This window comes from Diorhabda sublineata, chromosome 5, assembly GCF_026230105.1.
Source record: "Diorhabda sublineata isolate icDioSubl1.1 chromosome 5, icDioSubl1.1, whole genome shotgun sequence".
Classification (NCBI taxonomy): Eukaryota; Metazoa; Arthropoda; class Insecta; order Coleoptera; family Chrysomelidae; genus Diorhabda; species Diorhabda sublineata.
Window position 1 is genome coordinate 18,556,814 of NC_079478.1, and position 288,358 is coordinate 18,845,171.

The window sequence follows — 288,358 nt, forward strand, 5'->3', positions numbered from 1 at the left end:
AGCGCTCTTTTTATAAGTATCCTTTCTTCAGATCACACTTTGATCTCATTTCTATTTAAAGTCAGTTGAACCATTTTTTTAAGGTTTCTAGAGATATATAAAAACACTAAAGCCTCATACAACTTTGTCCACCCTATTGTCACATTAGCTTGTTCATAATCCATAAACAGTAGATGTAATTCTACATTTTGGTCTTGTTCATTGCTCTGAAGTAAAAATCTGGTCCACAGTGCTTCGCACCTTCCTCAAGCCGCCTTGATATTCACAGACTTCTTGGTTATAAATTGGTCCCAGTTTGTTTCTTATTATCCTGGCTAAAAGTATTGTGTGTATTTGTGCTATGCCCCTGTAGTTTTCACAGCAGGTCTTTTCAACTTTAGGGCATATTACAGCGTTGCTGCAATCACTTGATAAACGTTCTTCTTCCCCAATTTTACTTATCAATTTGCGGATCCTTTTATACATTTCTCGTCCACCTATTTTTAAAATCTCCGTTATAATACCAGTTTCTCCTGTACTTTTATTTTTCACATTTCCATTTTATCTCTGTATATGAAGATTCTTGTACTTTCCTTCCACCAACCAGCTCTGCTGCCTGATGGTCCACGATATTGGAGAATTTTCTGTTGTCGCTCAGTAGATTATCAAAATATTCGGCCTACTTGTTCAATCTCAAGTGCTGGTCTTCTATGATTGATAGATACATAAATCCTTCTATTGCCTCAAGTTTCTCCTCCATGTGTTTTCTTTCCTTTTTCGGCATTTTTCTGTTTTCTGGCTTCATCATATCTTCCTTTGGTGCTACCAGTATTTTGATTTTTTAGTCTAGAGCTTTGTTTGGTTTCTCTTTTTTAGCATCTACATTGTTAGTTTCCATTCCAATGTGAAATATTTTGGCTTCCAATTCGATCGAATTGACTTGGAGGAGGCACAATTTTACGAAAAAAAAGTAGGTCAGCTTACTTTTTTACAATAACTACAGGCTAATTTGTCCCAACTCAATGTCAGTGTCCTTAACGCATAAAAGACTGATCCACAGTAAATCGAGATATAATTTTGATCAATCGTACAATGTCCAGTTTATTTTTATAATTTCTGATTAATAATAATACGATATTTCCTATACCAAAGGAAGTTTTTTTCATTCTACTGCTTTGGTAATATAATAATCACCGGGTAAAGGATAAACAATATTCAAGCCCTTTGTACCAACAAATTTGTGGTATTGTACTCGAAGCAAACTTGACGTGAGAGAACAAAAACTAGACATTTAAACGTACTAAATGTATATATGAACATAGAGTTCATTTTAAAAGCATACAACGAGCCGGCTGTACTCTCTAAACTCTTATCAGTATATCGCTGTTTAGTTATCTCGCAGATAAATCTCTTTATGTTCCGGATAGAATGGAGATGTCAAACTCAGGGCATCTCATCTCCGTATTTAAAAACGAACCATGTGAGGTGAACGATTTAGATTTTTTAAAGATCTTCGAAGATGTTTCAACGGCAACAGTTGCCGATTATGAGATTTTTATCACTTTTTATCTTATCTTGAGGTTTTGTGTAGTGGCAAGGTGTACAAATCTTTTTTTTATATCATATGTAGAAGTGTGCCAGGTGTTACAAGGACAAAATTCGAAAATACAATGTTAAGGAAAGAAAATTCAAGGATAGAAAAGAACGAGGGTATTTGATAATGTTATTACTTACTTTATATATACACCGGTTTTTAATATAATGAAAATTTATTCATGGAGAAGTTGACCCATCCATCTATCTATCAACTTAGAGGTTACACAGTGTGTTCCAGAAATATAAGATTTCTTTTGAGAGTGTTAAATTTATTGAAACGGGACTAAAAGAATATTCGGAAGTTTCAATATTAAGTTAGTAAACAACCAGGCAAATATATATGAAGGAAACTCAAAGGGACAAAGATGAATGGGATAAGAACGAGTATTTTTGCTTCTATTCTCGTTTTGTCTTTTTTGAAGATACTTCATAAGTTTACTATATACCAGGATGGTCCTAGAAGTACCTGGCGCAACAATAAAAACACTAACATTTTGAAACAAATATATATTCATTTTGCAACGCAATCTCCTTTTAGCTTCCCAACGATGTTCAATAAGCTCGATAACTTTTATTATAATGAGAATCGTCAAGCTCCTCAAAATAGTCATCAAAAACCGACATCATCTCTTAGTTCATGGCAAATCTTCGATTTCCGAGCCATTTTTTCAAAACTAGGAACAGAAAATGATCCGAGGGGTCTAAATCTGGCGAATATGGTATGAACTATTTAATTTATTAATTTTGGCCTTAGTAGCCAAATGCGATCATTTTTGCCTAATTTCTTCGATCAAATGTTTCAATAAGTTCGCAAAATACTCGCGCGTTTATATTTTTTCCTTTTTCAATGAAAAAGTCAAGTAATGGACCCTTATTCCATCCATGGTTATTAAACGGCGAAAAAAGTCTGTTTTATTTCTATGAAAGGTTGCCGAACACTCGATGGAAACATCTTCACGACGCTGTTTTTGTTCCATTGTGAGCAAACGCGACACTCATCTTTCGCACAGCTCTCTCATGTTCAAAATTTCAGTTAATATGCGATGTAGCGACTTCTTAAAATGCCTCTTATGTCTCGCGTACTTTCAGTCAACGATCATCCAATACCGCTTTGTGGATTTTCTTCAATATTTCTGGAGTCATCACTTCATTTTGTCAACCAATGCGATGCTGTATTTCACGTATCTTATGGCCTCGTTTAAACTCTGCTACCCAATATTTTATAGTTGATAACGAAGGAGCAGTCTCACTCAGAGTAGAATCTAGTTCAGTTGAAAATGTTCATTATTGATGGCTGCCAAATAAATATTAAACAACGTGGCGTCTTCAAACTTGAAACAAATGCTGTATAGATTGTGTACTCTTAGATGCAGTGGTATTTTCCAATCAACTACTGCCATATCTACGTCAGACCACGTACTTCTCGGACCATACTCATATATATGATACAAACATTAAGTTTCTACAAAACTTTTAATAAAACTTATATTTTCTGTATCTGTTTGTTGTTTGTATCAACATTCTTCAATTTCAATGGAGAATTTTTCTTTTAAGAATTTATAGTGTGTGGAAACTGAGTAGTTTCGGGGCATAAGATAATTAAAAATAGAAAACACGAATACAAGGTGTTATTCTATTTACTCAATGCTTTTTCCCTTAGAATTTGATTCAAGGAATCACTATGGAAAAGCTACTATAACAAGTTATAAACTATAGACTCAGGGAGAAGGAGAATAGGATGAAATTTAAAAAGAACATTAGAGAAGATAATGAGACAGAAGAAAAAGTGAAGGACCGCAGGACATAGCTACTATGACATTATGAAATTTTTCTCTCTAAAATCGTCCAAATTATCCAACACAAATTCTGTATTATAATCTAAGTGAATATTTATATACAAATGAACTTGTTGCTATAAAGTGATAAAATTTGGTAGTTATTTATTTGTGTTTTTTTCTCGCTTACATCTCGGAGTAGTACAAATGCGTTTCGATTAGAAAATGATTCAAATATGATGATAAGTAGTGAAGAGAATATTTTTTTCGCGTAATGGATATTTTAGGGTTAAATATGAATTTAATTATATGTTAATCCACCACTTATGGAGCTTAGCGCTTAGGATGGCCAAGAGCTGCGACAACCAGCGATATCATCATAAAAGCTCATCAAATGGTACTAGACCACTGTCGGATTAAGGTTAGAGAGATAAAAGGGGTTATCGACATATCAAAAGAACGCTTTAGACATATACTGAGTGAAGAATTATGTTTGTGTTAGCCATCCACTCATTAGTTGCCGCGTTTGTAGTCTTTAGACCAGAATCAGATTGGAATGAATATTTCCCAGTCCTTATTAACGCGGTTTGAGTAAAATCAGTTTGATTTTTCGGTTGATTCATAACTACTCGTATATGTATATGAAACCTGAAAACACTACTACACTCCTGAAATGAATAAACAGTCAAGACAATGGATTGCAAACGGCGAACCTGCACCAAAAACGGCAAAAACGATTTTATTGGACGGAAAAGTGATGAATATTTTTGGGATAGTCATGGATTGTGTTCATGACCACCTTTAAATAGATGAAACAGTAATAGGAGGGTATTACGCATCATTTTGATAACGTGAACGGAAAATTCTGAAAAAGCATTTGAAAGAAGTAGAAAGTACTTTTCCATTAAGACAAAACCCCTTCCCACACTTAGATGATCGTCATAACTAAAATTCATGAATTGCACTTTGAATTGGTTGACCATCGACCCCCAGCGGCTTTTTTCTGTTTCCTAACGCCAAAGTGTCACTTGCAGAAGAGAGATATTTGGTAGTCGAAGACATTATAGCATATATGTTTCAAGGAAAAAAGATATTAGCTCTTATTTGAAAGGGTTGAGAAGGGTAAATCATCGATGGACTAACTTTATAGACTAGAAAGAAGACTATGCTGTAGAATAAAAATGAAAAGAATGTGTAGTTTACTCTTCTTTAGCTCATAAACTTCTCTAATAGCCCTCGTAGAAATCCATATATTAAATCTGCCCATTCTTCTATTAAAATGTTGTTTGTTTTCAATATATTTTTGAAATTAGTGATATTACATTACATATTAGTATCAGATCTTATTTTATTTTGAATTTCGCCCTAAGAAAACTTGATATAAATATTCCATTCTTTTTCCGATATGTGGATGATTGCATTACTGCTGTACCAAGGAATCAAATTGGAAACATAAATAAAAAATTCAATTCTTATTCAATTCAATAAAAAGCTTCAATTCACAATCGAGGTTAAGCAAAATAATAGGATCAATTTTTTTGAAGTCACATTATATAAAATTTAAACTTTAATTCGTGTCATCCTATGTCACAAAAAAGATCAGTGATAATTAGTTTGGCTGATAGATCTATCCAACTATTAGATCCTGAATTTAGATGCTTAGCTATTTAAAAAGCAAAAGCTGCATCGAAAGAAAATAATTATCCGGAAAAATGATAAATAACATATTCAAGAAAAGGATAAACAGATACTACAATGAATTTAAAAACAAAACTGTAACGAAACATCAAAAAAAACATTTTTCCTTACCATATGTACAAGGACTTTCCCAACAATTATCGAATTATTTCAATAAATATGATTTTAGTATAAGTAATAAAGGACATAATACGTTATCCAAATATTTCACTATATTAAAATCTAAAACACCAAAAAACAAAAAAAGTAATATTATATATCATGTGCCTTGTACTAATTGTGACGCTGTCTACATAGGGCAAACATCTCAGTATTTAGAAAATAGACTAAGAGGTCATCAATACGTTAAAAAAATAGAACTGCATTAACAAACCATGAAATGTCAAAATAGCATAAATTCAATTATAGAGATTCAAAAATTCTTGAAACGGAAAATACACGAAAAAGGGAATTTCTAGAAATGGTTCACATTCATAAGAAGGCTTAAAGAAAAGTAGAAAAGTCAAAATTTATCTTTCTTTTAAAAATTATCAAAAAAATCAAGAACATTTAGATGCATTACTATATCAAAAGGTCTAAGAAATAAGAAATATGTATATTAGTTTCTTATTACACCGTTTCGGCTCATTATACGTACGTTGTTGTATGGAAATATTTACTTAATTGAAATATATAGAAAGAGATAATACACGACAGCTAACCTCATCGTAAGCGGCAAAAAAATCTTTCTATTTACGTATATATCGAAAGGTTATAGAGGGCGCTGCGATCCGCAGCTGGCGCGCCTGTAGCAAACGGCATGGCAATGATAACATCTCGGCCGCCCTTACAGCCCTTATGTATATGCATTCACCGAGATTTGAAAGAGATCTACGATAACATTCTGGGCCCGTGTTTTGGCATGACAGTCCGCATGATAACGAACTGGGGCCCTACAATGACACACAGGGCATACACCCGAAGCACCCCGAAAGGGCTCTTCAGCCCTTCAACTTTCGAATCGACGTCTCTGTGTATCTGACAAAGCGATGGTTCAATCTATTTACTTATGTAGGTCGTATAAGTAAGATGTTTAAGAAAATTAATTCGGTCTACGGGTGAAAGGTTTTTTAATTACCAGCTTTTCGTTCATAGAAATAAACAAAAACATAAAGAGAAAAGAATTAAATCATTACTATATTTTTGGAATTAAATATAACTACCACTCATTATTGATCATAGCTTCTCTCATTTAGAAACTGCTATTTTCTGAATTTTCATCGAAACTAGTTATTGCTGATGGATAATAACATAAAAAGAAAGAAAAAGTATTCATTTTATCATTCAAAGTTTAGTAAAGATTTGGTAAAGTTTGGTAAAGATAGAGTATGTTTATATAATATACATTGTTATTGTTTTTGGACAATGCTTCATTTGGTCCATAAAAGGGACAAATGAAAACGTATGCAATAACAATTTAGTAATCTTATGAAACTGTAAGGAAACTATCACCATAAATGTATTGAAATATTGTTTACTATTACCTCTTTTAGAGAAATCAATAGGAAAGAATTTGAAAATTGAATTATGCTGTTTAAATACAATCGATTTGTAGTGGGGAATCGATAAACAATGCTTTCATATATAAGAAGTGATCATACAGCATAGGGGACATCTGAATCGCATTAATTGGTAATCGAAATAGGATAGGTTTCTATGAAAAAAAAATTTTTTTTCATCATTCAACAACACTAATTCACCAGTAAATTTGGATCAAGACAGTGACTGATTCAGATATCAAGATTTAATAAGAGTTTCTACTCATAATTCTAAATTAGTAATCCCAAAGTGGTCCAGGTGTACGTTTGATTTTTTGGCGAGTTAGTAATATGGTGTAAATGTTTCGACTAAAACTAGTGATAAGTATTTTGAAAGGGGTTTAAGAGGGAAAAAATTTTGAGAATTTCTGATGATAAGGATTACCCTAAAATGAGTCGAAACACACTATAAAAATTTTGAAATACGTTCTCGCTAGAAAAAGCATTCCAGAGAGTCTATTTCAATAGGAAAAAGCAAAATTGTAGAATGGAGAACAATTATTTTATGAGTATAAATGAAAAGAAAATCCAAAGAGGAAATATGTTTTATTTATATGGAACGTGGATGAACGAGGGACGTACACCAAACAAATTCTGGCACGGTGAAGCCGTTACGAGTGAAAAACAAGCTTTCTTAATAGTACACATCGTAGTTCAAACGATTTTGTTAAAGTGGTTTGTACTTGTACCAGTTGACATGTATGTTGTTGATGTCTTTCAAGAATAGTTCCAATCAATATTAGATCTTCTTTCTCGGAACTGTAAAATAGTAATGGATAATGCAATCTACCGCTCGAGACTTTTAGAAAAAGTACCCTCAATTAAATAGTTAAAAAAAAATTTCATCCCGGTTCAGTGCGAAAATAATTGCATTCTTTGTGTTTCCTCCATGAAGAGAAATAAAAAAAAATAAGAAATTGTTGAAATGGCTAAAAATCGTGGAATTAAGTTGGTGAAATCAACACCATTGCCAACCAAACCCGATTGAATCTGTATGGGTATAGATAAAAAAAATTTCAAGACTAAATAATTTTTTTCAAATATTTGATGTTAAACATTCATTTTTAGAGGCTACAAATAATGTGAATCCTGAAAACTGTGAAAAGGATGTAAATCATACGTATAAGTAGAGAAAATGAGGAAGTTGGACAATATTACTGATAAAATGATCGTAAGATTTGTAAGAGCTCCTTTAGCTCTACTTATATTGTTTTTATATTTAAATTATTATTTATGAACGTAACGTTGTTTGAAAATTAAAGTTTAAGCCCTTATAACCACTATGACATAATGTTCGTAACATACCAGGTTAATTAGGTGAAAATATGAGTGTTCATCCTATATATTTAATATATTTATAAATAACTATTTCAACTGTACCTAGTATTCTCTTAGATTTCTAATACACTTATTTTCCTTCCAAAAGTGATTTAGCCCAACTGACTCCAGCTTTATGAACGATATTCTAAATATCTGAATCAAGATTCAAAATATTTTCAAAAGATAAATTTTCGTTTGAAACTAAATGTTTAAATCCTCCCAAATAGCGTTTGCAGTTCTTAGTTTTTCTTGTAAAATATATTTAGCAATGTAGAGTGCATTTTAAATAAGAAGCTTCACTTTACTTTATTATTGAATAATTAATTCAACTTGCTATTAACTCTATTTTACTGAAAACTGAATCCAGATTGGTTTCGGCCGTATTGTATTGAACACGTCACAAAAATTCAACTTTGCAGACAGAGGCACGCTTCTTGTCAGAGAAACCGATGAGAGTATTGATAATTCCTACATAATACACGTAAAAGGTTCTGGTCGCCCGAAAACTGCCAAAATATCGAGAACGAACACAATACAAAGCCAACTATTGTTGTCTAACAATTGTCTTACTTATCGTCAACATCATCGCTTTGGTTTTCTTTTATTGTTGAATATGGGCGATTTTCGGATTTTATGTTTCATTTTCAAGAAATTGTAGGATATATACCCGAAATATTCCATATAAAGTTGACAATTCTTCTGAATAAGGCGGAACTTTATGAATTGGCAATTAAGTTGCCATAATCATACAAAATTAGTTACGAGCTTGTATCACTCACTTCGATTCTACTAGTCCAATTATTAGGTGAACTTAGAGAGTACCCTACTTATTAGAATCGAAATCGATCAATATAAAACAACAGCGTTATGATGTTCGTTGAAATTTAATCAAAGTGAACAGGAAGCCGTAGAACTCTAGGAATAATTTGATTTGTTATATGTACTTCAAAGCAATTGTAGCCATTTATTTTGCTCAAAAATTTATTTTGGTTGCACAAGGATAATTAGTTCCAGTAGCAGCACCAACAAAATCGAGTATCAATCATAGATTTCCACTACATTTTGGTAGAGGTGAAATTTGGTAGACCAATTGATTTCTTTATTTATAACAACGTTCTATTGATATTTGTAGATTTGAAGTTGAGTGTTTAGATTCAATGAAAAACCTATGTACCCAAAAACTTTTTTATTGAGTTGCCTAATTATGACTTAATTTTGAAGGAACGATGATATTAATCAACATTAATTAAGATTTATTTGATCTCTCAAAAGCCATCATTCAATAAAATCTTCAACTATTAAGGAGTTTCTGAAGCCTTGAATAATTTGCTTTCGAGTATTTTTCAGAAAAAGTTTATTTTTTTGAATATATATGAATTTATGTAAAAAGCAATATTGAATTTTTTCAGCATAAACTTTCGTTAATCACATTTCAATTCATTATGTTTAAGAAATAAATATTGTGCTGCGAAGCCAGTGGTAATTCAGAAATTGGCTGAGTACCTAAGTTGTTGATAGTGCACGTTTGTAAAAAGTAAGTTTGTGCAAAAATGGAAATCACTTATTAAGGCTCACGCTGGATAATTTTTTTGAGATTTTATAAAAAGTTTACTCAACAACAAAGCATAGATTAGCTTCGTGCAACTTTTGGTAATGGAAAACCATCAGAGAAGACTATTTACAATTGGTTAGTAGAATTTCGTTATGATGATGCGTCCGACTGTCAAACAAAATATGCGCGGACAGCGATTTTCATCACTTCAAAAAGCAGTTGAAGACTTCCAAAACCATGTTTCTAGGAGTGACACAAATGTTTCCAGAATTGATTTCAGTGAATGTAAAGACCTCAAGCGCTAAAACCAACGAAACACTTTGTTTTGAACCCCTAATGTAGGAGCCCCCAGACTTGAACGACAGGACTTAGCTTGGGTCAAGGCTAGGAAACCCGGCCATGGCAAACCAATAATGGTCCAAGCCTGGTTGAAGTCTGAGTAACTTAATTCTTTTATGCTTAAAAGACAATAAAAAATAATGTCACTTCTTTATATGTTTAATTATTCAACTAATATTTTTACGTACATTTATTAGTAGAGCATTAATATAAATTTGCAATAAAACTATAATTTCAATAACAATATATTAAAAATCTATTTTTGCAAGGGTTTATCTAAGCAACCAGGCCTGGTACAGGCTGGTAAACCAAGCGAGGGAAATTGTTATCATCCCAGAGTCCCACTAAATTTGGGTCAATAACGGCTTCCAAGCTAGGACCAGATTTGTACATACTTATACATACATACCAAGTCTGGGCCTATACTGGGCCCAACGTAAAATCCTATATGGGTCGCAACGCAATTATATTGCTAACCTTCTTGATAGTTTGTTGCTGTCTGGTTACTGGTTACCATTTTATCAGTTCAAAGAAGAGCCTCACAAAATGCTTGGCAGATTGGTGAAAGCAAGTTTTTCTAGACTAAGGCTATATTATTAATTAGTAACAATAATATGTAATTGCTAGATAAATATATTCATGATATATATATATATATATATATATATATATCCAAATAGTGAAAATATTTACGCACAAATTAACAGTGACCATTTTATTTTAACTTCCTAATATTTTTATCATCCTGTGTATGTCTGTTAATCTTTTTATCGATAGTATGGACAAAAGCTCTTCTCTCATTTCTTCATCTTAATTACTTGTGTACTGAAATTTGATAAACAAGAGTTGAATATCAATTAACAAGTCAATAACCGTCGAACTAAAAGAATGAATTTTTACAAACACTTCTTTTTGGTGGAATAGATTTAGAATTTCAATACCAGATTTGCCGATTAGATTGCTTTCAGTTGTGGTTGACCATTTCAACCATTCTTATTTCACATTGACACCACTCTCCTTTATAAGATATTTTCATATGCCAATGACATTTGTCATTTCGAAAAATTGAGTTTGTGGACCTATTAGTTATTTAATCTTACGACAAAGCAAAAAATATTTAAATTGTTACGCAAAAATCTGAAGTTGTTGATGATAGCGAATACTAATTATGCGAGCTAAAGGCGGGTTTACACGTTACGATAAATCGTAACAACTTGTCTGAACGATAAGTCGTTGCATGCAAGTCGGTGTGTGTAAACCGCAAGTCGTTACGACTTGTCTGAGTTGGAGCCAGGTTGGAAGGTTGGTGCAAATTTCCACAAACTTCTCGGGTTTGCAACGACAAGTCGGAGGGCTTCATCGACAAGTCGGAACGTGTAAACGGTGACTCCGTCAAATCGGTCACCTCAGTTCTATTTTTGGAGCGAAGTACCTCAGTTCTGCCGTTGTGAAGCCATCTAGACAGTGTAGTAAATTTTGTATTTTCTGGTTTTGAGTGAAAGTTTTTGTTGTTAATTAGTTTTTATTATAAGTTTGCTTCGGTGAAATGTCGGACCTACGTCAAGCCTCTCGGGAGTTCCTGTTAGAGTTCATTGAATTGTACCTAAACTCTACATGCTTGTGGCAAACCAAAAGCAAGGATTATTCTGACAGAAACAAGAAGGACTTAGTCTACGCCGAGTTAGTGAAAAAATATCAAGAGATCGACCCAAAAGCAGACAGATCTACAGTTGTCAAAAAAATCAACTCATTTAGAACAGTATATAAAAGGGAACAAAACAAAATAATCAACTCCCTGAAATCCGGAGCAGGTAATGATGAAGTTTATAAACCAAATCTGTGGTATTTCGAACATCTCCATTTCTTGAGCCCGCAAGGATTTCCAAAAACACATTCGATGAAACCGAAGAAGGAAACATAAATGAGGTTAGTAAACCCATTATTTAATATTATTAACCAAACACAATAATTCTTGGTAAGTATCCTCTGTCATCCTCAAGTAGTTCCTGTAATCAGCAGGTTCATTGCTCAATTCTTTTACCAATTCCATATGAGATAACCTCTTCTTTAGTAGCCAATGACGACTCCACTTACTTCTTGGTTTTCTTTTCCTCTTCACACTTGTTGCAAGGCAAGTTATGTACATATACCATAACAGTAATTCCTCCATTGCTGGAAAGCACTTCACAATTCACCTCACACAGGAGAAAATACTGACTGACTTGAACGAAAAGTCGGTACGTGTAAACGGACATGCGATATTCGACAAATCGTTACAACTTGTCAACGACGATTTGTCGTTCAATTTGTCGTAGAGTGTAAACCCGCCATAAAACTTGCGATCCATCCGCTTTGAATAGGGTCCGATTTGATATCGATTCTTAATCGATTCAATTTGTTGAGCAAAAAAGTTTTTACTTACAAAAAATTATTGAATCTAAAAGTGGAATCACATGTATATAACTAACTAATAACAGGTTCATTGGATAACTGACAGAAGGTTTATTTCATCATAGTAACATAATTCACCGCCTTGGCGAACATCCTAACATCTCTTCTTCACTTTCTTTTATGCATAGCAAACGAGAAAGTAGCAGACTACTGTGTGAATAATTGACAATCCTGAGAAGGGGACTGACGTGCACACTGAGAAGACAAGGAGGCTTCAAGCTGACAAAAGGGGATTAGTAATGACTGAGAACATGATGTATTTTCTTGTATATAGTCTTGAACTTCATTAGCAGGATGAACTGGGCTTTCAGTAGCTTGTCATGCTCTTCAAATTCACTTTTAGCGACCAATTCTTTCAAAATCTCAAATAATTCGTTTGTTCAAAAAAGCTAGTGAGATTTCGAAGACTAACAGTAGATTTATAACGGTGTGATGGTTTATTTATCTTCATCAACCATCAGTAATTATTTGTTACAATCGTAGTGCTTCAAAGTCCACTTTTCTAAGGTGCTACCACATATATTATTGCCTTTTACAATTAAACCCATTGTTGGCTATATTGCCGGATACAACGTACCGGACTAACAACGTGTATATGGAATGACAGCAAAATCTATCAGACCTAGATTTCATCTCACTTGAGTGATTAGAGGCATTGCAATAGTAGACTCAACAACATCTTATTTAGTATCCAAAAATAAATTGAATTCCTTTGAAACCAATCATTTTCGTGAGACTGTTACATATACTAAGAAATTAACATCCCATTTTGTATTCCTAATTTCTTTGAAACTTTTCACCCTCTTCTCAAGAAATCATTCGAGAGGATAAGGAAAGATTCATTTGAAAAATTAATTTAAGTTTGAATGATTTGAAAAGTTTTTCTCTCGCGGATATTAGCTGTCGCTTTAAAAGAATTTTAGAATTGAAAAGTTTTTTATCCAGTTTTATTTCTAGAATAATATTTTGCCTTGAGCTGTCGTTACTAAAGATATATTTTTCAATCAATTTTATGATTCCATTAACTAATTTTTTCGAATCTCAATAATGCTTTCATAACTTTCTGATATCGGTTTATTTGAATTTATTTCATTAGCAATGTACAGATTGTTTCAGTAAAATCCTTGGTATTCACTAATTCTCAAAAATAACAACACAATACGAATATCAGTTTGACGGGGCTATTTTTCCAGCCAGGTTTTGATAATAATATACTGTAGGTATTAATATATACGGAAAATAGTTAATCTTTTTGATCCTTGTAGAATATGATGGACTATCCAAGTAATATTAAAATAACCAATTATTTTTTGGATCTATGTATCGGTCAAGAAGTTTCACCCCTTATTAGGACAAGTTTGTGGTTTATTCTATTGTCAAGAAATTGTCTTAAATAATGTTGGTTTCCAATGTTTGTTTATCAAATAATCATACAAAAAGAAACCTTAATATTCGATGTATCCTTTGATTTTAACCCAATCCACCAAATTCTTTGAGCTCATCATTATTTGAGCTTAGATGCAATAAATTGTCACACTCCTAATATCTACTTTGGATTGAACATTTTTCCCACGAAAGAATTTTTCCATAGATTTGACCAAATTGAAATATGAGAGTAAAGAGTCTAGACTAAATGCTGGATGTGGTAGGAGTTCAATAACACCAAGTTCTTCGATCTTATTCCGCGAAACTTTTGATCTATGTGGTTGGAATCCGCTTATAGTTTACTAAACCAGCATATTTCTGTTGTCCAATATATACCTCAGCATTGATAGTTCGACCATCTCAAATAATTTTAAAGTACACTAAGCCGTCATAATTCCACTAGACATACAACAAAACTTTCCTATTAGAATCAACTTCTATTTGCCACGGTTTCCTTCATCTACCACTGATTTTACACGTTGTTTATATAAATCCATTTTAAATTGCAAATGAAAATGCGTATTATAAAACCATTTTGGTAGTAGTAGGTCAGTTTTCTACTGCTTTCCTTGTACCCTCAGTATCCCTTGCAGGTGGACGATTTATGCGTAAACTTCCTATTAAAACGATTATATCAATGCTGTACCGTTCGCTCATAACTGTGTCTTCTCCTTCAATTTCATATATTTTCTTTGCTGCCAAGACTTTTGTTTTCAATAATGTTTTCAACAATACATTTCATATACAGTGCTTTTCAGATAAAAGTATCCACCTTTAATAACTTTTGTAATACTGGTATTTAGAAAAAATCCAAAAACACGTCAATTTATGTTGGAAGGGGCAAGCATTATGGCTTATTTAAACTTACTGGAAAAGCTACCCCCTCGCCCCTAGCAGCATCCCCTTTATTTTTTTAAATTACTTTTCATATTTTTTATGTAAAATCTGGATACTCGTATAATACTTGTAGGTTAAAGTGGTTAGTTTATGAGATAAACAATTTTTCTTTTAAGAGCACAAATTTTACTTATTATTTACTTTCACCTTATTTGCCTGTACTAAAATGGTTTGTACAACAGTTTTTCGAGTTCTACATAAATTCAAGTACCACCCATATAAAGTTAAATTGGTGCACGAGTTGAATGAAGATGATTTTGATCGTCGTCTAGAGTTTTGCGAATCAATGACGCAAATTATCAATAACAATCCACAATTGTTAAACAATATTTGCTTTTCTGATGAATGCTCATGGTCATGAAATGGCTTAGTAAGTAGGCATAATTGTAGATATTGGGCTGAAAGTGATCCACATATTATGCGTGAATTCCATACACAACATCCCCAAAAGTGAAACGTTTGGTGTGGTATCCTAGGTGACCACATTGTCGGACCTTTCTTCATCAACGGAAATTTAAATGGTGAATCATATCTTGAGTTACTCAGGGAAGGGGTTGACCCACGTATTACAACAATAATAGAAAATGATGATAACCTTTCCGAAGATTTACTGGTATTTCAACAAGACGGAGCTCCCCCACACTATGCTATGCCTGTCCGACAATTTTTAAACGAAACATTCCCCGCTCGTTGGATAGGTAGAAGGGGGCAGATGATGGAGTGGCCACCTAGGTCACCGGATTTAACACCCCTAGACTTCTTTTTATGGGGGTATTTAAAAACAAAAGTTTATGCTACCCAACCAGAATCTCTGGATGATTTACGAGAGAGGATAGAAAATGAATGTCGACAATTAAATCCAGCCGTATTAAGCAATGTCAGAGAGGCATTTCAAAATAGATTATAGCATTGTATGGAAGTGAATGGTACTCATTTTGAACACTTATTGTAACTTCATAATAAATAGCCCAGTTAAAAAGATTAAAGAGTTTGAACTGTTGTACAACCCATTTTAGTACAGGCAAATAAGGTGAAAGTAAATAATAAGTAAAATTTGTGCTCTTAAAAGAAAAATTGTTTATCTCATAAACTAACCACTTTAACCTACAAGTATTATACATTTTTGAAATCAGCTCAAAGAGGAGTATCCAAATTTTACATAAAAAATATGAAAAGTAATTTAAAAAAATAAAGGGGATGCTGCTAGGGGTGAGGGGGTGGCTTTTCCAGTAAGTTTAAATAAGCCATAATGCTTGCCCCTTCCAACATAAATTGACGTGTTTTTGGATTTTTTCTAAATACCAGTATTACAAAAGTTATTAAAGGTGGATACTTTTATCTGAAAAGCACTGTATATCGCACTATCGCGTTTATTATAAAAACGTACTGCGTCGCCAATAAACAAAAAGAACGTAAAGCAATTGTACTCTTCATACAATTAGAGACTAGTCTTTTCACACATGAAAACCAAAATTACTCATGAGGCACCCTATGTAGTATTGAATATAAAAATTTAAATTTATATCGAGGTACACAAAAACTGTATTTGAAGCACCGATTTTGAAATTGTAATCAATCATATTCCAAAACAGAATAAATTGTATAAATGACGCATTGCGTATTGCAGTATACTAGTTCGTATCTTCTTTTGAGTTTGGAAATTATTAGATAAAGAGCCATAACTGAACCTACTTAATATTTTAATTGCATATAAAATTCCTCAGGACAAATTTAAACATTCAACATATAATCATGTTACATTATTTACGACCACTAGAGGACTAAATATGTATAAAAAAACAGAGAACACGCTCTGTTTATTGCTCCATGCGGAAGGTTGTAATTATATAACAATGGATCCATCCCGGAGCATAAAGAAAGAAGAAGCCACAGGGCAACACTACAACGTTTTAAGAAGTAAATTATATGTTATTAAAATTAAAAATCGAACAGTGCATTTTAGTTTATAAGTCTTGCAGGCCATTAGGCTTTTTAGCGAACGCGTTTTAGTCTCAGAGGTTTAGCTTAGTGATTAAAAAATTGCTTCGTCATCGTTTCCCTGCTTTCCTAAGTAGTCGTATTGTATTGAAAAGAGTCGTTAGAAAATATAGTTACTGTCCTATATCAACCCTCCAATTGGAATATTTCTTAGTCCTTTAGGACCTTAATCAAGATTATTTGACATTGAAACAATATACAATGTATATATGGAACTCTTTATGTTTTTAATGATGAAAATTGTTGATTATTGTTTTGATAGGTATACGAAATGTAAGCAAAAGAAACTTAAAATTTTATAAAATTCAAGCAATTGCCAAAGCTTTCTAGTTTTTTCAAAATCCCTTTCACATTACAAAGAGGAGAAGTTAGCAAACTTCACTTTGTTTACTATCTTATTTTCGAGATTTCATTTTAAAAAATGAAATGAATGAATGAATGAAATATCAGCTGAAATGCCTCTTCAATTCAATAGTTATTTGTATGCCAAAGACTGAAAGTGCTACTTTGTTGGACGAGTCTGAAAATTGCGAGACGAGTGAAGCGAGGCGAGCAACAGACGAATCTTACAAAGTAGTATTTCAGCCTCGGTGTACACAACATTTTCAATTACACTGAGGAAAGAAAATAAATAATAGAGAATGATAAACATTGTATTTATTGAACAATATAATGTACATAATGATATTTACAATGTCAATATTAATTTATTAATTATTTGCAAAAAGTAATGTTGACTAGACCTCCAGGACAATTATTAATATTTATTGGGTTGGATGCAGATGGAATATGTATATCTCTACTAGATGTTGATGAAATCTCTGTATATGTGTTTGTGATTTCGATACAATTTGTAAATGTGTTTATGTCTTCGATAGAATTTGTTGATAGATTCGAACTTGTGGTGGAAGTGTTATGCAAAATCATCGAAGTGAAACTTGCAACTGTCAACATTGAAATGGCTAGAGTCACATTTAAGGAAGTTAAACTTGTCTACTCCAAAGCGTCCCGAAAGTTTTTGCAGTACGGAACTGTCACTGTCACTACATGGAACACTTAAAACGCAATTTTAGGTAGAATTTAGGTTAGATTACGTACAGCAACCTAACAGGCCGCCAGGTTGACGATTGACAAGGGTGAGAAAAGACATGGTCATTGAGGCAGCGAAATGAAACAAGTGAAGAAAACCTAGCCCTAATCCCAACGTAACCTAAATTTACCTTATTCTAGCCTAATTCAGCTTAACCTAACCTCTCCGGTAATAACTGCTGTAACTAATAATTCTTAGTCAGATACCCTACTTAATATAGTTATAGTCTATTTGAGAAAGGTATAGAGTAATAAAATGGGGAATTTCGTCCAGTTCGGCTCAATTTCGGTGTCGGCCATAGGTGCAGGTCTTGAAATAATATTGTTTGTAATATTAAAATTTCAAGTAATTGAGTAAGAGAATTAGAAAAAGTATTTTTTCTGGCCTGAGATATCAATATCTAAGCATTGTATAGGGATTAATTAGGTAGTAGATTATACAGTTACGTTTCGCGTTTAACAGGTACCGTCTAATTTTCCATTAGTGCCTCTGCCTAATTCTAGCCCTATTCCAGATTAGGCTTTCCTTTTTACTATTATCCTATCGGCACACCTTGGGATATATGGAGAACAATAGGCTTAACCCATATATTGAACTCACCTCGGGTAGTACTACCTGCACTTGATAAAAAGAAAGAATTTTACAATGAAATCAATGCCAAAGTATGGAAGTGGCTTAAATATTCGTTGAGTCACTCTATGGTCTCTTTGCATACCTAATGAGGTTTTATTACTCTATACCTTTCTGAAATAAACTATAATAAGATTTTTTTCTTGAGTAAAATATTTCTAGTCAATAGCTAGGCGTATTTTTTGGTGATGCCTCAATGGTCATGTCTCACACTCGCCAAACATCCACCTATTAACGCAATCTTCGCTAAATTCCAGTTATGCACAATAACATCCTGCTTACCATTTTTTATAAAGTAATAACCTACATATTGATAAGGGGGACAGCAAAGATGGAAAATATGAGTGAGTAAAATATGATTCATCATAAATGTTGGAATTGACCGTTTGCAGCAAAAATACATGTTTTACATGCTTCTTATCATGCAACACAAAATTCAAAAATCATGTGAACAGGTATCTTGTTGATAGGGAAGTGTTATATACCTAAAACACCCTATATATATATATATATATATATATATATATATATATATATATATATATAGGATGGAATGGGTTGAAATCTAGATTACGAAGGTGTTCAAAAAAAACAACTTTTCAATGGAAGTCACTTTTATTTTTCAATATAACCTTATTTTAACTCTACACACTTAGTCTGGCGAGTTTTTCAAATTTGGTTCAAAAATTATTTTTCTAAAATTATGTAAAATAAGCGCTTATCTCCGCTTTTATCTCTTCATGCGTTTTCTGAAATTTGGGAATAGAAAATTATTATAGGGAGCCATATCATATGAATATGAATAATATATTTCTCTACAATATTGGTGAAGAAATTGTTTAGAGTTAAACGTATTAAATCATCACTACGACTTACGATAAAGATCCCAAACACTATAAGCCCTTTTGGCAGTAGATATTGTTCATCTAATTAACGTTAGTGCCTTGGATTTTTTTGGTATAAGACCCACAGTTTGGCGCTTCAATTATTCAATATTCATTTTTGAATATTTTGTTTTGTCAGCAATTTTTTTATAGCTAAACAACTTTTTGGCATTGACAATCGACTCCATAACGTGGAAGATTTCATATTCTTGGCTTTTTCTACAAAATAAACTAGAAGAATATCATCACCTGCACTTTTAATTTGGATTTTGGAGTTTCAAACATTTAATATTTTAAAATGTCACGATTCGTTTGTAATACTGACGAGAATATTGATATTGATAGAATTATAGAATCAAACATATCAAACATAATCAAATTATTAATAGCATACGTATTGGAACTACATCTTCATCAGTTATAGAAACTAATACATCTGGATCTTCACTTAACTTTTCTGATTGTTAATTGCATATTTCAATAATTTTTTTTCGCCCTGTATTTTTCCTACAATTTGAAAAATTTTTCTATCCGAATGATAAATGCTAAAAAATTGTTGAACAGCTTTGTCAAGTTTTTCTGAAATTTTTCTAAAACTGGCTAGAAATTAGTACTTCCCAGTTTATTTTTAGGTCAGAAAATCTCATTTTGTTTGGCCAAGACAAAAAATTATTGTGATAGTTCGGTGATACTAGTTTACGTTACAAGTCCCGAAAGGGGTCTTATTGAATGAGTGGGCAAATTGCAGGGCGAGCCATAGGATTTTTTCTTCATAAACACTATTAATTTAAAATATTTGCTTATGTCGATATTTCTTCTGGTACGTAGCATGGCCTTTAGCATCGAATATAAACTCCCCAACGAAGAAGATTTCAGCGTTTCTGAGTTTTTTTGACAAAGACGCCAATAACGCATCCTCACAAATGCTTATTACCTTCTTTTCCAGGTACCACTTTTCAAAAATTTAGTATGTTTGTTCATATCGTGTCCAGGACTTCGACGGTAATAAATCAAACGTTACTTGGGTGTCCGCCTGAACAATTTCATCTGGTATAATTTCATCTTCCATTAATTCACAGTCAAATGCATCATTTTGAATATCCATTTCATAATAAATGTCACGTTTGCAACTAAAGTCTAAGACTAACTATTTTATTATTTTCTTCGGAAAGTAAATAAAAAAGAGTACGGTAAAAGCTTTTACAGTACTTACTAATTTGAGGCCGGAAAATGGCACTTTACGTATCCTTACGTATGCCTTTATTCACAATGTTACCTTAGTGACTTATTGAGTTCAATTTTATTTTTTTAAATAAGAGATAAGAGAATAATCAAAGGAGCTATTTTTCAATAAAATTGTCAAATATGACATTTCATATTTTAATATAATTTAGCTTTTTATTTAAAATCGAAAACAACATGACAAAAAGCATATTACGATATTCGTCCGTTCTTGACTCGGCTGTTTCGTCGCCTGGTCCATAAACATCTATCTCGTACCGTACTAAATTACTTACCTGGACTTATAACGTAAATAACTATTTTTGAATAATTATCAATGTCCTCCTGTTATTAATACTGAAAATAAAATGATCTAAACTCGATTCTTATCCTTTTATGCTATGTTTTCAGATCTCAAGTATAACAAAAAATATCGTTCATTACTCATCCAGAAATTTGTCTATCAAACCTATCTCATAATCGTCTATATCGGAAACTACTCTTAATGTTTTTGTTAAAATATGTACACGAGAATTTTCAGAAGTGCTCATTTCGGTTAAAATATTTTTCTCTATCAATTTTGAATTAGCATTTTTAGAATCTACTGCTATTGACAATTCAAGATGTTAATATAAAAAACCTTATTTATATTAAAATTTCTTCAATATAACTTTTAATTATAGTAACTGCTGCCTATCATTGAATAGCTGCTAATACACTTATTTCTAATATTTTATTAGGCAGAAACATGAATTTAAGTTCGAATATCTCAGGATTAACTTGGTTTTGTTTGTTTTACCTCATTGTAGTTTTTATGTAGCCAAAAGTCAAGAAAATAAATGTACCACTAGTTCATTTCCGTTCACTCAAGGTCTCCCGTTTATAATTGTTCTATAACAAAATAAAAATGTCAAATATTATTACTTGACAAATACTTATTACTTGAAGTGATTGGTGAAATTTTAAATTATCTAACTTATTTCAAATTTATATAAACACCAACTCCAATCCAAACTCCATTTTGCTCTGAAAACGAAATAGTAACATATGCATAGACACAACTATATATTTTCATTTAAATGGTAAATCAGAGGTTCAAGATTGTATCTCACACCTTCAAATGTATTCAATGGTAACCAGCGTCATCGTTCAAAAAAACTATTACAAGCGAAGTGAAAATTGTATTGTGTCCGATTCTTTTGAATCTGTTCGTGATAAAACACGATTTTTCTAGAGGGAAGTGACTGAATTGCTGACCTAAGTACTTGAAATTTTCAATGACTAATTCAAAAACTCAAATCTACAGAAAATGTGCGAATTATTCATATGAGAATGAAGATAGCACAAAAGAGTTTGCTAAAGACACTCTTTTATATATTCCTTGAAAGCTTTCTAAACATAGATGATTTAATTATGAACACTTGGTACAAAATCTACTTAGGTCAGATTTCTGTAGTCAATGTTTTTGAACCCAATTATACCAATCCAAATATGATGGATTAACTATTCATATTAATAAATTAGGGTGTCTCATGAATGATGTTGGTTTTTATATGTGACAATTCCTAAGCCTTAATTTAAACATCTTATAAATCTTTTTATTTTTCTCTTTTTTTTAATGAAGACGCAGTACGTTTTTGTAATAAATATGGACTGCGATATATATATAGCAGATTTGTTTATTATTAAGACATTATTAGAAACAAAAATTTTAGTAGCCGTAGCAGCAAAGAAGCTATGTAAAATTGGAGAGAAAGATCGAGTTAATGAGTGGCGAAGATTTGAAGCTTGAAAATCGTTTGTGCTCAGGTCATCCACCTGCTTGGAACATCGAGGTTACATGAGGAGCAGTAGAAAACTAACTAAGTACCAACACTCGCCGATGATCAGACTCCCTTGGACCATCTGAGGGTACCATAACATACCCATTGAAAATCATTAGGCTAGATTTAATCTAAAAATTGTTGAATAGTACCACACGAATTAATTCAAGCGAATCGTCGAGTAGAGGTGGGTAAATAGCTCCTAGCCCTGCCGAAAGTTGATCGTTTTATTGAACACAATCTTACTTTCGATGAAAAATATCTAAGCAATCCGAAGATGGAAATCAATGGTTAGACCAAGGACAATTACCAGAACCGATCATAAAGAGAGATCGATTCGAACGGAAAGTATTGTTGTGTGAAGATTGAGGGTAATTCGAAATAATAAAGTCAAGCTAATAATACATAGGTATACAGTGCACTGCTGCTGCAAATTTATGAGATCGAGGCTTAGTTAAATAAAACGGGTTTCTCTTACAACGAGACAATGCAAAAGTTACGCGGATGATGATTCTTGGTTTTATTGAGCTCCTACCAGATCAAGCATTTAGTCCGGACCTTGCACCGTCAGATTGCTATTTATTCAGATCCATGGCAAAATTCTTGCGAGTGGAAAAGAAATTTTAATCTGAACGGAATGTTGAAAATGCACTGGGATTGTTTGTAAGTGAACCCATAGAATAGTTCGAATACTGAGGCTTTCTTTTTATATGATTATGTAATAATCAAAGTGAACATTGAAAATAAACATAATTTATTGGACACTCTAGTCTTTAAACTAAATTAAATAATGCTGACAACATATTTAACAATTAGCATAAAAATTGTATATAATTATAAACAGAAGTATGATATGAAAATTTGTGGAAGTTATAACTTCCATTTGTGCCGATAGCTGAGAGTTTCTCATTTCGATTATGTTGGTGGAATTAGGACATCTAAAATATTGATATACGAAGCGACGAGATCGCAATACTTATTACGAAGCGGCAGCTTCAAGATTACACCACATGGTTACCATAACTATACCAACGGAGAGTGTATTTTTAAATTTTTTCGTTTTTAGTTATTAAGAAAGTTTCCACTACGTAATTGCTTGTAGGAAATAAATGATTCGGCCTCCGAAAAGTTGTGAGATAACTATTTGGCTGTTAGAATGGGAACATTGAATAAAAATGTGAGACCGCATTTTTTTTATTTTTTTATGCTCATCGGAAAAAATAAAAGAATCGATTCACAGTACTTTCACATGATACTAATTTTCTAAACATTTTATAATCGTCTTGCAATTACAAGTGTCCCGAACTGTCTAGCAACTTTCAATACTTACCCGCACAATAGTTATATGATAAATAATGTCTATTTATACGTTGTTACTTGGAGTAACATAATTTCCTCAGGATATATAATGGTTTCAAATCTATTTTAGTTCACTTTCCATATTATGGATATCAAATTTTAGAAAAACAATATTTATCGTCCGATTTGTTCTAGTTGTTTCATTAAACATATAGTAGAAATATGTCTATATGGTTATATTTCTTGTAAAAATTTTGCCAATGATAAATAAATATAAAGTTTTGAACTCAAATATTGATATTTCAGGAATTATTGTGTTTGTTCCAACACTTATAACTTATAAGAATATTGATAGTTTTTGATCAGTTGTATTGTCTACGTTTTGATTAATAGAGTAACTATTGAGAACATTGAGGAAATTCATGGGTTTCGTGACTGTCACACTTCCAATGCTCGTTCCGTTGATATTGCGGGAAATGACATTTCTCACGACATGGATTTCGGTCACTGTAAGTGCAAATCCGAAATTGCGGTAGCATTTGCTTCTTCTGGAATAGCACCTACGTTATTACAACGATACCATACGGCTCATTCAGCGTTAAAACTACCTTTAAATCCTTAAGCAACTGAACACCCAACAAGTAATAATAATAATAATGCAATAACTCGGGATTTTTTGGCAGCACAATTATTTTACTAGTTGGCGATTTCCATCAAACACTCCTTCATTCAAAGATTGACTGTTGTCGATGAAATAATAATGCTGTATGAAGAAACTTCAACTGGCAGTAAATACGAGAATCTCATTCTTAAACAAGCCATCTGCTGAAGATTTCTGCGTCTAATTGCTGACTATTGGTAGCTGCCGTGTTCCTATCGACGAATAAAGCGAATTGATCTCATTTACTCCAAATTCTGTCTCATTGAAGGACGAGCTCATCAGCGAATTTTTCCCTATTAACAATGCTAATCACAGAAATAACAAATAGTAAAGTAAGCTAGCAATTTAGCGGCTAAGAATCAAAATATGAATGACTAATATTGTGTAATTTAGAATCAAATTGTTTGTACTTTGTATTCATTGGAATCTATCGACAGTGTAAAAAACGAAAATAAGCCACTAAAAAACTTTTTTAAATTCATTTAAATTTACAATTGAAAGTGTTAAAACATGTGTAATGTGATATACGAGACGATAATCAAAGGAAAATTCAGTGATAAGTTTGATCTCATTCTAAGGATTCCAATGGATATTGTCTTTGAGTTTACGTTAAGTCAGTTCTCTAGTCGTGTTGCCTTCGACATAACAACTGACAAATCACAAGGCCAATTATTGACTGTTTGTGACTTCAACTTAAAAACTTGTTTTTTTATGGTCAGTTTTATGTGGTATATTCACATGTCGGTAAATCTGTTTTATTTGTTCTTGTGTCTGATAAAAAATAAATAAATGTTGTGAATAACAGTAAAGTAAGCCGGATGTATTAAATCTACATTCAAGTATTTCAGAACATGAAAGAACATAGGGATATTCGAAGCAATAGCCTTGATCTGGATAATGACACTGTTGAACAAATTATAGTCAAATTTGTCACGATTCATGAGCTAAGACTCACCACCATACCAATATTAAGTTAATCCAACTCCTTGACTCTGAAGGAATAGTGAGATGATTCAACAGTAATGTGTGTATTGAGATGTAGGTACGTTAATTGATGTATAAAATGTATCAGAAATCCAACGAAGCTGTTGCGTAAAACCTTAGCTAGTTACACAGTAGTAATATAATTTAGCTGTAAGATATTAACGCCAGATTGTAATTCAATGCAGTCATGCTGAGACGCGATTGGTGTACTTCATTTTCCCACTTTTTTCAATTATTATTGAGTTATTATTTCAAAATTGCTGTACTTATTATTTATTATTTATTATTTTTTATATTTATTATTTAGTCACTGTATTACTTCTATAAAAAAAATAATTAAGTACAGCTAAACTGTAAATACGACATCCATTGACTCTTAGACGATACGAAGTTCGACGGATCAGCAGATGCTCTATTTATATCTACATTTATAAATTCTGATTCTTCGAGGTAGCGCTGAACTGCATATAAGACTTTTTGCAATAAATTTCTTTGCTGTATCCTCACTGGTTATTTTCTTATTTTAAAATAGAACTATCTTCAAAAGTATTCCTCGTATATAAGAATAAAATTCGTGCTCTTTTAAACCATTAGAGAATTCATTTATAAGCTGCTAGATTCCAACAGAATCTCTATTTCAGTCAATTCCTCCAGGACCCACATTCGTATGTCGAAAAATTTGATGAATTTAGTAGACTTCCTTTGCTGTACTAGTTATTTTTTTATTTCAAAGAAGAACTTAGTTTATATGTTTTCCTCGTATATAAGAAGAAAATTCGTTCCTTTTTAGACCTTTGGTGGCGTTTTCTGGAATTTAAAATTGCACCGCAGACAATTCATTTATAAGTTTTTATTATCCAACAGATGCTCTAATTTATAATTCAGCTTGATTAAGACTAAAACATCATCAAAGCAAATATTTTAGCGTCTTTGAAACAGATATTATGTAACGCGGACCTCAGGGACGCAGCAAAAGACATTTAAGTTTCGATGTCAACAAGGAATAGCAGGCAGAGAGAAAGGCGAGGGGGGAGAAACTCGCAGAGAAACTTAAGAAAGAGGCAGTGGGACTGATAAGGCGAGATCCGGGATCGCTTGGGGACAATTTATGGCGGCAACTTTTAAAACACCACTCTTGGGGCGGGTGTATATAACGTTCGGTACACTCGGGGAAAACAACAGTCCAGAAAAGTTTAAATGTTTTTAAGTAGTTCTTAAATTTTTCTGACGATAAGATGACGGGTTTACGGGGAAAGTTGTCTTGAAAATTATGTGAAAAGAAAATTGATAGCCGGAGGTATTAAGTCGAGTATATACGTTTGTTTCAGTTAGTGTATAGAAATTGTTAAATTACCGTAATAATTGAATTTTTCTACCAATTTCTATACAAATTAATAGGTTGATTTACTTTGAGAATATTTTGTACTTGCTGTTATCATTATGGTAACTACCCCATAAAGTGAAAAAAGGCAAAGGCAGTATTGCCTTTGTTTAAATAGTATTATGTATAAAGCTTATTTTAAAAGGCAAACCATGGGATCAGAAAGCATGTTGTTCAAAATATTATAAATATTTGACGGGTTGGCACAAAGGTAACATTAGAAAAATACTATTTGTCATACCAATGCAGTGGCGTGTACTCGAAAATCACGTAGACATTTATTACTTCTGTGAAAGGATTTTCAAAAATATGAAAACATGCGAAAGACGAAGCTTGTGTTTCTAATAGTGAAGAGGTAGAAAAAATACAGAAAAGCATTTGAATAGTAAATGAAAACTAAATTACTTCGTTAGAGATTTAGATTTGATTTTAAAGAAAATCTGAAATATTAAGATGAAAATTGAAACAACATGTTATTAATTATTGTTATTGTCTCAACTAAAAAATGTCATATATCTTTTATTATTCAAAACAAGATTAATTAGTGTTCTGCAATAATACCTACTGATAGATTAATGCCAGCTTTAGGTTATACATACCTAAAAAAAAAAGTTCGATGTTTGCCTGTAGTATATAGCGCTCAATTGGAAAAACTTGTGAATATTCTACAATAAATTCTGCAAAAAATTAATTATGGACATTACAAGTGGCATCTATGTGCACATTTAAGGGCAGTGGCTTTAACATTAGGGTTGGAAAGTGTATATAAGACATATCGTTATTATCTTCATTATTGAGACAGCAGGACCCGTTTAAACAACTTCTTAAAGCAAAAATTGATTTTTAATACCTGGTATTGTGATTAGTCATAAAAGTGTGGAAAAGAACCATCAGTACCCTCTGAAAAAAATATTTTATCGCCGTTACATACAAAACCTGGGTTAATAGATTTTCCATAGAGGATTATTGATATTGCAAAAATGTATCGTTCGCTTCTTTTGACGACACAAAATAGAACTTTACGCAAGTTGTTTGTGATTGTTGACAAAATGCTGGGTGGAAAATAATTTTAGAACTTCCTTTTTCTTCCAATACGTCAGTTAAATTAATTAAATTCGATTCTCACATTGTTGAGAATTTATTATGATTCGGTATCATTAAACAGAAAATCTGATCATATTACCAGCATAATCCAAATTAAAGTATCAAGCAATAATATTTAAATATATTTTCAAATAAACCAAGGAAAATTAGTAGATGTGATAACAAGTTTAAAATGGAAACTGACAAAATACAGATTTTTCTAGCAAACAGAGTGAAAAGAACAATATGTAAATAATTACCACAGTAATTCCAGCGTTTTCATATTGGAAATGTGGTAATGAAACATCAAAGTAGACTAACTTTAATATATATTCAGAGCTTTCGATACTCATGTATTCATCGTCTGTGATGAATTAATTAAGATTTGCGGCGGTTTTTAATTTATCTTGACAATTGAAATTGACAGAAATAACACATTTTTATTACACTAGCGACACGATGGATAAGTGGCAAAACTAAATTTGTGTTGCTGAAATTTCCGCGTACTAAGCTTAAAAGGTCAAAATGTAGAATTTGTGGAAAGTATTAAATTTCTGGGCATTATCTTCGATAAAACACTTGGAAACAACATATTATTCATTTTAAATAAGTCAGTCAAAACGACCTTAATTTATTAAAAACAATTACCAGCCATAAATGTGACGCTGATACCACGTGTCTGATAAATTTATATAAGACTCTTTTAATATCAAGAATCGACTGCGAACATCAGTTCTGTCAAACAAAAATAGCCCTGATAATCACAACACAGATTGCTTTAAATACTTTTTTGAAAAAATACAAATAACTATTCCGTTCCATGAAGTCGCCAATATACAAACACCCTAGTAATTGAATGACCAGATTTCTTTCCAATTAACATAAATATGCCCCTTCTTGGACAATCCCTATTCCCACCATCAGCATGAACTCTTTTAAAGAAGAAGAAACAAACCATTCTCTAATAATACAATCGTTCCATTCTCTTACAGAAGTAAGCTTCAAAACACCTTATGTCCTAGGAGCTGCAGTAGTTCTAGAGAACGAAACTCACACATTTAAACTCCATATAATGGCGTCCACTCTGGAGGCACTGATAAACACTAGAAGAAATCAATACAATACAGTAGGCATAATTACAGACTCCATGAGCTCATTTCATACCATTCAACTGTTTCCCAAACACCCAATGGGCCTGCTCACCAAAACCCAGTTACACCTTATCTACCAATCTAAGGCAAACATATCAATTATTTGGGTCCCACCTCACACCGGCATCCCAAGAAGCAGCAGACTCACGTGCCAAAGAAGCAGCAGATAAAAAGGAAACAGCAATTGTGCGCGAATTGATAGCAAATTACTATATAGGGATAATCAAAACAAAAGTTCAGGACAAGTGGCAGATGGTATTCGATATTAAAATCTATATAACCATCTGTTCAACCATGGAAAAACTGTTTTAAAGGCCGCTTGACATGATGCAAGACAACGTGCAATGCAATGCAAGACCCAATATTTCCGGATCAAAGGCATGCGTAGATAAAGTTCAGCTGATATCGCACTTATAATTTTTTCGATTTAATACCATTTCTATTTGGTATAAGTTGCAATTTTAGAGAAATGAGTTTCTAATCTGCTGCTATTACATTTTATTTTCCTGGGGAGTTTTTCAATTCAACTAATTTTTATATGTTTTATCGTCTAATTCTATAGCTAAAGTCATGTTTTCCCTTGTTCTATCTAGCCAGGACCTGACCTACCATCGACAGGGAGCTAATTTCTTTCCATCAGACTCTAAAAGCAAGGCAGATATAATTATTGATACACTGACCACTTTCTTCTTGTTTGCTTTACTTAGTTTAGTTATTTTAATTTTTAAAATGTCCACAAAATATTAAATAAAGTTTGAGGTTAGGGCATTGTTTACTTTTACAATTTTGATTAATGACAGCCAAGATGCAATGGTGAGATAATATATGTAATAATGAATTACATGCAAGGAATTACATGCAATCTCTTGCATATTGTCTTTCATCATGTCAAGCGGCCTTAAAAATTACACGGACCAAATAAAAATCGATCGTTTAGGACTAGGGCACACTAAAGTGAGACACTCATATCTATTCAACGGAAAAAAAACACCGATACGTGAATCTTGTAATGAGAATCATGAAAAACTTATTGTTGAACTGTCACCTGTACAAAAACGAAATACTAACTAACAAATTCCTGAGCAACATAATATCTCTACTTACATTCCGCAAACTTTATCCAATATCCAAAAGACACTCAATTGTATCACAAATTATGAACTGACATGTCGCTAACAACCTTTGAGGTTGATGCGACAATAAATTCATAAAAAAAATATTTAGAAGCGGTTTCAGTATCATAAGCCATACAAAATTCTTGTTGTCTTGAAAAAGTCAGATTATATTTTTTATCAGGGATGTTTCAAACAATGTAGATACAAAAAAACTTTGCAGAAGCTTCTGAGTAGATTATAGAAACAGCAACTTCTAGCTTTTTAACCGATCCTCTTAACGTAGATTTATTCATAACAGACACTTTTGTACTTAGAGTGTAAGTGAAGATGTTAATTCTATCTTTTATTTATTAAATTTATAGTATAATGAAATATTGAACGGCATATTTTGAGTATCCGTTAAACATCTTTATACTATTTGACGGAAATAACTGTAGAGTAATGGCAGATTTGTTATCCAAGGCTACTATATATACGGTAAGACATATAAACATGTTATCGTTGATCCCTCTCTTATAAAAATGTTATTTAGCATTCAGATTGGCGGAAAATGTTACAGTTGCGCCGGAAGCTGCTATTTCACACACCAAAAATTTTTCCACGTCGCATAAATTTCTACGTACATGAATTATACTTTCGGATTCGATTCCCTGGAGTGTACCGATGCCACCACAGCAGAGTTTTATCAGTGCGATATTATTTTCGCTGCTGTTTAGATAAGAGTTCTGCCGGCCGAGCTCTGGAAAAATAAATTGCCCTCAGCGGAAAATAGCTGAACTTTTCCTAAAGAATTCTCCTCGTTCCTATTGTGCGACACAACTTTTGCGCTCGCTACCATTCTCTGTCATAAATTCTCCGCACTTTTGATTTATTTTTCTAAGCGAGTGTATTTTGTTTTTCGTTTTCGGATGCTGTAGGGTCGGGGTAGAGAAAGAAAATGATAATAGGGTGGACTATAATGAGATCTGATGTTGTAAATGTATATAGACGATAAAGATCATCGGTTGGGATGAATTTGTGGAACTTTTCAGTTATAAAAGAGCATCGTATAATTGAAATTTTTCTTGTGATCACGTCGCGAGTTTTTCATATAAATTTAGTAGCGGAATAAAGCAGAGAAAAATTTATCTTCACTTATATTTAAATACGATGTAGAGATTTTTATGTAATTTACGTTATTTTCAACGAATCGTTCAATTCGTCACGACTTGAACGACGAAGGATAAATAAACTGTAGTTTGACTAGGTCTTCACATGATTGTTCTCAAGATACTTTTGCATTAAAGCTAAGATGTACGATTGAAAATACAAATCTCATGGAGGCTCAGATTTTTTCCACAACAACATCTATTAAGTAGATATTTCTTATAATGATTGCGAAATTTCTCGATTTTTTTCTAAAAGATCCAGTTACAAAATATAAGTTCCCTGACCGCCCAATAATCCGACTTTGTACTGCCTCAATCGATAAATAAGAGACCTCAACTTTTGTATAAAATAAACATAAAACAAAATAAAAGGAATCCTTTGTTTATTAAAACAAATTAAAAAAATGGTCGGTATGAATGAAGTTTTATTATTACTCTCGATTAATGTTACAAAATAGAGTTTTCCTGAAATACTGGTTATTTATAAGGCTTCAATTTGATATTGACAGACACACGCTGTTATGATACAGTCCGTTAATCAATTTAAAACTTTCTGAAAACTATATTTTTCGTTTTGTTTTGTGTAGCGTGAATAAGATGAAGATTTTTCGACGTACGAACACGCGACGTTTAATTGGCTATGCGTGAAACAGGGAAACTTCAAGTTGATTCCGCAAACTTCCATCGATTGGCTCTGAGATTTATTTATGGTCATCGCAAAGGCCAGACGTACCGGAAATTGTAAACGTTCAAAATCGAATGGTATTCATCACCTTTTTCGTAGCCAGTCTTGTTCAATTACATGAGGTTGATTAATGTTACGCATCACGATGACAACTGATCCTACTTTTAACTACAAATTGTAAGGTGGTAATCCAGGCAATTTCAGTGAATTTAAAAACTCCATGAGATAGTTAACTACGTCATCCTGGTGCATAACGGTGTCGACTGATTTGAAGGAAACCAACTGTCCCGGAAGAAAAGTCTAAATGGTGGCATTGAGATTCCCGACATCTTTATTTTTCGCCGCCAATTATTGAACTGTTGCCCGATACAGGAAAAAGAAATTTGCAGTTTCATGTTGTTGCAAAAATACTCGCATGTTAGTAGTAAAGTGTTTCTATCACAAAAGCTCAACACTAAAAAGAGCACATAAATTGAAATGTCACTATTGCAAAGGATCACGAAGTAAAGAAAGTTTTCGCGCATGTAGCGGTAATCGTCACAAAGATAGAATGATTCACTCTTTGTCTAAGGTATCGATCGACATCGAAGATGGATCGAAATATTAGATAGTTGTCAAATATTACGGTTCAAAAATTTAATTTGTAACAAAACATCAAGGAAAAACAAATTCTTTAAATTCCTTTAATTCCAATAAATTTCATATTTAGTCACCTTTTAAACCTTCTCTGGACTTCCACAAATAATTAAAGACGAAAATTAGCCAAATCGGTCCAGCCGTTCTCGAATTAGGGATACGGTTAAGGTACCTCCAAAACATCTGATTTAAACGCATTAACCGCTTCTTCAGGTATAGAAAAACTTTCACTTCGCAATTTATTTTTGATCTGAGTGAATAAGAAGAAATCATTGGGTACCAAACAAAGACTATACGGTGGATCAAACTTTTGGCAAACAAATGCTGGTATTTCAGAATTGACCGTTCTAAGTTGTTATAATGGAACTGTAGTGACATGTCCGGTTATTCCGAAAAAATAGGAGACTATTTGCTTCGTGTGAGAATTACTTTTGTTGGATTTGGCTCGTCTTTAAAGACCCATCATTATTGTTTAGTTTCGGGATCATATTCATCATTAAAAATGTCAAACTCTATGCTACATTTGACATATTCACATCAATGTTGCTACATTTCAAAACTTAAGTAGGAGCCCTTCTAAAAGATGTTATAAAATATTATTCATGTAAGACGTGCAACATTTTAATGAGGAAAATTTGATACGAAAGTTATAGAGCATGTAAAACGGAAGGGAACGAGAGAATTAGTTAAGATCATGAACGATATGGAACCCGCGATAATTAATATATAATATCCAGCGATATTCAATTTATAAATAAATGTTCTTAAAAATATGTCTTAACTTGTTTTAATTTGGTTGAATACCTACATATGAATTTATATCACGGACATAGTGCTTTATTTTTGAATGAAATCACCACAGGGAATCTTAAATGGGAGCTTAATAAAGAAACCTTTTCACCTGCTCAACCAATGAGGTACCATAAAGGATATCAATTAATTATCAAGCAAAATTATTTTTATCTACTTATCCAAATATCCATGGTTATGGACTTTCAAATTTTTCAGGGTTTTAAAACAGAGGTTGATAAATGAATGAAGTATATTACAATCAGTTGTAATATATGCAATGTTGCATTTTTAAAACTCGATCTTCGATTTTAATTATTATATAAATAACTTTGCTTATAGGCATTTTGTCTCTCCGATAGTTAACTTAATAAGTTTTGTTTCAAGTTCTAGACAAGGGAAAAAAATTTGTCAATCTCGAGACTGCTGAATGAGAGATTGAGAAGAGGATCATGGTGAAAAATTTAAGGTAGGTCCACATAATAGACAAAAATCACAAGTAAAGCCTTTAGAAGAAGTTCCTACAGTGCAGTTCTCATGAGCCCACTTTGAACACATAATCCAGTCTTCGGCGGGTGGATCATTGTACTTTTCCTGACGATAAACGCAAAAGTAATAAACATTTCCTTCATTTTCAAAATTATTCAAATTTCTTACACCCTTTGACTCTTTTCCTGTAGAAGGTTTTGACTTTTTCAGTTTATTAGATGCAGTTTTATTTTCTTTTTATTGAGCTTTTCTTTTCTTGTCTAATTTCTTTTGTTCCTTATCTTCTAGATTCTTTTTTTCCGGTGTGCTGGTAAAAATAATGGAATGCTTTTTGTTTACTGCCCGTTTGCTACGACGAATTTGTAGAATTGGGACCTTTATTAAATCACTAAGCGGTACTGATGAAGATTGACTTTGGTTTAAATCAGCTTCACTTATAGCATTATTCTCATTTATTTCGTCTTGATCAGGTATATTGGGAACGGATTCATCATTAATGTTTATGTTACTAGAGGGCTGAGACTCTTGTAGAGATCTTACTTCACTAGGAATGCTGTTATTAGCTGCATCATTAATTTGAGATTCGCTAAGAAACTCTCTTTGGCTGTTATGATCAGGACCCACATGGCTGGTATCACATAGATTTTCTGGTGTAATTATATTACCGAAACTTTCGAAAGTGCCCTTGAATTTATCTTAGTCAATTGGGAAAATTCCAGCACACTTGAAGCTATTTATAGATTTATCAATAGACAAGCATCGGTTAAAAGCTTTTTTATAAAGACCAACAATATCGAAAGATGTAATTTTTGCTCCAGGATGGTTAACCATATAGGTTTCACATTCTCTGTTGTATGTTGTTTTTAGTGGTCCATGAAAGGTTAAGTCTAATGGTTGCATTCTATGCGATGTACGTGGAGGCAATGTCAAAACATGGATAAAATTTTTACGACAAAACTCGTAAGCTTTTAGACTAATATGGCTCTCGTGGTTGTCTAGAAGTAACAAAACGGAATTGTCAGTCGATGGTTTAGCGAATTCTTTGAAATGCTGGAGCCAATCAACAAATATCGATTCATTGATCCAACCAGAGTCTGAAACACAAGCTACCATGTTGCTATTACTGTCTTTCATAAGCTGAGCATTCATCCTTTTTCTTTTAAAGATAAAAAATGGTGGAATATAAGAGCCTCCAGCATTAAAGCAATTCACAACTGTAGTTAAAGAACCACGTTCTGCACTGGTACATTTTCCAATCTGTTTTAGTCCCTTTGGTGCAAGAATCCTGAAATTGCGTTGTTCCGTACTAATCCCAGTTTCATCTATATTGTAAATTGATTCAGATTTAAATTTGTATTTAATCATGAGAGCTTTCAGATTCACAAAAAATTAAAATGCAGTTATTCTATTTATGGAAGTAGCTTCAGGCCTTCGAAGTGATATATTTGGATGTCTAGCCAAAAAATTGTAATCCCAATCTATTCCTGTCATGCCAGTTTCTTTATTGAAATTATGTTTTATGTTGTTTGCGGTGGCAAATTGAAAGCTATCTCTCCCAGAGTAGATATTGTTATCCCAAAGAAAGCCTTACATGACTTGAAAATAAAATCAACCAGTTCGTTTTCTTGTATTTCGTTAAAAACGGATTTTTTAACTCTGTTTGGTATTGTAGAATCACTTGGTCAAAAAAGTAGCTCTAGGAATACCATATTTTTCTTCCACCTGACGAAAAGTTATCTTCTGGTCTTTTATTTCTTGCACAGCTTTTTGTAATGATACGATGGTGTATGATTGTTCTTTCTTTCTTATATATTTCCGAGGCATCTAAAAATAAGCAGTTATTGATTAATTTCATAATAGTTTATTGAATTAAGGGTAATTGCGGACGTCCGTATATACCCCGCAAGGCTTGTCCTCAATTAACCCAACTGGGTATTTTTAAATCAAAGAGAGAAATTTGTAGGTTATGAAAACGTTCCATAAAAATTAACATTGGCGATTCAAACTCCATTGACAAAGCTATCCATAGAAAATATCACTTTTTACCATCACTTAGTATACAGACCTGTCCCTCGATTTAAAAAACACTAATAATTAGATCAATATACACTTTTTTTTTAATTTTATCTTTTAATTGTGCGCAGCCGGTTGTCATAAGTTTTTGCGTGGCACTAAAATGGAGGGAATGAGTAGATACTTGCAAGTCCCCGCGTCCGCTACCTACCTACTACGATTACTAGTAGTATCATTGTATGTACCTACTTTTTTGTACTTTTTCATCATGCTTTTGTATATCCAACCAATAAGCAGGATCTAATCGAGCCATAATATTGGTTTATTCCAATAACATATATTTCATTCAATTCCAAATATGGCTTTTAGATTTTTCATGTTTTTACCTTCAGAATTAAGTAGGTACTTTGAATCACTGGCCCCTATTCGCCCTACCAAAAAGTAAATGAAAAAAATAATATGAAGCATTATTTTTTTGATTACAATCACAAATAAAATCAATCGTGGCATATCTTGAGTAAATTTTCTTGTATACCTTGTTCTCCCACTAACATTTTTAATAGAAATATTTGCTAGTGCTTTTGATTCTATTTCTTTTTTCTCTATATGAATATTCACGGAATTTCTTGTTATTTATTGAGTTGAAATAAACAAACAGATATGGGCGCTAGTCTAAGGGTCTGAGGAAGAGGTAACGGAATAATAAAAGTTCGTTAACTACTTAAACTTACTACATACATAAATAGCAAACAAAACAATAAACACAAAATTATATACAAAACGAAAAACTAAGTCCCGCGTGCAGAATCTCTAAAAGCTGCGTAGCTCCGCTGAGATTTAGGAATTCGAGATCTAATCGTTTCGGTGCCCCGAGACGGAATAAGCTTCTCTTAGATTCACTACGTACGAATATACTACAAGGCACAAATCGATATTATCTTCTCAAAAGCACATAATAACTGAGAGCCGATACTCTATGTAGACCCCCAGCAGAGCTCATGACTGAGGGCTTTGAAACGACAGACATATTTTGAATTTTATACTTGGAACACCCATACATTTTCCTTGAACCGTTTGACAACCAGCTTTGAGATCAGTTCTTCAAGAACTGCTATAAAAGTATTCGCTTCAGAATAACAGAGTTATAAAATTGTCTTGAAACACCTGCCGAAGCTCTAAAACTTTCTAAATTCGTTCAAATATGCACAATTTGCACAATATGATAGGCATATATGCAAATATTTAGAATATTCATATAAGATACAAAATTTGTAAAATATGCCCTCTTCATATCTGAGTTTCTTCAGTAATTATAATTTTTTTAGTTCTAAATATCTTTGAGAGGTCTGTATCAATGCAGCGCTTATGTACTAACTGCCTCTGGAGAGATTTATAAAAGTACTTACAAAATAATACTGTTCGTTAAAACAGGCTCAAATGTTTCCGAAACAATATGCGAAAAACGACACTTTAAAGATAAATCAACATTTTTATTTTTCATCATAACATTGCATCGTGTTTAAAGTCACAATTGATTTTCGAGTTTTTGGGCGTTAACAGACTTACTTTTTTCGAACAATACCCAACTATATCACCGTATTTACTACCATTGAATTTCTAGATCTTCGATTAAATAAAAAATATGCTAAAAGAAAAAATGTTTTTGCGTTATTGCGAAAAAAGCGCATATCGAATCAAATTTTATGTTAAATTTTTACTTTTTCTTCTAACCATTTTCAATTATATCGCATAAATTAGGCGTGAAATTTCATCTATAAAGAAAAACTTTTAAAATTTTGTTTTTGATCTCAGACCATTACTCACAAACAAATAGGTTTTTATAGAAACATCATTAGTGCACTACAATCTAATGATAGACATTTTACCTATACTGATAGGTAGACCATACCGTCTCATTTAATGAATATTCAAAAGCAGAAATTTCAAATACCAAAACAAGGAAATGTATAAATCTAGTCGGCTTGTATGAATTCCAGACGTTACACATTCATAAAGCACGTATCGACAAAATTAGCAACAACTTTCAATATTTGAAATGGACTAAAGTGATATCAGAACAAAAGAAGTACAAGACAAGATGAGTTTAAATCCCAAACAAAAAAAGAAGAGAGAACCAATGCCAGACGTGAGCACGAAAAGGGGCAGACAATCTTTAAAGAGGCGTGGCCCGTTGATTTGTGGTCGCCATTTTGTCAAATAGTAGTGTTTTGTTAGAAGCTTTATCTCATTGGACGATCTCCCACTGCCCAGATCATTGAATATTTTTCTCAAGAACAAACAACCGCTAAGAAAAATTTCAGTTTACCGAAATGTTTGCATTACTAATAGATAATATTTTCCAACAGACATTTTCAATTCCATACATTCGATTATTTTTATCATACTCGTCTAACAACAGTTCAAATTCTACTAGGGTTATAATAGACTTGTTACGAGATCTTACAGTTTCGAAAACAAACAAATTTAACATAATACAATATTTTAATATGATACTAAACAATACAAAATTAAAACATCTTTTACTATATCGACCCGCCTTGCATACACAACTCCTCCTGTTCTTCGTATCCCGACCAACCAATCTTCACCATTTACCGATATTTGACGAGCTTATTCGAAGCTCGTTGTTAGGGGTGACCGATGTAAGCTATGCTTCCAACATTTAGTACGTCCGTGTTTTTAAACGTGAAGGTATCGAACATACACTGTATAGGGGTTATTTGTTTTTGATCAAAATGACCGATTTATGAGAGTTTTAGTGATGTGTATGTTGAATTTGACTGTGATAGTGACAGAATTTTGGATATATCTACTAATATAGGTAATTCGTGAGTCATCGATTATTTTTTTCGAAATTACCTACACGAAACATTTTTCAAATATATTTTTATCTTTAATAAAATCGTGTGAAAAAATGATGTATATTTCAGATAAGGTTGGTTCTAAAAAACGTGTACTCCTTAATGAATTATTATTTGATTCTAGCATTTACATAAAAAAATTATATATAATAATGATTAAATTAAAATTCATTCCGAAAAAATTAAATATACTTATTGATTTATCCAATCAATAAAGAACGGAATCAGATGAATCTGAATGATTATTATATCTGGTTAGCATATTATATTAATTGGTAGTTGTTTTAATAAAAATTATAAACAAGACCAATTATTAGCATCTAATTTGAATATACTTAAGCTGAAAATGAAATATCTAGATAATTTTTTATCATAATAATCTAATAATAACAAAAAGGAAACAAGTTTGAGGTTGAATGAATATTTATTCTTTAGCGATGATGTAATTTCACGTTTCAATGAACCTTGATGAATATATTAAATTCCATTTTTTTATAATATTTAATATATATTTTATAGTGTATAGAGATATAAATATAATACATTTTTGCTTTTATTGATCAAGTTTTCTGTTGTGGGCGAGAATTGATCTCTCCGTAAAGATTCCCTATAATACAGGACCGCAAATCTTGTACTAGCAATTGATAGAAAAAATTTATTTTATAACAACACTCACACTTTGAATATATAAGAACTGCATTATAAGTTTTCAATTTTAGGTAATGTATAGAACGATCTGAAGTTTTCTATATCATTTTTGGAAGCAGTACAAAAGAGGATATTTAACATGTTCTTTCCATTAAGATAGAATATCCACTGAAAACCTTTTTTCTTTTGATTTTATCATTTTCCGATTTTCAATTCTGTTGCCATAATTTCGTTGGAAATTGAAAATTATTTTTTTATTTGTATCATCTTTTTTACTGCCCTTTTATCGGGTATGTTTTGGACATTTTTGGACATATTTATGCCTCTGCTCATGATTTAATTGTTTCATTGAACAAAAATTTTAATAATCTGTAATTTTATACTGTACTTAGATTGAATTTGTACATTTTTCGAAACGTTTGATAATTTGAGGACATCCAGCTGCTATTGAAGGATTCATACTATTCATACTACTATAAGTTCGTAATTTTGGAGACGTTTCATTATCTTACACGTAATTGTGGAATAAATAATTAGGATTATTGTATATAAGTTCTCAAGGATATATAAATCCAACGGCCAATTTCCGTGATTTTTCGAAATCATGATAACCAAGATTTAAACCAACAGTTATTCATTTCAATTTGAAATATTCGCTGCTTGCACTTTGTTGATTGTCAAAGTATAAGAGTAATACAGAAAAATTTAAATCCAATCAACAGTCTGAAAAAAAAATTTTAATCATTTGCTTATTAGAAAACACCCTAAGAACTAAAGGTACATAATTACCAACTGCAGTACTGGGTAGAAACAACTGTGTGAAGTATCCTACAATATAGTCCAAAGTTTCATCAGCTTAGCCGTATGTCATTTTCGACTTATAATAATAACTATCACTTCTAGCTGTACCTACATTAGATTTTTTCAAAGTAGCTACTTCTTTTGATCATGGGTAACAAACAAGCTGCATGTTTTTAATAAATAGATCTCTTCATATTTTCCATATCTTTAGCAGTTAAACTTAAACCAGATATTTCAGTAAGTCCTATTAATAATTCACATAGATCCTGTAATGTCTGCTTTCCGTATTTATCCATTATAAAATTTCTGTAATAAAGAAAATGATAATATGTACAAAATTTATGTAAAATGTAAAATGATTGTGACTACTAACAAATTTAAGAACCACAGACACGGATCTCTACACACAAATTACTGCTCTTGTTCATCTGTACCTAATGCCACTAATTGCTTATTCACATTCGCAAAAACATGTAACTTTCATGAATTATTTTTTTTCCACACGCTCTAAACTCAAATTCCATACTGCACATACCAAGAACACGTAATTTGCAAAAAGGAGAAAGTTTTTGTTGATGCTCTATCTATCAACTATTTTGTACCCTTTAAGAGCTTGTTAATTGTTTGATAAGGGTGGTAGTTGCACCGAAATGACCAATATTCAATATTATTAGAGCTAGTATTCATATTATGAACAAAACAACACGAGAATAATATAAACCGACAATAATATTTGAAATACACGTTGATAGATCCTCAATATTATAGACAAAAAAAGTATTACATCTATTTGGATGAGGACAATATTAAATTAGTGAATAAGAATATATACTTAAAAATAATTCTTAAAAAATACGGAAAGGACAACTTGCAGACTAACCCGATCAACGACTGAAGATATAGAAGATATTCACTTGATTTGATACCAGTATGAAACGTCGAAAATATCTACCTATCCAAGAATTTAAGAGACGATTATTTGAAATAGAACGTATGTTAGAAATGAGTAAGAAGTAGAGAAAGCAAAGAATATAACTAAAAGATACCTATAACAAGATAATTATTTCACTATATTAATATTGGACAATACTGACACGTTATTATCTAATATTTTATATAAATTTTTATTATGATCAATGTTACAGTCTCGATGCTTACATTAATTTATTTTTAATGGTTTTTGATATGATAACGCTATCACAAAGATTAAATGCCACTCATTTATCCCAACTTGCAATCTAATTATCAATTAGATTAATTTCAAGTATTTCCAATGGTATTTTTTACAATTTCAAATAAATAAAAATGTCACGATTTTCAATACAGAATCATCTGGATAAACAAAGATATGAGGGCCGAAAATTTTTTGGAGTACGTCTAAAGAGATGTGAGAATTCTTGGACTAGAGAACTGGTTTTTCATTTTTAAAATCATTAGATTTTCGGATACTTCATATACGCTTTTAGTTTTTTAGTACGGCTGATTTCAGTCTAAAAATATTCAAATGAAATTGTGATAGTTAAGTTACTAAATTCAAATAGATTCGTGTTTTCCCAAACATCGCCCTCCATCAAATTTGAACGTTAACATCATTTGCCTTTCCAAGAATTGTCTTAAAATCATTGTTCACCTTAATACTCTTTTACCACCTGCTGTTCATAATAGAGCATTGAAATATTATCAGTTCACTTTCAACTCATATTTCTGTCAGTTTTCAATGGATAGGTTACTTACTACCTGAGGCGTTACTAAAATTAAATAGAATCCGAATTTTTAATAAATATAATATTATTTAATGTAAATAGTCATCGTATTTAATGATATTACTAAAAACAGGTATATTGCTCGCTTCAAGAAATGTATTTATACAACATCCAAATCGACAATATTACGAGGATTACTACATAAGTTTTGAGACGTGGCAACACTGATATGAATATGTCAAATCTGAAATTTCCAAGTTTGACATTTTCAATGGTGAATGTACTCAGAACGTGTTTGTCATAAGAGTGCTATTTGAGTTGTTTACAGATACTTGAAACATTCATCTTTGTAAAAAAATGGAATTGATTCGCGAACTTTTGACGTGGGTTGAAACAACAGCAAAGTTTTCTAGAGCCACTGTGTTCCGTTAGTCTTCCGAATTCAGTCGTGATCGTGGTGGTAGTCGTCCAAAATCGGCAGTTGTGCCAGAAAACCTTGATGCCGTGTTGAGAGATTGAAGCAAACTTGGGCATTAGTTCCACTCGCATATATTCAATATTGCATGAACATTTGGCTGTCGAAAAGATTTGCTCGCTTTGGATACGGCATAATATGACAATCGCGCTTATTCTGCTATCGTATCGATTGGCGCAAAAAGATGCTGAAAAAATTCAATCACCGTACTTCAAAAGACGTCTATAAGATCGAGCATACGAAGAATCATGGATCTATGCATATGGTCAGTCACTTGAATAAAAACTAGTTTTACTCATTGAAATTTGAAGAGGATTCAAACATTCAAATTACCTTTAATTCATTGGTAGCTAGATGTAAATCATGTAGTAGAATTATAAATATTTTGCTTAAACTGCTCAAACTCAATTTCTAGTTCTAAAAGTACATTTCCGTTATTTTATGTTTAGTTGATGTATGTGTGATTTTTTAATCTATTTTCTATATATTGTGATGTTTATCCCGATTGATACAACAGCGTACATAATGTTACTTTCCCTTTTGTGCTCATTTTTGATTTTAGTGCTGGTTTTCCAAGATTCCTCTCAGAAACTTCTTTTCGAATCCAAAATTTCATACCTATTTAGTTGTTTCACCAATATCAGCATATGTCATACATATTTTTTTTTTCAGCTTTTTTGGGTAGATTTACCTCAATTACAACGAACTAATTTCTGCAATCTGGAATTTGCCATACATTTTTAATTCTTCATAATCACATTTCCGTTATTTCATGTTTAGTTGATGTATGTATGACTTTTTAATCTATTTTCTATATATCGTGATGTTTATCCCAAGTAATACAACAGCAAAAGTTTATTTAGTCAATTTCCATTTAAAACACAATATTCGTTGGTCTTCTTCCACATTCTCAAGTTTAATATTCTTCAAATATTCTCGTATCTAGCTTACTCTTTTCCTTAAAACTTATGTTGCCATGTTTTTAGCAAAAAATTCCGTATAATGTTCCAAAAAAGTAGGTACTATATGTGATACCTCTATTTAATACTATTTTCAAAAGCTGCATCTTTAAAATATTGTTTGTATTCGTTGCTTGGCACTCTAAAAGAATGGAGTATAGATATTTCCTTTCCCTTTTTGATGGGCATTTCGTTCCAGCTATGGTTAATTGCTAAAAAATGTTTGTCGCAAGTTTTACTAGACTTTAGTCCGAATATACCTTTATTGTGAAGGCTTAATCAAAAATCAACTAGTAGGAAACAAGCTGTGACAATAAGAAGACTCCTCATTAACCACATAAAACTTACTGACGGTTATTTAATGTGATCAGAAAGTCATCCTGTCTGCAAAAGTTGGCACGTTCCTGTGACTGTTACACACATCCACACTGACTGTATACAATACTGTACCGCATACCATCAGTTTAATTTGAAACTTAACCTCAAGGAGACAGTCAACTACCCGACAGAAATCAAGAAAGCTCCTTTAGGATTGTAATAGATTTTGTAATTTTCCTTCATCTAACTTATGTATCTTTTGTTTGATGTTAAAATGAATTAAAATAAAAAAAAATGAACTATACCAACAGAAAATTGACAATATCGGCCTTAAATCTGAGTGAATAAATATTTATTTAAAGTCTGACTATAGTTATCAGTAGGTACACTATATCACGCTGTAAGAAATGCTTCTAAAATTCTTAAAAAATACCAAAAATATAAACTTATCAGTTCAAATAAACATCCTTTCAATGAATTTCGAGATTTCAATCTATCAGTGATCATGTCTGTTTACACAGCACTTCATACAACAAAAATAAAATCAGTGCAAAAATCGACAATGATAATATATCTATCGATAAATGAAAATTGTAATAATGATAAGAAATTTTATTTTTCAGATCCAGTCCTCAACGACGTTACGAAACAATTGCTTGCTTCTACACAGCCTAATATGACCAAAGAAACTGTTCGCGTCTTAAAGTGATTTTTTTTGAGTTTTCCTATTTCGTATAATCGATTTTTGAATTTTTCGCGTGTGTAGTGTTATAAAAAACTCAGTAACTGATGATTATGGAGATGACTAATGAATTACCTCGGTGGTACGAGAGTCCTAGAACGGGGACTTCGGCTAGTCCGGGACAAGGCATTGACGCGGGAAATTCAGACATTGCTTCCGGTGTCGCTGAACATATGGGGACATTCTTTTTAGATCCCTCGGGTTCGCAGAGAGCCGCTAGGTATTACCATCAGACGATGCACTCATCTTACGGCAGTCACGGTAAGTAATATTAAATTTTATCTGATTATAAATTCGTTAATTATATGATAGTTATTCGGTTCATATTGCTGTTTTCTTTTTAAAATTTTTCTTCTTACTTAAAGCAACGTTTCGTCCATTTCCTTTTTTATTTATCCATCATTCCAGAGCGGTATCCGTGCTTTATTGTATATATTGTACAGGCATGTGAACGCGAAACATCTCAGCTTCTCACTTAGCGACTGAAGTGAAAGAAAGTCTTTCTAGGGACCCATACGACCGTGGCAGATTATTGGGAGCATACTAAATAGTTGACAAAAATGTAGTGACCATTTCCAATGTTTCAACAAAATATCGCGCAGTTATTTTAAATCTATCAAAGACGAAATCTAAAAGAGATACAGTTTTCCGAAAAGTAGTATCTCCCGACAAAAGGTTGACTAAAATTTTGAGCTAGCATTAAGATACAGATGAACTTAAAATGAAATTTAAATCAAATTCGTAGTAGGATATAAATGAATATATATTTTCTTATTTAAATATTTAATATCTATAATAACTGCATTAATTGTAGTTCTATTCCAACTTTCATCAACACATCCAATATGAGCACAGATTTTTTTGATATACTCTGTGAGAGCAGCTTTGGGCTCCTCATTCGCATTCTTGCTGTATGCAGCTTGATACATTCCAATATATTTATGGTCTATTTATATGTTATGGTCTATTTTTATGTACGAGAGAGTGATAGAACCTAATTTAATGCAAAATTCAGTAAGTTCATTTTAGATATTACTACAAAATAATGTATAGGCTTATATGCAGACCATTTAAGTCCATATCCTTGTAATTTTCTCTGCAGCTGGATGTTTTTTCTCTATTCTTCCACTCTTTTTCTCCACTGTTTACCTCTTTTCCTTTTGCCGTCTAGTGTAACTCATTTCCAGAGTCTCTTTCCGTCCATTCGTTCTAAGCAATTGTCTTTTTTTTTACAAACGCCCTGATTGAAAAGTGTGTAAATTTCATGTTTTGATCTTCTGTCCAATCCTAACACTGACTGCTTTCCTCCAAAAAATCTTCTTAGTATTTTTCTTTCCCACATTTCCAATTTCTGTTTAGCTTTATTCGTCATTGTCATTGTTTTATAAATTCGAACATTATATCTCTTTCGATATTGATATTCTTCTAAGGCTGTTTGTACAGCTGTTATTTTTGGCAATTCTTAGTTCGATTTCCTCTTCTTGGCATTTATTATCTAGAAGTACACCAAATACTCGTATATATCAAATTTTATTAACGTCCTGTCATGTTTATGAAATTTCAAATTATTTTTTGTCATTTATTCTTTTTTAATATAAACTTTTGTCATTATTTAAGTAATATGCTAACCTCTTCTGCTGCTGTTATTAGTTGTTTTGTGGTTCCTTCAAGCTTTCTTCTGTTTCTTACTATCAACACTACATCATCGTCATAAGCTAAACATTGATGACTTAAATATCATGCCCTTTCTGTTGATACTGGTTCTTATTATTATGTATTCCAAAGCTAGGTTAAATAATACTTTTCACTTTTCTTGTTATTCATTTAGAACAATCTAAATATTTCCTAAAATTTTCATAGATGTAAATAAGCTAATACGAGCTTTTGATATTTTATTAGTCTTTTATAACTAGAATCTGTAGAGAAAAATAGACAGGTGGATGGTTCGGACAGGCGAAAAGCACCGTGTCCTAATAATTACATAGCCATATCATAAGATTTTTCTCAATAAGTACCTATAGAGATTAGATATATTTTTTCTATTTTAAATAAAACAATCTTTTCCCAACAAATTTCATCGAAAATACGATTTTTATAGGTTTTTTATTCAGTAAGGTCTAAAATCCATTGTGACCCAACTAGTTTTGAACACCAGATAAATTTCGGCAAGTCGATAACGTTACAAGTAGAAGAAGACAGGCTTTTTTAAATTAATTTATCTACGGTTCTGAGACCACCATCAGGAAAGGGGCGCATAGTACACATCGGCAGTTCAAACGTGAGGACGTGATTGCTGATGTCTGTGAAAAATAATTCTTTTTCAGTACTTTATAATTGTAATGGATAATGCATGGTATTATTAGACTATTAGAAAACTTGCCCGCAAATAAATGTTTGAGAAAAGATTTACAGAATTGGGTAAATCAAAGAATATTAAGTTCCATCCCGGTTCCGTAGGAAAGAAAATGTATTCCTCTTGTTCCCTTCATAATGATAAATTCAGAACATATAAAATTGCACGAAATCGTGGAATAACGCCAGCTAGATGTCTGCCATATCATTGCGAACTCGATTAAACTGGTGTGGGTGGAGTAAACGGAGAAGTTTCAAGAAAAAATAATTCTTCCAATGAGTGATGCTGAACAGTTATTTATATAGCCTGAAAACTGGAAAAGGCAGTAAATCATACGAAGAAGAGAATATGTGGAATTTTGACAATATTACTGATGAAATCGAGTCCCTCATTGTAAATATTGGTTACTAGTGTTCATCTTCTGATTCCGGATTCTGATTTGGATTTGTTAGAAGTAGCTCTAATTATTATTTATGAACATAACGTTGTTTAAAATTCAATATTTAAACCCTTATAAAAATAAATATAATATATAAATAAAATAAAAGTGTACCCGATATATTCATTATATATTATATTTATACAAATATTATTTAATACGAGTACAGTTACAAAAAATATTTCAACTGTAACAGTAAAAGAAGCGATACGCCTATGGTTTACGAATGTTCTATTATTTTAATACTCCGTCATTCATAAAAATAGACTATATCCTTCCTGTATAATTTTACTAGGTACTGATGCTCTATATTTTCTCTATTCATTAACCCTCACGATTCATTGTTATTGGTAAGTTTCTCGTTTCATACTCTTCTTGGTTTTCCGTAGCATAAATAACATTAGTACCTACTTGATCACTAAATAATTTCTCTATCGAGGTTTGTTACAGTTCTTCTCTTAAGATACATATTCAATTTAATATATCCGACGGTAACGGAGCTCAAATTTCATTCTTGTTGGAAGAAGAGTGTCTAGTCATTTCGCAAGACGCAACTAATTCCTAAATATTAAATTGCTTTATTAATATTTGTAATTAACGTTCATATAACAAAAAACGCGTGTGATAAGAATAAGCACATTCTATTTTGGAAATATAACGTATATTGTGAAACAAAAAATTGGAAGGGTTTATTGTGTTTATAACTATTAACTTTTATGTCCAAAATAACATGAATATTATACTTAATATTATGTAGGTATTCAAAAAAAATCTTTTGTTTCCAGCCAGAAAGTTTCCTGTCATTAACAAAACTCATTTATATTAATTTTAAATTTACATTATTCACATAGTTTTTTTAGTCGAAATTGTCGTGAATTCTTTCGTCAGAATTTCCAAGAATATAGCTACGGCGAGGTTATAAATTGGTATTCGTACACATGAATTGTTTGTTTATGCCAAGCCGGATTTAAATATGCACCAAAGGAATATTTTAAGCAATTGTGTACATAATTAATTAAAAAGACGTACCTCCTTTGTCATACTCTTAGAATTAAGTTCAATGCAACGTTGCATTTTGATATAATCATGAATAATTTTTACCTCAAGGGAAAATAGACTTTTTTTAATAAAAAAATGAAAGTAAAGGTCAATATTATTCATTTATTTTTAAAAAATAGTATACTGGTTATGATGTTTTATCAAAATTTAATAAAAAATATACACACAAGTTAAGCTGCACAGGTCTTCTAGACCCTTGGATTCAACATTCTTCAATATTCTACTCCCCTACCGACGGTTTTTTGATACTTCTGTCCACTCGATCCTTTCTACCTCAATTATTTCCCGCTTGACGTCCTTTTTTTGAGCCCCTTCTTTTTCTCTTCCTTTCTACTCCCACAGTAACATTTTTAAAATTCTCTGCTGTGGCAATTATTTGTGTTATTTTCTTGTTTTTTGTATATGATCATTAGTTTTCCGTTTGGAGGTCTTCTCCAAATACCATTTTTACACCGCCATATATTTCCCTGAGGATTTTTCCTATTTTTAGTTTAGTTCCAACCCTTTTTGTCATGTCTGATGCATGCAATGCTGGTTTTGCAATTTCATATATTCTGATTTTGACTCCTCCTGAAATATTTTTTGTTCTCAGTATTTCTGATAGCGATACTTCTGCATTTTTAACTTTTTTAACCAGAATGTTCTTATTTATCTCATTGTCTTCCAGATTTGTAGATATCGACTTTCAAAGTTATATCATTTTTCAAGTGTGCTTCATTTTGTATATGTTAATTTTTTGTAAATAAAATGAATGCATTTTCATCAAATCAATTATTTTGTTGTACCTTCTGCGTGTATTTGTTTTCATATGCATGGTTAAGCTATACGTGTATGCAATTCTTAGTGCACAAACCCTTCTTCTTGTTCTTCTTTCTCTTTTTATTCTATTATTCAGCCTCTTGAGAAGTAGATGTTTAGCTTTCGTTTTATCTCTTCGAAGGTCAGCCGGGAGGTCTCCTTGAAGTTGGTTTTTCGTCCATTTAGCACAAATTCAATTTATCAATATGGATTCTACCTTTTATTATTACAGAGCCAAAAATTCCGCCGTATACAATCACAAGGCTGTACAATCAATAGTATAATCTACCTAAAAAACAAAAATAATTTGATTATAAGAAATTTGACGAATGTTGAGTATTTTATCTTAGAACAAACAATGCTAAAAATGTCATTTAAGATATTATCCGACACAGATTCAAGTACTTAGTTCAATTAGAGTTTACCCCTTTGGTCATAAAACCGCCATTAATTTCCAAATAAATTCAATCATTTTTTTTCCGTAATGTAACGTAACATTAAAACTTTTCGTTACACAGATTGATGTTGATATTGGCCAAGTTCAAAATATCAAGAGAAGCAGAGAAAAGTTTATTGAATTTGTGTGGTTAAATATAATTAACTTGTTCACAAAACAATGATAATGCCACTTATCTAAATATTATTCATTTATTCCAAGAACCACTGGATTTAGATGGATATATATCAATCATTTTTTTCATATTGAGAAATAGTACTGTAAGTTCTCTTTACTTCACTATAACATTTTGATATAATCATGAATAATTTTTACCTCAAGGGAAAATAGACTTTTTTTAATAAAAAAATGAAAGTAAAGGTCAATATTATTCATTTATTTTTAAAAAATAGTATACTGGTTATGATGTTTTATCAAAATTTAATAAAAAATATACACACAAGTTAAGCTGCACAGGTCTTCTAGACCCTTGGATTCAACATTCTTCAATATTCTACTCCCCTACCGACGGTTTTTTGATACTTCTGTCCACTCGATCCTTTCTACCTCAATTATTTCCCGCTTGACGTCCTTTTTTTGAGCCCCTTCTTTTTCTCTTCCTTTCTACTCCCACAGTAACATTTTTAAAATTCTCTGCTGTGGCAATTATTTGTGTTATTTTCTTGTTTTTTGTATATGATCATTAGTTTTCCGTTTGGAGGTCTTCTCCAAATACCATTTTTACACCGCCATATATTTCCCTGAGGATTTTTCCTATTTTTAGTTTAGTTCCAACCCTTTTTGTCATGTCTGATGCATGCAATGCTGGTTTTGCAATTTCATATATTCTGATTTTGACTCCTCCTGAAATATTTTTTGTTCTCAGTATTTCTGATAGCGATACTTCTGCATTTTTAACTTTTTTAACCAGAATGTTCTTATTTATCTCATTGTCTTCCAGATTTGTAGATATCGACTTTCAAAGTTATATCATTTTTCAAGTGTGCTTCATTTTGTATATGTTAATTTTTTGTAAATAAAATGAATGCATTTTCATCAAATCAATTATTTTGTTGTACCTTCTGCGTGTATTTGTTTTCATATGCATGGTTAAGCTATACGTGTATGCAATTCTTAGTGCACAAACCCTTCTTCTTGTTCTTCTTTCTCTTTTTATTCTATTATTCAGCCTCTTGAGAAGTAGATGTTTAGCTTTCGTTTTATCTCTTCGAAGGTCAGCCGGGAGGTCTCCTTGAAGTTGGTTTTTCGTCCATTTAGCACAAATTCAATTTATCAATATGGATTCTACCTTTTATTATTACAGAGCCAAAAATTCCGCCGTATACAATCACAAGGCTGTACAATCAATAGTATAATCTACCTAAAAAACAAAAATAATTTGATTATAAGAAATTTGACGAATGTTGAGTATTTTATCTTAGAACAAACAATGCTAAAAATGTCATTTAAGATATTATCCGACACAGATTCAAGTACTTAGTTCAATTAGAGTTTACCCCTTTGGTCATAAAACCGCCATTAATTTCCAAATAAATTCAATCATTTTTTTTCCGTAATGTAACGTAACATTAAAACTTTTCGTTACACAGATTGATGTTGATATTGGCCAAGTTCAAAATATCAAGAGAAGCAGAGAAAAGTTTATTGAATTTGTGTGGTTAAATATAATTAACTTGTTCACAAAACAATGATAATGCCACTTATCTAAATATTATTCATTTATTCCAAGAACCACTGGATTTAGATGGATATATATCAATCATTTTTTTCATATTGAGAAATAGTACTGTAAGTTCTCTTTACTTCACTATAACATTCGCTTATCCTATTAAAAAGTTTTTCTCCTAAATTATTAAAATATTTCAATCATTGTCGTAGATATTTCCAAATATCGTCGTTCTGTGAAAAGCTACACGTTTGGCTTTATATGAGTATTTTTCCATTTCATATTGCTATTAATAACGTATTAGAGTTGCTAGGTATGTTCTACTTCTCTCCATGTTGCTCCACATATACCATTATCCTTCTTAACATTCTATTTTTACAGTTTGGCATAACATTTTCAGTTTTATTGGTAAATTTCTTATAATCATTTGTTTCTTATCTTCCAAAAGAATGAACCTTTCTTTGTTCCTTATTAAAATATCATTTTTTCTGGATCTCTTTGTCAAAGCTGTTCTTTAGCCTCCTATTTTCTATAAAGGTTGTCATTCATAACGTTTTTCCTTTTAAATATAAATTCTGTGTAACTTCTTTCTGAATTCTAATTCGTTTTTCTTGTTTAGCAAAGCAAAATCAATTTCTAAATGAAATGTTATATTATATTCTGTTTGAGTAGATAATTTCACGTTTTTAATGCTACTTTGTACAAAAAATACATATTTTCCATAGGTAAATACCCATAAATTATGCTTTTAAACAAAAAATAAATGAATATTGCATTTCTATTTAGATGTATCATTGAATTTAAATAGAAGCATTATCATTTTCTCGAATTTAAAGCGATACTTTATTCGGTCAACTTTTATTATATCGTTATTTTAACGAAAGTATATCGTCGTCCTTTAAGACTTCGTAATCTTTGGCTATTATCTAGTATTTTATTTAAACAAGATAGTATCAGTGGAGAATACATTATTAGTTCCGTCAAATGTGTTAAATTTTGTGTTTCTATGTTAATTAAGTGACAAAGATTCACTGAATATTACATTTTCTCAGAAATTTCACTAAAATAACAACACTGTAGGTAATTAACATTGATAAATAGTTAATGATTTTTTTTTAATTTTATATCTTGCTCCTGATAGAAGTTTTAACTATCCTTATACTCCTACCTCTTATTAAAAATGGTTGACGAATAATCTTATAAAAGATCCACCTATCACTCTTTTTCGATTTTTTTATTTATATGATCATCATTATTAGCTTTCATGTGGTGATGATCTCACATTGCTTTTTTTTTTTAAATTTCTCGATATTGATATACAAATAACAATCATTCTATTAACGACTTTTTCATCTTATCTGTAAGAAGCAAATTTCTTATACTACCCCCTAGTTCAGTTTTTATTCTACATGCTTCACGAGCTTGTTTTAATTCGCAATTATATTCTTCGCTGTTCTCCGATTCTAAAACGTCATTTCTCTTAGTTTATCAAGAGTACTTCTTCCTAACCTTTCTCTTTAATATCCTTTCACCTCATTCCATGATATCCCTTTCGTCTGATTCAGCTGTGTTCTCTCCAAATTCTCTTATTTCTTCGTAATCTCTCTTGTTTGTCACATCCCAAGATTCTTCCTGCACATATCCAACAGTCCATCTCTATGGTTTCGATCGTTTCAATTGTTTTTCCATTCGGAAGTAAGTCACTACAGTTCTTTGCTGCACTCGTTAACCATGCTGTTCTGTTCTAAGTACTTTTTTCTGGGATATTTTGAATGTTTTTTTTATGTATTAGCTTCCAATAATCGTGATAGATATATTCCGTTTCACTTACCACTTTATACTGAACTGAATGGTCGATTGCCAATTCTCAAAGGAATCATTCAAAAATTAGTTTGATTGGAATTTCGTTTCAGCATGGTTATAAACTGTGCAATTTTTCTTTTTCTCAATATATAAACTTCCACTTATCTTTTAAGATTTTGATATGGCACTTCTCTCTTCTTCATTTAAAATCAAAGCTAAACATGAAGAAACAATTTGCTAAAGATATGGAATTAACTTCGGCTAAAAACCAATAAGAAGTAAACTGAGGATGTGTCTTATGCTCCTATTATAATTTAATAGCTAAGTTATAATCTTGTGAGAATCATAGTACAGATATTTGATAATTAATTCCATCCAATATAAAATGTAAATATATTGTTCAATTATACCTTCAATTTAAGAAAATTAGCAAATGTAGTACCAATTACAAGAAGTCAAATTCTTGCTTGTTTGCTAGAATCCATATGGATTCATATGTATCATTGTCATTATCTGGTGAAAACGTTCATGTATAGTGGATATCATTTTCTTTGGTACAAACACTCAATTTTCTCTGGTCATTTGGATTTTCTCTTCAAATTGACAATCTTGGACTTGATTCTCATTCACTGTATCATAGCATGAAACGATCAAGAGCTACCACCTATGCAGTACCAGATATTCTTGCATTGTTATCTTCTGTCAAAGTATAATATAGATAGATTTTATAAATAAATGCAACTGCAAATGATTCCTGTATTAATGTAAAGGATAATACAATAGGCCTCGGACTTTCGAGTGAACTACGACCAATCTAGGTCGAAGTTGCTCGTACCAACCTAAACTAACCTAATGCTAAGATAACGTCTATTCGTTATTCATATTTACAGTTAGGTTTGAATTTTGATTAGTCAAGTGTTTAATGTTGTGGTTTTTACACTTTAATATAAGAAATTTGATATTCCCATGACTTTTTGTTTTATCAACAGAAACCACAGGTAGTTATGTTACACCACTGGTAAAATTCTCAGAACCCGGTCACCCCGCCCGCACTCAACCTGAATTTAAATTCAAACGGACGACCACGGATGGGGCCCAAAACCCATTGCCCGTCAAATTTTTGTATTTCTTCTTTTTATTTTCCTTCACTTGTTTTTATATCCGTGTGAAAGTCTAAAAATTCCAAAAATGTCATTCCTATAATTTGTTTGACGGATAAAAACGAAGAATGTAATCCGGCCGAATCGGTTGAAGTTTAACAGTGTATTTAATTAATGACGGTCGATCTGACGGTTTTTACAATTTTTTTCTATAAAATCCGTTGATGTTAGCAATAACTTTTCTTATAAAGTTACCTTCGAAATTTCACGATTTCGATGAAAATACTTTGTAACCCAAAATAAATATGGATGTTCTAATTATATACCCATAAATATAGTTATTTAGTAGCTCTAACTAAAGCCCCACTGAAGGAATAAAGTTAAGGTTAAAATGAGTTTTTATACAGGACGTTCAACACATGAGGTGAATGGTAGATCGTTATAGTAATATAATCAGTGGTATTCGTTTAATTATAAAAAAGTTTAAGACATATATTTTTTTAATTTTTAATCGTTTCTTAACAAATTAAATATTTATTAGTTAATGATGAATCATAACAAACAAAAGAAACGTTATATATATTCTTGGAAAACCATAATCAGTAATTAAATTTCTATGTTATTTTCAACACAAATTTTTGTTTTTTAAACATTGATTTTTTTTCATTTCATTTAATTTGTTCATCCTCCGAAAAAGCTCAGTTAACTTTTCCATTTTTCAATTGAAGTAAACTACAACGAAAGATGACGTTACTAATTTTTAAGTGATATTTCCTGAGAAAATTGAAGCTGTGCTTCAATATATACAAAATAGAGCTACAGTTAAACATCAAAATTAACATTATGTCAAAATTTTCGTGTAACTGGGCCACTGCTTTAATTGTATGGAACACATAACGATATGGAATACAGATGACGTGTAAAATTATTTATAGTAATAAATGAAGCAACGTAATCTTTTTAAAAATATTTGCAATCAAATACAGTTTGTAAATTAATGTTCAATCTTTTATCATCAAAATTTGTGTTATTGTCATAATAAAAAAATTTAATGGGAAACGCATCAGTGAAAAGGAATGACAAAATGAAAGATATTCTGCTCAAAAGTATTTTGGATTAAAACGAAAAGAGCACAATAGTAAATTTATCTTCTTTTTAAACTTTGTCATTTATTATTCAACTGATTACAATTGTACCAATATCTCTGCTAAGATTTTATTTTAGGATATTGAATAAATTAATTTTTTTTAAATTATTTTCACTGAATATCCCCATTGTGAGATACTTGTTTATGACAGAAAGAATGATGAATCTATAAATTTTAAACAAATTTGAATTTTTTATAGATTTTAGTATCTTCAACACTTCAAAATACAACAGTTATAGTTACCTCAAGTTCGATTAGGAAATTCAAATTTTATTGTTTTTGCTGTGATTGTTTGAGCTCTCATTGCTGCAGATTCCTCACTTTTCATTGCCATGGCATAATTTTTCACGTTTGCAGTTGTTTTTCAAAAAAAAAATAGAAGCAAAATTCCAAAGTTTTCTTTATTCTTTTATTCATTGAATTGCAATGGAATCCTACAAGTATCGTAAATTAAAAGAAGATTAAGTCATTAATCAAATTATTACTAAACCTTTTTTGTTTATAGTAAGTTAATAAATTAACAATGTTAATTTATTATCAATCATAATTATCGAAATAAAGCCATACAACTGTAATACTTTTTTTTATTATTTCGTTCTAGATAAAAAAAGATAATTGACTACCAGCAGTTTCTCTTTTCTCTACGATTTAAAACAAAATTAAATTGTCTGAAGATGTTATTTAAAAAAGGTGGCATTTGGAAACTTTTTGTGGTAGCTTCGGCTTCAAGTTTGCATTCGCCTCTAGGTAGTTCTCCTTACCAAGTGTCTAAAAATCTAAAACAGATATCTTTGGTCGACTACCAATGAGCCGCTTGATAACGCCGTATACGACTCACAAGTTTGCAGTAGTCTCAACTGATTCTCGACATCATGATAAAGAGCATTGACATTGACAGATACTAAAAATTTTCTTCATTTAAATATGAACTCTCCATGACTCCAAGTGTGCCACAATGAAAATTAGTCACTGTTTGCTCCCCATCTATAAAATAGGCAATTTTGAATGTATTAAACAATTCTATGAATCAAATTCAGCGATAATGAAGTATTTGGAAAATATTTGAAGCTTGAAGAAGTGTTTAATTGCGATAAAAAGTAGAAAATGGAATATTTTAACTCACACGTTTTATCACGACTAAAATAATTAGAATAATCCAATTATGCTCTCATTATTTGAAAAAATAGTGTTGAGAGATGAGGACGTAAGTTTTCTTCCACGAAATTCCGAGTTACTGATTTATTAAAAATATAAAAAGCTTTTGTTTTTGATTTGTTTTAAAAATAAATTTATTCTGCAACGTTTATCACCCTGTGTCTCATTATCTGTAAAGAATAATAAAAAATAGCCTTTAGGTATTTTTTTATTTCTGAATATTTATTATTTAAAAGCAATGTATTACCATAATTTGTATAGAGATAACGTATAGTTTTCTATTTAAAAACCAAAATTATTAGGTTGTATAAAAAAACTTTCTAATTAACACGTAATAATATAATAAGCGTTCTATTTACCTTTGTCTTAAGGTTAACACATTTTTCGAGTAAAAGTTCATTCATTTTGCCTGCGAAGCTATTTTACCTGACTGAAAGCAATACAAATAATGCGCAGAGAGTAAATTTCATATCTGAATTTCCAATTTCTGTGAGAAAAGCAACATACAACTTCTTTTAAGAATGGATCCTTTTGTGGACCTCTTGCTCTCCAGATTTGTTGCCACCTGCTTTGAAACAAGGATTTTTTACTACGGACTACGTAAAATCAAAAAAGTTTCCTTCGTGTTCATTAAGAGGTTGACAGTTGCAGATGGTATGTTTCCTTTATCACAGCGTTTGCACCTGTGTTTTATCTGTGGTAACCGATTTTCACATGTCATGCGATAACAGTCTTTACCTCCCTTCTACTTAGCTGCAGTCATTCTTCTGCCCATCCCAACTGACAGAAGTTTTGGACTTTCTATAGCCAGACGAATTAAGCTCTTCGTTCTTGTCGCCTTCCCTTTTTCCCACGGTTACGATTTTCATTCATCGGCAACTAAGGAATTCCTAATACAGATTCTGGAACTGTCAGTGATTGAGTGGCTACAAACTTGTCTAAAGGTTAGCAATTTCATTGCTATTGTATCTATATCCAAGGATATAGTAAACATGTAAAAGGCTTTCGAGTACGAGCATCTATCCATCTATGAATAAGATTTCAATTGGATAACATGCCATTCGCAAGCTATTGAAATTTGGAAACTAGAAGTAATAACTCTTTCGCTCACTGCGGTAATGTATCAAACCAACCACGATGAATATCAATATTTTAGCAGTTATTCAAACTAACCAATATTCCGGACCTGTACATACTGAAGTTGGGATTCATCTATTTTTTTCACAAATTTACGGAAAGACAATGTGGTAAAATTAAAATAACATGAAAGTATATGAACGTAAATAAATTTATATTAGAAGAAAGTCTCTCAGTTGCATCTTTTTGTTTTTCAGTCATATAATTTACTTCATCTGGTAAACAGATACACTATATATATATATATATATATATATATATATATATATATATATATATGATTGATTTTAATCTAATTGATGTGTTTATAGTCAAAGCAGGTCAATGTCAACCAACCCGCTCCTTTTTCGTATTTGATTAATGTACTCGTAATTTAAAACATTTACAAATTACACTAATACGAGAAACTAGTGTAATTAATAATTTGGCATACACCAATCTAAATACCGCAGATTTTAAAGACATAAAAGACTAATTAAATTAGAAACGTTGTTTAACAAATCGCCAATACAGTAGATATTATATTCAGTTTGGTAATTCAGATCTTTTTGGGGTTTGTCGAGTTATTACTCATCTTTTGTAGCTATTAGTAGTTACTGCATTGGCAGACGGGAGCAGATAAAGGAGGCAAATAACCCCCTTCCGCGGTTAAAAACTGCTCCAATTTCCTTTGTGATAAATGTAATGAAATGAACGGAACAAAATATAGAATGGATTAGATAAAAAATGAAAAATATAAAGGGAAAAGTAACATTAACTTTAATAAATATTCTTTGCTGAGGGGAGTGGGCTTGCACGTTGTTACAATTTTTAAATTATTGTCAAAATGACAATAGCTATCAAACAATTTATACATTTGATTATTTGTATCGTTATTATGTTTATTCGTCTATTAAAATATGATTCAAAAGTTATTAAAATTATTTTAACTTTTTCACAATAGAGAATTGAAACAAAAAGTCGATTGTAACAACTTACCCGCTATTTGGGGCTGGTTTCTACACCTTTGGGATGTTAAATTGATAGACAAAATTGTCAATGATTTATTTTTATTATTTGATAACGTTTTACTCTGAAAGAATTACTCGAAACAGTCTTTTTACAATTATGAATGATTATAATAACTAATTCGTACTTATATTTATTTGAATAAGTCTTTAGCAAACTAGAATATTTTGGATTCCAAATAGCATTATCACGTACTAATATTAAATAAGTCTTCATCAGAATTGCAATTAGTGCAAATGACCATTTCCAGTTTTACATTTGACATGGACCCACATTTTGCATTCTAAACATCTACCCAATCTTCTATTTTAGAGGTGCTGTAGTTTTCGCTACACACTAAATAAATTTCATCAATATCAGAATCTGAATTGGATACAAAAATCTTCACTTTATCTTTTCCTTCTTCGCTAATTGTAGAGTACTTTCCTTTATCTTTTTCTTTAATTTTGTCACACTTTTCTTGGTCTTGGCTGGTTTTTCTTCATATGCTTTTTTAATGAATATTTTTAACGCAACGTATTTGTGTTTACTATGGATGGATTGCTAGATATTCTGCCTTTGTAAAGGGTCTTATTTTTGAAAATGGATAATTTTCAATTTTACTTCATATACCAGATGGATCGGGCATCGATAGTTCTATTTCAATTTTTTTTTTATTTTGCGAACAAATGGAAGGCGGAGAAGGTGAAACAGTGATATTTTTAGCAGGATTTATTGGATTTGTTGGTGTGTTTATTGCCTGTATGATGTGATGCTAATGTTCAGTTGAGGTACAGAATCTAACAATTCCGGATTTTCCAGGTCTAGTATCAAATTCCCATCCTAGTTTAAAGAAAAATGCAATTTTCAATAAGTGAAAATAAAATATAAGATGATGGAAAGAATTCAATTAGGTACTTTGAAATACCTAGAAATAGTTTCACACAATTTTAGCTAGCGTTATAATGAAATATCTTTGCTGTTATCTGTTATCTTGTATTTTAAAAACTTCTGTCTAAATCATTGAAAGATTACGACAACATCTCAATCTATTTAAATATACATAAATCCGTGGGGATTAGCATACATCACATCGAAAATAAAAACAATAAGGACGCATTATCGAGAGCCAAATGGGTGGGTTATCGAGTCATGTGTGGACGAGATAGAAGGAAATTATAGTCATCGATGCGATCGAGGCTACTTATTAAGACCCCACTTACACAGCATGTCGTTTTTTTGTTAATTCGATAATCTACGTTATTAGTTTTTAATATTATATTATGGCCATCGAAGTATTAATTTTGACGAGGTCGTCTACGGTCAACTCCAGTCTGGGCCTATTGGTTTATACCTGCTTTTCTTTTCAATATTGTACGAACCTTTCACATCAATGAGTTCACTTGACTTTTGTATCTGATATATTTCTACAGATAGTTTCAAGAAAATTTTAATGTTTTTATGAAAAATACTGCACGATATTATGCTATTCGCTATAGTTTTTTCATATCAGCGAGCACACTTTTTAAAATTGCCATTTTAAAAAATAAATCAATTAACAGTGTATTAATACAAATAAGATAAGGATAAGGGAGAAATCATTCAACAAAATACGTTTACTTGTTGTACAACACTATAGAATCGATAGAATCGATTTCAGAGATTCGAATTATATTAGATTTATAGTGTAAGAAAAATAGTTGGAACATTCAAAACTACTTGTTCAAACTGCCTACAGCCTCTTCATGTGCTGCCATACAATTAAATGACGATGCCCGATTTGAATATTATGTAAGAGCTAACAGAAGTCGACTTGGGGCAACATGTTTTTAAAAGAGACCATGATCTATTAAAGAAATAGACATTTTAGAGGAATCGACTATAGAATTCAATTTTATATGAAGAAAACATTTCGTCTATCTACAGAATAAAGTTGAGTGTCACACAATGTCAATGAAATGTGGCATTAGTTAACAAAGGTACTTGTCGTGAACAATTTTCACTGTAATATAAAAATTAAGTTTACGTTACTTAACAGTAAAATTTAAAATTAGTTATTGATCAATTCCAATTAATTTTTTTTTTAATTCAAGTTCCAATCTAATCCAAAATGTTGATGAGGATTTTGATATTTTCGATGTTTTTGAATATATTAACATTAAATAAGACTAAAAATTGGAAAGCAGTATTTTATCGAAAATTGTATAGGTACCTGTCATTTTTGGACAATTAATTTTGATAGGTTTCTATACGTAATAACAACCCGAATTTATTGAAAATTTTTCAGGTCACGTGGTTTAACTGCAAAATTAAGAATTTCTCTGGCTTGACAGGGAATTCCAACTGTTTTGAAAATTCGATATCTACTTCTTTTTTCATCAATGGCGAATAAAGTGAGGATTTATTTTTAGTATAAAATTATTTTTTGATTGCGAATTTTTTACGAAAATTTCTCACCTCGAAAAAATAATTGAATCTTTAGGAAGATTATAAGTCATAATTTCCTAAATCATCAATAGATGATTTGGGAATGAGTTTCGTATGTACCAAATGTAAGAAAGAGTCGATAACAACGAAAACCGTTGTTGTTGTTGGTCCTGGTATTTATTAAAAGGAACAAACCACAACTAACAAATCCTTCTCTCCGCATTCCTAAAGGTCAAATGTCAAAAAGATTAAGCCAAACACTTAGAGCAAGGTCAAATCCAAAGAGAACATTTTCAATATTGAGACCAAAGTCAAAGATTTTCTGGAATCTCCATATCAACTAATCGCCCCTAGAAAACTTTACGATTGAATCCCAAAACTTCTCGCGGATATGACCTAATTATTGCGAAAATCTTGAAGGAACTATCAAGTAAGGAGTTGAAGTTTCTAGCACAATTGTAGAATGCAGTATTAAGAACAAATTATTTCCCAATTCTGTGGAAGGTAGCCCAAATTATAGTAACTCCTATGTCAGGGAAACCTCTTAAGACACTACATCGTACAAACCATTAGCCTATGGCCCGTTATGTCAAAACTTTTAAAAAAATTATTGATTGAGAAAATAGAACCAACATATTCTAAAAGCAAGCAGACTAATATGTAACCACCAATTTGAATTTAGAGAGCAACGTGCTCCCAAGTTCATAGAGACACAAAACAAAGAATACTGTTCGGTTGCCTTTTTAGATATCGCCTAGGCAAGGTCTAGCATGATGGACTACTATGCAAAATCAGGAGAAAACTTCCCGTACAACCTTTCTCCAAATCTAAAATCCTACCTGGAAAACAGACACTTTCAAGTCAAAATCTAAGACTACATCACAAATTTTTATCCAATGATGTCAGAAGTTCCACAGGGAAATGCACTTGGCCCGATCCTCTACATTATGTACGCAACATATATTCCCACTCACAACAACGTAACTACCACAGCATATGCAGAGACCTCATTAGGACCCAGCTAAAAACTGGAATAAAATTAAATGAAAATAAATCTCTTCATGTTACCTACACCTAACGGAGAGGAACCTGTCCAACTGTTATATTGAACGGGCATCTCCTGCAGCACAAAAAGAGAGTGAAAAATTCCTTGAAATTTATCTGAACTGACGACTAGCCTGGAGCATACATAAACTAACCAAGAGAAAGCAATTGAATCAGTAAACTGTCCTGGTTAATAGGTCGTAGATCCCGAATAACAATCAACAACAAGCTGCTAATTTACAAAGTCACACTGCAACTCTTAGGTGGAGTTATGATATTCAACTATAGGGCATTGCATCCAACTCAAATATAGCAATTCTAGAAAGATTTCAGTCAAAATCACTCAAAATTATTGTAAATACTCCATGGTATGTAACCAACAGCGTTTTTACGTGTGACCTTCAAATTAAATCGGTTAAAGAATAAATACCCCACTTCCAAAAATATTCTAGCCGCATTGAAACCCATCCAAATTCATTGTCTCAATCTCTAATGAGACCTTCCTCACAACGAAGGCTTAGAAGACATCTCGCTTGTGACCTGCTTAACAGATTATAGTGTCATACTTATGTGTTGTGTAGTTATATATCAATCAAATTATAATTTTTTAATGAAAGGGAATTTCCACTGGTTAATTTTCCTACAGGATAGCTTTTATATGACTGAGAACCCTTCGCTCAATATAAATTTAACAGATTGCAAATAAAAAGGAGTTAAAAAAATTCTCTAAATATATTTTTATATTAAAGCACTCATATGCACATGGATATGTTTAAAATGTTAAACACGCCAATGGTGAAGTGCAACTCATTTCGAAACTCCACTACATTATGAATTATGAGATCTCAACTTTCACAAATCATTATATAGTTAAAAATGAAAATAATTGAAAAAAAAATCTGTAACACCCACGTATATATCTGTAAGTTTTTTCATGTCTCAATTAGCTCAGCCATTCAAAATCATAGTTTCAACAATATAACCTCCAAAACGAGTTGTAAAAACGACAGCCAACCAATAAACAAAGACACTCACGGTTACCATTATGAAGAGACTAACGACATTTTATGTTTATTCCAATTATTTTAAGGTTTATATATATATGTATATAGCGGTCGTTTACCAAGTACCATCAGAACCATGAGTTTATTTATGGGATGTGTCCAATACAGTGGCGGATCCTCTGAGTAAATATGTTCTCTAAACGCGTCGCAAGAAAAGCCTCCGTTATTCATATGAAAGTTATTAAAGCGTCATGTTCAAGTAAAGTTTACTTTTCGCATTAAGTCTAGTTTTATATCAACTAGCGTGATATGCGTTGTATCATAATTTAGAATATTAATTCAGAAATAATAATTAAAAAACAGAATCATAATTTTTATATTTCAAGGTGACTCAATTTCACAGCACTTGGCCTTATGCAAAAATACGAAACGCAACTTAAAAGCAAACATTTACATTACAAGGACAATATAAAAATACACATTATGACACGGGCACCAGATAGAGTTGAGTACATATAAGAACGAGTTTATAGCTAACAAGCAGTCGAAATCAAAACATACGAGGTGTATTCAAATCATATTGTGAGCTATACTATCAAAATTTGAATCAATCTGCGTCTGTCGTGAGGTAGTGATACATTTATCTCAACGTTGAATCTGTGACTATTCAATGAAATAGCTAGTGGTAGCTTGGTGCTAAATCTGATTAGTAAAGCAGATGTGGTCAGACAGGAATATTTATTGGCTATAAACTCTCGAATTAGAAGCCGTATGGCAACTTCAAGTATCTTTCTTAGCACATCGTTACGCAAACGTTCCAGTACCCAAATAGTTTGCTTGGATATTTTTATTTGTTTCAATGATCGTCTCGCCCATTCCGTTCACTGATTTCCTTCCCACTTTTAAATCGGCCAAATTGTTTCTTAAAACTTACTTTGTTGTTGCCATAAAGAAACTTTAATGCTAAATTAATTTTTTTGATACCTTTTTTCACTTTGAAACAAAACATAAGTAATGTTAATGTGTTGTCCAATATCCATGACAGGCACTGCAAATAAAGCGGCTGTAGTAACAGACTGCCAAATCGGACCGATTTCTAACTTATCACTGCTTGTCTCAACAAATAAGAGTAGAACACGGTCTAGTTGAAATAGTGTTACGTAAATTCATCGCCAACAATTTATCGCACGATGTAAAATCTCTCTTAAAGACAATTTATCGCAACATAAATTAACTTCCAATATTATTGATATTATTTTCAATCTACTGTCTCCTTATTATACCGGTATTTACCTGATGATGGATTTTAAGAAGGCAGCAATGAATTCCTTGCGAGCAGACCATCCTGCTACGCAAATAAGAGGTGTTTTTTTTTTCATTTCAGCCAATCTAGAGGCAGAATCAGAGTTGTTAACTACAAAAGCACCATGTTGTCGAAACTGAATTTCACATGAACTTGAGACTTTTCGGACCATTGGTTTATTCTCCTGACAATGTTAGGTTAGGTTTGCATGCGATGAATTGTTATTGCGGTGAAGTGTCGATACGATGAATCTTTATATATTATATTTAGCATCCAAAATTCTGAAAAAAGTGATTATTCAGTAAATTTGAATTAAAAATTTTATATCGTTTCATGAGACTATAAGGGCAGACATATTAGAATAATGACAGAAGTCCGTCAAATTATGTCCATTTGTTTTGTGACTCCTTCAAGTCACATTTACATATCCTCTTCATCCATTAAGCGATCCATAGTTTCCAAACATATATCAGCTGTTTTTAAATATCTTTTCGCGCAAAAGACATTGTACATACCAATGCGTCATACAAAATTTATGACGAAAAAGTTTTTTTTTAGAAAAAGATGTCATTAAGATATACAGTTGAATCAAAATCATTTTTGCCTCGTTGTTACTGGCTTCCGTAACTCAACATCGTTACCTAACATCTGCGGAGTGAGGAAGAATTAAGTGAAGTAAAAACACCACAAACCTAAGAGAAATAATCGTCGGTGATATGAATAAATTTGTATTTGGGAACAAAACAATCCTAATGAAAATAACCTTGATCGGTTTCGGTTGACGTTTTTCTTTATTCAAAAATAAAATTATTGTTTGATACCGTTTATTTTCAATCATCTAGATGACATAAAAGAGAATTCGCGTCGAATACTGAAGTTGTAGATAACGATATATCTTCCTACGCATTCTCATTGTGATACTCTTCCTATAACTTGAAATCTATGAACAATACTAAGACAAAAATCAAAGAGAATAGCTTTGATTTATTTTCAATACAACAACAGCTTTCATTACTTAATTTCTAAATTTTTGATTTACTATTACTCTTCAACTTATAAATTTTTTTCAATGGGGACAAATACTTTGTTATGCCGCCCCTGTTCGCCTATATTTTTAACTTAATCATCATAATCATGATGATGATCAGACGCCTACTGATGAACAAAGGCTTTCCGGAAAAGCTGCTACAACAACCAGTATAGTTTCTGTTCTTTATAACTTGACCTATTTTTTCACAAATATACATACATAGACGTGTAGGATATATATTTCAATTTTGATAGCACAGGATAGGATCTGAATTGATTGAATGTGAGATTTAAATAAAAAAAGTTAATAATAATATCATAGCAATATAAAATATTGATATTAGGAATGACATCTTATAAATTGTGCAGATAAATCTGTTGTGAAGGATAAAGTTATTTGGTTAAATATCACAAAAGGTGGCAGAATTCAACAGTGCATCATCATGCCATGTAGTTCATCTGTCGACATATACAAAATTTTAAAATAATTGAGAAAAGCGAAGCTCAATATTACTGCACAATCTAGCCAGGTTGTGATATGCATTTTGAAAAAGTTTTTTCTATTTTTAACAATTTATTATGAGTGTACATATCATCACTTAAGATTGTCTTATAAAAATCATACTGAATGCGATTGAAGTTTCTCTAATTTTTTAGCAAACCATCGATATCTATTAATTTCACTTAGTAATTCTTAAATTCGTAATGAATTTGAATACAGCAACTTATTTTTGGTAAAAAATTTTTTCGTAAAAAGCTACTGGAAATAAATTTTTCCATATAAAATACTAACAAATGGCCAACAAGTTGAATTCTTAGTAAGTCAGTCATCATCCATTCAAAAGTCATGTTCACAGTAGTGACAAAATCTTATCCAATTAATGTAATGATAGTTGTCAGTAAGGACGTTGCGCGCCAATGGTTTTAGTACCAGGATAGTACCAACATTCGTATTTATGCGACCGTCCATAGCACAAGGGTGAATATCGCATCGCCCATGGACGGGACATTTTTATGATCACGTCGGCTGAGATATAGCACTATCAACTTACCAACTTTTATTCGTTGAAAACAAAACGTATCGTATTTCAGAAAGGACTTATATACAAGTGTCGTTCCTGAAGAAATTGTTGCTTTTTGTGCATATTCACAAGAGTTTTATTGTATAATTCAATATATTTTTTTCTTTTTAGTAAGATGTTTAGAAAATGCTACCATTGTTCATCTTCAAACATTGCTTTTCAGCCAACAAACATGTGTTTTTAAATACTTTCGCTTTTATTTAGAAAAATGTCAATGCTTGTCATTTATGTTACCGCTTTTACATTATAATTTGCCCCCTTTGATAATTTTGTCACTACTAGACATACAAAGAAACGTTTCAATTTCAATTCACAACTTGTATGATATCAAATAATTTTTCTCAACATTATTTCCTGATGGAATATATACATAATGAACAACATATTAAATGCACTTTTTTCAAATATTAAGAAAATGGGAATATTTCTCTGCAACGACTACTTTAATTCAGAATTAGGACAGAGAATGCTTAAGGGCTGAATTTGGATTGCTTGAGTATAGAGTGAAAGTATGAACGTTAAAATTGAATCGCTTTGAAAACAGTCAAAAAAGTAGGGAATTACTCAAACTACATAATTGATAATACGTACTTGCACGGCCATGTGATGAGAGGAACTCGTTGTTGAATTGGTATCTGCCGCTGATTATATATACGAAAATAGTCACAGATGTACCTGACCCAACAGAGAAAACACAAAAATTTTGGAAAAAATATTTTTATTTTTCAACTTAACCTCCTTTTAGCTCCATACACTCTTCCCAGCGATATTCAATAGGTTCGATACCCTTTTTATAATAAGAATCTCCAACCTCCTTAAAATAGCCATTAACGGCAGACATAACCATTTCATTGTTGGAAAATCTTGTTGTTCTGTCTGGGAGCAGTAAATAATCCAAGAGGGCTGAATCTAACGAATAGTATGCATGAGGTAGCAATTCAAACTTCAATTTATCAATTTTGGCCATTGCAACAGCCGATGTGTGAACTGGTGCATTATCTTGATGAAACAACACTCTCTTGTGGCCAAATATTGTTTGATTTCTTCGCTTAAACTTTAATGATAAATTCGCATAATATTCGCCGTTGATAGTTTTTACTATTCCAATATAGTAAATGAAAATAATCCCACGCGCATCTCATAAAACCCACGCCAAGACATTGTCTGCAGATTGATGGTCTTTGCCTTCTTTGGAGCCGATTCTCCCTTTTCAGTCCATTATTTTGAATGTACTCTTATTTTGGTTGTAAATTGATGGACCTACATTTCATCTATGGTTATGAAACGGCTCAAAAATTTTCAGTTAATATGCGATGTACCGCATTTGTTTAAATACCTACTATGTTTGATAGCTAGCGCACTTTCAGTAGACGATCATCCAGTACCGCTTTGTGTATGTTTTTCAACATTTCTGGAGTCTCCACCTATTTGGTCGACCTCTGCAATTCCTGTCTTCGCAGGATCGTACTGTCTCGTTTAAACTCTGTCACCCAATATTTTACTGTTGACATCGAAGAAATAGTCTCACCCAGTGTAAAATCTGACACAGTTTTTATATTAGTTGAACTAACTCCTTTCAATTAAAAGTGTTCTATCACATAAAGATAACCATTTTTTTCCATGTTTACTAAGTTGTTGACCGACTCATTAAGTATATAGTATATACAAATTACTACCAGCATATCTTTTCCACAAACGCTTCAAGTTCTGTTAACATAAGTTGCCAAGACTAGAGGATAATTGTTTCAATTTTAGAATATGGAAGGATGGAGATTATAGCTTGCCACAACAATATAACATAAACATGACACATTTAGACAAAAATAATTTCAGTCAATCAACAGTTATGTAATTTTTTATATATATCAGCCTTAGTTGAAGTATATAAATAACTGGTACTCTGATGGGGTGAACAATCATTATTAAATTGGACGCCACCAGCTTTTTAACTAACGACGTTACGATTCGTAAAAAAGGCGAAAAAGCTGGAAACACCTTATGAATTAAATTAAAAATAGAAATTAAGCAATATAAAACTACCCCCTTATTCCAATTAATATTTATTGCTAAGAACAATAAAAAAAGTTTCAGCAACAAACAAATTTATTAAAATATAATAATATATTAAAAAAAATAATAAATTCCCATTAATTAACTGCGTATCCAAAAAAGCACAACTAATAAAAGCAGATATAAATTAGAAAACTATTTATATATTAACGATATGGCTAGGACTTATCTATGGAAATTCGGGATGGTTGAAGATCTCAACTGGGTTCCCAGATGCTGGAGTTGAGGTAGAGTTTGTAGTCTGGTGATTGGATCCTTGGTGGTTAAAACTTCCAGCCTGGTAGCTGCAGAACAACGAATATAATGAATAAAGTCACCACAAATTTACTGAGATTTCCTTTTATTTGAAGTATAGATAGGTAGAGAAAGAATTCGATTCAATTTCGAGATTTTACTGAATTTATCGAATGATGTGGGAGGTGATAACAAATTAATTTCTTCAAAAACTTCAAAATATATGAAGAAAAACATAACAAGCCGAATGGTATGTTACAATGTGATTTGGGAAATATATTAAAAACAAATTGGTTTCGTGCATCTCTCATATAAAATATTTCATAACTAAAAACCTGCTAGCTATCAATTATAAATAGATAAAGAAATGAGGATTACGGTAGAGAAATTTATAATTAAAATGAATATATTCAATAGGCCTTTGACACAGTACCTTAGATGTTGCCTATTTGTAATGTGAATTATTCTTGAGGATTTTTTGATGCTAGATAATATATAAAACGTAATTTGTATTATTATTTTAACTAGGAATGTTGGAATTTCTAGAGCCGTTTGTGATATTCATATTGAACACACTGTTCACACCTCCTCCATATTAATCCTCACAATTACATTGCCTGATGCGTGTTTCGATAACCAAGTTATCACCTCCAGTAGACGAGGAAAGTTATGACAGTTTTATTTTATAAAAAAGAGAAAAAAGGCTTTTTTACGGTGTCCTTCATAGAAACCTACACAAGCCAAGCCATTTATCCTCCGTGTACCAGATGGCCCCATTATTCAGCATTGTGGGGTAAAAGTCCCCTATCTATTGTTCTTTGTCAGTTATGTAAGCCTTCAAGCCCGTCACGGGCGCCATTTGATTATTGATCTTCAAACTGAACACACAATTTACGCTATCACTACACCAACACTCACAATTACACTGTATGACGAGGGCCTCGATAAGTAAGTTTTAGAAGTTATCAGTTTACCATCAGTCTCTGAAGACGATATCTTGGTTATCATCAGACAGCGTAATAGTCAGTGTTGGTGTAGTGTAAGTGAATAATATTTAAATGGGAAGTAATTAATTCAATAGGTAACGATCAATCTAATTCAGTCCATGTACGGTCTTGAAAGTAAAAATTGCTACTAACTTCTTCATTTGATTTTTAGTAATATACCTGCTCCATTTCAGCCAATTTAAACCTGTGTTACTTGTGCTTAGAAGCTCTATATCCTATCTTGTGATACCGTCACGTAAGTAATCGTCGTTTCCTTAGAAGAATTGTCTCGAATTTCGGTATGCCCAGAAATATGTTTAACCGCTAACTAATTTCATTACAAATTACATTTGACCCCCTTCTCCATTGATTTCTTACTCTTACTGGTTACACCATGCTAAAAGTTTTCATATTTCTATAAAAAAGGAGAAAAGAATTTTGTGTGTGTAGTCAACTCATACTTGAAGTTCTAAACATTTTTCTATTTATTGGAACTACTTTCTGAATTCGTATTATTCGCTCAGATTATACATTATAAATTATACATTTTTTTTTTCATATATTAATCACAAATTCCTGTCATCTTAACCTTGACTTGATACAATGTTGATTTTAAACTAATTAAAATCTTCTGTGAAAGTATTCGGAGCATTTAGTTGAATCACCAAGTAGCCAGCATCCGATATAATATATTTAACATATATGTGGCACTAAAATCATGTAGACGTTATAAATATTCATTTCTAAATTATTTATAATAGAAAACAGGTTTTTTTTATTACATTTTTACTATGTAAAATTGATACGGCTACATGGTTATATATATAAATGAGTTGCTACAAATTTTCTAAACATTCATTTCATTCCTTGTATTTTCAATTAGTTGATGCTACCAAATCCAGTGAAGAGTATACATTCAAAAACTAACAATATTATTTCTATCAATTCTATTAAGCCTTAATTGTTTAGTTAATTAGATCGCTTTTTTTGTAACCAATTACTAACAAATCCAATTTCTGTGGTGTCTTTACACCCAACACTATTAGTTTCGCAAAAGTTTCATTATTAATCATAATGGTAAAAGATTACTGTGATTTATATTGTTCCTACAAAGCCTGGAAATACCTGAAGATTACTAAATAAAACATGTTTAGATAGTTAACTAACCAAACAATGAATGTGTAACATTTCACTATGAATAATATTGGCAATCATTATAATTATATCATGTTTCGTTTGATAAAACTGCTTCTGATCTCTCAATCGCCTCATGTATCCGTCCATGAACCATCACACCATGAAAGAGAAGACATTGTTTATTGTCTTCTAATTTGATAGATACAACTATCAGTAGGGTTCACGGCAGCATGGCGACATAGCGACAATTGTCGCCAAATCATCAAGAAATGTCGCCAAAATCATACACATTGACGACAAATTTGTCGCCCAAAATATTTTTAAAAAAACCTATGTTTTATATTTACTTTGCTGTTTTTGCATAAAAGAATTCATATATGCCGTAGAAATATGTATAAAAGTATGTGTAGCATGCACACGTTAATTTTTTTACTTTTGTCTACCACGTTATATTTTTGAACCACTAAATCATAACTTAGGTGGTCCTTTTGGACCACTAAATTTTCATTGCTGGTGTGAACCCTAACTATCAGAATAGTTGGGCCAGAAATAATAATACACGAAAAGAAATTTTCAATGGAAAGTTAGTAACAAATTATGTAATTTCACAAATTACAACACAACATTGGGGTCAAAAATTCTAGGACTCCTTAGTCGTAGTTGTTATCATATCCTAATAGGTCTGAAATCATAAGATGTATAAATCTACTTTCGATTAAAATGAATTATTGATTATTCTATGACGAACTCTCCACTATCATAAGTGAAAAAGGTGAAAAATTCTTGATCATCAAATGATATTACAGATGAATGACTATCATTCGGTTAATTTTTGACTCATTATTACGAATCGGATCGTAATTGATGACGATACTTGAATTGAGTTTCCCACAAAGACAAGAAAATAGTAGAAAATATTATCAATAAAGAATTTATGGCTATCCTTTGAGATTGGCAAGGATGCTTCTGATTGATTGGCTTGAACGTGATGCCACAAGAAGCAATTTGTCAATCTTTGCCCAACTTTAGAAAAGTAGTTTAACAATATGAAATTCCGAGAAAAGTTGATTTTTTCAATACCAAAGATCACGCCAAATCGCTCTCTTGAGATCATTCAAATTAGAAATTTCTCCTTATTCTTTATAGTTCCAAAGTGGCGCTGCAAGTGCACTTCATCGAAGGAGCTTTGATAAGTATTAAAATTTTTTTTGTGGCTAAGTACATAAAACGTATTTCAATTAATAATTTAGATTTAAATAAGTTTTCTTCACGTTTTTTTTGTATAATTCATAATATCCATTGTATTTGATCTGATACAAATTACGAACTTCATTCAACCTCATTTCGATAAAGTTTTTTCTGTAGATTTCTTGTGATTCTACATACATCCTGTATCTTTATAAATAGATGACCTCTGAGGGGTGCGGAATAGTGCTCCATCTAATAATCAAGACAAACTACCACCTCAGGTGTACATAACATTTAAAAATAGAAATTTAGCATTTACTGGAAGGCAATGATAACCACAGCTAATATTCTGCCTAGTATAGTCACTTATTATAATGTCAACTAAAGAGCATTACACAGGTAAAATTGAGAGATCACCATTCAGGGATAAAAGTCTAAAAAGACTACATACATTATTTAGTGCTTTCTATACAAAAATTACGGTTATTAGTTTTTCCAAATATAGGAGGAGATGAGGAAAACCCTCAATGACCTGGAAGAAAGGAATTGAACAAAATATGAAAGACAGAGCTATCCAGGAAAATAAGTGGGTAGATAGAAAAGTGTGACGTATGAAATGCGGGGTGCGACAAAAAAAGCTGTAAGACCCCCCCCCCCACAAAAAATTACAATAATACTAATATATTATTACTATATTTTATCTTCGACTATAACAATAAATATTAAATCTAAGTCTAGAAAAAGTACTTAATCACAATTTTTTATGGAATTATTGGGAGATCTACTAATTTTGTCAGCAGATATTTTTCATTAGGTGCTTCGTTTATGAGTTATTGCGTTGTTCTGGCGTGAAAGTTTTTGCTATTTTAGAAACAAATTTCTCTGGTAGATGTTTAAGGAATATAATTTGTAATAATTCTCTATATTGATACCAATATTTATGTTTACTTGGAGTAGATTTTTCATAGACACACAGACATGTGTAATGTCAAGTTCGCTAAAATATGCTAAAAAACATTTTCTATAAACGATATCTTAATGTTCTTACTTGTATAATAATTTTTTTAAACATTCACAGCAATAAATTCTGTAATAATTAGGTATTAACTTTGAAAACGTGAAATATATTCAATTGATACACTACCCTCAATAACAGAATGAAGAGTTCCCTTTTAGGGCTTGCACAAAAGTACCTAGCCACTTTTGATATTTGTTTCATAAATAACTCCAAAAATCATTTCCGATTCATTAAACTTGTGTATTTGATTATTTATAGATAGTATTAATTGCTCAAAAGTAGTTCAATAATCAATACTAAGAAGAGTAGATAAGAATAATGGGGATTATATTTTCAAAACTCGTAATGCCTTGAACATTTTTCCAAATTACCGTACCTATAATTGTTGTTTAACAATGGAATAATATTTAAAAATATTCCATGATTCAACATCTATAAGTGTTTTAATTACAATCAATGTTTTTGGATCGAGTAATTTTGTATGTGTGTTGAAATCCTATTTACTTAATTAAAGATAAAACTGTCTGGAAAAAAATTTCCACATCACTTTACATACAGTAATTTTATTAGCAATGAAAATAGGTAAAATTTCCAAATAATTTTAATAATTTAATACCATTAAATAGCTACACCACAATATACGATTAATTAAGATGACGCTTTGCCTGTTACGGAAAAAAGTACTGGGTTCTATATTTTCTGCGAAATCATTAACCACTTTGAAAATATGGAATGCAAACCTGCTTTTTCTCGTGAAAAATATTGTATAGTTGACTTTTTTAAATTTTTCAAATGACAATATTTTGCCAGTAATGTTCTTTTGCACATTGAGAACAAGTTTTACAGAAAGAAATTATGTGGCAGAGCATATCTATTAATATAAGTATACTTTGGTATAATAGATGAATAACCTCTTATGGTTTGCTATTACTCTATTTGTTGTAAAGGAATGGAAAATATTTATTCCAAATATCCATGGAAATTAGTCTTAATTAGTTGGTTAATTAATTGGGTATACGTGTTACATTAATATCTGGTGTTAATTTATTTCAGTAAATTAATTATTTATATAAAGTATATTATTAAAAATTATTAAATATAAAAATTACAACAAACATTTGATATTCAACATTTTTTATGAGAGAAAAAATGTACCTTATCTCATTATTAATCGACATTCAGAAGGCTTGAGCATGCGGACTCTGATTATTTAAAAATTTAAAAGCTCCAACATTTCATAGTACATATAGTTATGGAGTCTTTCTTTGTGACATCCAGTAATCTTGTTTATCTCTCCTTTGACTGTTTTCGGTTATTATTCGATTTTAGACTTGTTCAAGGCTATCGTACTTATTTCCACTAGTACCGCCTCCCATAGTTGTATACCATACTGATTTGAGTATTTGTTTGTTGATTCTTAATAAAGAATATAGTTCTTTATATTTGAGTTCAAGTTCCTTATCTTTCTTTTTGATATGTTCCTGTATATAATTTTGTTTAATATCTTATTTCTTGGACCTGTGGTTTATAAACAGTCTTGATTTTAGATCGCTTATGATTTGAAATTAGTTTTTATTTTTAGTTTTTTAAGACACAAAACAGAAACTAAAAATCAAAATATAAAACATTTTTCCTCGCCATATGTACAAGGACTTTCCCAACGAGTATCAAATTGTTTCAATTTCATAGATTATTATAGGTCATAAAGGATATAACACATTATCCAAATATATCACAAAACCAAAATTTAAAACACCCAAAAACAAAAAAAGTAATATCATATATCAAATACTTTGTAATGATATAATGATATAAGGCAGACATCTCTGTATTTAGAAAATGGACTAAAATGTCATCAATAAGATAAAAAACTGCATTAATGGACCACGAAATATCAAAAAAATCAACTACACGAAAAAGAGAATTTTTAGAAATGGTACACATTCATAAGAACAGGAAATCTATCAATGATAGAAAAGACCTAAATAATTTAAGTAAAATTTTCAGCTCTATATTGTAAATTTCAATACAACAATACGAATAATTTGCCTGATAGCTGCTACATATTTTTGAGATGTAAAATCTAAGGAAAAATTCATTTTTTTGTTGAAGATATCTGTTTTGATTTTATTTTAATATTCATGATGTAATCAGTGTCAGTGTGAAGTCATATTTTGATAGAGACCGCAACAGATCGAAACGTTTAATTTTTATCTGTCTACAAAAAATTAAAAAAAACTAATTTTAAACATAAAGAGACCTAAAATCAAGATAAATTGGAAAAGAATTATTTTTTAACTCCAAATATAAAACATGATAAAAATCCATAAATATTTAAATAGCTGAGTATAATGTGTGCTCAACTCGTAGAAATTCACCCTCATTTATTTCAAAACCATTATTATTAACTGTAAACTGTCAGGTGTTGATTAAAGATTATTTTTGATTTTATAACTATATTCGGCGTTAGTGTTTTGTGGATAAATCAAATTTAATTGACCTGAGATTTCTTATTCTCATATGGTCTGGTATTTCTTCAAAATTAACTGCTTACAAGTTGATGAGGCAAATAAAGACAGTCAAGTGTTCAATCTAGTCCTGAAATTGAACTGAAACATTGCAAAGTTTGAATATGATAAATTCAGCTAAAACAATTAGTTTCACAAAGAATCCCATTGGTTACCACTATAACATACAATCGAAAAAGGTTCATTGTTAATCAATTTTATTTATTTTTCTCGGAAATTGTTTCCGTAACATTCCTTTTTCTTCCCAAAACTCAAATTATAACAAGTTTTGAGAAAGAGGTGAATTTTTCAATATTGAGCCAAAAATTTCTGATGCTATCCACTTTTTTTCAAGCAACATAATGATTGTGTTTCTAGGTATAATTCAGTGTGCTACGCTTGTCTATCACATTCACTTAATATGTCTGTTGTGGTCATACTTCTTCCTCTATTCGTGATGTGATTTGTGAACAGTATATAATGCAATATCGTTCATATCATATAATTATTGTGCATCAAACTAGTATTTATAAAAATAACTCTCATTATTAGAATCCTCACTGCTGGCCATCTAAATGGTTTCGGAATAAGCAAGGTTCATGTGAAATGCTTTTTCATATTCCTATAATGCCACTTTTTATCTTATATTCTCTTCTCCTCATTAAAGCGATGTAGTAGCTGACATTATTCAATAAGCTCGAAGGCATGTTTGCTGATTTCACTCGTGATTAATCACGAGACAATTTATAAAATGCTGCGTCAATATATATTCAATTTCTAAGCGTTCCAAAATATGTCCTTCGTTTGAACTTTTCAGACGTCTTCGTGGTATTGACATAGACTTTGGCCGCTTTCTTTATTCCTGTGCTTTTCTAAAGTTTGGTCCATACACTGCTGCTTTTTTCTTAACATAATTATCAATTGATCAAATTTTTATCACAATTTTTTAACGAATTTTGGTACAGGTATGACTTGATGAGCAGGAGTTCTATCCTAGACGTAACCTAGAAGCAGCCTGTAGTTGGGTATACCTAAACAAACACCAGGTTATTTAAATAGAATTTAGTGAAGAAAAAAAATTGACGTGAACATTTTTCGAATGAGTTAAAAAACGATAACTGGATGAAAAACTGCTTCAAAAAGTTGCAGCAATTTATAAGAATCAGTCAAATATGGTTGGTTATGACTTTCGAAACTATACTATAACTTTTTTGATACATTTTTTTCAATTGTTCGGAAATATTCCTTTTTTTGGACATGTGTTTGTTTAAGCAGGCCGGTATATACTCAAAAAATTGAAGAATAAATATTGAAAACTCAATAAAAGCAGTCAAAATTGCAGACTACTTATGAATATTGAAAATAAGAATCATTTTACAAATAATAGAACAAATACAAGTTTGAATATGGTAAATTTGGTTAAAAGAGTCAACTAAATGAAACATCCCATCATTTTGAGCAATTTTATGATATTTTTATTATCAAAGCTAGAATTATTACAAGACAAATAAAATTCCAGGAAAAGTGTTCAAAAAAACTGAATTTGGTAATAGGTTAAGCAAATTTTGTGATTAACTTACCGATTATAGGTGATATATTGACATGGTTGTATACTGTTCATAAAAACCAAAAGAAAAGAATATGAAAACTTTGAGCGTTCAAGTTATTACAGCAAAGATGAAAAGTAATTAAATGTTAAAAAACTCATTGAATATGTACATAGAGAATAATAATTAGATTAGCAAACAGCTCAAAAAAGTGGAATACGTGGATTGTTAATTATATTAAATTGTTTGTATTTTAACCACTCATTTCCACTGTCAATGTCCGAATAAAACAAATATGTCTGTATTATATATGTATTTATTTTACATGAAAGCAACCTTTAGAAGCTGCGATTACATAACAAATAATTTATTGTAACGGCGCTATTAGGCAAATAATGCAAATTACGACCCAGTTTATGATAAGTTTCTTTATTGGCAATAATGCTCTTATAATAACAGATTTTTTTTCAGTTAATACGCGGGCACAAAGGTTTTCAAAACAGGAAGGAAATCTACGATAAAATCTCTTTCGAGTCGTGCAACCTCGCATTTATGTTGAAACAAATGAAAACAAAATACGCAGTTGCCAAATGAATTGGTCGAGCGTAATAAATTAATGTGAACAGTGGCGCACAAACACATAGCCAACGTTAGAAATCTATTGTCTATTACCTTTTTATTGAATCTAACAGATAACTGCAATAGTGATAAATGGTTCATCATAAACTACTGTTCGAGTATGCATACTAAAAATATTTTACCTCAACTCTCAATGTTAATCAATTGTTTAGTTTGGAGCTTATGAACTGACAAATGAAAGATTCCTAATCAACCATATAAAACGGATTTCACTTTATTCAGCTCGTTTTCTGACTAGCGTGATCCAGTTCATCTAAGATAGTTTTTCACTTGGGCCTTCTTACTCACACGAGACCAGGTCGTAGGTTAAAACAAAAAACATCTATGTACCAAACTTTCGAGTGTTCTATCGGCACAAACCTCTCTCATTTTGATAAATTCGTTGTGCTTTAGAAAACCGGAGCTTTGTTTTCGTATTTCGAGCTCCTGCTGCAGATTTCTTCGCTTTGCATTTTTAGCATCATGAGATGATATGAAATGACTATAATGGAATGTGTTTAAAAGCACAATCATAGTCTCTGTAATACTTATTCACGAACAATTCAACATTCTACATAGTTTTGAGAGTCTTATAGTCATCGCCGTTTTGTTTCTTTTTTATTTTGAAAAGTTAGCTTTTCAAGATATTTGCTAGTAGCCAATCATAATCCTGATTTGCTGCAGTATTCTTTGGAGTGGCTTTTGTTATTCACCGCTCTTAATCAATGACAAATTCTTTAACAGTATGAAGCATTTTTGTAGTAAAATTGCATCTATTGTTATTTCAATGTTAAGAGATATTGATTAACAATTTTTGACAGTTGATGTTACACATGACTTGAATACTTTGAAAATATTAATTTTTCGCCAGCTGTCACTCAAGAGCATAACGTTAATTGTGAGATTATGGCGTGTTTTAACGCTGAGTGATGATAAAAATCCGCTTTAGCATTTAGTCAACAATATACATTTGCGATTTTTGCAGTGTCATTGCCGCTGTAACTTTACGTAAATTGCCCAAATAATTGCAGTTAGAAGAAGTGGACAGATTATAAAACACATCATACTCGCCCATATTAATATTTTTAACACAAGATAAGAATTAACATAAGTATCATGACGGTTGAAAAAATTTCTTGTGATATGTGAAGTTTTAACTTTCTGAATGCCCTGAAAGAAATATTATCTCTTACAACAGATATAATTTTTACAGGTGTTTTAATAAGTAAGTATATGAAAACTTAGGATTTATAATCCAATGAAAGTCAGTCAACGCTTCACCTCATCCTAGTTTTCGCGTTTTTTGTCCCTCTTTTGTATTTTTAAAATTGAAAATCAATCTACTTATGCCGGACATATAACAATTAATTGCATTAATTTATTGAAATGAGAAATAACCTTATAGTAATAATTATTCTACAGTGTTCAATATTTTTCAATTTTTTAGAGCTTAGATTCACAAAAGGTAACTAAAGAAGATACATATTAATTTCTTGATAAAGTAACGAATTAGTTACTAATTACTTATGTATTGATCCACAAATAACTGCAATAAATTTATTAAGATCTTATATGCATTCTAGGGAAAAAGCAAATGTTATAATTATTTATAGCATGATTAACAATATTACCGATAATAAAAAATCTATGTGAATAAACATGTCGTACATTCGATAATTTGGACAGTTTTATTCATTTCCGAGTACTATTAGAAAGATTTCTATGCGACCTTCACTATGTATGAACAGTGTAGGTATTTCAAGTTTTGCATAAAAGAACAAGTTTAATTTCTTCGAATTAGCTCTTAACAACTACTGTCAGAAAAATATTTACTGAAAAGTTATTTCCGTCCAGTAATTCCAATATTAAATTAGAATTCTGAAAAATTTGTAGGTACACATTTTACAAGGGGCAATTTAGAATATTTTCAACTGATCCTCAACATTACATTTATAATTGTATAAATAAAAAAGAAATAGTTCTTACTTATGGTGAAAAAAGATGCAATAAATCCCTATATAAATAACAAAAGATAATGTTGAAAAGCAGGTAGACAACTTTCAAATTTATTCGCTATTATTATATAAATATTTTAGAAGCAACAATTCCAGGGTAATAAAGAGACTTTCTAGTATACAAGTCTAAAGAACCTGTTTTAATCGAAGAACTTTTGTATTCATGTAGATTAATATATTCTAAAAATGCTTCTCAAAATGATATTTGTTAATATTATTTAGAATTGTTACTATATGAAATAAGTATGCTTTATATCGAGGGTGTCGCATAAATAATGTCAATTTCAAATATTCTCATTGCTAATAATCACACAAAAAAGTATTTATATTCGAGGTATAGCTCATCGTATTCTATCTATGGTTCTCAACTCAACGTTCAACAATTTGTTTGAGACCTTGGTAAAACCATTCTCTCGGTTTAGATGCAAAAAAAATGTTGCACTGCATTTTCAATATCTCCTTTGAATTGAAAATTTTTCCTTCGCAAAAATTTCGCCATGGATATGTGTAACTATTAATCTGACGATGCAAGATCCGAACTAAATGCTGGATATGGTAAGAGTTGACTACCACTAAATTCTTCGATCTAATTCCATATAACTTTCGCAGACTATCTGGTATGATTTCGAAGTGCATTAAATCTGCATAATTCCACTAGACGCTGAGGTAAATTTTCCATTGAAGATGATGACCGATCGGGAAGGCCAGTTTCTGTGTCAGTTCCCGAAAATATCGATGCAGCTCATGACATAATTTTATCCGTCGAATTGGGCTAAAACGGATATCTGAAGCACTAAATATTTCATACGAACGCGTTCAAAATATAGTTCACGTCAATTTGGACATGAGTAAAATTGCTGCAAAATGGATTCCCAAATGTTTGAATTTTGACCAAAAGCGTGGTAAAGCATCGCGTTCGATCTGTGCTCGACTTGAAAACGATGTAGACTTCTTAAAACTAATTGTTACTATAGATGAAACTTGGCTACAAAAGTTTTTGCTTCAGTTTTTTGGGATTGCCATGGAGTAGTCATGATTGATTTTCTGGATAAGCGTAGAACAATAACTGGAGATTACTATTCGACATTACTGACCACTCTACGGGAAAAAATTAAAGAGGAAAGACGCGAGAAGCTATCCAAAGGTGTTTTGTTTTTACAGGACAACGCCCCTGCACACAAATCTCATGTTACCATGCAAAAAATTCGTGACTTAGAGTTTGAATTACTAGAATATCCTTATTCACCAGATTTGGCTCCGTCCGACTATCATCTCTTTTTTTTCAACTGAAAAAAGTTTAAAAGGTCGTAAATTTTCTTCCAACGAGGAGGTAATAAAAGCTGTGGAGGTTTGGTTTGCAGAGCGAGAAGAAACATCTTTTTTTTGAAAGTAGGCTAAGAACTTTTCAATATATCCTCGTACCATCAACTAATTGGAAGTGTAGGTACATTGCTGCTTATAGTCTTTTCTCAAATTCTAAGTTCTGGATCATAAACAAATTGAATCTTGTTTATTTTAAATTTGTGTAGATTCATCCGACCACCTCATCCATAATGCTATAAACCATATGATTTACGAAGAATTGCTTAATGTGTTTGTAAAAAATTTGAAATCTATTTTACTGATAGTTTTTTTAAAACATAATATCGCCTCAAAATTGAAATTAATTTTCTAATTTATTTTAAATAAATATTTGTTAATCATATCACCTCGTATACGATTTATTTTCAATTTTTATTGCTACAATTCTAAAAAGAATCGATTCTCGACCAACATTATGTTGTAAAATATCTTTTTTTATGTAATATAAGCTTTTCTGATTGCCGTGTATGAATTTAAATAAGGTAAGTGCGAATTCGTTTTCAAAGCTTTACTTTCATTTGCGTATTTACATTATACAAGGCGTGTCATTACGGCTGATTACGAATTTACATTTGTACTCGACCTGTTTCGCGCTTTGTTACTACTAGAGTGAAAAGTTCAGGATCAATAGAATCAGATCGATATTGCATAATAAAACCATTATATTAACATGCCTGTAAAGGTGGTTTTTGCTTTTCGACTTTTCGAAAGGCAATTGTATTTAAAGGCCTTTCTGTTCATTTTATTCTTTCAATGCGTTGATTTATCGTATTATGATATATCTGGATCAATGAGAATTGTGAGATGGCTAATGTTGTTTCGAACTAGTGAATAATCTGTATATGAAAAAGTTAATTTTTTAGACAATTGTATTTTTTATTTAAAAGTGATGTTTCAATAAGAGCGGCTTTCGATGCTTCGATGGTTGCAGTTTATTGGCATAAACCATTGTTTTCAGATAACCCCACAGCTAGAAGTTTAAAGGAGTTGAATTGCAAGAGCGTGAAGGCCAATTCTGGTCACTAAATCGGGAAATGAAACGACAAGGAGCGAACTCGCGCAAGATCGTCGATGTTTCACGGGCGGTATGACATATGAAATCGTTCTGCTGAAAGCATATTTCATCAAGATCAATAGTTTCCAGTGAGGCATATGAAATTGTGTTATCATATCTCGTTAACGTTTGCCGTTCACCGTTACTTTTTTATCATCTTCGATTTCGAATAAAACAGTCCTCTAGATCATAATGCACATCAACAGTTACCTGTTGTGAATACGTTGCTTTCTGAAGAATCATTCGTGAATTTTTTAAGCTTTAAATCCTACATTTTTGTCTATTAACTAAGCCATCAAGCTAAAAATGGGTATCATCACTCAAAATTATTAAGCTTGCAAAATGGGCAGGTTGCTCAAGGATACAATTGGTGAATTCTTTCCACTGTTCATGGTCTACTGGCACAAATTGTTGAGTCAGTTGGATTATGTAGAGGAGTAGCTATACATCTTAAGTGAGAATTCGGTGAAGAGTGCCTGTTGAAATGTCCAATTCTTGAGTCCGATGGAGAATTAATCTGAACGATCTCTACAAGCTATCATCACTAACCAAACCAGTACTTTCCAATTTCTTGATTATTCTTTTCACAGTAGATGAATTAGGCACATTATTTCGACCTAACATTGGAGTTCATTAGCTCCTAGCTGTAAATTTCCGATCTGTCACGTCATAATCTTGTGACATTATGACTGTCAAAAATGGCGCGAAATTCAAATTTTGCGTTCTTATTGAAACACCGTAAAATCATGAAAAATTTGTGAAATTTTGGAAAACTCAATTAGAATATATGAAAACTCATCTTTCTTAGGAAGAAGTTTTGCAACAGAGTTGGTGGATATAAAATTTGTGTCTATGAGTTATTACGTTGAAAATCTAGTCCAAGACAGAAAAGAATAAGTATTTTTAAATAGTGAAAGACATAGAAATAAGAGCCATAGAGATTTAAGATAAACCAAAGAAAAACTATGACAAAATGACATTTTTAGACAATATCACATAGTTTTTTAGAGCAACTATAAAACTAAGTATATTTAAAGTAAATTATAATAGATATAATATATTGTATTCTTTTATTGGTATTGACTATATCATGTAGTTGAAAATTGTGAACATACAAATAACTATAGATTGAAAAACGCTTGTCTTAAAAAAGAAGATACAGATTGAATCATATGTCTACAGTAGGCTTATTTCAAAATGAAGCTTATGCTATAATTACACCAGAATCAAGAAATAAACCTGTACAAGGGACCTCCCATTGGTTATGCACTAATTAGTTAAACTTCTCCCCTCATACAGTGCCGTTATGTGGCCTGTGGGACAAAGTAAAAACCAGAGTGTAACTGGATAATCTTCAGTACCTCCCATATTAGTATCATAGTGTCAATACATAGGACACTTTAAGTCCTACTAGGAGTTCAGCTTTTGAATCTTGTGATATAATTCGAAGTCATAAAGACGATACGAGATATAAATTATAAATCCATGGAAAATTAATGCCAAAAGGAGATAAACAAAATCGCCAGTGAGTACAGAGTCTATTTTTGGTGCAGTTCGTAAGAAAGCTTGCTCGTAAAAAAGTTTCTATAGGGTGGGAAAAAGCCAAGGCACACATTGATAAGTCTGTTATAACTATTAACTGCTACTCTAGATGTGAAATATGATGGGCGACTAGCTTTTTAATTATCAAGGATAACTTCGTCAAAACATCTTGAGACTTAGACCTGCATGAATGGAAAGAACTGAGAGATTCAGAAATAAAATGAACGCGGGTGTCCACGACAAAAGCAAAGAACTAATTGCATCCACTCCATTATTGCACACACTTTTAATAAATCTACTAATTTGAGTTTTTGAGTATATTGTTGAATAACTAATGTAGTTTTGTGATATTAGTTACAGACTGATTATTATTAAAAAATATATCTGATGAATCCCATCAACTTATTCAATATGGACATACCAGTTTGCAAATGTTATTTGTATATCAACACTTTTCAAAATTAATAGTTTGATGTACATTACTGTTGATATTGTTCAACTTATTAGAAGAAATGATTCCTTTCATGAAAAATTCCCTTCTAAGGGGTGAAAAATCTGAATAGGATATAATTCCACTTGTGAATTTTTGAAAAGCTATTTCAGATTTATCAAATTGTTATTTCGTACAAACGGCTACTTACTGAGTTCTGTACAGTTCATAAAAAGTTTGCTAAGTAGCTTCTTATTTCATATTAATTAGCTTTTCTAGTCGACATATATCAAAGGTAAGAAAAAGTGACCTTTGGGATGGAGAGTAGGAGGATTTAGTTGATGTGTTTGAGAAAAGAAAGGCAGCGAAAGCTGTAGAAGTAGAAATATATGGAGTTAGATAATTTACAAAAAATCGAAATTCTAGTGAACTATAGATGGTTTTTCATTTTTTCCCCTCGCAGTTTTACAGACGTGATCTTTGTTCTCATTAAGTTTTTCTGAGTACTGGTAGTACCGTTGTTTACTTAACTTTTTTTCAGTTAAGTCAAACCGTATACTATTTCCAAAGAAAACGTAATCAACGAACCGTTAGAGAATATAAACTACCACGCTTTAAAACCACCGTATTTAAGTCTATCTATAGGATTTTACCAACAACCTACTAAGTGCATACCATACTTTCCTAGAGATAGTATCGGTGTTCCGCATCTGCAACTCCTAATTAATTCAAATGATGAGGTACAAGATTCAAATCACCGAAATCACCAAAATTAATGGTTATCAGATTGCCAACTGTGCTCGAAATGTATAATCATTTTCATTTCTCAAACAAACAGAAATTGTGGGTAAAAATATACAAAATAATTACTTTTGAACGTTTCATCGACCTTATTAATTAACTCGGGTTTATTTATCGGATAATTAGATCACTAGCGAAACTAGACAACTAATTTTTATAAACTATCGAGTGGAAACATACAAAACATAATATTTTTTAAGGAGTTGTTCCTTTTTTCATTAAAATGGTATATTAGATTTTGATGTCATGAAAAAATAACGATAATTAAATTCAATTACGACAAATTTCAGGAATGATACAATAGTATTAACAAGAACATCATTTTTTGAATTGAAATGGTAGTGAGTAGTCAAAAATTTGACTAGGGTGTAGTACTATGTAAAAGCTATAAAAGTTATGTTTATAAATTTATGGAATATTGATGTCAAAAATAGAATATCGAGACATTTTGATAATCCTAACTGAAGTTGGAAAATGTAACCGTGGCCTTTATTTTCCGCAATGTACGTTCATGTCGTTAACATATATTATACAAAGATTTTGATTTTAAATATATCGAAAATAAATACTGAACACACTATTACTACTCCTATTCTGTTATATTGTCTGACATGCGTTTCGATAACTATCGTTATCTTTAGAGACTGAAAATCGCACATTGTAATTGTGTGATTGTGAGAGTTGGTGTAGAAGTGAATACGAGTAGTGTGTTTATTATTAATATCACAAACGTTTCCAAACATTCGAACTTAAACAAAAAATATATTGGTTATTCTTATTATATATTTCTCTTCAGTTTAATTCGAAACATAAAGGTATTAACCGTTTTATCAACATTTTTATTAACTTTCTTATTATATATCACAGCTTATATGTGTCGTTGTTCATTGTCACGTCTTCCAGTATTTTTTTTGCTTTCCTCTCCCATACTTCTATTTTTTAGCACACTTCTTGGCTAGGACTCCCATCCACACAGTGAAGTTTGTCTAATTATCATTTTGTACGATCAAACCTTTGCTGCCTTGGATATTCCTTTGTCCGACTTTTTCAGAATGATACTGTGTGTAAGTCGACAATGGTTCCCCATGCTTCAGCCATATCATATCGAAAGCTTGCTTACAATAAAATGAACAGAGGATGTAATAATGAACTTTAATATTGTTGTTGTATTAAAGTGCCTAAATATGTCACTACGACTTATTTAAAGATTATCATTTGGATTTTACCCCTTGTGTTACAACAAAAACGGTCATCATGCGTTCGTTAGGATTATTTGACGCTGATTGATCTGTTTTAACTGTTGTTTGATCTCTGGTGTCTTATTGAGGATCTATGTTTTGTCTACAGTTAAGAAACGAAGCAAAAACTCACTCATATTGCGATTGAAACTTTATCAATATTCGTTTTCATACGATTGCATGTGTGGTCTATTTACAAACAGTGCGGAAGGCTTTTTCATATCTAAGGGATCATTTAAAATAGAAACCACTGGGCCCTGTGAGATGTCTAAGTCTTTCACAAGCTTTTGCATTACTTATCGTTAATCGTCAAATACTATATCGTCAATTTTGTGTCTCGGGTGAGACCTAAACTGAAAGTGCAAAATGTTCGGTATTAAAATTGATGCTACAAAGTTTTTATTATTTAACCATGACTTGAGTAATCGTTTATATTGAACAGTATTGTATAAAAGCTAGTATACCAGGTAAAATCTATTCCAAATGTTTGGCCAATTCTTACGTGATATCCACAAGTTTTAGTAATGTAATGAAATTATTTATAATGAATAACCCATTATTACATTCCTTCCATACCACCACGAAATTCCTAATTAATTTTGTAGTACCCACATTAAATATCTATAAAGTTAAACTTGTACAATTCAAATATACTTATCACATTGTCAATATTTCAACTAAGTTGTAATCGCAAATAATCTAATCTTGTCACCATCTAACCAGTGAAACTAAATGCCGATTTCGTGAAGTCGAAATATCAGAAAACACGAAAACGGGTATATCATCGTCGTTTTTTAAACATAAACATGCATACAACTTTATTTGCAAAATGGTCGTAATACTATCAAGCAATGTTGCCGAATGTAAACATTTTGTTCCCTAAATCCACGCCATGTTTCGGAGCTGTACAGCCCTACAACTCTAGTCAATCTGGAAAATAATAGACGCAGGGACTACAATTACTAACATGTCACAGATTTAAAAATTTTAGAAGGAAACGTTGATTCCGAACACACTGTTTATACTATCAATACATCAACATTGTCACTGTCATGAAGTCTAATTACGTGTGTTAGTGTAGTGGTAGTTTTCCCCTATTTAGTGGACTTAATTACCCTAATATATGTTTGAATGGGTATATTTTATTGAATGACATTGTGAATTTCGATTCTCAGTTAATTTGATGTGAAATTTCAGAAGCACAACTATTTTTTTAGACAGGAGAAGTCTGTTACACAAGTATGTATCGCGAAAGTAAGTTTTTTTTGTTCTTTTCTCACTCAAAAAAATCTAACTTTGTCTTACCATTTCAAAATTTCAATCTCCTATTCTCATAGTTGCGAAAATGAGAAAAATTGTGAAGATTTGCACGAACACTGGTCATTTGAAGTTTTAATACTATTTTTATTTTATAATTATATAACTAGTGGCTGTTCTTGGTAAAAAATTTGAAGTGATCTGCAATGTGTCCAAAAAAGTACATTTTTCAGAAGATTTGTCGTCTTGGTCAAATTCTATTCATTTTATGGTCAATTTTCAAAAATATCCTGAACAACTTAAACAAACACTTCCAGTAACATAACCATGTTGAGAGATTGTTCACCAAATTAAGATATGTTTCAGGACTCAATTAGAGTCGCGTTAAATTTAGCAGAAAAATTTATAAATCTATAAGAAATATGCTACGATTAACGGGATTATCGCTTTTATCATGCCCAAGGAGAGCGGAGCTCAAAAGCGTAACAAAATTAAACACAATTATTGACAATATTTTTCACGATTTATACTTGATCTTTGATACATTCACATTTTCCCTTTAACCAAAAAGCAGAATCTCATTGAGCCCTTATATTGGTAAAACGCATAGATCATGCAATTAAACAGGTGGTCTTTTTGTCTTTCCAATATGTTCGATATATGCCTCAATTCTTTGATTTCAGTTGCTTTTATACTTTATTATCCTTTTACAATTTGATTGCTAAGATGATTATTATATTTTTATAAGAGAATGTCCATTTTTTAATAAATTATCTGCGATAACGTATTTATACCTTTAAAAGTAGAATTGCAATCAATATTCCAACTCAATAATGTTCATGTGGCATTGTTTCAATACTAATTGAAATCGTTATATCTTTAATGTATAATTTACTGTATAATACGACAAAGTCTATACATATAGATTTAGTAATCAATCCAGTATCAACAGTACAATGTTTCTAATACAGAACCTCCAATATGAACAGCAACAGTTTGTGAAAAGTTCTAATTTTACCTAAATTATCATCAATTTTTAGTTATCATTTCACAAAATAAGATCATCGTGAATAATGTTTTATATCTGACAACGCTGTAGTAACAGTTTCATATTTATTTTCCGAAGTACACAGATCACGCCATATTATGTTGCATGCCAATCTGAAAATGCGCTTTATGATGGTATAGTTGGCATAAACAAGAGAGAGCTTTGGTGTTTTCTAGACGTGGTATATGATTTGAAGCACATGTTGCATACAGGGTCCGTCGAAATAACACACTGCCTTGTATTCAAATTAAATCGCAGACCGTTTTATGGGCGCCGGGGGCCAATTTTTTGTCGACTATTATGTAAATTGAGGGTCATTAGACGGGTCGTAAATCACCAACTTTTAGAATCAATGTCTACAAGGGAATTCAATTTGAAGTCTCTTATATTTTAACATGAGATCTGCGGTTAGATTAATGAATTTACGGAGTCATTAGTAGGCACAAGCTCTGAAGATAATTCAAAAATAATATATTTTTTTCAATACTGCAATCGCTCAGATTAGTAAAACAGAACATTGAAACAGATTAGTAGACATGAAATTAGACTTTTTTTGTGAAACTGGAGAATGTTATAACGAAAAAAAATCTGACAATTGAAGGTTCTAATTAGATGATTAAGTTATTAAACTCAAATTATTGAGAGATCGCGATCAACTAATTTGTGAAAGTGGTACTGTAATTAGTTTATGTTTAAAAGAATAGAATATTATGCAAGGAAATAATTTAGAATTTCATAAAGTGGGTTAAATAAAACATACTAATGTTAAACACGGATAACTCTTATGGTAATCAATAATTTTGATTATTTTTTTGTATATTAAACATATTTTATATATATTATATATCACATATCCAGAAACGTTTTTCGATACAGAGGTTGGTGATTTCAAACCTATCTTTTGAACCATGTAGTATCTGTTCGTTTTTTTCTTCCTCATATTCTGCTTAGCCACACAAAAAAATTCAAGCGCAGTCTAGCGAACACGGCAGCCAAGGGAAATATGACTTAAGATGTTTACCACAATTTTCATTCAGCAAGTCCATAGTCCACCGATAGGTGCTCCTTTATTCAAAGCACAAATTGGGATACTGTTTCGTCATTGGGTGCAAAAAGTTTTCAGAACTTGTTCTATGAGAATCTCAAGAATCTCCTTTAGATGGGTGTATATTGCCCTTAAATTATTAAATTTTCAGAGCCCAAAATCTACAATCTCATTTTTATATTGCCAATTAAATAGATGTGCGCCCCATCCATCATAGAAACGATATTTGAACAATCAACTTAAGCTTGCAGACATTATAAGTAATTTTGCGATATCAATGTTTGCACAATTTGAATTTTGTATTGGTACATCTCCAGTTAGGAAAGGAATCTTGGAGGAGTTAATGAAAGCAGGCAAAAAATGGGATCATAAATTATTAATAAAAAGATGGAAGATATAAAAAGTAGCGTGAAGATAAAAAAAAAGTGACGGAGTAAAAACTAGTAAATGTAAGTTTAAAGTGTTGAAGAAATCCTACTATTTAGGTGTGATGATAATGAACAATGGTGATTGTACAGAAAGAAGTAAGAAAGAAGATACAAACAGCTAATAGACAACTTGGTGCCAGGAGACAAATGATTAAGAGCAAAAAAATGAAAACAAAAGTTAAAACATATAAAATAACGTTAAGGCCCATCATGACTTATGCTATAAAGAAAATGATAATGATGAAAGGGACCGAAAGAATGCTGTTGATAGTAAAAAAAAAGACAGTGACAGTGACAGAAGAAAATAAGTTGACTGGAACATATATAGATAGCTGGTTCCGAATGCTAAGAATGTCAGGACAGGAAGAGTAAGACCACTGTTGAGATAGTTGGCTGGGGTGCAGATGGATTTGGGAATAATTGAGTTGAGAAACCGGAAACAAATAGCTATGAAGATATAGAAATTGAGAGGATTGATGAACAAGCTGGAGGTAAGAAGATTACTACATAATGTCTTTCTTGAAATGCCCAATTTACTAGAAAGACGGCAATTCTAGATAGATGGATTGTCTTTAATACTCTAACAAACAGTTTTCACGTTATCTTCAGTGGAAATATTTACCAAGATGATCTGTACTGAGTCCAGTTCCTCAATGCTACCGTCCATTTTAACATAAAGGCTGTGGTAGCTGATCTGATTTCAATTATCACTTTTAAAAAGCAAACAATAATTATATTAAAAAATAAGAACGTTATCTGTGTTTAACATAATTTTAACACAAAAAGTGAATGCAAAAAGAAATTGACAATCATCTAAATACATCTGTTTATTTATAATCAGTTCTTTAGTAGAAAAAATAATAAAAAAGCCCAAATTTATAAAAATATAATGTTTTAAATGGTGACTAAAATATGGAGAAGTGATAGAATTAGAAGTGACTCGAAATCGGTAAATCAATAATTTTTTATTTGTCAATAGTTTATTCAGGAATATTTTGTATATACGTATGACGGGAATAATTTGAATGTGAGAACACACCCCCAATTCTGTGTAAAGAAAAAGTGCAGACACAAACCCATTACTAAATTAACATATCAAAACACCATTGTATAAAAAAATGTGTCACTACCGAACAATCTGCATTATTACATCTTATAATAGCTTTAATATAATCAATAGGCTTTTTATATATTTATAAAATATATCCAACACAGGATAGGATTTACTCTTTACTTATTACTTTACTCTTAACGTAATGCCACGAAAATTTGACAAGTTTTAGAAATTAAAGTGGACCTGAAAGATTTTCTATCATCAAAAGTAGTACAACTATCTATGTTATTGTGAGAAAAGTTTGAAAATCCTATGGTTTCTAACCTTTAATTCTGATTATCCCTCGTAATGAGTATTTCTATATCGATTTTAGATCGTACTACGTTATTTAATACACTCCAGAGCGTACTATAAATCTCGTTTGTCTTTTTTTACCACTTTACCATTGCGCAATGTTGTAAATGAAAAATATCCATTTGTGGATTACTTTATTGGATATTTCGAAATTTTTTTTTCTACTGCTACTATTTCTCTGTGATAACATTTTAACTAGTTTCGACTATAGTTATCCGTTACTGTAATTGGTAATTGAGGATTTGAAAATTCATAACAGAAACAAGAATTTTCCAATTTTACTTATTGTATTTACTAATATTTGCAAGTACGATACTGAAATGTGAGTATAATTTTCACACGCAGAGTCCCTATTTCAAAACCCTTTTCTGATGACCATCTGCGGAAGTTCGTTAGAATCCCCGCTAATCTCTGCGACTATCTTTGATGGGATCGGCAGATAATCCGGGCGGATCAGCCGCCATTGTGGTGTGGATTCAATATGGCGACCGGCAGGTGAGGGGTTAAATATCCCTGTGTATTAGAAGGGCGCGCAATAGCAAAACGTGTGTATGGAGAGTGAAAAGTTAGCAAATAGGAAGAGGGTTGGGGCATATTTTGGCAGATGTGCATAGTTGGGAGTAGGGAATTGAGAGTACTGTATTAGTAGATTATGCGGGTAGGTGTAGTAGCTTTTTGCCAAATTACCACTTATTGTATTATATTTGATTGTCGTTAGTTATACAGGATGTTTCACGACAATTGAACAAACCGGCGGAAAACTCAGACTTTTATACCAATTATTGAATTATTTCGATAAATATAATATCAGAATTAGTTGCTAAGGATGTAATATATTATTAAAATATTTCAATAAAGTATAATCTAAAACAACAAAAAAATAAAAGAAGTGATATTAGATACTCGTAATGCTGTTTACATAAGACAGACATCTGAATATTTGGAAAATCGATTATGAAGTCATTGATACCATCAATGAAATAGCGAAAATGATACAAGATAAGAAAACTTTCCTGAGACAGAAACAATAACAAGGAAATAAGAAAATATACCATTTATTAAAAAATAAAATACTGAATACACTCTTTTCACCAACACTCACAATTACACTGTCTGACGCGCGTTTCGATAATCGTCTTCAGAGACTGAAGGTAAACGCGTATAGTGGTAATGTAAACAGTGTGCTTCAGTTTGAATAGCACTAACGGTTTCACAAATTCAAACTTATTTATTATAACAAACCTAAACAATTTGAATAAAATTCATAATTTTATTTCATAATATAATTCATAAAGTAACTATGAACAATTCTTTTCAATATTATTTGGAAAGTGCCCGAAGATAATTAGGTCCGGAAAATTCATACGAATTTCCTAGAACAATCCAGAATTTGACAAAAAAAAGTTTGCAGTGTTAGATTGTTCTAAAGTTGTCGTGAATTCCCCAGAGAGACTCAGGAAATCTGTAGTTAGTAGATATAACATTTTACATGAGAATTTGAGCATGCAAAAGCTCTTCACAAATAGATACCATAAAGAAAAAACTTATGCTGTTGTAATTTAGTGGACTGAAAGTAATGACCGAAGGGAACAAAAACGCAAGAATTGACTGATAAGGTTGTGACATCTATATTTTGAAATAAACAACGTAAGTTATGTTAAAAAAAATCTCTTTTACCATGACAAAATACCGTGTCAGAAGTGGTTTATCAGCACCCAACCAATAGTGAAAGATGGTAAGATGTCAGTCTTACAATTAGCGTCATATCTTTTCCATTATTATGGCTCGTTTAGCTGAAAAAAGATGGATAGAAATTCTAATGATGGTGGGTTACGCCGGAAAACTTTTGTTGTGAAAAGCATGTATATTATTTAACGAAACACATTTCAAAAGACTGCAAGAAGGAAAGGAAACAGCATTGTTGAAACATTTCATGGAACAGGAAGTTAAGTATGTTGCTCATATTAGAAGACAACCCTCACGCAACACTAATAGAAATATCCTTGTCACAAAATGTTAGGCAGTGGTTTGTAGTAATGTTTTTGACCCATACTAAGTCCAACGTTTGGAATTTTATTAAATTCTCAAAAGGGATTGCGATAAAAATCAAGATTTTTTCACAGTGTAGTATTTTCAGAAAAGACAAGAGGTATTAATTGGATTAAAAATTGAAACCACAACTGAAGTTATATTCTGTCATTTAGAGAAAATATTTCTTATCATCAAATAAGCCTACTTTCTTAAATTTTAGGTGACACTTCTCTAGCTGCATAAGAAATATCGTCAGATTAATATTTCAAATTATAGCCACTAACTATCATTATTTCATAATGTAATTTGTGATTGAGATCTGCTGTTACGAATATATGAACAATGCACTAAAATTCAAACTAATACAAATATTATTAAACTTTTTTTTTTGTTTCAGCGTCCCGAATGACGACAGGACAAGTGTGTAGGCCTCACTTCCACGCTCCTCTCCATCCTTGGTTGTCGGACAGTACCAAACCCCTCGGTCACTCAAGTCCATGGGTACCGTTTGGTGGTGGCGATCCCGATAAATCTCAGTCTCCCAGTTCGGTACCTACACAAGCTCATAACATTTTCTCCTTTCCTCCTACTCCGCCCAAAGATTCTACACCGGATTCTGTCGCGCCCTCTGCTGGAGGTCCCGAATATCAAAGTGCCGTCTCAGTTGCCATGGGAGCTTTCATGCACGAGAACCCCCAATCTTGTGCATTGGATGTGAAACCTACAGGCATGGGGGGATCCAATAATAAGCAGCGAGAAGGTAGTGATTACGAAGGGGGCACTATGTTTAATGGTAACTTTGAAGGCACGTATGGGACTGCGTATGCCCACGGTATTCATGGGGGTGCTTATTCGCCCCCTAACAAGCAGCATTTGGGTAATACTGGGGCGCACGGTGTTCAATCGCCGAATAAACCCCGGAATAAGTCGAGAACGAGCGCCGGTAAGCGAAAAGGGGTACTCGGTGACGGTGAAATTTAATGTTTCGAGGCTATTCGTAGACAATAATGACTTTACTTTAAATTGTTCACAGTATGATATCATTTGAAGGGATATTATAGTAACAATAATTCATTATTAATATTTACTTGTGGAAAATCGCAAATCTTGCGGAAATTCATCATTTTTGTTTTCTCTTTTCACTCACTACATTTTTACAATTTATTTTTGAATTTACTCCAAAACAATTAAATTTGTAACTTGGTACAAAACTGTTTATTTTTTCATCAAATTTGTCCAAATAACTTTTATACTAGAGAAGGTAGAGACACAGAAAATGTTGAAGGCATTAGAAGGTATCACCTTGGACGCTGAAAATAATGGAATGTGAGCCAATTCAAAAAGATTGAATCAATTCTGTTAAGGAAGTACAGAATACCTGAGTTCACGACACGAAAATTGAATGGACAAGAATTTCACCTTTCAAAGGAATCTTAATACTAGAATCCATATTTTCATGGAGAATGAAATTGAAGAATTAATGAAAAGAGGAGTCAAGGTTTTCTATACCTGCAGGAGGATATTTGGTAAAAACTGGGGGACTACAACCAAAGTATTACCATAATGTATTGTTCAGTAGTATGGTGTGAATCTATAAACTCACCTGAGTCATGAGAAGTACTGCACAAGCAACACTAGAAGCAATTCCTAGGCTACAGCCTATAGAATTGTACGTAGAAAGTGCAACCTTAAAAATGTGCTCTTTAGTGGAAACAGGCAAAAGAGTTATAGACATACAACTATCCTGCAGGAAATGGGTAAAATAGGTAAATAGAATGAAATATCTATTAATTTATAACAAGGACTTATATCACTAAAACGGATTTAAAAAAAAAGATGAAAATAAACAGTTCTTTGAGAGATAAATGAGATGAAAAATTTATCATGAAGTGTAAAAGAATTGCAAATAGCTCTTTAAAAAAATGAAATTGGAGCCTGTGTATATTTAGATAAATTGAATATCAAAAAATCATACAGAGCCACAATTTGCGCAGCTAGCAAAGCAGCTTTTAAAATAATAACATTAAAAACAACAAAATCAAAGTGGTAAAGATTTGTCGCGAGGTATTCTTTTAAATTCGCAACACTAAAATAAGCCTCTGTTCAATACCTGGACATTATATTATTAAATGGGAGGGAAATCTAAAGATAAACTGGCAAAAAGGGGGACGATGGAAGAGAATGCCGAAAAAACAGATACAGTACTACCGATTGAATTGTTAAAAAATGCTATTGACACAGGAATCAGAGCCAAATATCAGGATAAACAGTCAAACAGAGTTGATTGTACTATATCCTGGGCGATTTCATCAAGGATAAATATAGAGAGAAAAAATAATGAGTATTCACGGAATACTAAATCCAGAAGACCATTGGACTTTGCACTGTTGGCAAAATATTGCAGAAATAGAGGGTGACAACTATTAAAAATAAACTGGAAAAACATTTTGGTTTTGAAAAACTTGAAAATATGGTATTGAACGAAGAAAGATGGAAAGGTAGTTAACGAAGTTTCCAAATTATGGAAAGGGTAATACAATGGTCCTCCAAGTGAACCACGATCAATCTAACTTAATATTCTGCCAAATTCTCTAGTTAGTTCATTCATATAAAGGAAAATTTAACTTTTAAGCGTCAAAAATAATGTTCACTTGTAAAGAACCCTTTTCAACTAATGAAAACAAAACAACCTTATTTGTTGTGTTCAATGAAACTCTCTTCATCTAAAATCTCCTATATAATCATCATTTATAATAATTATTGTTACTAATAACAAATTAATGACCATAAACCGTTTCTAAAATGATTCATTGCACTGTCTTGTTCAGAGTGAGTGATTATTGTCTAAATTAACAAATTTTTTGAACGACAAAAACGTCTGTGTCATTTATTTTTTCAAATGTTAACATAACGTTGTAAGCATTCGTATTTGAAACTATTTTGATCGAAATAATAATAATTTTATTTGTATCTCATTAAACGTCATTGTTGATTATCGTATCAAAAAATATCGAATAGCTACTAAATAACTAACTCATTCTCAAAAAAAGTGTCTATTCATATGAAAAATCATTTCATTTCTATTTTTATGTTAACATTTTCCCTTTACGTAACCTAGTATGGATAAATTACTGTTGCAGATTCACAATCGATTTTTTTTTATTTTGTTTGTTTCTAACTTTGGTTTGGGTGCTTATACTTACTTATTTTAACATTTTTTAGTTCATTTTCTAAATTTATATTCTTTAGTTTAATAGTGATAATCAGTGTACCGCGGCTCAAAGCACAAACACTTTACTTAGAAAGGTAAAAGATATTTAGAATGAGCAATTTAAAAACTAATATTGATAAATGTCAAAACACTCAATGATTTTCACATTTATCCATTTAGTTTTTGTGATATAAGATTGCAAATTTATCACTCGGCTTTAAGGAGCTTGTGGAAGTAAAAGAAAAGAATCGAATATGGCACACAATCAATTTCAAATTATTGCTTGTTGAGTTGACTAAATTTACAAGACACAACAAGCATTATTCTGGGAGCCAATTGTTCGGATTTGGTATCAGTATAGTTCTAATTTTCTGGCAAAAGAAGTACTTTATTTACTGCCTTTAACCTAACTAAGAATCAAACCACTTTGTTTCTTTTTTTACACGTAGAAATCAGTGAATTGATTTGAATTTATATCAGGTATGCTATCCAATAGTAAAACTTGATATATAACTTGATAGTAGACTAGAGATGGACGAGTAGTTTAAAGAAGAAGACAAATGTATATTTGAGTCAAGCAATGGGAGCTGCCACTACGGCTCAATAATACAAGAATAAGGCATAACAGGAAATTAGTAAAAAACTGATAGAATTAATCATTCCTCCAAATATTAGAAATATAAATAGCAATTTATTTAATAACTGACCATATATTTCTTATTGGAACGTGATTTATAGCTATTTCCCATGAAGTTGGGTTAATTCCATCTATTGCAGTACGTAACAAATGCTCCCTCCACATCTGCAATTTGGAATGTTACATCGTGATGCGTCACATAATTTTGTCTTTCCCAAACAAGTTCTATAAAGAATAAGCCCGCTATGATACCATGGTAGTCGTAAAAGTGTGACGCCGCGTATTGAATGTAATCGGCTCGATGTAGTTTGATGTTAGATATTAACTCAGCCTTCGTTGCAGTACCATCGTATCCAGTTTCACGTAGTCATTGCTGCATTCCACCTTTACAACTGTTTGAAGATGGAACCTGCTAAATCAGGTTTCTATGATACGAAATACCGTACGAGGGTTGCCTTTCAAGTTTTTACAACAAGTAAAACAAACACGTTTGAAAATGTTTTATAGATTTTTGAAATATTCGCCATTAAGGTCTTGAAATAATTTCATACGTCGATATCGTAGAAACATAATTTTGAAAAGATTCTTGTAGTGATCTAGAAGGACAAGAAAATTAATTCGGTGTTTTCTCTTTCAAATATCCAGTTGTTTCACGTGATTTGTAGAAGCTGGCATTGTCGTGATGTAGGATGCTGCGATGTTCATGTAAAATCGATTGTATTGCAGTCTGCGATGTGCTGAGAGATGCCGATCTTCTTTAATCATGTTAAGCACAGCATCGTTTTTTCTTGGAATGGCAATCGACTTTGGTAGACCTTCTCGACATTCATCACTGAAGAATGCACAACCATGATGAAATTCTTCAAACCAACCATGTAAACAGTCTTCTCTGATGTGCATTTTTGTAAAAACCTTTTTTCAATGTTCACTATCAACAACTTTATCTCATTAGATTTCTAAATACAATTATTATGCTACTTTAGTAACTTCCTATATGGGAGTTGTTATCCGAAAACCTGTCGAAGAACCTTATGAATTTTAAAATTTTAGGTATTTATATAGTCCCTGTTTGAGCTGGTCTAAAGTTTCATCTTCTCTATTCACTTATAAAATTACGATCTTAATTCTTTAAATTACTCAAGTATAAATTAAAAATAAATTCTTAGTCGGTATTTTTCCAATGATCAAACAAAACCAAGTATAAAATAATAATTGAAATTTCACTGTTTCTTGAATTCCAATAAAGCTGATTAATTTCATTTTTAGTTTGTTAGTTTTTATTAACTTGTCGGATATATTTAGCCAGTGTCAACTGTAGTTGCCTGCAGATCTCAAATAAATCCACATAAATAACTGTGTCTTTAAGACCAGTTTTATGGTTTTTTTATATTTATGAAATATATAAAAATTTTATTGCTCAAATAATGACTAGGCTTTATCTGACATCAATTAGAATAATATTCAACATAATATATATCGGATTCTTCGAAAATCAATCTAATAAGTAACAACTACCCAATTAAAATAGAAATATATTCCTTGTAGCAATAATATTTACTGATTTGCATTAATAACTATTCAGAGAGATGAACTGTAACAACTTAATTATGCATAATTAATAATCACAATGATGATTATTCACCACTGAATTATGCGTGTGGCAAGGCTTTTTTCATAAAGAAAAATATCCGCTATCAGTCTTCTCAGGTAAATAAATTGATTATCTATCAAGATAAGTTGTTATAAACATTAATTATTTTGTCTATCACAATTATTTAATCGATGTTTCATAAAGTGTTTCGAAATAAGGTTGCGTTATGAATATTTACACTGAATATCACGCTTTTCAGTTTATTTGAATCAGTTTTTTTATTATTATGGCTAGAATTATTAATTCATAAAAAATATTGCTACGAACCTATCATTATAAATCGTATAATTTTTTTTATTTAACAATGAAGATGTTAATCTTCCTCGTGTAAAATTTTAAGAGAACTAAGATTTACTGAATATTTGTACTTCTTGTTTATATTATATTGTTTTGTACAGCTTGAGTACAATTGCAAACCATCTAAACAATTATATTCAAATATTTCATTCAAAATTTACAATTATCTATATAAATTTTTTCCAAGAACAATTTTCCTTTTAAAAAATGACATGTAACAAATAGTATATTCTATCGAAATTAAATGAACATTTTCTAGTCATAATATTGGTTTATTTTTTTGGTTTCCATTTATGTTATTTGAGTTTTGTCGGGTTGCAATGAAATATTTTTGCCAGCTTTTTTTTAAGTAACAGAACAACATTTTAATTTTTTGGTGTGCAACTTCACACAGTCACGTGTTTATTTTTGTGAAACCACGAGATCTTCAGCTGTTTTCACTTTTTTACGTTGCGCGTGAAGCACTCTCGTAAGTATTTTTCAAAATATATTTGAAACGTTTAAATATTTGCAATTCGATACTATCATATAACTCTGTGTTTTATTTCAAGATGAAGACATGATGCCAAAGGCATGAGTTGCTATAAAAGCTTGTCACTTCACAAACATCAAAAACATTTGATACTTCGTATGACAGATATCACAGTAGTCAAGGTCATTTTTATAATTTTGTCTATTTGTATTTCATGAGGTTGATAAAAAAATAATAAATAAAAATGTATTCAATAACGATATATTTTTGTCGATTTTTGAGGCAGTTGAGGAACAAAGAATTGAACAAACTAGGCAAAGTGTACTGCGTCACATTACTCAATACGAGAAGACAACGTAATAAAAAGGGTTGGGTACAGAAATCCTATAGTCTACAGCTGCTGACAGTCTCCATAATAACCCTTCTGAGTACTGGTTTTCAACAGGCAGTTACAAGCTGGGTACCGATGTTCAAAATTCCAGATTCCTTCTATAATAGGAATAAGCAATTGGTACCAAAAATCCTTTTTGTTCGGTAAAATATGTTGCTGGGGCTACCTAAACACTATTTCAATAATTTTCAAATATTTATCTTCATCTTATATACAACTGCTTTAGATACTATCATAATTCCTATCTACCAGGAGACAAAATTGCATTTTCATCTGGAAAAATAGTGTTGAGGCTTCATAATTTAAAGATACTTTACCAGAATTCAACGTCCATGTAGGTACGGCGGACTTAATGTTACTCACTGTTAATTGAACGCACAATATTAACTCAAAGACAACTTAGGCTAGTGGACCCCTTTAGGCCACAGCCAAAAGAATGTTTTAAAATGGTTCAATCCAACAACAAAGGAGATAAGTGGCAGCTGATAGTTGTCATTGATCAATTCAATTTTAATTATTAAAGATATAGCTATAGTTCCTTATATTCATAAACCGGGTTACTCATAAAAAATAAAGACTTTTAATGATAATTTCTTAGGATATGAATATAGATATAAATTACTTCGTACGTTTTATAAAATGGCTATCCGCCATTTCAAATACTATCTCGACGCATGAGTATGCGTGCAGAAATACAATTAGAAAAAATCGCAACGAAGACACCAGAAGTGACTACGTAATGAAGTTGTTTTGTTTAGCACGGCCTTCTTTCGCGTGGGAACTGACACCCTCTAATGTCTAATTAGTGATGTGCTGGACGATCGACTATTGTTTTTCGCGAATACCCGCATACTTTGACGTTATTTGGATTTTTGCATGCTTATGTTGCTAAATGAAGTGCTTCACTGATGCCTCTATAAAAAGAAACCTTGAAGCGTATTAATTACCGATAAACTTTTGTGTACTGACTCTCTGTTTAGAATAAATAATCGATATGTATGTATATAAATATGAATGCAATATAGCAGATTATAATTAAATTGCTTATTCATATGGCCGAATAATTCTTATTTCAACTAAATATCCAACAGGAAGCCTACTGTCAGCTAATCTTACGGTCAATTTAAATAAAATTTATAATACACGTTTACGTCTCGACATCAAGTTTACTTTTCTAATCTAATCTTTAATAACAAACGACGAGAGTATCACAAGGTTTTTCTCAAACTACGCGTACAAGTTTTCATAATTTAAATCTCTAATTTTTGTGTAAATTTGAAACAAGTTACCTTTCAACCCTTACAAATAATAGTTGCTTTCTTTCTTGTTTGATAGAAATCTCTCTCCCATAACAAAGTAAAACTAGTAGGAAACAGGGAAAACTAGCTGGAGATCACACCGAAGTATGAGAAAGTGCATCGTCCTGAAAACATTGTTTTTCTGTAGTAACAATGCGAAAAATCGAAAGCAATTCACTTTGGGAGAGCAGTACTTCTAACGAATTTAATATAGGGAAAGGTCTGAGAAAAGAATAACCATTATCCACAGCTTTTCTCTAACTTAGTTCAAGTGGTCATACTAAAGTCGTATGAAACATCAATGTTTAGTATATGTGGACGACATAGTGCTCCAGGAAAAAACTTCAAAGAGTCAAGTTACTAGAAGACAAGGCAACAGAATATTGACTAGTGCTCTAGTGCGAAACGGGGAAAAAACAAAATAGATGGTAATGAGAGACAACCAAAAAGCTGTTATTTTCTAAAATTGTAATGGAAATAAGAATTATACAGTAGAAAAAGTGGAATAAATCGAATATTTCAGAGCCACTATCACAAATAAAGGTGACAAAGAAGGGTAACTAAATAGCGAAAAACAGTAATGCATTAGTAATGGTATCGAAAATGTTCAATCCAAAATCTAGTTTCGGTAAACTGGTAGTAGTGAACAGTGTGCAATTTATTTTGATGCACAGATATCCTAATTTTTTCTTCTCTCTCAAAATGGTTATTATACATCAAGTGTTATAGATTTTTTCTCTTACAAATGTATTTGTTTTCAATGGTGTAAATATTCTATGAAAACCATCCGAAGATCACAAGCGTAGTAGAAATAAGCAGAAGATGGCTACGGACTTGCCTTATTCAATTTACCAAATCAAAGGCATATGCCATAAAGTCAACCAATCATTGTTATCATATTACGGTTGAGTACTATTTATCTTTTTCTTTATACCATCTCTTACAACGTTTTATTTTATGAAAGAAGTAGCCTAATCAAAATTCTGATATGAACAAATATATCATATTAGTGCTTTGAGGATCTTCACATAGTCTTTCTTAGTGATTTTTATTTTTTATAAGATGATCATTGTCTATAATTTACATCTCTTTATGTTCTTCTTCTAGCTTCGGTCCATCTTCGGTATCTTAAATTTTGAATTCTAATATTATTGCTCCTCATTCTGTCTTTTATTGTTTTAGATGTGATTGATCTAAATATTTTCATGGTGTTATTTCGATTTAAATGATCAATCTTCAAATTTATTATTAGTTACCTATACATATATACATTCTTAATGCGTCACTAATCTGTACGTGGGATTTCAAGTTTAATATCTTTCACAGAAACTTCTCAACAATGTAGTTGTATAACAGTAAATTTAACAAATATCACAAAACATTTTTTGAATAGTGTTTATCATTCAAATAAAGAGTAATAAAAACTAACATACAGTAACTAATTCAAATTCAAATCAGTTCATATGGAATCTTTCGAGCAGGTCATCATCAATCATCCCACAATATAAGATTTGAAATTCGTGTTTGGAAATTTGATACAGATTGAAATATTAACATATACCTATTTTAACAGACAGGGCGAGATTATATTTCTTTTGTGAAAAAATATAGTGAAATACATAGCATTTTTACACAAAAAGCTGAATTGGAAAAAGTAAATCATTCAATTCATTTTATTGGAGTATTTTTAAAACAAAATACATCTCAAAAGTGTCAATTAATCTTTATATTCCCTATTTCTTGTTCCTATTGATACTTGTTGCATATCTATACCATTCCAAACTATGTGATGAAAGTGAAATGTTTCACAAAAGACGATAAGGTATATCGTAACAAAGTAACTGAACACAAACTTCCGCATTCGTAAAGAAATGAGCCCTTAAAACGCAAAATCGATTTGATCGTTTTTGTTACGTTACCACCCCAACCATAACTAAATACCAAAACCGATCAATTTCACAGAACATTGGGCTACTTTATAAACATATTTCAACCGCAAACTTTAACAATGTATCTCGATTTCGTTAATTCCTGCCCATTTTCCGGCCCACGTCCCTTTCAGTTTAACAAATGACACAAAAATATGTCAAGTAAACCACTTCAATTGACAAAAGATTTACGTATTTGAGTATACAGTAGGATATTCTTAAATCCGACATGGGCGGAGATATTTTGAAAATATCTTTTAAATAAAATTTGTGCTGAAATCAGAATAATCACAAGAAAACATTTTATTTTCTTTCAAAATATGTTTAAACGGTATTAATAAGAAAATAATTTCTTTTACATTGGTTATCTTTGTATATCTCACAAGGTATTTTTAGATCCACTCTAAACTATTCTAGCTTCTTTTTACTTTATTCTAATTTTTGCGATTTGATTTCGCTCATTATGTATCAATTTTTTTTCCTGAAGTTACGTACATCTTTTGTTTAATTTTAATTGTGAGTAACATAATTAAAATCAATCTACATTGAATTAACTACAAAATTAAGGCATCTCCTAGACGATTCCAATATTTCCTATTCTTTACACTTAGTCTCTATTCAGTTCTCACAACTCATTTCTCTATGAAATTATGGTATATTCAGACTAAAGCTTTGGTGGTCATTCTGCACATTTTTTCAAGTGCATATTCCATTTCCTTTTTGCGTCGTTATTCTACAAATTATCTTCGGTGTTCGCTATAATTTCAATGTTTCGATACAATGGTTTGCCTGATGTTTTTGTGATTTTCATCGGATTTCTTCCGATTTCCTCCGTGGGCGATTCGTTATTTAGTTTCAGTACGCATTGTGTAATACGTTTTGTAGTTAAACAGTCACAGAACTTAAACTGTGAGTGAATTGTTTTAAAATGGAGCAATCATATTGTTTTAGGCAAAAACAAGAAATTCTTCAACTAAAATACAAGCGACCGCTCACCTAATAGATTGCCCAATACGTTCAAAACGGCTTGAAATGTTACTAATTACACTACAGTCTCGAATTTTGAAGATCGTTCAAAAATAAGTTACGTAAATTAGTCATTTTGAATATCCTCACATAAAAAGTTTATAAACCTATGTCCAGATGATCACGAGGGACACGGGAGTTCGAGGTGATGGTCCGATCTAACAGTGTGCTTTAAAACCAACCGCACGATCACTGTAAAATATGGAAAAGCAGAAAAATACATAGAATACGTTGCTACTCTTCTTATCTACTGATAATTTTCACATTATGTTTCCGATTATTTATGCCTAAGTTCTTGATTTTTTTTCTATATCTGGTCTAGATCATATCGGGGGTAATTTTTCTGATGGTTTCTGCTCATCTTCTTCTCATTATGTCTTCGTGTCTTTTATAAATCTTATATTAATATTCGATTTTCCAGTCCATCATATATTTCTTATTACTTTTGCGTCTTACAGTCCCATTTCCTCTACTGTATGGTCCTAGAATTATTCTCATAATTTGAAATCATTTTCCTGTTAATTTCATATCATGGTTATTTTCATTAGGTGTTATTATGTCTGACGAATATTAATTTTTTTTGTTATTGTTTCACTTTTCAACATTTTCCGATTCCATTAATAGAATTGAGTACTTCTTAGTACTCTGTCCCCTTTTCTTGCTTTCCCATCTTTCCTGAAGTGTGTAACATACCGAAATATGTGTTTCTTTTGATCAATGCATTATGTCTTCTATTCATATATACATATATTTTGTTTGTTTTGCCTCCATTGTTTCTCCATTCTTTGTTCTTTCGTTGCTGCTATTATCATAATCTTCAGCGCCCTGTAACTTCATGAGAATCTCAACGACGCTACTGATATATCCTAGAATGCAATTGGACCTTATTTTCCTGTGATTTTTTTATTGCAAAGAATTTAAACCGATTATAGGACACAATGTTACGGATATTTGTGGTTTGTCCCTAAGGGCACCTGGTTCACCTAATTTTGAAAATTAGTGAAGCAGAAAAGAACCAATTTTTTCGATATTATTTTCATGGTAGGTTAATCCATATAATCCTTGAATAAATGTGGGTCGTTTATAAAACTCCCCGATCTTTCGACATTATAAATATTGAAAAAATACAAATTCCTACAGTGAAGTGACAAGTGAAATTTTATAACAGCTGGTGTATTGTTCAAATTATGGCATCTATGTTCAAATTCTAATATCATGAAAGTTATTGAAGTATTTTGAAATAAATAGTGGAATAATTGCACAAAGGAATTCTGGTGAATATGAAAATGCAGCATTACTTAATAATTTGATTCTTATCAAATCATAAGTAATGCCTTAGTGATACAATATTGACAAAAGCCTCGAATAACTCTTGGTGGTGTTTTCCACCATAATTTTAGCAGGGTATTAACAGCTTTTATTATGGAAAACTATACAAAAAACAATAATCTAAAAATTAGAATAGTATCTGATATACAGGGTGTACATACTTTGAAGCTACAACTTCAGACCTTCCGAAATTAATGCACTTACCTACTAATTATATCACTAAGCCTGAATAAAAATGGATGAATCTGAAACTGAACTGTGGAAAGGAAATTTCTTCATCTTTAGCTAATAATAAAAAAGAATGGTCCTTAATACAATTTAGTTCATTAGAAATTTTATTTTCAGGTGTTAAAAAATCCTATGCCTTCATTGTGAACATTGAGTCACGAACTATCTGTAACACGACAATTTCAATCTTCAGTAATTATAACAACAACATAATGTTTTCACCAAAATCTAATAGTTGATAAACTACAATTAGATAGAAAAGAGGCAAAAACTTGGAGAAGCTTAATTATAGGGCAGAAGGAAGCTAGTTATCACAGATTCAACAAAAATAAAATAGCTGATCCCTGAACCTCGTTTCAAAAGCAGCTTCGTCCGGAGGATTCACAAATTCTGCTTACATGAGCTAGGGCTAGGACGACCAAGGGGACTGCAAAGGAATTACCCATGTAATTACGACCGACAAGACCATTCCTAGTAATTATTTTACCATTGAAACTAACAACTAAGCTGCGAATGGATAAAGCAATGGCAGATATAAATATACATTGAAAAATTATGTAATGTTACTAAGAATGTTTGAACAGAATATATTATTGTTTAATAATCCAGTACAAATGTTTGGTTAAAATTAAAATGCTTCGACAAATGGATTGGAAGAGATAGGTTTCTCTCCTGTAGCCTCCAAGATCACCGGATCTAAATTCATTATATTCTATATTACGGTCATAATTATTCGATTACTTCAAAGTTTTCATTTAAGGTGTTTGTTTTCCAGCTATAATCAATGGCGGATGTTTATTTTGATTTAGGATTCGTCAACGAATTTATGTTTAAATGTTTAAAGTTCACATGAATAAAAAGAATCTATTTAAAAAACTGATTAAATCTTTCATACTTTTTGTTCATTTGTTATATGGTGTCGGGAGTGATAATAATACGAAATAATTTATTTTCTTACAACCAACCCTGTATATTTGGTATCAGGATACGGAATTTCATTAGACGGTTATAAGAAATTATCATTCTTCAAATATTATTATTTTTCTGACTAGTACCAAACGAAAGCTTTAAATATTAATTTTTGGAAAATATGCTTAAAACTAGAACATAACCTTAAAAAATTATTCAACGGCGTTTTTTAACGAAGTACTCAACAATGTCTATTAGTGTCATTCTTTTGGCATTGTTTTATTTTTATCGAGAATACCGCGGACACACGTGGCACCCTTCGGTGAATGTAGTAAGCATGTCACTGTGTAGATAGATTTTATTGATTCTATTATATAGTACGGTCAATTTAGACTTTCTAAGCTACATGGATTTAGAACGAGCTGAAAATTGGTAAAATCATTCAAAATATAATTACAAAAAAATTACTTTTAGTTTTTTTAACGAAACGCACACGCAAAGCAGGTAGTTTTTTTAGGAGCTCCGTGCATAGAAAGAAAAAACCTCAGCACCTTGAATTAAATATTGTTTCACAAACATTTTGGAAACTGTTATTTTACCCCTCTGTAAAATTGTTATTGCGTGTAAAAATAGAATATGATTTCGACACTTTACAGAAATAGATAAGCTTTGTAATGGGGTATTTTTATGATAAAACTTACTGCTTCTCTGGGAATTGCGAAAAACTCATTTTTTTTTAACTTTGACCTGGTCGACGATAATGAATAATGTAGCCGTAACTGAACCCGCCAGTGCCCGTTTAAATTAAAAATAAACAAAAAACAAAAAAATTTCAAAAAGCGGAAAAAATACAATAACAAAAAACTCACAAATATATCTCCAAACTCAAACTAGAGCTCTCTTTTCATCTTCTTCTGGCCATTGGACTTTCGCTTTTGATCGATTTTACCAATTTTCAACTTGTTGTAAACTTATGTAACTCCTCTCTTATTTTTTGGTCAAATTTGACCGAACTATACAATTCCATTTTCCCGAATGTTTCACCAGACTCACGACAATCGTTAACAATGCTTGATTATAACACGATCTAATTCTATGTGTTTAATTAATATGAAAAATATAAATGTTAAACTTTATGCAACAAATTCTTTGTTAATAGACTAGAAAACCGATTATGCCATCAATACAGAAGTAAACCATATTTTATTTGTTGGTTAGCTACAATTTATGAAAGTTCTAATATTGATGAATGACAATAATGAATTGAAAATAAAAAATCATGACTTAGTCTTAATTACATCAAATGATAACTTGTCAGCTATTGGATACAAAATAAACTGAATTTAATACATTTTTTACTCTTCTGATAATAATCATAAAAAATATCGTATCCACTACAAAAGCAAATTGTCAACTTAACATTAGTCGTAAACTCCTGACTTGCACACTTGATTGTCGCAATATTTATAGCAAGCGATTGATTAACGAGGTCTATCTTGTCAGCGACATTCTCCACTTTATCTCAATTGTTTCCATTTTATATGAAAGTATTATTTTCAAGATGAATAAGAGAAGTTGTAACAGAAATTTCATGAAAGTTTCAACCTGAATAATAAACAATTGTGATTTTCTCTCCCTACTCTCAATTCCTTCGGCAGGTAATTGAAATCTGGTACCCGAAAGAAAACAGAGAATTATATGTCGTTTTTCTATATTAGTAGGCAGTAGTGTCAAAATTTTTGTGGTATGAAGGTTGCTATTTAAGGTTTTATAAATTTTTAAAATGATCTCCATTAAGATCAATACACTTTTACATATATTTGAGCCAATTGTCGAAATGTTTCCATTCCGATTGAGGTAGTTCCCAAACCTATGATTTGAACGCTTCTTCAGGTGTAAAAAAATGTTGATGCAATTTATTTCTGATTTTTGGAAATAAGAAGTAATCATTAGGTGCCAAATAAGGACGGTATGCGGATGACCCATAAATTTGATGTTTGATGATTAAAAACGTTTTTTTTTGAACTGATATGTGAGAACTCGGATTGTCGTGGTGGAAAATGATTCGTCTTCTGAGATTGGTTTCCTTGATTTTTTAAAACACTTCTGGCCAACAAATACTGGTGTACCATTCAGAATTGACCATTCTACAGTGCTCTAATGGAACGATGGTGACCATTTACTTCGATTTTGGAGGAGCTTTAGGAAATTCATCCTATAGAGAAGTGCGAGTACGAATGAATTCGAAAAACAGCAAAACACAGTAGCTCGAGATGGTGCTTCATCACCAAGAGCCGAAGCGGTACACTGCTGTTGGTTTAATCCACATCGAAAGTCATAGAACATCATTGCACGAAAATTTTCAAGATTTGACATGCTGGGACTTTGAACTCAAATCCTCTGAAGATTTAACAAATTCTCACTTTCCTTCATTCTCTAATATAATTTATCTTGAATCTGCAACTTATTTCAATAGAAATGTTGGTGATGGATAGTTTCATTCAGGAGATTTATATATGAAGAGATGGCTCAACCAAGTTAATTAATTATGCGAGACAACAGAACGAAAATAACGTTAAAACCCGAGAGAAAAGTATATATAATTATATCTGCATCAAAATAATCTCTAGAGTTGCTTAGACATGAAGAAGAAACAAGGAAATATGTTATTTATATAACATAAATGACGTATAAATAAATTATGAAATATTAATTTAGAAATTAACATAAAGATCTTTTGAATGTAGCAGAAGAAGAATAAATTGAAAGCTGTTTCTAATTGGATTGAAGAAAAGATATTGATAAGAGAGATCTCTTCTTGTTGGAGGAATATGCTGTAAATCAAAAACTTGAAGATACAAAAGAGGAAGAACTAAAAAATGAATTCTCGATAAAAAAGTAGGTAGTACAAAATTGAATAAGGGTCTTGAGAAAAAAATATATCAGACATTATGAAATTAGTTGGATAAAAAAAACATCAGAATTGTGAAAGCCAATATAAAATGGAATAAAATAGGAAAAAACTGTTGAATCTTTTTTCATAGCTTGGCTTGTGATGTTTTTATATCATAATCCTATTAAAACAACATCATCATGTCTATAGGTATTTCTCTAGTACCTAAGTCCTAATGCATCTGAAACCATCAAATTATCTTCTGGATACATCCTCCAATATCCAAATAATAACGTAATAAAATTACATCGTTCCATTTCATGATAATAATAAAAGGAGTGAAAACATAACATAGAATTATATCGTGGTTTAATTCGAGAAAATCCAAAAATGGTTGATTTATTTATCAATCAAAGTAAATTGGTGGTAAATTGAATTGAATGTTGATGTAGATAAAATAATACCTCTTTTAGCTTTATTTCGCAACAATTCAACATAATTAAAGCCATTAATACAATTAGAACGTATTAACGAGCTCTTAGACGAAAGACCACACACACGATTGCCAGTGTTTCTAGTAGTTAGAGTTATTGTGACAAAGTGATTTAGAGTATAAAGGCAGGAAGCAAGTTTTACTTCTTGTTTCTTGTGTTGTTGGTAAGGACAAGAATAAAAGCATAGGAAATTAGCATTTACATCCATTGAAGACAAACGTTAATACTTTTAACTATAATTTGCTCGATTCTCTTTTCAAGATCGATTTTAATCCGATATTTTTTCATCAGAATAAAGATTTCAACCGATTCAATTCTCATTACAATTCGAGTTGAATCAAACTACTCGAAACTACTTGTGACATGTATGCGGAATTGTGTAGAAAATACAAATTTCGTTTTGTTTTGTGCCATATTTTACTTCTTCTCTTCAGTTTTTTTAATATTTTATCATCCCATTTTCTGTTTGGTCTCCCTTTCCTTTATCTTGATACTGATTCTATTTGCCATTTGCCTGTCTGTTGTTGAGTGGTAAAGTCACCAAACCAACTCAATTGTTTTTGTTGTTATTATGGATTCTTTTTCCACTTCTTCACATATTTTGTCTAATTTTTCCTTATTGCATGGAAGATAAAATAAATTCTTACGTTTATTATTTGGATCATTTATAACCAATCAATGTGATTCATAATTGAAATGAGACTGTCCTGAACGTAATGCATATTTAAACAAATTTCCTAGATTTTATTCCTGTCGATTTACGAGCTAAATCACCAATTGCTTTTCAGTGTGCGAGCTTACTAATATAATTGCTTTACTAGCATGCGTAATGTAATGTGATATTGGCCAGGGGATGTCCACAAAATTATTAAATCGATTTAGACCAGTCTATATATACATATATAGTTGACAATCGTAAGTATAGTTTGTTGTCAAGAATATACGATTCACTAATTTATAGTGAATCACTATTTCTGTATTCTTTTATAGCATTGATTTCAGTAGCTATTATATATCTCAATATTTATTTTGTTATTTCAACTTTTCCATCAATGTAATGTAAACTTTAAAGTATATTTTAATGGAAAATGTTCAAGATGATTCAAATATAGTATGTTAGTTTTTTTTATTTGAATCTCAATATGCAAATTTGGTAGTAAAATAAATATAATTTGTACAAAGTACTGCATCATTTTTGTGTATGGATTATTAATATCTGTTACTGAATTTTTTCACTACAAAGTATCATTACTATTATTAATATCCTTATATATATATTATATAAAACCATTGAACCAGATTAGGTTCTTTGTATGATGACATTTCTACTACTGCCCTCATCTTTAGGAGATTTTTATCTCAGGTTTATTTTTAATTCTTTGGCGTCTACCTTGTTGCACTTATAATCTATTACCTTGCAATAGTTTGATCGATTTTTAGTAGAGCTTACTTAGGAGTCATTGCTTCACTTGAATCTCTCACTCTTTTCTTCAGAAACAGCAGATATTTAATAAAATCATACAACTAAAGGAACGGAGATGAAAAGATTTATATTGTTTGTAAAATATCTATAAAATGATTGTAGAAAAATATTATTTTTCCTACTATAACCATTGAAAACGTGGGGAAAAGGATACATTTGCATATGGCTGTCACAAATATTTTTAAATAATATATTAATAAACGAATAATGTACAGAATCAAGTATGAGAAAAAAATATGAAATAAATTATGAAAATTCAATATTTGTCGAATTTTTTTCGTAATCTGTGGACGGAATAAAAAATTTCAATATTCCTCTACAATATACGCATCTTTTCACCAAAAAAAATTCAGTGGTGGCCTCTATATTTTGCATTTCCTTGCATGTAAATTAAACAGAGCCATTTCTAAATAACAAGTGTATATCCATAATTTAATAAGAAGCTTGTATATATACTTACTTCTAAATTGATTTACTGTATTTGGTTTTCCGATATTGCTGAAGCCTGACTGCATATCATCAAGAGAAAATCCATCGAACTTTGAGAAATTTTGAGAAGCACTAAAAAAGTTACTTATCTACTCATATGAAATTTCGAATATAAAATGAATTAGTTTATGATTAAAGTACACTAGACTTGATAAATGGAATGTGTCCATTTCAATTTGTATTTTTAAGAGCTCCTAAATAATTGAGTCACAGAATATTAATAAGAATAATACAATTCAAATTTCTGGCTGAGCAGTCAAGTTGGAAAAAGATGAGAAAGAAATCAAAAGAAATTAATAATTTTGAATAAATACATCCGATATCATACTAACACTATTAAAAACAAGCACAAAAGTTATATAGGAATGCAAAATAAAGAGTTTCTATATAAAGCCAATCCAAACAGCTCAGAGGTCTCACCAACCTCAGAATCAAGACTATGTAGGAAAACGAAACACTTTTCTTCTATACACTTATCTCATATATGTAACAAATACTGCTGCTTGATTATATACAAATTTACATGGCATATTGATGTTACGGTTTTCTAATATAATAACATTGAAATATTTTTAGCTTCACAGTATCAGTATGAAACTTACTGATAAGAAGGAACGGAAATCAAAAACCAAATTTTCCACGAAAAGATTTACGTGAAGGGTAATTTCTATATTTAAAAGTAGACCTTAAACTTTTTATAGTTTTTTTGGTCTACTTCTTTTCCTCTTAGATCTGGAAATCTCTTTCGATGTTGATATTCTTCTAAGACTGCCTGCACAGCTGTTACTTTTGACAATTCTTAGTTCAATTTCCTTTTCTTCCTGGTATTTATTACCTAATAGTACACCCAAATACATGTAATTTTCTACTTCCTCGAATTCTATTAATGTCTCCTTGTGGTCATGTACTTTGAAATTCTTTTTTGACTTGCTTCCACATTAATTCTTCATTGTTATCAGTTGTTTTGTGGTTTCTTCAAGCTTTCTTCTGTTTCTTGCTATCAACGTCACATCATTAGCATAAGCTAAGCATTTATGATTTTATTAAATATCATGCCCTTTCTATTGTTTTGGTTCTTCTTATTATGCCTTCCAAAGCTAGATTAAATAGTACCGTTGCTAAGGGGTTCCCTTGTCTTAGTCCTAGTTGTGTTTTGGAGGGTTCACTTTTCTTGTTATTAATTTTTATTATGTTGGTTGCTCCTCTTATTTCATTTTTACTAGTCGAATTAGTTTTGTTTGCAATTTCTAATTCTCGTAATATTTGGATTAACTTTTTTCTGTTCACACTATTTTTTAGTTATAGTTATAATTGTTGGGCAGTGTAGTTAGCGAATACGGGAGTAATATCACACTGAAACCTATTTATTTTATTCTATCTTTAATATCTCTTTCAGCGAATGCTTACCAAAATTACGTTTGGTTTCTAATTTTCGTCTTTTAATGCTGATTCAATGGTTTTTATGATTATCTCCAATATTGTAGACAAAAAATAATGCTTGATGGATTAAACTAGTGATTGATAATATGACTGGTCTATTTTCGATTTATTTATTGATATAGTATTTAACATATTCCTTTTTTTGTTAATCTAGAGGGTAGAGAATGTGTGAATTGTGGAGCGACAAGTACGCCGTTATGGAGACGTGATGGTACAGGCCATTATCTCTGCAATGCATGTGGTCTTTATTACAAGATGAATGGACAAAATAGACCACTCATCAAACCTAAAAGAAGACTGGTAAGTCATTTTATTTTATTAATAAACGTTATTAATGATACAAAATTGAATACTTTCGTATTTGTCGTTAATGGTAATCCAAATAAATTCAGTGTACTGTTGTTCCATCAATTATATTGAAAAATCACATACGTCAACGAAACAGACAACTACTCGCCCAAATATAATTAAAAGCAGGGTGTTTCCAGCCCCTAGCCTACCATAATTCACGACAGGTGTCGTATGTTATGCAAATACCCTATCTACTACCACATTATCAGGTTAAATATTAAAATCTTAAGTAGCACCTTTCAATTCCTAGTTATTGATGATCGGGACCGGTGAATGTTACCCGAGGCGAATTCATATTCGCGTAAATCTGTCGGCAGTTTATCTGCTAAAGATAATTTAACTTTAAATACAATTTGACGACGGCAATCAACACCTATCGATGACGGTTATTGAACACTTGCAATTTTAACTAAAATCATATTTTATATATTCATGTTCATATTTAATTCGTTATTAACAATTATTGAACATCGTGGTTGAAACTACATAAGTAGGTCATTAAATTTAGGTGGGGTTCACTGGACAGTTGAATTTGATTATTATGCCTGATTGAGCTTGTTAAACTTATGCAATATCATTTTCCGAATGTTAGGAAGCAGTAATCTGCACCGGTGGTCGTTTATGGTTGAATGATTTCAACAAAAGTACAATTTCGCTCTAGTTTGTTATCTACGTAAAAAAATTTAAATGAATTATTATAACTACATCCTTTATAATGTTATTTTGCAACAGCTACTTGTTGTTATATAATACAAATGATTAATTACAATTTCTCTATTAAATTGCATCAGAAATACATTTAAATATGCAACTCCTTAATTATGTCAGAAATGTCTTTTTATACATTTTGGTTTGTGAAGATATTATAATAATGTCGATATTATAGTGGTATAATTCGTCTTTCCACACTATTTTTTCAAATGTTTCTAACAATTTACAGCTGTCGCCGACTTTCCGTTTGCTTCTTCTAAAAAGTATCTTTCTTAATGAGTAACCTTTTTTTACAGATTTCCTCAACCTTCATCGTCATCCATATTTTATTTGGCCATATATTTTATTCCAATTTCATGAGGTGATCTTTCTTCAATGCTATTTGCTACAAAATCCATTTGAACTCTAATATCTTCTTTTCTTCCTGGTTATGTTCTTGATACCCTCGCACTCCATCTTAGCCACTAACCTTCGTTTAATATACATATCGATAACATAACGTAATCTGTTTAATTTTGAAAGTATGACTGACCTACACATCTAGGTCTACTTCATCATTTATTAATATTTTGGAATTGGTTTTCAAGAAAAAGTTCGGTTTTGGTAAAGCGTACCTGGCCCAACAAAGAAAACACAAAATTTTGAAAATAGCCTTTAACAACCGACATCCCCTCTTCATTGTTGGAAAAAATTTGATTACGAAGTCATTTTTTCAAGTTTGGGAACAAGAAATAATTCGAGGGGCCAAATCCGGCGAATAGAGTGCATGAGGTAGCAATTCAAACTTTAACTCATTAATTTTGGTCATTGGAATAGGTGATGTGTGTTTTCATTTTTCAAGATAGTCAATGAAAATTATCACACGTGCGTTCCAAAAACCGACGCCATGATTTCGCAGATGGAACGATTTTTGGTTTCTTTGGAGCCCGTTATCCCTTTTCATTCCATTTTTTCGATTGTCTCTTTGTTTCGTGTGCGAGGTTATGGAACCACGTTACGTCCATGGTTATGGAATGGCTTTATTTTTGTGAAATATTCCCAAACAATCGATGGAAACATCTTCCCTACGCTGTTTTTGTTCCATTGTGAGCAAAAGCGGCACCCATCTTACGCACAGCTTTCTCATGTTCAAATTTTCGGTTAATGTGCGATGTACCGCACTTTTTGAAATGCGTACTATGTCTACTAGCTCCCGCACTTTCTTCCTCCCAGGTCATTCATACGGCCTCGTTTAAACTCTGATAACGAAGGGGGAGTCTCTGGGCTAAGGCTTTTCAAATAAAATTATTATGTATATCACATAACGATAACCAATTTTTTCTATTTTTAAAAATTCACGGAAAATGTTCACTATTAATGGCTACCAAACAAATACTAAACAACGTGGTGTCTTCAAACTTGGAACATATGCTGGATATATTGTGTCAAGCCAGGTACTTCTTGGACCATCCTCGTATTTCATATATTGCCTGAAGCCTTTGGTTGTTACAAGTAGTGTCGAAAGTTATACTCATATAGCTCCTTGGTGATTTTAACGAGTTCCCATTTATGTATATCAATTATTCTCAGCTCATTTTTTACAATTGTAAATTATATCATTAGCTTCTTTAAGGTCTACGACCGACAAATGAGCTTTTCAAGGGTTTGCAGTAGCTGATTTGTCCTTATACTTAGTTGTGGTCATTTGGTATTTAAACATTTGCAAGTTTAAATAATACATTAACATAGCCTTGATTGATTAATGATTTATATCATGATAGACATCTTATTACAAGGGCTACAGTGACAAACTTCACGGAAACTGGTGGAGTAAAATATTTTTTCAAATCATGCCGCATAAAATCTGCAACATCTGTGATGTTGAAAATTGATAAACATTAGAATAGTAAGCAAATTGGGAACTTTAGAAAATATGAAGTGAATACTGTACATGACCAATATTTTTGAGATTAATACAGAAAATAGCCCAATATAAAACATAATACTTATTGTTTGATTATATTACATATTTTTTTTAAAGGTTCAGCAAATTGAGACCATCTAACAACTCTTCATCAAACATTAGACTGTACGAATGGAGTTTATCGTTATCTAAACATGTGGATCTTTTTCTAACATTCTAACACACAATTTTTCTAATCATAATTTGAGTAAATCTTTTACTGCACCAGTTTGGTTAAAATAAATTACGAACTTACTAGATCTCGTTATGGGATTTCGGTTAGGATATAAATTATCGAAGATAGAACACATTATTGTTGACTTCGAACCTTAATATCGTTTAAAGCTTAGATGAACCATCCATTGTCACATGTTACGCACCAATTCGCGCTGCTTCTATTCTTCATTAAGTTTATAGTGTTATGAAATTGATAGTGTTTTGTTATTTATATTGATATTAATGTATTTTGAGACATAACCAATTTTGAAGAATCTACACATAATACAGACCGTTAACTAACAAACATTTCAGCATCTCTTTTATTTTTAATACCTTTATCTCAAGGAACACTTTTGGAAATATCAATATCAAAAATCAAAATAATGTGAAAATTTGTCCTTGAGATTTTATAAACGCTACATAAAGCTTATTACACTCCATTAAAATTAAAAGTAGATCAGGAAACGATTAACAATGAAGTGATAGATAATAAACGTCGTTCTCTACATTAAGAATTGAGCAATCAGTAGCCACACACAATAAAAAAATGAGTAATAAGAGTGACATATCTTATCAGTGTTATTGTCAATTATTTGCTTTTACAATAGATTATTAATTGTCTTTTTTTTCAAGATAAACATTTGGAAAGTCGGGTGTGGTTGCTATGCAATAAATAAGGTCGAAATTAGACACTTGTAAATTTGATACCTACGTAATGAGATGTATTATTGACAAGTGATACATCAAGTTTTAAAATTTCGTATCTCGTATTTCTACATTGGTTCTGATTGAATAAATTATTATTATTATTCGAGCCCCAATTCTTGATTTAGTAGATATAACCTGTGGGCTAAACCACAATAGAAATTTCTCTTTTCAGTTATGACATCCTGATAGTGTTATTGACAAATATAAGTTTCACCAATGATAAAATGGTTCTAGTTATTTCTAACTCTTAGACTATTTTACGAACACGTCATGGTTTCGTATCATGTCTTAAAATTTTTAAATTTATCCTTAACATAACGCACAAACTATTTTATAGGTACCCATTGTCCTATAGCACAATTATAATTATTCTGAAAATAAAGTTAAAAAGATAACACTATATTTTTCTGGAGTTACAAATCACATCATAGCTATATAAAAATGTAAAGAAGAAGGTGAATCAATTTGAGCTCTATATACGTTTAATAGTTTCGTAATTTTTTCATTAATTCCAAAAACTAAAATTTATAGTTATCCATAAAATTGATATTCGTGAATTTCTTCAGGATTGAAACCCTAAATAGTCACTCGAGGCTAAATCTTGCGAAAAAGACGAATGAGGAAGCATTTTGTTGTCTACTTCAAGGAACTCTGTGAAAAACCTTGCAATATACTGGTGTAACTAGACTTTCTCCAGGTAATACGAAGAAAAAAAAAGTAATAATCGTAGCACCAAACCAACTTCATATATACGATCAAAAGTTTTAAGTCTAAAGTGTAAAAGTAAATAAAAAAATACATATGTGTTTATATCGTCTACTTCAACGTTAGATGTTTCTATTAAAACAAATACCAATGAGAAGAAGAAGAATAAAATAATTTATGCTTACAGCTGTGTTAGTAAATCAGTAACGATCTTAAAGCGAAACACCTTCATTGGAGAACATAAACCCTGTAAAAATCTTCGTTGAAAGGAATTACTTCTAATACAGCTAATATGCCGTTCCATCTTGGGAAAAATACTTTTTTACAACTGTTTGCTCTCTGGTGTGTTATGGTGGAACCACATATTGTCGCCGGTTACAAAACTATGCGAAAACTGGCGAAAATTTTTTGGAAAACCACACATTTATTAGGTGAATCTCATACATTTTGTTTTCAATTCAAATGTGAGAATTATTTCTCAGTCTCTCCAAAAATCATGATATTTTTTTTAATAATTAGAAATCAATTTTCAGCATTGTTGAACGTGTATTTAAAAAAAAGTTTTTTCTATGATGTGCCCAAACAATGTGATTAGAAAGCTTGGAATATAATTGAAAATATAGAAATATGTATCGTACATACTTATCTGGGAAACATTATTATTAACGTTATCTTCAGAAAAATGTCGGAAATAGTTTCAAAACCTAGATCGTACTGTAAGATACAGTGAGATTTTCAGTTGGATTTGTTGCTACATATTCTTATAAATTTCAATATTCTCAAATGTCAGGATCTCTCTTCGACACCATCATTGTTGAACAAATACTGACATTGGTGATAAATAATAAATAAAGTGCTTGTTTGCAGCGAAACGTGAATTTTAAAAAAAATGTTCGTACTGGAGAAATCATCACCTTCAACTTGTTTTATCATTTTTTCTCAGTGTACAGTTTAGAACAGAATGAAACGCATTATTCACTTGTTATTTCGAAAGATTCCGTCCAATGAACATTTAGGACCTTTAAAACAAAAAAAAATAAAATTTCGTAAAGTAGTTTGTTAAAGAGATTATGTTATAAACTTAACAATTGTCGTCAAAACAACAGCGATGACAATAATAAGAGAGCTTGTAAAACAATTTTCCAAATGCAATTTGACGTAATGATAGTTTTAAGATCGTTTTACAAGGCAACTTCAAATATGGTAGGCGTCCCATTGAAATAATCAAGTAGTGGTACTTAGTATATAGTTACGGTGTGTGTTAGTGCATCAAGAATAGAAAACACGTTTTATAGCTGGTGCTTGTGATACAATTCCAACCGAAAGACATCCGAAGAACATCCGAAGAATGCGCTTTTTGCAATTATCTTGTTTCCACATAAGTCTAACGATTTCATTCTTTCACTTAACTAATTCATTTGTTACTGCGGTAGTTTGCTTCAATGATATCTGTATAATCTTATGTGTTCCTATGAATTTTGAAAACTGAGTGTAGGAAAAGTTGATTAAAACAATTTTGCTTTGAAATATATGTAGTAAAAATATATGTAGTAGATGAACTATTTATTCATGTATTCAAGTTGATCAAGTCTGAGACAGAACACGTGCAATGTATCAATTCTATGAACATATTGAACATGAGAGGTTTCAGTAGAATGCAAAAAAGAGTGATGCAGATAAATTTGTAGGAAACAGGCATACAAATAAAAAAGGATGCAGAAATTGTAGATCTTTTTCATAATAAACTTTATAGCAAAAAACCATTTTAGAGGATGGTTCCAGAAATACCTGGCCCAACAAAGAAAACACAAAAATTTTGAAAAAAATATATTTATATTCCAACGTAATTTCCTTTTAGCTCCATATACTTTTCCCAGCGATGTTCAATAAGTTTTATACCTTTTTTATATTAAAAATCGTAAAGCTCCTCAAAATAGCTATCAACTGCTACCATCCCTTCTTCATTCTTGAAAAATACAAAAAATAATCCGGGGAGGAGGCTAAATCTGGCGAATAGGGTGCAAATGCAGGTAGCAATTCAAACTTCAATTCATTAATTTTGGCCATTGCAATAAAGGATGTGTGAGCTGGTGGATTGTCTTAATCAAATTCGGCCGTTTCCACGCTAAAATGTTGAAATAAGTTCGCATAATACTCGCGTTTGATAGTTTTTCCTTTTTCAAGTTAGTTAATTAAAATTATCATAAAAAACCGATGCCATGACCTTGCCTGCAGATGGAACGTCTTTGCCTTCTTTCCAGCCGCCTGTTTTGTTTCGGGTGTGAAGTGCTCACGTTTCATCCATGGTCATGAAACGGCGTAAAAATTCGGCTTTATTTCTGTAAAACACTGCCAAACACTCGATGGAAACATCTTCACGACGATGTTTTTGTTCCATTGTGAGTGAACGTGGCAGCCATTTTGCACACAGCTTTCCCATGTCCAAATATATCTCAACCGTTGAAAATTAGAACGACTTTGCTATTGTAGCAGCTGATATCGTGTTTGCAATGGATTTTAAATAGCACATCAATATCAAGTTGAAAAATAACCAAAGAAGCTCAAGAATATTATAAATTTTGGAAATTTTAAAACTGAAAACAAAAAACTGAGCCAACAGTTTTTGCCGTGTGTCTAAATTCGAATCACACGAAAATAGAAAGAAATGCTGAAACAAACACGTTTTGAGAGCCTTCCAGATATTTAGAAAGTAAAGGTAGTGCATATAAATCCTAAATCCTAGAATCCTAGTTCGAAGTAATACTTCCCAGATGTGTATTAAATATTCAATCATTTCCAGTTGAGGACAATGCCTAAAAAATAATGTTTTGTGGAGTTTTATCTTGTTTTTTTTATCACACATTATCATAAACCTTCTTTCAATAGAGAGATAAATAGATTATTTGATGATAGAGTAATTTTTGGAAGTAACCAAAATTTTTTCAATTTGGCTGCTTTTCAAATACATTTTTCCCATGCCCTGATGAGAGAATAATTCCATTGAAAATAATAAATTAAATTGAATAATTATCCTTTCAAATTTTTTTAAATGTAGTTATCACATAAATCAAAAGACGCCGGAACTCAGTCAAACATTTTTAATTTAGATATCAATCTAGAACGCAATATACCATTTCAAAAATAGTAACGCCATTAACATTTTTTTAATTTCTCCTAATTGCCAGCACCACTTTTCATCATCGTTGGCTGGTAAGTCAAAAAATGAAAAACTGTTGACACTACAAAACGCGATTTATCCGCTAAAATCCCATCTATCTTCTACTCTTGCAGTAGAGCATTTATTCTTTGTCACTAACAAAAATAACAAATGGGATGATTTAACGACGGTAATAGTCCAGAACTCATTAGCCTATGAAGGAAGGCATTGACTAGATGCAGTCCTGCCTACTCAAGTAATTTAAAAAACGATAGATGGCGCGATAAGGTCGGCAGCTGCCAGGGACGGCCTAGATTTACAATTAAACGAGGAACATCAGATATCTACTGGAACAAAAATTAAATTATCATTTATTATTCAACAATACCAGGCATTCATTTTATTATTACTTAACAATGTTATAATCCGCTGTAATACTCTATTAAACGACTGACAATAAATCCATGAATGAATTTTTTATTATTTCAATAAACTCATATTGATTTGATCCATGTTTTAGAATCCGCTAACCACGTAAATATTTTTTATTGCGATCGTGTGTCAGTGTCGGAGACCTTTTACATATCTCCTCCGTCCTGTGGTGTTGACTTCATCCTCGAAGTCTCAGAGAACAAATCTTGGAGTGGACAGCAACTTTGGATCATATAAGAATCTAATTGCGTTAATAAAATATCTTCGCAGCGTCGATATCCGTATTTAGCTAGTAATGCTGGACGTGCATCAGTGTGTTAAATTTGAATAATTCAAGAAATCTCAATTATTTATGAGAAATAATATTGGCGTTTTATATGAATTTTTAGATATATACTTATATTTATATTTATATATACTTCTTATATTGTTTTTCGGCGTAAAAAAGAATGTTTAATTAATTGTCGAAATCTTTTTTTCCTTATTTACTGAAAAACGAAAACATTAAATATTGTGTCAAATAATATGTTCACCAATTTTGTTATTATAATAAAATATTGAGGTCCAGAAACTTTATTATCAAACTATGTCTAAATGCTAATTCAAGTTTCCGTTGAGTTAATTTCGAAAATCGTAGATGCGGTGATAAGTTTTCTATCCACACAACTGAGTGAACCTTGCCACCTCCATTGTGGCATAAAAAAATAAATGTATACACTTACGTGCTTTGTGACTAAAATATGTTGATTACCATCTTCGATGCTGATAAGTTGGTCCACCATAATGCTTAAACGAAATATAACAATGCGTTGTGTATGAAAGCATTTCAATTTACTTTAATGAAAAAGTCGTCTTCGTTCTGACATTATTGAATAAATTATACTGTTGTTTGACGAAGTGTTCTGTCGTCTTGGTTCTATGATTCAATTATTTTTTTCCATTGTAACTTGTCAAAATGTCGTTATACACTTCTATACTCAGTTTAAATATGTATAAGTTATCATCAATGTCGAAATATAGCGATTTATTATTTAATATTTTATATAATTGAACTATTCATTTTGGTTCCGTTATTATCATAGTTGAATATTTAGCGCAATTGATAATTTTCTTCTTCTTGGGATTTCCCAGTCTTCTATCGACTCTTCATTTTGTTTATCAAAATAAATAATAAGCAAAACATCAAATTAACAATATTTCACAATGAGGAATCTGTTTAAAATTAAGTTATGAATCTTCAACTAAAATAATTGAATAGAAACATCAATGATATCAACACCATTTTTACTAAGAATTAAACATGTAAAATAATTCATTTTCTATTTTTTCAATGGTCATATGTGTGAGATTGGTACGTACTACCCAGTAGGCGTCCGGACCACCATTTGCGACCATATATTATGATTATAAAGAAGCTGCAACTGTATGAGCGCCTTGTATAAACATGCACGTCGGTTGGTGATGTTATAAAAGGGTACTGAAAAAATTATGAGTATATTAGGGTACTCATTGTTTTCTCGCAAAAAAAATTGTTTAAAAGTTTTTATCGCCTAAATATTATTTCCCTTTGTGACCACAATCTTAAGCCCATTAAACTTGGTCTCAAGCAATTCGTTCCATATAAAAACACCACGTTTAGATTTTCGTTAAAATTTGTTCGAAGGAGTTTACCATTAGAATAGTAAAATTTCTCTCTCTCTCTCTCTCTCTGTATAGATAAAATTATAACGAAATTGAATTGAGGATTTTTTTATATCTAACTGTTTTCGGTAAAGCAAAAAAATCCAGTTTCTATACTTTTTGAATCCGGTACGTGCAGAGAAATGTATTGTTGCTAGACTACTGAAGCTTTTTTATTATAGCAGCTTTTTCATTCCTCCGAAATATATCTATCGGCTTCACTTCTATTTCTAGTGAGTCTATATCAACCTCATATAATTTCAATTCATGTGTCTTCTAATCAACATTGTTTAGTTATTAAGTATCAAGATTGATATAATGTTAAAGCCTCTTGTAGATTTCTCTTACCGTAGTCGTGGAATATTGTCTCATGTATAATTTCTACAAATTTTTCAAATTAGACACAAAATTAGTTTTGAGAAAGACTTTGATCTGATTCAGATCTGATAGAAAAAGATTTGATGTGATGGTCTCATCTTTTATCCTTATCCGCAAGTATAGATCCTTTAAACTTTCTTTACCACTCTCTCAAAATGGCTCAACAGGCCTTATAGGCGAAGGCTTGGAGATGTTTTGCTGCTTTCCTCCATATATTTTTGTTCATGGCTGCTTCAGTTCAGTTTTATATTCCTATTCTTTCTAAACCTCTCTTCATGCATCTATCAATTTTTTTTCCATTGAAGCCCCCTTTCCTTTTTCGCTCCCTATCCCTTAATAGATCTTTTCACCCAAATCAATATGTTCTTTTCTGGACTGAATGAAGTGCACTAAAATTGGTTCTATTTTCATATATTTATATCATTTTCTAGCTAGCATAGATGGTACTTATGTAAAAATATCTACTTCTTCAAAATAAGTTGAACACCAATAGAACCAAAATAAATTTTTTTAAAATATCAGTCTTAAACAATATAGAAATAGTTTTTATTCGTAAAAACAGAAACAATGGAATGAACAATATTTATTTACGTTTAATATTTTTTATTCCTGCAAGAAAAGTTGTATTCCGCGCTCTTGTCCTCTCATGTATTAATAAATGTTCGATGTTATTATTTTTCATTTTTTGGTCCTCTTTGTCGAATGACTACTCTCAGTGATTATTATTTTATTTTTACAGAGTACATAGTGTCTACCTATTTATTATATATGCAAATCAAACAAAGATGTAAATGTATGAGAGCGGATGCTGTTAAGTAAAAAAAATCATCTGTTAGGTTAATAAAGTTCGGTTGTGACAACATTGGACCCCATAGGAACCAATAAATTTTTATTTTGCAGAAACTTATCATTTAAAATATAGTTTCAACTTTTTAATTAAGTCTATCTAGATTTTTAAATATTTTAGAAGTGATTTCTGCTATACACGATTCATTTTTATTTCTGAGCTCACTGTTTTTTCATGTAATTAGTTACGTCCAATAAAAATCTTATAGTTTTGATGAAAGAAGAAACTGCAAGACACAGACAGTGATATTTATTTGATTCCTATACAGATATTTTATAAAAGTTTTTCAACATTTTAAGTAAGGATTGGGATTAAAGGTTCTTTTGCTCATTGGTGGTTATGTATTTAAGTAACGCTATGGTACCTACTTAATAATTACTTCGGATTTATGAATAGATACGTGTTTCCTAGGCAATACTATCAGGTACAGATATCTGCTTTTCAACAATAGCTAATATCAAATTATTAGAGCCATGCAGTGGTTGTTTTCAAAAACAAAATAGGCGGACCTGGTACAAAATGTTTATTTGACATTCTCCGAATAACTATCCCAAGTATCATTACTATTAAAAATCAGACATCGTGTTAGACAAGACCATCAATGACAAGCAAAAAAGAAAAACAATGTCGATAACATCGGTTACATCCCAGATTGAATTACAACCGACATTGTATGATGTTGTAACATCGTAGATTATAATTGTTGACTCATTACAAGTCCTGAAGTGGGTACCAATAATAAGAGAAAACAATGGTTTTATGGAAAAATATCATTCTACAAAGATTCAGGATCATAGAATGCTTGCTACAATGACGCAAATTAAAACTTTGACTAGTACTTTCATTATAGATCGGTATATAAAACTCGCGTTCTATCAAAGATGACTTTCTTAAGGCCCCTTGACATGATGTAGGACAATGTGCAATAATGCATGCCATTTGTTGTAAAGGTCGCTTAACATGATGCAATAGAATATGCAATACAAGACCCAATATTTCTTAATCAAAAACACATGCAGATGAAGTTCAGTTGATTTTTTCATACAAGATCTTGCACTTGCAACATTGTCGATTTTGTGCCATTTTTATTGCGAGCAATAGTGAAGTCTACTTACTTTTGACTAAACAATCAACCAAATGTCAGTGTTAGATCAGCTGACTTTTGTAAAATTAATCATTTCGACCTCGTGGTAAATTTAACCTTATTTCGATTTTGTTTTTGCTCATATTTGTTGACAAGGTCGAAATAATTAGTTTTACGAAAGTCAGCTGATTTAAAATTGACATTTGGTTGGTTGTTAAGCCAAAGGTAACTAGATTTCTCCCTAGAATTGTAACTTGCACGCTATAAAAATGGCACAAAACCAATAATGCTGCAAGTGCGAGATCTTGCATGAAACAACTGAAAGAAATATCGTGTCTTGTATGCATTTTACGTTGTATTGCTTCATGTCAAGCGGCCTTAATGTCAAGCAACGTGCAATATTCGTCTGTGCAATATTTTGGTTTTGCACGAAATTCCATGCAACTTCTTGCACGTTGCATTGCATCATGTCAAGCGGCCTTTACAAATAAGTTATATTAAAACCATAAACGTTTGAAAAAGTACAATATGAGAAAGATTGCTAGGCATTATTGGCATCCATTTTTGTAAAGTTCACTTCGATGTAAGATTCTTGATCAACTACAAATACAAATCAAGTTTTAGATAGTTCAATTTTTGGTTTTTTAATTAAACTTGTTCATTGGTACTAAGGAAACTATGACTTTAACCAATTTTTTTTAACTGAACGTATCTTTCTCAAGGGTCCAACGCTATAAAATTCTCTTAAACATCTGTAACAAATAAAATTCAAATATAAATATAGTATAATGCAAAGATGTATCACAGATCTTCTTTGTAAAACCAGCAGTTTTTGATAAAAGTTATTCATAGGGCTACAAAATCTTTGGCAGAAAAAGTTGTTAAGACTATTTTTTGTGTTTTTATATCGTTGTTATCATTTTCGGCTCATTGTCACACTTTGCTTTGCAATATTGTAGAATGTAGTCTGAGATGTATTTGCCAAAAACATTATTTCCTCGATAGCATCGCTTTTGGACATTCCTGGACCACAAAGTCGGTAAAACAGTTAAAATAACTTTTTGAACATAAGTTTACATGCTCTACTGCAGAAAACCCTTGTTTAAAACAAAAAATGTTGTCACTAAGAAAAAGTCAATGCCTGGTAAGTTTTTTTTTGAATTCAGTCTCCATTGTGATATAGTTTTATACTATAGTTGCTATAACAAATAATCGAAAACAAATAGTTCACCAATGATATTTTTTAGCTTGTTTCTCGATTAGTAAAATCATCATGCTCTGATTGGTGTACACATTCAAGTGATAATTTAAGAACATCATTTCAAATAAGTTATATATCTAAAATGATTAATAAGGTTTTGTAAATGTTTTCTCAGGGTTTTAAAATATACTTTTAATGTGTAAAACATAATTATCCATGAATTTATAACATGTGCCAACATCCCTATTGTTTACAATCCATGAAATGCTAAAGAAACTAGTAACATTATTGAAACACTCGATGCAAATTTCAATTGTTCAATTATGAAAAAATGAAGCAATTTAGGATGGTTTCGTTATACAAAAGGTGATTTCTCAGTAAATTGCAGCCGTAGAAGCGTTGCTGTAACCTTGGACTAATTTTTTAATAACAGTGTTTTGTTATTGACTGAACTGTCATCATTCTTTTCTCTTGCTGAAATTTTAAATAAATTATACTTGAGACTCTGTATCAACTATAATTTGCTTAAGTGTAACGAGAAGCTTGTTAAATGTAAATCGATTACTCAATGTTACCTCAAGGTATTTAGCAAACTTTTTTTCGATAAAAGAGAAGGGATTCAATACATGTGAATTGAAGATGTACATATCCTTTTATGTAAACAAGTCATATTTTTAACACTAAAAAGATGAAGCAATAATATTTCCACAGAAAGACTCTTGATGAAATTATAGTCCTCACACAATAACTTCAACTTATAAAGAAAAATGATTTAAATGACTTTTAATCACATAGATGATTATGTGAATTTTCAGCTTAGATTGATAGAAAGACATCATTAAAACACACATCATCAATATATGTATATTTTGTGATTAAAAATAGATTGTTGGAACGAGCTCAACAGGAATAACATTTTATATAGAAATGCCGGCAAATACAACTTAAAGGGCCGGTTTATCAATAAATATAACAAACTTGATTGGCTGTGTATTTTTTATTTAAATCAATAAACATTTTGTACGATATGAAATTAAATTCAAACTCTGGTTCGTTAATAATAAATGAATATCATCATTTAATTTTGATTTTGATATGATGGATTTTCTGGATCACTTATTGGATAGTGATGAGGATATTGATCTTATGGAATTCCTTTAGCACGAAAGAAGGAATCATATAGTACGGATAATTTTGAGAAATAGGATGATAATAATTTCCATTCTAGATTCGATCAGTTCTCTTACTTTCTATTATATTCTTTTGCTTATTAGCAAATCCCAAGAGTAAATTTCTCTCTTCGAGAGTAAAATTGATGCTTGTTAGTGCTAGTATTTTGCATTTCTTTAAAATTAATTTCGCTCACAAGAAACCAATAAATATTATTAACACTTACACAGATCAGAAACCAAATAAAGTTCACAAAACAATATTTGTGGGATTATTCGCATTTGCATAACTTCTATTGATCTTGAAAATTAACAGCGCTGTTACCGCTAATACACATACAGAATAAGCCCATTAGATTCAGATGCCAATCCTCATATTGCTGTTCTGTGCTATCCTCCAGTTAACTGGCTTATCTGACAGTTGAAAGTAAGAGATAACTATCTCACAATTTAAGTAACAGTTAACAGTTATCCTGTTATCGAAAAACCCAATTTTCAATAATAACTGATAGTTATATGATAGTTTAAAACTTACCTCACAAATACAATTGATAAACCGGGCCTAAGAATACAATAAAAGTTCATGGAGCATCGATAACATGTCATTGATCGTAGTTTAATGAAGTCAGTACTTTTTATGTCTTCCAAAGACAAATCAACGATATCCCAACTATTTTATTCAAAGGACATTTTCCATTACGTCTATTAATTCTTTGCTCGAGAAGGAGAATCAGATACATTCTTTTGCCGAAATCATGTGAAATTATTAATTTAAAAATTTTAATTAACCTCTGTACTTGCTTAATCACTGTTTACGATCCCGATGATGGTCTGATATGTTTCCAATTTAGTAACTCTCAATTAAATTTTATAACTGTTCCATAAAAAATTATAATTACAGTCTCTTCAATGATTTTAGCAATGAAATTGTGTTGTAGAGCTTCCGGTTGTCATTAAAAACTGCATAATACTAAATCTTAAAACAAAACCAACATTAAAAAAGCGCTATGAACGAGTATGGAATAAAAGTTCGCTTATTAAGATAAATAATGAAAGGTAGAGTCAACGGCATAATTACAATATTGGTAATGTAAGGGTTCGACATCGAGATACCCGTTGGGTTTACGATACTGTAATCGATATTGAATCCTCTCAAGCAACATTTGATTTTAAAGTGTGTGAATAAATCTTATGTACGCTCCAGACTCTCACAAGGCGCCTCCAAGACAGTCTCGACATGAGTTTTGGCGAGTGGAGATGACAGGACGGCTAGCCATCCACACTCTCGATTTAGCCAATGGCTCGCCTTATCAAATGAAAAAGGAAAATGATGTCTACATTTGAAATGGATTCAATTTAAGGTTTTTTCTTTCCCAGATGCCTTCTTAAATGTTATTGATGGTCTTAATAAAATTTCAACTCCCGTGTAACTACAATACAATAAAATACAAATATTATTTATTGCACTCCACAAGGAGAAAATATTGTACTACTATATTTGTGGTTGTACCTACTTATATTTATATCTTCACTTATCACTATAGAGTTATATTATACTTATACATAGAGTTAAAGGTACGTAGGTGGAAAGAGTGTTGAAAGAGAGTCAAAGAGCATCGATTTATAACTCTCTAGATCTCTTTGTTCTTCTTTATTCTTCTTTGTTTGGTTCTTTATGCATAGGGTTAATATTCAAAATCCAGACAAAATAGAGAAATGAGAAAGTGGTGTCTTTCTCTGTATCAGCAGTTCAAAACCACTTGAACAAGCTCGGTTAATCGATCAGACAAAAGGTGTTAATACTATTAGCCAACTTGATCAAGGACTAGAATGTAGGGCTAAAGGTTCATTACATTCGTATTTTAAAAACTATGTTTTATCTACAAAAAGTATTTTAACTAGGCGTAAGCGATGTGAACCCTTGTTCAAGGCCTAGCACTTAAAGAAGCTGCGCAACACACTGTTAACGCAAATTTTATCCCAGATGGCTAATTAATTTTGGTTATTCTGAAGTTTGACTATTGAGGCCATTGTAATTACCTTCAAAGGTAGTAATTTTGGCAATGAAAGCCCTGCTGACGAAATTTGTACAACGCCTCTGAAGAAGTTCTCCAAGTTTAGTAGGAGATTCCTTTTCCTTAGCTAGAAGACAAAAATATTTCCATTTTAATTTTATTTAAAAGATTTAGAATAATAAACTTTGTATTTACTTTAGATCATATCAAATCCAACACGCACTTGCCATATTTATCCATCGCCGGTTGTATGAGGTATGACATTTTTCTATTTATTTATAAAATAAAATAAAATTATTGTTAAAAATCCACAAGAACGTGCGATGTATTTTATGTTATGTCTGACAACTTCTTTATTATACTATAGAGTTCGCATTATTGGTTGAGTCCGTAAATTGAACAATAATACATTCCACTTCACAGAAAATTTTTATATCTTGTTTGAAAGGACAATTCATTAAAGAGATACCAATAAGTTGATGATGCTATTTGTGACCATATAGTCGAAAAGTATGTAACGTTACCTTTTGAAAATGTTTCTATTATAACCAAAAAACGGTCTATTCTAGCATAACGCTTAACACAGAAAAGAATGTATCGTTATGAACCCGATCGAATTGTAGCTTGTATCACATTCAACTCCTAATTGAAAATACCATTAATTCAATTTATCTGAAGCATTGAAGTGCTATGAACGCAATAATTACAGAGTGGAAACAAAAAATAATAATTGAGAGAACAGAAATTTAATTTTGTTCATAAATATATAAAAAATGCAAAAATGATCTTGGTTTCAGGTTTGTTTTAATGAGTAATACATCTTTTGAAATTTCCACCTAATTTGGGCCACTACTTTACTAATTATATGAATTAATAAGATCACCTATCACATGAATATCAAAATTATAATACGCGATAATTGTCTTATATAGGTTATGTCAGGTTAACTTAGAGACAGCCTCGACTTAGATTGATCGTGGTTCACTCGGAGGTTTGATGCCTATTGTGTTACTCTTTATTTTCTATTTCTATTTGGAAACTTCTTAACTACTTAATCACCCTATGATCTTCTCCTTTGATAGCTTGTTTTTACAAATTTCCAACCTAGATTTTTACTTTTTTTGTCTAATTCTGCAATACCTTCGAGAAAATCTATTGTGTCGTCCTCCAGCTTTTGACGTCGTTTTTACTTCGTCTTCTCCGATATACTATTTGCAATAGTTGCCCGTTGTCACTCCCTACTTTGTACCAACGGTACAATGATTTCCTGAAACCTATTATCTTTTTTGTTTTCTCTTTATTGGTCATGTTTTATATTTTAGACTTAACGCTCCAATTCCATAATCAATGAAAAAATTGAGAGCCGTTAAGGAATGCCTTGTTTCTCTCTCATAAGATTTGTTCATTTTCCTTCTGAATACGTTATAATTCATCAAAAAAAGAAGTTATATTATTTATGAGATTTCCCCATCTCAATGTTTAAAAAAATAGATCAAGAAGTCATCAGATATCAGAGTTGCTTCCAGACGTATATTTGGAACAGAAAAACTAGGCTTCAAAATCATAGGGTTTTAGCAATGATCTCAGCTTAAAATGGTTAAATAAAGTATATATTATTTTGTCATTGTTGTTGTGCGTAAAAAATAATTCTATAATGATATTATCTTATTACAACCTCGCCAATTGGTTTCTTGATCTTGAAACACCTTGTAAAAATTCATAGAGAAGTTGGTATTTAAAAAATTCCGGGCACAATATATGTAATTGCAATGAATGATTGAAATTTTCGGAGGTCCTCATATGCCCAGTTACGATTCCTTACTAACAGCTTGACTTTGATTATTAATATTATTGACTTTGATCGATGAACCCGTACGACCGGCGGTACCATTTCAAAATGCCAACGTTAGACATTTGGTATTTTCAGTTGGGAAGCAATAGAGTCGAAATAATTCCTTATATAACGTATACATTCCCCGGCAAAATTAACGCATATTTTCTTATTCGAAATGAACTTTCAATTAATTAAATTTAAAGGATCAATATTTTTCCGCTCGAGGTTTCCATCTGATATGAAGTTATTTTTATGAAATTTATAAGGCTTATCGATCTGATTGCTACTGTGCAAAATCTGTGAATTTACTAAATCTTTTGTTTCTATGGCGTTAAAGCCCGCGCAGTGGTTTCACTTTCCTTCCCTAGGTGTTCTTGTCCAGAACTACCCTATTCCAATTGTGTATCTTTAGAAGACTAATTGCGTTTTCTGCAACTTCTTCCTTCCATACTTTCCTAGGACGTCTAATTCACGTACGGCTTTCAAAATTGAGTTCAGGTACTTTTATCCGCATTCTCTATTCAATCTATTTGCACTGTATAGCCCGCCCATCGCAGTATATGTACTCTACAAACTCCGTAATCTATAGTTCCTTGTATTTTTAATAGATCTCATGTCTATTTTTGAATCTTTATACTTTATACTCATGTTTCGGATCGCATAAAACCCAGATTTGAGAACCTACGTTATTATAGATCTTATGATGCTGTTGTAAATTATTATTTCAATGGTTAATTTGCTTTTAAATCGTTTTTTCTAGGTTTGCGGCCTTGTACTGTTTCTTAATTAGAAGTTATAACTTTTAACCGAACTCTTAGCCAAAATTATAAGATTACTTTCCAAGAATAAACTGTAGCTCTCGCGTTTATTCCAGGTACAAGAATAAGTTGCTCAAAGATCTCAAAGATCTGTGGCAAAACCTTCGATTTATAGCATTAATAGATAGTAAAAAATCATATTAGGCAATGGCAGAGTTATCTTGCGCATATTGTGATGAATCATTTATGGTAAGGGGTCACACAGACATGGCAATAATTTAAAGATGTCTTATAACTTTAATTGTAGGGGAATAATTTCTCCAAACGCTTAACAATCCTTGACCAATTATCGCAGAGCTCGTCCAATTCTACATTGAGTGATCGAAATCCAGGCAGTGGTATGACCAGCTAATAGTATTAACCATTAGAGCCTCTTTGGGATGTAATGGTTAATACTTATCAAAATATGGAATGTTACTGATCAAAGAAGTTATAAGTACGCGAAGACGCTGTCAAGCTGTAGTTGATTTCAACTGAGAAAATACACGCTATTACAATAAACTCCTTTTTGAAATTTATCTGAATCTTTTTTGATATATATATATATATATATATATATATATATATATATACATATATATATATATATATATATATAGTTTAAAAAACCCCAAAACACGCTTTCATAGTTTTTTAAACTATATTTATTTTTTACTTTTTAGTTTCATAAGCTATGAAAGCGTGTTTTTTGAGTTTTTCAAACTCAAAATATAATATTAGGCTTCAAAAATGAATCCATTGAAAGTAAATTTTTCAAGTTTGAGAAGGATTTGAGGTATTTAAGTACGTCAAATTTAAAATTCACTTATAAAACGAAAACTAAGTAAAATGAAGTAGCGATTGTATCAAGTCATAAAATCAAAAAGCTACTTCATCCAGGCAAATCGTTTGTTATAATATTTCTAATGTGTGAAAAAACAGTTAAATCTTTAAGATTATAAATCACATTGTGACAGTATATAATAATTTTGAGAGTCAATTTAAACAATACTATTGAATTCATTATAAACTCACCCCCAATAAAAATTGAACAGTCCGTAATCATCATTTTTTTCCCTAAATCCTTTACCCTAAATGTAATATGTCGACAACCCAGGTGAAAGGCATGAAGAGTGGGGTTAAAAACCTTGCGACAAAGCGACGCTTGTCATCTATTAAAAAAACCATGAAAGAGCCTATTGACATCCAGGATAGCTTGGTATTCACGTAGGAAATTTGTTTTGCACGAAGCATTGTTGCCAATGCTTAAAAAATTTCAGCAAACAAGAGTCAAAAATGATTCACAAAATAAATATTCACAATATAAGCAAGAAAATATATAATTACACTTATTTGTTCTAACACTGGTAACCATATTTACTTCTTTTTAGTCATATCATTTCAATCCTTCGATATTATAAAAATACCTACTTGATTGTGCCATTTGTATATCGTTTATTTTTATCGTTTCCGAAATCAGTATTTTATTAGTTTGATTCTAGTTCATGAAATCAATGGAGCTTTCATAAAGCATAAATGTTACTTAGTTATATGCAAAATATAATGTTTGCTTGGGATCTATGTTGTAAGTACCGTTTCCAATCTTTGAGGACTCATAATCTAAATAGCATAAAGCTCAAAATACCTCCTGACGTAATTTTTCTTACAAGTAATTACACTTCCATTCCAAATATTTTAAAGAGTATTATTTTAAACTACCTTTTTGCCGTATTCTTCTTGTTACAAGAAACAATAGTTCCATACCCAACTATCTATCATTTTAATAATCACAATTTTCATGAATGATGTAAAATGTTTCTCATTAGTTATATATTCTTCGTTTTAGTATCAATTTCATCCTCTCCACAAAAATTTTCATGTAGACTATTATTTTGATTTTTAACATCTGTTTGCCTCATATTAATAATATCCCCAATAGATGTCTAAAGGATAAAAGCCTTATGAATATTTTGATGATACTGAACAAGATAAAGATAAAGAAACAAATGTTTTAAAGGATCCGACAACAAAAATGAATTGAATATTTTTAGCTTAAGTGAGACCAATAATGCGTCTAATAAAGAGTGAAATTTTCCAGTTTACACGAACAACCCACTATTAATTATAACTGTTAGATTTTTTGTTTGATCCTAATCTAGAGTAACGAGCGAAATATTGCTGGTTGAATGTGGATTATGATATTTTTCTCCATGCCTTTCATCTACTTTTTTTCCTTCTCAATCAATCCTCCTTGCTTCAACTGCTTTGACATTTTCAATCCATATTTCTCTCTTATTCATTCCTATTTTGGGTTCGAACATCAAAACATTTATTTGAAAGCTATATTTTGTGGCAACATTGTACGTACACAAAAAGGGTTTGCTTTACAGAGAGGATTGTTTGAATTGCGTGTGTACGAGACGACGTGATGCGTGGACATGCGCATAACATTTGCTGGGGTTGTATAACCCCGAGGGGTTGTCCTTTCGTACATCCTTGATGGCATAGCAACCGTGATATCGACTTTTCACGCTGACAGTGGCGCCATAATAGAACATGGCGTTCGTGGAAAATGCAGGGTGGTAATTTATTAATGAATGTGTGACGGGAAATTTTGTGAGTAGCAACATTTGCTGGGAGGTTAACGCAGACACGAAACGAATGGTTTATCAATTGACGTACAAATATTTAAAATAAAATTGGTGCGGAATACAAAAATTTCTAATTATTTCTAACTAAGAATATAACATTGTGATTTGGAACAAATGTTTTATGACAATGATGTTAAATATCTATCCATACAAGAGAAAAATAATATTTAAAGAATTATAGGTATACTCATATAATATTTAAATATTGTTATGGTGGTATTTGTAACGCCATCAGAAGATTTTGTGAAATATATTAACTTGACAAGGCTAGAGAGTGCTTATGTATGTAGAGATGGCTGTAGATAAGAAACAGTAGGATTATAATTAATCACATGGTACTATTGGCTTACGGCGAACATCTGGATTTCAGTGCCTTTGTTTTTAATTCATTTTGATTCATGTTTTAGCTTTCTTTTAAATATATTGCAGTGATTTATTGAATTCACATTGTTCTAATAAAACAAACTACTCCATAATTTTGGTGGGTTCTGCTTTACCTCTAGGCAGAAATATTTGAATATTTTCTTTTTGTGCGTCATATATAGGGTTTGATTAAAATCAGAAAATTAAGTGGTGGTAAATAAATCTTCGAACGAAGAAAGGTTGTTATTTATGAGGTGAGGGCGTTAAATAGGCGTCATTGTAAGTCTCACGAATAAAATAGTTACAGTAACTTAAAAAAATTGCTTATAATATATAAGGATTTTAATGAATTCACAAAAAGAACAGTACTATAACAAAAGCTTTCTTATAAGTAAAATGATTATTTAGAGCATATTTTTCTAGTAAGAAAAAAAAAATGTTTATTTGAATCAAATATGCTGTAAATTAATTTGAAATGATCTTTGCAGCTTTACGAATCTCAAACCAAATACCTCTTTTCAGAGACCTTCTAAAACTCTATCTTCAATATTCGATAGTGTCTTTTTCATCATTATCACTATTATTTACTTAATGGTTTTAGTGTGATTATGTACGATAACAGTGGCAGATGTCGAATATTTGATTTAGAAGCACTTCGGAAACTTACTTTTATCTTTATCTTTGTGTCCAACCTGGATCCATATAAATTATGATTAATTTCAACATGATTCCTCTAGTCTTAATCATTCCAATAAACTTCAATCTTTCGAAACATTTATCCATGTACTGAAGATACGGCTGGATTGCAGAATAATTATGTTAGTATTGATTATAAGAATATTAAGCGATAGAACATATTTGGTACAAATTGAGTGGAGTTGATGTATTAGATTTTTTTATAAAGCATAAATTGATTCAATCAATATCAATATAGAGGCAACTAAGGTTAGTTTATTGGTATGATCATGCACATTGTAATTCAAATATCTTTCTGTCCTTGCTCATCGATTTTCTGTCATTCTTTGGCTTAGATCTTACTTTCAGTTGCGTGACATAGCCAGGATTAAGATGCACAGACTCTTTACAATGCACTTCTTAACATGTCTGTAAAGTTCAAGGATCACAAAATATTAGTTCCCATTACTATTTTGACCTTATAAGAAATTGATCTATACTTTTCAATGATAGTTCTGAAGACTGTGGTCGGGTAGGATGTGACTTAAAAGGAAGTGCTATTTTTTATAGAAAGATTGGGATTAGTGCGGTAGAGGAACGAGGTTTCGAAGACCTAGGCATTGACTTGCAGAATGATCATTTCCGGTATGAAGTAGGGTGTTGTCAGAGTGCAATCGAATACCACAAATACTCATCGCCTCGCCGAGATATCGATTTTACTGTTTTTCGAAACGACGCCTCAAATCATGTAAGACTGCAAGTTCTGGAGTTCTTTTCGGGTGTGCTGCAGATTGCTGCCAAAGTTCATCGAATACCACATGTTTCACTCCGAGAACTCATCGTCTAGCCTAACCTAAGTTAACGTCGGGAAATTTACTTGAGTGTTGAGATCGAACGTTCTGAGTATCAGAAATTTGTAGTTAATTTGACGGCCCTCGGTTTTTCCAAACAATGCGTCAAATCACTTGTAACTTTTCTCGGGAGCTGGGGTTTTGGGGTTCATTTTTGGTGTTGCTGCCAGAGTGCCGTCAAACTAACGACAAATTCCTGATACTCAGAACATTCGATCTCAACACTCAAGTTTAACTTTAAGTTAGTTAGGCTAGATGTTGAGTTCTTGGAGTGAGACAGGTGGTATTCGACGCACTTTGGCAGCAATATGCAGCACACCAGAATTGATAACTCTGCACGTTAGTGTTTAGGTCTTAGGCCATCCTCCTTGTGCCACTGTAACCCCGATCTCCCTGCAAAAAGTACTATATTCTCAATCGTTTTAGTCTTAAGAACTATTATTCTTGCACCGTCACCATTAAACGTGATTTTCCACTTCCAATTCTGAGGCCTCGGAAATGAGCCCTTATAGAGCACAGAGCACTTAATTGTAAGGTCAAAACATTACAGCACTAACATGGGATCTATTTTTCAGTGACTCCGGAACTTTTAGTTTATTTACATTATACTTCTTAACTAGCCAAAATGATGTACTCTCCATTCTTAACATTATTTTTGACAGATTTAGAGAAAATCTTACCAAGATATTATTAATAGTTTATTAACACAACAACTAACCTCATAAGTATTTTACTCACCATAAACATTTTGTGTAGAAATTACACTTATAATTTTTACGGTAGAATGCCTCATTCTCATCGGTGTCAGATTGTTGTGGACTGTGGAGGAGTCCGTCGAGTAGAAGAAGCAAGAAAGGCCTTCGAACTGCCGACAAAGATATAATATGTAGAGCACATATATTTACATATATTATTCGCCTCGAGGCATTCAAGCACATATTGTGTACAGTGCCGTAGTTGTCATATTTTCACGTATATTATTATATAAATAGGGAAATATCTGATTTTTGCAGAACGGCATAATAAACAATGTAGGGAATTATCTGTTTTCTCAACTATTCTTTGGCATATAAAATGTTATGAGAACTAGTAGAAGTGAATTGAGAGTCTTGTCAATCTAAACAGAGTTGGCATAGTTGCAGCCCCCAACTGTGGTCTTAATTATAAGTAAACTGTCCTTAAAAATCGTGCAGCTCTTGGTGGCTTTAGTTTTATCATTTGGTATTTCATCCAAGTAAGTGAGTTTTTACTACTTTAAGTTCTTGCCTCTAGTAATATTTGTAGATGAGGAGGACATTATGAAAAAAACTGCTGTTTTATCAAATTTTTCGAATAGAGTGGTAAGTCTTTTACAAATTACTTTCTTCTATAACTTGTGTGGCTATAAACAGAAATGACTACTTCCCCACTATAACCAACGAGATCGCGATATTTGGAAAAAAAACGTAGCGTGTCGGTTGGCATGTCATAACTCAAGCTCATTGCTTCAGGGTCTATATATTTTTCATACAATTATAAAAAATGAATTTAAGAATCAGAAATTAATTAGGATAAACTCAATTATATTATTAATCTGCTTGAGATTGGAGCCTTCAAACTTACAAATAGAGAAATTATAAATTCCTAATAACCTCCAAACTCATATGAATGAATAAGGTTAAATGTCAATAACGAATGAATCCTTGTGCAAACTGGTCAACCTACTACCATTTACAGTAGAATCTTTCAAGTTTAAATGATTGTCAAGACCTTTTTATGTTTATGGTTTTATGAAACATCTAACCATAAACTATTTTTAAAAAACATCTGCCACAATATTTAATGATTCGGAAAAACCAAGATTTCCATTTTCTAGTTCATCAAAGTCATTTTTTATTTTTATATTATCATTACTAATTGCGAAGCACTTATGCACTACTCAGCTTGTATGTGGTATCATTTAGCTACCTCGGATGTTATTGTGCAGGGTCTTGGACACGACGCCAGATTGACACATAATAATTGTGACTATTTCAACATTTTCGCTGTGTCGCATATATTTAATCTCAATTGCGAAATCCGCATACTTAGCCAGTCTCCGTTAGTGTTTGTTGATATTGTTTTCTTTGGTATTCTTACGTCGATTATCTACCAACTTTATGTCAGGTTTATTATTCGTTATCTATCCATTGGTGTCGAAGTATAGTCCTTCTACGGCGGATACTTTTAGTACGATGTATTGGTATCGAAAAGACTAAACTTGTTGGGTAGTTTCTGGCGAATGATGTTGCAATCAGTATTAGCTAACACACCTTAAGCAGATATTATGTGTTGAATGGCCTTTGATGCTAGTTGATACTTTCGGCATTTGTCGAATTGAGTGTTTGGATCGTTAATCACATTCTTCTTTTAGATGTTAGTGGTGATAACCTGATCTTGGATAGCCATTTTAAAGCCATCGGTCTTGGAAAAGAGGGCTTTGCTAGCCATCTGATTGAAGTTTCTTTGTCCATATGCGGCTGGTTGAGGTCGTGATGATGTCTATCGTGTAATGCTTTCTGTAACGATTGTTCTAGTTTCCTGCTATCTAATATTAACTAGAAATAAGCAAAAGACAATCGGAATTCAGATCATTCAAAATCAATAACCTTAACGAGAACGAGAGAAAATTTAGGTTTTCCAAACATAGTCAAGAATATTACAATTAATTCATTATATTCATATAAGATATGAACAATTGAATACAAAATTACTCATTGCCAGTTTCAAAATCTAGATATTCCATTCCTGAAATCCATTTGGAAACTTATAACTTTCGAATTAACAAAATAATACATAATAATTGAAATTTTATAAAAAGTTTGAACCAATCTATTTTGCTGTTGCTTTTTTGTTTTATTTAGTCTTCAACGCCCGCAATGGTTTACCTTGCGGCGAGTTCTTCACTGCTGCCGGGTGCCGTAAAACAAAACTTCAAGAGAAACCCACCGACAGCAACCTCACTTTTCCATCTCGAACAATTCATTACTAGAATGTATATTTCCTATTCTCTCTTTCTTTTAGAGAGTATGGCTAAGAAATAAAATAGCTCGTCTCTTCTGACCTGTCAAACACATCATGTACGTTACATTTTATTCTATGTTGTCCAGTGACTATGTGAGCCGTTGCTTATTTTATATGGTCATACTTTACGTTCAGACCAACCTTCAGTAGCAAATATTTCTATTCTATTGAAACATAACCTCAAACTCGCTGCTGAAGTTTGAATGGCTAGTAGTATGTGAACGGTTTAGAATAACATGGTAACATGGAAGTTACTGAGAATATTTCATAATTATTTGTTAAAAAAACTCATTACATACTAAAATCATCAAATTAGTAATTATTTAAATAATATCTTCGACAACAAGGTCGTAGTTTTTAAAGTAATTTTAATAACAACTTCGCATTAAGTATTAATCACGATTTTTCAAGAAATTTATCTTAAATATTGGGCTGAAGGCAATAATAATACAAAAAGCATTGAAATTCGATTAACCAATTAATTTCCTGACTCATATTATCCAATTTTTTTCATTGTTTAATTAGATAAACAATTTCTTTGCATGCTTGTGCTTTTCCTGTTCGTACATTCCATATCAACTTATAGTTTAACTACTTACGCTTTAAGTGGTTGAAAAATTGATTAACCAAAGATAATATTAACCTCTCTTCTGTTCATTACTCTGTTAGAATCAGAGTATGACATTTTACTGGATATTATCCTTAACTATATTCCAAACTACGGCTGGTGACTGGTCTTTTGAACGCACATGGTTATCAAAGAAGCCATCTTCATACAGACGATACACAATGTCGCTGGTGGTTGGAGGAGGAAGATACTTCAGACCATATCATTGATGAGTGCCCAGTACAAACACGTGCGAGATTCAAGCACATGGAATGCAGTAGAGTCTACCCAGCTACGTGAAAAGGTTCAGGAAAAAAAAGAAAGAAATCAACCGGCTTTTAACCGCTCATTGTCAGAGCTATTCCAAAGCCTGTACAATCTTTAAAAACATTGATCCATCCATCTGAATAATGTTATAGAATAAGCATATACAGTGCGTTTCAGATAAAAGTATCCACCTTTAATAACTTTTGTAGTACTGGTATTTAGAAAAAATCCAAAAACACGTCAATTTATGTTGGAAGGGGCAAGCATTATGGCATATTTAAACTTACTGGAAAAGCCACCCCCTCGCCCCTAGCAGCATCCCCTTTATTTTTTTAAATTACTTGTCATATTTTTTATGTAAAATTTGGATACTCCTCTTTGAGCTGATTTCAAAAATGTATAATACTTGTAGGTTAAAGTGGTTAGTTTATGAGATAAACAATTTTTCTTTTAAGAGCACAAATTTTACTTATTATTTACTTTCACCTTATTTGCCTGTACTAAAATGGGTTGTACAACAGTTCAAACTCTTTAATCTTTTTAACTGGGCTATTTATTATGAAGTTACAATAAGTGTTCAAAATGAGTACCATTCACTTCCATACAATGGTATAATCTATTTTGAAATGCCTCTCTGACATTGCTTAATACGGCTGGATTTAATTGTCGACATTCATTTTCTATCCTCTCTCGTAAATCATCCAGAGATTCTGGTTGGGTAGCATAAACTTTTGTTTTTAAATACCCCCATAAAAAGAAGTCTAGGGGTGTTAAATCCGGTGACCTAGGTGGCCACTCCATCATCTGCCCCCTTCTACCTATCCAACGAGCGGGGAATGTTTCGTTTAAAAATTGTCGGACAGGCATAGCATAGTGTGGGGGAGCTCCGTCTTGTTGAAATACCAGTAAATCTTCGGAAAGGAGTTGCATGTCTTCCGTCATGTAATTCGTTAAATATTCTAGCAGCAGCTCTTGCACAATTATTATTTTGGTAGTATAAACCTACAATTTCAATTCTTTCTTGCAAAGAGTAAACCATTTCAGAGAAACAAAATAAATAATGTATCAAATTACACTATCAATAGTGACTACAAATTCTAGTTGACAATGTCAAACTTTAATAAAAAGTAGAGTTTTTTGTTGTTTGGATTTTTTAAGTAGAATAAATAGCACAGTTAAAAAGATTAAAGAGTTTGAACTGTTGTACAACCCATTTTAGTACAGGCAAATAAGTTGAAAGTAAATAATAAGTAAAATTTGTGCTCTTAAAAGAAAAATTGTTTATCTCATAAACTAACCACTTTAACCTACAAGTATTATACATTTTTGAAATCAGCTCAAAGAGGAGTATCCAAATTTTACATAAAAAATATGACAAGTAATTTAAAAAAATAAAGGGGATGCTGCTAGGGGTGAGGGGGTGGCTTTTCCAGTAAGTTTAAATAAGCCATAATGCTTGCCCCTTCCAACATAAATTGACGTGTTTTTGGATTTTTTCTAAATACCAGTATTACAAAAGTTATTAAAGGTGGATACTTTTATCTGAAAAGCACTGTATACAATAATAATCAAAATTATATTGAATAGTTAATTCTGTCTATATTGATAAATATCGCATTTTTAATAGAAGAGGTTATTGACGTTTTGAATTAATTTGGGTTTTTATTAATATATACAATAGAGCCTGACATTGACAACTAGATTTATGAATTAATAGATTACCTACCACATGAATATCAATTAAATTGTCAATAATTTTTTATAGTTATTTATGAATAGAAATCTAACATAAGCAACATTTATTCAAGAAAATTATAAAAATTTTGTTTCATTATATACGAAGGGTACAACGAAACTTTTTGATCAAATAGGTATTCAAAGAAGTTATGAAGAACACAGTTTTAGCATATAGGCATATTGATCAATATTTCATCCTCAAAAAAAGTTTTACTAAAATAAAAAATATTGAGAAATATTTTTTGTTATAACATCAAATACATGCAAAGAAAGATTGGCTGTATTAAATATTTTCAGCTAAAAACGAGGTGTCAAATAAACACATTAAAAAAATCACTTGGGCTGAATTTGATTTAACCACGACATTTTATATCCTCATGTATATAAGAGTAACATAATTGAGCCAGATAAGGTTTATCTTGTCAAATGTATAAACGTTATTCATCATCACAGTTTAAAATATGCAGAAAGTTGTTTAAACGTTCAATTATTCCCGAGCATACTTAATAATCAGCTACAGGTTCGTACAAAGTATTTTAATAGATGAAATCGTTTTCCAATTTTCGTGAAATTATTACGTCGTCTTTATTCATCCGCATTTCACTAGTAAAATTCTAATTAAAGATGGGAGATGGCTCTATGGCTATGATCCTGACACACACAAAACAGTTACTTACCTGAAACTGAAAAAATAGCAGCAACACTATGCGATTTCTGGCTCGTGTGCTTAAAGCGAAACGTTTTGACGCATTAACAAACAAAAGGTAAGCCATTACAGAAGAAACTTTCTAAGTGTACTTTCAGTTAACGTTGAAATTTTGCATTACCAACTGAAAGCCAAGGAAGTTAATCTGGATCATATGAACCTCTTTCGTTTATTTTTCATGTAAAAGTATATGAAGAGCGTTTTGAAAAAAAAAGGTCGTTACAATTAATATCCGGATATTCTAGGTCAGTTTATTTAGTTCTCCTAAAATGTTTCTCCATCAAAAACATTAATACTATTCATATATAACTTATCAATATGCGATTTATATAAATTAATTGAAGTATTTTTCTTAAACAAGAGCGTCTTCTTCGATTTGATGCAGAAAGCTGATATTTCCTACCCTCGTAACGTATGGGTCAGAAAAAAAATTATAATATTGAAAAGAGATCGAAATAGTGAAGTTTGAAATTATTAATAGTAACAATAAATATTTGAACATAGATCTTGAAGTAGACTAGCAAACGAATGGCGTTTAACATTAAGTGCTAATATAACATAACGAGGTTACATTTTGAGATTCTACAATAAAGCTCTGCAAAATTCTACTTCTTCGCGGCATAAACTGGTCTTTAACATCTCTGTTTCTATTAGAAAAAGAGTAATACGGAAGTTAGCGGCAAGAAGTGAAAATGTGGATCAAGCATTAAACAACTTAACTTAACAAAATTCTAGAATCTATAAAAGAAGTCTATCGATAATAATTGTTGTCAACAATACTAAAAAGAACCTAGGTAATAACTGTTCCATAGCTTTTTTAATATCAAACATCGTAACAACATAATAATAGCAATTTTACCACATCAAATCAATGACGGGCTAGCACGCGTCCTTAACGACCGTTCTGAATAAATGTTTTCATTTCTCTTGATATTTAACTGTTTTGTTAAAAGTAGGAGCGTCTGTTCAACCAAATATCCATTTTTTAAATCTTTTAATCTAGGAAGAATTGCAGTTGTATTATAATGTGGATTAGATAGATTAAAATTCATGTTAAAAATTTTATTGGCAGCCGCCGATAATTATCAAATGTCTCAGATTATCTCTTATTACAACTATAGAAATTGGTAAATATGAGATCCAAAGCGCAGGGCAAGAAACATTGTTCTAATTGTTTTTCATTTCCATATAGTTTAGTTGTCCATTGTCGCACTAAACGTTGTTTTCCATATTTTCACAACTGAAATAACAATATGATTTTTATTTGAGTGTGATAATTCAATTTATGAACCGTATTTCATTGCATGTAGTCACTATTAATCCCTACGTAGATGCCTTGATCCTCAAATATGTTTTTTTCAAAATACAGTGGCTAAAGTGGCAAACACTTGTCTACAACGCAACAATAGATTAATAAATACTTACCGAGCACCCCAGAGACATAATAGCTGGATTTTGAAGAGTTGTGGCGCCTCAAACCTCTTTTTTTCAAAAGCTCAGACGAGGATTATGAGATATTGCAGGGACGGTGTGAGCTACTGAAGTAAAACAAATTATTTTTTTTTTCTGAATAATTTCTGAATTATTTGTGCTGAATCATCCAGCAGTTCTAATTAGTTCTAACTCTTTCTCTCTTAACTTTTTATTTCTGACATATATTTAACAAAATCGTTGAGAAAAAAACAACATATCGTTCCAATAAGAACCTTAAACATTTTTAGAAATAGAAGAAAATCGAATACTCAAGCATCATCCAAGAAGTTGAAGCAAAATATTTGCAGTACTCTAGAGATGTTAGACGATAGAAACATTAAAATTGTGATGGGAAAAAGTTAAAGGCGTTAGAAATCCATTAATGGATGTTTGCGATATTTTCCATAATTTCTCGACGACTGCATATCGTGTAGGCGTCTCAATATCTGGTATTTCGCAATCAAGACATTTTCCTTCTTATGATCCCTGTCTGGCCTTCAATCTTAGCCCAATCTTAACAGTTGTAGGAATATTTTCTATATTCGGTATTCCTCATTGCTTGTTAACACATCTTAATAACTCTTCATTTGTTAGGTTATCTCTCTGACCAGAGTATTTTGAGGATTCTGCAATATATCTACGTTTCATAAGCCTCTAATCTATTAATAATGTCTTTCTTCAATGCCCAACTTTCCATACTGTAGAGAAGCACCGACCACATGTAGCGTTTGATGAATCTTAATGTCAAAGTCCGAATTTGTTGGTGTCTGATTTACAGTAATCAAAAAGCTATATAACCCAAATCTTAAATTTACTTTCTCTTTCCATGGGATTCGCATTATATGTTATGCTGGAAGTTTCATTTATATTGTGGATTCTAGATGTGATCATGAATTTTGTTTTTTGTGTGAGTTGTTTATATTTAAACCCATTGTTTTGCTTTGATTCCATACTTTATTGATCCGACAAGTAATTAGCGATTAAGACCGTGTTATCAGCATATTTGATATTGTCAATCTACACTCCATTAACTTTTAACTCCAAAACCTCCTGAAGATTCGCCTGCCAATATAAATTAAACAGGAGTGGAGATGCTACACATCCTTGTCCTGCTTCCCTTTTAATTTTTATAGTTTTGGAAATATTATCTATTTTTACTTGTGCAGTTTGGTTCCAATATAAGTATTCAATGTATCGATTTTCCTTCTGATCTATATCGAGTCTCTTGGTCTTTTTGGTGTCTTACTCTATACTATCGAATGCCTTCTTGTAGTCAATGAAGCAGAGACAGACATTTATTCTTTCGTAATGGGAATTCTGGATTAATACTAGCGTGACGAATATTGCTCCTCGTGTACCTAAGCCTTGTCTAAACCCAAATTGTAAGTCGCTCATAACTCTTTCGCATTCTTGGTAAATACTTGACTCTTCAGGCTAAAAGTTTGTACTCCTTCGCACTTTTTGCTTTAGTTTTCTTGGGTAGGAGGATGAAAGTTGATCACATCTAAGGTTTTGGTGTAGGGACGTGTATCATATATGACGTTGAGTACTTTGTGTAGTGCTTTCATCCTTTCCACTAGAACTAGAAAGTATTTCTAGAGAGATTGCATCTGAGCCAACTGCATTATTTTTTTTAATCATATATGACTTTTTCAATCTCGTCTTTAGTTATTGGTGGGCCGATTGATGAGATATTGATATCAACTGGTGGTCTGTCGTCGTTAAATAGTTCTTCTATGTATTTTTCCTAAGCATTATTCTTTTCTTCGATATCAAGGAATATCTGATTGTTATGGCCAACTATAGTTGTTTTCTTTTTTTTTTATATGCCCGCAGTCTCTTTCATCTTTTCTCATCTTTCTGCAGACTGAATCATCATGTTGATTTTGTAATTATTCTATTTTTGAACATTTGAACATTCTCGTTTAAGCCATTCACTTCTTGCTATTCTTATTATTGATCTTATGAGTCTGAAAAAGCTAGAAATATGAAATGAATGTGAAACAATGCTAGAGGCCGTAATACCACAAAGTATTAATAGTCATTTTGGCCTTATAGATAAAAACTGATCAAGTTTTAGGATGTATGATGATCATAAATACTGTTGAATTTATCGGAAATTCTCAATATTTCTAAATATGGATTAAAGATAAATTATTGTTAACATTTGTTACGAAAGAATTTACCTAAAAAGATCAAAAGATTTATGCTATTTCCAGGAACTTATTCCCTTCTTAAGAGCTTATTGTTTTGCTGCAGAAAGTAGGAGCCGAAGGAATTAAGGTGAAATCTTGAGAAATATCATAAACTGATAATTTGTATAAATATTTTGATAGTTGAGAAAAAATTATATCGTTGATTAATACTTACATTTACCGCTTAATCATAAATTGCAAGTTAAAATTGCAATTTGTGAAACCGCTTCAAGATGAGAGTAATTGATTGATTCACTTATTAAAAGCATGATTGTTATAATCTTTTTAATAAAGAGAGACCAGTATCAATTACCGAGAGTTATTAACTGGTTTTATTTGCAAATAGTAGGTAGTGTAAATTAGTATATACTTGTATATACATCAAATCTTACTCTGACGTTTCAGCACGAAATTGTAATATGAAAGTAACATTTCTCTTAAAATAAAAAACTTACTAAAGAATGAGATTATATTTTGGAATAAATCATTATAACATAATCATTATGTTATAATGATTATGTTATAATGGTGAACTAAATCCTTTGCAAGAGTTAGTGGTTAGGTATTTATGCACGCCGGGATCCTCGGTTGAGTCTGAAAGAAACTTCAGCTCCGCAGGCCTTATTATAAATGAAAGAAGATCAAGAATCAAAGAAAAATATGTTGATCAATTAATATTTGTCACTACAAATTCGTGGTTATTAAGCTAACTAAAATAAAAGATAGTTTTTCGTTTGTTTTGTAAATCCAAAATCCAGCATTTATTTAAAATATTAAACTATCGATAACTATCGATGGTTAATGAACAGACTATCGATAACTATCGATGGGCCCAACTATCGATATTTTCGTATCCCTAACATAATGGCAATTTTTAGTTTTAATCAATTTCCCGCAAAATAGTGCCCTCGGCATGTAATCATCCTTGTCGCTTGGTGGTAAATCTGGTATATAAGGCAAATGTGAGACAGAAGCACTTAAAACGACCAAAAACTCGTCAATCAAACGCGATGGTGATACTGCCTGTTATTGTGATGAAGAAGGACTTCGGTGACCCGTTTTTCAAGTCTCTTTGCACATACTATCGATTAGCTATTCTACTATTTAAGGACAGAAATTTGTTTACTTATTTTACTTTTAGTAATTTCTGGAAACGCTACTGATAATCATAATCATAATAATAACTAAACACACTGTTTTCACTACCACTATACCAACATTATATAACTGTCTAAGACGTGTTTAGATAACCAAAGTTAGTAGGTAAACAGTTTAAGTTTCGTAAGTCGTTTGCTTGGTTATCGAAAAACGCGACGGACAATGTATTTGAGAATGTTGGTATAATGGTAGTGTAAAAAGTGTGTTCAATATGTGGTATTATAAATGCATCTCCACGTTTTCAGGATCCTCACGATGGTTGCTACTTAAGATTTAAGAGATTCACACATTGGTGTGAATATGTCAAATCTGACATTGCCATCATACATTTTGACATTTTCAATGGTGAACGTACTCAGAACGTGTTGTCATACTGCCTTGGTCAAAAAATGGAATTAAATCGCCAACATTTTCGTGCGATGACTTTCGTAGTGGATTTAACCACAGTCTGCCGATCAACTCGCTTCGAAATTTGGTGATGAAGCACCATCTCGAGCCACCATGTTTTACTGGTTTTCCGAACTCAATCGTAGAGAGTCACCTTTCGCTACAGGATGAATTCCGTGATCGTCGTCCAAAATATACTAATACCAATATAATATTGTAAGATCGTTATGTGACATACTGTGTGATTGGGCATTAATTCCACTCGCATACATTTAATATTGCATGAACAATTGGCTGTCAAAAATATTTGTTAGCGTTCGATACCGCAGAATTTGATAATTGATTAAAAAAAAGCTCGTGTGAGGAAGCGGTTGATGCAATCAAATCAGACGCTTTGGATGTAAGGATTGGAATGGACAGTTAGTTCAAAAGCATGCAAGAGTGTATTGATCTTAATGGAGAATATTTGAGCCATATCCAATTGTAAATAGTTATTTGTTTTTATTGGTCTTGAAACTTTAGTAGCAACCCTCGTTATTAGTATTATAAGCTATTACAGAGTAGTTAAATTGATTCAATATACTTTAACGGCCGTTTAGTAGTTTCGCACGCCACTACTGCTGTTAAGGGCAATCCGTGACAAGCTATTGTTTATTCTTAAAAACTGATATTTATAAAATAACAGAAAGGTGTGATTGGAATAAAATCGAACAATTAAAAAATTACGATGAAACCTTGCATTTGGATGTTGATTTTTTTACATTTCATATGAAAAATAAACTCCTGACGAATTTTGATATTTGAAACGATAATAGATTAGCAATAATTAGATTCTTAATTCATTTATTTTAATCTTGATAGTTACTAGTCCTGTGCCCAATAGAAGACAGAAATGGAATAGAATATTATTTTCGCCAATGAAAATTATTCTTCTGTTCTACTCGTAAGCTATTTAATTGCTACAGCTTCTGCATTGAAATTCTAATCAAAAACCATGGTTTCAGAAATATAATGTGATATCAAAAGGCGGAATCTGTTCCTTATTCATCATTCATCGAGTCGTTCATAGAAATATTATCTCCAGCATGATTCTGAAAAGTGAATTTCAAGAGTATGTTGTTGAGTATCACTTTAATGATATAATTATAATAAGGGTTATTATTATATTATACTTAACGATATAACCATAATTATTTTGTGGCAACCAAAGTACTAGGACCTTACCTATCGCAGAAATTCGATAAAGATTTGATCTAATGATGAAATTAAAAATCGAGATGAAAAATGGTATTTCTTTCAACACTTTATTGGGGACTATTTTTTCAAGTATACAGATTTAGTCTTACGAAGATGGGGGCATCCGATATGAAAATTAAATGATATTTTTAATTACGATTGTGGCTGATTAGGGGGAGTAGTCGGTAAGACACGTTCTTAGACTCCAGCTTGTTGCTCTCGCAGCATTTATCGTTTGGAATCGGCCGTTTAATTTCCGAGTTAATTCGAAAAAGGAACAAAACTTTGAAACTGCCGATATTCCATTAAAAGAACACGTTCGGTTTGGCATAAATCTCGTTTTAATAAATTAAATTCTCATCGAAAAATTTTCCCATAAAAGCCTCTTGAGAGAGTGTGTGTAACCTGTAATATATAGGTCCATTTTTTTACTATTTATTTATGTGTACAGCATCACATATTCCTCCTCGGATATAAACTCGGGGCGATTCTTTATAATAAAAAGTCTCACTTTCCTCTGATGCGCGCTCTGTAATTATAGACTAAAATTAAAACGGATCACAATCAAAACAAAGCGACGACTATCAAGACGAAGTTGAAAAACGTGCAACAACTTGCAAGACTATACATTCAAGTTAATAAGTACACGCCCATCTATTTGAAATATGATTTACGATTTTGACAGCTGAGAGGGTTTTTGCCGGACCTTTTGGTCCTCAATCAAGGGGATTCACGCATTCACCTGTTCAATATACGTATTTTGTGTTAACAACTTCCTATAATGCGCAGATGTCTACTTTTTACGCACAAACGAACTTCTCACCCCTAACTTTATTACAGTTTCTCGTGCTAAATGGACAACATATATAACAAAATCACTTAAACCATACAGTTTCATAGGCTGTTAATTTGTCCAAGAACGTACCAAAACATCCAAAACAATTAAAGTCAAAACCATCTTACACAACTATATTTTCTTGACCGCTATTAATGACTTCAAAAGTAGTATGCTTTTATCCTTCCAATTTGATTTTCGATTCTTTTACAAGAACTGAAAACAATTTTAATTATTTTAGTAGAAACAGAAATTTCTTAAAAGAAAAACTGAATAACAGTTTTCCAGAAAGTGAAACGAAGATATGCACTAGTTGACGTTAGTGCCGATAAATAATTCACCACTTTCTTTTTGCTGGGGTAGAAATCGATGTAACTGTTTGGTCTAAAACAGTCCATCAAATGTATCTTTCTCATGACGTCACTGATAATAAATATGAATAGACAAGCTAAATAAATTGAATCCTTTTCTGGTAATAGTGGGAACACATACTTACAATACGTACAATTATTTTTGAAATAATGTATCATTAATTTGAACAGGAAATAGCCACGATATCGATTACAGTGAATAAGGTGAGAGACTTCAGTCATGAAAGTAAATTGCATTTGGAAAACAAGAATCATTCGTTTGAAATTAGACAATTATCATTAAGGATATTATTAAGAGAGGGAATTTCGTATGATATGTTCCAGCTTGTTACAGACACGGTAGATATATCAATTTCTCCTTAGAGCTTCTAATAATTCGATACATATATATTGTACCCAAACACGCATAGACATAGACTGTCTGCATAAGACGAAACAGCGCAGATCTTTGGTCTCACATTAACATAAATAAAAATAAACTAACTGGTTGCCTATAGCGGCATGAAATTGTAGAACCACCAATTGGCCCCTATATTGAAACAAATTCCTACCCAAACCATAATTGTACTCGTTTCTCCTGAAAAACCTGTAGATATAAGAGTGTGGATGGTTTTATCCATATTATCGGCTATTGTTTGAGAATAATCCATAACGAGACTCGTCAGTAAAAATCGCGTCATTAATTACGCCAGTGCTGATGTTCCATTGTCCTAACCAAAAATTGTTGCTGATGCGCAGGTGTCAAAGGTACTATTATTAAAAGAAGTCCTAATTCAGCATCACAGATTCTACAGTAACACATATATCATTATAAAATTCTTCCCAAGATTTTACGGATATTTTATGTGGATTTCTATCGTAAGTTCCAGGTAATGCTCATCAATGGCGGTTGTTACTCCGCATCTTCCAGTTCTTTGTATCTCTCTTTCTCCTGGAACCGATTAAGCATTCTTAAAATGACCCTTTCAGACATATTTAGTCGATTTGCATTATACGTATATGTTGAGTCCGCTTCGAATAATTCAATAACCCAAAAAGACTCTTCGACAGTAAATTTTCTACTTACTCTTATGAAAACTAACTGAACTCTTGGATAGTCATTCAGGATATTTATACAAATAGAAATAAGGGGTTCTAAACTCAGATTTCTTATCACATCCAAAAAATCAAATAAAAAATTATCTAAAAGCAATAAAACTCAGTTTTTCACAGCAAACATTAATAAATAATTTAAAATACATCAGTTTAGCGCCAACTTATTTGCCTTCATGTTTATTTAACTATATAGTCAAGAAAATCCACATTGAGCGCCTCTTTGGATTTACTACTATAAATTCTTTTCCCCTTTATTAAAGTGAATGGTCAAGGAGAAAATATTGCTAAGATGAGGATTCTATGTTGGAGGTAAATCAACATTTTCTTGGAGCCGGACTTTCCAGAGATAATATTATTAGTTCAATTTTACATACTGCCATTTTAAGCATATTTTTACATGACCTGTAGATTATAGAGCTTTGTTAGGAAATCTTCTACAAAAGTGATGCTAATGCATTTGATGCAATATAATTAAATTATGGGAACAGGTTGAATTTTGGGCGAAAATCGGGTGTCACTGGATGGCGTCGGATTTGGCTTCTATAGCGATGAACAAAAATTTAATATGCGAGGGTGTTTTATACAGAATATATTTGAGTCAGAAGCAGACCATTATAAGAATGTCGAGCGGTTTTTAAAGCGGGACATATAGTACTATGTGGCATAGGAGGAACAAATTTCAAAAACCAAGTTTAAGATTGGAAATGCATTTGATCATGTAAGTACGGGAGAAAGAGACTTGGATATCTACACGAAACTACCAAAAAAATGCACAAAAGTTTTATTGGCTACTAGAATAGGATTTTAACAGCTAGTAAATTTGTAACATTACAACTTTTACCACGTTTTTCTTGTTTTTGGTGGTTGTTTTTATCTTAGAAAAGCGCTATAAACAGGTATATTATTACATTATTTAGACTAATAAAGTTTGAAACAGATGTCGCCCACTTCATAACTTTCGCAAATACGGGCATACTGTGACGAATTTCTAAGCTCACTAAATTTCTGTTTCTAGTCATAACCTCTTAATTCAATAAACTAAATATTATTTATTAAATTTATTACAAAAATCTATCGGAGACAACTTTTTAAATTATTATTATATATTAAGAACAATTAATCTACTGAATTGAAATTAGAATTGAAATAATTTACATAAACATTTCAACTATTTAAAGCCTTAATATGAAAATTGTATCAACAATATCTTCTAAAGCACCAAACAATTAGGGAAAAAATCTAAATACTTGAAATTGTTAAATTTGGCCGTCCGAACTGTCTCATTGTATTGTTCGTTTCGATAGCTCGTTTTCAGGGTGGTACCGAGTACCATGAGTACTAAAGGTGAAGACAACTACGGTGGCACTCGACAGCGAAGAGGAGTTATTCCTCTTGATTCTTTTGTTTTTTCTCGTACGAGGCCCGAATTATTCGTGTTTGGAAGAATGTAAACTCGCAAAGAATCGCGAGTCTGGTTAAAATATACTGTCACTGTACACGAGGCGTACGTATTATTTGTTACATGAGGGATTTTTACATTTTTTTATTAAAGATGTTTTGTGGATACTCAAGTCTCATCATTATCAGATCAAATTAAAAATAAAGATTTTCCAATTTTTTTAATCATCAGTAATTTTGCAGCACAATTAATTTTTCATGCAATGATGGCTGCAATTTTCCAGCCAGTCCCATTATTTTGAATTACTATTTTTTACTGGCTATCTTTCATTACCAGCTTCATTTTTCATACTTTCAAAATGTTTTAACGTTCGGAAACAACTATTTTGCTCTCTAAAATCCCAAAATCAGTATTTTGCTGTTCTTTTCATAAGTTTTCTCAATACAATGTGATTATAATAAAAAGATTGAACTAGTCGTGATATTGCGTTTAGTAGGTACCTGTTACCTTAATAGTGCTAGCCGCAGATATGGTAGAATATGGTAGAATATGGTAGATATGAAAGCGCATAACAAAAAATGAACGGGGATATGAATTGAACAAATTATGTAACAGAAATTACTGGAAAAAGAGAAGTAATTGCAATTTTCCTTGATGATTGATTTTGGTTATTTAGAAAGAGTGGATCTTAAAGTTGTAAATCATAAGAATTTCGCGAAATATTAAAATCTGTCTTCTTGATATAGAAACTATGGAGACTCTTTACGAGTGGTATGAGGCATTAAAAATATTAATAAGTCAATTAGGGACTTCCTAGCGATGAAAGAGACCTGAGAATTGATCAGTGGATTTATTCTGTTCTGCTCTAAACTTTTTTTTGTTCCGTGAGTTTTCGGCTACTAAAAGTCAATCTCCGATTAAATTACCAAATTTAGCTCCATGCGCCTTCTGACTCGTCCCGAAAATAGAATATGTGCTAGTAGGGAAACGTTTTGATACCATTTCTAACAGGAAATTAATCAAAATTTCAAACTTGCATTTTCTTGAAGAAATAATTCGCCGTTTCTTTGATCCTACCTTTTAAAATAAACGGATTAATGTTAACATGCCTTTGAAAAGATAGTTGTATTTCTTCATTTGAACATATCATTTTGGAAACTATATTTCACTGGTTGAGTTGCTTAATTAACACTTGAATCTTTATTCAACCACAATTATCATACTAATTAGAATATTATTGCCATTTTCTCAAATATCACTGACCTTTTTAGTGTCTAACGTTCTATCGCCCGTCACGTATCTTTGATAATCAACTTTTTGAGCTCCTGCCTCTTATATACTATAGCTATATTCCAGAATATGCTACTTTTATGTCTAGTAATAACCAATTTCTTCTAGAAACATCTCAGATGGCGTGCTTCTGTGTACCCGTTAAAGTATATATGTAAATTAAACATTTATGGAAAATAGTGTCGATCAAATTAGTCTTGAATAATAATTTTCTCGTGTTGTTTTAAAGCTATTTTCCAATAGTTTAGGGAACCTTATTGTGACGCCTATGGTAGAAAGATAGAAGTTAAAATATACTGTCACCAGAGGCCACAACTCGCATATTTACTAACTTTGTTGTTCTTTTAACGTATTTGCTGCCGAAGTCCGAAATTTCCATTCAAAAAAAAGAAAAGGAAATTTGGGTTTTGAAAACACGATTTTAAAAAATCTAAATCTAAACCAAATAATATATATTGGGGCAGATCGTTAAAACGAACAATTGTATATATATATATATATATATATATATATATATATATATATATATATATATAATATAACAACTATAAAAATCATTGTCGTCCAAAATATGTTATTGAGAAATGGAAAAATTTAAGTGAAAATGATTTAACATTTAACATATATTCTAGTGAAAAAGTTACATATCAAAACTTCCTACACAAGCACCATTCTGGAAGGTTTTTGAACTGGAACTGGACATTTCTTCAACTTTTCTCCCATATGAGACTCTCCTCCTCAACTAATATGGAGCAAAAAGAAATTTAAAGTTGAAAAAGAATACCGGGAGAAAGCTGGAATACGAGTGATTAAACGAAATTATTCTAGTCAGAGAAAGACACAAAAACGTGCAAGTAAAAGAATAGAATGGATAAAATGATGTGTCTGAATTACATGTGCATCTTCTTCTAGGTCAGTGGATTAAATTGAATTATGTGAGCAACGATGTATTAAGTACATTTTCAAATTTTTTTAAAGATACTTTTAGCTTTTTTATAAATTATCATCAACTTCTTAATGTACCTATAATAAATTCTTTTCACAATGTGGGATCTCTTTCTGAAATTTATTTAATAGATATGCTGTCAAAATTAACTTCGAACACGGAAGCTGTTTCAAAGATAATTCAACGACTTTAACAAACCTGACTAATCTAATCGGCTAAAAACATGGTAATGGAAATCCAGTCATCTTAATTCTTCAGACATGCGACTCGAACATGAAGAATAACTTTGCTTCAATAATAATTTTAATGTATGTTACTTGTTCGTCATCTTTCATGAATTAATCAAATTACAGGACGATACGTCAGAAGCGTTTCGATTTCGTAAACGAGTAGATAAAATGTTGCTGTAATTGTATAATCGAGTTTCTTTTACATAAATTCATAACTCGTTGGTAGTACGAAAGCTAACGAATCGAATCACTCATCAATAATACATACTCTTATATGTCGGCTGAGTACTTTAAAATTATCCAAATATTTCCATTGACAGATGACTGTAGTGTTTTTTTTTCTTCTAAATCATTCACCATTGGGATAACAACTACATTTATTATTTGGTACTATATTGTAACACATCTGGGTTCAAATATTCAACCCAGAAATCAAGGTTTATAACTTTTTGTGATTTTCCCGAACATAGTTGGAAAGCTCTAGAATATTCGTTGATTTCATAAACTCGTATCAGAATAAAACAAGTTAAAGAGAAATATCTTAACGAACTTAACAACGAATCTAATTTCGTTTCAGTAATTTCTTCCATATTGAATGTTGAATAGGTGAATCCATCACTTTCTTCACTCTTCTATACATTCTTTGTATTTTGTGCTCCAAAGATATTGACTTTCATTTTTGTTTTCCTTAATTTACCGCTTATACTGCAAACGTGAGTATGAAATGAAAAAAATAAATACTATCCAGAAAGGTCTTAGTTTCAATTTTCAAATATTTCTTAGACCTTTATGTATATCTTTGTTGCAAAATTTCGTTTTGAACTATTTTGGTATATCAAAATATTTGACATTGACAACTTGCATAATTTTATTAATCAATACATCGCCTACAACATGAACATCAAAATATAAAATCACAAAAAATAATGTTTTTCAAGTCGTTACATTTCAAAAATATCATTGACAGCTTTATCAGTGCTGTATGAGAACTATTTATAAAAATTTACTTTTTCTTGTATTTTATTTCATTTAGTTTTTGAATTTTTATAAATAAGGTCCATTTTCTGGTTTTTCAATTTTTTTTATCGTATAACAAAGTCATAATCATTCTTGGGTACTTAACATACAATTTCACTCTTTTTATTTTTTTGTGTCTTAGATTTCAGTTTAGTGAAATATTTGAATAATGTATTATATCCTTTATGACTTATATAAATATCATATTGATTGAAATATTCGATAATTGTTGGACAAGTTCTTGCACATACGGCAAGAACAAATGTTTTACGTTTTGATGTTTAGTTTCTGTTTTATTCCTTAATTGTGTAGTATTTATGCAGTTTTTGCTTTTTTAATTGCTAAGCATCTCAATTCAAAATCTGATAGTTGGATAGCTCTATCAGCGAAACTTATCATCACTGATTTTTTTGTGACAGGATGATATACATTATATAATTTTTGTATGATATATGATATAATAGTCATCAAACGTCAACGAGAAATAGTAGTATCCTATCTTTCAACACCTTATTAATATGAATTTCAATACTTTCTTCTATTTTGCGCCTATCATCAAAATTTGTACTACATGGACCTAATATTAACCGGAATAGCATTGCCGTCAGCGGAGCTTTACCAGTGTAGTACCGTCTATGATATCAATAAGGCTTGTTTGTTCGTCTGCAGAAATCTATTCTACTAGTGCTACTTTGTTCTTTTTAATTTCGATGCTGCCAAGCTAAGTCAATGACGAGTATCTTGGAAATTTTATTTTTAAATTCGTAAAAATGGTGCAGAAACTATTAATGTTGAAAACAGCTCACCCAGCTAACGATATGGGAAAACTCAACTGTACGAGTGATTTTTAAGGATTAATACCTCATTGTTGACGCCCATCATTTGTCTGTATAGAGGAAAATGTTCATATTTTGAAATGAATATTACGCAGCATTATTCGTCAAAAAAGATTCGTGGCAGATCAGGACTGGTTCTTGCACCATGAGAATGTACTTGTACTCATAGATATCTACGTTCAATAGTTTTTAGCCGAAAATGGCAAGGTTACGCTGACCCAAGCACTTTACTCGCCTGACCTGGCACCATGTCTACCCATGTAAGGAGGCATGAAAAGACATCCATTCTATCATTTCTATCATTCAATCATTTCTCCATACGAGTACAAAAAGTGTCTCGAATTGTAAGCACCGATGGGACAAAATATTAGTTGTAGTGGAAGTTATTTTTAAGTACATAACAATGCTTTTCTCAAAAATGTTAAACTCGATGTATTTTTTAGAAAAATCCGGTAATTTTTGTGTCCTCTCTCGTACAATCCAATTTCATTAATTATTTATAACTTTAATTAATAATAACAAACAACACTATCACATACACTTTCGCTATACTTAAGGACACTACTCACTCGAACACATTTTTATTAGTTGCCTCTAGATTCGTATTTTTTCATCATCCTCTTTGCAATCCTTTTATTCTATCGGATTGATATAAATAAAAGTCTAATGGTCATCATCAATACATGGCTTGAGATACGTGTGTCTTTTGGTATGCCACATACGGCAGATGCTTGGTTACACTGAGAAAACAATTACTACAATTAATATATTTAGAATTGATTTTTATAGCATGATATGTAACTTGAAAAGTAACTCAAGTAGGTGAAAGAACCTTCGCAGGTGTCTGATCTGAAGACTGATCAGCTGACTTCAGCATCATATCAAGTCATACAATAGTCTCAATCCGCTACAGAAATGGACATTCACAGATTCTGATTTGAAAACCTCTCTTTCCTCACATTTTTTCCGGTTATCCTAGCAGCCAAATAATGTTGCCATGTTAACTTATTAATTCACAGACATTTTGAGTTACCTAAAATTTATATTTCAACTTATTTTCCCTTCTGTATTGTACTATTGCTCTTATACGTTGAATACTCTCTCCAGCAACTTCGATAACTGCATTATCATATAAGCAAAGACCGGACAAGAGGGAAACAATAACCAATGCCGAAAGTTTTAGCATTTTTTTTGGCACAATTTTCAAAACAAATTTGTAGCAGATAAAATATTTTTCATGGAAAAATTTACACATATAAAACTTTGGTTTGACGGAACCAACGGTTCAAAAGGTTAATGCAAACATTTAATAACGATCATTTACTTAACCGAATTCTAAAAGTGATTCAGATGATAAACTCTCGGAATAATATTGATTGAAATGGATTTTGTTTGTTTGGCACTTCAATTTGAGAATCAAAATTGTTTATTACGCAAATTCATAGGTCAACCTTACTTCTGATTCTTCTCAGTTAATTGACTAACATTTGTTTAATTAATATTAATTTGTGTTCTATTTGATACTCGTTTGGATTGTTCCTATTTAAGTTTATCCATGTTCTAATTATATTTTCCAATCGGCATTCTAGAAAAAATGTAATCAGTGGGCGATTCTTTCTATAACATATTTTATCTACAACTATCACATAATTTATGGATTACTATAAGTATTTTGACAAGTAATGACTGTTCATTCATTTTTCATTTAAATATTGACAATTCAATGGATTAATATTATTTATTCAATCGTCATATCATTATTAAATCATAATGTATTATTTTGATGTAAATAATCCTGAAATCTACATGGGTAATTCAATCCGTCGATTATTAGCAACAATTTGTTTCATGCTACACAACTGTGAGAACAAACCAGAACAACCATGGTTGCCGAAGGTTGTATCGACGACAACAAAAATAACAGGTTAGAACGAGTAATAAAAATTAACAAGAATAAATGAAAATAATAAACACAATGTTTAAGTATTAATAGTATTTTTATTTGCCTTATATCATTTACAAGATATATTTACTTAATTGGAATATGCGACATATTTTATCTTACAGTTCAATTCAATTGGAAATGACTTGGCTATCAAATATATTTTTCTCGGTGTACCTATCTAAAAGTATGACTTGCAACACGCGAATACGGTCCATTATTGGTATAAACTCATTAGTTGTTTCGTTAACAAGTTAACAAGATGGCAGCGTTATCACGATCAATCGCTGATGATATTGTTGGTATCCACGCACCATGGCTCTGGTATAAAACTACTCCCCCCGCTGCTTCCTTGTGTATTATAGCATACTGCGATCTCCTTTCTTTCTTTCCTTAGATCATCATCACAGTGGCGGCACAATTTGGAAAAATAGTAGATTACTTAAATATGGTCCAAAAATGAATAGCGTGAGGCTAAAGAAAAGCTCTAAGATTTGGTTTTATGTTTATTACTTAGGGCTGTATCAATAAAATAATAGTAGAGAGATGATATCAACTTTTTCTATCACACAAATACATATGATTCGCATATTTCTTCAATAATTTATTTTTTGAAAATAAATCAAGGAATTAAGATGATAAAATTTAGATTGGAAAGCAGTAACATGGTAGAAGTTATTTTGGATATGAAGAATCATTTCTCTGCTATTTTTTGACGAATTATTACACCATTAAACTTTATCCTTTATGTTCTTTTAATGTTGCTACTAAATTGTACTTAGGTTAAAAAATGATTCCACAATGCTGTAAAAAATGGGTAAACCAATATATCTTTCATGGAATCTATTTGTTTCATTCGAGTATATGGTTTTGAATTAAAAATCTTCCAATAATTGTTCATAAAGGCAAATGATAGAAATAGAAGTGTCTTTCTATTCTTCTTATCACCGTGACAATTTATTCCATTTTAAAGTTTTAATCGTTTAAATACGAACTTCTGTAGTTATACACATAAGAATAAAACATAATAAGTAACATCATTTTATAAGTTTTGGATTCCATTTTTTTTTCTTTTCTATGGTTTGATACGAAAGCTGTTCCGCCTATGAAGGATGAATCTTACCAAATTATAGTAATAGTCTAGTGTACTCAAAGCCGTATCGTTAAAACTTTTTCTTTCTATACGTGTACTTAGTAATTTTTTTAATGAGGAAATAAGGTACGTGCTTGAAAGTTTTCGTGCTCTACCGAGTGAGTGAAACCTATTTTATAGATAATTTTCAGGATTTTATAGCAGTAAATATAGTGGTAAAATAAAAGAAGATGAACAACTACCTATAATGTACTCTTGTTCAGTTTATTATTACGTTTTTTTCCTTTTAATTCAAGTTGAAGGAAGTACCTACAATTTATTGTTGATGCTACTTCAACAATAAGGCGGCAAATAAGTATCTTAAGTGAGCAAGCTATCAAATGAACTCTATCATTATTTTTGATAGGAATTCTCAAGCTCAAAATATTTACTTTTGCTCATAAAATATATACAAGAATTTTAACTAGAGCGAGATAAGACAAGAGAAAAAACAAACAGTATCCCTGTATTTATTTGTATTTGTATATTTGTATATTTGTATTAAACTTGGAACATTTTGTGATAAGTGAACAATTTTTAGTTTGTGAATGGATACCCATAAGTCCCTGCTTTAACTAATTTTCTAAAGAAGTATATATGTTTCAATTTTTTAGAGTGAAGTCTTCTAAATAATGGTAGAAGGATTCCATGTATTAGTCAAGTATTGTTATTGAAACGTTAATTTAATTAATTAGCTTCACTTTACTTTTCTCAGCCATCATTCATTGGTATGTGCTTTAATCGGTGTAAGCACCGATGATGATTAACTAATATGGATGCAGCCAGGGTTCACACTCAGATCCAATAATCGGCTGGGCTCTGTATTTTTGAAAAAAGGTATATTTTGCTTCGACTATTGTCTGTTATCATAACTGCACATTACTAAACCGATGGAAAGAGGAATTATTAAAAGGGACAGTTCCATATGCAGATAACACCCCATCTTTTGGCAAGACAAAAGTGTAGAGCTATTAACCATAAATAGACTCATTAATCAGTAAAGCAAAATAAATTAATATATAATAAGTTCCCCTGGAAAATAAAAAATTTCAATTGGTCAAAGGAATGTGAATTTGGAAATTATAAAAAATAACAGAATAGAATACACGAATCAAAAAAGCAAATGGAAAGATTGAAAAACAATGATGATATTAAAGAAAAACTTCAGCGGCCACAAGGTTTCCTAAATCTGAACTACAGCGATTATTGGCTGTATTGAAACCTGCAATGACAGAAATCAGCCAAATGAGGAAATATTCAGTGAAACAGAATCTAAAGAAGATTTCATAATAAAGTTAGAAAAACGTTGTTCTCACTCGAAAAAAAAACTATTTTCATGAACAATTGGATTGGTGACTTTTGTTTCAGGGCAAGAAATGGAATTTCATCCATGCAAGAAATATATACGAGGTTATGTAAGCGAACCCTTAGGACATAAATCACTGAATCTGGAGGCAGTCAACCATCGAATTTAAGTTTTTTTGCTTTGTACTTGTATTACAACAACCAATCACCGTGATTGTTTCAGATATAGCCAGGTTTGTGTGAATACTGTGAAGTATCTCAAAATAAGAACTTACTTCTGCTCCAACTAACCCTTAATTTTATCATATGACAGTCCTTTTAAATTCTTCAATGAAATATCGAAGTTTCTTATCAAAAACATTCTCAAAGTTAAAGAATAACCTTGCGACTGCATGTCTTCTATACGCTTGCTCATTCTTTTTTCGTTCTTTGCACCAAAGATTGATGTTAGCCCCATGGGTGTTTTTATGTAATTGTTTTATTTTAATTTTCTTTGTAGTGTTTTTCATGGAATATTGTTGATTAAAGAGGCCCTATGAACAGTCATCCCGCCATTTTGTACTTCTTCCATGACATTTTTCCAATCCTCTTCACTCCAGACACCTCGACCAACAGCCACATCCCGTTTGTATTGATTAGGCATCTGTGAAAAATGTTGAGGATTGAAAATTAATCAAAAATACCGTATTAAATTTTATGGATATCAAAATATTTTTGTGATCAGTCAATATGTTAACCTTTTAAATCGAACGTTTGATTTAAAAACAAAGTCAAATTACTTATTTTTTAATTATTTGTACAAAAAAAAAATTCAACTCTTGGTGCTTGTGCTGAAACGAAGCGAACTGAATTAAAAGTAGTGCGATTAATTCCAGAACTTTTTTCTATTTGCCATCTCTCCCTTATGGCCACAAAAAATGCAGTAGGATTAACAAGAAGATATAGCCGGAAACTGATTTTTTTGCTAAAAATCTTTAATTGGTCATCATAATTGAAAAAGGCCCAATTTTAAATAAGATATTAGGTGTTGCATTTAAATATTTTTTACATTGAAATAAGCACGTTTACTAAAATAATAATAATAAATACTTTGAATATTATTTATGTGTAAGATATACTGAGATAATTATTGGAAATTTATTTGTTATTATGTTATGAAAAATATTGAAAGGTATTTTGTTTGACCGATAAAAAAATCATATTGTGGCCATAAATTAGAACTAGGATAGTGTGTAGCAACTTTATAAGAAGACAAAAGACCATAATGGGTGTTTTCGCAACAATGGAAGCAATAAAAATAATTAATAGAATATTACAGGCTATTGTTTCGAATTTGGTGAAAACATTTTGCTGTGGCAACTATGGGTATTCGTGTCGGCGATTCACTATTATACCGGCAATGTTATTATGCAAAAGTGTAATTATCATAAACAAGGATATTGTGGAAACTGCTTATAAATCGAATGGTGAGGGCTTGTTGACTTTGCAGCTCAATTATGTATAAATATATATAATCTGCTTTAAAAAGCTTTTTAAATACGAAATTTCAAAAGCTAATGACATTCGTACAAGCAATACCGAATATAACGCTTCTACGAGATTTTGTGTTACTTAAGTATCATTTTTAGAATAAAATTTCACAGATTTGATTGTGTACAAGCGTAAGCGAATGAGGTCTATTAAATGTCCCATTGGAATCTCAGCAGATATTTCCATAAAGCATAAAATATTATTTTAAAAGAAAGTTTTGCTACTCGAAAATATTCTCATGCCGAAACTATAGCCACAATATGTTTCTCAATTTTATTTTATTTTGGCACTTGAATTATCATCCCCATGATAATGCCGTTCTTGTCCCTTGCACGCTCTTACTCGGCGACCCTGTGTACGTTGTAATACTATGCGTAGCGGCAAAGTGTATAAAATTGTGTTTTTCAAATGACATTACGTTTAACAAAATTCAAGAATATGAATAAAAGAACTCCATCGTCATTCACAATGCGAAACCGAAAATTTTAGTTCATTTCGAGGAAATAAAACGATCGTAGTAATCCATGCTTTAAACAGAGCGACGAGATCGCAGTCAGCTTGATTCAGCAAACAATCGACTATCGACATCCAAAAAAGGTAACGCATATCAACGTGATCTACACTGATGGAAATCAATCGCATCCATCAAGAATGTCAATCAATGCCTCACGTGTCAATCAATGAAGACAGTTGTTGTGGCTTGTCCTACACGCTTTCTTTACGGTTAGCAAGCATGCTTATTCTCGGGTTGCTTCGATTCACAATTGTGGTTAAAGTATATACGTTGAACAGATCTGCATCGTGATATCCTTGCAAGGATTTTCACCGCATAAGGATCAAATTAAAGAAGCACTTTGAATGAATCAATGAAATAGTGCAAAGAGCACTGATAAACTGTTTTGAAATTAACTTGCTAAGAAGTTGCGTACATTTTTCAAATTATGAACAGTATTTATTTGCTACTATATTAAACTGAATATCTTCAGAAGTTGTTGAAAAGAGATTAGAAAAACATATAAAATTTTATCAAATATTCTTTCGATGGAAAAATAAATAGCGTTGAAATAATAATAATAATAATTACGAATTATTTACAGCAAACATTGAATAGAAATATCGTTAAAACCACTCTACATGCATGGAAGATAAGTTTCTAAAAGACTGATAAATTTTCATATTGTATCGATATTTTCTTGTGAGCTAATGAAAACAAGAATGGAACGTTCATTATAAAAAACAAAATTATACTCTAGGATAGTCAATAAGATCAGTAGGAAGATCAACATGAAATAGTATGTAGAAGTGAATTGCAGGTATTTAATTTTTTTGTCGACACTGACTCATATAGACACAAAGTACAAATTCGCAATTATAACCTGGGTTTAAATGCACAGCGATAAAGAATATCATATTCAAAAGAGGATAAACTAATATTCTAATAAATTAATAAAAAACAAACAGATCCTGAGCATTAAAATATGAAATTACAAACCTTACCATAGGTACTCATAGAAGGGTTTTTTCAACAAATATAGAATTGTTTCAATAACAACACATTATTAAAATATTTTATTACTCTAGATCAAAAAATGAGAAAATCAATGTAATAAGCCCATATGAAGTTCCTTTTAATTATTATGATACTGTTTACATGGGACAAACATGTCAATACTTTAAAATTCGATTAAAAAATCATCAATACCATAACAAAAATAAAACTCCATCAAAAACATATGAAATAACAAAAATATTAAGAATGAAAAAATCTTAAGAGAGAGAGAGAGATAAGCTTAATTGTCATAAGAAAATTTTACAATTTTATGGTCAAAGCGACACAATTTTATATTAAAAATATAAAATAACAATTTGACATAATAATTATAATACATTCAATATCTCACTTCACGAACTTCAACCCGCTACGAAAACTGAGATGTTATTTCTTGCAAGGAAACGGATAGACAAGACTGTCCATTGATATCGGGATAGACGAAATAGAGAGATGCGAAATAAAATATTTGGAAGTGACCTTAGATACGAATACGTCTTGACGGTCCACGGCCGGAGAAACGAAGACTGCTGATGGCGACGACTCACTCAATTCTTTTGTAAGAGGCGGAGGTCTGGTCAGAAGCCCTGAGAATAAAGGAATACTGCAAAGCGATGACGATGGTACAGGGACAAGATGCATTGAGAATCGCTAGCTCGTACTGGACTGCCTCCGCACAAGCTGTCCTAGTGGTGGCGGGTATAATTCCCGTTGATATCGTAGCTTTCGAGCGTAAAAGGATATATAGAAGCAGCTCAGACATAACACGACAGGATGCGGCAACCATTGAACGCACTAGAACAATATGAATGTGGCAACAATGATGAACAGAAGAGAAATCATCTGAATGGACGCGACGCCTAATAAAAGACCTTAAACTGTGGACCGAAAGAAAGTTTGGAGAGGTGAACTCCTACAGTACCCAGATTTTGACAGGAGACGGTTACTTCCGATGGTATCTTTACAAAATGAAAAAAGTACAAACACCTAAGTGTTATGGAAACGACTCAAATAATGCCGAACACTTCGTTCGTAACCACAGGAGAGGTTTGAAAGAGGAAGTAGAGGAGACTGTGGGCAGCATAAATCCTGATAATTTTGTGATGCTGTACAAGGTACAGTGCTGGAAACTGGTTGCTATCTATACTGAGAGAATTCTTAGGCAAAAGAATGTCTGGCATAACGTTATCATAGAAACGCAACAAATGGAACATCATACACGGACACACCAGTGCCCGGGTGGACGGAGATGCTGAATATGGCGATTTAGTGGGTAGGCTACGGGAGTCCCACATCTCCTACAGAATAATGAGGTTCTATAAGCAGAAATTAAGAGCACAGTAAAATACAAAATAGAATTTGTAAAAATTATTCGAACATAAAAATGGAAAACCTATCATTGATAAAGCATACCTAAGCAATGTAAGTGAATTTTATAATTCTATTTTCAATAATTTCAATGTCACTTTAAGTTGTTCTTTTTCAGTAGGTCAAAAACAGACCTTATTTTGATATTCATGTGATAGGTGATCAATCGTTTCTATCTATCAGACTTATGATGTGAGGTTAAATTTTGAACAAATCCAAAATTATGACGAAACCTTAAAATATTTTGTATTAAAAAAATCAATATTCACTGAAGGAGATCTAAAATGAAAATCACGAGATCACATATGAAAAGTTCAAGTATCAAGACATATCTATGACTAGCCTCCTATTCATAAGACTTACAAATAGATGTTTGCGTCGTTTGTTGAAGCCAACTTAAATTACCCTACGAGAATAAAGTACTTTTTTCCTAAAAATTATGCTCACCGAGGAGACTCTTATCCCATAAACAATTTCAAAAGAGATAAGCACAAATAAACAATCCCGCTGTCGACAGTAACTGAATAAGAAATTGATTTAAAACATTGTTAAGATTTTAGCAGGAGCGTATCATCGCTTATATATTTTGGAATAATCTCATTGTTACCTAAGCTTAGTGGTTAGGGTAGTACGGACATTTTGGGCAAAATTTTACGCCTGTGTCAACATTGGCTCACGCCACCGCTACTTTTAAATGCACTCTTCTACCTGTTGAAAAACAATGATAATCACAAGGCGTCATGAACAGTGATATAGATTACAGTCTAGAATATGAGCGGTTAAAAATTGGGCATTTTATTTCATTGGTTATACATTTTAATTTATTTTTCTCATATCCACTATATGTAACGACCACAGGAGGTTTTATAATGGCAAGAATATTGGATTCTCCTACTTTGTTCACCGTTACTGCTATCAAATCTAAGATGCTAATATTATGCGCGTTTCTCCACTTGTAAATTGTATATAAACTAAATTTATTTGTAATTTTATAATAGATTAAGTATTGTCAAGTGAAAGATCTTTGCATACCGCGTTGTTTTCAGAGTTTCCTTGTGAAAAATGTTTTTTTATATATAATAGTATCTAGAGAGAACCAATATTCACTAGATTCCATTGATACCAAAAATACCTGTTCAGTTAGAGACTGACATTTCCATTTGTTATTCAATAATCAGGTACATATAAACATATTTTATTCCAAAGTCACATTGGTGCTAATCCCGAATGGGCTTCTAGTGATAATTTTTATTAAATGTTGCTTTGGTGTTGTTAACTTTGTTAATGTTATAAGTCGAAAATGGGTCTGTATCTTAACATCAGTTAAATAATAGTCTAGTAGATTAAACGACCCCGCGCGATTATTTCCAGTTACACCCATGCAATGCCCCATTCAATACATTTTGACACTTACATTTCGGCTTTTTAGCCCGTACGCAAATGAAAAAAAATGATAAATTGACATGAGTGAGTAATAATATGCCCAAGTAGCAGTTCGTGTTGATATATTTAAATGTTAATTTTATAAGCAGAAACTGTTATTACATGTTTTTGATTTCTTGCCGTAAATAACTTAACTGGTTAAACGCTTGACAACTAATCGTTAACCAATTATATTCGTTATAGACGTCTACGGAGTTGGAAGCTACAACCTGTCGTAATTTATGTAATAAGGTATGAAATGTCTACAAGGAGAGTTAAAAGAGATTTAATAACTTCGAGATGTTACTAAAAATTTATATACGTTTTCATGGTACAGCCAAATATATGAATCTTCGATGGCCAGAAATACCGCTAACGAGATTCGTACCATATGGAACCACTGGGCGCAGCGTTTTGCCTCTTTCTTAGCAATGAATATATATATATGAGTACAGTATCATGGTAATGGGATTGAAAAATAAATTGCACACAAAGCTGTTAAACGGTTGAACTAATATATTTGAAAGGGACAAAAATGTTCTGATAAGTTGTATTGAAAATTTAAAGCCGTTGTCCTCTTAATTCATCATTTATAAACTACATATATAATTGAGTTTTTTGTTAATCCACTGGGTGATTGAAACTAAGTTATATATTTATGATATTATTGCTTGAAATCCTGTCTGTTGTTGAGCTTCCTTATTCTAATTCTTATACTACAGCTATCGCATGTTATGTTATGGGAATTTACTTTGCACTTGTTTCCTTATATCAGTTTATATGAAATTAAGTTATATAAAGGGTGTAGTACAGATCTAAGGAAGGAAATATAAGTAAAAGCAAAGTTTGCAGACCTACTTTCACATCTAAATAGGACTTTCTATTAGGGGCACCGGGCATGTCGATTGTTATTGGTCAGCTTAATGTATTCTTCGAAACCATGTTAAAGACATTTGAAGGTTATCGTAATATGTTCACTTCTATAAAAGTATTTATACATCTATATCCATATAGACTTTTTGGCAATGTGCGGTCACCTGAACAAACAGTTAATGTATATCTTTATAATGAACAATTGGATAGAGAAAACTAACCTTTAATAAAATGTATCGGGTAATTTTCAACACCCACCATACTCACCCGATATCGCACAATCGGATTTCCATTGATCTATAAAGAGAGTCAAATACAAAATGATTCATAACTGTTAGAGTTTTTCCACCCCTAGTTGGAATTATAAATGGTTTTCGTAATATGAGGAAGGCTCAAAAATACAATACAGTTGGGGATTTGTCGTTTCCAAAGGACCTTCTAGATTGTAACTAAAACGTGCATTTGTTGATTATTTATATATATAATTATTGATTGATAAGATAGAATCAATTCAGCATAACAAATCTTTATACAAAACCCATTATTTTAAATTAATTTCTTCTACTTGCAATATGATAATCGAAACCTTTCACCAATAATAACGGTTAATATAATTTCATAAATCTAACAATCTTCCAATAGCTTGTTGGATCTTAGAATATGTTCTTACTCGAGCAAAATATTGATTCGTTGGGTTTATCTACATAAAACAAAGGTAAGTTTGAAAGCTTAATCTTCTAATAACAATATTTTATTGTTATTTAATGGACTAATTCTGTTTTCAAATACCTACAAGAAAGACAAAAGCTTCTTCGTATCAACCTAATTTGAATATTAGCCTACTCATTTCTCAATAATGTTGTAGAAGATTGTAATACCATCTCAACGCAAGAAAAAAACTTCCAGATATAAATATGACATATGTTACTGAAGCACTTTGTTTGGTTGTAATCTACTTGTGAAGTCTGTCAAGTTGAAGAAGTTGATTCCCGCCAAAGACTTGCGTTACATTTAGGCTTAGTAATCATATAAAAACAATTTTGACGTTAATTCTGATTGATACTTAAAAGATGACACTAGAGGTGGTCAACATGAAATGCGAAAGCAGAGTGGGCTTCATAAAATCATTGTTATATATAAAACTTTAATTCAAGTTCTATTGCTTCTAAAAAAATCAAATATATTTTAGTATATTGTGAATGAATAATGTATAATCAGAAAATCAGAAAACCAAGAAGATGCAAAGCGAATGTAACATATCTTTCTAATTGAAAATCCAAATAAAAGCAATGGGTTTGATACCGAGACATAACATCTAGCGAATTCAGAATCAAATTATCTTTTGTTCATATTGGTATATTGTTTACCAAGTTCGCAGCAATACCAAAAATGCTCAAACTAACAAGTTATCACAGTATTAAATAGTAAATATCACATATTATCGTGGAATAATTAAGAAAACTGGAGAAATTTATGAAATACAAGATATAGTAAGATGGTAGTAGGGATCGACTACATAAGCAGCAGAAACGAAAATCTCAATTATACCTCAAACTTTTTTAACTCCATATCAATTTCTCCATTGCAGTCTTGAAACCAACTACACTTCTAGGACTTTAATTCGTAAATTAATTAATCTCTACGCTTTGTTTATTCCCCTCGTAGTTTCATACTCTTGATTCATTTTTATAAGGAAATAACTTCTTTTACTTATTTCTTACCTTTATTGCAATTGATTAAACGTAGATTATCTAACGTTTTTATAATTACATGAAGTTATTTAATTATGTGTGAAATCCAATTAACAGTCCGAATAGAAACTACTCTTTAGAATCCGGTTCTGTAAAAGGAAGATCCATAAGAGAACAGGTAGAGATGTCATGGGATACGACAATATACCACTTAAATCGAATGATCAGTGAATGGACACACTTTTACATTCACTGACGTTTGAGAAAAAGTCTTTTGTCGCAGTAAAAGCTTTTTGACACAATCCTATGGCGTTTTTTTATACCGTTGTAGTGCACTTTTTGTTTAAGCATACCGGCTATTGATTAATCCATAGAAATCGGCGCTTTTTCTTCTTTTTAGCAATGCCATTGGACCGCGGTGAAGTACGCTTCAAGCATTTATAACATTCTATGACATTCTTTCGATGCAGGCCATTTTCTTAAAAAAACTGTCGCTAAGAATTGAGATTTTATCGATAGACATATAATGGTATTCGATTTTTCGATTTGCCACTCTACATACCTTTCTTTGATTCTACTTAGACGGAGAAAGTGCCCTTATATGTTACCCCATTATATCGAATATCAAAGTTTAATATACGGTTAAGCGAATTTACAAGAGATATAAACTTTTATGTTGAAGAAACTATTCAATACTGTTTATTTCTACAGACAATTGAATATCGATATACTTATTAACCCTAAAACAGTATTTTCATTGGTGTTCAAATAATTGGGGAAAGGCGAATGAGAAAATTTTGTAGAATTATGAACTTCTGCATAAGATTTCGATGTATCTTAATTTCTTATTGCTAATATCTCCACGCCAAATTTTGGAAATCAAAACCTGCAGCGTAAATTACTTTAGTTTTCTCGAGTAACAAATAAAATATTTTCATAAACGCTCCGACGAAGTCTTTTCCTACCATTTCCTATATTACAGAAAATTATTCTAAATTTATCTATGGCCGAACCAAAGAACTGTTGTTGTTATTTTCAGTTGATTTTGTGACATAACAATCGACCAGTTACGTTTTATATCAAATATTTTATCGACCTCCCAATCTATTCGACAAGTTTAGAGACTCGATTTTAAAATGTGCTCTTTACCTATAATGTCTATAAGACGCGATTAATTTTTTTTTGGAAATTTTTGGTCATAATTTTCTTCATTCTCGTTGCTCTGGAGCTGCCGGGCTGAAGTTTCTGAGAACAGAACTTAGCCACCAACAGTTACACCAAAATTAACGGCGTCATCACCATAACTTAGAACACAGTTTATACTCGTAGTTGCAACTTTCAGAGAATTTGATTATTTTTTCAATAAATATATTATTCCCGGAACTGTATTTACTGTTTATTAATTTGCAGAATTATGTTCGGAGGTAGTTTTATTTGTTCTAGCAAATTTGATTCTTTCGAATGCGTTTCTAGCTTTTTACCTTGATTTTCATTTTCATTTTGTAGCAGGTTGTGGTCAAATATTAATTGTTCATCTTAACTGATACCGAAATTATTTCTTGATGAAGAATCTCTAGCCGGGGATCTTGAGGTTATAATAATTTCGTCTGGTTCGAAACTACCAATGTCATGAGAAAAATTGTGCTATAAAAAAATGACGTTATTTAAAAATACTGAAGGGTATGATACACAAGCCTCATCAGGATATTTTTTAGTATATTTTCTCAGAATAGCTTCTGAACTATAAAAAGAAACCGTATATTTGTAAGAACAATTAAATAATTTCTCAACTCTAACTTTGCTGTAAATCAAACGAATCCTAAAGGATAGGACAATGTTTCCAGTTCTGACAGAAGCTGGTGCTACCAAAAGGACAACGACGAAGCAGACATACTTCCAAGACTGGGGTCATTAAAATCACCAATACTCCCAGAACCCATTTTTGATATTGCTAAAAGTGTAGTTCTTGAATTTCTTAGTTGTCTGCTCGTACGAAACACTATGCAAAGATGGAGGGAAACACTTGACAAGAGAAAAGTGAAGGTACACATATTTAGGCCTTTTAACCGAACTGTTATCTAAGGCGCGATCTTCATGCTATAGGACAGAATGCCTCTGGTGTATGGAGAAGGAATAAACTGTCATCAGTAAGTACCCAATACTCACAAATGCGAGGTACAAACACTTGGGCACTCACATTTTACCCAAGTGGACCAACTTCAATCCATGGTACCCGATTAGCTTCTCAAAGGGGACCTCGGTAGTTTTAAATAGGACACGACAGGTATCAGAAGGCATAACCGCAACCGCCCACTAACCAAATTATGAACTATGGTGCTGTCCAAATATATTTAGGAAATAAGTAATGTTCGTCATCTTACTTTTCTTTTCCCTATATAATGCGGTTTCACCATATTTCATAAAATATCACAATTCATTGAAAGGTATAAAGAATCAAAAAATTTGTCAAATAGTGGAAATAATTTAGTTGACGAAATTCGTTTTACAATATCATTACAAGCCTTTGAATTGAGACTAATTAACTATAGCATGATAGATGTCATTAAAACGTACCCCGAAATACGAAAAAATATCGTGCGCTGTACCATGGATTCGTTCACAATATGGGAAAACGCTCATTATCTACAGTAATAAAGCTAATTCAATTACTCATCAGATAGATACATAATCAAGATATGACTTTATTTGCCTTTATAATGGAGGAGACTAAATACTTAATTTTCCTAGTAGAGCGAATCCGAACTTCTATCGCCGCCGGCGATAGGTACAGTTCTGCTTTTCCGTTACCTTCTACAGTTGAAAGCATAATGGCTTTTCAAAACGTTGAATATTATCTATTCTAATTAAAAAAACAATGCTAATTCAATACATTTTTAGTTTTACTTCTGTTTTTGTTATAATTTTCATAGGGAAATGAAGTTCTAGGATTATTGGTGTGTGTGTAATTTGTCGAAATAAATATGGATAGGGCAACGATCTCGAGAATATTTACGCCGAACAAAGATAAAATATACACACCATTATTATTATAACTAGTTTACATCACGATCCCAATGTAATGCGAAGAGGTTCTACACTCACACTAATCTAAATCTGCAATAAAAAAACTAGGATACATAAGGAGAAATCTCTCATTTTTAGGTTATGCTGACCTCATATATTGTTCTTTCTTTCTTAATATGTTGACCTTCTGTGTCCTCTGTATGCTGAGTTTTTTGTATTTACAGATATTCTTCACCTCTATTATCTCTAGGTATGAATAACATTGACACTCCTTGTAAAGTGAAGCAGTTGTCGATTTGACAGACAGGCTCACGTCTGCCTCTTTAAATATGTGTGTGTTTTAACACTTGGACGACATCCACTGAAAAAATCTGCGCTTGATCTGACACATTAGGTTAAACAAAATAAAGGTTGCATGGCCTAAGAAATTCCGCATCAACCTTATCTACGTTTATATTTAAAACTTTCTCAATAAAGTGCATATCAAAACTTCCACTTGTTCTGCTCAGCTTCATCTACATCGTTTTTATTATCTACTTACACCACAGGTACGTCGCTGTCAGAGCTAGAATCATCTACAAGAGCATGTTTCAAGGACTCCTGCTTCTTTTTTTCCTGGATTTTTTCTTCAGTACTTTATTTTATTTTTATTTTATTGAGAATTATTTTATAAACACCTAAATCTGTCAAACTTCCTGCAAATTTTCTTCATACCGTTTCCTATTAAAAGAATCACTGAACATTAAAAGAGTTAATGAGGCAAGTCCCAGAAATTTCTTAGGTGTTGTTGGAATTTAATTTCATTAATGTAGCTAATTATACCAACAGAATTTTCTGACACAATTGATAACGTTTATAGCAGAAAGCTAGGCGTAAATACTAGACGTTGAGGTGAATGACTTCCTCTGTACCTGCTAATGCGCGGTTCTTTGGTAAATGTTCTACCACACGTCGACTAATTTCATTTTGGCATCTATTTTCGAACATTACGCACCAGTTATTTCCAGGTAAGGAGTTTTGAGAATGATTTGGTTTTGCAATCCGTCTTAAGCAATCTTGAACACACTGCCTCAATTATAATCTATAAAACCCGTAGCCACACTCTCCTAGTTTTACCAATGAATGGATAAAAAGTTCTTCCTATTATTTTCTAAGACGGTCGGTATTTCCACTACTTTGCATTCATGGCCCTACTAATTTCATTGATCATTATTACAGACATTATAATATAATTTTCTTCTGACCGTTAATGAAACACATTTCAGAAATAAACTCATAATTCTTCTCATAGATACTTTATATGATCTTTACTGCTACTGGTTTGACAAGAGACCTTAATATTCTCGAACTGGGAAAGCAGTTAAGACTGACGTAGGATATGCCAGTATAGTTAAACTTTTATGAAGAAGATTTGATCAATTAAAAAACCAAAATCCAGCCGATCAAGTACATGATAAAAATGTAAACCAGCAAAAAGACTTCATAAATAGAATTATTTGAAATGTAAAACTACTCATGAGAAGTTAACTCTTGTACGTGATATCAATTTAAATTGTTATTTGATACATCTTCCATTCAACCTCACCAGTAGTTTCTCGTCCTTTCCCATGTGACAGAATATTCTGTCTTAATCTTTATTGCCAAACGTTTATTCTTACAAAAACGAATCCCACCCCGACAACAATCAAATCTATTTATCTTCTAATCAATCACGGTCGACGTTGATTGGGGGACTGTCTGGCTCGAAGGACTATAGTTGCGTACACTGTACGCTTTTACTTACTTAGCTGAAGTTATTCCGTGCTATTTTACGTCCTGTGTCTGCAGTATACGCGATTTTGACCCTAAAAGCGCGGGAATCTCTTATCGTCTCAAGATCGCCATCCAATTAAAGCTGACAATAGGTTTACGTTGGTGACACAAGTAGTGGAGTACACTCAGGCGTTCGGATCTACAATCTTTTGGCTGTTGTATTATTTGAACGGGTAGCAGTGGTGGAGATCCAAGGTAATTTGTTGTAAGGGATTTTTTGGATTTATAAATGGAATGTTTATTTTTTATCAAACTGTTTGAACGATATTTGATAATTTTTTAAGGAATACGTACTACAAATTCTTCAAAAGCAATAACGAATAGGTTATTATTTTTATCGGTTGCCAAGTGAACTACACCGCTTCACGTTCAAGATTGAATCAATGATCAGTCTATTGTTTTTTTGGCTGTTAACTATTTCAAAGATTGGTTAATTGTGCAAGCTGTTACACTTTCTGTTTAATATGAAGACTCCTACTACCTTTTTGATCTAAATTGACCGCAAAAAAATGATAACACTAATAATTATGTGCGCAAGATTATTATACAAGTAAATTTTGGTTTAAACACCACGGAGATGAAAAAACGGAACAAGTATGGATAGAGATATTAGGAGAAGAGATTTGAAGTAATAGAATTATCATGTAGTGATGTTATTTCCGTAAACTGACAGCAGTTCGGAAACAAAATTAAACAATTTACTAGTCCGTGGAAGAAACATAGTAAAAAAAAGGAGTTTGACACAATTGGCTCTAGCAGTATCTAAGCTTTTCTGGAAGGAAAAGATCATAGTAAAACATGTAGAAGTCATCCCGAATAATGTCTAAAAACTTTTTTGTTAGAATGTGAATTTTATTCAAATATAATTAGTTTGAAACTCTTAAAATATATTCATTAGGAAGCTCCACTACTACGTCTTCAACTGTATGATAGCAGTTAAAGTTTTAATACTGTGTATATTGTCTTAGTTCCATTTACTTTGCCTGCAATCAAGCAACATAAGGTATTTTGATCTTTGTAGCGGCTTCGTTTATTTTGTTTCATTTAAATGAACGCGCACTATCGTGGACGTACCTACAGTGTCAGTGACACACAACAATAATACTCTAATTAAAGTTAATAGAAAATATATCAAGCCCAAACCATTCGAAACGTTGTTGATGAAATGAGTTAAATACCGGGCAACAATGTAATATTTACAAATGTAGAGGTGGAGCGCTTGGTACGTATTGAAATAGATCAAGTGCCCTATTAACCTTCAAGAATGCTGTAAATTTTCAGTGTTGGAGTATTTAAATATTTCATATTCCTTTGTTACTGCGGCTAATTTGAATTATAATTTGTTAGTTAATTCCGAATAGAATGATATCTTAACCTATACCGAATTTGTTTCAGAGTTTACAAAGCGCAGCGAGAAGAGCGGGAACTAGTTGTGCGAATTGCAAAACCACGACTACGACCCTTTGGAGGCGAAATCAGAACGGGGAGCCAGTTTGTAATGCCTGCGGACTGTACTATAAACTACACAACGTAAGTAACATAAATCTATCTGATAGTTCTATACTCTCATGAGTCTTATTCCACCCAGTATATATGTCTTTGTGTTGTCTTTGCTGGTGATATTCTCACACTCTATAAATGTATAGGTTCGCGTGTCGTGAGTGGATTGGATATACGGACTTGGCGTTTCTCTATTATTCTTAACATTGTAGAATCCCTATTACATAATATTAAAAGTAATGTTGACAACGTTGCTATATTTTATTAGACATCGCCTTTAAGTTGGTCGTGTTTTATAATTTAACAGTGAAAAGAGTGTTGGCAAATCTTCAGAAAAATTTGATATAAAAATAAAAAAAATTGATATCTCAAGCTAGCAAAGTTACCTTTTATTAAAAATTGATAATATTTAATGATATTGTTTAATAATATATTTTAGAAAAATATTCTTGATTATTTAGATTTTTATTTGCTATGATATTTCTTCAGATTTTCATTTTACACTAAATATATTCCTATTGATGAAAAAATTATCTTAATTCTTCATCCTTCCATATTTCTACGTTTTCACATTTCAAATTTAAATAAGGAACTTTTCACTGATCTTATTCCAAAATGTAGATTAGTTTGTAATTCTAGAATCGTTTCACAATCTAATGTCATCATTATAAACATCCAGCCAGATAGTTCTTGAATATCTTTTATTCCATTTAACCTTTTTCTCTTTCTATTTGATATATTATCTATTTTTAAAAGATAAGTTCTATGCGGAATTGAATTGTTCGAAATTATTTATTGAAATTTGCTATAAGTATGACTTTTATGTTTTTGATGTTAATTTTTGGAAATATTTTCATTTAAAGTTTTTGATATGTGAAAAGCAGAATAAGCAGAAGCATATAATAAAAATCAAAATTGATTATTTTTATTTGTAAGAGAATTTTGAACGATGATAATATTGCTATGAATAACATTAACCAGCGAAGGTTCTTCGCGGGTTATTGATTTTTGAAGATGTGCAATCCAGGAAACTGTAACTGTTCCCGAGACACGAAGAGCTGGAAGACCCAATCAAACTTAATGATCGTTATCTGGGACTTACGGCTCTTTGAAATCGATATATCGATATTAACAATAAGTAGAATTTGTAATGCTTATTGAAGTTACAGGCGATTTCTAAGGTAGAACATAACCTGCGTTTAGACAACAAAGAAAGGCAGAGATTCTCGTTATTTCTCGAATTTGTCTTAATGGATGTACTGAACTGATTACAATCAAGTGGTAGCCAATGTGCTGCCACCGTTTCATGCTGCTTTAGGTACTTAGCTCATTTTAATAGATGATAATGTAAGACAACATCGAACTTACGGGGTTTTAGAAGAAATAGACAACCAAGGTTTTCTTCATCTACCACTGCCACCCAGGTCACCTGATCTGAATCATATAGACATGTATAAGTAACAAAAAGCTATTCACGATCTGAATCTGCGATAAAAGGCCATACAGGAACTTCGGAATCTTCTTCTGGTTGGGAGCATGCTGTAATGCAGGGTCACAGGGAGTATTAGCTGTTGTTTAAACTTCTTTTTTCATTCAATTGTTTGATAATTTCTTCTGGTTTATTATTTTATATTAGCATTAATCATTATTATCATTATAATCATTATATAAGCTATTGATTATTTGTTGGTATATCTAAGAAAATTTGGGTTACTTTATTCATTACTCATATTTCCATAGTGACTCATTTCAGATTCCTTTTCGAATATTTATTGTCTCAAAGTGAATCAGCATGTTGTCTAATAGTATTATATAATAGAATAGGCTGTATTACATCAGTAGTTTAATTTCTTCTGTTCATAAATTTGTACAATACCTCAATAGTACTGATTCCATTCCTAATAACCTCTTTAACTACAACTTTAGTTCTACACTTTGTTATTGCGATACAAACCTTGGTATGTTTTAGACAGCATTGCTTCTTTTATATTTCAAATTTCTAGCATTCTCACATTTTTTCTTACATTATCTTCCCAGTGCAGCGTCTTAACGATCTTATATTAGTTAGGATTCTCCACTTATCATCTCAAATTTTCAGTATGTTTCAACGTCTTCACTATTCTCTTCTGTTAATATTTGATATTTCACTGGAATTGCATTTCTGTTGAATCTGTGTATAAATCTTTCTTTCAAATGATTCACTATGTTTTCTAGTTGCTTTATAACAATACAGATAGAAAGGTATGATGGTGGGTTTATACTCGTAAAATCCTTCCTTTATTTCTTTAGTTTGTGTTTTTATATATTTCACACCTTGCTTTAGGTTATATTTGAACATTATAAACAAGATATATATTATATTTCCATCACTGTTAAGAATCGATACAACGTATAAGTTTCCATTCAATTTTCTATCGCTGTTAATTCTTTCTTTCCATTTACTTCTATCAAATTCCGTCAAAACATATGTTAATGTAACTCAAATCACAAGTCAATTAAGTTCAAGTGATCCCACCACGTTTAACGTAACGCACAATCTAAATCAAGATAACACAAACTCCGACGAAAGATGTTTGCCTGAACAATCATAATCTACGGGTGTTAAAACTATCAGCATCTTCAATCTAATGACAATCTAGTTAAAGCATAATCGGTTGATTAGCCCAAATCCTGATATCTATCACGCGTACATATCTGCTGACTCTTCATTTTCTCCGTCCTTCTTTTCTTTTATATTGATGATTATCGGCTAGAGCTGGAATAGTTATTTTGTAAAACAAGTTATATTATAACAAGGATGAATTGAATGAAAAAGTATGCACTACTATTTTCCGTTAATATGAATACATACAAAACTTTATTTTATTTTATGGGTGTGTGATTTGCATTCATATTTTTGATGTGGAATATGTTGCGAAAAAACTTTTGCACCACTAAATATTCATGACATCTATTTGCGCCCTATCGTTAGGTTAGGATATGGACAAAACCTAAATGTTTTTTGGCACATTTAGTACATTTTATTTAAACGTAGCTGAATCTCCTCCTTCGTTATATGTGTGCTTGCGGATTTGTAGACATAGATCTTTACCAACAACAAGTTTCGGTGATGTTTATTGCTTCGATTTTAAATCCGATGAGGACTCGTGCTACTATCAACCTGAAATTCGCAGTTTTTGCTTAAGACGACGAAGTTTTGTTAACTTATTCATAAACTTTTCTTATATATTTTATAAACTCCAATCAAACGTTTTCTAAAAAGTATTTGGAATACACTGAACTTTTATTTTAAACAAAATGTGTATCTATTTGACATTATTATAAAAAGTTACTTCCCAGCTCTGTTATCGTACTTTCAGAATCTGACCTGATGTGTTCGGTTTGTTACGTGGCGCGTTCTATTCCCGTAACAAATTGTTATTGTAGTTGGGTAACGACGTTGTTTAAAGTAGGCGTGGAGACCTGTATATATGATATACTGGCTGAAGTCCTGCTCGGGGCAGTCGACATACTCGATATAGTCTGTGGAACATGTCATTATGATCCACAATCGCACTACTATTGCTCTGCGGAATGCGATGCTCTTCTTATTCTTCTTTGGTCGACGTATATCGGAGAAGACTAATAACTGCACTTGATCTGTTTTTTTTTTATTCTCTTACAAAGGATTGTGACGGACATTATCTGGGTGAATATCGTAGTTTATGGGCGCATAAATATATTAAGACAGTTATCAATTGTTACATCGCGTATGAAATTAGGTATCTAGTAGTTTATTTGCTTTTGAGCTTATATGTATGGTGGTTGGGTGTTGATAGATACGAGGATGGTCCCAGTAGTACCTGGCCTAACAAAGAATAAACAAAAATTTTGGAATTAAATATATTTATTTTTCACCTTCATACACTTATACTCGCGATGTTTGATAAGTTCGATGTTGATAACGGAGAAGCAGTCTTACCTAGAGTAGAATCTAGTTCAGCTTATAAATTGGATAGGCTAAGATCTTTCAAATAAAAGTTTTGTATAATATAACGACGACAATTTTTTTCCATGTTTACAAATTCACTGAAAACTTTCACTATCGATGGCTACCAAACAAATACTAAACAACGTGGTGTCTTCAAGCTTGAAATATATGCTTTATAGATTACGTAATGTCTAATACAGTGGTATTTTTCAAGAGAAAACTGCCATCTATAGGTGAGGCCAGGTACTTCTGGGACCCTCCTCCTACAAGGGTGTGAATATAATGAAGCTCTGTGTGGGTAAATTCGTGAAAATTTTTCAAAAAAAAACTAATATTTTTTGACATTTCTTGTAAAATTCCAACAATTTCTGATAAATTTTTGGATTCTGATGGAAATTACAGACATCGACCACTTCTTTCTCGAAAACTTTTTCTTTATAAAAAAAGTCGTGAGGTTTGGAGGTTATGTATATATTTGAGTATTTCAAACAATTTATTTCCCATATTTTCTAAAAAACTTACGTCAAGTTCAATAAATTTCCAATCTCTTTAAGAAACTAGAGTGAGAAATTTATTTCTAGGATTACATTTAATCGCCGCTGACAATTTCATTAACTTATCAAATATGACATTCAGTTAGGATAAATTTTTTTAGGTATTCAAACGTTTATATCTATTATTGAACATCCGTATTAAGTCATATAATATCCAGGAAATCAATTCGATGTTCAACTTTTATGTTTCTTATATAAAATTCTCTATTTCTCACTCATTTCGCTCTTTTGCAATTTGTCCCTTCATGTTATCATGCAATACGAGTAATACCTCACCTCACCTATTTGAAAAAGGTTGTCACAACTTTTCCGGTCTACAGTCATAAATCGACCCAAAAAGTCCTACATATTTTGCTTGAGCTGTATCAATAAGGCCTGAGAAATGTTTATTTCAATGCTGTTTTGGTTCAATGTGAGCAAACGCGGCACTCAAGGTGCGGATAACTAACGTATGCTTAATTCTTCAGTCAATGAAGTCGCTGGGGCCCAGTTTTGGGCTGTCTCGAAAGCTCATCGTTAGTCAAAGTGATACGGCTACGCTGAAATTCAGCACTCCCGAATCGCTGAAAAAACCAACAAGCGGAAAAACTTCATTTATATATCGAATATCCGACTCTATTTTTCAATATAAGCTTTGTTCGCGGCTCAAATTCTTTCAAAATTGTCCTTCATGAGGTAGAGGGGGTGAAATCATCGACACGCAAATGACAATTCTGAAAGTACGCTTGCAATCGGTCCTAAACTGATTCGGAATCAGATCCGCGAACAAAGCTGTAGTCTTTTCAAGCCTTTGTCGAACCGTATTGAGAAAGCCAGCGAAATGTATGTTATTGGAACAAACTGAGAGAAACGAAAAATATAAATAATGCTTCATTGTTTTATATCTTGGTCATTTCAATTATTTGTGAAATGAATGATTTCAAGAACGCAAGTAACTAGGTACAATGACAAGTGTATTCAAAATGCTGCTAAGATTTATAGATACTTGCAATTGATTATTTTAGTTGCTAGCATTATAAAATTAACCGTAAAATGATTGTCATTTCAAAATGATGACCATTTATATTCGAAATAACAAGGCATTTTGAAATTATTTAAGGAAAATCTTTAGTTATGCTGGTATTCATCTGGACTATTTTTTACGAAAATGCGGGATCCAAGTAACGGAACCACCAGGAGAGCTGATGGATATGTGGGACTCCCGAGTCGTGTTCACAATACGTACACTCAGGTGTTTGTACTTTCTTCATTTTAAGGAGATACCGTCGGAAGTATCCATGTCCTGTCAGAGAGTGGTAATGTAGAAGTTCACATCTCTGAACCTCTCTTCGGTCCACAGTCGAACCTCTCTTCGGACCACAGTGTAAGGTCTTTTACTAGGCGTCGCGTCCATTCACCTGATTTTTTTTCTGACCACGTTTGTTGTCTTATATTTGAGCTACTTCAGAATATCTATCCTCTTACGCTCGAAAGCCAGGAGGTCCACGGGATTAAACTCGTTACCACTAGAACAATTTGTGCATAAACAGGCCAGTAAGAGCTAGCGATTCTCATTGTACCTTGTCTCTATACCATCGTCATCGCTATTAATTTATTCTTAGGGTGTTGGACCAAACCTCCATCCTGTACAGAAGAATAGAGTGAGTCGTCGCCATCAACAGCCTTCGTTTCTCCGGCAGTGATCCGTTATTATTTGCCATTAAGCGGCTTAAAGATTCAAAATCTATACTTCATAAATGAAATTCTACTTGATATTATCCTGGCTTTGTTTTACCAAATCGATTTATTTACACTTATTCCTTTCTTTGTCTACTTTTACGGTTTTACGGTTTTGTTGGTATTTTAGCAAAATCAACTTTTTCTCAAGACCATCGTTTTCATTTTCTTTTTTCTCATAGGCTCCACTTCATATTTCACCTCCAGACTACCAAATTCTTGTCAAATTTCCTAGTTTAGTCTGGATTGAATTACCTCTAGTTATTGTTCTTTATTTATTCTCCTTTATTTGATCGTTGACCTAAGCAAAGATTGATTTCTTCGTAGCAGCTTCCCCTCAAAGATTTCAAATTTAGTTTATTGTAAATAGGTTTTGCTCCCATAAGATATATTTCTTAGGCAATCCTCCAGCTTATGAGCTGTCACATTTAGGTTTATTAATGTTTTTAAATACATATCTTCTTTAAATGTTAAATCATCTTATATTCTCCTTTCTTCCTCTATTTTGCTTTTCGGAATCATGTATTGCTATTTTGTTTACTTATAAACCCGTATATCTTGCTGTTTTTATTACTTGAGCTATCTTTTTTAGCTCTCCGCAGAGAAGCAAATGCTATATCAGGGCAATTCCAATGAACCTTCCTCTCTATAAAAATTTCCTCATCGCACCAAAAATATACCCAACGAATCTCTCTCTGTCTCTATCATATTTACTATAAGATTTAATCTAAAGTTTATTTTTCCTCACTAAACTTCAGTTATATTAGAAGTAAACTAAAATATTTAGCCATGTTTTTTATTAACTAGTCTGGGAATTGGAAAATAGATTTCCTTGTTTGAACACACCCATAAATGGCATTATATAGTTCTTTAGAACGAAAAAATAAATTGATTTTATGTTGAAATAGTATACATATGCTCCCTCGAGTATGAATATTTTGATGTCTAGATATCCTCCGTAGCAATAATAAAACCTTTAACGGATAACCACACGTCTAAAGAATTCGAGACACTTGTTACTACTGTCATTCATTTAATTAAGGTCTCGGGATTCCAGCAATGTGTACACACACCTCCAGACGCATTCCCAGCCACTATAGTCGGCAAATAGTCCAATTAGGCCCTACACAAAATGCCTCTTATTGTGTCATGAGACCACTAATAACATATTCCATGTATTAAGCGTCGCGGTCACTGGACTTTTAGCCATCCTTCACAAGAACCGCGTTTTTCTTTTTTTCTTTAATGTAACCGCGAGACTCGCGTCACGTACTTTACCGCCTTTTGCGGGTCTGATTGAATAAAATCATTCGAATTACATGGAGAGAGGGCCGTTTAACATTAGATGAATTTATGGTATTGAGTCATCGCAGCAGAATTAATCAAAACATATGATTTTTTCTTTAAGAAGCACTGCGATATTTCTCATCTCTCATTTTAAAATTTTTTTTCTGCCACATTTCTTGTGGATGCTTCAGCAAAAACATTTTAACGAAGGCGATATTACCTAAGAGACTTTTTGGAGGTTGACATTTTCGCTGCGGTTATGTCATCTATCAAAATTTTAAATGTATCTGATGGTTGTATGGGTGTGGGGACAAAAAACTGTTGGTTTTAATTTCATTATTTGCACTTTACTCTATGAAACAATGGTTATTACATTATAATTACATATATTTATATAACTACGTACACAGTTGGCTAGCTTTCCGAATTTTTGTTTTTAAATGATGTATTAAAATGTGAAATTCGTCATATGTAGCTGCTTCTTAACATTCAGAATGAAAGTTTTGTTTAAAATTTTTCCAAAAACGTTCAATTAGCCTCAGATAAGGTATATCAGTAGCATTCCTAGTCTTATCAATAAACAGAATATTCAACTCTGCAGAAGTTTGTTTGTTTAATGAGCAGTTGCCATTTCTGGCCAAAGCACAAAATATCCTTTAGGATGCGTTTTCTTTATGAACTGCATTAATTTTTCACATATTTTGGCAGTTACTGAATTTTCAGATGGATAAAAGTATGCTGAAGAATGACCTCGATAAGATGTCGCCAATAATACTAAAACTTTGGAGTTGAACTTTTTGTTTCTTCTTAAATACAATTCCTCGCCTTTCTGAAAATAATAAGTCACTTCAATAGGACTAATTCTCGATAATGATTTCCAAACCCTTAGCGGGCGAAAACTCGTCACTGAGACTGACTTTTGTTTTTGTTCACTAGTTTGGTGCTGAGTGCTGAAAACTAACTTCATTTTTTACAAGCATACAAATTCGTTACTTCAAATAAAACACCAAATAAATAAAAAAAAATTAAAATTCATTTTTCCTCGAATTATCTCAGCACAAACGTATACCTAATAGATAGCGATAATTTGCAATAATTATGAAAGTTTCTCTTGAGATATGAGGTACATGCTTTGACATTTACTGTTAGTATTCATATTCTCTCTATAAGTCTCGGTTAATTGAATGTTAAGTAAAACGGAGAATGTTATGATCCGAAAAACTAATTAAAAAAAAATCGTTGTAGAGATCAATGTGGGGAAAACCCAATTCCCAAATAATTCTCGAATTACTGACAAAATCCGGTCATAAAATAAACGCAATGACCGAGAACAACTAACGATCATCCTTGATAACTATTATAGCTTTCCGGAAAAAGAGTAGAGCCGGAAAATTTCAACTTCTTTCCGTGTAAGAGCATCGTCAGCAGCTTTTTTCATACCATTTAGATGTGTAACGGTTATTTGATTCATATGTTCTTTTCCCACTTTTCGACCGTATGAATAATCAAATAGTAAGTATAAAAACGTGGTAATAGTTGTTAGGAATGGATTACGAGAGTTTGTTGTACAACAAAGAAAAATTATTACTGGAATGAAGTACATTAAACAGGTTGGTATGCAATAAGAAACTCAGAATTTCTTAAGCATTAGACATGTAAAATATATCGTTTAGCTACATCCACATGCATGCATAAACCAGTTCTTAGCTCGAGTCCTCTTTAGGTTCTCCATAAATATAAACAATTCTTCTAGCCATATTTCTTTTCTGTAAATAATCTTAGATATATCAACTATGATATTCTTTTACCTACATAATGAGTTATAAAAATTTTTGTTTGAGGTCTGGTACTGTTCTGAGTATGTACGAAGAATAGATTGTTATTATTATATTTGTTGATAAACGTAATAGAAAACCACTAATATTAATGTTACTTCATGATACACTCTTAAAAATTCGTAATTAACGGCCACAACTATAACTCCATTACTTATTCTCTCGTTGGCCATTCAGCTGTACGTAGTCTAATATATCTAATTTTCTCGCTATTTTCTTGGCAATTGTGTGTACTGTTGATGAGGATTGTAATTATCACAATCTTTTTAATTAGTGGCATTGCTCTTGATATGTTTTGTATTTAGATACATTCTGTCTTTGTTACGTTTCATCCATATTGCTCTTATTTTTTCACTATACATAGTTTCTTGGACGATTCAGTGAACTAATCTTAAATATTTGTCATATTCATTTTACTCTTTCTTTATTTATATCCTTTCATGTCCATATACCAATATTCCTTGACTTTATTGCAAATTCGATTTGAATACAAAGATTATAAGGTATATCAACTATTTGTTAGCAATTCCTTCCATATCATTTTTGGAGTATTTTGTACATTCCTCTTGTATTTCAAAAAAAAAATATCTATTTCATATTTCTCGTTTTAAAATAAATCTTAAAACTTAAATCCTTACAGACTATTAATTGAAACACGAGCTTTTAGTACGCGACATTATTATTAATATAATGTGCCTTCTCAAAATACTTTCGTAATTTGTAAGTCTTGACATTGTGAACCCACACTATGACGAAGACACAAGCATCTAGTCTCTTGTCGGTAATTTAGTTTAGATCGTAGATTCTGATAAAATGGTTTTCGTGTCTGTTGCTTCTGTGTACATTCTTGATTCCTATAGCAAAACTAAAAAAAACTCCTAATTAGAAATGAGAGAGGAGTTAATGATGAATGTTTGTGTTATATTTATCAACTACATTCAGTGACATAGTAACTTGACTACCTAGTAAATATTATTTTATCTGAAAAATGTTTTTAATCCAATATGAGATTAGATATTGATCATTATCAGTTGAATATAACTTTTTTTTGTAATTATTTTACTGGTGTAGTACTTGACGAACCACCTTATTTCTTTATTAGAATACAGAATTTATTCGAGTACAGTGATCTGTAGAAAATTGAGATGGTTTTTTCGAAGAATGTGGAGAGCCAGAGGTACAAAATTACTGAGCACCTTAACAGTCATCCAAGAACATTACCTAAGGTTAGTACAGAGTAGGTGCGACGAGTCTGTATAACACCTTCACCTTAAGATTTATTGTACAATTTGGCGTTGTTTACCGTTCCGATGGCAAAAGGTCCATTATATTTTCCTATGCGGTGCGTTATTGGTTTAAAACCCTTTTTACAAGTGTGGAGTATATATTCCATTGTCTAATGGTAGAAGTGATATGTTCTAACAGGAAATTTCTCGATGCTCCGGAGATTATTATTCATAGGGATATATTTTTATCAGTTCGAAATATATAGCGTTTTGTTTCAGCTGGTTGAGTATGAAAAGAAGGACTGTAGTTGTTCTTGGATCATTCACTACGATCTAATTTTTGAGGGCTGGTTGGGAAACCGCAGAATTAATCCAATAATGAGGGTTACTCCTCATCTTTGGCCAACTGATTCATCGCACTGGTTTGCCGAGTAATCCAGATTTATCAGATATCCATACAAGGTTGACTTGATTATTTAGTGTGAATAACTCTTGCATTTGTCAACTGCAGAAGAGTTTGCACACGGAAAGGTCTTTTGAAAATGAAGAGTTTCCAATCAAATGAGTTTTTTCATACATTATTAATTAACATAATATTAAAGTGACAATCAAAAGTTAAAACCAGCTTGTCAACTCTTCAATATTATCTATCAAAAATTAATCTGCTCAAAATTCACAAGCTTGGCAAGGTATTATTAAGGCAATTTAGTTTTTACAGTGTACTTTAGATCTCCAAGGGTCTCCCTCTGGGTCAGTTGTGATGAAAGATTATTAGTAACAAGAAGTATGTTAACTTTAAATATCACTAACCGTTCCAGAAAAACGTACTCAGTTGATGCTTTCTTCAACTCTGGAACAAGGAAGAACATTAATTAACATTTTCATAGTGAATTCCAGTTCCGCTTACACTTGCAAGTTAAAGAGTATGTTTAGACCTGAACGTTCGATTCATTAAAAAAGTTTGTGGGGAGGTTATTCCCACCCGATTAGAGTGAAATTTCAATCATCTACATATTATAAGATACTTGTGTATACCAAACATTATCCAAATTAATTGAATTTTATTGTGGGTTTGGGTTTCTTTCAATTGGTTATCAAAAATTTAAGCAATAATTTTGAAAATACAATATACACTGGAGCGCTCAGGGGTGTTGATCTCGGAAAATGGTTAGAGTAAATGAATTTTTTTGGTTGAAGTGACATTTTCATTATACTATAACTTGCGGAATTTTTTTGTGATTCCAATTGTTTCATTATTAAATTTAAAAAAGTACTATACCTTAAAAATTTTTGATAAACTCGTGGAAAATCTTATTATGGATTGAAAGAAAAACATTGGATGAAATATCAGTACAATTTGTCAGTGTTTGTAAAATCAAATTAGTTTAAAAAACTGCTTTATATATATTGTATACATAATCAATTCGGAACAAATTATACGAAATTAAGATTAATATCTCAATCATGATACGAACTTTTCAAACCTAAATACATAGTTAAACCGGAAAGTCAATGTAGTAATTAACTAAAACATATTTTGTCAGTAATTTCTTACTATTAGCGTTATAATTGTCGAGAGTTCTAGCGGGCATAATTAGTTGTATAAAAATACTTAATTCATATGGCTATTGAAGAAGGATAAATTAAATATTCTTGAAAAGGAAAAACCTTATATATTAATAAAATAACCGATAAAATTTACTTTTTGTCAGTCGTTAAATTAACAGACAAAAATTATCATTACAAACTTTATCTCAAAAAGAAATTGATTATATAATTTTATTATATGCTTGGGTTGCTACTTAATCGAGATAAATAAAAACAAATATTCATAATTGGATATGGCTCCTATGGTTTTTCAAAATATTTTCCAGTAAGATCAATACACTTTGCATGTGAACTATTTGTCGTTTTTCCATTCCGATTAAGGTACCTCCAAAACATGATTTGAGTTCATCAATCGCTTCTTCAGGTGTAGAAAAACTTTATCCTCTCAAATTATTTTTGATCTGCGAGAATAAGAAGAAATAATTGGGTGCCTAACTGTACGGCGGATGACCCATCAATTCGATGTTGTGACTGTTACAAAATTGATGCATGAGAGCACGCATTGTGGTGGTGGAGAATGATTCGTCTCCTACGACTGGTTTTCCTGATCCATACAGTCGATTGTTACTTGGTTTCTAATTCATATGCATAGATACATAATTCTTCGCCTGTAAAGATCTTACAGACGTCTTTTGAAGCTCCGGGATCAATTTTTTTCAGCATTTGTTTGCACCAATCGACACGAGCTTTTTCTTGAATGATTGTAATAGTATACGGTATCCAACGTGAATAAACCTTTTTGAGAGCTAAATGTTCTTGCAATATTGAATGTATGCGAGTGGAACTAATACCCAAGTATGTTTTAATCGGTATGTCACATGACGATCTTGCAAATCAGTTCACGCACATCATTAAAGTTTTCTGGTACAACAGCCGATTAAGGACGACCGTCACGAAATTCATCCTGTAGCGAAGTACGACCTCGATTGAATTCGGAAAACCAGCGAAACACAGTGGATCGAGATGATGCTTCTTCACCAAAAGTTGATCGGCACACTGCTGTTGGTTCAATTCACGTCGGAAGTCATTGAAAATCATCACACGAAAATGTTCATTTAATTCCATTTGTTGACGAAGATAATCTTTCAAGTATCTGTGAAAAACTCAATTAACACTCGTGTGATAACACATTCTGAGTATGTTCACTTTAAAAAAATTGTCAAACTTTATGATGGATGTGTCAGATTTGACATATTCAGTGTTGCTATGAATAAAAACTTGAGTAGCAGCCCTCGAATTAATAAATATATTCATTATTGAAAGTGGAAGGCGGAAATAGGTGAAGGAAGACTAAATATAGAAAGGTAATATTGAATATATAACGAAGATTAAAGGGGTAAGAAAGAAACAAACGAGTTGATCAAATCGGAGAGAGGAAAATAGAATTGAAGACAATAAAAGTTGTGATCAATAGATATGGAAATTGTGTACTCAAAAATTCGTTGTTATCTGTTATGAATTTTCCTTCCAACATACAAATTTATTGCAAAATCATTCTAATTGAATTTTTTGATTCCTAGTAAATCAAATTAATTGTCGTCTTAACCTTCCAATAGTCGTACTGATACAGTAAAGGATAAGTAATTTACAGCGCAATATAATTAGAGTAAATATCAATATTACACTAACTGTAAAATGATTTATTCACATAAAATAATATAAATTCTATTTGAAATATTACCAATCAATATTTGACAGTAAACTGGTTTAAAGTTATGAAAAATTTTCGAATCTTAAACTTGTATTTGTAGTTAGAGAGAGAAAAAGGTTCGTTGGATTGTTTGTGATTTGGATAAATATAATTTAGGTTTGGCCCTGATATAGGAAAAATTTTCCTCTGCAGAGGCTAGAATTGTAGTGGATTCCGAAGAGTAGTATAGTATAGACTGAAATGGAAAGAACAAAAAAATATTTGACGGAACAAACAGCTTTACGGAGAGTACGTAGATTTTTAAAAAATTTAAATAAGCGGGACTTGTGAACAGGCTGCAGGACAACTGCAAAGAACCTGCAATAACGACTCAGAGGGATTAAGGAGGAGGGGTCACCTAATGTCGATAGAGGAATTGTCAAGGAAAGCAAGGTAGTTTTCAGAGAGATCTTCTCGTAGACCATCGCTAGCAACTGAAAACGGGGGATAGGAAAGTGTCCTCTTGGTCATTTGTACTTCGAAGTGCAGAGATTTAGTAGGAGGTAGATAAGAGCTTATTAAAGGAAATTTCGAAATAGAAATATGAATTTTCTCTCATTATGATGTTACGAATTTCATGACAAGCTTCGTTATTTTATTCTTCCATTTGGCAGTCGAATTCAATCGATGGAGGACAATAATTTCTCTTGGGAAATACCCTGTTAGTTGAGTTCCAGGAATTACCAGGAACTCAACCTTTCTTTTGCTTTATTTTTCATCCGGTATTCTTGACAAACGTAAACCAAAGTTTATAGGTTTATAGTTTTTATAGGATTGATATAGATAAGTTTTATCTAATTTAATTGCACAGCCATTGTATACCACAAACTTATATTGAAGGTTCATAAATCCTTTTTTAAAATTAAAAAAAAACATGTCCCGTCATAATGTTAACCTTGCGAGTCATGAAATAACTTGACTTCTGTAATTACTCGCTAGTCTTAAGATTTAAAGCCTATGAATAATTGTACCTCATTAATATACGATATATGGAAGCAATAACGTTTTGTTTCACCTCTTTGAATGCCAGCGTTTGTAGTATAGTAGCAGATAACCTGTCGAGTCGACGTTAGATAACGATTCTTATCTGTCTTATACCTCAAGCTACCAAAGTTTTTCGTTGTATCAGAAGCAATTGGGTTCATTAAAAAAATAGGAATAAATGCTGTAATAATTTATTTACCACTCAAGTGTATCAAATGACAAAAATGAAGGTTAGTGAAACGGTTTTTGTCTTTTTATGTCATGTACAATAGACAACTCTCTTCTCATATCCAACCAACGATAAGTGTCGATTTCACAATATGATCCATTTCTATAATGATCTTTAATAAACTTGTCTGTTGTTAAGTTATTCATGAAATGTACCAGGGATTCCAAGGCAAAGTTTTAGTTTAGTTACATGATGTAATGAATTTTATATCTTAAATAGTGACAGGCACAGAGCTTTAATTTTTCTAAACATTAAAACATAAGGAAAACAAAGATTTCTCTGAGTTGATTAAGCATTTTTTTAACCATATGAATATCGTTGGTGCAAAGACTTTTACCTAACTATCATGGTAACAGTTCTAAAGAATGATGTACAACTATGAGTATATCTCAAAGAGGCGATTACAGCAAAGAACAGTTTTTGAGAAGCGTGATGAAAAACATTAAAGAAAATTAAGAGAAATAATAGAAATTTAGCAGATATCGTATTATCAACGTTGTCATATTTCCTCACAACGAACTGGTGATTTTAAACTATACACTATACAAGCAACAGAGAAAAGGTTTCTTTGTGTCAATATGTAACTATTTATGGAATCATGATTCACTACTAATCACTTAAAACTAAACAACAATCGGATGGAGAGGTTATGTCCTCTGTAGTTTGGGATATTGGATGGATTATTTGTAAAAACAATTGATAAACAAGTGACTATATCAATAGTCACTTGTTAATTGATATCATTTGAAGGAGAAAACCAGAAAGAAACTCTTGTACAGAAGAAACAATTCACCATGATAATACACAATATCACAAATAGATAAAATGATGAAATTCAATGAACTCAACTACTGGCTGCTTTCTGACCTTGAAACAATGCTTATTTTGGGGCTAAATAAAATCTTTCCATAGAAGTTATATACTTAATACACTTCTACTATCACAACACCCACAATAAAAGTTACTGACGCACATTTTGATAACTAAATTGCCGTCTTCACAGTCTTAAGGTAGATGCTCGCTAGACAGTGTAATTGTGAATGTTGGAGTAGTGGTAGTAGTTAGTATAGTTTTAGTTAAGAATTACATAGAAATGTTAGAAAGGCGTTATCCTAATTACATCTATCTCGGAGGAAATTAAATAAAATGAAATGAAAATAGGTCTGATTATTTGTATACATGAAGATATTACATTGACTATTTCCTTCGAAAAATTTAAGCCAACCAAAAAGTTGTAATATTTTATGTTTACCTAGCAACGATCAAATTTCAGCGATAATACTGCACTAGTGCAAATTATCGATAATTTGCACTAGTGCCAAATTTTCGTCTAGTATTAATAAACATCATTTGGTTTTAATTTTATATTTTAAGAAAAGGAACAATTATTGTTTATTTTAAATTAAATTTTTCTCAGGAAATAGTCTGCCAAAATGCCCTCTCGTGCATGTCAAATTGTCTCATAATTTCCTCTCGTGCGCATTCGCGCACTCGAGAAAATTAAATTATCGACAATTTGACATGCACTCGGGACATTAATATTGAAAACAGACATAATTTTACTGATATTAGTATTAGAAAAATATATAACAAGGATATGTGACATTTTGGCAGTAGCTGCCATTTATATAGAAAAATCTATCATTGATGGCTTAATAGTAAGTTTATTGGGGACAAATAAGGAGGCGTCCTCATCTTTTTCCTACTGTTTAAAAATATTAATAATAAACGAAATGATTCCGTCAAGAAAAGTTTAATAACCCTCGAAAAATTTTTTCATATTGAATAATATCATGATATACTCAGTAGATTTAGCGAAGAGTTTAATAAAAATTTCATTGCAGATTATGACGAACTTCAAACTAAACTCTATACAACTCAATAAATTGTCGAAATTAATAGAGAACTTCAAAATTTCCTATACCGAAAAACGTCAGCAATTATCAAATTAATCTTGTGTATGGAATTTAATTATGATTATGTTGTTTTATTCATAATCTGTAATCGCCCTGTGGAGAATACAATGCATGTAATTTAATTCATGGAAAATGTTTCACTACGTATTTAGACCAAAAATTTGAATGATTAGTTCTAGAGAGGAATTACAATCTTGTTAGTACATTCATTAAAAATCAGTTTACATCACTATCTCCACTCAAATATTGTTATCTACATTATGATAGGTAAAAATATCCAATTGTACTGTACATGTTATAAAATGTTTGTTTTAAGTAGCACACATAATATTTTGCCTATGGAAAATATTTTCGTACTCGAAGATTTGATGATATTGAGAGAAATTTGTTTTTTCCTAGCCAAAATAACTTATTCGAGGGAAAAACGGAAAATAAAACGAAAAACGCATATTTTGTTCATTTATTCATATACAGTTATCAGTCCAAATGTTCTAATGCGAATAATAGCTCCCATTACTAATAGGAATAAGTAGAATACAAGTATAACATGGTGTCAGGCAGGGTGATACGCTATCAACTTTCCTGTTCATAGTTTCCCATCGAAAAGGAAATAAGTGATATTGGAATGATAAGCACTGAAAGAATACAGTTTATCACATATTCAAATGAGTAGAGATTAGAAGAAAGAAGGCTAAGATTTAATTATGAGAAATCAATGCGTACACAAAATAAAAATAACAAAGTTAGAGATAAGCGATTTCAAGTTTAAATAAGTTGAGAAATTTAAATATATGGAAACCATAATGCATAAAAGCTGTAATATACTGAGACAGTACCTCTGCATGTATACGAAAGAAATATGTGTGTATACAAAATAAATTATTTATAACGACTTTGTTTAATATTTTTCCATGTGCAAATCATGAATTCATAATATGAATTTTCATATAATCCTATCACAAGTTTCTGAATACGATCCTGATTTCCTACAATAATATCTGCAGTGAAAGCTGCATTTAAACTAAAAGGGAGGTTTTTGTTCCCTAAAATGGGCCGATTCGCAGTCTATCATTAACCGAGTTGCCGATGTGTAGACAACTTGTCTTAAATTGTTCCCAAAATGATACTTATTGTCACAATAGTACAAGTAGTCCCAAAGTGTCTGTTTCAGGATGTAAGGGACATTGATACTCTTAAAACTCCCCGTATCTCGAATACAATTGTATCCAGTTTACTGAAAATGAGGCTTATGAGAAGAATAAAGACGGAAATACGGTTTGTCTGAATCTACTTATTGTTATATTCTGTAATGTGTTGGATGCTATTATAAATTACAACGTTATTGTAGATAAATGTATTAATTATGAGGATTATTTTTGAAATAATTATTTAATTGAATATTGTTTTTTAATATAATTTACGTGTTTACCTCTTCTATTTACAAAAACTCTACCAACAATTAGTAAACAACCCAATTTGAGAGAGAACTTTAGCTTCTTTTGAACATCCACACAATTCTGTCATACTCGATGATATCTCGGGGATAATCCATAACAGTAGCTTTATAGCTTCAACTTCATTCTTATTATCATTCATAAGTCCATCAGTTGATTTATACTGATTACAAAACGTTCCTTACAATTTCAAACCCTGAAGGCACATCTACCTCTCCGTTAATTGATCACTGACCGTTTTCTCAACCACTAACTTCAAGACCTATCTTGTTAAGATTATTTCGTAAGATCCACCAGAGCATTCCACCACAAAACGTCTATAATTAGTTAAAGATTGAAGTTTTGTGAATACATCGAATCTATTATTATATATTTATTCTTATTATATTAGTTTCAGTTTTCATGCGTATCCTGAAACATCCGAAGATGTAAAAAGCAACAAGTTTTGTTCGTTAATTATCAGTATGAAATTTTGCTCGATTAATACAAAGAAATTTAATATAGTTTTGTATCGATTATATCTGGTGGAATGTTTGAAGAGCCGTGTAAAAAACAAAGATATACTTTTAATAGGTTTAATCCTGAGAACATCATGGAAAAATGATCTATAAATCTTTCAAGACTTTTCGGTAGCTAACATTTTATTGATAAAATATTATTAACTGGAATTAGTTTTTTTGATTTATAGAGACCATCATTATGTGAAAGAGAAACGTAGAATTATTCTCTTCAGAATGAACTAGTCAGCTCATTCAATAAACGTAGTAACTAACCCACACACTAAACAGAAGGATATATCAAAATGACAGTTTGTACTAGGCTTTCTTCTCTTCAAACTAAATAACTATTTCAATTTTTGATAAAAAACTATTCTTATTGAACAAGAAGTTTAAGGTTAGTATATTTAAGTTCCCTTTCTCATCTAAAATCAATCAATCAAATTGATAGGTTAAAAATTACTGGATAAAAAGTTGAGAGTATTAACTATTGCGAGGATGGTCTCAGAAGTACCTGGCCTAAAAACATATATTTATTTTTCAACATAATCTTCTTTAAGCTCCATAGACTTTTTCAAGCGATGTTTAATCATCTAGCTCCTCAAAATAGCCCATCTATTGCAGACATCACCTCTTTATTTTAGAAAATATTTGTCGAGCCAAGTCTGGGGGAAGAAAATAATCCGAGGGGGCTAAATCTGACGAATAGAGTGCAAGAGGTACCAATTCAAACTTTAATTTGTGTGTGAGCTGGTGCATTGTCTTGATAAAAGAACACTTTCTTCTTAGCCAAACGTTGCAATTATTTCTCATAATACTCGCTGTTGATATTTTTTCAAGACAGTCAATCAAAATTATCCCACCGCCATCCCAAAAAACCGACGCCATGACCTTGCATGCAGATGGAATGGTCTTTGCCTTCTTTGGAGCTCATTCTCCTTTTTCAGTTCATTGTTTTGATTGTTCTTTTGTTTAGGGTGTGAAGTGATAAACCCTCGTTCTATTTATGGTTATGAAACGGCGCAAAAATTCGGCTTTATTTCTGAGAAACATTGCCAAACACTCGATGGAAACATTTTCACGACGCTGATTTTGTTCCATTTTAAGAATTTTTCCATATGTTTACAAATTCACTGAAAACGTCACTGTTGATAGCTACCAAACCAATACAAAACAACGTAGCGTCTTCAATCTTGAAACATTTGCTGTATAGATTGTTTACTTTTTAATACAGTGGTATTTTCCAAGCAACTATTCATAAATGCATATGGAATCATGTACAAGAAGGATAAATTCAAATGGCCAAGAGCCGTGAACACGCCAGATATAATTCTCGTTGTACTTTCCACACAGTCAATCAAATCAAAACGTTTTTAGATAGAAAACAAGAAAATTAAATAAGAGAATATTTGTGTTTCCAAGAAAACCAGCAAATCGTGTCTGTTTTACTATAGTTTTCAAATACACGAGAAATAAAACTCTCGTTTCCTACTTTCCGAAATACAAAAAAATCTGTTTTATTGATATTAAGCATGTATGTTTTCCTAAATAACTTTTTCCTGAACACGGAAAAGAAACCTGAAATCATTTCATTCTTTAAAGAACAAATTTGTTGAAAAGCTTTGCTCTACTTATAATGCTAGGAAATCTATAAGAAGGTGGTCGATTTTGCTTTTTTAGAATATTATGAACTGAAATGTATGTGGAAATTAAAAAGTTTGCAAACGTATAATCCTCAACAAGGTACACGTTTTATTCTTGGAACGTCATCCAAAACTAATTTGTTACAACTGTCTCGCTGTTGGCAGGATTGAATATCAGAATATTTCAATCAGTATCCAAATGGTCTTGGGTACTTTTTCAATTAAAATTCATGATAATGTTGGGAAAGCTTTTCCAAATAACAGAAGTTCAAGAAATTTTTGAAAATTATTTGAAACTCCAAAAATTTGATTATTATTATTAATATGAGTGATAATGATTTCGTATATTTACATGTTTATGAGAATGAAGAGATAGATATCATCAATACTATCCCAGATATACAACTGAGATATTTGCTGCTAGTTGACTATAAAAATGGCGAAATACCAATAACCATTCTCGAAATACTTTCTAATATAGTCCGGATAACATTCAAGAAGATATACTATTGTAATAACAATAGGAAAAGTTTTTATGTTTTGTCGATGTTGCTAAGATGAGAACTGAAATTTCTAGCTGAAGAATTAGGTTAATGATTAAATTGATCAACAAAATATTGCAGATTAAGTAATTATCCAGATAAATTGTCCCAATACTTTTTCTTAAGATTAATCATTTTTCAGAACTAATTCTCAACCATAAGCATGGTTACACTATACAAAAATGTATAGGGAGTTTTAACGCAAAACAATTTAGTGAATTTACTGAGCAAAATAATTTAATTCAGATTGAGAAAATCACAAAAGATTTCATAAAGTTCACTAAACGACAATAACAAATTTCATTAATAATTTTACTATACAATTTTGTAATTTTTTTCAAATATTTATCAAAAGTTTTCTATGCAATGTTGTAACTACACCACTTAATTAAACTACACTCAGTCCGAGAATCTTAACACTTCACTTAACAATAAAAAACCCATCATTTTCTAACAAGCTATTATATTTTAGATAGAAGGATATCGTTGTGATTCATTTTAGTTTCATTTTAATTCGAAATCTTTCTTCTAAATCAAAAAATTACTAAAGAGGCTTAAGTATCCTAGACTCAAGCATAAATTCAAACGGCGTGGTTAGCACCATCTGTCCAGTGTTTCTATCAAAGAACTTTTATGTATTTTTACGATAAAGCATAGTAACTCAAAATACTAAGAAATTTTTAAAATATGCAAAAATTTTCATTGAAAAATTGAAACAGTTTAGTATAATTACTTTCTGTGTAAGATTTATACTTGAAAGATTGTAAAATCGCATGTCATATCAGTAAATTTTCTCAATTTTCCAAGAAACTCACTCAAATTGCATAATAATTTTAATTCGTATACCCTGATTAGTAATTTTAGTCATCATATTAACTACAACTAACAAAAATTTTTTACAGTCTACGCTACACATGTACATATGTATAATGTATAATATAAAATGACTTTAATATTGAATGATATTTTTGAGAATTTGAGCTGAAAAAAACCCAGACACGAGCAACATTTTACTGCAATTTACTTGTGTACATTCGATCTACTATAGTTTTTCCTAACTGTTTAATAAGTTAGTCTCCACCCAGCTCCTACTTCTACTTACCAATGTTTATATCGCCAAATTAAAGTGTGATTTTGTAATCAAACGAGTCCAGAAGAAAATATTAAAGCTTTTAATGATGTATTGGTCCCAATTCAATACACTAATTTCACCTGCACCAGAAAATCTCTTCAATACTACCTGTTACAGCTATAAAGGGACCGGAAACAGTAACTGTTTTCTGTACACATCTACAACTAAGCAGCATTATGAAAATATACGACAATTCTGGAAAATCAACTAGACTAAAAGGTGAAGAAGCAACATGAAAATAACAAGTCGAAAAAGTTTAAGACTACGACATTCTATTGAAATTAAATAAAACAGATCGTTAAGTGGGAGTCATGAAAAAATACTCATAGATAGTATGGAAATTAGGCGGAGCCCAACGACAATTTTGAGAGAAATTGTGATTTTTAGGGAAAAAATAGCAATTTTTATAGTTAATTACTAGATCTACAACTTTGGCTTAAACGGTTTTTTCATAAAACTAATGGTCCCAAAAACTAATGGGATCAATGAGGTCCTCTCATATTTATCACTCTTTAACTTTAGCATCTTGTGAATTTGTGCCTTCTCTGCATATCTACCGATAAATGAATCAACATTCGAGTTGCGTTACTTGTATGATCTTTCATTTTTATAACGCCATAAGTAATGGAAACTTCTTAATGGATAACCAGCAAAAAACCTATCAAGAATATAACAAAAACTATTATATCATAAATGCAATTCTTACAAATAGCTATTGCATTTGTTAATGCGGTAAACCTGTACTGCTTTCACAAGTAGAACAAAAAACAAAATTCATTATTAGCATTTCTTATTCAAAACACATTAATGGTGATAAAAAAATCTTTATAAATGACTAGTAATTAATTTTATTACTATTATATCATAGTGTCAGTCAGATATTGAAACAAACCTAAATATATGTTACATACCATCAAAATACCATATAAATCGGAATTTTCAAACATCAATTAACTATAGTGGAAAAGGCAGGCATCTGAGTAAATATGTGATGAATAAATTAAGTGTCAAATGTATAATTCTTGTGCATAAAATATTATTTTATATTTTAATCAATCATTATATTGAAGAGAAATTATTGGTAGGTCTTATGGAAATCCTGCCCCGTTGATAAATGTCAATAAGTTTCAAACACAATTTATATTGGAATTTGCGCATGACCTCGCTAAAATGATTAGAAAATTGTTTGAGATTTGTGAGATGTTATTAGATGCCATGCGCAGGATAGCGACCTCATCTGCTGAAACACCGACAAGTGCCCTTTGCTCTACTGGAAGCTCTAAGACAATGATGATAAACAGAAGCCATGATAGAATTTGAACAGGTCTGTGTTTGCTCAGAGGAGCGATTAAGAGCTATATAAATAAACATTATTTCTTGCGTTGACGACAATTGATGAAAACTAACATTTTTGCCTCTCGTTGCATAGACCAGATTTCGTTCTCAGTAATAATTGAAAGTTTGACTCAGACATGGCACGAATTGTACCTAGAGGGTAGTTTTATTCATAACATCGAACGGATAGTGAACAAAATTGATTGCAAACAGCATAATTATTACATAAACTAATTTGTTAGTTATTATTACTGTTCTGTAATTGATCTTTTGTGTACAATAATTCTGACACAAATTATAATTGAAAATTGTGATGAAACTGTTACATTCTTCATGAACACTGCAAATTGTTTTTATTTTTATGAATCCATCCCGACGAATTAAAAACGACGTTTCATCTAATTGATATCAAAACCACGTAATTTTTATTACTGCTAACGCATACGCGGCTTCTGTTTACTGACATTGTTAAATGCGTTTGAATGCATGATTAATTATAATATGCATACTTATTTCAAAGAAATGTTGTAAATAAAGACAACATTTGAATTCATCCGGTGGAAATGCAATAAACAATGTCTTTTAGAGAATCGTATGATGAATCGCTTTACAAATATGTTGAATTTTAAGTCGGTATCGGTAATAAAATCCTCTAAGAACAATAGTAATTTGAATTAAGCTCTAACGGGGATCGGAATACCAACATTGTAGTCAGTTTATATGTTGAAATTGCAAAATATGTGAACAAAGTTTTTATTGTTACAGGTGAATAGGCCGCTCACGATGAAAAAAGAAGGAATTCAAACTCGTAACCGGAAACTATCATCCAAAAGTAAAAAGAAGAAGTCAGGAGCGTCCTGTTTGTCTTTGGGAGGAATGATGGGTGATATGATGAAACCGTTAGACGGTACTAAAGGTGCTTTTGGTGGCGGTTTTGGCGCTGGAATGGGTGGTGGACACCCGCATCTTAATGCTGCACTTCATCCTCATCACGCCATGACACATTGGCATCAGTATCAGCATACACAAGGCTTTGTTTCGGGACCACCTCCACCCGCGCCACCATCCGCTGCCTCTTATCATCACCATATGAGCTCATTAAGTGCAGCTGGATTAGGACTGACATCAAATGGAATGGTGAGTACGATGAAAATAGTGAAATCTCAATGTCTGTAATACAAAGTTGAAAAATTCTGATGTACCTCTAAATCAAAATATGGTATGTGGTTCTAAAGATATAATATTAAGTAATCGGTGTACATTGAACTTTTCAAATTTAAATTATTTAACAAATGCAAGCCTCAATTTTGCGTTTTGAGCTCAGAATTTCTGTTATGTGGAATGATAACAAACGAGACTGATTGCTTTTAGGATCTCCCACAATGATCTCTGGTCTTATGAATCAAGAATGAAATTTTGCCATCGGGGATTTATAGGCTCAAATTCTCCAATTCAAATAAAATTCAATTACTTTTGAAAATCATTCTAAATCAAAATACATTAACAAAACAAGATAATAAATCTGTTTTCTTATAATTACAACTTGCACGTAATAAAAATGACATCAAATCGATAATGTTGCGAGCTCTTGCATGAATCAATCAATTGAACGCGCATGCTTTTGATGAAGAAATATTGCGTCTTGCTTTGCATTACACGTTGTATGGCATCATGTTAAGTAGCCTTTAACATCAATTTGAGTAAAATATTTGTAGCATATTGTGCATCTCAGTGGAGGTGTGCGTTGAACGATTTCTGATTGGTCGACTATGATATCATTTTGTTTGTTCTTATTATTATGTATATTTAAGAATTTTTGAGTTTTTCTTAGTTTATATCACTCGTTCTTTTAACTGTCTCACATATTTTAAGTTTAGTTCTGGTAGCATATTTATAGATTCCATTAGATGGCAACTCACCCAACAAATTAGTTTCATGTGGTTTATGTGAGGCTCACGTTTTGTGTTTTGTCTCTACTGACATATATGTTAGAGGTGAAGCTGTATCCTCTCTGTAAACACAACATGAACAGCTCTAATTGTTTTCTTTGTTGGTAACCTATTCAATTATTCGAAAGAAGGGAATAATTTGATGAGTGCGTAACTACTCTTCTTAAATTATATATTTTTAAGTTTTCGAAGAAAGAAGTTGGTTTCCATATGCGATATTCAGAAGGCGTGGAATCATCTCTATATTAAGACTCATTCATATCAATCCGATAGATAAACACATTTGAATAACTCATTTTGATCTTTATTGTTGTGGTCATCTTCTTTTCATATAATTTCTTCTAGACTTTGCTCGGTGTGACAACAATGTATAAGGAAAAAAATCACAAACTTCTGTGATATTCCACGATCCCCAGATTTGGAGAAAAAATCTGTGTTGTAACTAATTCAAAAGAGAGTATATGTGTTAGTGAAGTGAAGTATTATGGCAAAATCAGAGCTTACTTTTCGTGGGTGCTATCTTCAGAAAAGTAAAATATTGGGTAGAGTTCAAATGAGGCAGTACAAACTTTCAAGACGAACATAAATTGACAACTCTTAAAATAATGGAGAAAATCTAAAAAGTGGTACTGGGTGATGAGCGACTGAAAGTACGAGAATTAGCAGACATACAAGACGTCTGAAAGAATGCGGTACGTCGCATATTATCTGACAATTTTGGTATCATGAAAATGTGTATAAGATGGGTGCCCTGTTTGCTTCAACTACTCCAAACATAATGTCGTGAAAATATATCAATTCATTATTTAGTAACAAGGACTGTTTCATCTGCAGGCAGAGTTATGCTGTCAGTTTTTTGGGATACTAGTAGAATAATTGAATATACAAAAAAAAATACAAAAACGATCAGAGGCGGTTATTATGCAACAGTATTGTAAAGTTTGAGTACAGATATTAAAGAACATTTGCTGATCTCAATGCACTAGCTTACAAATCTTTTATTATGATGGTCAATCGTTTGCAGAGTTACCCCTCAAGATTATTTTCTTTTCTGGAATATTTTCCATCGATGTGATGTCGATAGTTATTAGTTAGTCTTAGAAACAAATATGGTGTATAAAATTTCTTGGTCATCGGTGGGAAAAGTGATAGATATGAAGGGTACGTTCGTTAGATTATTTCGTTGGTGGGATTATTCTAGAATTAGCCTCGTATAGAAAATTTCTAATAGGATAATAAAAAAATATTATAATAATATACCCTTTTTAAGGCAATATTATTTACCATATAATAAATAAACTGTTCTAAAATAGATAAGGACATTTTTTAGGAACTCTTTATCTGCACCACCAGGAAAATTTTTAATCTATTTCTTTCCTCTCAAAAAATGTTAATAGTTTTTATTTTATTTTATTAGTATAACATTAATTTTTAGTGATATGTATTTTCTTTTGTTTCAGACCAGTTGGCGATCGGAATATACGTGATAAGGCACGTTAAACGATTTTTAAGGAATTTATTTATAAACGTCTTATGTAGATATAGACTAAGATCAAAAAATATAAAAAGAACCTTAAACAATGAACATTCTAAACTGGTCAATATATCTCTGTGTATTTGTATTCAATTAAATATATATTTTGTGAAATATTATGATGGTACTCTTTCATAGGATAATTTCATCGACCACATCTGAATATTAGCTTCGAGTATTACTCATAATTTACACAAGTAGCATTAGAAAGGAAGGTATGAAAAATATGAGTCAATATTCTTGAGGACTTTCTTGATAAGTACACATTTTTTTGAGAAATGCTTGCATGAATTTCACGATTTCTATCGATTAATCAATATAATAAAAAAATTAAGTTTATTACAGTTACTTTAAACAGAAATATTCAGTTTATGAGACCGATTGAAATATTTTGTGAGAAATTACCATATCAGCGATCTGTGACCAGTTTGTATATGTATAAAAATTTAAGTACAAAATCGAACTCTGTAATGTAATGTAAATATCATGTAGTTTGTCAAGTAGAGATTTTTAATACAAGTGATGATATAAAAAAATTAAAAACATGTGCAATCTTCACGTTGGAATATTATGTTTGTGAGAGTGAGATGATTCGCGGAAATTTTGCTAGGATTGTTCATCAAAATTTCAAATATCATATGTATAAGCAAAAATCGATCTATTTTCATTACATCAAAATCATTAGTTTTTTTGTTTTTCTCCAGATTAAAATTTCCTATCAAGCCGAACTATGACTCATTTTCTTCGTTATTTTGTGAGTTATGAATTAAATTATACAAATGAAGTGTAAAGTGCCTTTTGTTTAAAGACTCAGTTGGAATTTGTAAAATAATTATTGTCATAAGAAATTTCTTGGTAGATCAAAACCAAAACCTAACCACAATTATTGGCGATTTCCTAGTGAATATTTAATATTAACGCTATTGAATATTTATTATAACGTTTTGAATTCTGATGAATAATCCATGTTTAGATAATGATAGACTGCAAATAATGTAAATAAATTTTTGATTCTGATAAAAGCCGACCAACAGTTCTATGCAATTCACGTTTATGTGTATATTCATTGTAAAACCTTTAGATTTAAATAAATATTCTCGGTATTAATTTTGAATCAGTTTTCATGAATGAAGTTTTGGAAAATTGGAATTATAGTCGGTACATGAATAGTGGCAAGAAAAATTTATCGTATATAAACTGTGAAGGAATTTCGTTCGGTTTTGATTATTGAGGTTATTTTCTTATTGAAAAAAAGAATGTACAGAGTTTTTGAGAAAATAAATAAAATGGTTTTTTTTACTGGTATTCCTCTCCATTCTTTCATACCATCTTATTTGTGGGTATATACTCACACACATTTTTATATTAAAATCGAAACAATATTTGTTTCCCATAATAATGAGCAAATGGAAGACCAAGACTATTTTTTGGTTTTATTATTATCAAGAATAGGAAAAGAGATTCGTTATGAAATTTATTATTACGAATTAAAGCTTGTCTTGAAGATTCCAATATATGTGTGGAAAACCAAGACCCGGATGGTGCTTTTGACAAATATAGAGACGATAAACATTTCTCTATGTGTCGACTCAAAATTTTTAACTCTAAAAATAAAAATAAGCTGGAGCTCTTGAGTCGTTGGTAACATTCATACTAAAGACACTGTTTACATTACCACTACACTGACACTCACAATTGCACTGTTTGACGCGCGTTTCGATAACAAGAAACTGAGGTTAAACAGTTTTGCACTGATCGGGCTTGGTCTTTGTCTTGCTAATCTTAAGCTGGTCTTGGTTTTTTTAATGTGTTTCCTGGAAGATAATTTTAATTTCAAAGAAATCATGTCAAACTCAAATAACTTAGGATGTATGAAATACAACTTAAATCAATGAAGGAGTAAATTTAGAAAACAAAAAAGAAATTTTTAGTTTGACCTCAAGGTTGCTGTTTCAGAGATAATTTTCTCATTTCATCGATATTTCCTTCTATACTAGGCCTGGAAGGAGAGTGTGATGACAATATCTGTAGAATTCGGTGGGTATATCAGTAACTCAGATTTGAATTTATTTTTGCTATCGTTGTCAAAGAGTTGTGGATTGCTTCCGCTGCCTCATCGTAATTTTGTTCTCAGACAATTATTGCCTTCTTAAAAGGGCTTCTACCGAGCCCAGTGACTGTTTCGTTTTAATTCATATAAATTGAGGTAAAATTAAATTTCATGCATCGTCACATATCGACTCCTGAACCAATTCAAATAATGAGGAAGCGCGATATTTGAATATAAGCTTTCTCATATCCAATTGCTCAGGTGCTTTGTGATTTGCCATCATTTCCAGGACTTTTAATTTAATCTTCTGTCTTAGTTTACCATTTGCACTTGTACATGCACGTTTAAATTTCGCATACTAGTGGTTGATTTTTGTGGTTAAGAATCCCCTTTTCAATGCTTGATTAACATACGGATTACTTTTTTACCAATGAAAAATTGTAGCAAACTATTTGATGAATTGGTATAAACAAAGAATTATTGCTATTTTTATAGAAATTATGATGCAGAAAATAACTAAACTACTAATGATAAAAGTTTATTTCTGGTATGATTGTTAGTTTATTGATTGAAGATCTACTGCTACTGTTGCCATTTTATGTCATTTTGAAAGTGTCACATAAGTGATTTGTTCAATATGGAAGGTTTAAGGATCACTTATATTGTAAATATATCTTCAAATGAAGTTGTAATCGATTTGAAATGAGTACCGAGAACATAAATGCCATGTTCATATTATACAGTATTTTTGTTAAATTGATTATTTATTGTTTTTTTCCAAGGCGGTTTTTCTTGAATCAGTTTTGCAAATCGACATAGATTTAATTAAAATTGTGAAAATTTAAAGTTTGTAAATAAAAAGAAATTGATGTATGTAATAAATAATAACGCTCTTTGTGTGATATATTAAAGATATTTAAACATTTATCTAGATTTTTTTTATTTTCCCGAATTCCTTTATGATTACAGCAGTCATTTTTGGTAGTGACTATTTTGATTAACGAGTAGGTACACTTGTAGTATTACTAATATCAATCCTCATCATTTCTACTTCAAATGATATAAATTGCAAATAATTTTTTACATTCGCGCCAGCACTGATGCCCTCGTTCACATAAAGCAGCAATAACCAAATTCAACCAGAACCAGGATAGAGACAACACTAACAAATCTCAAAATGCCTGAAATGAAATAGGGGCAAATTTTTTCTTCTATCATGCAAATGAAATGTTCGAATACGAAAACTATTTTTTAGTTTTGTGGAATGACATTTCTAATTGGTCCCAATAGGATCCACCATCGAACTCGACCTCAAACTCTAACATAACGTGAACGAGAGCGCCAGCGTTGGTGTGAACGTAAATCCAGAAATTGTAGGAAGAATTAAAAACATTTGAAAGCTAAATAAGGTCAAATTCAATCTAAAGATATAATAGGTTTGTTCCAACCTGCTAATTTGTATTGTAAGCGTATAAAAGGTATTTTCTGCGCAATCTCTAGCTATGCATGGTTCTGGTAACAGTACTTGCTATCAACGAAGTATAGTTCACAAGTTAGCTGGAACACAACACAGAACCATTCATATAACGGTAACTGCCCGGTTGGAACAAGTAATCTCTATTGCGCAGAATCGTCACCATACCAAGGACAGTTTTGTGATGGGTTGGAACAAACCTAATATTAGTTAATTGGAGCAATAAATTCAACGAATAGTAATAATATATTGAATGTATAAGTGGGAAAAATCACATATTTTTCGAGAACACAGAAGTTTGTTACTACAAATCATTCTTTCGCGTGTCCTAAACTGTAGGTACTTTTTCTAATGATGTCTTATTTTATATATTCAAAGCAAAGTTTATAATGAAAATAGATATTATAATAATTCTTTTCTATATTTCACTTGAATCTATGAGTAACAGTTGAATCGACACATTTTGGTAATTGAATAATAGCCGAGGTCGTAGTTGATGGGCAAACGTACTGAACTTCCCACAGCATTATTCAGGTTCTGGTGGCGCTGGAGACTGAACCGATTCTACTATACTTTTTCATAGTTTACTATATTATCAATATAAATTCAACAACTTTGCTGAATTTCCAAATCTCATTGCGTTTTATAGTTAAAAGATATGATCTTGAATTACAAAGATGTACTTCGAAAACAGTAATCTGTATTTAATTCTTGATTTATGATTGAAAAAATTTCGCTAATCTTTTGCCATGATGCTAAATTTATTTATTATTGCAGGCTCCTTTCGTTGTAAACGTACGGAAGTGATGAGACAAATTATGAGCTGGTTTGATGAGCGCTAGTCTTAGGTTCGATATCTATATTTACTAAATACACAAATATACTAACAAAACAATATGCCCAAAAATATATACAAAAGATGAAATTAAACGGAGTCGTAAGTGTTGAATCTCTAAGAGCAGCGTAGTTCCGCTGAGATGTAGGCGTTCGAGATATATTCGTTTCGCTGTCCTGAGGAAAACTTATAGCTCAATCCAACCTGGGTTCGTGTACTAAAAGGAATGGCTGTCATGTAACAATGTGGAGGGTAAAATTTTTTATTATATATTTTTTATTATATATATATATATATATATATATATATATATATATATATATATATATATATTGCGAAAACTGTTATTAGAAATATCATACGGTAATTTCCAAGTCTCGTTTATATAATAAAATAATAATAATGTAATAAAAAAACACAAGTGATTAACTTGGAGTAGTTATATATATTTTGTTATTTTATTTTAACATATTTAGCTCATGCGGTTATAATAGCGAACAAATTGAAATGTAATGATATTTTAATCGATATTAATTATCTATTTTTACTATTTTGAGTGCCTCTTCTAATATCTATTTTATTCCAATTGTTTATAAGCTGTGATTTATTTGGAAGTGAAAAGAATAAATAAATACACGGCTGCTTCCTCTTATTAATTAGAATTAAAATTCAAATTAATTATTCATTTGAACACCGCAAGAGGAAATGAAACGATGTGGGTGGATTTTTCGAGTTTTACGTCATCCATGAACGCTTACACTTACGCATAATGAAGTATTAAAAAGAGGAAATATCGAGGAAAAAATTAGAAACTTACAATAAAAAATCACAAGTTATAGTTACTTTGATCTCGTTGGAGATGCCGTTGATAAAAAATATGTATTTATCAAGAAGGCACGAATTTCTTTGTAAGTAGTTGTTAACTGAAAAAAATAGTTAAAAAAAATTGGATTTAATTTAGTTTTTATTATGCCTTTTCATACTGTAATAATCAAAACTATAGTTGTGGCAATAAAATATCAAAGTATACCCTTTTTCTATCTTTTGAATATCATTATCGGGAAATCAATTAACTGAGAATTGTGGTATCGTAATGCACATAACCAAACGCATCTATATCTACTGTGACAACCGATAAGCTCTTGGGGTACTAGTATCGAGGTTATAATTTCAAAGGTGGTACAATACTGTATCAAGAAAATTCTAAAACTGTCAACAAACAACTCTATGACTTTTGTGTGGATCCATAGACACTCTGGTGTCAGGAAAAATGAAACGGCAGCAAAAATTTTTGTAACGAGTACGCTACCAGTCTCCCCAATCCCCGTATATTATGATGTCAACACGGGTCTAGTGAACAAAAAACGACACAACAAAACTCATAAAACTGGCGGGACTCTCTAACTCTAAATAAATCACACCATAAATAAATATTCATCATCGGATTGATTAATGGTATACGGCAAAAAACCTCAAGATACTGGGCATCAGGCAAGATTCTCAATGTCCAAGCGGCAAGAGAAAGGAGAAAAAGTCATCTCCACCTATAATTCAAATGCACTCCTCTCTGGGATGTGTATGAGAAGATACGTAGCAGAATACATTGAGGAGACAGTTATGCATAGACCTCTTTGCTTACTACACGAAGCAGGTCTCCATAATCTGAAATCTAGTTCATATATTGTTCTTCCTAGTATCCGCGCACAATGGATGCATTACCTAGCGCTCAGCTTTATCAGAATCCATTTCATCGTGAATACCAAACTGGACAAAGACTGTGTTTTTATTATACGAGGTGTGGCTATTCATTAAGTACTAAAAAGCCTACTCTTTCGAATGCGATGTCTACCGTGTCTGTAGACAAATCAGCGCAACTTTGGCCTTCATTTGAATAGGGACTATTTTTTGTTGTATGTAAAAATATAGAGCAACAGATTGTTCTGAAATTTAACATAAAACCTGGAATGACTGAAAATGAAACTTAAAATTTATTGTAACAAATTCATAGCAATAAATGTTTGTCGTGTCCACATGTCAAAAAACGGATGAATTTATTGAATTCATTAATCTTGTTCGATCTGACCGTTGCGTCGGCTAAGTATTTGACCGATTGCTCAACCTATAGGAATTGATAAAGAATGTGTGCGGAAAATTTTAACATGCGAGAACTATGTGCAAAATTGGTGCCTCATTCCGCACTATCCATCAAGATGTTCCTAGTTAAGCACAACATACCAGTGCTAGACTACCGACCTTATTCTCCGGATCTTGCACTGTACCTTTTTACTAAAATCAAATCTCCATCAAAAGGAACAATATTTGAATATGTTGAAGAAAAGCGGCGCTCAGCCTGAAGGAACTGGTAGAAAAAAGCTTCCTGCACTGAAACAATGGAAGATTTGCATCGAGCGATTAGCGATAGAAGGGTGTATATATTGAAGGCGATAATATATAAATATAGATAATATCAAAATAAAATATTTTATATGACGAGTCTCATCATTTCAAAACGACGTATACCGTTACACGATTTGAGTACAACAACGTTTAAAATCCAATTGAATAACTCTGGTGGTGTTTCCCGATCCAGCATGATATCTATATAGTAGTATGTTTGGACCAGGATGTTTATTTTCACATAGTTCGCCGGCATTAATTGATGATAAAGTACGTTGGAACTTAGGGAACCGTTGGTGCTATTCAAACTGAAGCACACTTTTTACATTACCACTACACTAACACTCACAATTATACTATCTGACCAGAGACTGAAGACAGCTTTCAAAATCTGTGAAAACCTTGACAAAAATTTATATAGAGTGTTGATCTATTCCCTAGTTTTATTTTGAAAACAGGAAAAAATCTTTTGAAATTGATCGATTAACTGAAAACAACTAACTAATTATGAATATGTTGGTAAACTATTTTAATTATTTTTTATAATACTTGTTCAAAAGTATAATGCATGCCTTCAAAAACTTATAAAACTAAGAGTATATTAAAAATTTAAAACAAGTTAGAGTGTTATGAAATACTGAAGAAACTCCATAAAAATTTTATACCAACAAATGCAGTCCCTGCAGCCCCACACTAGCCCTTAATGTTTTTTTTCTATATCAAGTAAGATCGAACAAAAAATCGTATTTATTTCAAATTCTATACTATTTGTTTTATTGATACAAAACTTTGTTACCTAATGAAATCTATACAGATTCGTTTGGTAAACAGTTAACGTAGAACGTTGTAGTTCTTGTAACTATTAAACGTTAATTCAGACAACAATAGACACCTGTGATATTACTCTTAAAATTCTTTTGAGTTAAACATACATTCCTGCGAAAACTATATGAAAAAACATTGTCCTTGATACTTGAATCGTTTATATTCAAAAGACGTACACCTTTTAAAACAAATAATCATATATTATTTATGCGTCATTGCGGTATTTTCTGGAACTACTATTGAAGCATCATTAAATTTCGTCACACACAAAGTGTATCTCGTCGAATTAGGCGAAATAAAGTCTCTCTCGAACTACAGGCATAAATAAATATATAATCGTTATGAACTTAATAATATACAAGGTGACTGAATCTTTTCGTTAAACATTTGATATAATTAGGGTTACCAGACGTTCGGATTAATCCGTTCGGGTGATTTTGGTTTGATTTTTCATAAACGTCCGGATTTACATAAGTCGTGCAAAACAATAATAAATTTAAAAAATGTAGTTCTATAAAAATCATCGAAAAATGGAGCAGTGTAATTTCACCTTTAGCAAAATAGCACAGTGCGGCATCGCTTACCTAATTTTGCATGCGCGAATGCAACGGGATTTCGGGGAATCACAGATACATTTATTTGCCATTTGTTGAGGGTTTATGGTTACGTTACCGCAGTTTAGAGATTTTTATTTTTTTGTGAGTTTGTTTTTGATTGCAGGCATGGTTTAAACATTTTAAAATAGTTTTCGTAATGCCGAATCGCAAATGTACTTATTCGGCTGAAATGTTTCGGTTGTATTCTTCCTTCAAGAAAGGAAAGGCAACTAGTGAGGTGATTTGCACTGTTTGTATTGTTTCAATATCTATTGTCCAGATTGATATTGATATTTATATAAAAAAGGATAAACACAAATAAATGTTGAAAGTTCATGCGGGGACTTCTGGTTTACAAAATTTTCTGGTAACTTCTGGAGAAACCAAGTCCATAAAAACCGCTGATGGTTTTTCATAAAGTGTGTCATCATTAATCTTATAAGTCCATGGATTGCATAACGAAGGTAAATGTATAATTATTAGTTTATATGTGTAGTGTAGACGCAAGCCATTATAACGTATTCAAAATGTTTCCAATGTGGATACAATATTATGAAAACATACACACATTATATAAATTGATAAATGTGAAAATAGCGAATTATTTGATAAAAAATTTGCATGGTGGATCCATACCGCATAAATGCTGGAGTGCCACAAGGGTCAGTTTCATTACCTTTGTTGTTTTCCCTTTTTACAAATGACCTACCCACTTCCCAACAAATTCTAACAGCCATGTACGCGGGCGACACTTGTAGCATCGGCAAAAGATCCCGATCACGCACTCAAAATCATCCAAATACATTAAAACAACAAAATTTTAGCATATTTTTAAATCAATAAACTAGCTATAAATGCCTCAAAAACAGTACCTGTTACTCAGACGTATAGCTAGTTAATCTATCCTGCCAAGTAGTACCATAAAATACCTAGGGTACATTGTGCAAGGAAACATAAATACTAACGCCCTCATCGCGAAACAAATACAAAAAGCTGAGACTTTACCTTCTCATTTGTAAACACAGTAAATTCACCACACAAAACAAACTTTTATTATACAAACAAATTATTATGACCACTTTAACATACGCAGCCCCTGTCTACTACACAGGTACCCAACAAAATTACCGCACCCTACCCTGGTACAAAACAAGTGTCTCCGTATGGCTATTAAATATTCATACTACCCAAAGCTTTCTAGAACCGCCTGGTTACATGACATAGACGACATAACCACTGTCAAAGACTTCGTTACCAAAATTTCAACAAACTTTTATAATTTTTGTCTGCCAAAAGATTTTCGAGACAAACTCAAAGCCGCAAATCGCGCATGAGATATCCACAACAGTGGATCTAGGCTTCTGCATGGTTCACTAATTACATAGTTTGGTTGTAAAATTCCAAAATCATCGTAAATCAAAACTTCCACATATCAATAAGAATTATTCAACGTTAGCCACGTTGCCTTCTCGAAAACTAAAACCCCGACCGATTTTTGAAACCCTGCTTTTCAGGGATATTTTAACCAAAAGATTCTGGAACCATATACCAGGGACAGAGTTAGTGTAACTACATCAAACTTGTGGATAATGCCCCGATGCAAGGAACCACAATATTACATCCAGACGTACAAAAGATATGTATGGATCGCCAGAACAACGCCAACGGCTAACATACTTATTGTTAATCTTTCAGATGAAATGTAAATAGGGAATTATAACAGAAAATAAAGACATTTTTAATAATAATAAGTTATGACTACAAACATGGGGGAATTCAAACTAAATTAAATTACTTAAAGAAGTTTGTGAATTTGTGGACACAGAATATCAGAATCTTTTATATCATTCTAAGACTAGATGGCTATCTTTGTTTGCCGTTATTGAAAGAATTTTAAAATTGTTTGAATCTCTTAAGACATATGTTTTAAGTCAATATGTTGCTCCTAATATACTTGAATGAGTTTTGTAAACGATTTTTCATAAGCTTAACTTTTTATATATATATATATATATATATATATATATATATATATCAGAAAATTTTGATTCCGATGACCACAATATACCTATTCATAAAAAATTATCAAAATTTTTTAATGCTGGTATTTCTGGAGAAATTTTTTCCGAGTTACTAAAAGCAGCCGATTTTATTTTTGCAATTCCATTCAAAACGTAAATGTGGAGAGAATATTTTCGCTTTATTGCTGCCCATTGGACCAAAGAAAGAAATAGGCTACTTTTATCTTCTGTGAAAAGAATACTTATGACTACTTATAATTTAAAAAATATGAGCTGCTTTGAGTTTTATGATTTTGTTCTCTTGCCAGAAAATTTAACTCTTTTAAATAAAATACAAGTGAAAAGTACGTCTAAGCACCAGTTACTTTTTTGGTTGTGTTTAGTTTTACTTTGTAGGTTTAAAGTTTTGTTACATCGAATAAAAAGTTCATCTTTTTCTACTCGTTTTATTACAAATATGATAGATAATGTGAACATTGCTGCTGTTCTAAAAAAATTATAGGACCGGATTGTGTCCGGATTTTCTTAAAGGCTTGTCCTGTGTGAATAAGTTTTCATCTGGTAACCCTAGATATAATTAAAATCTGTATATCGGAGATTTGACTTCCCAAATAACCTCCAATAGACAAAGAAGAAATCACGCAGTCAATAATATAAATGGATAGTTTGTGTTATATTAGTGGAATTCATACCTACATATATTCGCTATTAACTGTAATTCAGTCGTACCCTTAAATCTGGTTCCAATCGCAACCAATACCTTCTCCAACCAATACGGCGTTGTCATTGTTTTAAACTAGGTCGTTACCAAATCCTTAAAAACAACCTAAGTTAGCTTGCGGATCTGGGGGTACGGTAGTGCCCCCGCCAAATCGAGCAAAAAAAAGCGGCACGGCCGTATCATCTCTAATTAGTTCAGGTTATTTTTGAGCTTCTATAACTCCTCTCAAGGATGGGGTTTTTGCAAGAGGACCACGCACCCTTTCCGATCTCCAAACTGCAATTGAAGAAGTTGAAACTCTTCGCGAACAGCTTGACTGCTGCCTCTTCTTTGAGAAACACTTACCGTAACCCTTTTCATTATTTATAAATTTGGTTTTGTTTTTAGGTGCTGAAATATGCTTTTGGAGCTCATCAGCAAGTCTCCATTATTGAAATATACGGTAACGGCTTTTTCATTCCAGTCTAGCCTTTAAAAAAATAGAAAATCTTGAAGAATATATACCGCGTTCAGTGGAATGTATAAAAATTACAATTTATACATATTTATTCTTGAAAATATCTGACCAGTAATAAGAAGACAGTGGCTTTGGAATGTTCAAATTTCACAGCTACTTCTATTTTCCTTCTAGTCAAAGTAATTTCAGGTAATTTCACTATTATATATTTTGTTCATCAATTATTTGAGTTTTCATGTATTTTAAGCCATGGAAATAAACTATATGCAGATGAGATGCCGAGTAATAAGAATAACTAAAAGAAACAAATTTCTGTTATATTGAGAAAGCCTATGAAAGTGGTTAATTTTTGTCAAAAATACCTGCAACAGTGTAAATCGAATTTCCAATATCTAAACACTTATCAATGAATTTGAAATTTCGTACAATGTACAATGACACCTGCTTAATTTCGAGGCTAACATAAATATGCATGTGTAGTGGAAATAAAAATATGGCTATCAAAAAATAAAAGTTAACTGAAAACTTAATGAGATTAAGATTAGGAAATAGTGTTTTTCGGTGTAATTCCTCTCTCTACTCCGTTTTTCACCTGTCATTTCAAAGCAATTAAAAAGAAATTAGAGACATTAATATGTTTATTGATTAGTTTTAGGATATATAGTAATACACTCATAATTTATAAGATATTTTATCTGATAATTGAATCATAATTTATAATATGTGGTTTATTATTCCATGTACTTATTATCATTTATTTATTATTAGTAATTACCCCATGCTTGATGCAAGTTTGACTTTCTAACTTGATTGTGGAGGAAAACATCATATATTAACTTTGAAGTAATTATAGATCTACATATATCTACAACTTTATGAGGAAACTATCGGCAATATAATCAATTAGTTTATTGTCTATGAGTATTTATTGAACAATTAATAATATTGTCCTCTATTTTATTCAATACAAGTATCACTAAGGGGTAATTTTTTTCATAACATCATATTTCAGTGTGAGAAAAAGTGTAAAAACTGAACCACATGTTATGAAAAGAAGTGGGAAATGTAATAGGAGACTAAAAAGCAGCTTTTTGTCCCTAAACAAGGAAAAGTTTAGTTAAGTAAATAGAAGAAACGCTTGACTGTACGCTGGATAAAGAAGAAATCGAAGTGTAATTCGTTCAATTTAACCATCGTTGCCGTTGACTTGTGATCAATACATTGTCTTGATGAAACAGTGGGTTTTTCTTCGACATATGAGGCAGATTTTCATTGATTATGCATTCAAACGATGCAACAACTGTGGTATTCACTATAGATTGTCTCTCACTTTTGGAGATAGTCAATGAACAATATTCCATGCGCATCCTAAAATACTGATGCCATAACCTTCCCAGCTGACTGCTGTGCCTTTGGACGGTTTAGACGTAGTTCATCGGGTGCAGTCCATTAAGATGATGATCGTTTTGATTTTGGAGTGAAGTGATGGATCCATGTTTCATTCATTGTCACAATAGATGCAAAAAATTTGATTGATAATGTATAAATATGGCCAAACACTGCTCCGAATCACTAATACGTTGTTGTTTTTGATCGACTGTGAGTAAACACTTTGAAACAAGCTTTTTTATGTGTTTTGCATAATTCCTTCACACCCTCTCCTTATATCTTTACGGTCTTAGCTATCTCACGAAATTTCAATTTATGGTTACATTTAACCAATTATTGGATATGTTTTATGTTTTCTGGAGTAATCACCTCACCTGGAAGACCAGAACGTTTACCATCATCGGTGTCTGTACAACTTAGCTTCAATTTAGCAAACCAATAAGCCATTGCCGAGCTTGTACATTAACACACGAAATTGCTTTAAATCCATTGTTTTGAAAATAAGTAGCTTCACTTAAATGGCTGTCACTTTTTACTGACTAATTGAAATGTCATGAAATTTCACATACATTCAACTCAAAATAAATAACCATTTATTGATGTCAAAATAATCACACATATATTTTTAAAGAGCTAAGTCTTATGCTCTTAATATTATAATATATTATTATGAGTTGACTGAGCATTCACCAAAATTTCAAAATAGAGGTTAAATATGGAACAGGTACTCAAATATGCTAAAAGGAATTATAATTTACTAACAAAAATCACATTAGTAATGAGCGAGACTGGTATTAGTGTTGCGGTCTTGCATTTGCATTTTTTGCAGCTACCAGCTTACAAGACCAAGAGCAAAACAAAAAACTATGCAAAGCCCACTCTCTTGTAGTCTGGCTTACTTGCTTGGTTAATAACTTTTCTTTTTAATAATAAATCAGAAACTAATTTTACTATACGTTTTAATGAAATCCGACCATGAACAAAAATGGATTTAATTTCATTACAAAAGCAATTTTATATTAAGACAAATCAATTACCTACTATTCCAAAAATACACATTTCACATCCAGTACGGGCGCCATTGGTGCAGCTAATTTATTCTTGTTCTTAGATTTTTATATATTTCAAACTGTTTTTATAAAATGCTTTAGTATGCTTATACTTTCTAGGATCATTTATAAAGTGCAAGACCTGCAAGACCAAGACCAAGATCACGTATGGAAGACCAAGACTAAGCCGATCTTGGACTTGCATTTGCTTATCAATAAATCACATATCCATGTGTCAAACTCTGGCGCAGCACATTCATTCAATTCGAGAAGACGAAGGTTTGCTGTCATATACTGGTTCATGTCCAGTTCATTATGTAGATTTCTCTATTTGAGTATCAGGCCTTAGTGGAGGTGCATTTTTTGTCTCACACCTAACTGTAGTCATAGCCCATCTTCGAAATTCTTCACCAAAATCAATTTGAGCCTGTACTTCAGAAATCATTTATAGCAAGCAATGAATCGACTGAAAATCATAAAATTAAACTTATTATCTGTAATAAAACCAATAGTTACAGTATATAGATTTGATGTTTCATTAATCAAATAACACAGAAACCTCAGAAAATTTTTCGACAACACAAATATAGCCGACACTGGCGACAGCTCGCTCCCGACTGACGAGACAAAGTGTGTGCGATGTTAAAGCGCATTAATACGATTAACAATCGTCATTTCTAACGTCTATCTATTGTTAAAACTTATTAAAGCTCTAGCACAAGTTTAGTTACTCTCCTCTAACGTTATGAAACCCAATGATATCGCTTAATGTGCTAAGTACAGATTAGAACATTGCAAATTAATGTCATAAACAAAGACAATGCTTCTTAATCATATGTATACGAAGAGCAATAAGCTGTCAACCTTCACTCAAATCATCAAGAGCTCTGTTCCAGACAATAAAAATTGGAAATTTTGATTTGATTAATTGACTACGTTTTTTTATAACTGTCAACTGTCTCTGCTGTACACTGTAAATACTATAAATTTCTTTAAATACTGAAGTTCTACGTTGCGGCGCCGAAAGTCGTGGACCAGAACAATGATGCTTCAGAAGAGACTGGTTGGACTTGCACTTTTGCACATTCATTACGATATCATAGTTGAACCCATAAATGGTATTAATCGTGTTACAAAATGAACAAACTCATCGTCTATGCCTCTAATATTACTTGTGCAAATATGGAAAGAAATTTTCCAATAGCATATCTTTATTGGTGAACTTTGGTTTATCTACTGATTTGTTCACCAATTTGGCTTTGGCTATTTCATAAAGACACCCACAAAATTTATTTTTCAAAGTAGATAGTAATTTTAAGAATTCAAAATATATTCGTTTTTATCTTATTTACTTAAAGCAGAAGAGAACATAACTCATAATTCAAGTTACTTTACGACATTTCCTTTATAAAATATTCTCCTTCTTTTGTAGCTTACATAAGTTTATTATTATTGTTATTATTATAAGTCACATTTTATATTTTTATAAAATCAGAGGTCAAACTGAAGCAATGTAAGCTCATCGTTATATTTAATGTGTTTGAATAAAGCTTTTAATATTCTTTGCAAATGGTGTTTTCATTTGAAGCTACTTTATCTAAGTTTTCTTTCTAAAATTGAACCTGGATTCTTTTCTGGTTAAACTTGACCAAGTTCGACACTTTCCAGTTCTAAATTCACTTTTTAACTTGCGAAGTTTCAAATTTAACTCGGTATTTCCAGAACGTTAACATAATAAACGAAATCACTCTCTTCTAAATAAAAAAAAATTAATTCTTCCATAGTCTTGTCTTCAAATTAGAATTTTTAGTAGCAGAGCAATGCTTTTATTTTTTAATTTCATTACTTAACAAGTACATCAAGGGTTATCGATTATTTTCGGTCTTTGACGGTTTGATTTAATACACAAAAACAAGCCCCGTATAACATTGCTCAATCGATTTGGAAGTGAACATTGTAATTTCATGGTTGTCAGGATAGGTGACCCACCGCCTGATGGGCATACACAATACGTGTCCATCAAAGAACGTCTTCTCATTTTTTTTATAATAAAATATGAACTTTTTAGTTTAACCACGGTCTACACTATGAAGTTTTGAAATTCTTGAAGTATTTATTTCTTTTTTAAACGACTTTTTGACAGCGGTTTAAGATGCCTTTCAAGTGTCAGTGATATTTCCGGTGACTAGTTTTAGAAGATTTTTAAGATTTTATATCCAATAGAAAAGCAATCATTACGAGACAAAACCACTTTGAATTACAATTAATTGGAACATATCAAATTTATTATTAATTTTTATTTATCTACTGAGAAAGAAGTGAATTATGTTTCATGAAAAATAATGGTATTCAAGAAAACTGGACAACAGGAGAACACTGAGGGAGATATGAAATAGCGAAGAAACCCTTAAAAAGCCTGAACTCTTCTATGGAATAGAATGGGCTAGGATAAACGGGAATACACAAAAAAAGTAGTAGATAGGCCAATACTCGAAGGAGATTTATTTAACATATCAACCTAAGTAATAAAATCTAGAAATATTAACAGGAGTCTTATCGTTTAAGAATTAGTTGAAATTGAAGCATCTATTCAATAAAGATTCACTCGTTAATAAGCAGAAAAATGTCACTTTTCATGAAATCTATTTTTTCCTCAGTTCAGAGTATATTTTGTTAAAGAAAAATTGTATTTCCTTTATAACAAATATACAATTATTGAATAATGTAAACTGCGTTAAAGATATTTTATGAACTCCCTGGTATTATAGTGTGCTGGTTTTATATTTGTATCTGATACAACTGTAGTAATTGATGCACATGGTTACAAGTCGGGTACATGCTAGCACACGTTATAAATACTTTATTAGCAATCTCTATATTGTGTACTACAGATTCATCACCATTAGCTACTGTTGATGATTTCCAACCACCATAGTTATTTAATGTCATCATCATATGATTTAACATTTTCAAATTGGAGAATATTAGATATAGTTTTAGGTATCCTTTAAACACCATATACAAAACACAGGCAGCAAATCCTTGCTTTAACGAAGAAATGAATAATAGTAACTACAAATCTTCTGTAAATGTTGTTGAGTTTCTTATTTGGGAAAAACTGATTGATGCTTTCTTAGGTGTATATGTTTCTCAAAAAGTTAAAGAACGTTTGAAAATGATAATAAATCGCTTTGGAAAAGCTTCAAGCTTAAAATTGAGTGAAGCAATTGAATCTGGAACTCTAAATAAGCTGAAAAAGCGGAAAATACTTTTTGATATGCTGTGAATAGAGAAAATTGATTTCTTGAGCTGATGTCCTACGAACACTTGACGGGTATTTTTTAAAAACTGGGTTTTCAATATAAAGCCCACCAGTAGCGCCGATTACGATGAGGGAACCTGGAAAACGACTTGAATATTTCCGTAAAGAATTTTCAAAACTTACTTGTATATCAGAGAAAGTTTGAATCATTGAATCATTGTTAGCATTGGCTTTTCCATTCAACTTACTAAATGATTCTGTTACCTCCTTGTGTCGCTGATGTGATCGACAACTTTTGGTTGTTTCAACGAAATATTAATGGAACATGTCGTTAATATACATCAATCGCAAAGTATATGTTATTATTATTAAATTAAGTGAAGTTCACTTGGACCATTAATTTGATGATTATTAATTTGTTTTAAAAAGTGCAAAACAGCGTGTATCCATCGCCTTGAGACAAGGCCGATGCCATCGTCCGTAGACTAAAAATTAAAAATACCCGGTGTGAGAGGAGGAAGACAGGTGAATGAGACTTCGACACATCACATGCCGAATAACTTAAGTATTAAATTAGTTCAACTGCCTTAGGTAAAAAATTTCGATGAATAAAACGTCTCCTCTACTCTCGCTTTTATCCCTAAATAATATTTAATGATGTATAGAAGGGCATAAAATTTGTAATTATCGTGGTAGTTTACTATAGTACCTTTGATGTATCAATTAACAATTGTCCAAGTCATGCTACCATTTCCGGTCCTTATAAGTTCACTAGTTTTTAAAAGATTCAATTTATCGTCTTTTAAAATTTGCTTAGATACAAAAAGACATCAATAATTACGTGAAGTTTTTAATAGAGCTCAAGTTTGTGAAGGAAAACAATTTTATTTTTCAAAGTAGTCTTCTGCGATCTTTCTATACTTGGTCGCTTTTTTGCCGTTTACCTTCGGTGTCTGCAGACGATAATTTAGTTATCGAAACGTTAGACAGAATGTTAGTGTACCGATAGTAGTCAACGATGTGTTCAGTATAAATATCACCAACGGTTCCAGAAATTTCCAGGTCATCAAAATAGAAATTTGTTTGTTATTTCATCTTTATAGTCGAATCGAACTATTTGGATTCAGATATATACCCTGTAGACACGTGAATTCAGGTATTTATTAAAAAGCCAAGGCATTTTACAAAAAATCGGCAAAATGTGATTCTGAGAGCTTTCTGGCGCTATGGCTAGATAATTGTAGGCAATTTGACAAAATAACGGCATAACATGTGTGTGTGACAACGTATTTCATTTTGTCTGATTATTTTGAGGCATTTCACAATTTTCCTGTTATTTCCTAGGAACAATTATAAATAATAAATAGATTTATCAACCACAGCGTTATGTCAAAAGAAAAACATGAATGTAATAATTATTTGTCAGTCCGAATAACATTTTATCTTGCTCACCATATCCAACATTTTATCTTGCTCATCATATCCTGTAGATTCATGATACTTTACTAATACTTAGGTCAAAATATTGCTCTGTGGGTATTATGTAAATTATAGATTTCGTGCATCATATTTTTTCATGGAATGATACTATTTATTACGTCCTTTAATGCCTGTTGGTTAAACTAAATTATCGCTTTTGATTCATTCGATCCCTTCGTGAGCTCGAATAGCAGTCCAAGGTATCTTCATTGGATCGTTTTTCCTCCTTTCGCTGTAAAATTGTTGCAATCGTTTGTTGAACAGCACATTTTTCACTAATATACACATAATGAACTTTGAAACAATCGTACTTTTTTGAGGTTATGTTATTGCTGACGTGCTAATGTAAAATTACCGCGTTCGTTTATTTTGACTCACTCATATCTGGCAAATTTTCACCTAAATAACTAGTGGATAAATAATTATTCATTTCGCTTAGTAACTCGACAAGTTTGTCTATTTTTCAGAGTGAGCTGATATGAAATTTTCTACTTTTTCAGACGCGCACGCAATTATATTTACATTCCTTCTTGCCTTGTTGCTTGTTGATGCTCAACGTCATTATTTAGTACTACTAGAGCATAATTGGAAATGGAAAAAAAATAAGCTGTGATTTTATTTTTCCAAGAGCAACAGATTTCACCAGAAAAAATATACCAATTACTATGGCAAGAAACTTTATTAAGTATAGTGAAGAAATGATCGATTCCATGCCAAAACTATGAATCTGCAAAATTGGCCGTTTTTACGTTATTGCACCATAAGTCTGAAAATGACCCATGTTAACCATGCTTAGCTCACGAAGGTTTTACGCGCCAACTTTCCACAAGGTCAAGTCAATTATTCTCAGAAACTCAGCTGGAAACAACTATTCGCAATACCTGAGTGCGTCACTTCCATGTATTCGGCATCTATTTCTCTATCTATTTTTGCATTCAAGATTACATTGTCGCACATCAAAATAATATTAATGAGGTCTGACGGTTGTAGCGGTTAACAAAAAAAAACCATTTTCGCTGCCATGTTTCTCCAAATTCTTCCAGCTAATCCTACACTAAATCAAAAAGATCATAAATTTTTTGAAACTGGTCACACAGAAATGGAGTGCGACTCAATACAACGAAAAATAGAAGTAAAATCCAAATACGCTCCACTGTATTCTGCAGGAAGGTTGGACAGAAATTAAACGTGATGCAAGGACAAGGCCACGATATTTTGTAGTCAAAAAAATCTGACTTTTTTGATTTCAAGACATTAGGAACACTGCCGTTCAACATGAACCAAATTCCATAGTGCAAAGTTTGCTGACTCGCCAACACAAATTTATTTAAATCCATATACATAGATGAATATTTTGAGAAAGTAAATTGAAAAATTACATTGCCTATTCCAATGCTGCAAAGTTAAAGAATTGTAAGAAATGTGTAATAGCCGAATGACTCGGAAGAAAGTGATTAATTTTTATACTCAAGATATGAATGATTTTTCTTACTTTTAATTAGCCGAGCAGCAGTTTATTTCCTTGTTATATTTTCATTAAATGATAAAAACTTGTGTTCAGTTAACCTACAATTGTTTGAAATCTTTCAACGGCAAAAATACGAATGTTTTTTCCAAAAAAATAAAAATATATCAAAAGTTTGATCAGACAACTTTGTCGTTACAAATTATACTTAATACAGAAAATACTTAAAAAATCGCACAAAAACCTTATTTCTCCCCGTCATTAGAAACTTTAAAAGCAATTATAGTATTGCACATTCATGGTTTTGGCATGTTATCGACGATATGTTTTTGGAATGTTATTTAAGTCTGACCAACAAATGGGACAAAGCAGCATTTAAAAGTTATTTATTTGGTAAGATAATAAAAATTTCCATCAACACTCAGTATAAAAGACGTTGCATGTTTATAATGGTTTTTAACATTGACTAATGCACACTTATATATCCCTCTCGGTGGTCAGTAATTCCAAACCACATAACCGCTTTACAGGTTTAAAAAGTTTAGATATGTCATATACGTACCAAGAGACAGGTGAGCCACTAATTACAATTCAGGTGTACTAGAAGACGCGTGCCGGCACCTGCCCGAGTATCAAAGATACTACTACGGGGATTCACCTGCCCCCGAAACAAAACACAATCGCGTATATTTGGACACATGGGCTAATTAGAGGTCCGGTAAAATTTATGAAGCCGTTCGTAGAGTAATATGTAATTTTTCAAAGTAATAACTACCTAGGAAAAGTCGGTGTAATCAAAAATTGATTTCGCATTATATAATGCGGGTTATTTGATATTTAACACTGCTGTGGTTGCTCCATTCCAAAAACCAGATTTATGGTTTATGTTATTTTCATGAATATCAGTGAGGATTTCATAAGACTAGTTCTATAAAGAAAATAAAATTTTCACCTTTGACAACGTATGCTATGAGTGTAGAATATAAACATTTAAACTATTCGTCGACTTTAAAACTACCTACGACATAGTGAATACACCAGATTTATTAAGAACCTCAAATGATTTCAAAATATGACTAAATCAATGTAGATGATATATACACAAACAAAAATGTTGTTAAATTACACAAATAAGATAACGGATAAATTTGAAGTATATGTTGTGTTATGGAGAATATAATAACAGTGAAAGAAATCGATAAAGAATTTTATTTACGAACAGCTTCCAATAACTATCATAATAATATATACTTAGACGATCTGTTAATAGCAAAGAGCTACAAAGAATACTAGAGAAATTTATAGCTTTTGGTAACAGCAGAAACTAAAAAGTCAATATTTAAGCTCCAGAAATAAGTCCCAAATGATCGAAATAGAAGTGGTAGAAGTGAAAGCACACAGAATAATATAAATTAAAGAAACAGACAACTACAAGTATTTATAAACTTGATCAATCACAAATGTGACAAAGAAATAATTACTGATCTTAGACAAGCTAAAGACAACAGATGGATAGTTATACCAGATATTCAAATGTGTGCAGCAAACGAATTATTATGAGGCTATACTGTACTAAGCTATACCGAGTTTTGATTAAAACCCAATAAACAAAAATTGAAGATATGGGAAAGGAAAATTTTACGAAAAGACAAAGGAAAAATACACAAATAACGAGATTTATGCTTTCTATATTTAAAAAATGACGTTATCTGTTTCGAAGGCTACAATGAGCATCTGGAGCGGTTAACAAATAATAAAGAGATGAATTGTAGGATACTAGCAGAATAGAAACAGATAAAACCAGGAGAAAGACCAAAAGAAACGGATCAAAATATATGAAGAGTTATACCACATCCTGAAATCCAAGCTTATCCGAGTCCACTGCTGGACAACTTGAGATTATTCTCTGTGTGTTTTGAGCTGGTTTATGAATAAACGAAATGAAATAAACTAACAAAGCCTACTGTACGAAAACAACACCTAAGTTTTGATTGACACATAACAAATTCAATTATTGATATGGGAGAAAATTCTACAAAAATCTACATGGGCAAAAAGACAGTGGAAGAATGGGTGATTTGGAAAAATGTATGCGTTTTTCTTCTTCTTTTTCTTCTGTGTATTAAGCATAGTCGCTTGTTTTATCTTCGACATCCTTGCATCTTATCATGCTTCAAGGTTGTTCATCCACCTTTTTCCGGATCAGCCGGTACTCCTTCGGCCCAATGGGGATTTATCGCGTGCGATTTTGATCAGTCTGTTGTTATCCATAGAACTTATGTGCTCATTCCATTCTTTCTTTCTTTATAGAACCCATTCGTTGACGTTAACTATTTTACACAATCTTCTGATGTTTTCACTTCTTTTCCTTTCCAGTAGGGTTTTGCCGGTTATTCTGCGTAGCACTTTCATCTTTGCTGTTTCCATTATTCTTTTGGTTTTCGCCGTTTCTGGCCGTGTCTCTGCGGTGTAAGTCATTATGAGTCTTACCGTGGCCTTGTGAATTCTCGATTTGGCTTCTAATCCCATATGTTTATTTCGCCATATGGTTTCGTTCAAACAAGCTGCTATTCTTATGGCTTTAGTTTGCTTTCTTACTTCGTTCTCTACGTCTCCAAATCCTGAAATCTCTATTCCATATTCCCTCTAAATAGGAGAGACAAAAAGTAGAATCGAAGCAAGTAGTGCTGAAAGATGTGGCTAAAAAACAGCTCAACAAAAAAGTTGAAAACCCTATCGTATTGTATTAAAGCAACACCTAGGCTTTGATTAAGACAACCAAATAAATAGATGATATGTAAAAAAGATTCAACGAAAGCAAAAAGAGGGAGAAAGGATGTCCGTTTATACGAATAAACAAATTTGTGCAATAAATGAGGAGGAAAATGAGGTTATCTGTTCCAAAAGGCTACAATGGTTAGGAACGATTCACTACGTAAAAAGATATATTAGTGGAAAAACTGATCACAAACGAAAAAATCTAGCAACAGGCAGAGTTAAGTGGAAATTCAACCAGAATATTTGCAATAGATAACTTCAATGACAAGTTTGAACAAACATAGATTGGAGGGTTATATCTTATTCACACACTAATCAAAGCTAGATATAACATCTGTAGGGTATTCTCATATTTGTGAAGATAATAAGTCTACTGTTTTCTGTTAGGCATACCAGTGACCAGATATTCACGTTTATCCATTTCACAATGTATATTAGCCAATGAATCTATTCTCAACTTAAAGATTATTTCTTTTATATCATACTTCAACAATCAAATGAAACAGTTGGCATTTTTTCTTAGTGAGAATGTAACGTTTATTATAATATCCAGATTACGAAAAATCGATTTTACTCATGGAGCTTCAGTATCAATATTATCATCTGAGTTAATTTTTAATATGGTGGTTTAATCTGTAATCGAACAACCAGTATATTCCCCATTACGTCGCTTCGTTTAGTAGCAGCTTTGAAAACAGTATATTTTTTGGTGTTCTCAAATTCTTGGCTTGATAGTTGTGCATCTGCATGTAAGCAGAAATTCAATGAATTTGATATATTTAAATTATGAAACAAATTAAATATAACTCAGTGCTTGAGGGATTAATAATATATTTATCATTAAAACAAACATACTTCCTCAAATTCATTAGAAACAAAAAGTTGAAAATAATAATTCCCTCATTAGTTTTCAGCCCCCAACTACCGTCGACAGCAATATTGTTCGAAATGAATATTCTTTACGTCAATAGTCCATGGCCTGGAAAATCAAAGATTGAATCTAGACAATATTCTCAAATCTATTTACGTATACAGTGGACATCACACTCGATCGCATTCGCCTATTTGCTGAGGCTTTCGAAATAAATGGATTTTAGGGATTTCAGTAAAGCTGCAGATTTATCAGAATTATTGTTTGCCGATAAATGTTAGGAAGATGCCAATGTGCTGGATATAATAGATGGTATGAAAATAATGAAATGTTTCAAACAAAAAGCACCTACTTTATTATAATTTAAATTATTGTTCTCTCAATTTAATATGATAATAAAAAATTTGTGAAGTATAAAAAAAGTTATTATATTACACTTTAGTAAAACGAACTAAAAATGAAATTAGTCCTGATACATACAATGATACATAAGAACATTAAAATTCAAGACTCAGTGGAATCATTTATATTTTAATATGATTATCATTCACAAAAACATTTTTATTGCAAAACAATTATTGAATGATTGAATGAACGTATTAGAACATCTAATTTTCGCGTGATGTTTTCTTCTTTTTCAATATTAATTATGGCATCTAATAAGCTACTAGGGTATTTTCATCTATTACAATAAGTTGCAAACACTCCATGTATGTATTTATAGATTTAATACGATGACAATCAAAAAGATATAATACCGATATATTACGTTATTGATTCGATGCGGCTAAATAGTTGTCATTAATTCTGCTTCAATTATAGTATCATCGTATCCCTCTCCTTTTGGGGTTCTCATTTCTAGATTTTAGCTTTTCGATTGCTGCACCGGTGACTATAATAAGAAACATAATCTATTACAACAGCATATTGGTCTTAGTAGGACGTTTTGAGAGTTCTCAGTTTTTTAGCTACATAAATGATATAAAGTTATGAGCAGTTGTCGATGAACCTTTAAGAACTTCTATTTTGTTGCTACTGATGATTGTGTTAATCTATAGGTTTTCAAATATATGCCTTATTTTTATCCAAATCTTAATTGAATACTAAATTTCTCTATTTTGTATGCGAAACCCTGCCATTTTACCAAAGTACTTGGTGGCTAAAGGAATGTGCAATTTTCCGGTTTTATACCACGAATATTTTTTTACAAAATAAACTGGACCTTTTTTTATACTTTTTTCACAATTGTAAACAGAAGACTTAAAAAATAGGAAGTAATTATTTAACTATTATAATGCTCACCTAATTAGAAAATAATTGACTAAAAATTGTGATGTAAATATTTTTATAAGGCAAAAAAAATCATGAAGATTACATTTCGGCGCTGACGCCCATCCCCAAAATGTGTCCAAATTCTGCTAAATTATGCAAAGGATTGAAAATAAGGCACGCAATAACAAAAAATTGGGATGTAAGTATTGTTTATAAAGTTAAAACAATGAATAACGTTCTCGCCTGCTGAAGTATCTATCGTGGGCCATTGAAAGGCCGAACATTTTTCAAACTTACAGTTTTCATTGAACATTTGAATAAACGTTAATATAAAAGAATTTAAATGAGAACAAAATTTATAAAACCTATACCATAGGTGGGGAAGCGGCATCGAGGCCACATGCGGCCTCCGCGAGGTTCTTGTGCGGCCCTTTGCCACATAGTACAAAATAGTAGAGTTCGTTTCAAACAACTATGGTATATCAACGCCATGATAGTTGCGTGAAAAAGCCCGCCAAAGACAGTCATATTGTAAGATATCGTCAGAAACGGACCCTAACACGCATGAGCGAGGCTCTGGCCCACAGACCATCCGTTTCAGACTTGGACACTCAATGTTAATTTTTTAAACAGTTTTCAGCGCCCCCAAGCTGTTAATACATTTTCTGATTTTGACGAGCACACTCCTGCTATGAAACTGGCATTTGATAGATATATCCGAGGCTCCTGCAGAACTACAAATGGAGTTAATTGATTTAGGGGAAGATAGTATCATCAAATCCCTTTTTAACGCTAAAAAGGATCCCTTAGAAATCTGGAAAAATGCTGTTGAATATCCATGCCTTCGAGAACATGCTCGCCGTTTACTTTCCTGCTTCGGAAGTACCCACTGTTCCGAGACAACATTTTCTCTCATGTCAAAAATAAAAACATTTAAGAACGCAAATTACAGATGCACATTTAGAGGATCAATTAAAGCTGTGTGTTACGAAGCTTGATCCAAATATACAATTACTGTCAAACAAAAAACAAAGCCAAATAAGTCACTAACTTAGTGAATAAAAAAATATTTTTTATTGTATTTTTTTATAATATTTTTATATTATTTTATATGTTTATTGTATTTTTTTATAATATTTTTATATTATTTTATATGTTTATTGTATTTTTTTATAATATTTTTATATTATTTTATATGTATATTGTATTTAAAATTTTGTAGTATTATATTTTATTTTTTCTATATAATGCAATAAATTGTTAAATCTATAGAAAAACTTTAATAATTTCACAAAAGTCACTTTCTTAGGTCAATCAGCTTATGCGGCTTCTCTTATTGCTGCCTAATTTAAATGTGGCCTCTAATGGTAAAAAGGTTCCCCACCTCTGACGTATACCATTGGATAAAATCTTTATGCGATATTCAAGTGTCCATTGGAAAACATTTTCATGTTCGATTTCAAAACGAACGATGCGCGTTAGCCGTCAAACGTAATCTTACGAATTTTAGCTTCCTAATCATGTGAACTTTGAAATAGTTAAAATATTTTTTTTTTATTTTCTGAGTATTGTGAATTGTGAAATATGTACAAAAACACGTGCTTTTTTTATTTTACAAACTTAATTTTCAATTTTCGATAGTAAAATTGTGCAGCCTATTATAATTTCTTTATATTTCTCTCCTCTATTAACATTTTTTCGCAAAAGTAATTAGAAATCAATAGAAATAATAATAATAATTTGTTTGAACCATTTATTTGTTTGTATACTGTGGCACTTTACACCACCCAAGAAAAAAATATGAAATACCCTTAGCTTGTTTTTTAGCTTAAGAAGTCATTGGTGAAAATTGACCAGCGCCATTACATAAAAATTATTTTTGATGCAATTCTGTACTTGAACTTTTATTAATAATGCTTTAGATCTCTCAGAAATATTAATTTAGTGTGCTTATTATGTGATAAAGTATAAGATAAAATAATTTCTAAAAATTACAGAAGCATCCTTTTGTAATGACCTGGCCCTATATTGAAAACTAGTATTTAAGACTACAGAAAAAGTATTTTATTAAAAATCACAATTTTATTTTCTATGAGTAGTAGATTATGACACTCCCAGTCTACTTTCACAACGACTTCTGTTTGTATTGAAGCACAAATTGTTCGTAATCCCATTTCAATGCACTTTCATCGTCACTGCCTGTACTCTACTACTATACTATACCAATAAATTGTGAAATTGTTTATTTAATAATGATTAAAATAGAGAAAATGTCCTCATAGATCCAATTTTGCAGATTATTAGATATAAATAAATGTGGTACTTTGTGGCGTAGCAGATAAGCAAAGTAGTTGTATACAATCTAGCAGATGCATGCACAAAACGCATGTTCCAAATTATCGTTTTGGAGATCTGTGCGTCAAACACAGTTACGTTTTCCCCTTGCCTCTCAAAAACCAAATAAATGTTTGGGTTTCTTAAGCTTTTGACGCTATGTAGGCATTTATTTCAAATTTACTTATTGTTTTGAAATTGGAATCATAATCGTGCTGTTCAAAACATTACTTACTTAATTCGATGCAGAAACAAACTCAAAATATGCATTATTACTTGAGGAAGAAGACTATGAAAGGGCCCAAGAAGATAATTTTGTCCCAATTAATTCTTATCTTTATAAATTGGAAAGCAACTATTGTGTTATTATGAGTGTTGGAGCTACGGTAGTAACCGGTAAATATTTTCAGTGTGAATATCAACCATCAACTGCTCCATAAATAACAATCTTCTCATGGTTATAACAAAAAAAGCGACGAGAGGCTGGCCAAATGATCATGGTTGACCATAATAAAGAGAACAATGCAAATCAAACGACATGGACAAAATGAGAAAGCTGTTAAAAATGTAATGAAGCTCAAACTGCAATTACTAAATAGTTAAAAAAAACCACTGCATCATTACCCCGTACATGGAATTTAATGAAACAATTTGAATTATTAAAAACTAGTTCACAGGGAGAACTTTGTACCGCCTAACAGTCGATTTATTTTTTTTTGTTTTCTTAATACTTATTCTGCTATTCGGGAAACTGGGTCTGCTAGTAAGATAAAAAAAAGTAAAAAAGAAAGTTAATAAGTTAACAATTACCTTATGACAAAAAATAAAAATTATAAAACACCTGAAATTACAAAAAAAAATTATAATTTCACATTATCAATTATGATACCTACTTATTATATTTCATTTTATTATTACTTATTCTAAATTGCTTTTTATTTTCATTAAAGTATTTTATGATACACGATATTTTTTGTTCGATTATCTGACGCGTAAACAAACAGAGCAAATTATTTTCCAACACGGGAACAGACAACATACAATTGAACATGCCAGCAACATGGGTTTAATACCACAAACACTCAATGACTGCCACTGGGATTTGTTTATAGTCATAGCGAAAGCAAGGCGTACTGGAAACTGCAGTCGTTAAAACTCAAATGGTATGTCAGTCGGAATTATTGGGATGCGGGGTATCAAAATGTCTTCTCCTCTCAATATAATTGCTTCTATAACGTTATTCGGTAACGTTTAATCTCTAATCATGTACCGTTCCAAAGTCGCAGGTGGTTGATATTTCGCAACAACTACAGATCCAACCTTTAATAATTGAAGATTGTGAGACGGCCTCTTTGACAAATTCAAAAATAGGGTACTTACATTTTTTAAAAAGTATTTATGTTTTTGTTTATTTTATATTTGTATATTTTATGTTAATATCTAAATAAAATAATTCTCACAGTTGTCTGCTTGATGATCACGAGGTTATCGTTGCCGGAAACATAGTGTGTGCTGTTATTATACAGTTTTTATTTATTAGATACGTATAGATGAAACATTTTTCTATATAAAAGAATAAAGTGAATAAATCTTTTTCAGTTTCTTACATTATTACATAATCTCATTTCATAGAAATTTGTGGTTTACAGATTTAGAAATTTTATAATTGCAGATCAAAGAAAATTTTACATTTCAAGTGACATTTCACCACAATGTGTGACTGATCGTATAGATATGTCAATAACTTTACTCAATTGTTTTACTTTCCCTTAATTTAACATTAGATTATATTTTAGAAGATGGAAAACTGTTACTTTTTGATATTTTCAGGCAATTTCTTAAACGTTTCTCTCCGTAAGAACCATCCTCGTACTTAATTAGGAATATTATTAAAAAGGAATTAGCGAAATCGGTTCCGCTGTTCTACAGACTGACGCTTAGCAACACAATCAGCGATTCATTACAGATAAATAATATATTCCCACTATCGCTTTTCGTTCTAAATTGATAGATCACGTCATATAAAAACATATCACTAATTTAAAAAATTATTAACAATAGATGAAAAAATTGTATATTATTTCTTGAAAAACGTCTATTAAATTAACCACATTAAACAAAATTGTTGTTACTTAATTAAATCACTATTATTGTTATAAAATCATATTCGCCCTGGAGCCGTACCTGCTTAGATATAGTAGAGCTCCAAAATTCGACACCATTAATGAAATACTAGGAATTCGTTTGATCTTTGTTTTCATAGCAAGCGGTTTATTTCCATTCTTCCTTCTGGATAAGGAGTTTGTATAGCGCAGTTTAGTTCAGTTTATAATAAATAGTCGTAGTAAACAAACCGAATTTACATTTACATTTACTCTGTATTTTGTACATAACTTCTACATATTTTGCTTCTTTTTTATTAGTTTTTAAAATTATATTCGTTTCTTTAACTAAGACTATCTTTTAAATCAAACTATCACAACTAGACCAATACAATTTGGTTTAACGGTATTTCTTCTGAAATTCCTTTCTATTAAATTAGAGTGTTTGTTCAAAAAAAGAGTTGGCAGTTTAGAATCGACCTCATACAATTCACTTCCTTCCAAAAATGATTATCACAAATGAATAATTTGTATGGTGAACAGGATAGGAAAAATTATATAGAATTCATATACTTATATACAAGAAAAGATTGCTCAAATCCTGAATGATCTTAATATGACTCCTGTAAGGACAGACCTCATGTCGTCCGTGATCACATTCTTCTGTCAAATATACATATACGAGGTCAAGTCATTCTGTATCAATTTAATTTAGGTTAAACTGATAGAATACATTACATTAAAGTGAACAAAGTTTCGATAGTGTCCACTACATTTTCAAGCATTAACTGAATTTGTTATCCAGTAAACTCAGTTAGTAGCTGATTTATCTTTACCTTACTGTAGCTAATTATATATTACATACAGATAGAGAGTTTGAGCACATTTAGTTTGGTTACAATGCTCAATTATATTAATTTCAAGTTTATTATACGATGTAGTTAATAAAAATCGTTTCAAACGTCTTACAAATAAATAAAAATACTCCAAAAATGTTTACAGTTTACATGAATGTAGTTAAGGTATGGTAGAAAATTTGTATTCTTTTGACCAATTAAGAACTCCTAAAGCCGTGCATAAAACCATTAAAACAAAAGATATGGTAACTGAAGGGATATGCCAGTGAACTTTCTGTATTCCTACTTATTCATATTACAAGAGATAATAAGAGAAATAAAGCTAGGCATGAAGATGAACAAACCATTAATGTTTCTTTGTAAACAAACTTCTCGTAAAGAATGCGAATAAAACTCACGAAATAAAAAACTGCTTTCAACTAGTACCACCAATATAAAAGGGATATGATTTAGTTGAATACGTGAAACCCGTCAGAAAGTCTCATCACAAAAAAATTGACAAAATAATTCCTTCAAATCGGTATAACATTTAACAGATTAGTGAGAAATTTAAATATTGTAATTAGAACCTTCCTAATGAAAATGTAAAATTTCGGTTATTATTCGTATATTTTTGACCGCTAAACGTTTTTCTATCTGTATTACACTTACCATACTCACCAGATTCAGAACCAAACGACTCGACTTGTGATTCCGGAAGAATCGAAATAACTGCATAAAAAATTGATTCCGTGTTAAGCTATAGGCATATGGTCGATTGGAAGAAACTTCTAAACCGTTTCTCGAAAATTATGAACTATATAAAATTTCAAATTAATCGCTATATTCGTGTTTCAGCTTTTAATGATCATGTACCCCGCGATTTGTAATATTAAACGGGGGCAGCATAGTTATATCGCTATTTCGATGTTGCCAAAACATTGAGGTATAAATGCACTGCTTTCTAATTAATATTTTCTTTTTTCCATTTAATGAAGTTCAGCAATAGTTTGGGATTCATTAGAAGTGCTTAATATCAAGCGATAATTCCGTGGTTTATACACAATAAAATACCACATCCTTTGTTTTTTTAATTTAGTTTTTAACATCAAGTTTGGTTATATAGATTTAAGACCTATTCGTGTCATCTAAACTGCCTAAATCTTTCATGTAGTTCTAAAACGAACTTCTAAATCTTGCTAATGATTTTTCCATGAATAGTATCTCAAACCTCGCGATTCTTAAACTGTTTTATATATTAGTGGACATAGAATGTGCTCCGTAGTTTCTTTCTTGGCAGATCTTAACTAAGGACTCCGTTATCCAAAGTACTAATTTTGTCATTACAGAGCGATAAGTTTTATTATTTCGTCCACAATTTTTCCTAGGAGGATAAATGTAAAGCCAATTTTTTTATTTCTGTATATGCATTGTGGAATTTGATTGTTTACTAAATCTACTTGAACGTAACAGCGTATTATTTGGATCTACTTTGAAAACAAAACAACTTTTCGGTCGGATTAACCCGATTAAGATGTGAATTTGCGGAAACTAACCCGGATCAAGTTCGCTGTTGTTCGGAAACTGATCGAGTTAATCGGATCGTAGTCATATGATATGATCCCTTCTACCCTGACTCATGCATTAGTATTTGGTTTTTTGACTATTAAAATTATGTTTTCCCATTAATGGCTGTCTACTAGTAATTCTCATGACCAGGTAATTAATAGGTTACTGAGGCTGTAGACATTGCAGTATAAAAATAAATTATTAGTATTCAACTTAAGTGTAAATTTGTGTGACGGGCGATAACTACTCAATAATAGTATATAGTACTCATTATACAACTAAATAAATATGATGGAAGAATTAACGCACAAAAAATGTTTTTCATTTGAAATTTCAATCGAAAGTTAAATGCGACGTTTGAAAACTGTGATCTAAATTTCGTTCTGGGTTAGGATCCGCAATCAATTGATAGATAATTTACCTGACCTCTGATCATAGTTTATGGAGAGTCCTATACAGATTAACTGAAACTCAAGGCAAATCTAGTAGGAAAATTATTCAATCACTGATTTAAACCAATCCATTTTTTCACATTCACTATTGGAGTTTATAAGGAAAAGAAATAAAAAAAAATTGGAAGCAAGAATTATATTGATGACCATGGCTTTCCAAAATTGGGGGACTTTCATAGGAACGGATAATAAAATGTGTTAAATTTTTACATCACAGTAACAATATTTAGATATATTTTATTGCGAATATTGATTTGTTGATTCACATATTCGGAGTATCAATAACAAATTTCAAATACATTAAAATTTGAAGCGAATAAATTCTCTGGGATAATTTTGTTGCTGTAGGATTTTAAAACAGTTAAAAAATTTCACAAATCTCTTGCTCGAATATTATTGTAATTTCTTCCTGCTAACATGAAGATCAGTTACAAAATTTGTCGAAATCTCAGGAGGATTCTTCCAAATTTCTGTCAAATGAACTTGAGCGACATTTCTTGGAACTTATCCAAATTTAATCTATAATCGCTTCTTCTAGAAAGGCGTTCAGTGTAATTCAATTTCAACTTTTTTATTATACTATTCTTTATGTTTATTCCGCTACAGGTGAATCCTTACTTGTATCTCTTCATGTGTCTCTGCGTCGCTCAAAAGTACGATGTCTCGGTATTGTTCAAAGTACTAAAGCATATGTTAATGCATCTGGAACACAATTCTCAAAAATTTCTTCCAAGGAAATTGAGGGGCTTTTTCTAATATCTAGTTCATAATTCACTTATATATTTAATAATGTACAGAATCACGAGACAATATACTATTTGTGTATAAAATTCTTTTATTTTTAATTTTCATTGCCACTCTATTGTGTCCTCAAAAACATCTATATATTTATTCAGAGCTGGCAACGTTGTAAGGATTAGGGCACACGCAAATTACCGATCTAGAGCGCATACAAATGCTTGTTCACGCGAAACAACTGCCACTTAGAACAACTGGTGTACTTAACTAGGAAAATCGAGTTAGCCAAAATTAACATGTTGACGGAACTGGAAGGAAATCGAATATGCATGGTGTAATAATTTGAACCATATTTTCTTATAGAAGTTTCAATTCAGAATAGATGACTTAAGAGATCGTTTCAATATTATAAAAATTATTCTAATATTCAATCAAGACATGAACTCTATACATTAATTTATATGTTTGTGGTACGAGGATAGTCCAAGAAGTACCTGGCCCAACAAAGAAAACACAGAAATTTTGGACAATAATATATGTTATTTTTCGACGTAGTTTTCTTTTAGCTCCCAGCAATATTCAATAAGCTCGATACTCTTTTTATAACAAAAATCTTTAAGCTCCTCAAAATAACTATTATCATCACCTCTTCTTTTTGGAAAACATTTAAGCACCGAGCCTTTTTTCAATTCTGAGAACACAAAATAATCCGAGAGAGCTAAATCTGGCAAATAAGGTGCGGCCCATTGTTTTAATTGTTCATTTGTGAGCAAACGCAGCACCCATCTTGCGCACAGCTTTCTCATGTCCAAACTTTCAGTTAATGTATGATGTATCACACTTTTTGAAATGCCTACTATATCTGCTAGCTCGCGCACATCCTGTCGACGATCATCCAATATCGCTTTGTGGATTTTCCTCAACATTTATGAAGTCGTCACCTCAATTTGCTCGACCACTTCGATGCTGGCCTCGCAGGTCGTACGGCCTCGTTTAAACTCTGCTACCCAATATTTCACTGTTGATAACGAAGAAACAGTCTTACCCAAAGTATAATATAGTTCAACTTTTATATTGGTTGGGCTAAGGGACTTCAAATAAAAGTATTATATAACATAACGATTACCAACTTTTTCCATGTTTACAAATTTACTAAAAACGTTCACTATTGATAAATGTCAAAAAAATACTAAACAACGTGGTGTCTTCAAACATATGCTACATAGATTGTGTACTTTCTAATATTTATATATTTAGTATTATAATAATTTTTCAAGCAATTACCGTCATCTCATGTAGAAATGTTAGGAAGATGCTAGCAGAAAGATTTGATGACTAGTTGCCTCAAAATTTACTACACAGGAACTACTTTTAATCTCATAATGTATAAAAAATCTACTTAATATTTTAGAGAAGTAAACAGCTGAGTTTACTTGTTCGTAAGTGAATTCGCAATCTCCTGACATAATTTTGAATTCTGAGGTATGGAACAACTCAAATCCTTTTCAAAGCTAAAACACTCCATTAGAATGATCCTATTTGTTATTAAAAAGTCTACTTCAACTAAAATAATCAAACAAATTATTATTCAAGCATTTACCCTTACTTTTCTATTGCCTATGATGACAATCCTCGTCGTTTTCCTAATCAACGTACATCAAGTACATTATGTATTTCACCCATTAATACTGTAGTTTATCTTTACGCTTCCTTGTAACCTACGAGGTTTGATAAATAGTATGATGAATGATTTTTCATATCAGCAATTACATTGCATTTATTTCAAATTGTATGTCTTCTACCATCATAGTTTATAGGTCTATAGCTGCTAGAGATTCTAAAAGTCGTAGTTAGATCGTGAACAAGGCATCAAAATTTAGATTTTATTGTAATACCAAAGATGTTTTTGAAATTTACCATCTGTTTATGGTGAAAATCAGTAACTTCTCGAAATGTTTTTGAGGAATTTAAAATCGAAAATGAGTCAGTTCATGATCATGAACGGTTGGGAGTTTCTACGATCCCAGATACAGATAAAAATGTGCTGGTGGTTAAACTTGTTGGAGATTAGATTAGTGAAAAACTTAGAATCTCTAGTATGTTCATGTAAAGTATTTTAACAGACCATATACAAATGAGACGAGTGAATACAAGATTTAATACGAGACTTTTGACTGTGACTCACCTCTCTAAAAAGGAGCGTTATCAAATTCATAAATCAAGGTCGATTGTAAGGGCATAGTGCTAGTAGAGAAGAGTAAATGTTAATTAAACATTAGATAAGTGCTGAAAGGTAAACGTTATTAATGGTATTTTCATCATACTTCGTAGTTGAATGCGTCGAACTATCACCCTAGGATATCGCCCAGATGGTTTGAAAAGGTTCGTAACGGACTGTGTGGTAAGACTTATCTATTCCTTTTGTCTTTCAATATTGTATATCAAACTATGGATTGACAATAAATTGAAGAAACTATAAAATTAGAAGATAAATAGTGAATCCAAATTATTAATTCAATACTTCTTTTCATTTTTCTTTTATTGTGTACACAAAGGAGTAGTAATATTCATTTGGCGGTAAAAACTCTTTATTCTTATCATAAGACTGTTATATTTATGTAAAACTAAAAGAATGCAGCTTATTACTGCCTTCCTGTCAACTAAAAATCTTTCATAAGAGGGATGTCAGCGAGAGAATCATGCGCAGTCGTTTTTCACTCTCATTGTCCCGTTCAATGATCTTCAAATTTTGGAACTGATGGAACTGATTATTGAAATACTCTTTTGGCAATTGGATTCTTTCCTAGATAATGTAATCAAACCATTGTAATAATTTTTTCTATCCTTATAATAGTTTTTCATACCTAATAGTTGCTTTTTTACTTTATTAAACTTCATTAAACGCAAATTTATAGTTTTTTTTCTTCCCATAAACAAAATATAATGTGATATAATCCTTCCAATATTTTGAACATTCAATTAATGTTCAAAGGATATTTCCAAACAAATATCTATTGTACTAATTTGAAAATTCCTTCCACTGATCCTTATTCAAATATTTTTAATCCAACAAATTATTTCTGTTTAATTTGTACATTTTTACTATAGGGAAAAACATTAGCGATAGCATTCATCACAATGGATTCTATTTAAAGATAATCATCCTCATCCCAAGATTGTCGTATATATCTCGTCCTAAGGATCACCCTGTCGGAAGTTATACTAAAGGCGTCGATCGACTTAGGCTTCATCCGCTCACAGATTTCGATTTATTCCACTACATAAAATAAAAATTTTGCGTTGGTCATTTTTTCGCTTGAACGCTTCAATATTTATCCTCGAAAATTGAGTTCGTTAAAGGGTGTTGTTAAAGGAAAGAAATTACTTGAAACTATGTTGTAAATTCAAATAATAAATCCATAGTACATACACAATGTGAAGAATAAATTCATTTTAAGCTAAAAACGATTATGAATTTCCCTTGCACACTGAATCAAATTGGTACAAAAACTAAAATTGATTTGGGAATGATGATAATACGGTGACGATTCTATGCAATAGAGATTACATGTTCCAACCGGGCAGTTACTGTTATATGAATGATTCTATTTTGTGTTCCAACCGACTCAAGCAGCGTTTGTAAACCGTTTCCGGGACGTTTTCGGTTGATAGTTGGTACTGTTACCAGAACCGTGCAAAGTGAGAAATTGGGCAGAAAATACCACTTAAACGTGTCCAATAACCGTTCCAAGAAGAGTTCAGATTAGCTAGTGGTAACAAACCGAATGTAATTTTGAGTGGATAACGATTTGTGTGGGTAGGTTTTCTTTATGATGGGAAGGAAATATTAGGTTAGTTTCTAATTTGAGGATAATTGCAGAGAATCTCTGCAATAAGAACAAATGATGAGAGTTTTATTGAAGTTTCGAAATTAACAAGGAGATTTTAAGGGGCCCACGAAAAAGGGGCTTTTGATAAGTGAAGAATGTATTGCATATACAACGTAATAGATTACTTGGTGGAAGTTCTTTTTTGTGATTAATTTGTTGAAAACTCAAAATCAGCAATTCTGAAAAGAGAATGAAGTATAATAAGCCTTTACTTCCAATGTGAACATACAGGAACTACGGCTATTGCCTGAAAGATCTGTAAATTGTAAATTATTTGTATTGATATTCAATTTTCGATTAAAATAAGAAATTATTTACATTATATTGGAGGAATCTTGATATATTGGATTTACTCAAAATTAGTTCACATTATGAATAGCGTGTTGATCAAAGATTTAGCCTAACACTCTACGGATACATCTTTCGCTCAAAGCCCAACTGATGACCTTTACATACATCTCTGCCGATTAACCATATCCAAAGTGCCTTGGTTAGAAGCATTTCGCTCGAGCTATACAGAATGCATTTACTGAGAAGCAAACGAGGCTTCCTGTGTGGATTAGAAGACAATACCTCCTTACATATAAAATGACGATCTCATCAAATCCTTCTATTCTAGTCAATGCATCAATTACATCTTTATCACTGGTCTCTATTTGTCTAGTTCGGGCTCGCATTGATCTTACACAAACTACTTCTCTCCTCTCTAAAATTACTCTCCTAATCAAAATCGTTCCTCGCGTTAATATATTCCTTCAAAAATGGAAAAAAACTACACATCTCTTATACGAGGATATATTGAAAAATTTCTAGCCTACTATAGAACCAAATAAAATTTCAATGTCAAAATATTTTATTACTCAACATAATTCAACGTTTCTAGACCTTTAAAAAAATGTTTCTTTTTGCTTTGCAAACCAGACCTATACAGCTTTTATTACCTCCTCTTTGGAAGAAAATTAACGACCTTTTAAACTTTTTTTCAGTTCAGAAATGAGGTGATAGTCGGACGGAACCAAAGCTGGTAAATAAGGGGGGTGCTCTAGTAATTCAACCCTATTTTTTGCATAACAACATGAGATTTGTTTTTTGGTTGTGCGGGGGCGTTGCTCTGCAAAAACAAAACACCTTTGGATAGCTTTCCGCGCTTTTTCTCTTTAATTTTTCCCGTAGCGTGGTTAGTAATGTCGAATAGTAATCTCCAGTTATTGTTCTATCCTTATCCAAAAAATCAATCATGACTCCTCCCTGGCAATACCAAAAAACTGAAGAGGAACAAGAACTTTTCCAGCAGATTTTTGGAGACGAAACTTCGCGTGTCGCCATTCCATAGATTGTTGCTTTGTTTCTGGATCGTAGAAATTTACCCAAGTCTCATCCATAGTAACAATTCGGTTTAAGAAGTCTACATCGTTTTCAAATCGAGCACAGATCGAACGCTTTTGGTCAACATTCAAATATTTGGGGAGCCATTTTGCAGCAATTAGTCTCATGTCCAAATTGACGTGAACTATATGATAAACGCGTTTGTATAAAATATTCAGTGCTTCAGCTTCAGCTCTGATAAAGTCATGTCATGAACTGCATGGATATTTTCGGGGATTGACACAGAAACTGGCCTTCCGATCGGTCATCATCTTCAATGGAAAATTTACCTCTTTTGAAGCTTTTAGTCCAATTTTTCACGGTCGCATACGAAGGACATAGATCACCAAGGGTATTAAGCATATCTTCGTAAATCTGCTTACCTCTTAATCCTTCTAAATACAGGTACTTGATGATGACTCTATTCTCCAATTTTTCAATTTTCACAATATCGGTGGACATCTTTTTTCTTTTAATTTATTGCGTAACTCTGGTTTACTTTTTTGACGTCAAACTTTACACTGACACTTCTAATAAGTTATTGTTCGTTGCTATGGTAACGCAATATTTTGTTTATGCGTGGAACTGGTCTAGGCTAACTAGATATCAATATATCCTCGTAGATAACAATATTTTTATTTCACCTTCTTTTACATCATTCTCAACATTAATCGAAATCATTCAGATTCTATCTTTCAGTAGCATTCATAGTGGTAAACTATATTTCACGACCCACAGACATACAACAATATGTACTAAGTCACCGCATCGGTCTACCAAGAATATACTTGTCCATCTCCCTCTGGTTCAAGACATATGAAAAACTTTTTTTTTAATTTTACGGTTACTGTACATGGATACTTTACTACTGACAACGAAAAAGGCTATTGCCTCCTAGAAGAAATATTTCTTCAAAAAAACATTAAAATTTGTAGAACTCTTGAATATAACATTGAAAACTATCAAAAAGTTGTAACAAAAGATTTGAGACGGTAAAAATCAATTACTTCTCACTACCCATCCCAACGTAGAACTATTCAATATGGAAATTATTTTTCCTTTTTATAATATAAATTACTAGGTACTAATTTATTATATCAAAACATGGAAAATATGAAATGTACAAGAAGGTTTTATGTCTTCTAGTGATCCATCTGCAGATATTTTAACAACCTTCAATTCAAATTCAAGTTTTGATTATAGCTAAAATGAAAGAACCCTTCTGCAATTATATGTGAAACCCAATTTTGATTAGAAATGTTGGTATTCGAAAAAATAAAAATGCTCTCACTCAAAATACAGTTAATTTAATAATATTTTTTTGTAATTATATTTCTCTTGTCTCTAATCTGTATAAGTGACAATAAGTGTTTTCAATGTCTAGAAGTTATCTTATTACACACAAAACCAACTGATTTTTAGGGAGTACTCCTGTGAAAGGTTTTTGTCAGAATACATACAAAAATTATCTATTAAGTCAATTTGAAAAATATAAGAGCCTAGTTAAAGTCTGATGGGAAGGTTGGATGCTTTGAACTTTTTCAATCATCTTGTCTCTTCTAGGGGTCAATTCATTAGGTTTCTTATATTTTATTTGGATTTGATAACAATCTTGCTCTATATGATTCACAGAACTTTTTGATGGTGTCCCTAACAAGCGATACTTCCAAGTCTTTGTGGATTTCGCTGATTTTTACGTACCATGGCGCTTTCACTATCATACGTAGCATCTTGATATGTAAGAATAAAGATATTCATAATATTGAACCTCTTATTAATCGAAATAAAAACGAAAATATAATTTGCACCTGATAAAAACGAAAAGAAAGAAAAAAAGTCCACTATTTGATATTTTTTACATTTTTTTGGTTTTAAACAAAATTCAAAGACAATCTCAACTGTATAGATTAAATGTATCGAGTTTTTCACTTTCTCGAAGATGCACAACTGATAGAAAACAAGTTAATGGTAAAATATTTTTTTTCAAAGAACGAGTTTTTATTGAAATGTAATGAATGTCAATTTAAAACGGTTTTACACAATTCATATGATATAAAAGCTTGTTGTGAGATTTAAGTAGGTACTCGAATTTACTTTTCATGATAGAGTAATAAAATGACGAACCATTCATAATCTATAGACGTATCAATTCTTTTCGTATACATTTAAAATATTGTTTTTCTTCAAGCGTATAGTAATATCTATATTATTGTCGGCAACACAAATCGTAGAAATAACTTATTCTTTATTATTATCAACATAATGTACTATTCAAGTAGCACGTATTATTTTGTATGAAATATTGGTATAAATATAATGACTACATCGGGTGTATAGCACTTACATTTTCACCTACTATTTTTCTAAAATGTTTCATTTTTTCACAAGGTATGAAGAACATTGTGTCATACTGGTTATATAGATATAAGTGTTTAAACTTTGATATTTTAAACGTTCATAAAAAATGATTTTAATGTGAAAATTCACCAGTAAACGAGGTCTGGCTATTAAATAACGAAACTGGTTATGAAAAAGGGTTTTATTATGAAAATTATTCTACATTCGAATGCTCCCCTCCCCTCACCACACACCTTTCCATACGTTTATTCGATTGATCAAAGCAGTGCTGGAAGTCTTCTTTTGTGAGTGCCTTTAGGAGCTATGCCATTTTTTGCTTCACCGCTTCCATCGACTCAAATCGGGTCCTTTCCAAAGCAGATCTTTTTCTAACCTTTCTAACCTTTCAAGGACATCCGAGCAAACCCCTTGACGCTAGAGCTTTTGGTCAGGAGTCAGATTTTTTGGCACCATTTTCGCATAGACTTTTGTCATGTGTAATTCCTCGTGTAAAATTTTTCTAACCGTTTCTTTATCGGCGTTTACACCCTTCGGATGCTCATTCAACAATCTGCATGCAGAATTTGCTTGATTTCGGTCACTCTCGGTCCTCACTAAAGCGCTTACATCACTCGTAAACACGCGCACTATATAGAGAACTGTCCTCATAGTCCTCTTGCAACAATTTTTACCAATCGGAGTTTTTGTCAATTTAACGAGGAATTTGAGATTGATACGTTGCTCCTATTTCTCGTCACACATGGTTTTCGTAACGAGAAAAAAACACGTTCGTTTCAAACCGCCACTGCACAAATATACAAATAATAGTGACGGAAAAGTGTTTTGGGACGTGCATAGACACTTCTTACAAATCCAAATCAGAATCGGAATCATAAGATGAACTGTTGCACATACCATTACTACTTCTGAAAACAACTTTTAGCATCACTCATTTTCCAAAAAAGATTTATTTTTGCTTGATGCTTCTTTCTTTATCTGTGCCTATACCAGTTGAATCGGGTTTGGTTCTCAATGATGTGATGTAGATCTAACCACCGTCATTCCAAGAATCTCTAGATTTTCATCAATTTCATATTTTTAGAATTTAGAATACAAATAGAACACAAGAAATTCAGTTCTTTTTTCATAGAACTGGAATGAACTCAATATTTTTGGAATTTACCCAATTCTATAAATATTTTTCTAACCACCTGGTTATGGTTTTCTAGTTTTCTAAAAGTCTTGAGTGCTAACTTACATTATCCATTACTATTATATAGTTATGAGGAAAAAGATCTATCATTTATTCGAACCACCGTCACCGGAACGAGTAGATTCAAAAGTGAATAAATCACTTTTAACAAAAGCTTTTGAACTGCCGATAGGTGCTATTATCAGTCTGCGTTCGTTTCCTGTTGGTTGATTTGAACCAGCAGATAAATTATTTGAAAAAGCCTAGTATGGAATCGTCTCAATTTTATCTTACCAAAATTTATTTGGTGTATGCTTGGTGTTCGGTTTCTCATTTCTTTTATAGTCGTTAGGTAACTTCTTCTTCACACTACAATATCGTTCCTTTTCCTTGGAATAGAATTTTTAGAAATAGTTTTCAGAGAAACAGAAAAAAATCTATTGCTCCTAAAACTAATTCCACTGTGTCATCAAAGTTTTCATATAAATGTTTGTCCGTAAACGATTTAAAACAATTAATTATTAATGTTTTGTCATTAACTGTTGAAGGACTGATTTTTCGGCATTTACGCCGAGCTTTCAAATTTTCCATAATCACACTAGAATTCACAATCGATTGCTCACTGCACCTTGCAAGTTGTAACTAAACTTAACTGTTTAGAATACAGAAATTGGACCTCATTGTTATATGAAAAAATCTAAAATCCTATTTTCGGAAAAATTTGTGATTCTTGGAATTAAAATAAAACAAAATTTTTAACTTTTATTGGTAAACACGTACCTACTATAGATCTTATTTAATCTTCAATACACGGGGCTTTTCACCAAACCATTTTCTATTATTCTGTGCAGATCATGGTTATAAAAGACGAAGAAAAATCCGAAAACTTGTATTAGCTCTGGTACATTCATCTCTCCGAGTGTGGTCTACTGCTCCTTATCAAAACAAAAATCTTCATAATTCTTTTTTTAAATTCTCATATTTACAGTATCTTTGAGTCTAATTAAGAAGCAGTGTTTATTCACCTCACGAATGGAAAAAATATAAATAAATACGAAAAACGTTATAAATACAAAGGAAAGCGTAAAACAATTTTTATTTACTAAGCTATATCTTTCATATTATTCAATTGTAATTCGTGCTAATGGTCTGTCATAAAGATATTAAACTGAATTAAAATTAGATGATTATTTTGTTTCTTTTATTCTATAAAATGGCAAGCTAATGGAGCTTTGATTTTTGATTCTATTTGATTTCATACATTTTACGCTTCAATGTATAACTGTGTCAGTTGATTTTTTAAATATTTAGTTTTCTATATATTATTGTGGAATGGTCAAGATCTATACTGGTTCCCCTCTAGTTTGAACGAATTTGAATCGTATTTGGAATCATAACCCATGTACAGCATTACACGTTCGTTCTCATTAACAGAAATATATACATTGTAATCATTTCAACTACCCATCTACAAACATATTTACATTATCAAAAACAAGATCACAAACAAAATTATCTCATACATTTAATTTCATCTTAGTCTTTAAAACAAAAGTGTTAAAACAATTTAATATATAAAAAGTAACCGAATATTACCAACGTGTAAGTGTTGCTTATGTGTCATAATTAACCACTGCAGCCAACAGATGTCGGAAAAAATTCTCTAACGGATACGTATATGCTAATGAGTGTATAAATTAATATGTGGCTCGCATGTATATGTATTTAAAACCGGACCAAACTGAAAATATAAATTCAAACAATGATTTATACTGGGAGTATTAACTTGGTTGGTTGTGTCTACATAATTTTTCCTACTCTCGCGCAACTTAGTCAAGTCTAAAGATAGTTAGATAACGTTGAAATTAACACTGGCAACGAGAAGTGACTTCATAGTTCTATCTTCCTCTACATAATGCTTTTTTTAATGAGAAAGAGAAAATATACGCCGCGAATATTGAACATTGTCGGAGCATTTTAGTGCCTACTGGATTTTTTATATTCACGGCGTCCCGCTTTGTTGGTTGCCATAGTTACCGGTGTGTGAACGTAAAATAACATAGAACCCAGAGTTTTATTCTGTTTGGTTGGTATTATTATTGAATTGGCTACTGACTGTGATTTTTCTTTTTTGTTATTTTGTTATTTCGTCTCTTCCTGTTTTCGTTGTTAAACATCGCGACCGTGATATCATTCAAAATGGATTCTTTGTAAATCAGTGTCAGTGCAGAAGTTTTAACATTTTTAATAATTACGGCTCCAACAAGTAAAATGGAAATTGTACAGTTAATTTCGCAATTCAATGATATATATATATATATATATATATATATATATATATATATATATATATATATATATATATATATATAATATTCAGTGCAAGGAAAGTCTACAGTTTAATAATGTTTGTTCATTGAAAATAGAATGATATGTGTGTTCGACTTGCTTTAATTTTTAATTTAATAATGAGACGGTAACGTAGCGTTTGAACCAGCAACTTTTAAATTGGACATGGAACACGAAGTGAATAAGAAATTGAGTAGTAGAACCAAGTTTAGCAACAAAAAATACTATTTTCAAACAAACAAATATGTTGACAGAAACTTCGATCTGATACGTTTATTACATCGGCTGATTAGAAGGATCAGGAGAGAATTGCGTTTATCTCACATCAAAATTCATCAAATTTTGACCAATAAATAACATAGACTTTTGCAAAACCGAAATGACATCGTATGTAAGACTAGATTAGATGAACTCGGACGTAAGGACGTGAATCTATCTCGCTAACAGTTTGACCTATTGATCTCCACAGAAGCGACAAGAGCTGTTCGGAGTTTCTCCGATGTTCTTTAAATGGCATTCCACCGTACAGTGGCTAATAAGCCAGAATAGGAAAGAAATCTTCTTGATTGTTTCAGACCATATTTCTGATTTCTTGTCGTTTCCCAATTCTTTACGACCATGACATAACAACTGAAAAGGTGTGCTCTAAGCTAGTAATGGAGTGCAAGAGAATCCAGCTCGTTTGGGTGCCCGGTCACTCGGGCAACAAAGGCAACGACGAGGCGGACTTACTCGCCAGATTGGAATCAGCGAACTCACCGTTGGGCCTAGAGCCCATCCTTGGTGTGGCTAAAAGCGTTGCTATCACGTCTCTCGACTCGAACATTATTGCTATTTGATGACCGGCATTATAATTGAAATCAAGAGCTCACGAGCCAATTGTATATCCAATAAATTCTTTGTTGTTTTTATAATGCCTTACAACATAAAATACAAAATTAATTTTAATCTTCTACGAAAATTTTGTAATAAATAATATAAAATCAAAGAAAATTGATAAAAAGTTGTACCAGTCAATCCTCAAACATATAATAATGAAGTTTAAAGAATAAAAGGACGAATAGAAAGTTCCATAAATATAACCTTAAAGTGTGCTTATGAATTTAGATTGGTTTTGAGGACCTTAAACGCCTTCCCTATTGAAATGACGCTATTAACGGAAAACTCTTAATTCGAACACATAAAAAATGAAAAAAATTGCGGAGTTACGGTGGAGGCGTGCGAACGAAAAGAAATTAGAAATTATAAAATTGTCTCGTCAAAATAACCAGGACAGGATCAGTTCGAAACTTTGGATATTGAATTTATTATCGTATGTCTGGTGATTTTGAAACTATTTAGGAAAATATGAACTATATGAATATGATAATAATCGTTTAATGTATACAGTGAGTTTGGACGTACTAGAAAAAAATTTTAAAGGCCCATACTTCATTGTTTTACTTTATTCATGTACTTTTTAATTATTTCTTCACATATTACAATATTTTTTTGTAGTTTCAAGTTATGACAATATTCGTTAATTTTTAGTACACTTTGAATAAAGTGTGCTTTTACAAATATTTTTCTTCTCCTTCTTCACCAGGTACTTTCTTCATTTAAATACGAAGGAATCCCTATAAAAGTACAGTCAATACAGTCTTATCTTTTTTCAGTTCCATTCAATCTGGAAAATCGTCGACTTGAAGAAATTCAGGTGATAGAATATATGGAATAGAAATCATTCAACTTATCAAAAGTTTCCATCAACTACAATGTTTCTTTTTTTTTTGGTAATCCTTTATCAATGTCCATTGACTAAACTATTCAACTCACGATAAGTTTTCCTAACTTCCCATCAACCTAACGAGACTATATATCATGAATGAGGCGTTGAATGTGATAGTTTTCGCCGCAGTATGTATATGAAAATCTATTCGCCACTTTTTTATATTCTTTTATATAGACCAACTATTTGAAAAACTTAACATTCTCCACAAAACCCATATTTCGAATGATGCAATTTTTTTACCTTTGTGAATATGGAAAAAATTGGTCATCAATTTCATACAATTATGTTGTTTGAAATGCCTTAGCGTAACCAATATAAAAGCTGGACTAGATTCTACTCTACGTGAGACTGCTCGTTCGTTATCAACAGTAAAACATTGGGTAGAAAAATTTAAACTAGCCGTACGACCTGCGAACACCAGCATCGCAGTGCTCGACCAAATGAGGTGACGACTCCAGAAATGTTGGAAAAATCCACAAAGCTGTACTGGATTATCGTCGACTGAAAGTGGACGTGATAGCAGACATAGTAGACATTTCAAAAAATGCGGTAAATCGCATATTAATTGAAAATTTTAATATAAGAAAACTATGGGCAAGATGGGTGTCGTGTTTGCTCACAATAGAACAAAAACAACGTCATGAAGATGTTTCCATCGAGTGTTTGGCAATGTTTTACAGTTTTACGTGGGTCCATCACGTCACACACGAAACAAAAGGACAATCAAAACAATGAACTGAAAATTGAGAACCGGCTCCAAAGAAGGCCATTTCATCCCCAGGTAAGGTCATGGCATTGGTTTTTTGAAGTGCGTGTGGGATAATTTTCATTGACTAATTATCTTAAAAAAGGGAAAACTATCAACGGAGACTATCATGCTAAATGCAACGTTTGAGCGAAGAAATCAAGCAAAAATTGCAACATTTGGCTCACACATCTGTTATTGCAATGACCAAAATTAATTAATTAAAGTTTGAATTGCTACCTCATGCAACCTATTCGCAAAATTTAGCCTTCTCGGATTAGATTCTGTTTCTAAACTTAAGAAATTGCTCGGAGGTCAAAGATTTTCCAAGAATGAAGAGGTGATAACATCAGTTAATGGCTATTTTGAGGAGCTTCACGATTCTTATTTTAAAAAGGGTATCGCTACGAAATGTGTATGCAATTAAAAGGAAATAACACTGAAAAATTTATTTATATTATATATATATTTTTTTCTAAAATTTCCGTGTTCACTTTGTTGGGTCAGGTACTTGTGGGACCATCCTCGTTTTTTAACGATCTACTCCTTCAACTTATTCACTGTATAATCAACCTTGACTATTAATACCCTATTTTCTTCAATATCTCATTTCTTAAACCTTTTGATATATTAATGCATCTAAATGTTTTTGATATTAGGTCTCTCCTGTTTCAAAATTAGTTTTTTTAATAGCTTTTAAATGAAAGATAAATTTTGACGTTTCGACTTTTCAAAATATTTTAATAGAGACTAAAAGTTGAAAGTTGAAACGTCAAAACTTTCTTTCTTTCAAAAACTATGAAAAAAAACTAATTTTGGAACAGAAGAGACCTAAAATCAAAAACATTTATATATATATATATATATATATATATATATATATATATAAATGTAATAATATTTATATTATTTCCAATAATTATTATTTCCAAACATTTTATGTATTCAAATTGTTTTTTACTATTTTCGTGGATTTTGTGTGACGAAATATTCTTTCAGTCTTAATCCGGATCTGGAAAAATTAGATTGGTACTATTGAGCTGAATTGGTGGGTAGCACTTTCGTAGAAGGTAAAAGGATAAATCAAAATTCGATTTTGTTTTTATTCCGCCCAGTTTGTGAAGGAGTAAGGATCGGGCGATATTTAATATAGAATAATAATTAATTGTATAGGGTCAGAAGGTTTTTTTTTACGTGAGAAAAAATTGGAAGATACTAAATGTTTATTATTTTTGGGAGTTTAAACGGCCTATTTTTATAACCTTTCCAAAATGTTTACATGGTTTATCATTATAAAATACCTGGATTAGTTTTTAAGATTCTATGTCAGCCTAATTTCTTTTAGGTTAGTAATTTGGTTGTTAATGTATTTGCTCAACAGAATTAAAAAGTCGTTGGTCTAATACACAAGAAATTAGTTTTCCTTTTCTCTTCATCTATCAATATATTACATTTGAAGTGTCTTTCAACGCTTTTCCGTGCCATTTTTACAAAAAAAAAATCTTTTACTTCAATATACGAGGGTTGACTGAAAATTTTTCGGTCTAACAAAGAAACAAGACATCTAAGCATAATGATTTTTTTCTCCTTTTAAATCTATACTAACCTCTAATCTTTTTAACCCTACCAAAAATTATTTGCCGCCTTTCTAGTCAAAATGGGCAATGCTACCATATAAGGTGATTGAAAATGTCCAAAGAAAGCAGATAAAAATTGTGTAAAGAAGGCAGTAGAGAATCCTACAAAGTAAAACTCCAGAATAATATACAGGTGTAACTAAGGACAGGTGGCAGGTAAAGTTGCAAAATGAAAAGTATGAGATGATACCTGGCAATATACCAAATATAGAAATTTCATTGAAAAGAGCACACGGAGAAGTCGTTTTCTACCTGATTCAAGTCCTATCAGGTCACGGATGTTTCAAGAAATGCCTGTTTGACAGATATAGAATAGTAAATGACTAATGCAAATACTATGAATAAATGGAAGACGCTGCGCACTTTTATCAGTGTTTAATATGTTGGCAGGCCTTTTAAACAGACAAATAATATAGATAATAAAATATAGATAGATAAGAAATAATTGAGAATAAGGAAAGAAAAGAAAAGGTAGATCGGACCACCTAAAAGAGAAATCGTTTGCAGCCATGAAATACTGCAAAATGCGCAAGAGCCCAAGATGGGGGGTTAGTCGCTAAAAGTCCGACACTACTCGATAAAGGTTGACTAATTAGTTCGTCTCAACCTGCTTAACCAAAATTGTACAATAAATGATATTAATTAAGTAAATAATAGAAAATACTGATGATTGGTTATATTTCTCATTAAGAAACTGAAGTAATATACATTCTTGATAAGACATTATTTTCATACCTGAGCTTACTAGTAAGTTTTTCAATTATTTCAGTTGTTTAGAACGGATTAAACAAGGTTCATTCTAATCTACGCTCTAATAATAATTATACTATAGTTTGAAAATGATATTTTTCTTGATTCTTTGTTAATACAAATTCACGTCTCTTTACCAAAACTTGGTTATAACTAAAATGTACTTTGTATGTGACTAACCATCTACATTAAAGTTGATGTGAATTTTTATCTATTTCAATCAACAGTTTTGGTTTTCCTCCGGCTACATAGAACTCCATGATCAATAAATACATTTATGTTCAAGCATTTTAATTGGGGGGCTCGGCGCTAGATGTCAGCTCGTTAGTAATTAACAGTTGGCTGTAGAAGCCGAGTTTGACACCTCTGTACATTGTTAAATGAGAAGAAAAACTGTACGATTCCTCGGAGGCCGGTTAGTTTTATCTTTTCCATCGTGATTCGTGATGGTACGCCGCTTCACAGTCAAGGGCGGACCCAGGGAAGTGATAGAGTAGGACCATATTAACTTAAACATTATAATATCACAAAATATATTTTCAAAAGCAAATATCAACAGTTTCGGTTGAAGGTTTTGTTTAGTTGACATGACTAAAAAAAGAATTATTGTATTATAGTTTAACGTAAAAAGTCAAAATTGAAATTACACAAAGTGTCTCATAGGTAAGTATCGGTTTTGATATGTGAAAATTCTTAAACCTCAATTTAAACATGCCGCAAGTTATCTCTAGTTCTATTAAAAGTACAATTGCTTCAAATTTTCTTTATTCATGATATCTTTGTTTATTAACGACGCATTATGTTTTTATAAAAAATAGTTTGGAGTCGGATAGAAATGAAATTCGCACATTCCTAAGATATTATTGAGAACAACAGTTCAAAGTATCCGTTGCAGCAAGAAGAATATGCGTAATTGAAGAGGATGACAAAGTTATTGAGCGCACGGCTCAACGTTGGTATTAATCGTTTTAATAGTGGAGATTTGACACGCGTGCGTAGTAGAAAACCAACTTAATACCAGTATTCACCCATTCTCGGACTCCCTTGGACCTTCGAGATATCGCCATCTTAAATGATTTGGTAAGAGCTATAAAAGTCGAATAATGTATTACGTATTTCCCGAGATTGAAGCAAGACGATTAGAAGTATGTAAATAACTCCTTTTCCTGCAAAAACATGATCGTGTTGTTAGTTACGATGAAAAATGTATTTATCTATATAATCCTAACATGGCAAATGAGTGGTTACAAAAAGGACAATTACCATAACTCGTTAAAAAGGAACGTCGATTCGATACGAAAGTTTTGTTTTGTATCTGGTGGAACTATGAATATTTAGTTTACATCGAAATCATTTCAGATGGTCGAGCTATCAATGCCGAGATATATAGTGAACAGCTGATGCGTTGGTTGTCTGATGGAAATATGAATATTTAGTGACTTCAAAATCATTCCGGGTCTTCGAGCTATCAATACCGAGGTGTATAGTGGACAGTTGATACGAATTCGTAAAGTTTTATCGGAGAAATGTTTAGGTCTATTTAACCTTAGTGGTATTGAACTCCTCTCATATCTAGCATAGCACAGTCAGATTACTAGTTATTAATATTCATGGCGAAATTTTAGCATGGGAAGAAATTCAATTCAAAGAAGATTTTGAACATGGAGTGCGACAATTTCTTGCATCCAATCCCAAATAATAGTTTTACTGAGTTCTGAAAGAGCTTGCTGAGCGTTGGGTTAAAACTATAGAATACTGCACTGGGCTGGACTTCGCATATTATGGCTTTTTTTTCGTATGATTATTAAATAAATAGAGTGAACACTAGAAACCGGCAATATTCATGGAACACTATATTTTGCAGATGTTTTTTTGGAGCTAACTGAAACATCCATCATGAAATTTTTTCTTTAAATAATATTTGAAATATGTGTTTTGCGTACACTATAATTTACATATTTTAAGTAATTGGTACTATTCATTTTTAAAACAATGCATTGTATTAAAATGCGCATTTTAAATAGTTTTTCAATTCTTGTTTTTTTCTCAAGACAAAGTACATTCTGCTTTTTATTGTGCACAATTATTCTAAATACAGAGGGAATAGAGCGAATATATACATAACCTGATAATTCTTCTAATGATATTTTGGTCCAATACTTTTCTTCCTCTCGAAATTTTTGAAAATTTATATTCTGTGAAATTACGAATTCAGGAATATGAGGATAAACAATAAGGATGTTGAAAGTAATATTTCCCCGCTTCATTGTGGTCTTCTATTCCAATCGATAACGAATACAATATACCAGTGTAAAAATATTTGGATAAATTAAAGTTTCAATTCTTTCCAAAATATGCAATTGAAACAAAATAAATATGTCAAAACTCTACATTTATACAGGAAACTAAAAATATTCTGAAAAATACAGTTGCTTTTATACGTCAAGTGAATAGAAGTAACGTCACATTTATTCTTTCACAAGTTTTTTGAAATATTAGAATATCCAAAAGTTACGGGAGTCCAATCTGGTGAATAGGAAGAATATTTCAAGATTTGAACTCACTCGTTTCCACGACGGTTTTGTGAACTAGTGCGTTATCCTGATATTTTTACTTACTGAAAATAAGAATTTACACATTCGAAAAACTCCATATAATGTAATGCTTTTATTGTGTCAAAAAGAGAAAAAATAACTGGAGACAAGAATTCGCTACAAAAACCTAGAATCGGTGAAAATAGATGAATTAGTATGAAGACGATAAAGTAATAGTAAAAGATATATCTCAGAAAATATGAGACAAAGTAGACACATGAATAAATAGAACAGAAGATCTAAGGATGAAAGTATTTATCAAGAAATGCAAAAAAATAGTAGTAGATCAGGGACGAAACATACATGAATGTACAAAGAATAATTAAAATATTTGATACCTGGGTTCATTCACAGAATATGAATTAAAAGAAACAGAGTGAGAAATGTCTGTGAAATATATTATGATCTCTTTAAAACAATATTCTGAGAATATATAAAAATAAAGATACAAAATAGTATCGACTTTGTTATTTAGAAGTGAAATGTGGGTAATGAAATAAGTAAAATAACAGTAGCAGATATGAAACATCCAAGGGAAATAGCAGGAAAAATTAGGAAGGAAGGAAGCCTTATACGTATAGTAACAGAAACAAAAAGGCATAAGAAACAGAACAAGTTGCACAGGCAGCAGGAAAAAGAAAAAACACCAATACTATAACGCTCAAACCCCAAGTGTGGTCATAATAATTAAGATATATTTAACAGAACCTGAGTTAAATTAATTCTAGTCCTGAAATTTAGTTTTGTACCGTGATATTTTATTCTCTAAAGATATATGCAAATAAAGGGACAACTATATTATTTGGTTACCATTCGACTACTTCGTGATTAATATACGAATAGAAAAAAATGATCCCTATAAGTAAACAAAATGATATGGGTAAATACCTTGTAATAATTTTCCATTCGCTTTAACTTTATCATCTAAATTCTTGTTCTAGCTGAATAAACGTCAATATTTTTATTTAAAGGATTAGTTATCTGCATTGCCGCATGCATAATACAATTATGCCCTCTGGTAGATAGACAACGAAAACTCTAAGTGAGTATCTAACACACTAACAGAACGGAAATCATGACTGTGTCTCAGTTCATGAATCAGATCGATCTGTACCTCGCAAACTGCAAACAATAAATTTCGCCACTAAATTACCTATAAAATTATAAGCACATATTTCAATACAGCAATAGATCTGAAATATACAGGGTTGTATTGAGCCAGAATAAACATATCTCAATTGTCTTTAAATGAAACCTTATTTAATTAGACTTCAAACTGAATACCAGGTGACAAGCTATGGTTCATGATTAACAATAGACAACTGCGATAATTATTTTAAGCTTAGTGTTATCCAAATGGATATAAGTAATACTAGAAGCAAATATAATCGTCAGGAAAAAAATCAACTCGTGCAACACCTCTTAAAGCTAATAGTCATAGCTTAAAAGTGATATAAAATATTTTAATGTTTATTGTTATGATCGGTAAACCCTCCTTTTTATGATTGTTTACAATAGTGCTAGTTATATGTAACTTATTCTTATAAAAGGTTATCTGTCTGATCAACCGCTATCAGTAAGCCGTCAAGCATCCACCGATACACATCTCCGTGTACAACAACAAACAAGATTTCTACCTGAAAATAGACACAAGTGATAAAACTGTTCAAGCGACAAGGCCAGAGTCAGCTACAAACGTCAGTACGCTGAACATGAGTCAATCTGCTGTTTCCCAAGTTACCATCGTCACTAAGAGAACTTTAATCGAAGATGTGGCTCCGGAAGAATAAGGAGCACATACAAGAGAGATAACCTATTTATTGTCAGTACATCGCTGAAAAATCGGAACCTTATTGGTGTTCAAGTCCACCAAGAGCTCAGAGAAACTCGAGGAGTGGCTGTGAATGGCTGGACCGACTTAATGTAGCCAATTTTGAACCAAAAATTCAGCTATCAGACCTAAATTAACCCCAACCCTCCGAACTATTTGCCAGAGAATACGTTAGATTGATTGACGAACAATTTGGCTCCGTTCTCTCCTCAGACGAAAGCAGAGTGTACCTACATGGCAACGATAGAAGATCACCTGGAGAAAGATTCGTGCAGTGTTGCATATAAGAATAAATAGCTTTGTATGTAATTCCCAGATACTAAGAACCAAGCATGATAATAGTTGAAGATGCGGTAGCATTTGGTTAATATTATAAAACAAGTTAAGAAATTCGAAACAACGAGCAGCAGAAGCTTATCGAAGAAAGTAAATAAACAGACCAGAAAAGTATTCAAGAAACTTTCGTCGAGTCATATGAAAAAACAATTTTATACGCATTGAAGGCAAGACGTTCATTATATTTGTTTAATACCAAAGCGCTAGAGCAACTGATATAAAGAAAAAAATAAGAACAGCTAGAAATCAAATAAGACGAATGTTGAAGAATATTACAATTTACAGCAGAATACAAGTTGCCTTGAGATAATTAGCAATAATGAGAATCGTCAAATCGTCAAATAGTGGATAGTATAAAACACTGTTAATATAGGAGTCCGGTAGAACAAATGGTTGATGATTAGAACAATAAGTATATATACAATAAGTAATAAAATATGGCAGAAATGAGAAGCTTAATCCTCTTTAAGAAGAAGATGAACTTATCACAAATCAGGAATGTGTTTCCCATACCGTTAAACTCGAAATACCGAAGTTAATAATAACAATGGAAGTAGAAGTAAATGGTCGTTGATAGAGGAGCTCCAATAGGGGATACAATAGACCTCGAAGTGTAATAGCAACCCCTGCACAAATAACTATCTATGTGGGCAATCGAATCAGTATACTAGAAGATTTCAAACAAAATATTCTCTGGATATTGGGAAAAATGGATACATATTATGTAATATGTAGAGGATTATTCCTTGTTATATTGATATGATAATTTGTGTCAAAATATATGAAACAATTCAAAAATTAGTGGAAAAACAAATCAATTCATTCTAGTCAATACTACACTACTAATTAAATGTAATAATTTATACAGTTTTGGGTTATTATCATATACTGTACTACCATACATGGAACACTCTTTAGATATACATGTCCTTACACCGTATTCCGGGACACACCGAAGTGAAGTGAAATCAGATAGCTAATAAACCCCCTAAAGCGGGGGCAAACAAGCCCTTCATAAAACCTAAACCCTTCTGTACTAACAGGATTCCTACCAGGGCACTATCGTCTCAATAGACACCTAAAGAGGCTAGACTGAACTCAGGTATTGCGGCGTACAGATATGGTTACACAGATGAGGAAACTTCTATCCAAATTCTCTCAAAGTTTGAAACACTACGTATCTCCAGAGCACTACATCTGGGAGTGTTTGGAATAGAAGACGAAGATATTTGACAGCTACAACCATCTCACATTCTGGATTTTCTAAACGGAATGGTATTAACATATCAGCTGTAAACACTGGGATCCCCAGTATCGCAACAAGAAAGGGAAACACAAAAGATCCTTTGGGTCGCAGTGTATATGATACCCCAATAAATTCATACACACACACACACACACACACACACACACACACATATATATATATATATATATATTATATACATATATATATATATATATATATATATATATATATATATATATATATATATATATTAATATATATACATCACCCATGTATTTACTATACTTGTTTAAACTATCTAATGTGCTGATAGCACTGAAGTCCTTGGAACTCACAAAGATGATACTTTTACATGTACATACATATTTTTTTAGCTTAATAATATTCAAATTACGTCATTCCAACTCTGTCTACTGTTGCGGTGTCTTGTGACCATAACAAACATTTAATATTTATATATCGATGTCACGAGTTGCTAGATCACGAGTTTTGAGAAAAGAGAGATTGCATATAGATCGCAATGTGCCATGCATGGTCCTTCTGCAACAGGAATAGATGTTATCACCACGTAGTCGGTTTTTAGGTACGTTTTGCATATTAAAAGAAAAAAAAGTAGATTTTACTATGACTTTGAACGCGGATGATTCAAAGTAAGAGAGAAAAGATTCTTTCATTATTATTATTATTTAAATTTCACAAGCAACATATCGTGTGTTGGTTATTTTTATTATATAAGTTTGGTTGCCTTATAATATATGTTAGTTGGGTGTCAATAGATGCAAAATTTGAAATATGCATGGGTTGAAAGTATTGAAAATGAAAGGTTTTGGAATTTTGCAATCTTTTGGTTTCTTTTTGAAGAATAACGATTTCTTGGTGGTAGTTTTTAGTCCTTGAGAAAAATAGAAGTAATGTCTAATAAGTTCGAAATTTCTTTGATCATTCTGAAACTTTAATGTTTGATCACGCAGTAGATCATCAATAAACGAATTCCTTCATATTTCCAGATAAAGATTTGACAGCAATGTAAATACTCGACAATAATATAAAACGTTACCGTGGTAACGATGTTCAATATTTAAAACTCTCTCTGTATGAAATGAACTCTACCTCAGAAACGGATGGAAAGCACCATGTGTGAATTATCAATGTTTATCATTAAGTCATTTTTTTTTCAATGGCTGAGAATTTCTTATAATGACAAAAACTGTGGAAAAACTCTGTAAACTCATAATATATTTTAATTTATTTAAATTTTTATATCGAAAAATGTATCCCGCATTGTTGTTTTACGCAGTGATCAATTACGATTTGACATTTGTCACATTTTAATTAGATTTCTGTGGAAAACAATAAAAAAATTTCACAATTTGATTTATGGTATCCTAGATTCATCAAAGGCTACAATTAGAGTGTGATTACCATTGTTGCATACCCTAATTACACGCCTTGTGTAAAACTATTCTCCTTCTGGGATTGTAATTTTAATGGAAACTACATTAGTACTCAAACAAAAAACCAATTAATTTGCACTTTGAAAAAAAAATTAGGAAAATAATTACGGAAGCATTTATCATATACAGAACATTTATTAAGGCTTTTTTACATGAATTCCTTGTGATTGCATGGCAAACATACATTATTACAGTACTACAGTTTTTATATATAGGAAGCTGGTCAATTGTTGATTAATTTTTTTCTGTCAGACAGAAATTTTCAATTCAAAATATATATTTTGTTAATGTTGAAATTTTCTGTTATGAGTTGGGCATAAATGATACTTATGACGTTTATTCTGCTTAATAAACGGTTTACTGAGTTTTTTATGATGGAGTTGTGTTAGGAAGTCCAATTTAAAACAAAGCATCAAATTTATTCACTATACATTATTAAAAGAATATGAGAAAGTTATAAAAGTTATAAAACAATCTCATATTATGAGCAAGCCATACGAATGCTATTTGAGTTGTTTACAAATACTTGAAAAATTCTTCCAATTTTAGGAAAGTCATCCAAAATTGACTGTTTTGTGTAGAAACCTTCAATGCTGTGCGTAAAGTGATATTGCTAGATCATCATAAGACATATCGTAAGATTTGACTGTCGAAAAGATTTGTTAGCATTGCATACCACATAATTTGACAATCGCTCAAAAGAAAACTCATGTTGTACTGAATATAAAGTTTACACCACTATTACACCAATAGTCTCAGTTACACTATCTGATAACGTTTCGATAACCAAGTAATCAACATAGTACGATGATTTCTGAATGGTACGCTATTAGTTTGCTAGAAATTGGAGAAACCTATCGCAAAAGACGAATCATTTTCCACCACGACAATGTGAGCTATCACACATCAGCTCAAACAAAAACGTTTTTGAACATTCCAAACATGGAATCGTACAGTCCTTGTTTGGCAATGATTTGTTTTTATTCCCGCAGATCAAAAATTGTGAGGTCAAAGTTTTTGTAATAAGACGATAACTTGGTTATCCAAACGCGCGTTAGATAGTGTAATTGTGAGTGTTGGTGTAGTGGTGGTGTAAATGGTGAGTTTAGTATTTGTATATATTTGAAGGCAACAAAAATGAAATAAAGCGAAGCAGCGAGGAACCCAAACAACCTCTCATAATATAACAAAGAAAATTAAAACTGAAATTTTAACTTAAAAATTTCAATAAAAACCATTCATTGTATTTATTCTTTAAAAAATAATAGAAAAACATACTATCAGAATGAGTAAGTAATGGGAGTGACATCACCTCATCATAAGAATTAATATTACTTGAATTCTATGACGTAAGCAAGAGTTGCAAGTAGTCAAAGACAAAGAAACCGTAGCAATTTGTGCTCATTCCACAATTTGGAAAACCTTTATAGGTTTAATCTGTACCAAAATGTTAGCGGTAACAGAGCTAATATTTTTCTAGATTATGAATTATTGCACAAAATATCCCCTTTAACTTTCGAAATACTATATTGCAACATGTATCTTTTGTGTGAACTGCTAGGATATCATTTAGATTTTCTTAATTTGTTATCCATACGAATTCGGAGCTATAATCTTGAAAATAAATTTGATTTGGTTACAAAAGAGTTTTGTTTGAGGCTTATTTCCAAAATATTTAGAGAAATTCAATGAACAGTGTTTTTTTTTCAGAGCAGTAAATTTTCAGATTTTTTTTGTAATAGTTAGTACTGAAATGGAATAGAAGAATGAGGTCTATCATTCCTCAAAAGTTTTAGTAAATCTGCAACCTCATCTTACAATTTTGCGCTTTAAATGACGATTAACAAGTAAATAACAATCAATTAATTAATCAGTTCTTTCCCACCACTCTTCTGTTACTGATTTTAAAATTATATACAACTTTGCCCAAATAGCAGAAATTGAACCTTAAATCATTGACGATAACAGTTGATTTAAAATGAAACAATCTTCTTTGAAGGCAATCTTTACAGTTTCTTTCTATACTTTGAGGATTTGGTGGAGGCGCGTTTATCCGCTTTACAAGACTGTTTGTAAAGGCTTTTCGATCCCTTTCAATGGTTTGCTACTCATTCATATTAAGATGATTCTCAATTTAAGCAGTTGCCAGGAAATAACTGGGCAATAATATCCAATTTCTTATATTAAAAAGAGAATTTTTCTTTTTTCATACGACTTTCCATACATGCATACATTCTTGTGGAAGGCTTCTTTTCAAATGACTTCCATCTGCCCAGTCCGGGCTCTTAATGTCAAAGATTTTTCTTTTAGTACATTTGTAAATTTCGGGACTCATGTCCCTAAATTAGATGAAAGGACAGAGCCTTTTAGTAACTAAAAACTTGTGACCTGGCTCGGTGTATTCTATACAGAAGAATGCCACTGGGCCATTTCCTAGGTCTCTTTCTATGTAGATCATTTGTTTCCCTTAAAACTAATTCTCATCACAGTATTCTCTCACAATTATGTTCGAAATTTTGTCATGGCGAGACAATTCACGGACTTTCTATTGAAAATTTTTGTTCCAGGTTATAGACGGAGATCCAACTATTATCTCTAGTAACAATTTTTGAATATTTCCCAGTCACGTACAAAGTTTCCTATAGAAATATGGGGTGCCTCAAAACTATTTCAAGCGTTAGTAAGAAGCAAACAAGGTGCGTGGGAGGGGCGGCGTGGGGGTCGTTTACTAGCACGTTTCTTAAATTTTTTTACACGTAGAGAGAGAACATTTCGAGAGCAATCGGTTTTGCGAAATATGCAAGCAATGCAACAATTTTAGCTTAGATCCAGACATTCAATAATACTGAAAACACTATTGGTGAAATTCATCACGGTCGTACAAGGACAGCAAGAGTGCCTGGAAACATTCAGTCAGTAGCAGATACTGTAAGCTGACAGCCTCGACCAGGGCCTGTGCACTGGAATAGGAGAAGTTCAGGATGATTTTCAACGCCATCTCTGTTACTGGCTCACATCTAAAAGCTTGCTTTTTGGTGTTTTTATTTCTGAATGTTTGTCAATCTGGATTCTGAAATTAAGTTGCAATCATGTATCGAGAAAGAACCAAGATTATTGAATGAACAACGTCCATCTTGCAAAGGTGTAAAAAATCTTTGCAAAGGTGTTTGATATTGTTTGTTTGTTAGCTATTTGCATTTTTGTGCATTTAAAAGTTATTATTTGTTGCGAATTGTGATGTCGTATTTACTTACTCAATATGAGTAAACGAGTAAAGGTCTGTTGCACGAATAAGCAAGCGATAAGGTGAGAGTAATATTTACTATTTTTCAACATAAAAATATTTAAATTGAAATCAAGTTCATATCTATACGAGAATAACTCTTTTCTTCATAACTTCATTAATTTGTATTTAGGAAATCATTTTGTTGAATGGTTAAATATGTTGAATGATTTTATCCATATTTTTAATTTTTTATAGACATTCCTACGAATGAAGACGTTTGCAGAATTTGGTTACAAAGAATAAATAACCACAAGTTAATGCTTGCAGATACAGTATTATCATCACATAGAATATGTGATATTCATTTTGAACCAATTTGTAGAAACCCCAATGGTAGGTTAAAAAAACTTTCACTGCAAACTCTACATTTACCTGGTAAATACCTATATTTACTGTGACAATAAACCTCTTATGAATTGCTATTTCCTCCAATAGTCCATGTCCCAATTTATAAACCATTCAATAGAAGCTCAAAATATACAGAATTAGATCTTGTCACTCCTTATGTGGCAGGTTCGATAGCAAAGAAATTATTTAAAAGTCCCAAATGCCACTTGTGCATAAAGAAACAAATATTTCGTTTGGAGGATTTGACAGACATATCCTCAATATTTTGTTCAGATCATAAGTATTATGTATATATGTTTGTAAATATTAGTTTTCACATATGCATCTTTCATTACATAGGTAATATTAATAAAATTTTGAAGGGCAAAGATCAACAATATAAAGACTATGATGTTGTGATGAATATGGCATATGTTAAATATAGGGAAAGCTGCAAAACAACGGTAATCATTAATTAACTACGGTTATAAAATCAGTTTCTTATATACCATTGTATGTACCACGTACAAACAGAAATATTTTTTAAACACGTCAACATCTCACTGTTCACAGTCTTAAACCTGCTAAAGTGTGAAGGAAAATTTTTTGTTTGTGGATATAGTTATAAAATGTCAACAACAAAATAAAAATTATAATAATCATTCTTTGTTTCGATACTCCATCTACCTATATCTTATATAAACCATTTAATTGTGAAATTTAGATGGTCCGATCTGGTTGTCACATAAATTATAAATGAAACAAAAATATTTTACAAAATACTTCATTTAAACAGCATTTTAATTTCAGGTATTTATTTTTTCTTGTAAACAACAATATTTGAATTTGAAATGTTAGCAAAATGAAAGTATTTTGCATAATTTTGTTTCATTCACAATTTGATGCGACGACTAGCTTCGAGAATCTTTTTTCTTGGTACAGAGCCAGTCCGAGAGATGTCGCTAGGATCGAACTTTGTTGTCAAATTTTCATACAGAGTGGTGGATCTATTGAGTATATAATCTTTGGCCTCGGCTCAGAGTCAGAAAGCGTGAGTCTCCACTGGTATTATCAAGAGCGTCAATTCACCGCATAATGCGATCTGATTTACACCTAATGCCTATAAAATTCAAATTGTGCAAGCACTACATGAAAATGATTATAAATATATAAATAAATGATTATAAGATTGAATTTTGTGAATGCAATGATAGAGAGATAGAAATTTCACGAAGAGGTCATATTGAATGACCACCTCAAAAGCCTTGACTTAACCCCACCTGATTTTTCCTTGTGGGGTTATCTTAAGAGAATAATCCCCGAAATTTCATAGATTTAAGTAAGGATATTGAAGAAAAAAACAGGAGTATTCCTCGACCATTTCTTCAAAAAGGTTTTGTAAATGTACGCAAACGTTTTGAGGAGTGCCGTCAACGTAATGGCCGTCATTTAAGCAATGTCGTGTTTAAAAAGTGAAATTTTGCTTTTTATCTTTTCTCATACCAATAAATACGTATAAAATTAAGTATAATGTTTTTTTTTCTAACTAGAGTAGTTGGGTCCTTATGAAACACCCTGTTCTTCACTTAACTCTCAAATAGTAATTCCCCTGTTTAATCTAACAAATTTGTGCACTTTTTGCACATTTCAATCTATTATTGACAATTAACACAAGAAATTACTTAACATTGATACTAACTGTAGTTTCATGGAAACATTAGAACTCGATGAATATATGAACAAAAATAGAAGAAAATAATATTACTTTGAAAAATATGTTTGTTATAATGATAAAGTATATAATCAACGAGGTTACAATACATATAAATTTAATACCTTTGCTTTGTGGATAACTTGGTGTTCGAAAAGAACTTGGGTTTCGCCATGACACATTTAAAACAAAAGATATCGCGTGTTTGAAATAAATATGGCGCCGTAAATTAGGTTCGCGTGAGCGAGCTTTACAACATTTTCTAGCCGCGACATACGTCATAAAGACCAATATGCTAACATTATTCTCCTGTACTGGACAAATAGATGTTTGCACGAAACGAAATGTATGTTTTGAAAGTGAGAAAATAGTAGAATGTAATTTTTCAATATTCATACCCGATAGAATAGAATGAAAAATCTACATATTCGAATTTGTATGCTTCCTTTATTCATTTACGAATAGAATGGAAAAATGGTTTTTTCTTTTCAAGTGAATTAATCAGCGAATAATAAATAATATTTTATTTAATCTCCATGTTCATTTACAATTATCACGTAATACTCGTATATTGATTACTAAAAGAAACTAAGTAATGACAGTTCTCACTCTTTTTATTACATAATCGCTTAATAAACCAGAGTTGCCAAAGGTTCCATCAACAATATAAATATCAAGTTGGAAAGAGGAAGAAAAATTGTGGATGTTAACAACAGTTCACAGAAACTAGGTATACTCTTCAGTCCCTGAAGATGATAACTTGGTTATAGAAACCCACGTCATACAATGTAATTGTGAATGTTCGTATAGTGGTGGTGTAAATAGTGTGTTCAGTACAAATTCGAAGGTGAGACAGGGATCTGTGCTGTCGCCAACCCTGTTTAGTATTATTACGGATTGATTAATGACGAAAAGAGAGGATAAGAGGTCAGGAATCAACTGGAAACTATTTTAAAAACTGGAGGACCTTTAATTCGTGAACGACATATATCTATAACTACATAATATCATCAACAGTTGGACTAAACATAAACAGTAATAAAATATTAGTATTAAAAAAATTATTATATTTGAATCTATCGGGTTTACACTTATATTTTTTAAAATGTGTTTTATTTTCATATGTTATGAAGAACATTCAGTCATACTGGTTATACAAGTATAAGGGTTAAAACTTTAGATTTTTTAAAAACCTTACGTTCATAAAAAATAATTTTAATATAAAAATTCACCAGTATAAGTGGAGGTACTTTTTATAGATCCAAATCATAATTGGAATCATAAGATGATCTGATGCAACGAATTTTCACAATATAAGAGACTTGATTAATTCATCAGTAATATTTTCCAAATTACACAATTTTTTGTTCTCCTTTAATCTTAGGATAACTGTCTACTTCCGGTTTGTAGCTTGTAACATTATTTACAAGCTTCAAAAATAACTGTTTAGCTTCACTGATTTCAAAAAAATTATTTTTTCTTGAAACTTCTTCTATATCTCTGCTCATACCAGTTCAATCAGGTATAGTTCGCAATGATGGTTGAAATCGAACCACCGTGATTCCACGATTTCCTCCAATATCCTTAATTTCATATTTTTTATATTTTTTTTTATGGAAGGACCGCGAAGAATGCAGTTCTTTTATCCTAGAACTGAAATGGAATTTAATATTATTTTTTTAACCACTTGATTATAGGTAATTTTGCTATTTAGGTAGCAAAAATTTTTGATCGTTACATTACCTTTAGAATATAACTTAAAAAGAGCAAATAGATGTAGCAATTACAAAGCGACAATTCATTAAAATATAAGGCACATAGGCACAAGAACAACCTGTCCAAATATCGAGAAGAACTACCAAAATAAAATTGCAGCATATAAACTTAACATGGAAAGGGGCTACATAAATACTACTACTGAAATACCGATAGGTGATATTTGCTTCAATATAATGTCTCTATAGTCTATTTCAGAAAGTTATAAAGTAATAAAATGGGGAATTCCGTCCGGTTCGGCTCAATTTCGGTGTCGGTCATAGGTGTAGGTCTTGAAATATTGTGTAGGGATTACTTAGGTAGTAGATTATACAGTTTTGCGTTTCACAGGTACCGTTTAACCTTCTATTAGTGTATCTGCCAAATTTCAACCCTATTTCAAATTCGGCTTATCCATGCGCTGTAAGGGCAAAGCTGCCTTACCCAAAATTTTTAGTTCTTTATAAGTATATTTGTTTAGTTTAACGCTTCAGTATTTGCTGTTAAGCCGTAAATAGTGTTCACAGTATTATAAGATTAGTAATAAAATGGCGACAAAAACTTATTTCAAATGTATACGATTGCATAAAATACGATTACCCGAAATTTACTGTACAAGAAACTGTCGACCGATGTTCCCGAATGACTGGAGTTGGAAAGTCCACCGTTTTTAAATTATTGCAGGGGAGAAAGCAGCAGGCAAAGTGGAACCTCGCCAGCAAGAAAAGTCCAGGCAGGCCAGTAAAAGTCCTTGATGAAGACACCAAAAGTGTAATTCGAAGAAAAGTTCACTCTTTTTATTTTAAAAAAGAAATACCCACCCTAAATAAGATTTTAATGGAGCTTGGCCAGGATGACAGTATTCCGTTAATAACTAAAAAACTTTTATGGATCACTTTGAGAAATATGGATTTGCCCTGGGAAAAGCATAACCATAAAGCACTTTTATTGGAAAGCGATTAAATTGATTGCTGGCGACGAAAATAGCAGTACGGAATATAGCAGAAGGAAATCTTTTATCTTGATGAGACGTGGATTAATGAAAGTGATACGGTACCAAAAATGTGGCAAGACAAAAATATAACCAGTGCTCTCCAAGCTTTCATAGAGGGCCTGTCAACAGGTATTAAGGTGCCTTCAGGTAAAGGGAAAAGACTAATAATCGTCCATATTGGAAGCGAAGAGGGATTTTTAAAAGGTTTGCTAACCTTTCAGTCATGCCACACGGGAGATTACCACGAGGACATGGATTCGGATGTTTTTGAAGACTAATTTGGTAAAATGATCAAATATCTTCTTCTTGGAGAAAACAAGAAATTATTGACTGGTTAACCACCAAAAGTATTGAATTTGAAGATAATTTAATAAAAAAAGAACTGTTATTTATAGCACATTTACACACACATCGTTTAATGAAATACGCCGTGGAAGATATAGCAGAAAAACATAGTGTAACTGTGCTGCGCACACCTCCATATCATTGCGAACTAAATCCTATAGAACTTATATAGGCGCGAGTGAAAGGAATTGTAGCAAGACACAACACGACATTCAAAATGAAAAACGTTGAGCTACTGTTTGATCAAGCCATTAAGGAGGTGACACCAGAGAACTGGGAAAAAGAGGTCCAGTATATCATTAAAAAAGAGGACAAAATGTGGGATCTTGACTACTTGATCGATCGGGCCGTCGACCCGTTAATTATAACGTCAAGAGAAGATGACAGTTCCCCAGATAACGAAGAATATTATGATTTTTTTGTAATTCAATTTCTGTGTAATATATTTTTTGTATAATGTTCAATAAAGAATAAGTGTCCCTAATACTATGTACATAATGTCTAATATTTATTCTGTTAAAATAAAATTCTTTCCTTTCAAAGAGTATCCTACCGGCACGCCTTTGGCACACTATTTTCACTGTTTGTGAATGGATAACAATAGGCTAAACCCATATATTGACCCCAGCCCGGGTAGTACTACCTGCACTTGATAAAAAAAATTTACAATGAAATCAATGCCAAACTATGAAAGTGGCTTAAATATTTGTTGGGTCACTCTGTGGTCCTTTTGCATACCTAATGAGGTTTTATTACTCTATACCTGTCTGAAATAAACTATAAAAATAATTTCAGTACTTTTTCAATACATGCCGATACGTTTCTGAAATATGATACTTTATTTTCTTCCTGCTCATTTAACTTTGATCATCAGCATATTCAAGTAAATTTATTTTTATTTTGAATAATAGTTTAATAGTAGTATTGACGCTAGGAACGGACTACTTATAATGATTAGTGGGCCAAGATTTATGTAGGGATTGTATATCAGTTACATTCCATGATAGCTCATCAAAAAAGTAATGGTTAACAGGAATATTTCTTGCAAACCGAGTTTTGTAAAATTTTGTGAATGAAACCATATAATATGCCACTGCAATCTTGTAGTGATTTTTTTCATGAGGTCCTTTTCAGTGAGCACCATATCAGGATTGTATTTATTTTTCTAGTAATATCTAAGAGTTTAAATGTACACAAAATACGTGCAAATACGGCAAGAATTTTATTACAGTACAATTCCGGGTATTATTCTTTTAAATGCAAATAAATAACCTTCTTAGACTAGAAGATGAGATGAAAAGGATGAAAATTAATAGTAAAAGAAGCCTATTATTCGAAAATGACAAATGAGATTAAAACTTAAAGTACTAAAATTTTTTTGGATCATTATATACTTTTCCTCATTAGACTCGTGATATTCCATTGATTCAAAAGTAAAATCAAAATAATCACTTCAATAAAAAATAATCTTTGGTTATTCCACTGTTTGTAACGGCGTGAAAAATTCCAGTGGAAACAGTTGAGTTTAGAAATTCACTTATCAGATATTTGATGCTTTTACATAATCTTTAACATTTCGAAATATACGTTTGAAATTATTGAAATTATGTGTATCCGTCCCTTATCTACAAACTAATAAGTCTGTCAATGTGTAATCTTCACAAATAAACTTGCGTGATCATCTAAAAGCTAAATCAACAAATTACAGTTGTTCCAAACTATAGTTTCGCTCTCATCTTGTATTTTTTATGCTTTTGTGAATTCGATGATTATCGCGATAATATTAGGAAGCTAATTTGTAGAAAATTAAGTAGCTTATCTTCATATCCTGGCTATGCTTACTATAAATTATCTCACCACAAAGTTTTGGTGTAATCTGAACTGTTCATAATCCAAATTATAAGATTGAGATCTTTTTTGTTCTTTTTTCGCATGTATATAAACCTAAAATTAGTTAACAAAACATAATAGAAACATGTGTATAATATCCAGTAGGATCAAGTGGGGTGTTTTTCCATAAATAGGATCTGATAAAACTTTGAAACGTAATGCGATATCCCTTCTAAATAAACAAAGTTTATGTTCAAGACTACTATTTACCATTCCATTCATAAACTACTTTATTTTTATATTCTATAAAATAAAAAAAAAGCCGTGAGCAGCAGAGCTCTCATCACGAAAGTCGAATTTTTCGTTGAATGAAGAATTTAACTAATACACAAACAAATCTTTCCATAAAATGAAATTCTTGGAAATGATATCAATTCTCAATCTTATTTCTTTATATGGAAAATTTGCTATTCCTCAATAACTTTTCATTTCGCAAGTTAACTCTCTCTCTCGAATGAAAATTCATAATTTCAATAGACCCGGTGGTCTCGAACCCTCTTGTTCAATTCCAATTGACAACAAAGAAAAAATTGTCATAATGACAAGAAATTTCGAAAATGGGAAGAAAAAAAATCACCCTAGCAACGATCATACTCGTATTATTCATTAAATAGGAGGCGGTCCAGTTCAACAATTACAACGATCAAAATTATTTCGGGCGTTTTGTGCTAGAAGAACTGAAGAAGAAAACTTTGAACTTGAGAAAGACAATTCTTTAACATCACCCCTACTTGCATGCGAAGTTCGAAACCTCTAGTTAAACTTTTTCTGGCCAAAAAATAAGAAAATATAACAAAAATGACCATAAAATGGAGAGGGGTGGAGATGGAAAGTTTCGACCTTAGACAGGAAATCATCTCGCAACTACAACAACTACAGACATTCGAAAAACCATCATAATCGTGTTCAGGAGGTTTCAAAACATGGGAAAAATGGTGTGCCCCCCATTTTTCTTCTAATCATGCCTACCGTAATAGTCTAATTTTTCCTTGAAAAATTCGACTAACAAAAACTCTAATGATCTAAGTGTCGTTATCTGTCTGCATCCTTCTCTTTCCATTTGGTAATCCTCAGCTCTTTTATGTCTATCAAAAAACTATTAATTTTCCAAAAATTCCGCATCTTCATGTCCCACTTATTTCTGTTATATTTGGTTTCCCAAATAAGATTCATAGTTCCTCAAAAAAACGCTCACTATTTTTTAACCATCAGCATTATCGATCTGTTCATAAAGATCGATGGATATTTGTTGTTCACTGTATTATATTATTACCAAAAAATGGCTCTGAAATACCTGTAATTGCTACGGGAAGACAAGATTGATACATCAAAGTGCTCTTAGAAATCGATTTACGACCACTTTATTAATTTGACATTACAATTATCAATCGATGTAAATCCTTCTGAACACGAAAGAATCTACCGCTCAATGCACAAGAGCTTGTGAGTTATTCATTCTTCAAAAAATTTTCCTCTTCTTGATTATAGGGATAAATAAAAGGTGGATTTGATAACTATTTATATATAAAATAGGAAATAATCTTAATTTATTTTTCAAATGTCACTTGATTTGTGTGAGAATTGAATGTTTTTTATGGATGCGTCAAATTGCTTCATTATTTTTATACTTCCTGTAAATGACAAATCATATTCATTATTTGTTCAATTCTTCTAGAAGCAAAGCTATGAATGGTTTTTATGAAGTTGTTTTATTTCTGTGTTTTCGAAATATTGCTCAACATCAGTAAGGATTTGGGAAGATCCGTCAGGCCATTCTGAAATTGGATATTTTAATTGACAAAAGTTCTCACAATAAAAGAGACTTCCAGCCAAGTGTCCTAAATGTATTTTTTTCATAGTACTGAACCCTTATAGGCTCTAATGAAGATTTTTTCGTGCCTAAATTTAAATTATTTACAAGAGTGAAATGTTACCTAATCTCTTAAGAAACCCTATATAAAGCACTGGCAAAACATTATTACATGTATTAAGTTGAAGTGAAAGATTTTCAAATTTTGCCCAGCCTCTTTCATGTTCGGTGCTGCATCTGAAAAAATGAGCAGGAATAGGCGTTGAAAGAAAAAATGTTGAAAGAGTTTCCCGTACAAATCTAGCCACTGTCAGTGTATTTCTGTTCTATAACTGAAGTAATATATTGGAAGAATGTCTTCGCTAAGAACACGTATCAATAAATGAGCAATATAAGGTCCTCTAGAGTCGGTGACTTCATCAAAACAAAAAAAAAAGTGTTAATTCCAAATTTAAACTTCAATTTCCTCAATTATCAGAATATAAGGAACTAACATTGTTCCTTCCTAGTGTTGAGTCACCTGATACATTGAATTTGGATTATTTATAGAGAAATGAAGTGTAGTTTTCATAATGCAGCTTTGGAATATTGTTCATTTGGCTTTTTGATCATTCATTGTAAACAATTTATCAATAAGAGCAGAAGTTTCCACGTGTTGGCCTATTTAAAAATTTTTATCTGCAATGAAAAAATTGGAAGGCAACATTATCAGTATACAAGATATACATGGTTAACAAAAAAATTGAAATCTGTTATTTTTCGAGGTTAAAAAAAAGATAGAAAATCAAATCAAAGCTGAAACATCCTTTGCATTTCTCCGTATTTTAATTTTGTATGCTGCTGACAAGAAACTTACTTTTAAATAGAACATTTTGTCTTGAATATACAAAAATCATACTTACAATTTCAACGCACGCAGAATAGAATACTTTTCCCATTTCTATACGTAGCTCTTTGTATAGCTTAATCCATACTGATGCAGAGCTGACTTGGGCATTTTACTGATAAACATTGATAAAATACTTCAAGGCTTCAAAGCACAAATCGATATTATCTCTTCAAAAGCTCAAAATAAATACCAAATGGTCTACACCCTATGTAGGCCGCCATTTGAATTTTAAGATGTGAATACCCATATATTTTTTTTAATTAATTTGACTAGCTTCAAGATTAGTTTCTTAAGAACTGGAATCAAAGTAATTGCTTCAGAATAGCAAAGTTATAAAATTATTTTTTGTCTTGAAACACTTGGCAAAGCTCTACAATTTTCAAAATTTGTTCAATTAGACATAACAAGCTATTTACCAAGAATATATACAAATATTTGAAAAAATGCATGCATATGCCAAATATGTGAAATATGGACACTGCATATTTGGATTTTCTCAATAATAATCTTTTTTTGTTTTCATTACAATCTTCAATTCAAGTTCCAAATTCTTGCCATTTATTATTTGTGATTTAACTTCAGTTAAAGATCATAAATAAATTATCATTAGAAGAAAACAGGAACGAATATATTTTCAAATGATCTACAACAAAAGGTTCCAAAATTAGAAATATCAAAATTGGTTTGTCAACTAAAATGCGTGTTTTATACCCGATAGCCGGTGTTCTTTTGTAACAATAACAAAAGCGCATCTACAAATTGCAAAATTGCATTGCGATTCAACGAATCAGAAACGCTTTGTCCCGATTGGAAATATGTTTTTTGTCGAAACGTAAATTAATAAATTCCTAAAAATAATGGCGAGAGTGATATTTTTGTTCAACCTGCGAAACGCAGCCCAATCGCTGGACCCGAACCGAAATTCAAACGTTATCGTTCTGTTTTTGAGCATATTGGTAGGTGGGTTGTGTCGTATTGGGAATAGAAACATTAACACAGGACCGTTTCTACCCTTTTTGCACAGCCAAAACTATTGGATAAACAATAATTTTCTAATTATTGATTTTTGGAAATGTATAATATCTTTTGAAATAAATTAGAAACCAAGATGTTGATAAAAATGTGGAGAAAACACGTTAAATGTTATTGATGTATTTTTATAGAAAAATCAAACTTTAAAATTCCATAAAATTAATGAATTGAATGTACGGAATAACCTTCGCTGACTTCCATAGAATGATACATATTTTCAAAGGCTTTTTAACTGTTAAATACCTCCGTTGTCAATAATCAGCTTGTGTCACAATTCTCACAACCTCAGATAAGGAAAGAGGAATTGATGCCTACTAATATATTCTTCTAACAACAATTATCTACTACCAGTGGAGCACAAAAATTGTTTTGTGAAACTAAATGAATTTTAAAAAATTTATGTCAATATATAAAAACAGACCAAATATATAATATTATGGGTATACGTTGTGAAAGAAAATATTAACTAGGTAGAAAACAATGACATAAAAACTATATAATATGAGCTGTTTATTAACATTATTAAGATTAAAATAAAAATTCACTGGCTTTTAACACAAGTTTTAATTGTCTAGCAAACGATGGCACGTCCTATTTTTAGCAGATTCTAAAATAGAGTTAAACGATCAATTCACTGCAGACTACAGTTATATTTCGCTATAATAAAGTCTTTAGAATAAAAAAAGTAAATATTCTTGTTTTCATTATAGCTCTATCGAGTACAATCTTATATTCCGGAAAAACTGAATATTTCCAGGAGTCAATTTTACCTTCAACAAAGTAGATAAACCCACAGATTACCTATATTTATATGAATCACGAGAATCTTATTTGTTCTAAGCAAATTCACTAGATTCTGACCTGAACTACTAATATGACCTCCTTCATAAAATACTGGCAAACTTAAATTCTAATGATGCGTATAATTTTAATTATTTGAAGATAATTCATACTGCTACCTCAGAAGTAATGAATTTTCAAATTTTTGTTTTTGTTTACATTTCTCAAAATAGAATGTTTTTAAAATATAATCTCACAAAAGAAAGATCAAATTTTGAGAACTATTATGAAAAAAAATTTATTAGTTATAAAAAAATATTTAAGTTATTGTAAGAGCACTTACTTACGTTACTCAATTAAAATGTAAATAAAAAGGCTTTTTAAAGTAATCAATTTCAATTATAATAATATTATAAGCATAACGTTGTGTATAGTTATTAATAAGATAAAAATAGCAAACGACAATAGCTAATAAAAATGCTATATCTTAAGTAAACAGACCTTAATATTAAATACAATATTTGTTGAAAGATGTTGTTAAGCATTAAGGGCTTAACAACTCTATTTTTCGCACTCGTCCAAGTTATTATAGCTGACGACGAGGACGATGCAGATTATAAGCTGAGAAAGTTGGGCGACGAATATGCAAAATGGGGTTTTAATGTGAATATGTCCAAAACAATATCTGCCGGTAGGAAGCACACAATAGAGTCCAACAAGGAAAAAAAAGCTACACAAATTCTGTACACATTGCTATAGCAAAAAAACCAACCTAAACACAAAAATGACAATATACAGTCATATTTGTGTGTAAGGATGTGATTGCTGGCAACTAACAGATAGACGGGAGAAATATATAGAGGCTGTGGAAATCAACTACTTAAAAAGATTATGCAGGATATCCAGAATAGAGCATTAAGGAATGAAGATATACGACGAAGAACAGGTCGAGCATAAACCACATAGAGAATACAGACTAAGCAATTGCTTTGGTACAGACATGTGCTGAGGATGGAGCAGAATAGGTGGCCGAAGAAAGCATTGATGTATCAATCGCAGAATAAAAGGAGACAAGAAAGACCCTTAAATAAAATATGAAAAACAGAGCTGTCGAGAAAAACGAATAGATGGATGGAAAAGAGTGGCATACGAAAAGTGGAATGCGGCAAAAAAACGCCGTAAAAACACTAATATATATATATATATATATATGTATTGATGGAAAGTCATTTTGAAAAATTAACAACAGCTAACACTATACATAATCAAAAGTACATAAAAACACGAGCACAACACAACAATAATAAGTCAACAAGAGAAACTGCACAATGTCTACCAACATTATTTTATCCAATTTTATCTCAAATCCGCCAAGTTGATATATAGTTATGCTAGCAGAGCTCTGAACTTGAATTATAAAAATGTTTCAACCTTGGGCTATCTATAAAATAGGTGGTTTGTGAGATAAACGGCGGTTAGGCTTCAATAAAATGAACGGCTTGAGTTGTTGTCAATTTCTATTATTCTCATATGTCTTTTATCTTTCAATATGTTAGTGGTTTGAGTCTTTTGTCTATTAAACTGATTTGAACTAATTCTGAAAATGTTCATTATTATTTTTGACTAATGGCTTTAATGAAGCCGCTACTGTTGCTATTGGTGTTTAAAAATGATGAAGTTGGCAACCTTTGGTGGTTAATAAAACGAGTATATTTTATCAATATGAATTGCTGAAATATTATTATATTCAACCAACTAAAACGAATATCTGTGGTATTGTTAGGTTTGCCAGTCTGATGAATAGCTGATTAGAAATATATAAATGACCATATTCGGTTGACAGAATCAATTTATGATACTTTTATTGTTTTATATAAACTAAAGATAAAATTCTATCAAATTTGTAATAGAGTTTTATGTTCATTAAAAAATAAATTGTTTACTTCTGCTCATTGAAATAGCATACAAGTCTTGGAATAATTTTTGCAATTTTTTAGCTGTGTATATTCACTTGACATTTCTTGCCATGTTCACCACCATCATAGTGTTTAGTGTGGGAGCGAGGATCTTTTTATGCACGATGGAGCTCTACCGTACTTTGATAGAAGGTGTCGTAAATGGTTGAGTTACTATTTTCCGAATTGACGGATTGGTAGAGGTGCAGAAGCTCCGATTAATTGACCTCCTTGGTCATACGATTTCAATCTCTTGCATTACATAGTTTGGTCGTATCTTAAAGAAAAATTTTATGCTACAAGGTAAATTCACCTCAAGAACTGGAAGATAACATCACTTTAATGACCTCATAGTGTACGCACAACCGTTTAGATGATTAATTGATTCTTTAGAAAAAAGGTGCATTCGTGAAAACGGAGGAAATTTTGAACACCTACTATAATTGAATTCTATTTTCTAATCTTCTGATTTTTTGTTCAAATAATACATTTATCATTACTTCATATCAGCATCGGTTATTAATCAATAATCAAAACATTCCGAAAAAGGTACACAGTATCGAGTCTTGTCAAGAGTACCTTTCTGCTTAATAAATCTAATATTGAAAAAGTTATGTTCAATAATACTTGGTACGAACCGTGTTACTAGCGTCTTCTATGGGAGTCAGAATAAAAACAAACTCATTGGATGTATCAGCTTCCAAAACATATTCGTATAAAATTTCAATACAATTTTGCCAGTAGTTGCTGCAAAATTGTAAATGTGTATATTTTTATTTTTTTTCTTCAACGTCCTTTATCTTGAAAACGGATGGTGTTACCGAAAATTTTCTACTGAGCAGACCGCAATTCAGTTTTCTATCTATCCTAAAGACGGGGCCACCTTTTTTTGAAATATATATGTGTAGAATTCTATTCTGTGAATACAATCACAATTGCATCAGTAGAATGCTTGTACTGAAACCAGGAACTACCTATTTTGATAAGTAATTCAAACCCATTCTAACTGAGGTATGCGTACCAATGAGCGTATTATGTGATGGATATCAGTAATTAACATCGTAACCTTACTTTTTCATGATTATATACTTAAAATGTTCACTCTAAGAAAATTATTTCTAAGAACGAATTCGAAAACTGTAAATGACATAGTTCTCCAAAATTGCATTTGTCAATTTCCCAGTTACTATATAAAACCTGTTTACATGTAAAAAGCTCAGGAAGAATTAATAAAAAGTGGAGAATTTCTAAAATTACCTATCTCATTTGCAAACACAGCGGCCAAGACATAAAATGCACATATATTGTACACTGCATGTAAAACATCTTGATATGAGAAAGAATATGTAACCATAGCAGAAACACATTTTACTGAAATTATGGTCAAATACAATCTAAGAAATATGTATAAATGTATAACAATAACAAAAGAATCGTTTATCAAATTTAGTGGAAGCAGTGTGTATCTTATTATGCACCCAGAGAAAGCTGCAAAATGTTGAAGCTGGATTACAAAATGATAGAAATACTGGCCACACCAGTAAAAATCAAAACAAAGACTTATGAGGTGATAATCACAACTTTATACAGCCCACAGAGACATGATATAAAAAAGGACAATATATTGACAGCCTTATTAAATCAAATCCGCTCATTGGCTCACTATCTAACTCTAACTTAATGATAAATTATTGTATGAAAAATGGAAACAAAATTCTTACTAGAAGTTTATTAGAGCAATGTTTTGAGAATATTAAAATATTGCAGATGGAACAATATATATAAAGCCAAAGTGAAGAAGAAAATTTACAGATCGTTTTAAATCCGAAAGATATTTTTCATACGTAGGAAGTTGTAAGCCACTATACCATCTTAAATGAATCAAAGAAGGAGGAATAAAATCTTAAATACCTGTACCAATCATAAATAAAAAAGAGCACAATTTCTATCTTTGAAATGGTAGATAGCAGCAGTGAATGACACCGATAGACCAGTAAGATTGAGGTTTAGGTCGAAAATTGATAGATGCTTCGAATAATACAGAGATAGCTATAAAAAGAAAACAGGATCTTCACAAGCAATGCGAAACCGATAGTAGAGCGTATATTCATTATAGATGGAGTTAATTTCTACATTTGTATATTAGCAAAACATCTCACAATAGAAAATAGAAAATGTTTTCTGTATTCAAATTTATTTTAACAATAACAAAGTGAAAAATTTGAGACCAATGGAGAGTACACCAAAAGAAACAAAAATTAGATGGAAAAACCAAAAGGTTGGACATAAGATCAACTATATGAGAGAATTGAACAGACTAACGAAAGTAACTAAAAGCCATAAAAATTTATAGGACGTTGAAATAAAAAATTAATCATATAAATAAAAGAATTGAATCGAAGGGCATCAAGAAACGGCCCAATTCTCAATTTCTTGCCACTAAGAAAATGTTGTAGCGATTCTATAAATGAAAATTCGAGGATATCGGGTGATGGTTCACCAATTCATATAATTTTTCAACATTCATCTAACGCTGTACGGTTTAGCATTATCATGTTGCGAAAAAGCGCTTTTTTGTCGACAATCACTGCATATTTTGCATACAATTTTTCACAATAAAGATCTACATCAACAGTTTTCCTAGGTTTCAGCACATTATAATGAACAATTCCGCGTATACTCCACCAAATATTGGAGCAAATCACTGTGTTTTGCGTATTGGATTATCTTATCTCTGGTAATTAACCGAATAACAGGAAAATATGGAAAATTTAAATGCGCGATCTTAGTATTCTTCTCTTTCGTTATTATACAAAAAAAGCGAATGAAATTGGATAAACATCACAGATGTTTTTAATCGCAACTGTTGAGTTACTACCCTTGCGAAGCTCAAAAAGTATATATTGTCGGATATTCTATTCTGATATTCATAGTTATGTTACTTCAAATTGCAACTAAGTCTAATATTCATTTATTTGAATGTGAACAAGTCCAAAAACCTTAAAGTGATAACAGAAGGCTTAGACCGAACAACTCTTGATATGGGAAATTTTATCTATATCTAATAGTTAGTCTCTAATTCTTATTTTTGGTTTTCTACTTGATTCTAAAAAAAACTTGAACTCAATAATTATCTTATGTATAACCATTCCAAAGCTAACACGCGAATTATTTCAACTTCCTGAAATATTAACCCTCCACTTACTCTTCACATGAATATTTAAGTCGGCGCTGTCTAATGCTATGTTTTATGTATCTTAACCGAATGTTCATGACAAGCATCTACATGGCAACGGACATAATTTCCTACATTATTATTTTCATGACTATTTAATCGCTGTTTAATACATACAAATTACTTTCTTATCTACCAATAGAATTTTTTGGACTGGAATTGTATCTAGTCTATTAATGAGGGCAAAGTAAATTGAATCATGTACTATTTGTCCCAGATTTGAGTGAATGGCATTATCGAGAGGATAAAACAAAAACTATTGTCAAGCATCTAAAATATGTATGAACATTATCAAATTAGATCAATTAGATCAAATAGTTAAATTAGTTTAAGTTTGAAATCCTGTATAAGCTAATATACTCAAATATACTTGTAATAATATTTCGAAAAGTAAAAAAACGTTTTAACAAAAACTTATCGTAGAAGTTAATAAAACCTCTTTGTTCAGCTAAATAATAACACATCTAGCATAAAAGCTTTTCGGAAACTATGATCGGGTTAAACCAATAATAATCTGAATGTTCGAAAACGAACCCGGATCATATTCACTGTTCGAAAACTAATCTGGTTAATCAGGTCGTAGTCATATGATAAGATCTTTTCTACATTGGCTGACCAGTAAGTAAATGCGATCAATTGATGGGTTATTTCATGTTTCTATAGTTATTTGATCTTCAAAAATTATTTATTTCCATTATCTGCTGGTCAATTATCAAATTACAACAGCAGCGTAATTTATAGGTTACTGAGGTTTGCAGTTTTCTATACTTTTCGACATTTCAGCATAAAAATAATTTATTACTATTTAACTTTAGTGCAAAATCTGTGTGAGTGTGTAAATCGTTGATAATTACTCGATAAAAATTATTGAGCATCTGGAATCGATTATCGCACAAAAAAGTTATGAAAATCAAAGTTCTTCTTTTAAATTTGAACTTTTCCCTGAAAATCGAACGCAATGTTCAAAAACTGTGATCTAAATCTCATTTTAGATCAATATCCACAATCAACTGATATATGATTTACAGGAACCTGGGTTAAGTTTCTGAAAATCACTATAGAGACAGTTTAAAATTGTAGGTTACAATTATTTTGGTTATCACATCTGTACCGGCGACGGAACGGCTGTTTTCCTGGGCTTCGTTCAGCTACATATCTTTTATGATTGAATGACTTTTCATGAGCCCACCTGAATACCTCAGTTATGTATCTATCCCATTTAAACTTTCTAATTTCCACCGAATTTCGTGAAAAGAATCGTACTATTTATAATATTAGGAAGATAACACTGGTCAACAGTGGTTTTGGTGCCGAAGATTTTGGAGGTGATATCTTATGAATTTGATGCCCTGAATTCAAATATGCTACATATTAGTTTTTCCCTATCAGCTCGAATTTTTAAGATATCAACATTTTTGTGAATTAGACATTACACTATTTTAAAAGAAAAACTATGGTTTAAAGAGTCTACATTAAATTACTCACTAAACATTTCCGAAACTTCTTTTGCGTGACATTCTTGAATGTATTTTAGAACAATCCCGTTCTTTAAGACCAGCAGTAATCTGCCATCATGTGAGTATCCTATCTTCCTTGGTGAAATCTTTCACCTTGCTCCTCACTAATGTCACCTAAATTATCAGGAAAACGGTCTAAGTGGCTGTGTGAATAGTGCACCTTAATACTCATGCTACACCCAAGTGATCTGAAATTATTTAGCATTTCATTGACTAATTCAACGTAGTTTTCAACTTTGTGTTTACCAAGAAAATTTTGGACAACTGAAACAAATGAATTCCAGAGTTTTTGTTCAATCTCAATCATTGAATTTATGAAGTCAGGGTCTTTAATCAGCTGTCTTATTTGTGGGCCACAAATATTCCTGCTTTAATTTTTTATTTACTCAGCTGAGGCATTTTTTCCCTATATAAGCAAAGCATGATCCATTCTTATCAAGAGCCTTTACAAACTGCTTCATTAGACCCAGCTTGATATGCAGTGGTGGAAAGATGATTTTCTCTCGTGGAACTAAAGGATCGTTGCAAGCTTCTTCTACTTGAACTAATTTTATTTCTATTCAAGAACACAAATACAGCAATTCACATCAACAATCTACGTTTGAGATTCACTTTTCAACAACTCGTTACTAAAGAAAAATTTCATACGACGCTAACTTCTATCTGCACCGCGGGAATTCACAAACTAACCTCAACTCTCAACTGCAGTTGAGTTTTGAAGGTCACTTCAGATACTGGACAGATCCATCTATCAGATTTCTACGGAACTAACTGATGACACTAACAAGTAGGATTAAATCCCACTTGTTAACAGTTTTTCAATCAATCAGTTATATATCTCATATTGTTGTCTTCTTTTTGTAATAATTAAATTAAAATAATAGTTATTTTTTAAAATAAGAATAAGTTATTCCATAAATACTATTATTTTAAATTCAATTTGTTACAAAAGAAGACTGTCAATAAGGAAAATATACAAGAATCTATCCCTCTATAAATTTTACAACACTCATATTTGAAAGTATTAAATAGAAAAAGGCATTGATAGATAAGTGAATTTATCTAAAAATCTAGAGATGATACAGAAAAACTGCTTCCATATTTAGATGCAGCAATAAAAATATAGTTAAAATCAGCTCAAAAATATTAGGCACTCACTTTTTGAATGTAGGCCTGTGTAATCATTATACCATAATAGAATTTTTTCTCGGTTGTTGTTTACAACACTATACTAATAATATTTATTCACCAAAATCATTTCCGAAGAAGTTAGTTCATAAATTCCACCCACGTACAAATATTTTTCACATTAGCACATTCAATAAGATATATTGAAAAAATCTCCAAAAGGGCAGATCCGAAGAAGACGATCAGCGTCTAAGTTAATCAACTGTCTAAAACCGTAAGAAGTTCATTAGATGGCGCCAATTGCCCATGGTATGACGAAAGAAACCAAATCCTCTCAATAGACTACACAAACATCTTTAATTACTCTTCTACAAAATTTATCCAATGAATGAAATGAAATAAATATAACAGTAGATAAGCCTATGAAAGCTGACGACTAAGTACATTATATAAATAATGTTTTATTAAGGGAAAAGGCAAAATTTGCCAATAATGGTTGTCAATTTTGCACGAAGGTGCTATCGGCCTTCTCAAGTTTATTGGAAAAGTGATTATAGTGATTTGCACATGTCTACAATAGCATTAACGGAAGGAAAATAAACGTCAATTCAATTTTTCAGCAGGAATAGGTCAAGAAGTTCTTAACGTCATATGTCCTGACCATTTGGTTGTGAAAAATGGTCATAGATTAGAAAATTCAGTAGAAACTCATATTAACACTAAGATATTATAGACTATGAAATCTACCTAATCAAAATTTTATCCAGTGATGGAGCAATATTCTAACTCATTAACACCTGAAGTTTTTTTCAAAAAAAGTTGGTTTTTTGTACTTTTTATTATTATTACCGCAAGAAAATTCAAATTCAGATTTTTTTGTTTTTTATTCTGGAATCTTGTTTGATTTGGGAACAGAAAATGAAAATACTTTTGGTAAAGTTAATACACAAATCTTGTTCTGCTTCGAAACTAGAATAAAGCATTCTATACAGATGCCGACTTGACACATTGTTATGATGACGACAAATAACCTTTCCCAGAACACCGACGCCGCTTATTTTAACCAGTTGTGTTGATGCACCACGTTTTAAAACCAAAATGAATTAGTTTCCCCAGAATAAATTGCTTACAGCTTTGTTTTCCAAAGTATTTAATCATACTTTCGTCATAGCATAGGTGCTCTTTGGGTTGGAAGTAGATTAAGAAATTTTATTCTTATAAATTTTCTTGATTTTAGGTCTCTTCTACCTAAATTCAAGAATATTTAGGAAAAAAACATATATAAAAGGTCTAAGGAATAAGAAATTTTTTCTGATTTTTAAAAAACGATCCTTGCGCATAAAGTTGATAATAAGTTTTCCATAATTCATTCACTGACAATTTTTGAACAACACGTATTTCAATTTCTTGTGTGTGTAAACCGCAGTAACTGACCTATATGATGGAAACAACAATCAAATAAAGATTCATTCAACTAATATATAGTGAATTTGCGTAGACCATTGCATGTTTCTTTGTAAACAACATGATTACAAATATTGTCTACTTATCATTTACTCACTCTACACTATCATTTTCATCAAACACAATAGACACCACACATACACAAACGTGGAATAATCCAATTAGAACTTTCTTAACTCAAGCCCCGCAGAGAAAATATTCCTATGTCAAGACTATTCCAAATTCCATATAAAATATTTCTTACCTACAAAAAATTACTAAAACTCGTGAGTATATTTACCACTCATGTTTGCTATAAAATTAAAAAAAATATATCAAGTTTGCAGCAGAATAGAACTCTATTCTAATCATAAAAAAACAGATATTCTGATCGTTTGAATTGGAGGAAAAACTAAGAACACCTAATTAGATTTTCTATAGTCTAAATAATTCTTAATCCATAGCACTTAAAGTAAAGAAAAAAATTTTTTAAGATACCACAAATGGTTGCGATTGCGATTGAAATTTTTTTAATAAATAATCAGTAATATTTGCTGCATCTTTTGATTTGCAAATAAATATTCTAGCGTTTCTCTTGAAAATTCCGGCTACCTTTTTTAATGATCCTGTATATATTTAATGTATCCGATCTAAATATTAATTGGAAAAATTGTCGCCTTGAAATTATGTATCAGTGAGATTATATTCTTCAGGGCACTACTTTAACGTTTTAAGTTCAACGCCTATCCATCGTTATGATATTTGCCACAATTTCTTCGGTTTTTTCAATACCAATAGGTTCCTTCATTTCTCAATAGCCCTCGTATAGAAAAACAAACTTAGCTTATTGTGAAATGAGAAATCCTCAGTCAAAAACAGTAACAAAAGTTTTTTGTGTTTATGTTTTTAACTGAATATTTGTTGCTTGAGGAGACAAAAGTTTTTTGAATTTTGAACATTATTTTAAAATATATACTACAAAAACTTATTTAGAAATATTATAGTGAAGATATAGGGACAACACGTAGTTTTGTAGTTTTTACAAATTAATAACGATTTGAGACAACATACCAAGTTCTGACCATAGGTTTCTAACGTCGAATGTTTGTGGTTATAGGCCATAACGGTCCTGAAGTCGCCCGGGGCCTAATTACTTACTGTCCGCCGCTGATAAATATCAAAGATGGGCCGCGAGATAACGAGGGGGCCCGGAAGGAAGCAGATGCCCTGTGAAGAAAATAGCACCTGCTTCAGGGAATAACACTATTTAATTGGTGAATAACCCTCTTACTTCTTGTGATTGCGGTTATTTTTGTGGTTCTACACGTACAAAAATGTTTACCGATTTTCATTATGTAATTGATTGATTCGTCACAGAAGAATGCGATTAGACATATAGGTAGTGATGAATTTATAGAAGATATAAGTAATGAATTATTCAATTATTCTGGAATTAGAATTCACACAATATGAAAAACTTGTTACGACTGTAAGAATGATGGTAATGAATAGTTTATTTTAGCAAAGTGTTAAATAACATCACACAACTGTCTCTCAACAATGTATTATTCTTGAGGAAAAACTACAAATACATGGCTTCCTTTACATTTAGGAAAAAGCTATGAAAGAATTTTTATCTTTTTAACAACGAATTGCCGAGTTATTGTAAAACTTGTACTTACCAATTTAGGTTGTATCCAGTTATTTTCGAAAGGAATTACTGCAAATAGGCGATTCTCACCTAGTCCAATAGCCAAGCAGTCATTAAAGCTCTAGGCCCTAATATCACAAGATCCAAGCTGGTGTGGGAATTAAGTTAAATGATCTAGGGAAAAACAATTGAGTTACCTTCCAATGGCTTCCATACCACACCGAATTGGAGGGAAATGGCATAATAGATAGTAAGGGTGTAGAAAACCTTTCTAGGTTGTGAACGCTGAAATTGGCTACAGAACAATAGAAAAAGTACTAGAAAATAAGATACTTCTGGAAACCTATAACCAAATAAGATATTCAGGATGTATCAATATAAGATAGAGAGATACACGAATGTTAATAATCTTGTCGGGACTTGATACTAGAGAGGATTCAGCAAGTATATTTCTCTACGTAGAGAACGGAGACTATCCATATTCTCTCGAAGTCTAAAAGATTACGGATTACGGGGGTGTTTAAATAGGAAATGTAGATCTTTGGCAGCTAGAGTCATCCTACATCTAAACGTTCTAAAAGAAAAGTTGTTCAAAGATCAACTATAAGCACTAAGTGTCATTAGGACTACAACAATAAAAAGAGTTTCTTCTACTGGTATTGCCTAGCCTGATGTTGGCGACTAGCATGGCCATTATACATTTGTTGGTTGCTGCTTGGAATAATATTATGGAAGTTAAGATAACTCACATCCTGAGGCTTTCAATTATCTTGATGGTGTCGGCATACTCTGTGAGAGTGTTGCTTAAATTGTTATTGCAACAAAGTATCAACTTGTAACAACTACAATAGATATAGCTACATATTAAACCTAAGAAAAATAGGTGCTTTTCAATAATTTTGAATATTAAACATATTTTCTACCTTTTCGTATGCACAAATTCAGTTTTCCTCTAGTGGAATTAACGTGGTTACCAAAATTACGAAACGAGTGATTAACTTCCACTATCTCTATTTGAAAGATTTATTTTTGATTGATTCTAAAACTCTTCTCCTCTGAATTAAAATGAACGCACAAGATTTTTAAGAGAAAAACTTAACGCCTTAAAAACTATGTTTACCTGAAAATAATGGAAGCGGATTCTATTGGGATGAGTACAAACTCCGGATCACGTAGATGCTTAATATCATCACAGATCAACACAGAAAAAACTTTTGTAAAAAACTTATAGGAGCGAGTCCTTCTTGGAGCAATATAAGATACTGAGGTTAATTCAATCACCGAAACTGGAAGGCGATAATAGATTGTCTAGAAATCAGGGAAGCTCTAATAAAAGGGAGCAAAAATCCTTGAAGTTTGCAGTATAGTTAGCTTCTCTTCACGATTCTTTTTTTTTCTTTGACCTATTCTACGCCATTAAGCTAAGAGTAGTTATTGGGAAATGAAAAAAGTTACAGGGGGCAATACCAGATCCAAGGAGTGGATAGAGCATCATAGGAATGCATTTTTTACAACAAACTCTAGCATAATCAATGGGGAGAGCGGTGAGTTGTCCTAGTGAAAGATCAATCCTGTCTTCGTGACTTTTGCCGACATTTTATATGGGTCTAGGTATTATTTTAAATATCCAGGTCTCATTTTCAGTGATAACCTAACGAAACAGCCTCTATCTGTCTCTAAAAGGAGCAAAACAATGCAGATTAATTTTGGTATGTGTTTTTGTTTATGAAGAGTACTTTTGGCATCAAAATTCGCATGCTTAAAGCTTCATATAACATCTTGTGGGCTGGTAATACTTTGTTGATATACAACTTATCAGACAACGAATAAACCATTGATCCACGTACACAAACGTTATTTTTATTCCTCTTTGAAGCGTGTTTTTCACTTACACTAGTCTTCATACACCACAATTCACCATTGTCATTGACAAAATATTCTGATA

At 31.6% G+C, this 288,358-nt stretch overlaps 1 protein-coding gene across 2 annotated transcripts; it reads left to right on the forward strand.

The window, feature by feature from the left end:
* Nucleotides 1–38,374: 38,374 nt before the first annotated feature.
* Nucleotides 38,375–207,168, forward strand: LOC130444408 (GATA-binding factor C). Of its 2 annotated transcripts, none has more exons than XM_056779527.1 (7): nucleotides 38,375–38,531; nucleotides 44,099–44,478; nucleotides 93,569–94,114; nucleotides 113,502–113,647; nucleotides 176,988–177,122; nucleotides 201,476–201,847; nucleotides 204,120–207,168. In XM_056779527.1, the coding sequence occupies exons 2-7, from the start codon at nucleotides 44,265–44,267 to the stop codon at nucleotides 204,144–204,146; spliced, it is 1,440 nt and encodes a 479-aa protein (XP_056635505.1). In that variant the 5' UTR covers nucleotides 38,375–38,531; nucleotides 44,099–44,264; the 3' UTR covers nucleotides 204,147–207,168. The 2 variants fall into 2 exon arrangements, with proteins under 2 accessions (XP_056635505.1, XP_056635507.1); XM_056779529.1 differs by having other exon boundaries at nucleotides 93,569–93,931.
* Nucleotides 207,169–288,358: the final 81,190 nt, after the last annotated feature.

Coding starts and splice junctions, on each gene's coding strand:
- LOC130444408 (XM_056779527.1), top strand. CDS start 44,265: ATGATTATGGAGATGACTAATGAATTACCTCGGTGGTACGAGAGTCCT. Junction 94,115..113,501: donor TAAGTCGAGAACGAGCGCCG/GTAAGCGAAAAG, acceptor TTGTTAATCTAG/AGGGTAGAGAATGTGTGAAT. Junction 113,648..176,987: donor TCAAACCTAAAAGAAGACTG/GTAAGTCATTTT, acceptor AATTTGTTTCAG/AGTTTACAAAGCGCAGCGAG.